Below are 288,358 nucleotides of genomic sequence, written 5' to 3'. Positions count from 1 at the left end.
TGATCAAGTATGCAACGTAAACCGTCAGGTTTTACTTTGTATTTCTGGGTCTGAAAGCTGCAGTGCCGTTGATTCTTTCTTTGAAGCCAGAAGGGTACAAGCTGTGAAACTTCAACATGTTAACATGGGGATTCCCAGCTGCCAAGACGTAATCTATGGCCTGAACCTCTTTTCTCATTGATTAGATGCATTTACAAAATTGCAACTGAAATATATTGTTACCACTAACAGTAGTTTTTAAAACTTTCTCTTGACTATACACCCTAAGTAAGGCAACAGCCTCAAAATATGTAGTTGTAGATAAAGCGTCCACTGTCTCATTAATATGATGAAGCTGAACACGCGTTGTTCTGTATTTTTTCAGAGGACCCAACACTAACTATAAAGCATTTTTGTTATTTCAGGAGAAAAGCAGAAAGATTCTAATTTCTAATTTTGAAACTGTTCATGCATTGAACATGTTTGCCGTATCTTTTAAGGATAAAAGTTTTCACTACAGTTTTCAGCTGTTCAATAGTGTATTCTAGATCTCAAAAGTACAGGTAAATGCATGGTCATAGTCTAGTTACAGAGTTGATGTTCTCCTGACTCAAATTCTTCTTTCTAGGGAGATTTATTTATATGTGTGTGTGTGTGTGTACTTCTGCTTTATTTCTGACTGTGCTGCAAGTTTCTAGATTTGAAGTTCTGTGGTTTGAGCTTGGAGGCTGTGGGGGTTTTTTGTATTGCTTTGGTTTGGTTTTGTCAGAGATGGCCTCTTTCCAGTTATGGTATGGAGATTTCAGTTCATATACATTTTGTGTACCTTCAGGATAGACAATACAGTAGTATAACTTTACTATTAAGTACTACCAATTGCAAAGTAATCCTTACAACCAGTCCATTTATTAAAATTAAAATAAAAAGTTGAGAAAAACAACAGTTGATTTAATACTTAGTGAGCTGAACAACTGAAGCTACCGTAAAAATAGCACTTCTTTTGTTTATAAAAGTACAGAACATATTTCCTTAAAACCTATTACATTTTTGTGCTTGTTGAAAGTAAGCTCTGTCAGATATGTAGAAAAACTGTCCTACAAACTCAGAAGCACACAGAAAATGTTCAACAGCGTGAGTAACTAATATAGTGAATTATCCACATAAGAATAGAGAACCTTTCTCTTTGTCAAGAACAGAAATAGCTATATCTTTGTCATCAGCTTTGAATGGTATTAAAAAATGTTGGCTTACATAACTGTATAAAAAGACTCCCTCCAAAAACCAAATAAGCTGAATCAAACTGTAATACATTTTCAGAAGTGAAAGAAACTCTGTTCAAGCGAAAAACAGTCAACCAGAAATCCTAGAGAACGAGCCCAAAGCAGGATCCTCAGACTGGGTACAGATGTTCTCATGTTTGACTAATCCAGTTCCAGCTTGTACTTCCTTTCTTCACAGTATGTCCTTGACATTTGTTCCCCAACAGCCCCACCTTTGTCCCACAGCAACCTCGATCTCCCCATCCTTCCATCCACAAAGCTGTGGAAACTATTTGCGTCTCACTTTACCCATTCTGCTTTTGTTCCTCTGTGCCTTTTAGTCTAAGCAGATGGCAACTCCTTCAAGACAGAAGCCCTAACCTATTCTCCGCTTTGCAAAATACTCAGGTACTGGAGGGACTTGAGCGGAGAAGGAAGGAACCCTAATATGGCTTTCGTTTCTTAAAGGAAAATGTGGTGAGTACTCCTGCCTCATGTTCTGGCCACATAGCTGCTGCAGTCCTTCCATTTATATTAGGGCTGTGTCTCCGTTGAATGCCTAATACCAGACAGTTATGCTCCTGATCAGCCCTTAAGTACTACAATAAAAAGTAGTTATAAATATGATTCCATATAAAATGCACAAGTAAAAGCAAAGAAAATTACTGAAGCATGTCTAGAAAATGTTTCCCTACTGATGGATTTCCTTGGGCTGCCATAAATACTGACTTGACTGAAGTTCATGTAAAGTATTGACTTTTTAAAATTTAATGGAAGGAACACCATCATCATCATCATCATCATCATCATGCAAGTGCACTGAAACTTGCTTTCAATCAGATATCCCAGAATGCTCAGCACTTGCATGAGATAGGCCATGATAATAAAATATTTTGCAAAGGGGTCAAACAGGGGAACTGAAATGAAATTTTATTGGAACAAGTCTGGTCCTTACAATGTCTCATGGAAGAATACTTCCTTATTGCGTGGTGTGCTCCAGTTCGCAACTTCCAGCAAACTCTGTCATTAAACTTCAGCCAGCTAGTCTGCTGTAGTCTGGGAAAACAATCCTGCCCACAGCAGCTTTCATGACTTCTAGCTTCTTCCAGTGTTCAGCTTTCCTGCCCTTGCTAACCATAGGGGAGGGCGAAGCCTCTCCAATCACAGCCAAGCTTTTCTGAATGTAGTCTACCCCTTACATTTCCTTCACAGGCTTTTTGCATACTGCAATGGTTCTGTACACATCCTTCCAAATGAGTCCTCAAGGAATACTTACAGACTAGATAAATAGTACTACCAACCTTTTTAATGGCTGGAAAAAAACTGGGATAAAGAGGTTCTAATTCCACAGTGGCTCAGAGCTAAAATTAAAACTACTCTTTCTCTCAATGTCTACTTTCCTCCAGATTACACTAACTAGAACTAATGGCAAAGGAGGTTCTAGTGAAGGAAGTTCAAAAACTACCCTACACTTAAGAATAACACATAAAATTTCATGACATCTCAGAAAAATTCTGACATTCTGAATTTGGCTGTATTCTGCATATTCCAAATGTAGGTTCCAAATTATTTTTTCTTTTTAGTTGAAAATAGCTACTTTAAAATATTTTCAATAATTTGTAACAAAATTATTTCACACAATTAAAAATCTTTATTCCTAATGTAAAAAATTTAAAATACATTGTCAGTATCTACCAGCATAGTAAATATTTTAGGCTACTTTACCAATGTCTTGAATTACTTCATCTTTCAGAAGATATTGTAATATTTAAAACCCAATACAATGACAAGCAATACCACTAGGAAAAATCCAAGACTAGAATGGGGCAGAATGGCGGAACAGGATTCTGGTTCCAAAGACAAGCTCTAGAATACAGCAGCATCTGTCTGCTAACTCAAAGCTAGTAATCCACCGAACTTCTGCCCTCCAAACATAGAACTTTTATTTGCTATAAAAGATTCTTAATAAATTATCTTGGCAGACTCTTTTTCTAGTACTTAATCAGTTTATATTAAAAACTATTTAATAAAACTTTACTAGGACCTAATCAAAGGCACTATATATTAAGCATATGATAGTACCATAAATTAATAGCTTGTTTCACAAGCCAGCAAACAATGAATTCTTCAAATTTAATCTCAAAAAGCTGTTTCAACAGTGTTGTCTTATTTCTCATTGGCTGAAAAACACTCTTCATAGAATATGAGAATTCTCTTAGACTTAAACGCTCTAAGTGCAATTGCAACTCTCTCTTTACTTGCACATCCTCACAGGTGCTATTCTGCTAACTGTTGCACTGTAAACAATGCATCTATACATCCACACATGTTCAAAATAGCCTATTTTTTATTTAAATTCAGAGATGAGGTCAACTATGGACTAAATACATTGACAAACTGAGTCAAAATTGGACTGCAAAGCTGAGAGTCTACTGTAATGTCTGTTAGAGAAAATTAAACACAGAAAGGTGAAAAGGCATGAAATAATTTAGATGAATGCTGTTGCCGAAAAAATAACTAACATGATAATTTCATAATCATAATTTCACCTGGTCTTAGTGGGAAGTTTATCCAACATTTCCTAGAGCAAACATATAGTAAAATTTAATCTTTCTGCAGAAAGCTCATACAGGTCTTTGACAACTCAGCCTCACAGTCTGTACCCCATGAAGATTATTTTATCACTTAAAAATAAATTGAGACAAGATAGTATTAAGGAGAGGCTATCTAGTTAAAAGCAACATCAAAAATCTCAAAAAACAAGTCAACTATGAAATCAAAGCTTGAAGGTGACATCCTCATACACAGATCCTTTCAAATTATAGTTCATCCACAGATCATGGAAACAACATAGATGCATAGATTTCACAACCAACCTGGATAGGCTGAAAATTGCCACAAACCCTTAGACGTTTAAAGTAGGAAAAAAGAGGGACAGTAGTGAAAATCAAGAATACACATTTCAATGTGCTTACTTTTTTTTTCACCAGATAATAGAAAAAAATATTGGAAATACCAGTAACACAGACGGTTTTGGCTAATAAAAAGTGACTGGCTTGCAGCTGCTTTAGGCAGGTGATATTGGTTTTTCTCACTCAAGTTTTATTTGTTAAGTGTAGTAGAAGTTGTGTGTGTTGTACTGCCAACCCTATTCTCGCACAGAAGATAACGTAGTTGTGTGAAAATATTTTAAAATTAAGAGAAGATTTTTAAAAATTACTTTAAGCCTGTCCCTTTTTTGCTAACATTTACTGCTATTTAAGTGTATTTAACTCATTTAAATCTGGACTGGTGTTAAGTGGCCTCTCTTTAGCAAAGAGGACAATTGTACTGTATGTTTCCATGCTCCTGTTTCTACATGGTTACTAGCACTGTTTTGTTTCTTCATAACGTATTCAACTTCATGGAATTCAGTCCCATTCCATAGCTAAAGAACTTCCTTTTAAACTTGCTTTCTGAATGAACTTGGCTCCTGCAGCAAGGAAGGCATTAATTTAGCAACAACCTGTTTCAGCAAAGCTTTTTTGTCCATGAAATGATTTTGACTTTGCCTCAAAGATAATTCTGCTTTGTGATATTTTGCACTCAAACATTTTCAGATGGCATTCATGGAAATACTAATAAACTGCTTAATAAAGAGCCATCCAAGGTTTTGATTGAGATGGGTCATGACATGTGAATTTAATTTCATAAAAGGAATTGAACTGCATAACTTTCTATTATTTCTGAAGTCTTCTGTGTTCCAATTGTCTATTCTGGGAGTTGTCTCTTTTTATTCTATTGCTATTTAATATATGCCATCACTCCATAATGTAGGAAACAATGAAGTGCAGTTGCAGAATCAAAGCCAGTCTGAGTGGGAGGGGCTATAAAATGTTTTAAAAAACACCTGGACTCACTGCAGGAAAAGTCTATTTCAAGGACACATAGAAGCAATGCTAGAAAATGAAGTTAACCCTAATATTCACGAGGAAAATAATGCACCCAACATACCAAAGTCCCACAATAAACTAATATTTTAACATGAATTTCCAGATACTTTTAGGAAAGCTCCGATAATAGCTCACTCTAGAGATATACTCAGAAATACAGCAATATAATTTGACACCTAAAGGTGATAATATACGAACTGCACAGAAAGCTTTCAAATACCAGAGTAGGCCAGTGGAGGTGGGCAAAAGGATGAGGCACAGCAGCTAATACAGATTCCTACCTCTGTCGTCTTAAAGTATGTACCTAAGATGTAAATAAAATACAGTGGAAAGAGTTAAGTACCTTGAAAGAGTGATTCAATTACTAAGTTGGAATCTTAGAGCTAAACTGTGTAAAAATTTCCCTCACAGAACATTAAAATTGGTGAGAAAAGTGTCTCCTTATATATGGAGGCTGTATGGAGAAAGCAGATCAATCACTTGACGGAGTTGCCATTTTATGTTCTCCTTGCCTTTGAGTAAAACTCCATACCGATGTTGAGATGGGTTGTCTGCAGAAATGCCCCAGACAGCACAGCTGAAAGAAAGGCAGCAAGGTGAGAGTTAAAACCAGAGATTCCATCTGGATTATTGCTGCCCACATCAGAATTCAGTTCTATCAATCAGGACTGCAAAGGATCTTTCAGGTGGAAATGAAGAGTAAATCCACAAGGGAAAATGTGAGGAAAAATCTGATTTTGATTAAAATCTCTTCACATAAAGCAACACCAGAGGCTCAGAGCAGAACAGTAAAAGTGAACTCTGGATTTCCTAGCTGAATCTCTCTTTTGTTCTCTTTACACATTCTCTTTATACACTCTATATGAAATGTCTACATATGTGCAATATATATTGCATTGTCGTTTTTAGAATAATTTTTCAAGGAACTGCAAGTTAAATGTCAGCTGCTTTTACACGATTTAAATTTCAGGTTGTTCGTGAACCACAGAAATCCTGGAGCTTTTACAACTATTCGACTTTGAACAGGGATAAGGAAAGTATGTTTCTAAAATAACACAATGCATAGAACTATAGATTTCATATTCAATTCCAGTGTGATGTTCAACATACACTCTCTATTCTTTCAATATCAACACATTTCTTATCCAGTAAAATGGTGCACATGGATAGGTCAGATGATAGCATTAATAAAAATAATCAACTTGAAACACAATCATTTATTTTCAGTTATATCACCTTTACTTTCAACAGCAGAATAAAGATGCATACAGTTAGCTATGTTCAATTCCCCAAAAGGAGACAAAGAGGGTGGAGAGAAGAATCATAGAATAGTTTGGGTTGGAAGGGACATTTAAAGGTCACCTAGTCCAACACCCCCTGCAATGAGCAGGGACATCTTCAACTAGATCAAGTTGCTCAGAGCCCCATCCAACCTGACCTTGCATGTTTTCAGGAATGAGGCATCTACCATTTCTCAGGGCAACCTGTTTCACCACACTCATCATAAAAAATCTATTTTAAATACCTGATCACATGTTTACAAAATAATTCTAGTATGTCTTAATGTAACCTTATTATAGAAATTATGGAATGTATAGTTTGTCAAACTGAATACAGATCTTTCCTGATCCTTCTGATCCCACTGAGACTAAGATTTACAAACATAATTCTGAAATGGAAGATAGGTCATTGGGCATTCATTTCACAGGACCAGAGCTGAGCTAGCCTGAATAAACCCCTGAAAAACATTGTGAATATCAAGTCCTCAGCATCAACCATTTCACTCTACCGTTTTATTCTTACTTCAAAACAATACTTGCTTATGAAGACATATCTGGAAACTCAACTTATAAGTATGCCTCCTATAGGAAAAAGGACAAAAACTTTCCATGTTGCCCAATTACTTGACTGGTTCCTGAAGATAAAACAAGAGTTCTGCTACAGACAGCATCAAACACCCTAAATTCAACAGAATATGGATGTATTACCTGTTTCTATTGACAGCAAAAAATAATCTTCCAGAGTAACAGCTGTCTATATCAAAGCCATAAGTTTGGTCAGGAGTGATACTGGATTCTTACAGTATCCAGGTAATAAGAATTTTTCTCTCATTTCTCTCTTAATTTGCTTTGAAAAGGAAAGGTGATAACCAGAAATCATATATATAACTGTTGTTATACATTCAGTATGAAAACAGTAATACTTATTAACATAGTATGGGGGTAGGTCCAGCAAAAGCAGTTACAAGCTGGATGGAGAAGTTGTGTGGCTGCTCCTTTGCCATGCCTACATGCACCATTCTGGGGTGCTAATGAGAAAGGGTACAGCAGATTTGAGCTCTTTTATTACTCATCTGTCTTATTAGCACTGAATGTGCCCCTGGAGGAGATTTCGGGGGATACAGGCCGAAATGATACAGGTATCATTTTAGGAAAACATAAATCAGATCTGCTGTTTTGGAAACTTTCAAGTGAACTATACTATTGTATAGCACCTTAAGGCATCATGGACATACATTATTTGCTATTTTAAAAGTATTGTTATTTCCATTCCCCAGATACCATTTAAAAACCTGTAGATTATAACTTCAGCAGGTTCACAATAGCTAAGTGAAAAAGTAAATGAGTGTTGATCTGCGCTAAGGAGAAGAGAAGAAACTATATTAGGACAAGCAGCTTGCTTTGGTGTTTTGAATAGCTTTCATCTGTGACTGCAAATTCTCTTGGGTTCCTAAGCAGCTGGCCTTTCTTTCTTCTGCAGTCTTACTAAATTGATTTTACATACACTATCTTTTTTAATGAGTTAGCCAATCATTTTGCTCAAAGCAGTGAAGCTCTAGCTATCATGTCATTTCTTCTTCACCAAAAATCCTTTCAAAAATAAAATAGAATCAGAGAAGACAATATGTTCCATATCACGTCTTGCCATTTCCAGATATCCCTAAGGCAATGAGAAAACACTTACAATGTAATAACTCTGTATGTAACTATGGCAGTGATTACACACCTTGCAATTGTTCACACACAAATTTGGATAAGGCATTACAGTATATGTTAGAGGGAAATAAAGTCAGTTAAGATACAGGTTCTTAAACAATTATTCTGAGTATAACTCATGATCCTGAGTACCCTTTTTAGTTGTAGAATAAATTATATGTTCAGAAATACCAAGCATGATTGTAATGCCATTGCTACATGGACAGATACAGCTTGAAAAAACCTAGTGAAACAGGATTAAATCTTCAGGAAGGAAACATAGTTTCCAAAACTATCTTCCTTACATTAGGTAGACTACAACAAAAATCAAGGAATTTTCTCTCTACTTCTTTTCTAAAAGGTTGTGCAGTGTTCAGACTCTCACTTTGTTAAGCAATGTCTTCTATAACAATACTCAGGCTTCCTGTTCAGAGGATGACAGATTTAACCCTGCAGCTGGTGCCTAGTAGTGCACCAACACAGCAGCAAGCCAGGGGACTGCTATGTGAGGTCTGAGTCTCAAAACATTCTGATCAGTTCACTGGGTTTGACTTAGACATGATCAAAATAATCATTTGGGGAATGTTAATAGGTCAAATTGTAACTTGCACATTTGCGCAAGCAAGCAAGTGCTATTGTGTCACCCAAAACAGAGGGAGGAAATGAAGGCAGAGAAAGGGAAGCAGAGGACATCTACACACCTTGAACAGCTAAGAAGCACTATCATTATCTGCATACAAGGAAAATCAAACAAGTTCTAAATGCAATTAAACATTCCCCTACATCCCAAATTTATCTGTGGCATATTGCAGACTTTTGGGTATTGTTTAGTGTCTGCACCAGCTCAGGCATAAAGAGCTGCAGCTGACACTAGCAGAACACTGATCTCTCAGCAGTCATTATAGAATGAGGAGATAGCTCCTTTAAGAGCAATCTTTTTACTCTGAAAACATGTCCAATGACACCACATTACACACAGACGTACTTCCACAGGGTATGCCATATGTCTACCAGAGTAACCTGCAGCACAATCACTTCCATTCGGTTTCTTAAAAAATTCCATCTATTAAGCTGCACTGCTCTTGCACAGCTGTTTGGCTGCTGTCTCGTGCTGAGAAATGTTCTCCAAACACACTAGTGATGCATTGGCACACTACAAAAATCAGGCTCCTCCTATCTATAGATACAACAGTGTTGTGCCTTGCTCATTTCACATAAATTACATCATTTGCCATCTGTAATCTCTCTGCTATTTTGCATCGAATATAGTATAAGCATGAATTTACCAGCAGGGACAGGTGCTTGTTTCACTCTCCTAAGCCCTGTCCAGTACAGCACATGCTCCTGTGTTAGGAGACCTGTTTGAAACACTACAGCTGCCCAATACCTTTTTTTTTTCTCCTCCCTAGATTATGGCTGAAACCCCCATTTAGTCATATACTTTATGCTCCGGACAGACTGTGGCTCCATTGCTTAAATATAAAATAAACAGTACTATATCCTTCAGATTCATGGTAGCTGCAATATAATTCACATTCTCTTTAATGGGATGCATACCATACATGCATGGTCTGACATTATAGCTTCAGTAACGTCGCTCCCACTGTGACTTAGTGAGTCACAGAGCATTCTTCTCAGCCAGAGCTCTTTGTTTCACATATCCTGCTCTCTCTTGTTGTTTTGCTTGTAATCTACTACCAGATCTTATATGCAATTTCTTATAGATGGTCGTGCTGAAAAGTTTGTCTTCTTTTCTTCACTTTTGGGAATAAAAATTTACAGTATATTGTGCAACAGCAGATAGCACGAAAGATTATTTTTTCCCATGTCAAAACCAAATGAGGATATAACTTCTAGTACCACGAAAAGAAAAAAAAAAAAAAGCTAAGAAATCTGAATGCAAAGACAGCGGTCTTGAAGAGAAAAGATTGTGTACATACATGTTTGTATTTCTTCTTTTGTTGCGCATTACAATAGCAAGAACTGAGAAGAGCTGTACATGGAATAAAGCTGATGCCACACATTAAAACAGACAAAAACACTAAACTCCATGTCTATTACAGAGAAAATGTAAGCCTATTAAACTTTTCTTTTCCATGTTAGATGGCTGATAAGATAAACTGATACAAAAAACATGTGAGTACAGGCTTTTGTAACTAATTACTTGAGTAACAAAAATTTCTATCTATCACCATCTGTTTTCATTCCATATGTACAAAGATATTAATAAATGATGGGTCTAATTAAAAGCATGGAAAGATATATTTAAGTGTGCTTCTTTTAAGAAAGGAGAAGAACTTTAAGAATTAAAATTGCATTCATTCAGAATTGAGAAATAAATTCTCAGAGATACCATAAGTTAGATCTTGTCAGTCTGACTGCTCTGTGACTTGTGTGACATCAAGCAAAGAATGGTTCTGTTCTTCCAAAAATACTTGTTTTCATATAATAATAATTATACTTCTATTTATTATAATTACAGCTACTTGCTCAATACGAAGGTTTCACAGGTATAAATTGTATAAATTGTTTAGATCTAGCATGCCACAGAAATTTTAATACCAGTATGTTTCAGAACTAAGTTTCAATAATACGGAGAGATGAGTTCATTTCTTGTTTAAAGAATATACAGATGAACTTCACTGAACTCTAGTTCAGCGTTCAGTCTTATACTATAAAACTAAAATAGCTTTATGAAGCACTACAGGGAACACTTCAGCTCACTTCAGACATAATGCACTCCAGTAAAATCTTTCCTTAGTTTCCAAAAAAAGCCAGACATTTGAATGCTTTTCTGTAAAAGTCAGGAAAATGTTGTTCTCACTGGCCATAGAGAATTTTACTTCCTCATCAATTGTGCCACTATTTTCAATTAAAACGTGAAAAAAAGGATGACAAAAACCAGTAGCGCACTCAATTATGTACAAGGTTAACAATCTCAGGGAGGATCAAAGACAAGGGAAAACCATGTTAATTTGCTATAAAATTTGTTTTTGAACTTAGATGAAGAAAAGCACTCCTCCCTGTTAGGAGTTTTCCATTCCAAATATCTTTCTGTTACAGTTAAGAAAACTAAATTTCCATTAGAAGTGATATATTTGTGTCATCTTCCATTGTCAACAAATAAACAAAAGTATCCTAAAATACAGTGACTGCGCAAAAAAAAGTAAATCCCAAATAACCCATTTCAAACAAAGGCTCAAGAGTTATCAAGAGTTTGCAGAAATCTTCAATATTAATATGCCTATTAACATGCCTATCAGAGAGTATAATGATAGGTAGATTTTTTCAGTTCTAATAAAGATAAATGGAGAAAGAACTTAATAAAGCCAGTTCTATACATTTAGGTATTAGTTTGATGATTTCTGTAGTTATGCTTGTTAATACAGATATGGAAGCGTAGACCTTAGCAAGGATGCAGGTCTCCTGTGTAAAGATGCTTATACTAGTGCAGACCAATCCTTTTCTAAAAGGAAAAAGTACTAGCACTATAAGCATTCAGTTCTGCCACCACTGTGACCAGAGTGGGGAGGAATACAAAGAGAAAGGAAGTGCATTTGCTTGTGCTGCATTAAGCACGCAATATCAATTTCAATGGAAGAACTTGTGTCTGAAGGCAAAGCCTTACATTTCTTGTGAATGTAAAGTCCATCTTTCCCCTTCTGATTTAGCCATCAGGTCTCTCCCTCCTGCCTTTCATGTTCTTGAGTGAGGAAAAGGATTCAGAAACTTAAGAACAGGAGATGCAGGACAACTGAGGCCTTTTCTTCTAACTCTCTGTCTGCCTCCTTGTAAACTAATCCAATATGCCTCATTTTTTCATTTAATCTCTGATTAGAATCCTCCCCTTTCATACCCAACGCAAATTATTGAGGGTTGTCATAGCTGATAAGACTACCTTAAATTCAACATTTCTGCGTTGAGACTCTACTCACTACAGAACTAAAATCCCCATTGGTGACAGAGGCAGGGGGAGAACTCAGACGTCATCATCTCAATCTTCCTGTTATCAAATACTCAGCCACTATACTTAATATATGTTCTCATCAGGGAATAAACATTTAGGATACAAATGAGCAAAGTACTGAAAACACATGCTTAATTTGAGGCACATCTTGGTATCACCAACTCACATGCTTAAAACCAAACATTTGTTACAGCACATGTTGAAGACTTTCACCTACATAGGTCCTGTACAGAAAAAAAGAAAGAAAATCCTTGACTCACTGAGCCAGGGGAGGAGGGCCCAAGCTAGGCTACAAAACTGCATGCTCTTGAGAAACAAATGGAATCAAATGATTCTTTAAATGATTATCTCATTCAATATTCCTACTTTCCAGAGTTTTTTAATGGTGAAAAATTAATGTCCTGATTGATTTTCCAATCATCTTTCATTTTCATCTGTAGACAAATGGCATTAATATTGAACTGCCCTGTAACAATTAGAGGCTTCTTCACTCTCTTAATTTCATAACCTATTATATTCTGGACAGTTAAAAATGTCTAGTTTTCCAGCTATGTAATTAACTTTTTGTTTTAAACAAGGGTCATGCACATTTCTTACTTGTATCATACCAATCATGTAATTTTTATTTTTATATTGCTATCTAATTGCATTTAAGAAGATGGAGCAAATTCAGAGCTGAATCTAAAGGAAACAAGATCACTATCAATGACCTCTTTTTCTGACCTCTATTTTTTTCTTCCATGTACTCCCTGGACTAAATTAGCCTTTGCTGTAACAACATGGAAATGAAACAGGATTGTAGCTGGATGAAGCTGACAGACAGAGTGTTTAATTCTTTTACCCCGTGAGCACTATGCACAAGTAAAGGTATAGCAAAAGGGAAGTATCCATAACTACTCTCTCTCTCCCAAATAGGTTTGTGCTACTTTTGGCCCTAGCGTAACTTAAGCAATCTCATAGCTGTCTAAATTATGCTAAACAGTGTCCTGAAAGCAATCTCAGCAGTTAGATACCTTTTTTACTGTGCCATAAAAGCAGGGTGGAGAGAAGTAAATTCAAAAGCATGAAGCAGCCTAGGGATTCTCTACACTGAAAGGATGTCTTACTGAACTGCTATTTTTAAATATTCTATTAGAAAAATTGGCACAAACTTCTAGGCTTAATGACTCACTTGAAACTATTTATTGATAAGTGATGCGCATATCTTTTTGCTCTCTGAGCTTTATACTGCAGTTCTCATATAGTAGTCTTTAAACTGCACTTTATTAACACCTCATTAGAATCTTATTAAGCTCTTTAAAAATATGTAAGAAACCACATGACTATGAAGAATAGGAGAGAAAAGCCAAGAATCCCATCTGAGGCAGTACACGTCAGAGCAAGTTTGGTTATGTGATTGATTTCTTTAAATACTGTGAGGTACCAGACATGTGCAGACACTACTGATACTACCCCAAATTAATATGATGTGGCATTTTTGTGGAGCTTGTCCTCTTGTGGCAAGATAAAGTGTGCCAACGTAATGAAAACATTAATGCACACACCAATACTGTATGTTCTCTTCTCAATAAAAGAAATAAAAGAAAATTTAGAAGAATTAATGAAAGATGAGGACAAAAAAGAGGACAGCCTTACCACGTTTTGCATTGAGGCCATCAATAGATTTTTCTCTTCAGGTATGTTTTATATTGTTACGAAGCAAGCTATCACTGCAAAATGAAATCTCTGACAATGCATTTGTATTTTTTTAATTTACTGAGTCTTCCCAGCAGCACAATATAGTGTCACTTCTCACCATTTAATACCCTTTCTTTTATACAAATATAGAGCCCTTGGGAATCACACAGGTGCTTGAAATGCTTTATTTTGGATGAATCTTTATGTACACATGGGTATTATAAAACATTGCTTCAACTAAAGACTAACTCATTGATGTCAGTATGTGAAAAGAAATCTACCTTTTTTTTGTCCTTAAACATGGTGCTGAATCCAGCTTTTAGTCTAGTCCTTCACGAAATGAGATTTATAGAACACATTGGTCTTTTCTCCCTCCCATGTAACTTTTAAGCCCATGGGCTAAATTTTCAACAGAAGGGTAGTGTTTTCAGAAAGTTAGTTCTGACAAATTCTAGGAAAATGGGTAATTGGTTGAAGGAAAAATAATTGATTAGAAAGCAATTTTCTGAATGAAAGATGGGGATAAATCAGCTTTTTTTCAACTCCTTGGCAGTGGAAAGCTGCTCTCAGTGCCTGTATGGTAGTTTACTTTTAGGCATGTATCAAATTTTGACAGAGTCATGGTACCTGCTCTTTTTGCCTAGAGAATAAGTAAGCACACAAAAGAAGGTAGCAGTATTGGTACAACCTGTCATTATTTTAGGTGTTAGGGAGAGAAGGTTATAGAGTATATGAATGAGTCAGAAATCATGATTTGCTAATGCCGTCACTTATCTACTTATTGTAAGTCTAAGACAGCAAAGTTTATTTACTTTAGCACAAAGAATGTATTAGTGCTCATTCCGTATGGTTTGATTGTAAGCAATGGCACAAAACAAACCTTGATTTAAATCTGTGACTTCATTTTTTAATGGATCTGTTACACCATGGATTAAGTTGGACAGTGGCCAATACAATGGCCAGTATTGTTCAACATCACCATGGACTACTCATACTGTTTTCCTCAGTTTCAAAACAGAGATTGTAGTATTTTCAAATGACTAATTTCTTTTCTTGTCTGAGTGTTTTGGCCACACAAATTCAAACACCTGAAAGGCACTAGATATTATGGGACTGTCTAGCTGTTTAAGCATCAAGCTTACTTAGAAAGGATCGGGTTAGGCACCTAAATGTTGAACATATAAAGCAGGGGAAATTAATGGTCCTCTTATTTTTACCTTAGGCAAAAGCTCTTATTAATCATTTTCCAGTTAATCTTGTCTCTGTCCTCTCCCCTTTGGTCTGCTGCTTTTGTATTTTTCACCCACTCTTGGTTATGTTACTCATTAGCTGACTAACAGCTGGAATAATATCCCAGGAAACATACAACAGCCCATTCATATTCCTCATTCAATAGCTCTTAATGAAGTGTATATATTTCAAATTATTCCAGTTCTAAAGTCCACATACAACACAGAAGGTTTCACTTTTCTTGCAGATGTATATGATTTTCATATCAGAAGTGGTAGAAGCAATTACGAAGACTTCTTGGGAACAGGGAAGGGAGTTTAGTTTAAGGCATTACAGGGGGAACAGTAGCTCCAACACTTAATGAAACTCCCCCAGATAGTGTAAGGGGGTCTAGATTAAACATGAGCAATAGCAACCATTCCCCAAGCTATATAGGGAAGAGTGTTAATGCTGGAGAGAAGTCATTTTCATTCTTCACATGGTGAGCACAAGGTGATGTGGGACATCAGACATACAGAGAAATAAACGACAGACAATAGAATGTCAGAAAATAGAAGGCAGAAATAGATGAAGCGGCAAAAGAAGAGAAATGAGAGAGGAAAGAGAATAGAAAAGCAGATAAAAGCTGAGAGATTATTTCACACATCAGAATAATGGATCATGACAGGTAAATTTATTTGCATTTGGTGGAGTATGTGCTCTCCAAGTATCTGATATTCAGAGAGTATCCTTCTAGTAATCTGGCACTGTGCCCCATCCACAGAATCAGAGCACCTCCTGTATCCTGAAAGCCACAGCTACCGTCTGTCACAACTACAGATTCCTTATCAGATTAAGCTCAAAGAATGCACCATTCAGATCCCTCCTTTTTCCCTTACGCATTTTTATTGCCATTAAAAAAAAAATATCTGGATGTGCAGCCAGGAAGGGAGGCACACCCTTCTTCAACAGATGTTCCAATCATCCAGGCTCATGGAGTGTGCCTCTTTCAAATGATAAAAACAGCCCTTAAGAGTAACGCTGTATAGTAACATAAAAGTACAGTATAGATAACCAAAACTCCTCTATGAACATGCACTTATGTCAGAAAGTAACCTCTGACTGCGAAATTCTTGAAGAACAAGTCCCCTTCAAATTTTAGCCAGCTTACTTTACCAATATAATGAAATAATATATTTAAATATATCATGTAGGACAACAGTTACTTGTAGTGCCTATCTTCATCTCCCTCTGCTCACATTTTTCTTTCCCATTCTTCTTTTTTCTTTTTAGAAAAAAGAAATGGAAAGTGACCCTTCAATGAATGCTTCTCTGGTTTTTTTACATCAGTCCTGATTTATACTTTGTTTATACCAGCAAAAATAATGACTGAATAAAAAAAATGGCTTTTGTACACTCAGTGAACCATAACTCCATATACCATAATTTATGCATAGTATAAACATACATTATTTTCTTTTCCTAGGCTGCCAAGCACAAATGTTTAAAATGATCAGGTAGAACCCTGGATTTTCATATCAATCATGTCTAAACTTACGAAACATTTTCCTTCTAACTTTTATTTAGTTGTTTGATTTTGTACTTTGTGCGCAATCTGGATATATAGACCAAAAATATTTTAATACTCAAAGGCGCATACTTAGCAGCCATTTTCACGCTCTGCTCTGGTCCTGGGGGCACTGTACATATGGACACTTTGATGTATGAGATAATAATTCTATTTAAATCAGTTCTAGGTTTGCTTTTTGAGAAACTTTCCTGTCACAGAAATGTAATTGGCAGGCATGTCTTTTTACATTTTAGTGTCAAATAACAGGTGAGGTCTTACATCAGAATCTACTTACATATTCCAATACTCTTGATGGTCTTTCTATTCATCCAAAGGCTGTAGATTGGCTTTACGGTTGCTGTTGTTCCACTTTATGTGCTACAGACATTGTTATGCTATTTTAAAGAAAGAAGATTTAATTTTAAAAAGCTTGTAGCAATTTATTTAAAATACACTGACATTCTGCTTTCCCAATTTGTGTCAAATGTATTAGTCTTTTACGTTTTTAACCAAGATTTTTCAATATTTTTAATGTGTACTTTCCTTCCCATACACAGTTCACTGGAAGCCAAAATAAAACCCTGAACTGAGGGGTTTTCACCTTTACGAACATTTGTGTATCCAGTCACAAAACTTCCCCTCTGGACTAGGCAGAAATTAACACACCACCTACATTTATGGTTATCATATATAAGGCTTCTAAGGAGGCAGACAGTTAGTAGGAAGTACAAAGGCAACAGCATGCTCCGCAAAACACAGCCCACTTTGCAGTCTCTCATGCAGTATTAGCAGAGCACAGTTCTCCTTTCCACTGCTGCATTCGTCACACCTGCATCTTGCCCTGCTCCTTCCAATGGCTCCCACGTGCATTAACGGTGGAATAAGGCTAAACGCTCCTTAGGGTGACTATTTACCTCATGCCCAGTCCCGTGCTAGAGGAAACACTACTCTATAGAGTCATTCATCTCCTTAACGCTCGTGTCGTCCGTGCTTTAACCCCAAAGAAATAAGCGGTACCAGTGAGCGACTGACGAGAAAGTAAAGGACGAACACCAGAGACCGAGCGCGGCTGCGGCACCTGCGGCTGCCACCCTCCCCTCAGTGACAGTGAAGGGGGATGGGGGGGGCGGGTGCCGCTGGAGTCCGCAGGCCTGACGGCCGTTGGCCGTTAGCCGTTGAGCGCGAGGGTGCCGGGCGGGGACAGAGCCGCCGCCGCCGCCTCGCGCTGGAGGCGTGCCGGCGTCGCGCGCCGCGTCTTTCCTCAGAGCTGAGGCGGGGGAGACGGCGGCGGCCCAGGCAGCGTGCGTGGAACCCCGCGGGTGTCACACGGAAATGCTGCCCGTCAGGCGCTGAGGAGATCTGCCAGTACAGACCCTCTATACCTACTGCGTAGGACCGCAGCCTTAGGCGAGTTTTGAGTCTGTGTAACGGGATTTAAAACAATCGGCTTCCCCTGGTAAAGGGCCCCAAAAGAAAGACTGAATAAAAGTCAAAGGCAGGGCAGTGACAAAAAATGTAAACGATTTAAAACAAAACCCAAAGTTCTCTGATTCTAGCCCTCTGCCTTGCAACTTTCTCTGCTTTCTAGTCAGTATGTAAGTTAATCTATCTCAAAAGTCTGAAGGAGCAGTATCTGAAGCGCCTAACGGTATGGGTCACCTCCAAGCTGGGATCACTTTTTTTTGCAGTTTCAGGTTTGTGCAAGCTGAGGGAAGCCAACCTCACCTGCGAGGTCCACAGAAAAAAAAAAAAAAAAAAAAAACAAAACACTTTGACATATGCCTTTTTCTCTGTGAACATGAAAGCGAATCCATGCTTCTAGTGGTGAATGTCTCTATGCCTGTAGCTGGAGGCGGTGGGGGGTAAAGCTGTACCTCAGAGATCTGCAGATGTCACGTGATAGTACTCGCTTGCCTCAGAAGGTTGTTGACAGGTTATGTTCACTAATTTTTACATGAGTCACACTGTTACTAAATTGATAGAGCTACATAAAAGCCTACCAGTGAACAAAAATAAATAAGAACATTTCTTCTCCCTAACTCACCATCTGCCACAAGCTTATGATACCTCCAAATTAGTTCAGGTAGTTAAGGCATATTTCCATAGACTAGCCTCACTGTTTACATGAATTTTCCTCAGAAAGTGCAAGCAATTAACATTAAATTAATATGATCCTGGCGAACCATCCTGTATTTGGTCCAGTCAACCACATCTGTGGGGTTTTCTAATTGCATTCAAAAAAATCACAAATTCAACAGCTCCATGGACTTGCCAACAAAAATTGCTCAGATTTGAGTACTACTAGCAGGTATTTTCTGAGTTGGAACTTAGTGTGACTAGCATAACTACATAAAGTCAGACCATACCCAGGACTAACTCCAACAGAGACCAAGAGCAGGTGTCTCAGGAGCAGCAGAAGAACAAGGCAAGCCAATATGCTACTTCTCAACAGTGCTTCTCTACCTCAACACAGGCAGTCCGTTTTGTGGCAGCTCCCCTTTTTAGCAGAGTCAGTTTCAGTAAATGAGACAGCTAATCTTTTAGAATTATAGTCACTTTAAGCCAAATGTTTTCTTCCAGTTCTATTATATCAGCAGTGAATTTGGAACCAAAACCTTTTGCAGTCCTTGGGTACGCAGAATGAAGGGAATACTTAGGTTTGACCAGGTGGTGAAACGAATCTATAAATTACTATCTGTTATTTCATTCTTAAGAAGCTGTTGGTTATTGTGTAGTTTTCCTGCATATATAAATTTTTTGCATATTGGCAAAAAAAGAAGAAAAGCTATATAAAATTACTTAACATTATTACAAAAATGGATGTTTTTTCACTTCTTAGAAATACTATCCAGTGAAGTAGATGGTTGAATAGTTGAACTGAGATTGCCATTGCCTTATGGATTCTTCTATTAAATAAATGATTAAGGATGTCATTCAGTGTTTTCTGATTCCTGTGTCTGGGCTTATCTCAGCAGAACCTAACACAGTTTGTCCCACCTTTATCACCCATATTCATAAATTGAATTGCTGGATTGTGTAGATCCACAGTCTAGGATGCTTGCTGGTAATGGTTTTGGCATACAATTTAAAAATAGCAATTGCACTACTGCCAATTGTTCTATTATGGCTAAAGTGGTGCCAAGGTTGAAAACTACACAGGATTGGGAGTTTGGTTTATTGCTGGCCTTCAGGAGCAGGAGGAAAAATTATGTGACATGAACAAATAGCTTCTGATTAGCTGCAGGCTGTTACAGTTCACTGCATTTTGGCTAAATCCATGCCTAGGCATAGGAGTGCAACTAATAGTACTAGGGTTGACATAAAGATTCAAAACAGAACAAGACAAGGAGCTTGCTTTAGTTCTGGTTCCTAAAAGGCCTACAATAGCAGGATAGTGTCTGTTATTTAAGGTTCCTTCCCAAACGGAAGATTCTCAGTGGGCAATGTTAGGATTTGAATTTGGATCCTGCAACAGAAAAAGGGTAACTTGAGAAATGGTACTGGCATTTACTGCTAGCAGCAGTAATGCATAGCTAGTCTTCCCTGCGTAGGATGCCCTGAAAAAACAAGGGGTTTAGCCCTTTTTGCCATACCTAACCCCATCTGCAGTCGTCTTCCTAACATTGTCTCAGACGAACATGAAACCTGTACGGCCAAATAACTTGTTTCTGAAGTACTGCTGCGCTGCCATTCAGATCAAGTTTAGACTAGACTTGGGATTAGTAGAAAGATGATAAAGATTCAGTTTATGATTAGATGAACAAAGACAACAAAGATGAGGGCTAATACTCACTTGGGCAACTTTTCATGGGTATTTCTGGAGCAGATACAGGATAGCAGGCTACAGCTGGATGGTGGGTTAGCAGCTAGAATTTGTGTAACAGGTAGTGAAGGGCAAAACTGTTGTTGCATCTTGCAGTATTTGTGAGGCAATATGTAGACTACAGAAGCACAGGGATGTGGCTCATGATTTGTTAAAGTTAGGACAGGGTTCATTTAGGCCTCTGTTTTCATGGATGCATATACTCATGATGCCATAGAGAGGACCATTATTTGCTTATTCTACAACCTACTCACCCCCATCACAGCACTTGGGTGATTTGCAGAATCCATCAGAAGAGCAGTCCTTTCAGTCCCTACTGTTGTGAATACCAACTCTAACCCTATACTTGAACTTAGTCTATATGCTGGTCCAGTAATATATATTCACTCCACAACTAAACATAAAACCCATTGTCTGTGTTCTGCTAATCCTTATCCTGCTGATGGGTATTTTGCATGACCTGTCAATCAGCCTAAAACTTCATTCATTCCTACTTCTATCCATAACTGAACTCTAACATGAGACCCAATTCTAAACATAGATTTGGTTTGTACCTCACCCTGCGATTGGTAGGGAATTAACCCATTCTGTCACTGATCCTAAAGTTAGCTATCTGGGTTACAGCAGTTACAGCCCCATTTCTCCTTGTTTTCCTATGTATCTTGCAGGATTTAGTGACTAGCCTTAACCTTGTCCTCAGAATTAATCGGGAAGCAATCGTCTTGCTGGCTTCAGCATCTTTATGTCTTGCAGTATTCAGTCATAATCATAAATACTTCAGTGCCCGCTGTTCTAAACCCCGACTCTTATACTTGGGCATAACCTACTATTCCATTAACCTTTCCTGCACAGACACAGAATTTCTACTGCTGGAGAACTACTATCCTTTCAAACAACGTTTAACCTTTAACTCCTTTTTCAGATTATGCCATAAGAAGCATGTGCTCTTTAAGTTGTCTGACAGCCAAAATCCAGGGTAGAACAAAGTGCTGTCATCAGACTTAAGTACTGTCATCCTGAACACTACAGCATCTAACTAGGATATATTTGTATTGGGTGCAGGGCAGTTCAAGGCAGTATTGTGTAGAACTACGAGCTCTGGATGAACTGATAGTTGCAGTTTTAAAGCCTGAAACTTCAGGCCATGAAAAAGTTATTTCTGCATTATTTGGGTACCTCAATCTAAGGTATGTGACAGTGCCTCCAAGCACGTGATTGTGAAGCCATGATCTCACTTCCAGACTTAAGTACTGTCACATCATTTGTGCAGAGATGGATCTCCTGCACATAGTAGCAAAGTAAGTCAGTGGTAACACTCAGATTTTACAGTATCTTGGTAGCAGGAGCTAAATTCTTTTCTAGCTGTCTGGCAGATCTCCTCTGATGAGCACACCAACTATCAAGCTTGTGGATTTCCACAGTGGAGAGCACCAAGAGCCACTAGTGAAGCTGCTCTGTTTTTTAAAACTAATTCGAGAACGACTTGGGAAACACAGTAGATACGGCTTTCCAAATAAGTGCTTAGGATTATAAGAACTGATCAAAGGAGGAAGACGTGAGCTCCAGTCACTTCTCTAAAGAGTGTTCATGCATTTTATTCTACAGTGTTTTCATACATAAGCAGTTGGGACAAACACCAGGTCTCATGTCTTCCCCTCATCAAGAAAAGTGTGAGGTTAGAGGGGCATGCACAGTTTACTTCCTTCTACACTTAAAAGAAACCATTGCGCATCTTTCTTTACTAACAGCATTGATATTGTTAGTTCTCAAAATATTGGTAGATTTTCAATGAAATCCACTATGAAGAATTGGTTAAACAGGCTAATTAACTCTCATAACAGTTCCCAAAAGAACAAGAGTATATAATATATAATGTATTCTTATCCTATATATAGGGAATACAGAATATAGTGGAACTGAGTGATGCATTCAGTCATAGACACAATCCAGTTCACAGCTAGGTTTTTAATTAAGTGCAAGCAGTTGATTTATGTAGGTTATCTCGGAAAATTCTAGTAAGAGCGGGGAGGAGTATGGGTACAGTTTGGGATCCAAAGTGAATCACAAGCCTCACTGAGGCCAGCAGATGCCATGAGCATTTGCTGTCTCAGCTGGAGCAATCCAGTCCCACTCTGTAGTAATAACAACAAAAGGGAGCTACAGCCCGAGTACACTGGGCTGCATAACCAGTGCAGAGGGAAAGCACCTATGTCAGTAGTGGGTGTAGTGATTGCCACTGCAAAGGTTCTGGGTCACTGGTTGCAGCCTGTGTGGCTGGCAGGAGAAAGGCAGCAGCAGCAATTGCAAACATGACTAACTGAGAGCATAGACACAACTTGTAGAGGTCAGGGTACAGGAGATGTGAGGATTTTGAAATAAAGCCGTTGCCCGCTGTATTTAAAGAAATATGACTTCATGCATGTGAACAAGATTAGGCCAGAGACTGTGCCAGACTTTAGAGTCTGCCTTTAAGTGGAACAACTGAAGTCAATAGGTTTGAATCATATGCTAAAAGCAGGTACCATATGCAAGTATTTTCCATATTTATGATCTCTCCTTTTTTAATGAGAAGCCAAATTATTCAAAGCACTGAAAGAACTGAGGAAAAAAAGAAAATCAGTGACTGCCTGCATGCCTCTGTTTCTTGTCCATCAATAGCAGCTCTGAAACTTGTGGCCTAGATACTATAAACATTATACTCAGGTTTCGGTTTATGCATATTAGTCATACTGAAGACAACGAAATTTTGTTTGAGTAGTTCCTGTACTATTTAAGAGACCAATGTGTAAAAATGACTGCAATACCAAAGTCAGGGAAAGCCATTTGTTTTCATAATTCTGTTTCTTCCCCCACAAAGAAAAGGAAAATACAGAAGGCAGCCTAGAATTTAACTCAGGACAACAGGCTTTTCAGTCTTAGCAATGAATTAGCTGAAATAATTACGGCAAGTTCCATGTTGCTAATGCAGATATTCAAAAGCAAGAGATATTATCATGCTCCTGATGTCAGGTTAAAAATAACTAGTACAAGCTTTGAGTGAACACAAATGCATTTCTCTCAATAATGGCTTTCCAGAAGATTAACACGGAGACTTTGATTCTACAAGGATCTGTATTTTTTCATTTATGAGAACAAGTAGTTGAAGTAAATCTACTGAAATGAGATGCAATATTTGCTTAGAACTTTGCCTTGTTTGATAGGAGACGATATAATTATCATAAAGAGTTTTAAATCAAAGGAATGTGAAGATATATTTTAACTGGTTACATAGCAAAAGGAAAACATTATGAAATAAAGACATCATGGGTTTCCTATCAGTGAGTGATGTTATGTGAGTAATGAATATAAAAATGATTTATCAGCACTAGATGGTAAAAATCTGTCCATTATATCTTAATGTCTTGCAAAGGAACAAGCAACATATTAGATCTGTTTCTACTATTCTTCCATCAGAATAAGTGACTTAAATAGGGTCTCTGTTATTTCAGAACTGAAAGGATGAAGAATCAGCCTGTCTAGCTCTTAGAATATTGTATTTGACAAAAAAAATATTCCGATGAGCATACTGGGAGAGGTTAATATAAGTCACACTGTTTATGAATCTAGAAGATTGTCTTCAGAAATTGTGCTTAGTCAAAACATGTTCCATCAAAGTGATAATGAAGGTGTCACAACTAATCATATAAGGAATAAAATCACTTTACAGGGCAACACAAAACAATACATCCCACTTAGTGGGTGAGGGAAAGGCTGTGGATGTTGTCTGCCTAGACTTCAGTAAAGCCTTTGACACTGTTTCCCACAGCATTCTCCTGGAGAAACTGGCTGCCCATGGCTTGGGTGGGCGCACTCTCCACTGTGTAAAAGACTGGCTGGAGGTCTGGGCCCAAAGAGTGGTGGTGAATGGAATTAAATCCTGTTGGTGGCCAGTCACAAGTGGTGTTCCACAGGGCTCAATACTGGGGTAGATTCTCTTTAATATCTTTACCAATGACTTGGACGAGGGGATCAAGTGCACCCTCAGTAAGTTTGCAGACAACACCAAGTTAGGTGGGAGTGTTGACCTGCTTGAGGGTAGGAAGGCTCTACAGAGGGATCTGGACAGGCTGGATCGATGGGCCAAAGCCAATGGTATGAGTGCCGGGTCTTGCACTTGTGTCACAACAACCCCATGCAATGCTCCAGGCTTAGGGAAGAGTGGCTGGAGAGTTGCCCAGCAGAAAAGCACCTGGGGGTACTAGTTGACAGTTGACTGAATATGAGCCAGCAGTGTCCCAGGAAGGCCAACAGCATCCTGGCCTGTATCGGGAACAGTGTGGTTGAGTAGGACTAGGGAAGTGATTGTCTCCCTGTACTCTGCACTGGTGAGGCCAGACCTCAAGTACTGTGTTCGATTTTGGGCCCCTACAAGAAAGGCATTGAGGTGCTTGAGCGTGTCCAAAGAAGGGCAATGAAGATGGTGAGGGGTCTAGAGCACAAGTCTTATGAGGCGCAGGCGAGGGAACTAGGATTGATTATCCTGGAGAAAAGGAGGCTGAGGGGAGACCTTCTTGCTTTCTACAACTACCTGCAAGGAGGTTATAGCGAGGTAGGGGTCGGTCTCTTCTCCCAAGTAACAGGTGATAGAACAAGAGGAAACAGCCTCAATTTGTGCCAGGGAAGGTTTAGATTGGATATTAGGAAAAACTTCTTCACCAAAATGACGTACTTTAAAAACGTAGAATGTACTTTTAAAAGTGTAAAATATATTTTAGAAGGTAGAATCTCTCATTAAGAACAAAGAGCTGTAAAAAAGGTTACAAGGCCCTGTGAAACTAGATACTTGGTATAAACAATAAATTCCTTGCTAATGAATACATCCTTGAAGAAGAATAGAAGGCTGATAACAAGGAACATCCCACCACAGGAGGCACTGAAATCAGCTGAAAACCAGACAGCTGGAGGTATTTAAAAGATGTGTAGATGTGGTGCTGAGGGACATGGTTTAGTGGTGAACTTGTCAGTGCTAGGTTAATGGTTGGGCTGGATGATCTTAAAGGTCTTTTCCAACCTAAACAATTCTATGATTCTGTGAGCAACCATGATTCTGCTAGTTAATTTGGATATGAGACTTAAAAAAGAACCCGATCCTACTGAAGATTTCTACTCCTTTTCCACTCCTAAGTCGAAAGAAAAAACAATGGATATTCTGTCTCTGCTAGGTAAATGTAATTCTGTAAAACACACCTTTGATACAAAGCAACATCGACTGAGATCAGGATGAAGAAACCAATCTCTTCACAGTTTTTGACCTATGTTGAGAGTCATATGGAGCCAGAAGACAGAGAACAAAACAGGGACATTGCAAACTTGAAATCTGTTCCAAGCTCTCACATAAATCTTCTGTATGACTTTGGACAACTCACACCACATGCCTTTCATTCCCTCATGAACACTTTGCCCGTTGTATGTCGTTTGATAGCAGTCCCTGTGAGACAAAGGCTTTTATTGTGTGTTTGTACAGCACACACTGCTACAATGTCAGGGCTTAAATTAAAGTCTCTAGGTACAATAAATAAACATGGTTATGTTCAGCAAAAATAAGATAAACAACAAATGAGATTGTACATGACAGTATAATCAAACAAAGAAAATGGACTGTTTGGATTTGACACTATCTGGCTGTTAAATGTAACACTGAGTAGAGGTACATAGCATAGTTTTGATTCTTGCTATTGACATCAAAATGAAGCTAGAGGGCAAGTTTAGGATTTTTGTAAGACAAGTTCTGCCTCGCAAAACATAATTGAATCCATTGTAGCAATTACTCTTAAACAGAGAATCACAATTTTCCCTTTGATAATTATGTTACAAGGTTTGAAAGAGATTTGAATAACAATGCACCTAATTGTCCTTTCACACAAGTGAAAGTTCCCAGTAAAGCTGATAGAGTTATGTGACTGAAAGCTGAAAACTCAGGCCATGTGAGATATGGCAGTTCCAGCAGTTAGTTATTACCTGCTACTCCTACTCTTAGACTTGCCTTGTTTATTACAATGTCCTCTTAAAAACAATGGGGAGATCACTCCTCATGCAGCACAAGAAGAATAAGTTTTAACTTATTTGAAGACAGCTTCATTGCATCAGAGAAGTAAACTTAGTCATGTTTTTCATTATTGTTAGTCAATCTCTCAGATTTCCTGGGCTCTAGATAGCAAGCGCTTGGAGATAAGAATCTGACCTTGTTTTTTCCCCTTGTAAGGAAGTCTGTGCAATGAACAATAGATCTGAAGAGTTTGTGGTAAGCTGTGTTGCTGAAGAGAAATAGTGCACCATGCTGCAACAGATCAATTTTCCTGAGTACTTAGGATTTCTTGCTCATTTATAATGTCTCAGAAGATATTACGAAGACATGAATAACTGAAGCCAGGTTATTACTTCAGAGTGAGAAAAGTCTTCTAGCTCACAAGAATTCCCAGGAAGTGTCACTTATCACTGCTCAGGGTTCTGGATGCTTGCAGGAACCCTCATATGTCAAACATAAATTGTTCAAACGTGTGTGAGAACTGTTAACCAAAGCAGAATACATTGTGCCTTCTCCCAAATGGATTCCTACAAGCTTCATCATCACCTCTATTTTGCTGAGATTTGCAATGAGGTATTTATAGAGACAGACTTTTTTTTTGACTATAGAGACAGACTTTTTTCAAACACCATCCCAAAAATGGCGGCGTGTGCTTATGTATGTGGTTTAAAATGGGAAGCATAGCAGGGAAACATTTGCTTATTGATGATGTTCAAGAACATGTCACCTATTTCATTCACTGGAATCATGTAGATGCTGCCTAGGACCAGTGGACAAGTGATCATTGTGAGATTTTATAATGAAAACGTCTGTTAGTAAAGAAGAACTTTCTCATTACTATTCATCAGATGTGTCCATCCAGGAAAGATTCAAATCATTATGGGCACCATATATTTTAGTTATTGCTATTACTAAGTATATCCAAATCTTAAATATAAGTATCTTTTAAATTATAATGAAATGCTTTTAATTCCATCAATAAGTAATGCAGAAAAATAGTCAGTAGGTACTAAAGTTGCATTTTTTTTCCGTATCTGGCTAATGAGCTGGCTATGAATTCTGTGAGTTCCAGGGGGGTTAGTAGAGGGAAGCTGCTTTACAGAAAATGACCTATGGGTCCTGGTGAACACCAAGCTGAACATGAGCCAGCAATGTGCATTTGTGGCAAACAAGGCCAACAGTATCCTGGGCTACATTAGAAGGAGCATTGCCAGCAGGTCAAGGGAGGTGATAGTTCCCCTCTATTCCGCACCAGTGAGGCCACACCTGCAGCGCTGTGTCCAGTTCTGGGCTCCCCAGTACAAGAGAAATATGGAGCTACTGGAGACAATCAAGCAAAGGGCTGTGAAGATGATTAAGGGACTGGGGCACCTGTCCTATGAAGAATGGCTGCGACAGCTGGGACTGTTCAGCCTGGAGAAGGGAAGGTGCGGGGGAGCAGAGGGGAGCTCATCAATGTGTACAAATATCTGCAGGGAGGCCGCACAGAAGACAGAGACAGCTATTGCCAGTGGCGTCCAGTGACAAGACCAGAGGCAACAGGCACAAACTGAAGCACAGGAGGTTCTGTGTGAACATCAGGAAACACTTTTTTACTGTGAGGGTGGCTGAGCACTGGCATGCTGAGCACTGGCATACTGAGCATTGAGCATTCATTGCCCAGAAATGTTGTGGAGTCGCCCTCCTTGGAGGTATTCAAAAGCTATCTGGACATGGTCCTGGGCAGCCTCCTGTGGGTGGTCATCCTTGAGCATGAGAGTTGGACAAGATGACCTCCAGAGATCCCTTCCAACCTCAACTGTTCTGCGATTCTATGAGTGCTCTGAATCATTCATGCTGATGTTTGGTAATTCTTGGAACACTGGCAAAATTCTAGATAATGGAAGAAAATTTATGCTATTACAATATTAAAAACACCTATTAGAGACTATCAGTCTGACATCAGTCTTGGCCAAGAGACCAGAGAGGCTGGAAAAAACTCTGTTAGTGAGGAGTTAAAGATGACAGTGTAATTACAGCTAAGCAGCATGGGTACAAACAGTGGATATTTTCATTAACTTGATTATTTGATGGCATTACAATTTGGGGTGCAAATACACCGCCACCCAAAAAAAAAAAAAAGAAAATGTTGATTTAATAAATTGCATTGTGACATTTTTATCAAAAAAAACTTTGACAGAATTTAAATTACATGTATAGAATCTTCACATTTAAGCCAGGATACAGCAGTTACATTTATAATTAATTTCTCCAGGTTTTCATTCCTGACTCTGAAGTATAAACTCTGAACCTAAAAGAAGATATAGAATCATAGAATGTATTGGGTTGTAAGGGACCTTTAAAGGTCATCTAGTCCAACTCCTCTGTAGTAAGCAGGGACATCTTTAACTAGATCAGATTGCTCAGAGCCTCATCAAGCCTGGCCTTGAATGTCTCCACCACTTCTCTGGGCAACCTGTTCCAGTGCCTCACCACCCTCACAGTAAAGAACTTCTTTCTAATGTCTAATCTAAACCTACCCTGCTCTAGTTTATAACCATTCCCTCATCCTATCACTACATGCCCTTGCAAACAGCCCCTCCCCAGCTTTCCTGTAGGCCCCCTTCAGGTACTGGAAGGCTGCTATAAGGTCTACCCGGAGCCTTCTCTTCTCCAGGCTAATAACCCCAACTCTCTCAGCCTGTCTTCGTAGCAGACGTGCTCCAGCCCTCTGATCATCTTCGTGGTCCTCCTATGGACCTGCTCAAACAGGTCCACGTCAAAGCTAATCACACCTTAAAGTTACTCCCAAGTCCTTTTCCGCAGGGCTGCTCTCTATCACGTCATCCCCCAGCCTGTACTGATAACAAGGATTGTCCCAACCCAAGTGCAGGACCTTGCATTTGGCCTTGTTGAAGTTAATGAAGTTTGCATGGGCCCACCTCTCTAGCTTGTCCAGGTCCCTCTGGATGACATCCTGTCCCTCTGGCACATTGACCGCACTGCTCAGCTTGGTGTCATCTGCAAAGTTGCTGAGGGTGCACTTGATTCCACTGTCTATATCATTGATGAAGATATTAAACAGCACCAGTCCCAGTACGGATCCTTTAGGGACACCACTTGTCACCCCTCTCCATCTGGACATCGAGCCATTGACCACTACCCTCTGGATGTGACTGTCCAGCCAGTTCCTTATCCACCAAACAATGCACCCATCAAATCCATATCTCTCCAACTTAGAGAGAAGGATGTTGGGAGGGACTGTGTCAAAGGCCTTGCAGAAGTCCAGATAGTTGATATCCATATAAAATCACGAATAAGATTTACAGGTGAGATTGGAGAGATAGAAAGTAATTAAAAGGATAGATTACTGACAAAAGTCAAACCAGGTTACTAGGTAAACTGTCCATAAGTGAGGGAAAAAAACTAAGCAACCAGATAAACAGCCCATACTCACCAAGAGAATATGGGATGTTTTACTTATGTCACAGGAGACTATATGCGATGTCTTAAAAAGATTATGTATGTCCAACACTGTATGTCACGTCAATATGAGCACACTTTGTGAAGCTGTGACCAAGAGGAAATAAGACATAATACAGCTTGGAACTCAAAATTGCATAGGTTAAAACATTACTACTTTTTGTACCCATGCTAATGCCACTGGAGTCATGTGTCCAGTTCTGATTGTTAAGCCTCAGGAAGAATAGGAAATAAATTACAGAAGATTTAGAAAAAAATAAATCACAAGGATAACTAAGATGTGGAAAATGTTCCTTCCAGTGGACGACTTTCAACTGCTTCCAAAAAGCAGACTAACTTATTTAAAATGAGCGTAAATCTCTCTGCATTACATGGTGGTGAAAATGTCATCATATCTCTGAGATAGCAGTATCTTCAATCCAGTAAAGTCTAGTTGAATGCTGGAACATGCTTAAGCATACCATCAACTACATTTAATTGGGTTTTATGTTTCTCTAATTCTCCAGCCCACCCTTTCAAGAAAAATTCTGCTGGAGATCTTCTTAAGACCTCCCAGTGGCTGATGACTCACACAGTAAAAGAACTTTGTGCAGCAGAAACATAATATATGCAGATAGCTTTTTCAGCTACCTCAGAGAGTCCCTTTGGCTCATCTTACTAATTCAATGCACATATTTGAAATTTTATGTTTTGAATCATAACTTCTTTTCCCTTTGGAATGAAAATATTACTAATTATACAGTGGAAGTCCTGACATTTAGCCTCTCTCAATTGTTCATAACTTTAAACTCATGAATTTGTCTCAGACTGCTGCTTATCTCTATTTTTCTGTGTTTCTTTTTCAATTGTTGTAGCAATGCTCAGGTTATGACTTCAGGCAGGAAATATCCACAAGGATTTGCTGAATGCTAATAAGATGATCACATAGAAAGTAAATTTCTTTAGTAATAACAAAAGTGGAAGGAGATACAGATAATAAGGAATGGTACTGTGGCAGAAGCATTCTAGTTTATGTCTTTTATGATGTTCCTTTAAGCATCAGGCATCCAAACTGTAAATGACACAAGCAAACAGTAACAGGCTCTTTTGTGCAGAAAGGAGCGAACAGCCCCACTAACAATAGTATTGTAATCCAGCAATATATCTTTGAAGTTCGCAAAAGAAACGACCACTGAGATTAAATGATTAGCCAAAATCTGTGTATGACAAGAAAAGATGAGTGAAACAACTATCACTTTGATGTATAGCTGTGCAGCTAAATACGCCTAACATCAAGAGCCTCAGTAAGAATCAGATTGCTGATATAGCTTTTGGCTATATGTCTGAGTGAAGCCAGAGAGAAAGGTGAACGGTAAAAGGTCAACACCGTATCTCAAAAACTCAATATAAATGTGCTTGTCATTTAATGAAGCCAAGTAAGATCTTTTAAAGCCGATGATTTAACCAAGTCATTCTGAAGCTATAACCCCACAAAAGACATAATCCAAGTCTTTGAATCCATGGTCGCTAAACAAAAAGCTCTAATTGCAAACTTCAGCCTCCCTTGACTAATGTTTTTAACAGAATCGGGCACTGTTGTGACAGTTCCTCTGAATTCTTACCATTTTGTCAGATCATTTGCTTCCTTCAGCATCACTTGTACGTTGCTGGTTCTGTCAGATAGGCCTCTGACATAAATGCACAAACTTAATTCATCATCATCTTAAATCTGTTGTACTTGTCTATCTAATGCAAAGGGGAGTAGATGATAATGTTCTGATTAAATAGCACTTTTTAAACTTGCCTACAATAGATATAAATGAAAATGTAGGCTTATGTAAATTTTTATATCTTTATTGGTAAATTCAAGTTACTTTAGAGAATGAATTGAATTAGTATAGAGTCTTATTTAAAATACGTTTGTTTGCTACCATATCATAAAGAGAAATGTGTCATTTGCATGTGTCTCAAGCTGTTAATGCATCTGATTTTTTAGCACTGCAGTATATCAGAGACAACTTCTAAGTTTGTAAACACCAACAAATTAATGTCAGTCCCTCACGTAGGAGTCAGTTGCATTTTCATATTAGCCATGAGTTGCATCTATTTTCCCTAGAGATATTAAAACATTGTTTAGAAACAGTCCCTTGGAAGGGAAATGTTTTTATCACTTTCCATAGGATGACAGACGTTGATTTCAGACTGTTGTTTTCTGTCGCATTCTTTGAATTTAAACCAGCGATGTCTGGAACTAACTTGTCTTCGTATATACAGACAGCAGAAAAATGCCAGCCTGCATCTAAGTGATATGAAATTCTGTTAATGGTATGACCATTTGCAATCATTGTTTAAGAAGTATGCATCCATCCAGTGTTTTGTGGCAAACCATGCCATGGTTTGTAGCTTTTCATAATGGCTTATGCACCTTTCTTCAGCAGCACTGAAAAACACCACCAACCTTGTCACTGTCACTTGGTTCAGCAGCTTCTCTGTATTTAGCCATGACTGGGCCCTTCCTCAGACTTTTCAGTTAGGTCCCACCTAAAGCTTTAATAGGTCTTGTTTCATAATATCTGTAAGACAGAGTCTTTACCACTTTTGCACCACCTACCCAGGCCTTCTTCATCTTCTTTTTTACCCACTGTAACCTCCTCTTTATGGCTTTCACAAATACATTTTACTCCATTCTTGTGCATTCAAAATGCCAAGGGAAGCTCAGTTCCCTGTCTCCCTGCTGGTTCCTCCTCCTTCACCAGACTGAAGAACTCAGTTTCCCTTTTGAGTAGCAGAAGGATAAATTTCGACACTGCTCATTTCCATCACTGAAACATAGACCTCTGCCAGTCCATCTGTTAAATTTTCAAACAAGCAGCTGAGCACTTTCTACCATGCCCCAAGAGGTCCCAAGAGGTGTAAAGAGGTCTTCAAACATAAGTGTCAGAGCCCTGAGAGCATCTCCCTTCTGGGAGATGCAGCTCCCAGGGCTAGGGCCAACTGAGAGCTGGTGGAGCTGAGCGTGGCCCCCTTCCTCTGGTGCCCTTGGAGGAAGGGTCCAAGGCAGCACTTTGAGGAGGCCTCAGACAGCCCCGAGCCCCCTTCACTGGCTTTGAAGCTGAGGCTCTACCAATATATCACCTGAGCTACTTACTGCTCCTGCTACATCACAGCCATCTATGTGGCTTGGCTGTGAATCCCCTTGATCCGGACTCTGACTCAGGCTGATTTCCTGGCCTGGCTTCAGCCTCACCCTGTCACCATCCTGAGACTGTGTCTGACCCTGGTTGCCTTCAGCAGGCCTGATCCTGCCCGCTACCCATGAGCTGGTGGCCCGTCCTGGCCTCGTCCCTTTCCCAGGGAGGTGCCCAATGCCCAGGGCTGAGGCTGCCCCTGCCTGCCCCCCAGCCTGCCTCACTCCCTGCCTGGGGTGGTGGGACAGACTCTGGCTGGTGATGCCCTTCCGTGCCGGCTCCTGGCTCCCTGGGACGCCAGGGAGCTGCCAGCCCACACTGTGCCTGAACAATAGGCAAAACTACCTGGTTACCTTCCTTCAAAGCCCTCCCTGTGAATCTGATCTGTGGTGAAAATCAAAGCTAAATCAAAGTCTGATTTTGTTTAGTTTGGCTTAGTATATTCATAGTGCTTTGTGTGGACCACTACACAGTTACGTGTTGTCATCCCCACTTTCTCTTCATGTTCTTAGCTGTTTGTGCAGAGCCATGTAAAGGAAGATACTCATTCATAGCATATTGAGTCACTGGGAAATCTTATTGTCATTAGAAAAGTCAGTTTGGACTGCCTTTTCAGTCAGGTAGCTTGGAAACTTTATATTAATCACTCTTACCTGGAAACCTGGGGTTGAAGTGCTGAATTATTTTACTTTAAATTAAGCCACTGCTCTAAAATGATTTCTTTTATTTTAGTCTCTCCACAAGCTATATGATTTTGAAAAACCAAACAAGAAATAGAAGGAAGTTGAGTATTTTGCATTTTGAAATCTTGCTATGCCTTGGCAATATTAAATGCTTCCCATGTGGAACTAGAGGCCCCTTTTTAAATCTTGGTTGGCTGTACAGTGAACAGGAGTCCCTCAGTCTGGGGAAGACAATCTGAAGTATTTGGTATCTCTGAAAAGTAAATATCTTCTCTGCATATACTTCCCATGAAATTAGGTCAAATTCTAATATCATTTTTGAAGTGTAAATCAGAGTCACTTCATTGACTTCAGACTGGAGACCTGGAGAGTTCTAGTACTTACATAATTTCATGTTTTCTACTGTCATCAAGATGGCAGCCTTCCCAAAATCTGTATGGATGACAAAATTATATCACCAGTTACTTCCCCCAGAATGATATTGATTAGTTTAATAGGTTTTGGCACTATGTCCAGAATTGTCTTTAATAAATAATTTTCCTACTCTCTAAAGATTTTTTTCTGTCTTGAATTTACATAGTTTTTATAACAAGTCTCTGATTAAAAGCACTATTATATATGGTTAAGAATGAATGGAACCAAATTTGAGCAATTCATCATTTTCGATTCCACAAGCCAATATTGGTAAGTATGGAATAGCTCTGGCTGTCCTTCACTGAGATATGGGTAATTTTTCAAAGCGTAATGCCTGTCCAACCTGGAAAACAGCCACAGCATATCATAAAAATTCCATTCACCAGCATTGTTGCAGCTATGATGCTCAATAAGACTCTGCACTGGTTGTTGACTGGTCTCTGTTGAGTTTACAGTTCTTCCAGACTGTAGGTGACAAGTTTGCTATGGCTCCCTCTGAATGACCTTCTTACACTTGCATTATTTTCACTAATAGTGACTAGATTTTCTTTTTCCAGGCAGGTATTCCTAAACTCAGACAGAAAATGGAACTACAAGCTTTAGGGATCTGCATACTCAGGTGTGTGGTCTGCAAACTCAGAGGAGGCAAATCACTGATCTTTCATCCAAACTGTTTTGTCTAATGTACCCAAGCCATGTTCACCTTTTCCCATTCTGTACTTGTGGGTATTCTCTGAATGGTGTTAGGATTCAAAACTAAAGGATTTCTAAGAGATGGACAGACTGACAGGGAATGATGTCTGTGGTGGGTTGGCCCCAGCTGGCAGGTAAGCCCCCACCCAGTCACTCACTCACTTGCCCCAGTGGTGTCGGGGAGACAATCAAAAGGGCAAAAGTGAGGAAAAAAACCCCTCGTAGGTCAAGATAAAGACAATTTAATAAGTGGAGGGGAGAAAAAAAGAAAAAACCCAAAGATACAAAAGCAATCACTCACTACCAGCAGACCAATGCCCAGAGCAACGCCACCCAGAAACAGCTATTTTGGAAAAACTCCCTCCTGAATTGCTGCTGAGCATGATGTTATATGGTCTGGAACATCCCTTTGGTCAGTTGGGGTCAGCTGTCCCAGCTGTGTCCCCTCCTAAACTCTTGTTCACCCCCAGCCTGCTCACTGGAATGGCAGAGTGAGAAACAGAGGTGGCCTTGGAACTGTGTAAACACTGTTCAGCAATAGCCAAAACACTGTTTTGGTCAACCATCTAAAACACAGCACCAAACAGGCTGCTGTGAAGAAAATTATCTCCCTCCCAACCAAACCCAGTACAGTGCTTTTCAAGAAATGGGTGTATGTACTCTTTCCCGAACAACCCCTAGGGCAGAAGTTATTTCAGCCCACCATCAGTTGTGTGGAGCTTGTTTGGCTTAATACACTGAGGGTATTTCCCTGGCCAGAACCAAGTGTCTTTTGGTGATACTTTGCTTAAGCACAGTCTTCAAATTTCAGTTTGTGGGAGTAATCATTCAGACAAAGAGGATTCTTTAATATTACAGAATAGAAACAAAACGGACACAGAGGTCACTAAAGTACTTTGCAAAACAGAGCTGAAAAATATGATAAGTACTGCTGCCTGTCCTGTCAATCTGTCTGTTCACTGAAGAACTGCAGCATAGTGGAATCATGCTCATCTGCAGACACAACTTGGCTAAGAGCAGCTCCTTCTTCCAAGAAAGCAGGTGTGCAGGCTATCTTCTGTACTTTTAAGTAAAACAAAGCCAATGAATGGTTCCCTGGCCTTGAAGCCAAGTGGCATGGGCTACATCCACACTGGTTAGCACCTGACCCACATTCTCCCCTGGGTTCTACGTTGAGTTTGATTTTCAGTTCTCAGGGGCTGTGCCGCCATATCTCAGAGAGGTGTTTTTGTAGGATGAGACAAAACATGTCTCTTCTTGCCTCTCTGAGTGTGACACAAGGGCAGGCAAGAGCACCTGAGCATACAAAACCCACTGGGCAGTGCTGAAGGATAGTGAAGGACCGAAGGAAGTAAGTCAAGTGCAGCGTTGTTCACACAACATATTGGAAATGGCCTCTGGCACATGCTTTTTCCTGGACTGTTCCTGGGCATCATCTCAGAGAGTGCTAGCTGGCACAGACCGAAATGGTGTCAGGAGTTAAACAGTGTGAAGGATTAATGATACCTTACTCAATCTCATGTCTTCACCCAGATCTATTCCACAACATAGACAAAGCCACAGGGTCTGAAAAAGACCTTTTGTGCCACAGCACACGTATAAAGAAGGCCGTGGTCTTACAGATGTGGGCTTCTATTGCTATCAAAGATCCAGCTTCCCTAGACTGCTATAGTTGCATGGCTAACCAGCCATTGGCAAGTGACTGTTTTGTTGCTAGTGTTGAAGGGTTATATTGCTCTTGCCAACTGGCAACTCTTATTTTAAGAATGTACCTGCAATTAAGTATGGTTTCCAGATAAAGTAGATTTCCAACTGTAGCATAAGAACTCAGATGTGTATAGTTTATGCTCAGACAAAAGAGTACAAAAGAGTACCATGTCATGGATTTGGGAAACCATACGAACATTACTGCAAAGCAGTGGCAAGTTGCAGCACGGGATTCTCAGAATATCCAGCATTCATATTTTTTGACTCTGGCAATGATGAAGCAATCATGAGGATGCTTTTGATCGCCTTTGTTTTGGGACTTTCTGTCTTTTCTTTCCCAGCTGAGGAAAAACCCTGCGTACAAACCATGTGTCTGCAAAGAAATTCCAATATGCTTTCAGCATTTGGTGCTGGAACACCTGTTTGAGAGGCTGAAGGAAAAGTGGCACTTGATTCAGAAGCACAAAAGGCAAATATTACAAACTGCACAGAACTGCAAGTTCACACCAGGATACTGTGTCTACAAAACTAAAGAGAATATTCTATGTGCTAAAGTTCACTGTTGTTGAAGGACTCTTTCACCAGTTCACACAAGTGCCCTCTCCCAAGCAAGAGGGAGCTAGGGTCAAGGAAAATTAAGATGTTAACATCTGTGCTGTATATGGTGGTTGTAATAAGTAATCAATTGCTAATTCTTATTTTGTTTTATGGATTGTGAAATACGTTGGGACATGTTTTAATGACATGCTACAAGGTACTGAAATACCTGTTGTGCTTATTTTTTTAGACTCCTGGTGTGAATGCACTGCCAGTCTGCAAGGGTTACGGTATGCCAAATTAATTTTATAGATTGTGTTGGTAAAGGTCGATTCATTTAGCAAATAAAATATCAGTTAATTGTATCTCTGTGCTTGCTCATTAGGGACATGGGGTGCCATTTAATTGATTCATGTAAATTGCTTGAGCTTTTGTATGTCTGTGCCCATTTTAATAAAAACTTTTTGCAGATCAGTGGCTTCCTCTTTCTTGCATTTAAAGCACTGAGAATATGTGCTTGAACATGGTAACTTAGAAAAATACTGACAAGTAAAGGTACTTCAATCACTAAATGAGGTTCAACTTGTAATCCAAAAATGGATGGGGAGGCATCTTTGTAGGAAGAGAGAAGGATTTCTCAGTAGATCAGTACTGAATTCAGTAGAAAGGGAAATTTTCTGGTTTGCCAAGTATGTTTGTCTTAATTATTCTGCATCTCTTTCCCAACACTGGATTTTCAGCATTGCCTACCCCAAGGTGGTCACTGCCCACATACAAAGAAACTGGAAAAAACACAATCCAAGCACTAAATGTAGTACTGCTTCATAAATGTAACAACCATAATGCATCATAGGCCAGTTGGGAGTTGTTGCCCAAGATCAGATGCTGGGAGTGCTGTCAGTCACATCTTCAAATTGCGCAAATAGGAGGCTTTGCTGGACTGCTGGTTAGCGTCTTTTGTCTTTTGTGATTGTTCATTTGGCACTGCTACCCAAACCTATAAATGCCCAGCTTAGTGAGATTGCATTATGAAGATTAATTGTTTTATTACTCAAGCCAAAATTATGGTGCTTGGCCTATTCTCTTCATCTGTTTACCAAAATATAAGTATCCCTCTCTGTGCAATTATCTGCATAGGAACACATCCTTAGCTTCCTGTAACAGGAGTTAGCTGGCCATCAGGAATCAGCATGTCTCTGCTGGTACCATGTAGGAAAAATGAATGCTGAATAGGGCTTTCTAAAATGCCATCTACCTTCCAGTAAGTAGATGGACAGAATGGTCAGAAGACCCACAATCAAGGAGCTGTAGGGAAAACAGGGGCTGGGGCAGGGGTCATCTGTACAATCTTATTGCAAGCTGAACACATAGACAGGCCAGAAGTAAGAGACTGGCAAGTACTTGAGGCCTGAGGAAAAAGCCTCAGGATGGGGCCTGAAACATCATTGCTACACTATTGGCATACTTTAAGTGGAATCCAGGCTGTTCCTGTGAGAGTAGGCTTTGAGGAAGAAAATAACCTCATAAAACCTTACAGATAAATGCTGTAGAGAAGTAACTATAGCAGCTCCCAGGTCTTTGACCATCTTAGTTTGATGGGGGTGAAGAGAAGCATGCAGTGAAAGACTATATATTTTAAATGGAAGAATAGTAACCCGTATGATATTGTAAATATTTATTACTCTCTTTGCAGTAAATAATTTGAATTCCCTTCTGATTTGGTGAACATTATTTTATCTTCTCTGTGTGCTTCTGTGAATTACAGTTGGAATCAAGTTCACTTTAGTTAAGATCTCTCCATCCTACGCCCTATACTGCTGTCAGTAGTCAACTATACACAAGAAGAGCCTCCCTGGAGCAAGGTACTTTGGAGTGAAGGAGACCCTTAATTTTTATTTGTGAGTGTAACTTGATGGTTCAGGGCCAAAGCAAGGTAAAACTTCAATAGAATTGCACCACTCTAAAACTACTGTAAGCAAGAGCAGAATCAGTAAAGGTATCGTTCTGTATCTCACGCTGTTGAGAGGGCCTCAAATCAGAGTTGATCCTGAGTTGCACTGCCTCCATATTTAGTGTGGCATTGCAACTGTTTTAATATCCCACAGGCAGAAAGGGGATGACTAATTCAAGAACCTTCTTTTATTAATGACCTAGATATTTAATCAGCAGCTGTTTACTTCATCCACCTTTCCGCTATTTAAAGACACTCTGTTTGCTTATCTTTGAAGTTCCTTGTTTACCCCTCATTGAATGTGACGAGTTTTGACATACTGTGCTAATTTAATTTTGTTTTCCAAGTCTATGACATGAGAACAGATCTTCAAGCTGGTTTTCATTGTATTTTTATATTCACATAGCTGAGAGATAATCAGCTAGATTCTTCCAGAAGCTCTGGATGTTGTAGTACTGTCAGTAGAAAGAAGATGGAGCACTGCTGCAGCCCAGAGCATGCAAAGTCCGCACATGGGCTGCATCATGGCATCTAGGTGCTGCGTAAGGCAGCATGATAATCCCCCCACCTCACATCTCCTGATGTGAATTGCCTTGAAACATACCCACGATATCACTAAATAGCGGTGCGTGTATACTGAGACATCTTAATAAAGGTTGCGTTAAGCTAGTCACTGGGGGCAAGAAGGCCTTCAGCTGATGGTTTAACTGCATTTATTTGGTGAGGAATAATAAATTATTGTTGCTATGAAGCACGAATATTTTATGGGTAGTGCTATCTGTTAATAAATAAGTGTCGGTTAGTTGTGGGGTAGCAAGGGGAGAGTTAATGCCAGGCTCTGTAGTGTTAAAACACAAATCAGGTATTTCTTGACTTAAATAGATAGGATAACATTGACTTGCCCCAGTGGAATGAATCTCACTGACAGTATGATTCTTCTGCTGGTACTCATTATGGTCTGGGATGCAAATGTAACTGGTTTGTTTTTTAATAAACTTGCTATCTGAAAACCGGTATTTTGCTCGTTATAACAAATTACCAGTTATGTAGATGAGTGACAGATTTAATAGTGCTGCAGTATGTTAATTGGACTTATATCAGCAGTACCCTTACAGCAGGAGTGCAAGATTTGTTTGTTTCTATCTTGCATGGCAGTGGAATATACTTGAACACAGAAATATTTTTCAATTGTAGAAGAATGCATTCAAGCATTAACCTTCAGGGTATCAGTCATTATCTGTGATTAACGACCGACTGGTAACAAACAGCTCAAAGCAAAGATAAAATTAATGTTGTAGCCAAACATCAGCAGATAGAATATGGCTGAGCAACTGTGTTTCTAAATCAACTGTCACCTAAAATGTCACATAATCCATGTCATATTCTGAAGTAGATGTTTTGCTCAAAAGAGGATCAACTGATAAGTATGCTGTATTGTTAAACTGGAACTGGGCTTCACCTGTGAGGCCTTTTTTCTTATGCTGACAAGTAGCTGCCCTGCTGGTGAACCTGTGCTGGCGTGTTTTCTTTTTTCTGTAGATGGGAGTTCAGACGCTGGGCATTCCCGAAAGACAGAAAGAAACCCAGGATGCAAAGCCCTCATTGTTTATACGACAGTTTAAATGGGATAAACGTGTTCATACATAATACTGCTGTGTTTTTTTCTAAGAAAACAGGGAGCAGGAATGTAAATTTCACATGATTTCACTGTTATAGTTTCCCTACAAAGCAGACTAGGGAGAAAGAAGCTGACGCAACTGAAGAACATTCAAGATTTCTGAAATCCTGCATTTGACACTGTTTCACTTTCTTCCTTCTCTAAACCTCAACTCATATATTTGAGTTCATTTTTGTGGGCACAAAACACAGAAGGTCATTTTCTTAGGTACAGAAGGAAAGCTGCCGATACTTTGAGTGATGTGACTGATACCAAGATTTTAGAAAATCATCTTCAATAATCTAAGAAATGTTTTTTTCCAGAGCTCCTAATTTATATGAATGCCACATGAAGGAACACACATAATAAATCACGCACATGCAGGCTCACAGGACAGGAAAGCTACTAAGCTGGGCTACTGCCTAGAAATGAGCTCCAGCAGCACCTTGTTACAAACTACTGCCCAAGCCACACAGTGCTTGTGTGAGTTGTTCATACTGGAGAGTATGAGAAAAGGTGCTACATGGAGTAAGTTTGGCATTCAGAATAAGCAGCCTTTTGCCTTCCACTTTGAACCTTCTTGGAGGTATTTGGGTTAAAGTTTCAGAATTATTTCCACAAGCATAAAGATGTCACACGTTTTCCTCATAATAAAATAGGTGTGGTCCATACCGGTAACATCATTCCGTGGGCTGCAAATTAAATAAGGCATGTTGTCAACAAAGCCTACGTTGTAGCATGATGATAGTGTGAAAGATGTTGCTGTGGCTGTGTTACCTAAAGCAAGAATGTCTATTCTAGTGAAGCGCTTCCTCACGGATAGTTAAACTCTGTAATGCTACTATTGCCCAAAGTTAATTTGTATAGCTTGAACTACCAATCAATAATTTTTCCATTAACTTTGCAGTAATGAAAAGTACTGGAGTGAAACTATTGATATATTCAATAGCTAATTCCCAAATAATAGTTTTGGAAAGGATTTGGGCTGACATTATTTATCATCTATGAGAAAGGTTTAAGTTTCCAATATTTTAAGTTGCCCATAGAAGCTACAAAACAAAACAAGTCCCTTAATCTTCAGTGCATATTCAGCCATACTAATTTCTGTACCGGCACTGGGTCTTTTCTTCACTATGCTTCTCATCTGTCTGGGTGTTCTCTTTATCTTTTCTGATTTTTTTTTAACTGGTGAAGGTGTAGATTTTCATTATGTGTGGATCAGCGTAAAAATACCTATTATCTATAAGTAATCAGAGCCTGCCATTTCTCAGATTCCTGAAAAGGGATCAGATGAATGTCTCTTCTAAGAGATCTAAGACCTGATCCTGGATTTCTTGTCCAAATCTTCCACTGACTTCAGTGTGATTTTAAGGACTATGAGAAAAATGGATGAACAGTCCAAAAAAGATAGATTATCCCACGGTGTTGTCAGGGTCTGTAGTGATTTATTCACGAACAGCTTTCCTCTTCTTTCTGGCTGCTAGTTTTTTTCCACCAAACAGAACAAGAAGCCTCCCTCATCCAAGACATACAAGTTATTCATCCCATGTAGAAGCAGCCTATAAACCACAAACCAACAAATCCTAACCTCTTCCCACGCTCAGGTACAGATGACAAGCAAGACTTATCGTTGGTTTCTGTTCCACAGGACAAAGAATAAACTCTCCACTGATCCAAAAAAGGGATATCGACACATCCCTCTTTTTACCCCAACCTGCACCATGTGGTCATGTTTCTGACTTTTCTCCTGAGTATATCAACTGAGAGAATCACCCTTAGAAGTATACAACCCGTCTTAAAAAATCTCTGGTAAAAACACAAAATGGTGTCTGTCCCTGCAGCTTTTATCTGCTTCAAAAACTGGGACAGTCCTTTAATTCCTACCCAAAGGTCACAGCAGAACTGTTAGCTCATTCCTGAAGATTGAAAATTCAAGACTTTCCCAGACTTGGTAAAATCTAATCATATTTTAGAACTGGGATTGAACCGTAAGAGAAGGACGAATCCAATTGCAAAGATGCACCACTAATTCTCACATTGCACCAATAGTAAAGGTCTTTTACCAAATCAATTTCTGTAATGTGAGAGAAAAAAAAAGCCAGTTGTTGAATTAATAGCCTTTCCCCTGTATTTTAACTGAATCTAAATTTTCATTTAATGTATGCTATTATAAATGGCCAGCCCCACAACTCAGGACAAAAAATACTTAATGCATAACAATTCATAATTCATAAATGAAAAAAATAATGGGGGGGAATAGAAAGCCACTGAATTCATCTATGTTCAGGATGAGTTTTACTGCACAGTAGAACTGAAAATGAGCCTGATGTGCTGATTCTCCTGTGGATTTCCTGCTTCATTACAGAACAGCCTTACCAAGACTGAAAATTATTACTACACTTTAGTAAGCTTCCAAATCTGCCTGGCTTTTTCCAGTGAATTGAGAAGAGTTAGGGTAAATGGAATGCTTATGTAATTAATTAAAGAAATGCAACACCTTCTCCACAGATAGACATCAGTCCTGTGTTTTTACTATTTATTAACCCTCTGCCTTCTTTTTAGAGTCCAGAACTTGAAATTACTTCTGATCGTGAAAGCTCACAGTAGTCCCAAATGCCAAACCCAAGCATTTTCTCAGTATACAAATACCAGTCTCAGGGGGTAAACCACAGCAGAAAACAGGTAAAGAGAAAGATTACCGTGAGCAAAAGACAGCATGCAAGGTAATCTCTGCACATATCTCTTCCTCAAGAAGCCATAAAATTGTTGGAAGAGGTGACTGCACTGGAAGTTGTTGGAAAAGAAGGTGTTTTCCACACATAAGAAAACAAATCCCTGAAATATGCTGCTAGTCCCAGGGCATTGCAGAAATTCATGTTCAAGTTACCCATCCCACTAAGCTGCAGTGGGCTTCTCAAACTTGGCAGAAGTTGGCAACTTCGTAAAGAATGAGGGTTGAGGCTGGGGGGGGAGGGGAGGAGAAAAGGGCAGTAGATAAGGATATGAGGCACTTCTTTGTGGCTTAAAATAAAGACAACACACAATACAGTGTGCTGGGCTCTGATTCATCGCCCTTTTTCAAATTTCAGGAACAGACATCTGAAATAACATCTGAAAGCACCTTATTGAGATACCGGAGGGAGCCTACACCTCTCTATCTGAAAACTAATATAACAATCCTTGTTATCTGTCCTCCACAGGCAACTTATTTTAGTCACTTACAAGAGGAGGTCCTTCACATGTTCTCTTAAATATGAGGTCCTAGATAACAAAACCTGCTTCAAGGAGGCCCTGGTGCGTACAGTCTGACCTGACCTTCACCTGCTTCAAGTACAAACCGGACCAGTATGTACAGATGGTAGTCAGACAGACGTCTTGATTTTTTTTCTCTCCCCATCCCTATCTTGGACACCAGTACCTAAACATCAAGTGTCTGTATCTAATGTAATGTATTATACACAGCGCAACAGCCTCAGAAAAAGCATCCACACAACTGTATTCCTATATACCGTACTGGGACTTGTATACACCGGCACGTGTACACACGCACACACGCGCGCACACAGAGCAATTACATACATAATTACTGGCTGTTTCCCATCTCTAACTTGCTGCTTGTCCATGCAGTTGCTATAACAGAGAGCAACAGCACAGTGATGGTTCTGAAACTTTAGACCGATGTGCCATCTAGTGACAATGCAGACGATTCTGAAAACCAACCTCAGATTCTTACTACCATTTTGCCTGAAAGAGAAGTTACTGACTCTTGCCACATGCGCTCACTTCAGTTTGCAAGAGATTTGTGTTTTCAATTTTTTACTTTGTGCTGCAGGAGAAGCTTTGGACTCTGTACTCAAGAGTTTCCACACAAACCTCTGTGTTTGTTTTGAAACAATGCTGAGCCTCCAATGGACAACTGTGTAGCTGCTTTTGCCAGCATCTCAAGTTATGTTTACTACCCACATCCTTAGAAAGTCTTCCTTTATGGTGGTCCAAGAGCCTCCCAGGTATTCAAGACGCTATACCAGACATTAATAGTCCTTTCCTCTTCTCTTTTTCTTGTCTGCAGTTCGAACAGCTTGATTAGTTTATAATGGGGTTCATTTATATTTGAAAATGTACCGTTGCCAGGAAATTAGTGTAGAAAAAGCAGATGAGGGAGGAGAAATTAACATTTTATTCTGAAAAACGCCCTTAATTTAGATATTAGCGAGAGGTGATCATTCAGCAGAGCAATAGCATCGTCTGCATTGCAACCATACCTGAAAGGCAGTGAAAAGATATAAGGAAGATGACAGAAGACCTTGAGTTTAATTTTGCATTTTTATGATTTGCTTGAGGTTTTGTTTTAAATAAAACATTTCTTACACTGGCTATATATTGGTTACATATATGTTAAACATTTATACATATCAACATACGTATAAAAGTTTAAAAATAGACACCTGTCAAATTAATGTCTAAATAAAGATTAATTACTCCAAGAATTCTTGAGTGAAGGTTTCTAACGGTGAATGCAAGAGAGAGAGAGACAGAAAAGAGTAGTACAATGTACTTACCTGTACAAGGCAGCTGACGTGGGTCAGAACTGGGATGATAAAACACTGGAACAGTCTATCAACAGAGGACTTGGCTAAAAGTCATGCATAAGATACACTTAAGCGTGAATAAAGGTCGAGAAAAGGAATCGACTGTTCTCAATCATTTTATAAGCAGAAGATAATCACTATTCAAACTTTTCTTTTTTTTTTTTAATTAAAGTTACTCACTCAGCTGATACAAAAGTGGAACAAGATCAGAAGAGCAGATCCAAGCTGGAAAGTACTTGAGGACCTCAAAAGAGAAACAGACAATTAACAAGAGAAACAATTAACAGAGAAAAAAGCACAGTCAGCTCTGGTAATAGAAGTGGCTGCTGTCGTAGCAATGCAGTTGTTATTCTAGGTGCTGTTCAGCCTAAAGAATAAATTCATTCATCTAGGCTAATGTCAGAGTCATGTTCTAGAGACAAGATGTGTACAGCAGCGACCATTATAACTGTTTTTACTGCCTTTTTTTTTTTTTTAAAGTGACTAATGAGATTGATTGGCTCTAATTTTGACATCCGAAGACTCCAGTTTACAGGATGAGCTGCACAGCGATACCTGAATATACCTTAGCCTTGTCATTTTTGAAAATTTCACCATAGAACTATATAGCTACTTTTAAAAATTATTATGATTTTTGATTACTCCTGCAATTTTATTTTAATTCATTTTAATTACTCCTGTTCCCACTAAGTCTTAGTTATTGATTTCAGAAATCAAAATTGGGTCAGGTGCCAATCCTAAGCAGCTCGCAGGCTAAGATTGGTGATGCCAGAGGGTAGTGTACTGATCATCTCTGTTTAATATGCCCGTTTTCCCCACAAACACAATTTAGCTTTGACTACACCACTCAACAATCCCATCTTTGTAAAGACATTGTCCTTTTAGTGATGTATTCAGTACAACCTGCAAGAGAGTCTGCAAATCTCCATGTCATTCTAAAAAAATAATTGCTTGTAAAATTGTCCCCGATGAATTGATGTGTCTCTAAGACAAACTTCATGGGCTAGACTAGCCTGGTTTGCCTGCCGCCTTTTTGCTATCATTTCTCACTCGGAACTATCAAACTTTAAAAAAAAAGGTGCAGGGTGCTCTTTGGGATGATAGGTGATGCCAGTTCCATGCCTGCAGTTAGACAAGCAGTAGATCAGAAGCAAAACTGCCCTCTTACAAGCTTTCATGGGTACAGCATTCATAAAAGAAGAAGAAATGTTGTTTCATCTTCTGAGCTGAAGTTTCTGCAGAGGATGTTCATCAGCAAAGGTACAGAAAGATATCTATAGTCCACAGAGGCACAGTGTTCCCTTCCCAAGGATGACCCATATCATTAAAAGGCCACCATATCGATTCAGTCTGTAGTCTGAATACATCGGTCTCTAGACTTCAGTCACAGGATACACAGCTTTACAGCAAGGCCCACAGAAATTCTCTTCTTCCAGAGCCATGAGCAGGAAAACAGGCAGAAACAGCCATGATAGCACTGTCTTTATCAAGTATGTGGTACACCATGACTTCTGTGGAGCTGTGAAAGGCCAGGTCAGCATGAAATCCTCTCTCCCTGCTCTGTGATGGTCTGGAGCTAGCAGCTAGCCAGAGCTCATGGTCTCAACCAGGTCTTTTGCTCGTGCTCAGATCCAATGGTGGACCAGTCCCCTCCTCTCACTTTCTTCACTGAAGTTTCCTCTCTCAAGGTCTGATAGGACGGGACTGACTGATAACAGCATGTTACTAAACCTGACTCAAGCAGCACGCAGGTGGAATACCTCATCATAGTCGGTATCTGTCCTGGAAAGGCTGTAAACCTGGGAAAATTTACAGCTGGATAGGAATTTCAGACATTACTACAGCAAATAGCAGTTATAACAGTGAAAGAGCTATACAACTTGCCATGTATCTGTATGCAGATAAACAATAGTGAAGGTCAGATTTCCTTTTATTTCATATTATCTTTGTTTCCCTTTTGGAAACACCTTTTTCAGTAACATAGGTTCAGGTAGTAACACCAGTTTCCTCTTTTATGTCAATATTATTGTAAAATCTGCATTCCGAGTAAAGCTGTTGCTCAATTTGTAGTTCTTCAGTTATGCCCCACGAGCTGAAGCCACGCACTCCAAGAAGCACCCCAAGACACCAAGGGCACCCTGGGTCAGACCCCAGGAGTTTGGTCAGACCCCACTCAGGTTGCCCCCACGGTTTCTCTTACTCAAAACTATTAAACTACCAATGGTGTACAGAGGAAGAGCCAAGCTCCTGCTGAGTTCAGCTGGAGTCTAATGGAGAAGTTTGGAGTAATTTGCATGTCTGATGCGTTTCTGATAGCTCCCTGATAGCACAGAAAAAGGTAATAATAATGGGTACAAAGTCAGGGCAAGAGCATCAGTAAGGATGAGGGGATGAGGCAAAGTCAGGCAGTGCAGGTCCCCAGCTCCCCTCAATCGCCCAAGACTGGAGTATCCCTGAAGGGTATTTTGCACTATCTGTTACCCTGACGGGTAGCAATCCACAAGGCAGAGACTCCATGCAGCAGGCAGACACGGGGAACATGGACAATTACCATCTTCCCCTTTCTATTTCTGCCCACAGTGGTTAGTGAAAGGAGCTGAGTGGGCAGGCAGAGAAGAGCTCGTATGCCAGCTGTGGGGAAGAAGTGGCTCCAGCCCCACACCATCCAGTACCCTCTGCTTTTACTTCCCTTCTTGTATAGCTCCACTCTCCTCCTCCTGTACCTGCTAAGTGGAGGAATGGTAGCACAAGGAGCTTTCTACATTGTATGTGGCAGTACTTCTCCTTCAGCCCCCTACCTACTGTCATACAGCAGCTACAAGCCCAAATGACATTTCTGTCCCTTTGTCCCATGACTGCTGCAGTAGGACATCATCCTACCAGGTCTCAAGTGTCTGAAGGAGACAACACCTGAGTTTTGCTGTGCATTGCTACACAAACAGCAGATTCAATGGCTTTTAAATCCAAGACCTGTTTTTAAGAATTGTGATGTCTATTTGAGTCAAGCAAGGCAATTTTACGGTTTCTAAAAGCCCAGAACAATCCAGCAACCAGTTGCAAAACTGGTCTGAGTCACTCACTAGATCAGATTTGGTATTTATAAATAATTCTGCATGGGTGTATATAGGACAAAGCACAGTTCAGCCATCTGCCACACAGCTGGATGGCTCGTGTCTCACACTGGCTGACTTGAAGGTTGACAGGTGTAGCTTTCCTGAAAGAAAGAAAGAGAAAAAGAGAGAGGCAGAGAGAAGGGAACAAGTAGTAGTGCAGAGGCACAAAATCTCCACAGTCTTTTCTAGTTTATGTTTGCTCTTCTGTTTCCTCAGCAACGTGCTATTTCAGCACCTCCCAGGTGCTCATTCGGCCACAGAGCTGGTGTATCTAACGCATATGAGACTTGTGTGCTTCCTTTTTTTGAGCTCTCTGGTGAGAAACAAGAGCCTGTGACGGTGAGATGCACATATGGAGGGACAGAAGCCTGACAGCCACCACCACAGTCTGCTGACTCCCTCGTTTTAGTTACAATAAATGTTTGAGTTCTGGATACGGTCTGCATCGCAAAGAAAGTAAGTGTAGAAACACTTCCACCAATATACATGTATTAAAGAATCTGGTCTGATCTGTTTATTCTTCACCAAGACAACAGCACCTTAGTTTGCCATCTGGTGACGTGCAGGATCTGAGAGAAAGAGGTACTTTTGTGGAGCTGAGACAGAAAAGTTTGTGGAAGAACTAGTTGCTGACCAGGAGCAGTAGATGGCAGAGAGAACAGAAAACCTGAGCATCTGCTCTTCTTTTCTAAGGCTTCCCTTCTTGCTGGGCTGGGAATGATTGAGAAGCAGGAGACAGCCAAGCGTCTGTGCCAGGAATCACGACAACAATTGTCTCGTAGTCCCTACATGGTAAATAGCCAGGATAACCTTATAAATGTTTAGAAAAAGCTCAGTATGAATGTGGGCTGACACGGCTAACATTTTGGGTTGATAGAGTGTAGTGCAGGCACTCAGTCTAGAAGAATCGACCCGATTTTCAGCAGTTCTCATTACCCATATGCCTTGTAATGGAGTGAGTGTCTGTGAAGGGTAAACAGCTGAAACGCGGCAGTGTGAACCCTTGGTTTAAGTAGTAGAAGGTAAATCAATATAATACAAGTCTTTTTAATCACTTTGTACTTCAGCTATGTGCCTCAGCAAAGTCTCCGGAGATGAGGAGTTAAAGGGAAACAAAAATGAAGGAAGGAAACTGAAAATTTACTAGTTCTTTGGATCTGAAAAGTCTAAAATTAGGGTTTCACATCATATCTGAAATCATGGTTTTAGACATGATTTCACATGTTTTCTCTTAACACCTATGCCATATTCCAAATGTCTATAGAATAAAAATCTAAAGCTTCAAATCGCTAACTCAGAAGCGCGGTGAACTCATTTCATCTCCAGATGCCAGTCATGTGTGAAATGAGTTTGATATGTTCAATTTCTTTTCACAGCTAGCAGAAGTCTTGGTTCCTTCCTTAGCACCAGACATATATATGAATATATGGTTTGCAATTCTAGCTCACATTACAAATTATCATCAAAGTTCATTGGCAAAGCTGCAGGGAGTTGCTTGCAAGGAGGTGCTTACAAAATGTCATCTACTTCTTTTAAGTGTTTCACTACAAATTCCTCCTATTAATGAAAAAAAATCATAAAGATAAAGCAAACAGCTATACATAACATAAAAAGGAAAGAGGATGAAAGATAAGTTCCACGTTCCTCAAGAGACTGATTCTTCTTTGCAGAAATCTGAAGAAAAGGGTAGAAATTCACAGTGTATATGGAAAGTAGGACTGAATACAAAGCAAAGAAAATAAATATTTTTGTCAGCTTACCTTGCATGCCCAAAGCAATACCACAGCCAAAATTTGCACCAACAAACACCAGTTATTTTTTACGTCAGCCATTTTCACAGCCTGACCATTAATTATCTTTGTCTGAATTGCTATATTTGGTCGCGCAGCTGGGACAGGAGAGTTGAAATTTAGCAGGAGCTATTGCATATTGCACTGCGAATCAGGAGGAGGTTTTAATGCCATTTGAGAAAAGCCATGTTGTAGTTTGAACTTTAATTTGATATCATTAACTGTACTCCATGACTAATGCTGAAATCCTAAGGGCTGTTTCTCATGGCCTCAAGCTTAATTCCCTAATGATTAACTATCACGTTACCCTCTCTGTCTGCCATTTCTCAAACATGCACGGGAAATGTAAATGCTACAAAGGCAGATTTAAGCCTTCTGTTGTATGATGGAAAACGTCTGTGGAATTATAACCAAAAAACCCCGTAGCTTTCTTACAAACCACTCTATCAGATTCTTTTCTCCAAGCTCAGTAAAGTGTCGTGACATAGATGAGACAAAGAATAAAGTACCCTGTCAGTGATGAGAGCAAAACACCCAAAAATCAGATAGTGAACTTAGTTGTGTCACAGTGTTCTGAAGTGTAAATGTAATGGCAGGAATCAAAGGCCATTGATACCAAGATTGTAACGTTTAGTATCAAATAGGAGACAGATGTAACTGTCGGTTTCATTTCTCTGACTGCAAAGGAGCCCCTTCTAGGTGAAGGAAAGCCAGACGAGGAGACTGACCCGGTACTTTCATCTTCTCATATGAAACAATATCCCTTATTCTCAGACCATCAGGACCGGGCACTCCTGCTGAACAAGCCACAACATATCTAGGACTATACTTCGAGGTGTGCTGAAATGTGAAAGAAACACCAGGGCCTAAGCTTCAATTGGGTCTAAAAAGAAAATGGTGGAGGCAGAACAAGAAAAACAGCAGTAAAAGCTGGTGCTTCATTCAGTCTCAAGGCTGGAGATGTTGTTTGGTTTACATTTTTTACCTTTTCATTTCATGGACAGTAAGCATCCCGACTGCCTGCAGCACACTTCTTTCAAGACCTTCCAGTTCAAATTCCTGCCTCCTCCTCCACCTCTCCGAAGCGCACAAAAGCACAGCAACCTGCAGCGCCCGGAGTTTTGATATGTGACCTGGCTGGTGATGGCCAGCCTTCCTCCCGGACAAGGCAAAGCCTGGCCTTTGCTACAGCTGTTCTTCCCTAAGTGAGCCAGACTTGTTTTAGTCCTCCCTAGCTGGTTGTTTACAGGAGCTGGCTCTCCACAGCTGCGCTGAAATCAGGAAGAGTTGTTGTTGTTGTTGTTCAGCCCTTGTAAGCATCTGGCCGTAGCAATAATAATGTCACTATTTAAGTACTTAATGCAGAATCTCCTCATGCGTTCCGCTGCTGAGATTACACAGCACAAATTGCTTATTTATAGCAGTTTATTAAAGCTATCTGAAGCTAATTTAAATTAATTCCGCTTGGTCATTTCTCATCTAATAGGTATGGTTCATCACTGCTCAGGTAACTCACGCTCCTGGAAACAGTCAAATGTGGGAGCCTACCCTTTTCATTTATGTAAATTTTGAAAGCTCAGTTATAGGTCATTGATTCAGCTTTTGCTGTAAATAAGAATACAGGTTGCTGAGAGCATGACAAATCTGGAAATCAAGAAAAGTACCAAATGGCATTTTGCAGCAAAGGGTTAGCTTCTCAACATGAGCACTTAATGACATTGCTCAGCACAGCTGACATGTATTAATTCTTATTGATGTTCCCCTGGAAAACAGTACAGAGTACTAGGGAATGAGTATGGGCACAAACATACCAAGCTGAAATGGTGCTTTTGCTTCTTGTGTGGTGTCAGTGGGATGGAGTCTCTGTGACTGTTCCTGTGTAATGGATGCAGTGACAGAGGAAACGGTTTGGACTTGTGGGAGAAGCAGTTTTTCTGATGAGCTCCATTTTGGGCTTTCTTAGAAGTGACTGACTAGAGAAGCTGCCAGCAACCAGAGAGGCAGAGAGAAATGCGGATGGTAAATTGCAAGAAAACACAGAGCCTGAGCTGCTGGAAAATGAGTCAGATATAGAAACAACCTGCAAATAGACAAAATGTGTCACATAAGAGGCTCCTAGTTACCCAGCTATGGGGCTTTTTCGGTCCCAACATCCCATTTCCATTACTGTTGTGATCAACTCCATACAAAGATTTGCTTCAAGTACCAGATGACAGTCAGGAAAGCCTTGGATGCTCATGATTGATCTCAGACTCATAACAAAACCATGAAAATTCAGATTTCTTTGGTCATGTTGAGTGTGTCCAATGAACCTTGCACTCTCCTTGCTCAAACACCTTTCCTCACCTTCTTTAGGAGAAGGTGGCATGTCCCAGAGTCACGAGGACAGACTCCTTCACAGCTTCTGTTCTGTTTCTGTATGAGTGAAATCAAGAGCAGTGGGTCCTTCAGCTTTTTGAGGTGTCAGTGTCATCTTGTATATTTAGTCAAGGAGCAAAAAGATAACAAATTAATTCAATTTCATTTTTAAGTGTAGAGGCCAGTCTGGCAAACGCCCTCTCAGCTGTCAATACTTGACTCAGAGTTGAGATGCAGTGAACTTACAGGATTCACTGTACAGGATACAGGAATTCTTGGCTTGTTACACTATCCCAAAATGTTAAGTTCTCTTGAAAAGAGGAGCCACTTTTCTGACTCGGTGGAAAGGTTTCAGCGACCACCATGCAGTTGGCAGACACATCCAGAATTTAAGGACTGCAGAATTAAGTTACATCTATCTCTATCCTGTGGATAAGAATTGATTTATCTTGGCTTCTGCTTTTAGAAGGAGCTCTTTAACAACCTAAATGGAAATATGTGATCCTGTTTTGCTCTTCAGAAAGCTGCTTGATAATAAAAGACAAATAAATGACTAATCTCTGTTATGCTAGGCTATGGTTTAAAACAACACAAAGAAAATCAGCTGAGGAAGGTTCTCGTGAATCTTTTAAGACACGTTTTGCTTTTAGTCATAAGTTCCTCCCATTACAAAATATAAGAGTTATTAATTGTTGTAGATCTAGATAAAAATCTATTATTTTGAGGAAGATGCAGATTCAGTTATCAGTGAAAATCCGGTCAAACTCGTTTAACTTCAGTGTAACAAAGATAGGAAGTTTTGCTGAGGTACCGTGCAACGCAGAGCTTTGTTGTGCATTCACCCTGCAGTTTCTGTGCTTCATCACTTGAGAGCAGCTGCTCGATATTCCTTCCTGCTGAATATCTGACTCTTCAAAGTGTCCCCTCTACAGAGAAACTATTTGTGTCCGCATCTTAAACAGCTCATGCTGCTCCACTCCACCCACCAAGCACTTTGCCGTCCTACTTTACTACCTTTATGTGTAGCGTTCTATAGTCCCTGTGCGCACACTTCTTCGCAACAGGACTGTGAGGGTACTGAAAGGCCCATAAAGTGGTCTTCAAACAGCTCTTGAGATGGTGACATTCCTTTGAATGCAGGGATATTCGGGACTGGAGCGCCATGGTTAACTGGGCATGAGCAGTAATTCTTTTGAATAATCCCATGATGGATAAGGACCAGAGGAATCAGCCAGAGGCATGTAGGCCACAGAAAACTTTTTATTTGCTCAATTGTAATGTTAATATTAGGGATTTGATACCCAGATTATCAGCTTGATTTTGACTTGAATTCTCTGCAAAGCACATTTGGATCTTTTTTTCACCAAGCAGAACTTCCTTTATTAAAACTAGGAAAAATAAATCAGAACAAGCAGCCCAGAGAGGAAGGGAAGAAAGACCGTAAAATACAAAAGTCTCTCTTTCTCCCTTGGTCACCAGAATTTAACAGTAATAAATCCTTATAATCCAATTTTCTGGTGGGAGAAGAGGAGGCTGCTTTTTTCCACCGTGTTCAGTCTTGCTGGCCAGGCCAAGGGCAGCCAAACATGTGAGGAGGTGACGAGCAGCCATCAATCACGCAAGCACTTCTGGAAACACATTGCTGTCGAGGTGGTCCCATTGGCTTCCACTGCACTGCTCCAGTGGTGATGGCTCTACAAAACTCTTCCCATATGTTGTTTATCTTCATAAATTCAGCTGGAGAATGAGAAGGATACCGTGTAAGAGCTGCAATGGGAGCTTTAATCCCTCAGAGCCCTGGGGCTGGTATGTAAAGGCACCAAATGATCAGGCAATGTCTGACCTGCTTGTACAGGGGTCTTTCTGCATGGCAAAAGTTGGAAACTGCTTATTCCTACAACATTGATTTTTCTTCTGAATATTGATCATCAGGCAAAAAAAAAAAAAAAGTTCTTACAAAAAAAGTTAAGTATAAGCCAAAGTTATTCTCTTTGTTATGCATGTGTAGGTCATGTGCTGACATGGAGAGATAAAAATATTCCAGTTATTCAAGTTCCAAGTAAGTCAAAACAAATGTAGAAATGATAAGCTAGTAAATTTGTAAGTTTAGCCAGAATGACTCAAATTACAGCTCTGACATGAAAACCTCACTTTAAAAAACAAAAAAAATAATTTGGAGAAACTTTAAAATGCAGAAGGATATAAAATTTGAGGAATAAAATTATTTTTGCCTGGACCACATATAATTTCCATGCAGTGAATACTCAAGATACCTTTCCATTAATTTTTCTTAAATTATTTCCCATAATTAAACCCTGACTGGTTGTTAGTGCTCTACCAGCTCCATCCGCAAGCCCAAAGTTCAGGGTCCAACTTTCTGATTTTTAGTATCTTGAATTCCCAGTCATTTTCCCTGTTTGGCCCCAAGCGATAGCATCTTGGCTTCTCCATTTGTCGGCATTATTTGTACATCTGGGCAAAAAACTACTGTGTTTGAGTCAATGTCCTGCTTTTCTTGATTCTGTGGATCGTATTCACTTCTGCAACGCCTTTTATTTTTTAACACTCCAGATGTAGCAACACCAGCTGACTGGTTCTGGTATCCCAGTGCAGTAACGGCCCTTTCCTCCCCTCTTTCATGTTTTTTGAACAAGTTTAAGGGATTTCACAAAGCCCCTGAGGCATTTTTTTCAGTTGCTTCAAGCAATCTCATGTAAGAACCACTGCTTCACAGATCTATCGTTTAACTGAACATCTGTTCTCATTTTTGCATTACCAAAAGTTTCACTTATTCTAAGAAACAGATATAAGCATTGACTCGAGCTTTCAAAAGTGTGCAAAATGTACTGAACTGGATCAGCACCCTATTTTTCTCCCGTAAATTAGACACAGAGGAAGTCTCGCTTTCCAAAGCCCTTGCTGGCATTTCCCTCTTCTTCAGTTTCTGCTGGAAGGGCTGGAAGGCTGTCCCCGTCCCACCGGTGACAGCCTACAGCCGCTCCGGCTGCCTCCACGGCTCCCGTGCCCAAGGTCTGCCAAACTGCAGAAACTGCCCTGCCAACTGCTAGCTCCTGCAGTCCTTGCTGTTCCCCAGTCAGAAAATTAATGAGTTAGAAAAGCGCAGCGTGCCCTTGTACCCGAGTCCTCCTGGGAGAGGAGCGAGCCTCCTCTGGATAGCTTGATTTTCCATCCAGGCAATCATCTTCCATAGAAATCTCCGACACTTTGAATTTCTTTGCAGCATGACCTCTTAGTTGTTGAAATCCAGACTGGGAAAGTTGTATCTGGGTTTGCGGGTTTACTTGAAAATTTGATAGATGTTGGACCAATCAAAGCTATATTTTCCTCAGTTCTTTCTGGGAAACTTAAATCCTTTAAAAAAATGTTTTCTGGGAAGTTTCTCCTCCCCCCACCCCCACCATTTTATTTACTTGGAAAATTTCTAGATCTGATGGTAATGCATTTGAAAAGCTTTGATTCTGGTAAGACCATGCATTATTTGTTGTAGCTTGGTTCAGCAGGAGTACCAGGTCACAATTTCTTCCTTTAGAAGCTCTGCTGCTACGAATAGCAGCACTGCTTTGTCTTTATTATCCACCCGTAGGACTTCAGCACACTGGTTTCTATCAGAGAGAAAATCAGCGAGACAAATCTAGTATATTCCCTGGTGAAACTGCCTTACAGGAGAGAAACAGGAGAGCCAGAGCCAGGAGGGGCCAGGAAGAACTTGACTGTCTGAAAATGATCACTGCCTCTCCTGACTCTGGTTTCTCCTTTGACAGTGATGCCAAAAAATCTCGTACAGAACGTGGGATTATCCACTTAGCTCTGTCCTTATGTGCCCCAGATGAAAGCTTGAGCTGCAGTCCTTTCTGGTTTGTCATTAACTTTATATAATTCAGTGGTAGCCATGATAAAGAAATAAGGACATTTGATCATTTTTTCAAAGGCAGGCAGATTTAATGGGCCATGTGGCTTTTCTCAAGATAACAACTTTAACATTTGAATTCTTGGTAAAATGGCAGCTTAACTAGAATATTTTAGAGGCTTCAGATTATTTTTTTTCTTCTAGATGCAATCATTTGCTCAACAAGGTGTATCGCCATATTTTTCTTTTTTCCTGAAAAGCTGACAGGCAGGTGAATAGCTTTAGGTCTTTTCTGAACTGTATATACTCTAAATACCAATTATTTTTTTTTTTTTGGTACCATGATCCTGTGGACATTTAACATACATGAACAATACACACACAACCGGTAACTGAGGCTCTAGACCAGAGCGTTTTTACAAACTCTCCAGAAACACCTGGGGTCCACAGCTGCGTGCTCTCCTATGGTGAAACCGTTTTGTCACTATGTGTAGGTACAAAATATCATCTTTCATATATTCCTGATAACTTTTGGACAATTGAACAAAATACAGTTGCTTAGGTGCCTTTCACTCTGGGCTTCTGCATACATTTAGAAATGGAATCCTTACATTAGAAAACTAAAACAAATGGCTACACCAGTGCGTCTGCAGTGCTGCAAAACTGGCAGAAAATACAAAGCCCCAGGTATTGGTGGCTGAAAATTTCTATTGATACGATCTCTGTTAGCCCACTAAATCTTAAGATAAAAAAAAAAACCTGGACACTTTCAAATATATGCACATAAATCAGGATAATTTGCATGAAGAATTAGCACACTTCAAGCACAGGCAGACTCTATTAATTAAAATAAAACTGATACACATCACTGCATTCAGCATTGTCTAAATAGGGATGAACCTGCAAAATAGATTTTCAGGAGACCTGTGAAGATTTTGAGATATGCACAGCTCTAAAGATTACGCGTGACGATTCCATGTATAACGGAAAGAAGAAAGTATTCCAAAACGCCGAGTTAGCCTCCTGTTCCGACCGACCACTGGGGAGGCTGCCGAGACCAGCAAGTTAACGCAGCTCGCTGTGAGAGGTACCTACCTCTCATCAGCTCCACATATGCCAGCAAGGAACACTGTTGGAAACCCAGACAGGGGAAAAGAGGGAGAAGTGAGCAAAACCGATCTGGCTGGAAAGACACGGGTCACTGGCTCTGTCAAATCCACTCAGGAGTCAGGGATGACTTTGATATTAAAAAATGGGCACTGTCAGATCAAATGGTGCATTATTACGACCATCGGGCTGTATGTTGTCACCTACTGAGATGTCAGCCGTGGCAAAGCCTTGCCTCAGCACTTTCTAGACAGCAAATACAATAAGAGTTTTCTTAGTCTGTTTTCCCACCTGTAAGAGACCAGGACGGAGCTATATCCTCATAGAAATTTCGTAACGGAATAAATGTTTGTGAAGTGCTTGAAAGATTTCAGAAGAAAAGCACCACTGGAGGGTAAAATCTTGTAACTGTTTCTTTGGCTTCAATACTGCAGTGCAAGCCTACAAGCAATATTGATGTTCATAAAATTATCCGGGCCAATCCTCAGTGCCGCAGTCCGGGAGGCTCCAGAAAGTGGCAAGACTGGTTCATTGATCTGCAGTGATTCTCCAAAGCTCGTTTAGCTTCAGGCTTTTCACTGTGTCTCCCTGAAGAAAATCCTTAATTAGAAATTTCCTTCAGCTATACCTTTTCATCATACCTATTGCTTTATAGATTTTTTTTTTTTTTTACTATCCTGTGCTTTCCATTTTTCGGCTCACTGCATTTTAAGCAGCAAGACGAGTTCCAGCATGTTCCCTCGTCTGGAGGAATTTAAATATCAATTAAAAGAAACCATTGATGTCAGCCAGGATGAATTTCTTCCTACTAATTTTAAAATCATTGCTTTTGCACCACCAGGTTAAAGCTTACAGTCAACTCATTTAAAAATGCTTTAAAAAATGCCTGTGCTGGGGTGCAGCTTTTCCGAATTCTACAAAACTGCATATAAGCAAAAACCAAATGTAGTGATCTGGTTTTGCACTCAGTTAAGCAAGTGCACGAACATGAACGGTTATGTGAAAACCTTTCAATTGACTTCATGGAGACCAGCTCTGCTTAACTTGTAATTGATTGCTGGAGCGTTAGGGCACAAATGCATGATTTTATTGAACACTTTTCTCCCAGTTGCAGAAAATGCACATCATTAAAAAGGAAATTATGGCTTTCCATGTTACTGTCACTTTGAACTTTGATACTTAAATTGGCCGAAGTTAGAAATTTAGATACGCAGCTTAGAAGCCTAAAAACACATTCTCAAAAACTCCAAGAGGCCAACGCTGCTCACAGCAAAGAGCAAACCCTGCTCACGTCGATTGAACCTCTCCTCAGCTCAGCATGCCTCCACTGCGATCAGCCACTAAGCTGTGTTTTCAGACTTCTATTTGAACTTCTGCTGCCCTCAGAACAATAACTTCAGTGAAGCCACAGATGTGATTTTTTCAATAAATACCACCATTTTTAAATGTGCAAAGGTGTTAGAGAGGAGCTATCTTTAATGAGGCTGTACATTTAGAAAATCAACTCAAGAAATCACTACAGCAACATTTTTACCTCACACTTGCCCTGGGAAGAAAGCAACTGGTAAGGTCTTAAGAACATTGCATAAGTTGCATTAAAAAAGCACTAATTTTTGTAAATGACCATTTTATCAGCTGTTCATCATACTGAAAGCAGCAGTGACATGAGGAGTTTGGCTTGAATATATACTTGCATGTTTGGAAACAAAGAAAGAACGAACACGGTTGTGTGGTAAATTTTTGCTAGCACTTGAGTTCCCAAGTGTGTTGAGATCAGGTATTAAGATTACAACATTATACACCTGCATCTTTAGTCAGTTAAATAAATTTCATCTGTGAGGTGCAAAAATGTTTTTAGGAAAACAGCATAAAATAAACTGCACTGGAGGACATGAATTTGTTTGGTTTTTTTTATGCCACTGTGTGGAAAGAGCCTTCTCTTGTTTCAGTCATATTTATTCGAGGAACTCCAGCTATTCTGCAGAGTGAAAAATGATGTGATTACTAACATACATCATAATTCCTAAGTATTTCCAGCTGCCATCCTCTGCCAAGGAGCAGGGAGGCTGGAGTCTCTCTTGCACCTGAGGTACATGTTGGAGTAGGAAGTGTGTATCCCAGCACAGCTTCTGACCAGCTCTGAAAGCACCATTCTCGTGGCCAAATTCTTATGTGCCATCTGCATCTCCCAGTTCTCCTTTGCATTAAAATTGCCTCGAATTAGCTGCGCCGCTCAGTAACACATCCTACCCTAGCCTGGGACTCGGTATTCCCTCCCCATCCCCACTGACTTCTGGTCATCCGTCATTTGATTTCTTTGTAGAGTTTTTACAAAAGTTTGCTTAGCCTTTTGTGCTTTATTGATTCTCCTAATCCAATAATGTCTGTTGAGAACACAGTATTTTGCCCGCCCATTTATTAATCAGTTGTCACACTGGAAAATACCATTTATGTTACTTTCTCCAATAACATTCCTAAGGCATTTCATTTCTTAAAAATTCTAAAATCTCCTGATTTATCTGCAGTCATCCGTCTCATCTCTCAACAAAATCAGCCAGTGATAACCTGAACCACAGCTCACATCCCCATCAGTATTACTTCCTCAATAAATTTTTCTTGACTTATAAATGACATTATCTTAAAGGTGATGCTGTGAACGAAAAGTGAAGTCACCCATTAACTTTTTAGAATTCTACATATAATCCTTGTTCTTTGTGCCCAGCTTCTTGTAGGCCCATATGGGCATGAATAAACGTTCGGAACTTAAAAACCTCACGTTGCATGTTTTTTAAAAGCCTTATTATTAATTCAGCTTTTTCTGTTAAGTAAGACCACAGGTTGCTTGAAAGATAAGTCATGCTGCTGCTAAACTGTTATTTTTTAATAAAGACCTCTAGAGTCCTGATAGTGCTTTTAGTTACTCCATAGGAGCAGAAAGCCTTATAAATTATAAACGCGTGTATTAATTTTTAAAACAGGTCAAATAAATGCTAGCCCTAAGGAACTCATGGACTGGAGTAGCAGATCTTAGCAAGGAAACACATTAACTGGTAAGTGAAAACAGGGTTTATCCCTGAAATGAAGAAATCTCTGTCCCCTCACTCCACCCCTAAGGCCCTAATGCTTGAATAATTTTGCAAGCGTAACTTGAAAATGTTGCCCTGCATTCCCATGAGGATATTCCATAACCACAAACTCCTATTTTAATACAGACTCCCCAAAGAGCACATTTCATAATACCCTGTAATTTTAAGAGCTCTCCTCAGATCTGAGGTAAGAATGTTAAAATCTCACAAAACAGTAAGGGCTTGTGAAGTTGTCAGCAAGACGAAGTGAGCACTGGGTTTATTTTTTCGCTATTAACGCTGGTCTTGTTGGAGCAGGTGAAGATCAGGATGTTTGACTGCAGGCTTACAGTTATCTTGTCCTGCTTTAGAGTATTTCCACGGCTGCAAAATCCCACTTATTTGCTAACTCCATCTTTTCCTCCAGAAATATAAGAATAGTAAGAAAAGAATCTGAAAAGGCAACGCCTTGCTCCCTAGACACCTCTGTTGGCTGTCACGTGCAGAAACAGCAGTGAGTAAGGCTTACCAAGTTAAAAATTGTTTTTACAAGATTACTGAGCTAGTGCAGCTGGAAATGCTGTTCTTTAGCAAGAGGCAACCGCCCTTGGGCAATATTGCCAAGACCGATATTGTCGGATGTATTTAGTATAGTACCAGGACTGTAACCTTGTCAGCATTTACAGGTGTGCTCTACTTAAAGATGATATTCTTATGATTTTAAAAATCTGATTATTCATCAAGATGAAGCGAAGCAACTTGTATGGTGGGTGGCTAAGTTTCTTCCTTGTAATTCTCGCCAGATACAAAAGACTTGGGGGTATGAAATCTCCTTGGCATGTAGCGAGCGGCCTCCTTTTACTGTACACACTGTTTCACAGAATGCTTCACGCATTCCTGCATACCCTGACGCGGCTGCATGTCAAAGAAGTAATTGTAGATCTTTTCAATGCTTGAAATCTTTCCAGTTAAAATTAAAAAGGCCTTCCAATGGGCATCGACTGAAATTCCATTTTTGGTATGAAGTGGTATTCTCTTCAGAGACTGAAGTACCAGTTGCTGTTAGTATAACATACATGCTGTAGTGAAACACCATCTTGCTGTTACCGGGTCAGGCACACGAATTCTACTCTTATTTCTGTATGCTACAGCTAGATTTGAGTGCCATTAGAAGTATTTGTTGGGTGTATAATTAGACCAGAGCACGTAGCTAAGGGAGGAACCAACAGTGCTGATCAGAAAAGGCTTGAACTCTGCTTTCTCTGTGCCCCTGCACGTCAGCCCCACTTGCTGATGTCAAAAGGAAGCAGGGGACTGATGCAATCTGGCTGGATTTCCTAAGTACTTCTGAAAAACATCTCTGCATAACCTTGGCTCAAAGTACTGGGGAGAGATGAAAAAATTACATGGGAAGAAATAACAAAATGCTATGCTATTGCTTATAGAAATGGGGCTCTGTGGATGAGAATAGTAACCCAGAAGCGCATTCCCCTTACTTCTGCAAAGATAAAGGGATACTGGCAACAACCGAGGAAACAACAGCACCTGAATGAAAAAGTCCTGAGCACCTGGAAAGCCCTTTGAACTTTTTCATGTCTTTGACTATACCAAACTGGCATCTCTGAACATCAGTAAATACCTCCTGCCCTTCCAGAGCTGAGTGCTCTTGAGTGTCACTATGTGCCATTACTGCAGTCTTAATGCCATCAGACTGTGGATACAAAGGAAAAACAGGTGCACAGAAGGGCAAGACCAGAGCTGGCTGCTGCCAAGTCACAGCAAAGCTTTGCAATGCTGAAACATGTAAGGAATTCTTGGAGCTTTATACTAAACTCACAGTTTTGTTCCTGCATGAAGCGAGCTACAGAAGAGGAATTTTAGTGTTTTGCAGGAAAGTATGTATGGAGTCAAAGCCGTGACAGAAGGAAAAAAAACAACTCACCGGTCTGTAGCCAAATCAGAATGTTCAATAAAGTTTTCCAATATATGAAGCAGAAGGAAAGCAGTCTGAAAAGCATCTACTGTTGCACCTCGCAGGTGCATCAAAACTCATTTACTTTTATTCTACAAAGGGAAACACAGTCACTATTTGGTGACTGGCATACTGGATTATTATTGCCTCTAGCTTTGCACACAAAAATCAATTCAAGTGTGGAAATGAACCCGAGTACGGGAAAGTGAGCCAATACTGTCAGCACAGAATAAATGATGCAGGAGTGATAATAATATAACTTTTTCCAAAGAAAAGATGTTTATGAAGAACTGTCATTTCCTATTTCAGTAAAGATAAGTTAGATCGCAGGAAGACTGTGAACTTCCCAGCTCTCAATTACATATTCACACATTTGTAAAGTTCCAGAAACACTTTATTTAAAAATGGAGTTGTAAATGCATATAACAAAATAACATACATAATAAATGTAACAAAAATAAATAAGGAGAACATGTTCATACAAAATAAGAACATAGTAATGCAAAATGCTTATTACAGAACATAAAAGTATAAATGCCTGAAAGAACACAAACAGAATCTCGCATGAAGAGCCTGCACCTTTGATCATTCCTAGCCATTTTCTACTTTCCACTCGAGTCTGCGGTAAAATTATGTTCCCAAGCATTAAACAAAAGAAGGAATTATGGTGATGGTTTGGTACACTCGCTTTTCAACACCTAGCTCTAGTTTCGGTTTATTTTTGCCCTTCTGCACCTTCTAAAACTTTTCTTCTAGCCTCTGTAAACTAGTGTAGTTCAGGCTTCCACAGTTAGCTGGAGTAGAGCATATTGAGTCATACATGAAGGCTGTTTGCTTTTAATTTTTTTAAAGAAAATATGAAATCCATTATACAACAGATTAGTGGTTTCGTTTTTACATCTCTACAAAAAAAGTTTTTGCGTTTTTATTAACTGGTCCAACTTTTACTGACTTCTGAAAGCCTGTACAATTTAAAAGTGTACAGAAAGTAGCTTTTTAAAACAAATGTCATATAGGATTATTGCTGAAATATTAAAGACCATTTCATAAAAGCTGCAAAACTGTATCTTCAACCTTAATATATAGAGACTGATGCAAACATAGGAAAATTCCAGTCTATTAGTTACATTTAACAGAAATAACATTCCTCCAAATTACAGTGTTCTGGAAATACAAAGTAATTTACTTTTATTTTTATTATTATTTCCAAATGTTAAGTTACTGGGACAACTTATAAGGAAAATAGGCTTATATAGGAAACTTTAAATAGACTTGCTTTTCAGTGGTATAAGCAAAATGTCTATGTTAGCAGTCATCTTCCAGAATCCTTTCAAATATGTAAGACAGAGACAGTTTTACTAGCAAGACTACAGGAAAACATACAGAAGCAAACAAAATCATTTGCTTGGGAGTGCATCTATCGATCAAGCAAATCATGACAACTCTATTTCCAAGTCCCCTAAAGAAAATTTTACATCTCATGATCATTCCAAGGAATAGTAATTTCTTCCGTAAGCTTATGTTGCTTTTGAATTGGTGAGAGCCCATTTGCCTCAATATGCTTTAAAATGTCCCATGTTGCTGTATGTTTAAATTGTTTTTCTAGTTTCAACAAACATTTGGACAGAAATGAGATATGAAATACTTCTACTTTCATTAACATCAAAAAGACATTTGAAGAAGATCAAAAAGTGCCAAATAGTCCTTTCAGAAAGTGGGTTAAAACACTGCAATGATAATACAAGTACAGTATTATCAGATTTTATGTACACCAAAACACTGCTTGCTGTTTAATGATATCAATATGATCACCTATCACTCCCAGCAAATCTTAGTGCAAACATAATACGTGAACTTTATGTAAACCCCAAGACAATTTACGCAGCAACAAGGTTATATAAATCACAGAACTGTTTGAGATTTTCCATACACAAGAATGAATACTTTCTGAAATCTGTCTTACTTTTTGTAGTAATGTGTCGTTGTAGTCAAAGATAATGTTTCATATATAAATCATCTAATTCAGAATCAATTGTAACTGTTCAACAGTTCTGTACAAACTTTAGTGGAGGAAGTCCATTCATTAGAGCAGCTTGGCAAAGAGATTTGGGGTTTCGGTAACATTAAATGTTAGACTGCTTGCATGGCTTTTAAAAAGAAATAAATCTATTAAGGGGAAACTGCTGATATAATAATTCTTTTGCAAAGCACACAACCACAAAGGGCAAACCTGCCACAATCTGCTTTCCTACACTGGTATCTATGCGTATCTTTATGATTTGAAAAGGATTTGTGTGACAATCAAAGCATCACAGTTAAAGAAAATTGGTTTAATAAAACAACCGCTGTTTGACCAAGCCTTTTTTTTTTAAAAATTATAAAACCAATATTATATTTTTTCCTTTACTCCTAAACATTTCACATGAAAGGTTTTTGTATCAACACTGAGACGTCACTCACGCAGTGTGGCATCTTCCTCTTCCCCATCTGGGTTAAACCTATTGAAATGTATGCTGAAGTCTGACTCGGATTCAGCATTCTCAAATTCAGGTGCAACAGGGACGGTGGCCGGTCGAACAGCCCGAGCTTCGGGCTGGCAGTTTGGCTGCACTTGAGGGCGAGTACTTTGGGAAACGGGACTGGACTTCGGCTTCGGCTGAGCTGGTAAGATGGGGCTGACGAATCCCAAGTTGCTCAGAGCATCCAGGGTACCATCAGGGTCAATCATAGCATTAATTGCTAAGCAATTAAGAAAAGATGAAAGGGATAGGGAAGAAACCATAAAATTTACAATTTTCTGTTATCATAAAAGACCAAAAATCCTGTTCAAACACTTTTATTTTTATGACAGACGTGAGCTTTTGTGTTCTGCCCACTACAAAAGAGTAGCGTATCCGACATACATGTAGCTGATACATATATTTAAAAGCTTTTACATATATTAAATATTTAGAAAAAATGAAACTACACAAACGAAGCACTGCCCGATGTGTGAACAGGAAATAGAGATGCCAAACTGTCTATGACTAGCTTATAGGGACTGAAAGATGGGATTTTTAGGCAGCTTTTTCTCTAATATTACCATTATACTATGCTTCATTCCATCCCACCCCACATATGCATACCTGCTAATTCCACGATTGAATGAAATTTGTATAAGAGAGCTATCATTTATCCTTTTTAATGCATAAACAATGGATTTATTGTCCCTCTCCCTCCATATAGTGAAAGCAAACTGAAGCACCTAGTACGATTTCATTTTACTGTAGTGTTAACACATTTGTCTCATTTAACAGAAACGTTCTCTCTTTATTTCCAAAACTGTGCTAACATCTATTTAAACACCACTGCATGCACAAGGAAATGATCTGGCCTCTTTCTCTGGGCCTTATTTCTTTGTTATATTCTCTAAACACAATATAATTTACAATAAATTAACATTTTTTAATTATGGCCGAACGTGAAATAAATACTACTTTGTCTCTAAAGCTGGCTAATGATTCCTCCTGAAACATTCCTTTTTAAAACATGTTTTATTGTAGGATTAAATCTGAATACTAGAAATTACAAATATAGGAAATTTACATCAAATGCAGTGAAGATTACATATAAGCAGCACTAATCCATTTGACCACTCCAATAAACCAAGTATAAACAATAAACAAATAAGACTGCAACTTCTTTTTAAAAGATACTAAGTTTCTAAGTTTATTTTGATAAACATATGTGTCAAAATATCGGACTTTGTAAGCGCAACATACTCTTTCCATTTTATACATAGTTAAGTCATCGCACGTGAAAAGCAAAGTAACTTTTCTATTTTGTAGTCTTTGGGCTCCACAGTTACACAGAGTGGATTCAGTAGTGTGCAGGGAAGATGTCAAGAGCTAATCCTCAATTTTCATTTTATTGTATTGGATAATTATATTATTTTTTTTTAGATTTCCTATAGGTTATGGTCCCAGTGCATTCGTTACACTGAATTGTGCTACACACGAGGGTATTACTGATGTGCAAAGACTATTTTATAAAGCCTAATCTCATGATTCTCTATCACCTAGTCTTCAATACTTATCCACAAAAAATATTTCTATTAAGAATGTTTCACAAATAATTCCTTTGAGAGTCTCTCGACTATTTCATTTTTAGTTGAGTCTTTTCTCCCTTACATAAAAAGATATCCTCACTCTCCTGTGTTTTAAAATAATTCTGTGATGTTTCTTTACCAAATGTGCCGGCAATTATATGATACTAATGTATGTAACCGATACTGTGAATGTATTTGAATAAAATGTGATAACCTTGTTTCATGATATACGTACGTGGATATATATTAAAAAAATTTAAAGCAAGCAACAGTGAAAAAGAAAAATGAGAAAAGATTTGTACCTTGCAGCTGTTTCTCAACTCGTTTCAGTTCCTGTAAGATTGATGATATTTCCTAGGAAAGAAAGAAAGAAAAAAGCTTCATTAAGGAAAAAAAGAGACTCAAACTACCTATCAGCAGTAAACAATCCCCCTCCCTAACCTTTGCAAATACGCTATTTGGGTTGTCCCTCCTGGCACCAAGAACACCCTTGCTGGTGGTGACCCAGCCACGTCCACCCTGTGTCCTGGGAGGCAGTACTTGAGGCTGGACAGCCATGGCCCACTCAGAAATCAAGAGCTCCTCCGCACTGGTAGATCGCTAGGGTCAACAAAACCTCACTCTGACCCTTGCTCATCTGCCTGCACTACTACGTCTCTAGCACAGACTTACAGACACCATGGTTCTGTAGAAATGGGGCAAAGTAACAGCAAACCCTTAAAGGAATGTTAACAGTACAAACCCAGTATTAATAGAATAGCGTGGTTTATAACCTCGTTCAGATGCGAGTCAGAATAGTGAGATGACTGCATCGGGATTTTGTCTGCAACCATTGGGCCCTGTGCCTACGAGACCCTGTACAGCACACCAATGTTGCATCCTGAGCACTCTTTTGCCTTACAGATTTTTCTCCTCTGTGCTGCACTGCTTGCTAACACAGACATAGCCACCGCAACACACTCAGAAACACAATGATCATTCAATGTACTGCATCTTAAATTACAAATATGTAAATCCAACAACTGAAGGATCCTACACTGAAGGATACTGTTAATCCAGCTGCTGAGGAGAGCTACCAGTGGTCTTCAAAAGCTGAAAATTTTCAAAGGCACTGATTTCAGAAACCCATTTAAACCCATTTAACCCAGTACAGAATGAGTTTTTGAAATAAGTAATGTGATTTTTGTGGGTAGCAGAGATTGATTACCTTGGATTTTACAAAGTCATTATTGTTAAACAGATTCCATATCTGAACTGGACATAAGTGTTCCAAGGACAAAACAAACACCAGTTACAGTTAAGTGTTAATGACAGTTAACTTTTAATGACATTCTGTGCTATAAATAAGCACTGCATTTGAACAATATATGGCTCTGAAAACTGAGCAGAAACTTGAAAAATCACTGCATAGGCAAAAAAACACCCCATACACTTTCAAACAATGTGAGATGTTTTACTGCATTGAAAAAAATATTGTAAAATGCTAAGTTTAGGAATAAATATATAACTAAACTTTTTCTTTTTTTCAATGAATGCCTCAAAACCCCACATTCATGGCATTTAGAATGTAAAACACTAAACTTCAGTCTTATTCTGGAAATGGACAGGATAAGAGAAACTCCTTATATTATCATGTTTCTAAAATCAGAAACTTCCATGAGTAACTTGCTTAATTAAACTTTAAAAAAACCCCAAAACTGTCAGTGTATCTATTAAATTATAACACTGAGCTACTAATGACTGCTCTTAAAAAATATACCATTCTGCAGAAATTACAAGCCAGGTTTTTAATATTTCCATCAATCTGTATGAGTTTAGTAAGCCATGATGAGGTAACAGAGAAGTGTTAGCCAGTTCAAACAACAGAGGAAACGAGTTCACATTTTGCTTCTGAGCAGTCCAATATGAACTATGTGAGGAGTTTCTTCTCCCACCTTTCCCTCAGAAAAGAAAACTGCCTCTGCAAGCTGACATTCATGATACTCCAGACAGGATAATGTAGCTGGACTCTTTGTCTGCTCTCACATGCAGAGATGTTTTTCAAACCCTACACTCTGTGATAAGAAGCAGAGGAGAAGTATACTAGGAAACAACATGTATGCTCCGTTCCCTCACACCATCACACAGTCTGGTCATGAAATGTCCCTAATTAGGCAGGGGTAGAAGACTATGTGAATCAACTAGAGCTGTAGTCGATTCCCTACGTTTATCAGTTCCACACAAAATCAACGTGTTTATTTTTCATTGAAGAGTGCTTTCATTGCAATGTGTCTACAGATTACTGTCATTTATATATAGCAAAATACAACTAGTTCTCTAAATATTAATAATCAGTATTAATAGCACGAAGTATATATTAGGTATTAATAATCAGTAGGGAAAGCAATCTTTAGATTGTAAAACAAGTTAATACGAAAGCAATCTAACATTCAAACTAATGGTTGTTACCTTTTCTTAAACAAAAGTACTGATGGTCTCTATAGAGTTCAACCCCTTTTATTCCATTCTTTATCTGATAATTTCCCCTGAACAATTACTTAAGACTGTTTCTTTATAAGATAGTAAGTCTTAGTAATTATCAAAGAAGATCAGGTTTATTCTTGAAATATACCAAGTATCTAAATAAAACCTGTTAAAGATTTTTGCCTTTGTATCACTGAAAATAACACATTCCTCTACTGCTCATTTAGAAATTAGGTAAGAGGCTCAAACAATCCCAGTAAAGATAACAATTCATACCATGCTTGATGTTTTCACAATAGGAACTTCACTTTCAGCTCGCAACTTGTTTTCAATTTCTTCCCAATTTCTATCTTTGTCCTTAAATAATATTCTAGAAGAAAGGAATTCAAGAACACTGTTTAAAATAGACAAATATAACCAAACTAGAACTGAAAGATTAGATAACATGATATGAGAAAGCAGCACGGGGAGCACTGAATAGAAGTAAAATCTGAAATACTGAAAACTGACAGAATCCAACCACACAGTTTAAATTTTCAGGGAAGCATACAGGGTTTCAGCAAGATCATTATTATTGACATTAAAATGGCAGTTCTGTAACTAAATAATTGCTTATGGTGTTGAAAAGACACAGCTGATTCTTTCCTCCGGCACTGAAAGATTTTTTGAAAAATCCAACTATTTTACAACAGTCAGAGAATTCCCTATTAACACTGCATTTTACAACAATGCAAAACACAAGAGAAAGATTAAAAATGGTAAATAAATGCAAATACATTTGTATTTTATATTAATTTAATGAAAAATAAAACACAACAGGAAATTAAAAGAAAAATGCATTCCATAGAAGTTTTCATTGAAAAGTTTCAACACACAAATTGTGTAATGATTTAGTAATGTTAAGTATCACTTGTATTACACACTTAAAGAAGTCACTTCTCTTACGTGTACAGAAGTGACTTCCAAAGCATACTGAGATTCCCCTTTTTTTATACTTTGCTTCCCTTTTTGCTTCTTTTCCTTATGATAAATATTTTTTGTTTTCATTGGCATATCTTGAACACTGTTTAAACTGTCTACATTTGCACAATTAATTTCAGAGTTAAAAGTATAAAAATAGCTGCAGTAAAGCTGCTAAGCAAACAAACCAATTTAAAATCATGACTGAAAAGTAGTACATTTTGAAGAAGTAATTAGTGCAGGTAGGTGTCTGAGGAAATAACTTTTAAGGTGGAAATTCACGATACCTTGAATATCATAAATACCTTCAAATTAATAAGAATTTGAAAGAAAGCTGGGAGACTTAGTACTGCATTTCTGTTAATCTTTCTTCAGTTACTTAGACCGTATGGAAAATCTCACTCTCTATTATTATCCTGTGTCAAGAAAGTCTAGTTTTTCAAAACATGTACCCTGTCCTATTTTATTAGTACATAGATATGCGTAGACAGCCCAACCAGAAGATCCTTTAACTCTTCTGTCTTTGAGATCTTCCCTCGCTGCTGCTTCAGAACCTGATTTTTGTCAGATGCTTCACTGAGAGGAAGTGCTACTCTCATGACACAATGTCATGGGATCAAGGCAAATCACTGCTTTTGCAAATGACTTTAGTGTATTAACGTACAAAGCATAGGAACAGTAAACATTAATACATACATCTTTTGGGGGAAGGAAAATATAAATTAAAAGAGATAAAAACTACAGTGAAGAAAGCATGTAACACTTCATGTCCTCAAGTACTGCCATCATCTTATTCAGCACCAGAGATCTGACAAGATTGCTTTTATGTTCTGGAAGAGAATGCAAAAGCTTGCAAAGCAATACAACTGAAAATCTGGATACCAGAAAGTACAATTAAAATGGAAAATTTAGGACTTCCTGACACTGATGAGTTAGAATAAATAAATAAAATGCAGAGCCAATTAAATCCTTTATAGGATCTTACACTAAAAACCAGGCATCTTCTGGAAATACTTGGATTCAGTATACAGAGAATCTTATGCAGCTAAACTTTCTGTACTTTAATAGCATCTAGATCACTCTGGAAATCAGCAGGAACATGGAAAATAAAGTTTTATTTAATACTAAACAGCACTAGTAGGAAAAATATAGAAGTTATTGTGACACTCCTTGTTTTTTTTTCATTTGCCATCTTGCTCATGTTATGTTAAAATACTTCTATCTTTATGTATGTGATTAGTGCCTTTGCTTTTGTATCTGGTGTTTTCAGTCTTACTCTCCTTTAGAGATAATGTTCTTCTCTTTTACAATTTGAAAGCTTTCCATTTCAGAGGTCATTTTATTAAAAAAAAAAAAAAAAAGAGGAAAAAAGTGAAAGCAGTAGTTTAAAAATGTTATTATTTCCACTATAAAGCAGACAAGACAATTTGTTTTTAATATAATTTTAGGAAGCGTATTTCCTTTTGTCATGGTTTGGGCCGGACTTGCCACTGAACCTCAAACCAGGATACCTTTTTTTCCAATACTTCATTTAGTACATTTTAACCTCTTGGAGTGGTCTTTGTCTCTGTCTCCTTTGCTCTTCCTTCTTCTAATCGTACCCTTTATATTAAAAGAGCATATTTATAAATGCCTGCCACCTTCTGCTCTTGCCTTTCCCTACTTTGTGGGGCAAATCTGCCTAAACTTTCATATTTGGTTGTGCTCAGTTCCCATTTTTCTTCCATTGCACTTAACAGGATGCACAGCAAACCATAGAGACTGACAAGTAGTACCTGCACTGACCTGAATGCTTTGCCTAGATTTTGCCTGACTGAAGAGGTACCTGCCTGCTACAAAGCAAGCCAATAACACTGCAAAACACTGATAAAACCACGTAGGTCTTCTCACTGCAAAACCTACTTACCCCCATAATCTCTGAAAATTCTTGCAAACTCATTAAAACATATAAAAGGCAGAAAAGCAAACAAACTGCGTATTTGCTTCCTGAGAAGCCACCACAACAATTTGTTAGCAAAGAATGGATTATAGGATACATGGCAAGAATGCTGCAGAATTTTTAAATATGATGTGGTTTTGTGTACACCAGCAAATAAGAACCTAACTGATTATACAAAGTAATGAATAAAAATAAGTTATAAAAAAGTAACTTAGCAATACCCAAGCTATGACCTTATCCAGAAGACAATTACAAATATATAGAGGATTTGGTGAAAGGAAAGAACCAGGCACCTGAACTGGTTCAACCTGAACACCATGCTAGGACTCGGGGAAAAAAAACCAAACAGTTTGGCCAGCACTGGGAGAAGTTAGCCAAAGAATACAGTGTCAAAAACTTCTCTCAATCCTATTTCTTGATATAAGGTAGGAATGATGATAGAACTCAGTGAAACTCAGAACATTATCTATAAATTAGAAAACAGAAATGGCCGCTCTAATGAAGTGGGGAAGAAACTAGTCAGGCAAAAAGATATATATTTCCTTTTATCCTCATATTAGTTTATTTTCATGATTGATTTCAGCTCATTTTAATTTCTGATAGGTCTGCTTGTCAAGAATGACTGAAAATACTTATGTTCTTAATACTTCAGCCAAAGTAAAATGGGTCTTTTTGTAAAGCTAGCTATTGCAACTAAAATAAAAGAGAAAGAAGAGTGTTCGCTTGCACAGGAAGCACATCTTCCTCCATTTGGACCCAGACAGGAAGGATGCAATTTGTTAATATGTATGATGCAACTTGTAAGGACTGTAATTGCTCTATACTGTCTGTGCTCTCAGGAGAGAGGTTTACATGGGTAAACAAGAAAATTTGAGAGAGGACTTTTAAAACACAGTCAGGCTTACTGGCTTACTCTTACTGGTGCCTCTAAATTTCTCCTCTCCTTTCAACTTCAAATACTTTGAAAAAATACACAATTGCTTGACAAATTCTGACTGATTCTCATTGTATTCGTTCTGGGCAGAAATTTTAACTAGCTTAACTCCAGTAGAAGGAATAGAAGCACACCAGTTGGTTGAAGTCATGGACATCAAAACAAAGCTAAGGTAAAATCTGTAATATGTCTTAGCTGCCTTATACGCTCTCTAACAGCAATTCTAAAACTATTGTTGCTTTTCTGATTCAAAATACTAATGACATTATAAAGAACATCATATTATTCAAATCCATTCTGAGAAGCAGGAAGTTTTGATCACAGCTCTGGGGAATATGCTAAATAATTGCTTATTAAAGTTTCTCCACTGTATTTTTATAGAAATATGCAATGCCACTCTCTTTAAATGTACATAAAATGCTTATAGGTAAGCTTACATTTATAATATTATACACAAACACATGATTATTACATTCCTTAAAATCTTGCTGACTTTACCTTTTAAGCTCAGAAAATTAATCAGAAAAGTGTAAGACTCGATTTTATAGTTATCTGCTTTTCTCAGAATATATCTGCATAAATAATTTGTTTTAACTCACTGTAGTGAATTCAAGTTTAGGTTAAGTAAACTACAGCTGTGCTAGCAACTTATTTACAGATCAGAAACAGCCAACCATCAAGAAAAATCAGCATGACAAAAAAAAGTAGAGCATCTACTACTGCACCTGAAGAATTTAAGACACATATCATCCTAGACGCCTACCACAAATAAGTAGGTCAATAAGCAAGATTCTTGTTCCAATGATGCAGCTTCAAAAAGAAAAAAAAAATATATATAGGTAAGCAGAGTTCCTTATGGATGTCACTGTATTTTCCCAGAGAATTATGCACAAAAACCCCCTTAATGTTTAATATTTTGTTTCTATTTATGAATTTCAAAAGCATTTTAAAATTACTTTCGAAGAATGGTCACGCTTAGTTACCTCTTTGCATGTTTTTGCTCATTTTTTTAACATCAGCTATTAAAGTAAATGATAGCGTGCACTCAGAGGTTGATTAAACCTGAACAAGTTGTGAACTTTTGCATCATTTGTAACAAATTCTGCATAATGAAGTTGAACTCTTCTAATTTGGCACAGCTTTTGAGAGTAACTGTATTGTACACCTGCATTTCACTAACTCATTTGTATCTGAAATTTACATAGCAAAAGACATTTATGTCTTTTTTTAAGGATATTAAAATAAATAGTATGATACATAGAAGAATGTATCTGGGGAAACCAAAGAGGGAAAGGCAGAAAATGGCGTAATTTGCAATATTATAATCCCACAGCCCCAAAGTGGTGAGTTGGAAAAAGAGAACTAAGATGAACATCAGTCCAGGAATTTGTTTGAAAATAGTGGAAATAAGGTACTCACAAATATTACCCGTAATTACCAGTAAAAACAACACACAAAAAACCTTATAACAGAAATTAAAAGAATGGGCTGCAGGCTTTTAAAGATTTGATTCTTCACTCAGTGATACTAGAAAGAGCAGGACTAAAAATGGCAGATAACCAACAGTTTTTACCAATTTAGAGAGATTTTTTTTTTCTTCTTGATTTCTATCGTCAAGTCTTTTTTGGTACTCCCACGAGACTCTAACCTTCAGATATGTTAGTATTTTGCTGCTTTTACTAGTTACATCATCCTATGCTGAAATAAATTTGTGATTTGGTGACTGATCTGTAACCCATCTAAGATTTCAATATTTAACACTTCTAGACAAACAGATCAATTACAATATTTTCTCACATTCAGAAAATTATATATGAAGTTCATCCAAATGACTTTCTTTCTTTTAATGTACTCCATTTTTAAATTATTAACTGCACAAAGACATGAAGAAGGACATGTGAATTATACAATCCTGAACTTCGTATTTAGAATTTTCATTTATCCTTGTCAACCAAAGCAGTCATCAAATGGTTGTACACTCACTCATTCAAGTTAAATGGAGCTGTTGGTAGAGCAATATGTTATAATTTTTGGCATGTCTATACTTACTGTTAATATGACATTTTATTATGCAGGAATCTAACTATCTAGGCAGGAATTTTCAATTAAAAATAACAGATGGTTACATCTGTCATTTTAGATTTAGAGCTCAATAGCAACCACATTGTCTCCAGAGCAAATTCTTTTTCAGAAGGATTTACTGAAACAGCTCTCCTTTGTACCATTTGTTTTTCTTCCTGAAACCAGTGATCCCTACAATAACTTGGCAAACGTACAGGGCTCAGTTTACAGTTCAGCAACATTTTAACCTTATCTTTTAACGAAGGGAGTTTTACAAGACTTGCATAGAGGTCATGTAGATTTTGCACAGCCTTTGCATGTGTTGGAACAGCTCCTCTGCTGGAAGTATGATGGATATTGTTCTGTGCATGTGAACTTTGCTGATATTTATCTTCATGTAATGTGAAATACACACAAGCAATAATGGAAAAATTATTAATCACAATTCTTCCTGAATGCTAAAAAGGCCATAAGTAACATCACTTTTTTAAAACACAAGTTGCTACTAAATACGTTTCCTCTATCTGTGTTATACAAATCTCTTCTACTAGTAGGAATGGTGATGAAAGCAGAACATTTTCAGTAATAATAATTTTTAAAAACCCACCTGATTTTGCCAGCTGTTTTGTCTATGGATTGTCTTATCTTGCGAGAAAACTGGAAGACTGAGGACAACAGCAAACTGTCCCCCATAACCTGCAATTAGTTTTTAATAAAGAAGGATATTATTAGTTTAATGAGAATTACATACAAACAATTCAAATTTTAACTTTAAAGAAATCATACTTATGTTCTAATTGGTATCATACACAATCATATTTGAATATTTTGCAAATTAAATAATACACCATTTTTTTCCCCAGTATTAACGCCACCTGCTACAGGTAGGAAAGAAAGAATAGCGTCTAATTAAGTGGGTAGACAACTGTAACAGCTTATGATAGACACATTACTAGAGAGAATCCTGTTGTGTACTCACTTCATCTCTGCTCCAAGTCCTTCTTCGGGTAATTGTTGGGGGATCGAGGGCATCTGTTAGCTGAGGTCTAGCATCATTAGGCCGACCATTCCCCTCTGGTGGTTTGGCATGCACTAGTGGAGGGATTTTTCTAAAATTGAGACTTTCATCAAATACTCGGTCAACCAACTGGGGGGTAAAAGAAAAATGCAGTTTATGAAACCTACTGCATACATGCAAGATCAGATTAATATTTTTTTTCCTTCTGAAACAGTTTACAAGAATCCTATCAAATAAAAATCATTCTCCTGTCTCGAAGAGTATAAAATGATGCATCTCTTATGTAACAATACCTTGTATAAATGAAAGCATTTTTTCCAAATACCAGACATACATGGCAAAATTAGACTACGTACAGAAATTTTGATTATGGGCAGGTAACATGATAGTTATGTATAAACTGGTATTGAATAATTTATTCACTTGATTAATGGAATATATCTGTGGAATTAAGCACGTTACTATCAAATTTAGGTTTTTTTCCAGATTAGTCATAGTGTTACAGAAACATCTGTACCTACTTAAAGGAGATACTGCCACCTGCAGTAGTACGTACATACTGTACAATATTTTTTTAAGAAGGAAAATAATTATCTAGTAATATAAAAATCAGAGCGATATAACTGGATCTGAGAAAATGAGCACTTTATTACTTTAAAATTTAGCCATAAGTCCATGAGAATTAAAAACAAAATTTATGTGAGTGCAGTTACAGTTTTTCTGAGTACACAACTCACAGATTTCTTATCACTGTTTATATCTTTTTTTCCACAGAAAAAGACAATATTATACTAAACACACTAAACTAATGTATTAACCAAACTTAATGCACACAAAAATGAATAAATACATTTTGAAAGGAATACTATGAAGAAAAAAAATGCAGTAAACATTTACAACATATTAGGGTGAATTGTAATATGGTAGAAAGTGATGACTCAGATTAACATGTTTACCAGCATTAGACCTGTGATGGTTACTAGAACAAGTTAGTCAATATTTTCACAGAACAGCACACCAGAGATAGTAAAAGAAAATAAGAATTATTAGAAGCACAAGGCAAACTTATTTCAAGGCAGTTTTTACAATGTTATTAAGAAAGAAAATCTAAAGTAATTGTTAACCGATAGTACCTAAGTATTTCAGTGTTCAGAATGCGAAACTTTATGAACTTTATGAAGAGAGGGACTTTTTTGTTTTTAATAGCTATGGAAAGTATTAAATGTATACATTTACATATATTTGTGCATACACACTAATATCTTTAAATGCACTTAGATACTATCCAACGGTATCTAAGGCTACATACAAGTAAGAAACAAATAACTATCTTGTCCTATGTTTCGTGGAAAAAAAGAGACAGACAGATAGTCTGCATTCTTTTGACAAGCTGCATTCGTAGAATAATTTCTGGGTTGTTTTGTCGAAACGTAAAGGAACTTTAAATCAAAAAACAATGTAGAGATCATGCATACGGGTTGAGTGGAAATAACTAAAAAGGGCTATGCAAAATGCTTAAAGCAAAAGAAATAAAGAAAAGGAAGAACCTTATGCATTTCTCCATGAAGATCTCCTACCTCTTCTCTAGTGTCTATGGCAGAGCCAGGGGTGGTGGCAGCAGTGCTTACTGTGGTACTGGGGGCAGTGCCTGATGAAGTCACTGAATCTATCTCTCCTGCTACATCGTTGATTTCCCGTGCGATGAGAGCCAGATCTTGACTGATCCTAGTAACAAAGAGAGTGTTACATTCTCCCCTACAAATACTTCTGGATCAGTAGAGCCCCACCTGCAGCCTTTGAACTTCTTAGTTCCTGATAACTGTGCTATGAAAATGTGTATGCCCTTCTAAACTGAAAGTTTACTTGTAGTACCATAAAAGCAAATTTTTAACTGAAGCTTTGAATAACTTGCCTTTCTAGACGAATAAGGTAGAAGGCAATCTCAAAAGACACAGCATCCTTGTATCTTTCTAGGATTCCCAGGCACAGATGTGTGCAACATGCAGTAAACGCAACACACGGGATGCACTGGAAATATGCTGAAAATACTGGACAGATGACCTGCATACATACAGTAAATCTGAAATGTCCAGAACACATTTAAGTTATACCTCAGTTTACCTACTTGCAAAGAACTTCTTCAGGACCTCTGATTATGTGGCAGCCCTGCAGCTTGCTCAGATGAAGCTGCTTATGTGTCTGAAATTCCAAACCAGTATCCTAAATTCTCGAATTTAATCAAGACAAGCTTTCTTGCTGGAAAAACAGAATATGCCTGCAAAAACCTGGACATGATGGCACTACATAAATACATGTGAATTCTCAGCTGAAGATTCCTTTTCCTTTCTTCTGATCTGTCGCATTAACAAACAGCCCTGCTGTCCATTCTGCTCGGCACAGGAAGGAAACTTGCCTAGTTCTGCTTGTGCTACTCCGCTCCAGGACACCCCAAAAGAAGGAGGGAAAAAAACCTGATGCAAAGGAAAAGCTAAAAGCCCCCTACTAACTACAGCACCCTGAAGCTCCAGCTTAGATCAAGCAGTTCAGAAGAGCTAGAATTCAGAGCAGCCCACTAAGTGATCCCCTTTCATACTTCTGTCTGAAAGGAGTGAAGGCATAGAAGTCAACAGTGCTAATTCTGCACCACCAAGGACTCTGTGAACAGCAGCACCTGCCACTTAAGGGGAAGGAGTTGCACAGCCATGTGACAGTGATGCACACCATGCTGGCCAGTGCGTGTTAAAGGTGAGCTTCTTTCTGCTCTTTGTTTTCACTTTGTCTTCAAGTCAAGAAGAATGGACACCATTGACCTAGAGATAGTTTAAGACCGAGTGAGCAGAATTTAAGAAAGGCAAACACAATTAGAGACATTTCCAGTCAAATTCCAACACCGGATTTTGTGGCTAATCATCAGCAACCCACAATAAAGTGCAACCTTGTGTAGCACAGATACACATATACTTGGGATAAAGCTGTAGAAGAATAAGCAGCTATCACCCATGACCACTCAAGACAGTATTTCCGAACTCAAACTATCAAAGACTGGAACATTAAAGCAGAAACAAAGTCAATTAATCATTTTAATAAATTGAAATATGGTATGTGCCTACTACTACATTAGTTACTTAATTACTACATCTTTTGGGTCAATTTTAATTTGTATTTCGTGTTCTCATACATACATTACATTAGAACTCCAAGGTTTGAGCTAATATTCTGAGTAGTAGAGATACTAGAGCACCTACTTCCTTTTTTCCACACAACCAGCTCGCTTTTTTCTTCAACAGAAAAGTTGCTAATAATCACATATGAATTTCTGGGACAAATTTTGGTATTTAATGAATAGTTGTGAAAAAAACAGATCCCAGGAAATTTCAATTATCAGTAAATCCTCCAGAAGACAAATGTCATTAAACACCATAATGAAAAGTAGTATCAATCAGCTGGGACTTAACTCTCCACAGAAATCAACAATGTGTCAACATGCTACAGCCACTTCAATTGAGTTCTTACCAAGCAATCGTGTAAAATGTCAGATGTCTACATTAAAAAGAATTCAAATGAATCCTGAAAATATCATAATAAATAACTCTAACATGAATGGCACGCAACTTGTTAGACAATCATCAGAGTCAAACACTAGTCAAGTGAAAAAAATAAATCTGGAATTAGTTTCAATGTTACAGTAAGCTACAGTCAGTACTCAATAATGTTTCTGTAGAAACAATATAGATAGAGCACTAAACAAAAAGCATCATGAAAAAGAAAATTAGAAACCAGCTGAGAGCTGAGCCTGACTCTTCATAAATGAAGATTTCAAGTCATTCTACATTAACATTTAGAAACAGGAAGTATTGCTTAAATATAAGGAGTATGTTGTGCATAATCAAGGACAACAGACTTAGGCTTTAGGTACACACTATTTATACTGTGGCAACTGTAGGTTGCCTTGCAGGTTTCTACTGCTTTCTGCATCAGACTTAGCAATCATACAAGGCAAATCAATTCAGGGAGGCAAAACTAAACTTAGCTTCAAATTCCCTAAACCCCGCCAACTGGCTTCAGGAAATGTTGCTATTAGATTTGCTCAGTGAGCAAACTCCCACAGCTGCATAGCTACATTAAGGGACAGACACAGTTTCCAACACAAGGGAAAAGGTGAGAACACAGGGCTTGGGATAGGGAGAGCATGACCATCTTTTTCAAAACCCTGGAACTCTAGTTCTTATTTACCTGTAGTGAAAGAATACCCACAGTATCAGGATAAAACACAACGAAATAGGAATACTTCTAAGATATCTGTAATAGTTCTGAGCTGCTGGATTACTGAAAACATTTTTATGCTTAGTATACCATGTCACACTTCCTACACTGAGTCAGTTTATTGTCTAATGATACTTTAAAATCCTTAAATAAAATATATATGAAGCTTCTTTTATTCTGAGGGTGTATATTCTCCTCGTGCCAAAGTGGTTTTAGTTCAAATTTAGTAATTCCATTAGTTTTTTTAAACACCTCTTTTAAATTTTCAGTTTTATTAACAACTGTAAATTGTAGAGTCTGTGAAAACTGCAAACTGGGTCAATCTTGGAAGACCAGTTAAAAGACAATATGATGGTAACATGGATGCAATGAGAAGTTGTCATACAGTCTCTATGCTACTTTGAGCTGCACATTTACTTTATGAAATAATTACCTTTACACCTGCCTAATCTAGTCAGGTATTCAATAAAAAAAAAAAATTAAATCAACCAATTTTAATGAGATAATATACCTATCTTTTCCTGTTTTACAAAACTCTAAACAGAGTTGAAGGGACTCTGATCATAGAAGCTGGGCTGAGAAGGAAAAAACCCAGGGTAGACTATGGTTAGGAAGGTAAAGGGAGCAGAGATAAAAATTATCTTATAAAGGACAGAAGTTAAACTTAAAGCCAGGGGAACAACAGTGTGAATCAGTACAAAGAGATACTGATGCACAGAAAGGATCAACTAGTGACCTAGAGCCGGGCGTCTGGTAACCAAGGAAACTGGTGTCGGAAGCAGTGACAATACATGACAGTAGTCTAGCAGTTCTCAACTGCTAACTGCTAGCTTTCTTAACCTTATATATGCTCATTTAATGCAGTTTGTGTGAAATTTCTATACACAGTCACAAGTTTGGCAATACCGATTTGAGCCTCTCACCACTTTCATTAGAAACAAAGAAGCTGAAAAAGGTAGGTTAAGTACATAGCCTTCAAAGCAAATTTAAGACCAGTATATAAATGAAGAAAATGGTAAGAAGCCCAAGGGAAGTAAGAAACCTGCAAACCTAACCACCGCATAAGTTTGGACTGAATCATCAATTACTTCCAGTGGCAATCTCTTCTAGATCAGCAAAGTTTCACTGAAGTAGAGGTTCAGCAGCATTTTTTATGCAGATGAAGCAATACGCTATGGCTATCTTCAATTGTTTTCCACATACACACACATTCCTCCCTATATCCATCTCTATACTTCAGATTCTTGGAAAGAAATGTTCTAGGAAGATGCCTTTGAAGATGTTTCTTTCATGATTTATGAGGATGCTATCAGACTCCCTTAAATATTTTCCCTTTGCACAGACCACACTAGAAAAACAAATGTTGAAAAATATGACCAATAAGAGGGAAAAAAAATTAATCACACTAAGCAAAACACAGTGCTTCACAGCTGCAAGACCACAGTGTTAATATTAATTTTAAAAGTGCAACACTTTTTTGTTTCGGCTTCCAAATTAAGTTCTGTGAAAAGGTTCAGAACCTGGAACACCGGCATCTAAGTTTTAAATAACATTTATATGTTTACACAGTTTTATTTATTTGGTGCAAGGTACCTGAAGTTTTCACTGCCTGGGTATTACATGATATGCAATAATTGGTTACCAGGATGTAGAACTGACTACCTTTTCCTTGATTCACTTGAAGCAGTGCTATTAGCAATAATGGAGGAATTGCCATACTAATCTCAGGGACTCGCAACAAAAAGAAATTACTTTTTGATGAATACATATGATTTAAATCAGAAAATACCTAACATGAAATAATGTCTAGATAAACAAAAAACTGAGAACATGGTCTCTCTCATTGCCAGAATCACTTGTTCTCACTCTGTCACCTATGCATTTATCTGAAATTTTACCTTGATATGTATGTAAAGATCAGACAGACTTCAGCCTCAGGAAATATACCATTAGCAACTAATAGTTCTACACAAAGTACCTCTGCAAGTCCTACTAAAGCGTCCAGAAGTTAATATTCTGGGATCTGGCTGTCATAAATCAGAAATTATTACAATTTTCCATTAGAAAGAGAGGTGCTGGCAACATGAGTGTTCTATCTGCCAGTATGTCATAAGAAGAATTTTAAATTACCCATCCAGTTTGTGAATGAAAATGTTAAGTAGAGTGATACAGAAAACCCATTAGTTCTCTTTCTCCTACATAGGTACCTGTATAACTGTTTGGGTACAAATGTTTGTTATTTTACAGGCACTCCTTTAAAACCAACCTTGCTATTTCTTCTCGGTGAGCAGTCCAGTCACGAATGTAGTCTTCCTGTTCCTTTATTCTGTGTTTGAATGTATTGCTACTTTGAGCTGCTGTCCCAGTGCTCTGCAGTCGCGTGGTTTTCAGGGCTGGAGAGGTACGTAGACGGGTATGTTTAGGGGAATTACGGTTTGATCCGAATTCATCTTCTGAGGTGGAAGCATAATCTGTAGGAAAGCGCCTCCATCTTGCACTTACTAAATTAGTTTAATTATTAAAAGAGAATTATTATTGCATCTTTAATAAGAAAAAAACAATATTATTTCAGTAACGTCACAAAAATAAACAACTATTCATTATCAATCCCCAGATACCTCACAAAAGGTTTATTTACTACATCTTAAAAAGAAAGCTACAAAATTTGTGTTAAATAATAAATATTAATAAAAACATAAAATGGATGCTCTTTGTATAATGATGAGTGAAATAACATGTAAAAGCCAGTAACTCAAGCAAACTGTGTTACAAAACAAGGGCCCAATTCATTAACATTTAAGTATATAGTCAGATTGCACTTTTTCTGCAGATTTTTTCCCAAGTTTAGTTCAAGATTTACGTGATACACGAAAAAAATGAAGAGACATGAAGGAAGGATGGAGCTGGCACCAAGCCTGGAATGCATGCTTACATAAGGAAAGCGTAAGAATCCTAGATGATGCATTATGTACAGTACAGAAAAAATATTTTAAAATTAATATTGTGTTACAAAAATCAGCAGCACATCTACAAAAACTGCAGGCCTCAGACCAAAAAGCATATATTTTCACATGTAGCACATAAAGGATATACAGCTATGTTGCTGAAGACAGCCTGGAGTATTAGAGAGCTGAAACTAAATAGGAGGCTCTCATCCCCCTATGAATTCCTACAGTCTAGAAAATGCCTTCCAGATATGCTGTCCTGAAATATTCCCAGCAGGAAGAGATATCACGAAGTCTAAAGGAATGTTCATCATGACAACCTGCTAAATTCTTGCAGGGGATTTAGTCCCCCAAACTTACTGACATTCATGAGGCTCTATAATTACTGTAGAAATTTTTAAGAAGTGTGTGATCACCTCTTGATAATTTAAAAAAAATAGATTCAAGTAATGTATATTGTTTTATTACAAAAAAAATGCAAGAAGTAAGAATGATTTCTCCTGAAACATTTTGAAAAATTGCAAGTGAAGTAGACATCAATATGAATATAAACAACAAATAATGAAAATAATTTTTAGGTGAGAAAAGATTTTGTAATGCTCTCAAAGGTTACAGTATGTAGAATATGACATTGGTGTATAAGCTTACATCCCTTCCCTCATATAAATAATGCATCTTTAATCACTGAAAACAAAAATATGCTTGTGTAATTTTTTTCAGGTTCAATGTGGGCTTCACATCATGTCCAGTTCTACTAGTTTTTTTAATATTCTAACTTTACTGAAAAAAATAAAAATGTCTCTCCAGTCACTTACTGTTCTCTTTTTAGAGGTTTCAAACATGTTTTAATCTTAGGGAAGTAGAATATAAGCAGAAAAAGCACATTTCCCCACCAACAGCATGCAAGCAATGTGTGACCAAAGTCCAAAGAGCTTTATGAGTTGGGCCCGTATTTTATTATCAATTTTTGTTTAAATTCTTTGTCCCAGTTCAAATTATATACCTCAAAATAAATACAAATTTTATCTTAAAATCTCTCAAGTGCAGCAACTCAGCACTGTACAATGAGCATATGTAGTCATATTTTTAAAACTAAAAATTGAATGAGAAGTGAAGTATCAGAAACAGATTTGATTTCTAGTACTCTACCACTGTAAGTTTCAACATCAGGATCTGGGTCTGGGAGAAGCTTGGATTTCTCTGTGTACAAAATAGTGTTTTATCATGTTAATTCGTATTTAAACATTCAGATTAGAAGCATTTGCTTAAATAAAATATATTGATGATATTAGTCTTAGGTCCTCTTTTCCACCCACACTTTTCAGGAAAAGATTCTTAAATTATACATTCAATCATAAGTTATGAATTTTGTAAGGCGTAAATGTTTCAGAGATACTAACTGAAATTACATCAATAACAATTGTCTACACAGTACCATATTTTTTAAGACAATTAAATTTTAAGGCCTTAGAATGTTGTTTATTTATATATTATCAATGAATTTCTCATTAATATGGGGAAAAAGTTATGTAGGTTTAACATTAAAAATCTCAAAGTTCTATGATTCACGACAAGCAATATCCAAGCATGTTTCCCATTAAGCTAGCTATACATTTGCACATGTATGATTTTAATACTGCTCATAAATAACGCGGCCCCAAAATGTCATTGTAGTTTACGTATATTTCTGAAAGCTATTATGCAATTAGTTATCTTAGATACCAAAGACTGTGAATATCAGCACCGATAACTAAAAAATCCTCCAAAAACCTGGCTAAAATAATCAGCAGACAAACCTAATTTTGTGACTACTCTGTGAGAAGTACAATGTGTTGACAGCACCTTAAGCTGGCAAGCTTAATGACTGGACACACCATAATCTCACTTTTAACACTTTTAAGATCTGAGGACAGACTTTATTAAGCATATCCCTTATAAAATACTCCTCTCTTATTGATGCATTGCCTTCTCGAGGTTCATCAGTTTCAAAGATTCTGAAATTTGGTGCTCAGTAGTGCAGTAATGCTAAGGAGCAGTTAATAAGGATTACTTTCTCTCTATGCTCAAACTTTGATCAACCTACCTGCTAGTTATTTGCAATGACAGCTAGGTCAGCAAACCAGCCAAACACAACTAGTTGCTCAAGGTCTCTCTGTTCTGACTCAATGCTTAATTTTACAGCTACAGCTTAGCACTTTTTGACTAGGTCTGATCTGGTTGCTTGTTTTCCCAATACATAGCTCATTCTGTAATATCATCGATTTTCCTCCGCAATTGTGAAAAACCATCTTTGGTCTTCTCTGTTTTTATTGATCACACTCTACTGTTAAATGGTTCAGTGCCTTGATTAAATCTTTCGTTGCTTGTGCTATAAAATTACTAATTCTGTTTCGCAGGTCTTCACAGTGTTGTCAGTTATCAAGCCTCCTACCACAGAAACATCCTGGTAACTACTTTAATGCTGGTAATTCTCATCCAACATGTTCCATTTATCTGCCTACCCTTTCATTTAAAAGTAAGCAATACTTAACTGTATCAAGGCTTAAAAAAGATCCTTGAAATTATGGACTCGCTGACAGCTCTGACAATTTTAATGCTATTACGCTGCAATTCATTCACATGAAATACAAGGCAATAAAAAAATCCAATGACTGCAGCTTTTTTTGCCCCCCTTTTACAGGCATGTATGTTCGAACATTCAAAAACATTTGGGAAATGCAGAAATAATTTCCTCTTTGGTAGACTGGATTTAAGAAGCAAGATTCTGTTGCCAATGTTTAGTGATGTACAATGTGGTAATATTAGCTGAACTCTGATGAGAAGACCAATGGAACATTTTTAACACTTCAGCAGCAACCAGTCTTCTGGTAAAAGAAAAAAACAAACCAAAAAACCCAAACCCTATATTGGTAATGGTTATTCATTTTCCAGTCTTTCTAGGTCCAGAGATAGAAGAAAATACATCACTGTTATCCCTTGATTAAATGTGCCCAAAGTAAACCACATTCAAACAGTTAAGGCACTTTTGTCAGGCGCTTCATTAATAATTTCCAAAAGTGCTAGAATCAAGTTAATTTTTGACTGTTCTAGAATTTTTTGAATTTTGCATTTTTCACATTTTGAATTTTGACTTTTCTAGAAACAAAATTAAATTCAGGAATTATATGCTTTGCATTTAAAAGCTTCTGCTACATTACATTTGTATATATTGCATACAAGTAACATTCTAGTCAAAGACGTTTTAAATATGTATATCTAAGGATAGAATAATAAATAATATTATTAATAACCTGAAGCGTTGGTTAGTTATTAGCATCATTTTATAAGATGCTAATGGAAAAATGGGGATGTACTGGAGTAGTGGCTTATATATAACAGGGGCGGGGGACGGGACGGGGAGAGATACTCCTATATATACTAGACAACATCACTTTTAAAGCAATTCACACTTTCCTAAAGGATACTCTAAATAGTCCAGTAAAAAAATTATACATTTAAGCTTACAGATACAGACAAAATCCAGAACTCCAAACCGTAAACAGTAGTAATAATATCCTTTACTTACATTGTAACAAGACTTGACTGATTTATTAAGCCATGATTTTGTTCTGAAAGTATCTGACTGATTTAGATACAGTCAGATACTCCCAATTTCCAATTTTTCCCTTTGCATTGAAACAGGTTTCTCCCTGATTTTGATATATAAACTGATAAAGCTTTTCAGGAAAGAAGCAATTTCTACTGTAGATTTTTTTAACAACGGTCTTTTTAAAATACCTAGCTTATTATGTGGGGGTAGCTCATGGGAAGGTGGCATCTTTTCTCTCTTGAAAACATAGTATGAAATGAACATTAAACAAAGATGGCCGTACTAGACTAGTAGACTCACAAGAGAAAGATACACCCACTCCCCTGAACAGAAGCAGCAAACCACTACAATGCAGCAACCTGAGAAAACTTTAGGAAGCATGCAATAGTTCACATGGACACAAAATCCATATACAGGTTTGTGAAAAACACAAGACTTGAAGTGACAAATAACATCTGGAGTTTATCTTTTCAAAAATTAGCAATATCACAACGTGAACTAGTGTTAATTATTACAGTAAACATATAGAAGCAGTCTTAACTGACGCTCTTCCCTGACCTAATGTTGCCACCTTTCAGGCTGTACACATAAACTTAAAACTTTGATTAAAAATGAAAACATGCTACTTTTACAATGATATCTTACAAGGAAAGACTAGAGTTTTTCTCTGAAGTTTCACCTTTTTTTTTAATCTTTGTAGTCACCTGTCATAATATTAAACAGATTCAACTTTATAGTTCAGTTAACAGCCCATTTGTGTCTCTCCAGAATTTTCTATTCAGCTAATAAATGACACAGCCAAAAGATACCTCTGTGGGGAATAAGCACTGCTAAGAAAGCTAAGAAGGTACATTTATGATATACAAGCAACAAAAGGGCAGTAGGACTGTGGGAAATGTAAGTATCACAGAAGTTTGTATCAACTGAATGGGAAGCAGTAAAAGAGAATATATAATCCCAGTAGCAACACACAGCACTGGAAGCTTTTTTTTTTTCTCTCAGATTGGATTGGCTTCAAATAAGGTCAATCTGGTAGTATGACAATTCCAAAAGCAAGAGGACATCAATTTCAGATGTTCATTACACATGAAAGTTGACGTACTTAGAATTACTACATTTTACTTTGGTTGATTTAATATTGCTGTTGGAAAAAAACTAGCAGCCTTTCACACTGCTTGCACTTAAAGTGTTACAACAACTTCTAAGAGAACAGTATGTTAAAATTTTGATTTTACCTTCCATACATAAGATAATACTATAGCAAAGGAAATACCACACAATAGAAGATTAACATGATTTCAAAATCATGATGAAATCATGAATCGTCATGATTTGTAACAAAGAACAGAAACTTCTCCACGGCCAGGCAAATATTTTAATATAAATTACTTAACTTTATGATATTTAGCTAGGTAGTGTTTGTGTTTAATTTTTACATTTGTTACTTCATTGTTATTATTCTTACCAAACAGATCTCACTTCTGTAGATCATAGAATAGTTTGGGTTGGAAGGGACCTTTATAGGTCATCTAGTCCAACCCCCCTGCAACGAGCAGGGATGTTTTCAACTAGATCAGATTGGTCAGAGCCCTTTCCCGTTTTGTAAACTAATCTTAAATTATAAATACAATTATCCTACAGATGCTAAGGGAACACTTGCTGTTCAGTATATTTACAGGCCTACCTTACAAACAAATATTATATCTTCTATGTAGTAAAAAGTGCTGCTGACTTTCTGAACTTCTACTACTATGACCTGAGCAAAAAAATCTCTGTTTTTTTAACTAATGCAAATCAGTGCTGCCACATCTGAATGTCTCAATGCAATTCTTTGTTACTGGTTTCCAGTTAAAAAAAATACATTCAAACAGTTAAAGCTTTAAAATTTCTCATCTTTGTGATTTTAAGTGAGAAACATCCAAAAGCCCTGCCAAGGAACCCTCTTCCTCCAAAGAGAAAGACTGCATCAACTAAAACTCAACAAATGTTTTGTAAGAACTGTTCCTTAAAAAAAAAAAACAACTCCAAATATGCAAAACATCTAGTATTGTATAAGACTAGTTCAAATAATCTCACATACCTGAGGGAGAATTATGAGCTGAAGCCAAAGATTTGGATTTTGAATCGGAAAGTCGGGAAATGCTATTGGCTCGAGTTCTAGCAGAAACTTTACTACTATCTCCTGCTGATGTTAACCTTGCACCACTTCTGATAATAGCTTCTGGGGTACGAGATGAGGCAGTGCTTCTAGTTATTGTTGCTTCAGAATCACTACGTGCTGATAAAGAGCCAAGTCGAGTTCTGCGAGGTTGAGCAAGTAAGTCTATTCTGGAAATATTTCTCCTCCCTGATGGAGGTTTTGACGTAGAACTTGTAGTGGACACTTCAGAAGCCACTGAAGCCTTATCAGCATCAGCAAGCTCGCTATCCGAGGCTTCACCAAGACGTGCTCTGCGCAAGAGAGAAGTCCTTGTAGGACGAGGTCTTGGAAGAGTGGTAGATTTACTAGATTGCCCAAGTGCAACAGGAGAGGTTTTTGATTTAGATGACTTTCCTTCCATTTTGGAATGTAAAAGTTCATCTGCTGAGGCAAAAGGAACTCTTCCATGTGATTTGCCAGAGTAGGTTTCCTGGTCAGATGATAAGATATCAGAAATGGCAGAATGAGGTACGCTAGATGTTTGGTCATCATCTGTCAAATCCACTGATGGCTGTCTCATTCTTCCACTGGATTGCACAGTTTTGCGAGCTTCAGCTCTAGACCCACCATCTGAAGATCGACTTTTAGTTTTCTTTTCCATCTTTTCTCTGGCACTTGTCACAGAAGATTTTAAAACATCCTTTGAAGGGGAACCAGAGGAACATCTATCTTTATATAAGGTTGTAAAGCTCTTCCGCTTCTGTGTGGATTTTCTTTCAGTGTCACCTGTAACGAGGCTGATTGTGCTAGCTGTATCTACATCTGATTCTGGTGATATGGAATTATCTCTGTTATAGCTAGGAGTCTCAGGACCTTCATCAGTTTTATTTTCTTCACGCAATTTAGCTTCAAGGAAAGCCATTACAGCTTCTGTGTCTTTTAAAATGAGTGTTGTATCTAGACTGGAATCAGTGTCCATTGAATCACTTCTGTCACGTATCCTGTTTCCAGATGCTAAAGGGGCGGCAGATCCACTATGCTTATTAATGTGAGGAATAAGTTCTATAGGTATATTAGTGCTAGGCTTATCTATAGTAAAGCTACCTTGCCTTACTAATGGTTTTGAAGATTCCTTTTTTTCTCCTCCAGATGCTTTGGGACTTTGTCCTTTAATGGTTTCCTCATTTTTTCTTCTTTTTCCCTCACTCTGTGCCAACTTCATTTCTGCTTTATCTGTAACATATGCAGGAGCTTTGTCTTGAGTATCTGAAGTTTTGGGTGACATAGCAATCTCTTCCCTACCTGTCTCAACATGATTTGCAGCAGGTTTTGCAGAGGATAGTTTTGTGGGTGTCCAGTGTCCTTGTTCCTTTCTTTCTTGTTGTTGAATTTTTGCTAAAGCTTGTTTCACCACAGAAGTTTCTCTGCCAGTTTCAACTCTCTCTTTACTAGAAGAGCTAGGGAAAGAAAAACCTTTGTCTCCAGTAGCTTTGGGCGAAAGACCATTCATCGTTCTGCTTGACTTAGCTATACTTCTGCTGTCAGCATCTGAGGCACGAGCTGGAGTTTCTTTCTCCTGAAGTTCAGTGTCTTGCTTTTCACCTATTTCTGATCTCTGATGAGATGTAGTTTTTGCTTTTGAGCTTTCATTCACTTTCTCCTCTTTGGGAAGCTGTGGAAGCGTCCTCCTCTTTCGTTCACCTTGGCTGGTCATAGAAGCAGCTGAACCAGTGCTTCTAACAGAAATACCAGACTCACTGATGTCTGTGTCTAAAAATGAAAAAGAAGAAGATAGCTGAGAAGTCATTCAATAGCAAGGTAAATAGAAACATTAAATTCTTAAGACGGTGTGAGACTAATAAAACCACATAAAAGCGAATTGAAAAAAGTCATTAGTCCATCCCTCTGTTCTATGGCAGGATCGATTATACTTAGACAAATATACATTTAAAAACATTTAACTAGTTCTTAAAAATCTCAGTTGATGGAGATTTGACTATCCCTAGAAGCTATTTGGGTTGATAACTTTTAAAATAATTTTCTTATTCTTTGGCGAAAGCCCAACTCATGTTAATTTAGACCATTACTGCCTGTCCTATTCTCATTAGGCATCATTTCCTCTTTATAGGAAAAGAATGGAAACACTCCTCTTATTACAGAGTGGAAACTCTGTTAGTGAATTACATTAACTACCTCCAAACTATAATAAGTTGTACATAACTAGCTATATTACTTCATTATTTCATTTCACTGTTGCAATATATTTTGTAATAAAACACGAACAAAATCGTGTGCTAACATAATTTTAGAACAGGTTTCTCTAGACTGGATATTACATATATCAAAACAATATTTCTGTATTACTAGAAGTAGAATGTTAGTGTTGTACAAAAGAACATTTCATTCGACGCAATCCAAAGTGCTGATGCTGAGCACATATCTATCAAAACAATGTCTAAAAGGTTGCAATGGAATTACTGCAATGAACCATTTCTGGTTTATCACAGAGACGTGACCAGGACAGAAAAAGCCATCTTCCAAAAGTGTACTTCCTAGAATTAGCAAATTGCAGGAAAAGGGAAGGAGTCATTTCAGAAGCAAAGACAGAACAACCTTTCCTCCTGCTCTGCTACAAACAGGCAGAATTTCTTCCAAACAGGAATCATTTTGGCTGTGATTAAACGATCCCCTGTTTGTGTGACATCTTGGGCTAATTATTACCTTGTTGACACTCTGTGACTGTATTCTGGGAAAGGGAACACTTCACGAACATTTGTATCATTCTTGCAGAGGGACTATGGTATTTTTTCCTGCTTCATTGTAATTTCAGTATGTATGTTGCCTAATATGGGCTAGGATGACTCTCGTATACAAAGGAAAGTTTTCATAGATAGAAGTAATTAAGCTACATGAGATATGCTCTTCCTATAACGAAACTCTTCTAGCCATCAGTGTACACTGGGACTGTATATATGAACCTAAAGTTTTGTGCTCCCAGAGTAGGTTAAAATAGGTACACAACAAATCACTATTATATCAGCAAACCATTACAACAGGGAGTGGAAAGCAAGTCTTAAATTCCTAAACACATTCAGCACCAGATTGCAAAGCTACTGTGAAGAGCAAGATCCCTGTCCTTCCTCCCTACTTGCCTGTTCCACAGCTCAAGGTCTTGTCTCACCAAGGGGCTACAGCCTCTCCCTGCTAGACCTCCCCTCAAGGAAGAGTCTGCAGTGCTGGAAGACACTCTTTCAGCAGTACTGAAAAACCCTACTTGTGAAGAAAGAGCTTATGATGGTTGAGAGAGCAAAAAGAAAGCTTTTAACCCAAACAAGACACTGTAGTATAGAAATACAGAGAACAGGTATAAAAAGCATCAAAAGAAGGCAGTACTACCGCTGAAGCACTTTCATTGAATTCTTAGTGGATATAGAATGCTCTTTAGGCAGAAAAATATGGCCATCCCATGAACTGTTGCAAGGAATAATTGATACTGAATAACCCCATTTTAGAAACTTTGTGTTTTCAGTGATGACTGTGCCCTCCTTGCCCATTTAACAAACATAACAGTTGTGCTGTCAGAAACAAGGCTTTATTACTCAGAGATAACATGAATTTCTCTATGAATTGCTCTGAATTTGAATGTTGTTTAGAAAACAAAAATTCCTTTTGCAAGTTCATTTGCCAGTTGTTGCAATATAATGTGACATACTTACTAACACACATCTGTCGAATCACTTTTCACCAGGAGAGATCTATAAACAACTGCTCTGCATTACCCTGTTGGGATCTTTCTATCAAGGCTTGCCACCAACACTGGTTGTTACAGAAATAAAAGAAGTATAGGGCTTACCCCTCTGCAAGAAGTCTCTAAGCACCTAATTGAATATCAACAATCATACTATATGGATACAGTTGTACATACTGTACATATGGTACATATGTGCTACTTTCTATCTGAGCTCTTCAATCTTTCTTTTATCTTTGTACGGTGTGCCACACCTTTGATGAAGAATGCAAAATGACTCACACATTTTTTATATAATCCATGTTAGGACATTCATTTGAGAAGTAGGAAGTACCTCTGAAATCTAAGCAAGGTTTTCTAATTCTTGGACTATTTTTCTCAGAAATTATAAAAACATTGGAGGTTCAATGAAAATCAGTGTGATTGCTGTCTGTGAGGACTGACTTCTCTCAGACATACCTACCAGATCAAATCTTTTACATATATTTAGGCACGTAACTTGCTTCTTGGTGAATTTCAGTCTTTAGTAGAATAAAGATGTAGATTTGTTCAGCATTGTCTCTGGCCATGTATGTTTTGTGAAGTTTAACTGCTAAGATTTCCAAAGCCAGCAAGAGAGATTTGTCAACTGGTCTTTGGACATACATATCAAACTGTATTTTCATTACATCTTTGGCGCCTGAATGTTTTCAGTATTTCTTAACTATTTTAGAATTCTTGCAGTATGGGTATGCATTGTGCAGTAGTTGCTTCACTTAAATCAAAAAGTTCTTATAATGGTAAAAGATCTGAAGAAGATCCTGGTTAGTGTCCCATCTGAAAGTGGCCATTTAAAACAATACCAAAAAAAAAAAAAAAAAAAAAAAAAAGAGAGAGAGAGAGAGACCACCAACCCCCCTAGTTAACCACCCAAAGGATTAGTCTCAACAGCTATGATTTTACATGCTGTGTGTGTACACCTCATCCTTCCAAGTAGTGCAAATTTTGCTCTTGATTGACATTTTTCCATGTACAAGGTATATCAAATAATTTAATTTTCCCCCTTTCCACCTCCATTGACTTTTAGTATCCTATGCAAAATTCAACTGCTATGAGGAGCGGAAAAGCTACTATAGAAACAGCAGTTACTGGTAAGAATTCTTCCATGCACTAATACAGAAGTTTGCATTGCGGAAGATCAGAAGCAAAATTTCTCTGTAAACTTCCCCAAAAAGTAAAATGAGACTATGAACTTGGAATGTTATTTTATTGCTTGCTTTAACAAACAGCCTCACTTTCTGTGATTTCAAAACCATGTGAACTTACTTCAAGATCTAAATTATCTGAAAAATATCTGCATCTGATGAACCATTTAATCAAACATGCTTACATATACTTGCATCCGCTGAATACAAACCTGACTAGAAATTCAGTTACTAATCAATACATAAGAGCAGCTTCATTTTGGAAGAAATTTCCAATAATATTTCAGTTTCACCTTTTTATTTTTTTTTTAAAAAAGTAGTTAACTTATTTATTCAACTTTAGAATTAAAAGTCATGTTCTTTCTCTTCCTTTCATTGTGCCAGAATAACACACAGAATTAAAAGCTAACTCTTTTGAGAAGAAGCTAACTGGCTTTTTTTCAGTAAAAAATAAATTGTACAGGTAAGATCTCTATAAAGAACACAGAAAGTATCTAAATTAATTGATTAGTGTTCTCTAAAATCTGAGGGCCGTAAAATAAATTTATCACAAATCCACTTAGGAAATGCATGCACTAGTTAAAAGTAAGTTATGGTGTAAGAGAAATAGAGGGAATTTGAAAAAAAAAATAATTATTGCCTATGGGATTCAAGGTTGAGCAGTTCAGACAATGGTTCAGTTCATCTCATGTGGGCCAGGAGCAATGGCCCAATATCTAAATTTATCAAGAAACGTAAAAGTTGGGGAGAAAAATATGAACAATATAATTATTTGGGTTTTGGAACCTCCTCCCCACTTTTTTTTTTTCCATGTATCATGTAAAATAGACAAACACTTTAGAGAAATCTCTGTCACTATTATTTTACACTGGTCTGAGGACTCAAAGTGGTGGTGGTGGGAAAAACGGTGAAAAAACGAAGAATTTAGTAATAGGCAATTTTTCTTCTGCAGAAGACCTGACTGCTGGGCAAAGTGCTGGGACCAGAATCACAGGGTTCCACTCTGAAAGCAGTAAAGACTTGTTTTTATCCGTTGAAACTGCAGTCTTCTGGGAGACTACCTTATAGGTCAAAGATGTAGTTTGCTCTGAAATTGTAACAGACACATGGATTCTTGAAAATCTGAAGAAAGCCAGCAGCTATAACAAAAAAATAGGGAACACTTACTACACTTGTGAATGTACTTTTTGGGGGGAAAAAAAAAAAAAAAACAAAACACAAAAACACCTGAAAAAAGCCCAAACTAAAAAGATCAAATCCATAAAAAAACCCCAAATAAAATTATTCTACTCACCGATATCTAACAAGAGGTTATTAGACATGTTCTGTAGATGGTAGTATACCTTCAGAAGTGGTTTACACAGGAAAGCATTTTTACTTCTAAACGACATTTTTTTCCCCCTAATTAAAAATCTTTTAAACTTTATTTTGATGCTGAAAATTTCAAAGTTGTCTGGAATAAGAGGAAATGCTGGAATTGCAGGAAAAAAACATCTCTCAAGTAGTACACTGATAATTAGTTACTTCTTGATCACTAAAGAGCGTATCACTTTCAGAATATGAAGCATTCATTAATACGACATTGCTTTGTAGTTACCAGTCAATTTTGTAATGAAGAGCTACATTAACCGCTCCTCAATACACAAGTATCAGCAGAAAAAATACGCTAGAATTCTGTGTTAAATCATCACATCTAAGGTGAAATCGAGAGCAAGAAAACAGCGGAGGAGAAGGTAAGCAACTCCTTTGTAGTCAAGAATGTAGATCTTAAAGAACAAACCATTTAAAATAAGAAATGTGAATAGTTTAACTAGTGAGAGACATAGCATGAACACCTGGCACTCACAAGAAAGGGAGATAAAGTTGTTCATCGCTGAGGAGGTGGTTTCTACGGTTTTCAAGAAATATAAAAGGTTGGACTGTTTAACAATCAATCTGTCCAGTTTGGGGCCAGTACCAAGAAAGATGTAAGGAAAGAAACATACTATGCAGACTAACCCAAGCGGCATTCAAGTGTAAGTTTCTTTAATATTAAATAGTTTATATATTTTTTGTTTTAGTAATGTTCAGTTTAATAGTGGCACTCTTCTGCCGTGCTGAACAACACTATTGTTGGGCTTGTTTTTATGCTGTTTCTTCTCAACAATGTGGAAGAACTTCAGGTGAAGATGTGGCACTAGTGTGAAAAAGCTACTGGGGTAGGTACATAATCACTCTTTTTTCCCCTTCACAGGTTCCTTCAGCAGAAATTATGACAACAAGAACAGCTTTTAATACCGTTTTCTAATGGAGCAGGCACAGATGACTCCAACCTGATGTCATCTTGGTCATGACGTGTGTGATTGGCGGCCAAACTGGCCCACTGTGATACCCAACGTTTACCTCCAGGGGCAGGAGAACCTTCCTAGAGAAGAAAAAAAAGCAGAAGAAAAATTACAACTGTTTGATAAAAAGCATGTCCTCTTTCCCTTTTTTTCCTGAATAGACATGTCAGACACTATTTGCCTGGAGGAAGCTGAAAAAGGAATTTACCTCAATAAATTTTAGAGTTACCAGCTCTAGAATAGCAAACAAACGAACAAAAATCTGTACAGTTGCAGAATCAGTACAGAATAAACAGCATTTCCTATTGCAGAGAACTTATAAACCTCAGAACCTGTATAAAATATATTAGAACATGTGCTAGTTTTAAAACCGGGTTAATTTCAGTCCCCAGCTCAGGAAAAAGAGCAGGAAAAAAACAAGGGGTGTAGGGGTGTGTGTGTGTTTGTGTTCAAAAAACAAAAACGTGCTTCAGGAAGACAAGAAAGCGACATTTTACCAGTTTAGAAGACCCTCTTGTCCAGATGAAATATTGTATTTACTTCATTACAGAAAGACTACCTGAAGGACTGAGAGAGCAAGATTACTTATGATGGAAAGGAAAGGAAGATCAGATCATTTGTTTGGCCTAAACAAAAAAAGAAGCAAAGATTAGTTTAAACCATCCTATTGGGTAACAGTGAAGTCAATGTAATCACTATCTGATCATTTTTCGCAGCTGACCTAGAAAAGAAGTTAATTTACTTTCTTGATGGTAAGCCTTTTGAAACCTTGAAAATTTCTAAAATGTAATAAAAGTAAATATAAAATTAAACAATCTTCTTATGTTGTTATAGTATCTGAAGTATTTTTTACTTAAGACACATACACACACACGTGGGCTGTACGCTATCAAAGGCTTTATAGAAGTTTACATATTCTAATTTATTGGACTCAAAAGGCAAAGCACTGTAAATAACAGAAGTCATTGACTACAGTTCCAAAGGAGTTACATAAGCCTAGGCAAGTCAAATGAGAAATCACAATTCAAGATGAACAAAAGAGGTGGAAAGGACATGGACATACCAGTAATTTGCTTAACAAGGAAATTTGTAGGAGCTATTTCAAAGGTTCTGCCTCTTCAAATCTTGGCACTTCCATTCAAAATGCTGATTTTTGCCTAATGCCTTGGCTACTCCTGGATTCTAGTCTGACCAGGAAACGACTCCATAAGTTTTATAAAATTTATTTAGCAGAAATGGAGTGGTGAACAGTGTCATCTAGAGTATGATGACTTCTTTCAAATTAAAAGTTACTTAGACATTTGAGAAGATGATCTTGAATTTATGATCTTGAATTTATGATCTTGAATTTCTCCTGATTAAAGGAATGACCCTAATTAATGCAAACAAACGCAACATCACTAATCTCTTTCAGAATATTATGAATGAAGTAAGTCAGAGATGCACCAAATAATTTGTCTGAACTACTACGTGAACTTCCACATTGTGAATTCATTTCTTAGAATCAGAATGCTATAAAATTCAAGTCTAATAACAGCAAAGGAAGGCAGTTCAATGTTTCTGTTATTTATGGGCATTTATGAACACAATGCAAGGAAAAGGGTGCAAGAAAAAGTATTACAAAAATACTATTCAAAAATGTGCAGCATTTACGCATCAACAACTACTGCTGAAGCCTCATTTTTCTTTCATATTTCTAAATTTTCTTTTCTGGTTTCTTGTCCATACTAGTGAACTTCCATCTTTAATAAAACGATTAATTACAGCGAAAACCAAATATGACAGATGTCCCAATTATCTTTGCTACAGAAAACTCCCACTATTTCCTTGTGTACCACCTAACCCATTACACGGATACAGATATGGTACGTATTGGAAATCTGGATTCCACTTCGCAATACAGAAATATATTAAGACTTTGCAGATTAACTGTAGTAAAGCAACATGATAAATTACTTTTCTCTGAAAGTAATTACACTTCCAAAAAGCCATTTTCTACATAGCAGCGGATGTAAATGTGTGTTTTGCCAACTCTCACTATATACATGCACAAACAACAAAGCTACAAAAAGCATTTCTTTGGATAGTAGTTCAAGCATATTCAAAAGGTGAAAGGTTTATAAAACACACATTAAAAAAGTCACATTTAGTTATCCTAATGTTTTTCCTATAATCCATACCGATTTGCATCTTGCAGGCTCTCAAGGAAGCAATCCTCCAAATCTTCTCTTGAATACCAAACAGGAATTTCCTAGTCTTCCAGAAAAGCTGGTTTAGGTAAAAGACACCAGCTTTTAAAATTTGTATTAACTCTGCTTTCCCTTATGCTTATTGCATATGCAAACTAAACTGGAGTAATAGATCTTCAGAAAATGTACCAATGGATTTCTGTGGACTTAGTATTCAGCCTGAAGATTTAGGGCTTCAGGCTCTACATCTGAAGAAAACCCCACAGCACACACACATGACCTGACATACTTGGCATTTCAGAGCAGAATAATATTTTTTTAAAAATAAATTTCAACAAGCTGTATCATAAAACTTACTCCACTTACTCCAGTCATCTCCAGTAATCAATTTGTTGGCCTTCTATGACGGGGTTACAGGACTGGTAGATAAGGGAAGAGCAATTGACGTCGTCTACCCGGACTTACGCAAAGCGTTTGACACTGTCCCACATGACACCCTTGTCTCTAAATTGGAGACAGATGGATGCGATGGATGGACCACTTGGTCGATAAAGAATTGTCTGGACGGTTGCACTTAAAGAGTTCCAGTCAACAGCTTGATGTCCAAGTGGCGACCAGTGACAAGTGGCGTTCCTAAGACGTTGGTACTGGGATAGTGCTGTTTAACATCTTTGTTGGTGACCTGGACAGTGGGATTGAGTGCACCCTCAGCAAGTTTGCCAATGAGACCAAGCTGCGTGGTGCAGTCAACATGCTGGAGGGAAGGGATGCCATCCAGAGGGACCTGGACAGGCTTGAGGGGTGGGACCATGCAAACCTCATGAAGTTTGACAGTGCAAAGTGCAAGGTCCTGCACGTGGGTCAGGGCAATCCCAAGCACAAAGACAGGTTGGGCGGAGAAAGGATTGAGAGCAGCCCTGAGGAGAAGGACTTGGAGGTGTTGGTTGATGAGAAGCTCAACATGACCCAGAAATGTGTGCTTGCAGCCCAGAAAGCCAACCGCATCCTGGGCTGAATCAAAAGAAGCGTGGCCAGCAGGTTTAGGGAGGTGATTCTGCCTCTCTGCTCCTCTCTTGAGAGACCCCACCTGGAGTACTGCATCCAGCTCTGGGGTCCCCAACAGGAGGACATGGACCTGTTGGAGTGGGTCCAGAGGAGGGCCATGAAGATGATCAGAGGGCTGGAGCACCTATGCTATGAAGACAGGCTGAGACAGTTGGGGTTGTTCAGCTTGGAGAAGAGAAGGCTCTGGGGAGACCTTATAGCAGCCTTCCAGTACCTAAAGGGGGCCTACAGGAAAGATGGGGAGGGACTCTTTATCAGGAATTGTAGTGACAGAATGAGGGGTAGTGGTTTCAAACTGAAGGAGGGTAGATTTAGATTAGATATTAGGAAGAAATTCTTTACTGTGAGGGTGGTGAGGCAGTGGAAGAGGTTGCCAAGGGAAGCTGTGGATGCCCCATCCCTGCAAGTGTTCAAGGCCAGGCTGGATGGGGCTTTGAGCAGCCTGGTCCAGTGGGAGGTGTCCCTGTCCATGGCAGGGGAGTTGGAACTAGATGATCTTTAAGGTCCCTTCCAACTCTAACCTTTCTATGATCTCATGTTGTAAGAATCATATTATGCCATCCTTTCATAAATTGAAGTGCGTCTTGAAAGCAGTTCTTTTAGCCCCTCCCCAACCCACTCCCACTCTTTTTTTGAATTTCTATACTCACTTTATTTACAGCCAATGCCTTCATGTTTGTTCCTGGAACAACACTGACATCTATTTTAAATAGTTCTTTTTCCTTTTGTTGCATTTACTCCGCTTATACAGCAAAACCCATCTCAGCTACTACTTTGCTAGACTAAATGAATTCTATCAATCTGTTCTTATAAGGTAAATCTCAATTTCCTTAATAATCTGGGTAGACCTCTTTGTACCTTCTCTAGTCTTGTATTCACCCTTCTTAAAGAATGGTAACAATTCTACTGCCGGTATTTCATAGGAAGTTTTACCAACACTTTCCACCCTGGTGACAACACTGCCCTTTTCTACTGACAATACATTTTCCAGGGTATCCAAGGGTCATATTTGCCTTTTCACAGCCATATGACATTGGTGACGCACTCATTCTATGTTTCAGTATAGCATCTAAGTTCAAACAAAACTAAGTACCAAACTTCAGACTGAATGGTTTGTTCTACAGAAAGACAGAAAATTAGTGTAATTAGAGAGGACAAAGAAAAAGAAATACAGCCTCTAAATATACACACCAGTTCCCAACTTCTAAGAAGCAATATAGCAAATATTTACTGGAATGAAGTTATTCAGTATTCAGAATGTCATCAGTATTATTTATTTTATCTTCAGAGGGAAACACATGAAATGGGCATTCAAAGTAGAAAAAGAAACACTGTAGTCAATGGCACTGATGTCCCTGCAGACGCAGAACCAGGTTTCTAACTGTGCTGCAGTCTTAATAAAAACTTTAAAAAAACCTCACAAACCAAACAAAAACCACGTATGTCCTTAAGATGCACATCACAGACAATGTAGATAAACCACGTATTATTTAAGAACTGTGGTTAGCATAGATAACTGGCCGCTAAAAACTCAATGGAAGCTGATGGATAAATCATAGCCCAAATATCTGCAGTATTTGTATTAATCAAGCTCACACAGTAGGAATAACTAAATATAACAACGACAACAACAATAATATTCTCTTTGTTCTCTATCTTATTTAACTTTGGTTCTTAAATCACACTTACCTTGGTTGGCAAGTGGCAGCTTATAATATAGAAAATAACAACATTTAAATATTTTAAATAGACGGAATTAGTATTTTTACTGCCTACCTGTAATCACCGAAAAAGCAAGAACCAGTGCATGCAGGCTCAATCCAACTGTGTCAGACACTCACTCCACACTTCATTTAGTCTCATGACATACACTAGTCCAAAGTACCAAAACGTACCGTATCAAAGGAAAAGCTAATAATTTCTTTAAAATAACAGCAGTATTTAGATCCTTTCCACACACCTTGTTCATGATACCTCACAAGTGCTGTAAAGTTAAGATATTTAAGTTCAAAATAATCTTTCAACCCCAAAATCCGTTTTATAAAATTGTCATAATTTCCTGAGACATCTTTTCCATCTTCCTGAATTGAAATCTCTAAAATGTTTATTCTTGAATTTTTCTATGTCAATCATGTTCTGGATTCACCTTATTCTACTAAATCATCTATGGATACAACTTTGATGGGCAGCTGGAACAAGGTCCACCCACAATCTAAGTGGATGGAAGCCTGGAACACTGAGCTCCCCCGAGGTTATCTCACTATTTAGCCAAGATCTTCAATAAAGTTTATTAACTTATCATCTGCAGCTCAGTCTTCCAGTAATGCAGCAAGTCTTCCAAAACCCACAAGAAGTAAAGTTTGTATATAATGAGAACATCATACCTATGTACTTTACAAATCAAACACATTTGCCTCTCCCTTTCCTAATGATAAAACAAACAGAGTGTGAGTTTTGGTAATAAGACTTTAAATACTACAATCTTCTCTCAACAGTTATCCTCATCATTGTTTTCCCATTATGAAACTACAAAACACACCTCTGTTTTTCTGAATTAGCTTATCTTTTACTTATCAATACTTATATACATATATATATCAATATGTATATACGTATCAGCCAACTTCTATTTTTAACATTTCTCTAGTATGCTTTTTCCACCTTCATCTGTCCTCAACTCTTCTTACACTAATTCTTGCTATATCCACATTGCTTATGTCAGTTTTTCTCCTTTACCTACCAATTTTCATTTTTCCCCTATTATGCCTCATAACAATCTTGTAAATTAAGACTATGCCAAATAACCCATTCCCTTTCCAATACACAGAGACCTTTTTATTCAGCAAAGCATCCACAGTAATAAAAAGGCATCATCCGTTGTAATTTCAACCCAAATCAAAGCGAGTTTTAGTATGCCATCGCCAGAAGGATCCTTAAACCTGCCCTATGATTGCTGAAGTCCCAGTCCTCTAAAATCAAACCCTGTTATTTGCAAAATATGACACCTAGAAATCTCAATTATGCTCATAAAATAATGTCTTCTTTTGATTATGAAATTATAGAAATGGAAAAATATCAATAGTTTTAATAATCTTGAAAACTGATATAGCACAAAAGAGCTGAATGCTGCAAAAGGCATGAAAAAGAAGAGAAGGAAAACCTGTGGTTATAGATTCATGCAAACAGGCAAGGTGAAAGGCAAAGTTTGTCAAATTCTTCCACCTGATATGCCCATGCTGTACAGCAATAATTTGCTTGAAACAGTAACCTTACGAGATACAGTAACATACTTAGTGTATCAAGATTGCACAGTAGCTAAAATACAACCATGACAAACCACACCTTCTCTAGGAGAAACAGATTCCTACATACTAAACCCAATATATTTGCATAGCAGGCACACACTCATACTTTAAGCTCTTGATATATTCCAGAAAATTTGATTATTTTTAAAGTTTGCTAATTTACAGGATCATACTTCAGAAACAGTTTGCCATGGCAAACAGAAGTAAGTGTGGTGTGCTTCGTGACTGTTTCCAGATTAATTCTGCTCCAGTGTAAGCCCGTTCTGTTCCCAACACGTTTTAAGTTACAGTTTATCCATCACAACTATATCAGAATGCCTCCCAAGATTTCAATATGAAATACGGTTAACATCTAGCTTGTGTGCATATTCTGAGTCATATATAAAGAACAGGCATTTTCCTTTGCATACTTTTTTACCAACTGATTATACTGCTTCTGAGGAAATTAACATAAGTGACTTCTCATGAGTAGCATCTCACTTGGGAACTCAAACCCTGAACGCAAAAAGCTAAAGTCCTTTGGCTTTGGAAGAAAATTTGAAATGTATTATCCATCATTTTTTTCCTAGGTGACCTTGTATTTCACATTGAATGCATACACCTTATTTCTGAATTTGAATACAGTTGATTTGGGCTATAAAACATATCAGTTTTTCCTCAGTTCTGCTGCAAAACTTACAAGAAGTATATATTATGCAAGTGTATGTTACAAATATAATGTCGCAAGGAAGCTCCTGCTACATTTCCAATACACTGGTGTTAGTGCACATAGAAAGGTAGCAAAGTTTAAAACACCTTCACAAGGTAACGTCTCTGACAGAGAAGTTTTGACAATGCAATAATGGCCTAGGAAAAATAAAATACTTATAGATCTGAGCTAACGTTTTCTAGGCAAGGTTTTGTTTGCTGTTTAACACTTACTGGTCAGTTATTAGTGCTCTCTCTTATTGGAAGAAAAAAGAAGACCATCAAAAATTAAATTCTACCTCTGTGTCAAGAAATCCAGTTGTACTCAGTGGTCTTTTTTCTTCCAGCACTACTGTAGCAGAATTTATAGCCCAATCTTTTACTAAATCTTTCTGGTTCTCGTTGATAACAGGCCTATTATAATCCTGGCTGTCATCCACTCCAAATACCTGAAAATGAAACAAACCATTACATACATTAACCCAATACCATCCCGATACAATGTTCAATGTTAATGGATGGATGGTGGCATGCTGGATAGTGAGTTTAAAGAATTTTTGTTGTATTATGCTTATCTGTCATCTTGGTGAAATCTACAGTTAAATAGAAGAAATGTCTACAGCAATTAAAAAAAAAAGCAGAAGTCTATGTCAACACTGTGAAAATTGAAAGAACTGCTAGTTGGAATGGTCAGATATGAAAAAATGACATTTTGATGAAAGAAAGAAAAGGTAAAGGCAAAATCATTACAAAAAACATTTTACAGTCCATTTCCCAATTAAGGAAAAAACAATTAAGGAAAAATGGAACCACCAAATTTTCAGATTTTTGCTATTATCTAGTGAAAACAAGAAACACAAACATTTACATCTGCTACTCATACGCTTGTTGAATTATTTCTCTAATACAAACAAAATTTCCGCTTTTCATTTGTTAGGGACTTAGCAGATGTTAAAGTCCACCAGTTCTCACAAACCATGCAGACACATCTCATTCAAGAGGTGACTTGCCATGTTTCTTCTACTACACTGTTTCCTACTGATACTTACATTAATCCCTTCTGCTTCTGAGAATAATTTTCCTATGATATTTTAAAATCATTGCTCAGAGAAAAATACTAGAAAAATGTTATTACCAAGGAAATTTAGTGATAAGGACTTAAAAAGGAGAGCTAGCATATTGTCTACCAAATTTCTCATGAGTCATAGATACTAAGGAATATGAATTGCTTTCAGAACTGATGTATACTTCAAAGATATTTTACAGAATATTTTGTATCTTGGAAACATAATTTATAAAATTTATAAATTTCTGCTACGAAATAAATTCACTACTTTACTACTAAGGACTTGGACATTAAAAAAATTACAGAATAAAAATGGAAAAACCCCATGCACATTGACATTGACTGCTAAAAAGAAACTGTTAACATCAAAAATTGTTTTGTCTTGGAAAAAGACAGAAAAGAAGGAAATGACCTTGACAGATGTTATCCTCCTGTACAAAATACTACTAGTGCAAAAGAGAAAAAGATACACAGAATTATTTTTTACCCAAAACTGTTTTGGAATTCAGTTTTGCACAGCAAAGCTAGAAAAGTGGTTTATTAAAATTCTGAACAAGTTTAGTGTATTTAAAAAGGATTCACCACTAGATGGCCACAAACCATAATGTTTTTTAGTGACCAAGAAGCAGATGAAGAAAAAAAATAAATTAGGCACCCTGTCATTCAACTGCTCCTTATGCTCTTCTGAATGTCCAGAAAGATGTTGCCATAGCATTTTATACATTCATAACCGAGGAACCTTTTACAAATGCATTAGATTTGTATTTTGCTCTCATAAGAAAAGTCTGCTTTCTGCAATTCTAAAATTCAGGCAATGCTCCCCAATTTTCAATTAATACATAAATCACGTCTAGATACACTTATGCACCGGTTGCTTAAGAGTATTTAATAATATCTATTTTCTTTTAAAAAAGTATGATATAACTTTTCTCTTTAATGATATACTTTTCATTTGTAGAGCTGTAGCAATTTTTGAAGATATAAACCAGTTATCATTGACTGTCTCCTTTCTTTGAGTATACTGCTATTCTGCAGCCACTTTTTTCCTTGTTTAATGTAGTTGCACTGACTACAGAGTTTTACACGTTCTTTTGAATGAAAGGACGTTCTGATTTTATCAAGTAACCATCTGAAGGAAAATACGAATTCAACACTTCTATATCTGATTGGGACTACAGGAGTAAATTGCCGCCTGTAAATTACTTCATATTATCCGGTGCCACATTAATTTACCATCTCAAATTTCTTTACTTGTATCACAAACAGCAGCACGTAAGGCTTCTTTCTTTCAGCCTTACCTTTCCTATTTAAGCAAATTTTGTTATTCTTCCTCTATTACTGAAATTACTGCAAAACCAAATTTGAATATTGCCTATTTTTTCTGTGGAAGGTAATATGGATATCAATAAGATACAGGTAATAGATTTACCTCCCAATACTACTCCTAATGCTCCCTCTGTATATATAGTGTGGATATCATAGACCAGAAAAGATAAGCAAAATATTTGGGGACGCTATTACTAGAAAGAAAGGGAAAGCATCTTCTTCAATAAATGTATATTTTTGCACTACACATTCATTCTACATCTAGGAGTACTGGTATATGCATGCACCCGCCCTGTTGAAGTTCCATTGCCACACAACTGTAAAGCTCCTATTCTCAGCAAGAAAGAAGAGATTCACAAAGGTGTGATCTAGTCCAAAGCCTAATTTCAGAACCGTGATACATAAAAGCCCTTTGAAAACAACGCCATTAATACATAATTAAGACTTTAAATAAGAAAACTATTAAAAAAAGTAAAACAACTCATGTTTAATATTTGACAAAATTTAGGACATCACTTACACACCTGTCACACATCTTCAGAAAATGAATACCATCAGAATTTCACGATTAACCAATCCACTTATGCTGTTTGCCAATTAGTGAGAATCTACCCTCATCAGAAACAGTCATGGAATAACCTGAAGGTTTCTGCTGGAAACAATCTCTCTACCATTTAGAAAAACGCAATTTGAACTTGATGGATAGCTATGATAAGGTATGTGTGCAAACACTGGGCTGTTGTGATTGAAGCCTGAATGGATGGACACCTGTATCTTCCTGCAAAGACAGAATAACATTCTTCAAGGCTTACAATTCTTCAGATGTTTCTGTTCTTTAAATATCTTCATGATTTCAAAGTCATTTAAGTGGGGTCTAGGGAATAATGTAACCAAAAAAATCCTGATGACACCCATCACTGCATCTCTTATCTACTTATACAAAAAGACTGAAGTTTCTTTCTGTAAAGCTTGTGTTTGTCAGAGACAGCAGCTATAGCTTTAAACAGAAGCAACCACCATCTATATTTTGATTAACTGTGTTTTGGGGAAGAAAAAGATGAAGCCAGATTCCAAGATACAGGTTTGGACATGGTGAGATGTTGGAAGAATGACTTTTTTTGTTTCATTTTTGATAAAGGAAGTAAAGAGAATCTATGCATTCTATGACTTCAAGAACTTTCCTAACCATCTCAGATCACACGTATCCACAGAGCTGTCAAAGAAAAAAGAAGCCTCCTAAATCTTTTACACTTTTTTATATCACTGTAAACAATACAGACTTTCACAAAATCATGATCTTGCTTTTTTGGAGAGAGTCTGGGGAATGTGGAGTAATATGTTTATTTTTTAACTTAGGTAGCTGTATGCACCATGAAGAAAACAATTCCTAGAAATCTTTTTTTTTAAAAAAAAAAACAACACAACAAACCAACACATATTAATGCTGATTTTTAAAGAGATGACATTTAAAAATTAAACTACTGGAGAAAGGTATTTTCAAGCTAACAGCTTCCTATAAGCAATCATTCTGGAAAGTTAAAATTTTCTACCCTGCTCTGTCCTGTTATTTATTTTTATGAAATATTTTATATATTTTAGCAGAAAAAGTAAATTATTTCATCCTAAATTCTTCAAGTTTCATAAAGTTACAAAACAAAAACCAGGTTAGTAATTTTCACAGAATCCCCGAAATCTGACTGACAGGGAAAAATCTGGGCACTGCACCAACCTACACTATTACACGGGGTTCCTGCAGGGTTTCTGCCACACAACTGTAATAGTGGAACTGTCAGAAACATCATATAAACTGTGGTGGTGGTGTTTAAAAATAACTACTTCATTGTTATGGAGCATGAAACAATTTCCATTGTATATCAGGACATTCTGAATGGCAAGGGAATGACCACAACATTGCTGTAGAAAATCAATCCCCTTTTATGAAATGTAGTCAACATAATTTTGCTCAACCTGCAATCCAGTTGACCTCTTAAGCAAATGGATTAACAGGTGATAGACCGTCCAGTTGTGGTCCCCCCGATACATGAGACATTGTCTAACTGGAGGGAACTCAACAGGGGTCACCAAGATGGTCAAGGACTTTCCCTGTGAGGAGAGTCTGGGGAAGCTGGTCTTGATCAGTCTGGAGAAGGGAAGGCTTTGAGGGAGCCTAACAGCAGCGCACACTACCTATGGGGAGCATATCAAGATGACAGGCAGGCTCTTCACAGTGGTGCACGGCAGAAGGACAAGGGTAACTTGCATAAATTGAAACAAGAGAGGTTCAGACAGGATATAAAGAAAAGCCTTTTCATTCTAAGGACAGCCAAGCAAGGCTGCCTAGTCTCTGTCCTTGTAGGGCGTGAAGGCCCAATGGATAAAGTCCTGGGCAACCTGTCTGACCTCAAAGCTGTCCCTGCCTTGAGCAGGGGGTTGGTCTAGAGACCTCTTAATGTCCTTTCCAGCTTATGTGATCCTATGATCCTTAATAAGAGTATCCTAGGTAATAACTTAGCATCTCAGGTCAGCCTTCCAAGCTCAAAGAATCAGCTTTGAGAAAACCCAAAGGGAAATCCAGCAATTTCTCAATTGCAGAACTGCTTACATTGTGGCTGACACGTAATGAAATCTCCTACATTAGCAGGGAAAAAGTTCATGAAACACACTTTTCAATTTCAAAGCAATGAATGGTAAGCTCTCCAAAGATTCCCCCCTACGATACTCCATTTACAATCTGTGGTTCTACAAGTAAAACAAAGGGACAAAACAGCAGGCTAAAATATAGCAAGTCCTATGCATGATGCTGTTACTTGCTGGAATGCAAACTCAACCTGAAAAGTGGAGAAGTACAAAATAACTGATAGCAAAACAATTGCACCTTGATGTAGTCATCAATAAATTCCATCACTTTATCTCAGCAACAGTCTTTGCAACATTGTAACTGAGAATATAACTTTATCTAAATAAACAAGTAATTTTAAAAATTCTTTATCCAATAACAAACAAGAATTAACACAATCTATGTAACACAATACAAGCAAGATGCAATAATTGCAAGTACTGTTGTGTTTTTGGAGACAGCACGAGTTACAGGGCCAAGCCCGGGCACATGCCTTGTTCTTTTCTGCAAGGGCTAATTTTGTAGAAAGTGGAGTAATCTGTTTTGGCAGGCCATACACATTTCCCTGTGAAAACAGCTCATGACTCAGAGCACACCTGCTTGTCACAATAGCTGAAACATAGCTTTAGCACAAGCTAGCTTTAGTGGACTGGGAATTGGTCTTGTTCACTCTCCTTTTCCCCCTTCCCTGTCCCCCAACACATGAATTAATATCTTTTGTACCACAGATGAACTACACTAGAAGTCAGTATAATGACTTTAATTATCAAAAGCGATGATACTTTAAAACCACAGAAGCAGTTTTTCTTTACTGATGTATGTGAGACCTTCCAGAAATTAAAATAAAAACTGATCAGAAAAATTAATGGCACAAGGAACCATTTTTCTGAATCAAAAGGAAGAAAATGGGTTAGCTAAGAAAAACCCAACAAAACGCAACTTGATGTCTTCCTTAGGTGCTATTTATAAAGTTCTTGAGTAAGAATAAACTTCTTCCAGTTGTATCTCATCTACGTGCCTTTCAGAGTTCCTAGTGTTGGGAGACTTAATACTTACTTTTATTTAATGCCAGGACATTAATTTTAAACTATTTCATGGTTTATGAAGATCACACTGCAGTTCTACAAAATTATAATTACTCAGTACCTAACATCCACAGATACAGTTCCTCAGGCAAATCATTGCTGAAGATACTGATATCAATGGAAAAAAAGGTCTTATTTGAGACTCCTAATATGTTCACTCAGTTTTATAGCAAATTATGTGTATTAGAACAGAGATTCTATTGCTCTGCATACATACTTACTACACAAAGCATTAGAAAGCATTCTGAAGAGCACTAACACAAACTAGGAGCATAAATTTTATTCAAAATAAAAATCTGAAGAATTCTATCTAGTTTTAAAATTTGGTGTGGTCTTAACAGATAGGCAACAATTAATAATAATATTAATAAGATTAACAGAAAACCAACAAATAAATAATGATTCTAGTTGCAATTCAGAGAGCTACCCATTAATAATGGTATTTGTAAACTAGAAGTATTTGAGTAATTCCCCTTCTGTTCTTTCAGATCCTAACAACAGTTACAGCCACAATCTGGAGATGTATTTGAAAAGGATGATGACTTAAATGTTAATAATTTCAGTGTAGAAAATCTGTACACAAGGAGCAGAACAAAACCCAAAGACAGAAAGTATATAAGAGGGAATCCAAAGGTGAACCGTTAAAAAGGCAAACCAAATCAAAGCGGAGAATAGGTAAGGCACAAGGGACTGTACTCCACAGTGCATTAGACAGGACCATGGCAAAATAAAACAAGGAGCAAGTGATTAAATTTGAAATAAGGTATTCACCATCGTAAAGTGATGGGAACGTAAATTATAATAGCAATTATGTTTCCTAACTTTTTAGGGGAAAGGAAGATGAGATTTGATTTTCAGGGAAGTAAAATAAAAGTATGTTTCAGAAACTGAGCTGCGAACTGATACAGTCAGACCAGCAAGAAAGGAAGAAAGAAAAAAGGGGAAAAAAAAGAAACAGGGAAGAGACATGAATTTGGAAACACAAGCAGGATTTGGACACAGTTTGGATGTACTAAGCAAAAAGAAGTGTAAATAAGCCACACTCAGAGGATGCTTGATTGACGGGAAGAGAGGATTCCAGACAGCAGAGAAATGGAAGAGGCTTCAGATCGTTACAGCAGATCATCTTGGCAATGTGTTCAGACTGAGCTCCTCATGATTCTTCCAAAGAAGATAGTCCAGACATCCATAATATACAGTAAATTGGTTGTTAAAAGTCAGAGTTACTGATCAGATAGAAAAGACAAAAGGCAAATATTTTCTTCCCGCCTTTGAGAAAGCATGATAAGTCAGAGCACAATGCCTAAGTTCACTTGGTGTTTAGCTACTGCATGAACTGTGTTTAACCAAGTTGCTTCTGAGAAGTCTGATTTTAATAGTTTTTGCTTGTTCTTGGCAGTTATCCTAACCACTCCAGGCAAACAGACTGTGTTCTGTGCAGGGCATATCTCACGAATAGCCACGGATTTTCACAGAAGCTGTTTATGTCATTTTAACTATATAATGAAGATATAGAATCAGATGCAAGACAGTCTGGTATAAAAAAAGCTACATAAGCGAATGAAAGGGATCAATGTGCCAAGTCTAATAACTTCCTGTTACCAGACGCCAGTTACATATTTACATGCACACATATTTTATACCTATTTGCTATAGTGAAGGATTCATTTTCTTTAGAATTCCAAATTCAAAAGGAAACAATAAGATTCTTCCCCTCAGAAGAAAAAAGATTACAAACATCCTTGGAATTCTTGACCAAATACTCAGATGATTTGATAGGCTTCAACTGTTCTACTGCTTTTTCAGCACTGTATTTATAAAATATGGTCATTCTGCAACCAAGACTCTCTGTGGGGCTAAAAGGCATTCTTTATAGATGAAACTGCTGAAGCAATGCTAAAAGCAATTAAACCTAGAGGGTGTGTAAAGACAGATGATCTGAAAATCATTTTCTGAAAACAGATATTTGGTTTCTTAAACAGTCATTGAAACATGCTGAAATTTTTTTTTCTCTTAACTTACTCCCTGTCCCTTGATTCTTTTCAGAATATACATTTTCTAAAAAAACTTGCAGATCTTAAAAAAATGTTTTGATTTGGTATATGGCTCCATGTTTTAAAATCAATCCCTGCTGTGCATTGTACACTATTTACAAATGATAGAAAACATCTGAATTAGTCGATACTTCTCACAGTAGACTGATATATACAAATATAACAATGTAATAAAATACCTACTTATGACTTTGTCACTCTGACTTTCAAAATATTTAGAATAACATTAATCTTAAACTTGTCAGTCCACAATTCTTCATTTAGCAGTTATTTTACACTTAATACAATGTTTCATGCTACCTGCAAGATTATTGATAAAACTTCAAGGTTTGAAAACAGAGAAGACAAGATCTGGTAAAAAAGCTTTATGAAAACTTAAAGCAACAACAACAAATCATTCAAAAATAAAAGTACGGAGTCCTTGAAGAACACATTAGCCAGTAACATAATATGGTATGAACATACCCTGCAAGCAAAGCGAGTAAGGAGATTCCATTTTATTATAATTGCCTTTCAGAATAGATTCCCATTCAAACACATACTCAAAAAAGAAACAAAAAAAAAAAAAAAAACAAGAAGAGGCAAACTAAACTGAAATATAGGTATCATCGCAAGCAGTAAGATGTAAAAAACGAAAATGGAAAACCTGGTGTCCGTATGAACAACAACACAGCTTTCTCTCCAAAATTTTAGTTATTCCAAATTTTTAAAGAGGAAAAAAGAATCTCTCTCAAGATTGCGTCAATAGAATAGTATTTTATGTATTCTCTTTGCACAGTATATAATAAAGTAAAATTAAAGATGATAGCATGGACGTTAAAAACAAGGTCATTACTGTTATGGCCTGGGTAGCTATGTAAACAAAGACTTTAAAACAGCATCGTTTTGCGATTTAAAATAAATTGGAACATGATCTAAAATATGAACTTTGCAATGAAAACAAAATCATTAAATAGTTACAATAATTCTTTTTGAAGATGGCAGAAGGATGGACTGAGGTTTGTTTTTTTCGTTACCTTTTTTCAAGTTTTACTTCTGGTTGGAAATCAAAATGTTGAATTTGAGATTTAAAATTACTTTGCTAATGAAAAAAATCAATTATTTATCAGGAAATTTAAATGAATATAATATAACTGAAGAAAACTATTTTGTGACCAAACAAAACTTTATCTAAGCCCAACGTTTCCATACACATATTAGCTGCTATAGCATTCTAGATTCCCTGGTTAGCTAGGCTGATGAGAATTGAAACACATACATAGCCTCTATTCTGTTCCTTCCCTTCCCACACATGCACAGAATAGTTTAACTCTGCTATACTTCCACAAAGTATTTCCATTCAGAAATACCCTGAAATGAAACTGGCTGAAAAACAACAAAAAAAACACAACACAAAACAAACAAAAAAGGACAGCCCTCAAGAAAACCCTGGAAGAGCTTGCAAAAAACTCACTGAGTTGCTTTTTATTTATTGCAACAGCCTCAAAGTATTTAATATTCCAAACACATCCAGAATTATTTGCACATTCATTTATTAAAATTTATTACTGGTAGTATTTTGCTTTATTGAAAAAAGGAAGCTCATTAGCCTGATAATTTTCAGTCTTTTTATATCAACAAAAAGGAAGATGAACTGCAGAAATATAATTTTGAATTCCTTCATCCACTGACAGACTTACCTTTTCTGTGTCCTAGGAAGATTTTTTAACCTGATATGATGGCAGAGAATAACCTCCTTCTAACAGAACAAATTAAGTTATTTAAAAAACGTAAAACAGATAGAAAATTTATAACTTAGTGCAAAATAGAGAGCAATTGCTAAGTGTTAACAGAAGAAAGCACTGAACCTATCTAAGGGGCAGAACGGCTGGATGTAAAGGAAAAACAAATCCTACAAACTGCCCCATTTACTTGTGTATTGTATGTGTTAAAATTAACACTGAAAATATGTTCTAAATCAAATAGAAATCCTGAATTTGTTTTATTTTGTACTTATCTGTCCGCTGCAACAATAAAACTATTATTCTGCTAGAAAGAACTGTGGCTTTCTGAAGCTATTTGAGTAGAGAGTATTGTATGCCTGGTATGTTCAAGGTGGTCTTTGTAGCATGTAAGAGCAGGTTTTCGTCTTTACACATTGATGAAATTTCTCTCAATGGTAATTTTGAAGAGAGCTCTACAAGTATAAAAAGTGACCCAGCATCTATTATTCAATCATAGCTTTCTTTCACCTTGTTAATGTATTTATTTTATAAACCTGTTTGCTTACTAACCAATTCATACTTCTCTATGAATTTAAGTGATGTTTGAACACCTCGATGTAGAAATATCATTGGCTAATGAAAGGACTTTTAGGAAACAAGATTTATTGCTATTTTTCAAGTGTTCTCTATTTATAAAGAACATTAAGACACAACCATACATTTATACTGTAGAGAACAAATAAAAATATCTCACACATTTGTGAGGAATAGCACCAATCTTGCTTTATATTTTGTAAAATAAAGGTAACAGAGGACCATATGGAAACCTATGATAGAATAAAAATGCAGGTAAACTTAGTGATAGACGAGGGAAATATACGACACATTTCCATACCAGTAATAATGGCAGTATTTGTTCTATCTCTATATATATCAAAACCAGCAGGATTTGAAAGAAATAGTAACAATGTCAAGTTACTGAAAAATAAAATGAGTCAGAAGTACTAGGACATGTGTTTTGGCGAAAATCTCAGTAATACAAGTTGGAGTTTGTGTGCATGGGTTTGTCTTACTTGTGAAAAGCATAGCTGGATCCTATGTAAGCACAGAAATATTGTGGAGGTAGCATTCTCACCAGTTGATTGACTCACAAGAGAACACAGTTACAGCAGGTAACAACTGCAGATTGCAACTGTTTGCAAATTATAACCACTATCTCTAAAATGGGAGATCTTTCCATTCAGAAATACCATGAAATGAAATTCGCTTAAGCAAAAACAAAACAAAAAACCCCTAAGCCATACCCATTTTTCTTCTATGATAGTTTCATGTTTTGATATTTGCCCTGGAAATGTACATGTATATGCCTTATATTTTAAAACAGAAACAACTACGAAATCTTCTTATGAGGACTGCTTCTCTGTCTCTGCTTAGTAATGTAGCCAGAGATTTCTCCTAACCTCTACAAAATCTGATGCTGTTTATTTTTCTACTTATTATTTAATTTTTAAAATTTATTTTTTAGTTATTCTCCAAGATGTTTGTTTTGTTCTAAAAGACATAATTAGAACTGGTGTGTCATAAGCAACCTGTTCAAAGCTGGCCACAAGGCAGAGATATTTACTTGCTCTGACAACACCTTTAAGATTTATGAAGAGAATTCAAATAACAGCACAGAAGAAATAATTACTAGTATTTCTGAAATAATAAGTAATTACACCAGTTCCTATCATGGCTGGCATGAAGCACAGAAGATCTTAAAATACAATCAATCCAAATGATTAACTGACATACAAGTGAAACAGGAATAATCTTTGGAGGATTCCAGGCATGTACAGGTCTATTTTTTTTAAACCTTGCAAATTTGCAAACAATTTAACAAATTTATCTTTTCCTACTCAGTTCAGTCTCTGTGGGCATTTATACAAGCTGATTTTATTCGAGTGACCTTGCCTGTCAGATCTTGATATCTTGTCTGATTTTAATTTCATTGGCTCAGCAAATTATTTACATGTTGAAAGTTGCATAAGACATGAGTCTCAATGCTTTTGGAAGTGATAGAAGTAAATTTCATTTTAGGTAAGTGATAGACATTCACTCTGAGAAGTCATCACTGCAGATAAATGATTACACCTCTCTCTCAGGGAAAAGTATCTCACACTAAAAAGCTTTCCTCTGATACTTAGAAAATGTCTTCCTCTTTCCTTCAGACTATTTTTTCAAAATTCTCTCTTCAAAAGAATTTAACTTCAATTTCCTGCATATCTCTCTTGCATTCTTAATTCAGAGAAGGATTATTAATCATGCCTTGATTTTTGACAAGTTAATGCCACTCTTGCATTTGTGGTTTGCTCTTATGTTTCTTTACAGAGAAGAGTAGACTCTACCTACAGGAGCAAGGCTAAGGCTAAGGTTTCCTAAGTGAATGAGTCACACCGAAAGTAATCTTTGTGTATTTTGGTCATTCTCACCCTTTCTTCCAGTAAAAGAGAAAAAATACCCAAACCCAGAAGTATTTTATTCCATAGGAAATTCTTCAGGTAAACCAGACACGATCTCAGCACCATCCTAGTGTAAATTGTTACTGGCAAGACTGCATTATGTGTGCAAATTTTTTAGAAAGTTATCCTTGCTGTTTGTAGTGCATTTTCACCCCAATCTTAGCAAATACAACTCTTGCATCTCAGTCAATCTTTTGAACCAACAGACACTCTTAAATGAGACTCAATTGAGTACGCATTGTAACTGCTGAGAAAAAGGACTGACCTGACAACAAAGAAAGAGAGGTTACCCTGGAATTATTGATAAAATGTACACCAATAATTCTCTTAAATCTTCAATAAAGCAGCACGGCAGTAAACAGGCTAACAGAAGTCTTTGTCTTATTCTTCACTTACCCACCTTCAGCAAAGTAACAGACTGCAGAGCATTAGCAATTTAAAATAGGAGGGAAGCAAAGCTGAGCTCAGCTGGAGGAAGAAATTTTGGCTTCCATTTGGTTTTGATTTTCTTCACTGTTTTTCTGCACTTCATAAAAAAAAATTATACTTCTTTCATATTACCAAATCCAATAAGAATTGTGCAGCAGGACTCTGAACTGGGTGTAAAATATACTGTTCATAATGCTTCAGTACAGATACTAAGTGAAAAGACACAGAAGATCTCAAAGAAAAAACATCTGTGCTTTACTTCCTAGTAAATCTTTAAGTTCCAGTGGTGACACTTTTTAGGTTAGCAGTAAGGGGTATTTATGATATCCAAAAGCTTTTTATATAATCCTAAGAATATTAACCAGTACTTTACTACTATCCTTAACACTTACGTTCACCTCCTGTTCCTGAATCTCTCCTGTAAGAGGAGAGAATTGTTTCAAACAAAAAACTGACTGTGGATATCCTGAACAGATATTAAAGACCACAAATAATTTGAAATCTTATTAAACATTAGACAGTATTAACATTCTTATAAAGTACATATATTGTGGATTTCCAAATGTTATTATTTTTTTCTGGTTTCCAAATAAAACCTATTGCTCAATTATACTTAGAAAAACAGGACTTACACGTTTTCTGGTGCAATTTAATTGAAGATTTATAACCTAAGAATTAAATGTAGATATTTTTAGTCACTACGTCAAAGCAATTACATTCTTCAATATTCACTTGCTTCATTTGGAATGAAGCAAGTTTAGTTCTGAGAAATTCTGTGAATCCTGACTCAAAGAAGTCAAAAGTCCCCTTTTCAGAATTTGTAAGAGGTGAAATTATTTATGATTTTACTGAAGGTGATTGTTTTAATCCCTCCCTCCCAAATGCTCCATAAACAACTTTTATAATATAAAGCCATCTGTAATAAAATTTCCCATTTCGCTACCAGGTCAGCATTTTTCTACAAAATCAAAATAGAGAAGCTAGCTTTTCTTTCAAAAAATATTTTTCAACATTTAGTCAAAATTCATTCTAAATGTATTAATGTATTTGTTCAGCTCTGAAAAAGTTTTAGACACACAGAATCAACCGTTAGATGATTTTATAACAAGTAAGCTATTAATTTCCTGTTAAATTGGCCAAAAAATTGCCTAGATTTGGATGTCAGCATTCTACCACAATGGATTGTTTAGGAAAACACAACAGTAACTGGAAAAAAAAATAAAATCATCTTCAACAGTCAGTTAAGCCGAATGATTAAACATAGCTTTGCTTACCCATATCTTCCGGTTGAATCCAATGAAAGAGTTATTTGCAGTTATTTAACTGTAATTGCGACTTGTATTGTTATTTATATTGTTACCAAGAAGCAAAAGTTGGTCATCATAAGATTCCTAAGCCTAATGAAGCATATACCTATATTCAGACTAGGAAAATGATATTGCTATCACGTAAAAAATTTCAGAAAATGAAAGCATTCTTATACTTACTTTTTAAAATGGATGCTGAAATTTAAGCTACTGTCATTGAATATACTTTTTTTGTAAGTATAGAAAACATTTACATGCTATTCTATATGACAAATAGGATGGAACCAATTTATATACTGAAAATTACAGAGATCATAGGATTTTAAGAACAGGTGAGTATTTCCACAGGGACATAATAAATTCAAATCTAACAGTTCTCATAAAAATACCAGGTAATTGAATTTTGTTGCCTAGTATTCTTACAGTACTTAAATCTTTTGAAGATGCATTAAAACTACCAAACTAGAAGAACAGCAGTATCAAACAGGAATGATTTTTAACCAAATGCCTGCTGCTGCTTTTATGACATTCCACATTTCATCATTATAGATCGGTTAAAAAACTTGTATTATTGCAGTAGCTTTAATAAGTAGAATCAAAGTGGTAGACTGTTGCCCACACATCACATACCACTTTGACATCAGTATACATTTTAAGTTTCTCACCTTGTCAATCATTTTACGGGCTTCCATTTCTTCAGAATTAGGATTTTCCAACTCAATAGTGTAAGTACCTTTGTCACTCTGGTCATCCTCATTGTCCTTTTCAGTAGCAGCAGAAACCTGTTGGCTTTTCAACTTTTTGTCCATCTCCTGGTTCTGACTAGGCCTATGGCCAAGGCTTCCTGAACTCCTTAACAATGCAGCTTGTAAGACAGGTAACGCGGCAGAGGGTTCTTCTGATTTTTGTTTTAGAAGTTTTGCATGAACACTGTGTACTGCTCTGTGATGTGATGAGCTGGCTTGCACAGATGACGGGACTGTTTTCTCTCCTGATGTAGGTTTCACTCTTTCAGCTCGTGCATGAGGTGTTGGAGATGGAGATTCTGGGCACAGAGCTCCTACATTCTGAGAAAAAGAGTAAGAACGTCTCTTTCGAGGATGGTCTTCATCAAAAAACTCAATCATAAAGGCAGTCTGACTCAAACCAGTTTGCTCTTGCTGCTTTTCTGCAGAATGGACTTTCTGGTGTGACTTCTTCAGCTCTGCATGATGATGCCTGAAGTGTTCTTCAAGTGCTGCCCGCTTACTGTAATGCCGGTGTGCACCAGCATTTTCTGAATCACTTTGTGTGCCATCATCATGCTTATTCCCTACAAGAAAAGCAGAAGAACATATAGCACAATGAAACAAACAAAAAAACCCCAAACCCCAACCCAACACATACAAAAGAAACCAGCAAAATGAGAAAAGAATTTCAAATTGGTTTTCTGTTTAGACACCAACAGCTTTCAGCACCTGTCTCTGCAAATTTTGTGCAGCTCCTGAAAACGCATTCAATTTTCTAGGAGTCAAACAATGAATTACCCTTTTCACCAATATTCTCACCTGTGAATACTTATCAGTGACTTACAAAAGCCAGTATTTTACCAGCTGTACTATAGTATGTTTCCCATTTATATTAATTTTGTTAGACAGCCAGTTGATTACAAATGACTACTGAAACATTCTAAGGCAAGGTTAAGAGGAAAAAGAAAATCCTAAAATAGTCCCTTCTGGTAGCTGAAAATACCATTTGAAAGCCACAATTCATATTGTTGGATTCCTCATGCATTTACAACAGTTTATCATGAGAAATGTCTACTGAAAATTGGAATGAATTCTTTATTACTCTTTGCAAGAAATACAATGAGTTTTTCCGTCACTCACTGCCCTTGGCATCTGATGTATGCATGTCAAATGGTTGGTACTACTACTTCATTCCACACTTCCACATTCCATTCATACTTTGAGATGTATAAATAAGGATTTTGAGATATATAAATAAAGATTAAGTATTTATTAAATCATATATATGCTTATAAATATACTTTGTAATGATACCTGAAAATGCATGGATGCCTGGATACTCATACACATTAAGTCACTTTTAACACAGAGCAACTTCGTGCACTATGAAAGCATCTACACTTTTGAGTTTTATCTCAGTTCCTGGGAAGGAACAGTTTTACCTTATTTGAACTCTTTTGGATCAAGTGTTACTCATGTGTACATAGAATGTGCAACTATTTTTTTTTTTAAGGTTTTCTCACTTGCATAGTTAGCATATGCTGCTACTATTCAGTTAAACAGTAATCACATATTGGGAAACCTTACTTATCAGATGAATAGCACTGAATACAAAGCTGAAATCCTAACTTACATTCCTGTTTGCCACTTACTTATACAGTGCCTAAGAAAACAAGATGATGGTTCATATACTTCCAAATAATAACAATAAATATCAACACTACAGTGAGAGTCATATAACATAATTTTAGCAGTGTGACTTCAGTACAGGATATTGTATGAAAAAGCTGAAGACCTATTTATTTATTCATTTATTTATTAATCAAACTTTCAAAGTGGCTAAGTATGTTCTCTACCTTTACAATTTGAAAAAGGACAAGCAATGAGTGAGAATACAAACAGATCACAGAAGCTTACAAAACTCAGATATTTATTATAGCCATATGCACCCCATAATTTGCACCTCTCAGATGAAAATTTATCAAACTTTGAGCAGCTTCTGCCAGGAAAAGGCTAAGGCCTTGTAAACAAAGCCCTGCCAATTTATCAAAGTGACATGGCACATATATTTTAAAGAATGTTCATGAATATAATACAGTATCATGAAAACCAAAGAATGCTCTGTGATATACTCTATAAGAAATATTATGCTATTATCTTAATGTTAGCTCATTGGTAAAATTCTGTTTTCAAAATTTTATTTTTTAGCTTAATTTGGAAAAAAGTCAGCTTTAAAAAGCAGACTTCTGATCAGTAAGACAAAGCAGGTTGTACCCAGTCTCAGCTGGTTTAAGAGCTAGACATGGTAACGTTGCAGAATCAAGAAAAATCAGAATTGTAGGGTTAAACTGCCGAAATTAAAAACAGAAAGTAAGAGAGGCTTGAAAAAGTTCTTCAGAAGTTTTCATTCTGAAAGTTTGAATGTCACCGGAATCTTCATCTGAACATCTAAACTACTTTCTTCTCTATTCTGCTAAGTGGCATCCAAAAGAAAATACACTTTTCACACTTAGCATGTGATTTAATTTTCTTTGAAGTGTCACTGTCTGCAGTAAATGAACAGGTATAATCACATGGAATGCCATTACAAATACAACATTCTGCAAGCTTAGTATAAAAATTGAAGCTCTTGGTCTCTTTCAGATTCCTGACTCAAACTTGACTCTGCTTAAATCAGATCATACATGATCTGATTTAAGCAGAATAACTATATGATGTATTCTTTGCCATAAATTATTTTCTTAGAGTACATGAATATTCACAGAATGTATGCTAATGGAAGAGTTGCTAAAAGCATAATTTGAACTTCAGAGCTTTGATTCTAGAAAGCAATTCAGCTTTTTAAAGTCATGCATGGGAAAATGGGAAATATATAAAGTTTAACTAAGGTTTAGTTTTTTTCCTTTTCCCTTTAGAGATCAATGTTTTAAATTTTTCATCTGTACTATAATACCTCCAATTAGTATACTTATTTGTAAGATGATTTAGGATTTGGTTTTCTATCCTCTTTATAAGACTTAATACTGCAATAAAATTTTCCAGCACAGATCCTTGCGCGCATGTGGAGTATCTGTGACTTTAACTGAACTCCGCAAGGGCTCAGGGATCCAACTTGCTGGATGCTGGTGAGGAATCGTTGCTTTCAAAAATAGGCACATCTGGAATTATTCACTTTACCTTTCAGTCTCTTCAAGTACACTGGAACATCACTCTTAATACTTTTGGAATCCTCCTCTGTTGGTTCCCATATCATTCTAGGGGGATTGTTCTGTGCTAGCCAATCTGCTACTTTGCTCTCTGCGGCCATCATCACCGTTTGAAGCCCAGGCAGGTCCTGACCACTGGAGGAAGAAGGCTTTTTTGACTTGTGACGCTGTTCCGATGTGAATTTTGTCACGTGATCTTTGATTGTTACTTTTCCGGGAGTGTTGTCATCAAATTCAATGGTAAAGGAAGCATGCCCTGCACCTGCTGCATGGGAGCTTTGGGTGTCTTTTGTTGGAATTTCATGAATAGTGCTCTCTGCTACCTGCGAAGGTTGCTGGAATTCTTTTGTAGGGATTTCAAAATAACTTGGTTCCCTACAGAAAGGATAAAGTTCTTCACTTGCAGCTGCAGATTGCTCCTCAGCTTGCTTGGCATCTGTGCTGCATCCTATTAAGAAAAATAAAAAATAGATTTCACAATACTTGGGAACTTCAGGTTCTTCAAGAAGTTTCTGAACTCCTGTAAGGGCCACTTGAATAATTTCTGGAATAAACAGTAAGACTGTGGAGAAGACTGAGCAACGTAGTTCTGGAAAAATACTTCCAGAATTACATATAAGAAGAATCGCTAAAAAGACAGCACAAGCTTTGGCTGTACGGATTATAAAGTGGCAAAAAGCTCACTTAGAATTTGTCAAAGGAAATTTGCATTCCAAAAGTTTTTACAAGACGTAAAGGTCAGATGAGTTATTAGCACATTGAAAACAGGGAAATCACATTAGAGAAATAGTTGAGATGATCATTATTGCAATTCCAATCTATTGGAAAAACATAAAATCAAGGTGCTCCCAAAACAAGTGCTAGTGATCTGGCTTTCATCTACTGCAGTGAATAGCTAGTATAATTTTGTTTGGTAATATTCTTAGGAAAAACAATTCACACATTAACTCAACATAAACATCAATTCTGGCTTGAAAAGTTTAACAGTGATAAGCATTGGAAAGTGTTTTGGAATTCAAACACTTTATGTTTCTACAAAAGATAAAATCAAAGAATCAAGCTAAATCCTACTGTCATCTGCTCTTATTTCACTTGTTTCCATAATTTGTAGATGAACAGAAAAAGCAACGATAGCTGGAAGCATGCAGAATGTTACCAAACCATGCTCTAACTGGGTAAAGAAAGCAGAATGTGGAAAAAGCACGGGGTAGTAACTGGAAGTCCCACTGCATAGCCTGAAAAAAGGCTAAAGCTTCTTGTGGTTGCTAGCAAAGCTACCAATGTGCCTTTAAGAAAACAAACTTTTTGGTTGCATTTCATGAACTAATAAGCTAGCCAAAATATCTGCTGTAGAGATGTGCTATAAGCAATGGGTGCTTATGATGTCAGTAGCAATGGCAAGTTACATTCCAGCAAAAGAATTCTGAATAGCTCCTACGTCATTTATCATGAACCACATTAAGATGCTTAAGAAATCATTTCAGATTGCCAACTAAAGGAAAAAGAATGTAATTAGTAGATTTCTGGCAATAAAAATAGCTACACTATATCTGCAGAGAGAGTTAACATTGGTGTATGAAACTATTATGCAATAAGGTAGCAACAGAAACATTCATACAGGAGTCAGGAGTTTAAGGGGTAAAGGATGCAGGATGGTATAATGTGCCTATGGTGTTCTTCACAAGCACATGCTTCTTGTGAAGATTTAGGAAAAAGTCAAAAATCAAAAAAGGATGGTAGTTTGATACAGAGAAATGGAACTAATTATGGGACAGGATAATAGTTGGAAAAGTTAAAAAAAGAATGACATTATGGAGTGATAACAAAAATAGTATACATTCTTTATTATTGCCATGCTTGGATACCAGCACGATAAAATAGCTCTGATGCAGGTAACAAAACTGTTTTAATTTATTTTAGCTAAAAGTAGGTGATACAAACACTAAAGATGTTCAGAATTGAGACAGTTTTTTATATTGTGCTGTTGCATTCCAAAAACACCGTAGCTAATGCTTTTCACTGCACTGTCAGCTACCTCATCTCTGTGGGGTAATTTTCAGGCACTACAACAGCAACTCACTACTCCCCTCCCTAGGAAACGGAATGCCTTTTTAGTCTCCTTCCCCAAAACATTTATGCCAGCAGACAAACAATATAGAATGAATCTATTTTACTGATGCAAAGGTAATTTAAAAAGCTTCTATGTTTAGACAGAAAATGTACAGAAATAAACAAACGCCATGCTTTGCAGCTACTAGATTTCAGGTAAACTACTATCACTCTCCGTTTGCTTCATCTAGCTATCAAGCTGGAATGGTTCAAGCTCTAGTAGGATCAAATCTAGAGCCAGGATCCTTACAGTCAGCAACACTGTCATTGAATATGAGAGTAATCCACCAGGGAGCCAGTTCATATGTACCTTATTTTTTTTCCCTGTGGTTCTATTCAGAGCTGCAAGCCTAATTTCATGCAATTCCTGTAACAAATAAGTAATCAAAATATAGTGTGGAATGCTCCTTCAAAAGATAACTGGCTAATACAGTATGTTTTGAGAAATATTTCTACTTTTGGGCCTGGCAAGAGTAATCTACTGGCCACACAATAATATTTTTCAGCAAACATTAAAAAACTGGTTCATCAATATCTTTTGAAAATTAGCCAAATTGCATCAGATGTGTGGTAGGGGTATGATGAGGGGATCTGTAACACTGGCTTGTCAGCATAGACGGACAACTTCATAAAAAAATTTCCCCTTTAACATAATTTCCCAAATTTAACATCTGAAATCAGCTCTTTGATCTATGATACACACAGTATTTGATTCTAATATTTTTGATTAAACAGATGCTGTAGTATCATTTGAATCTAAATTATGACAGTTTAATCAAAAGAAGTGAGAAACTGAACTACAACTAAATTGTGAATTCTTCTAAACTAGAAAAATTCTTAGAAATGATACAATGAAAAATATCTGAAGTACAAGTTAATTACTTAAAAATCCCATTTTCAGTCTGAAGTACTTGCATTTTTAGAAGAGTTAAATACATCAGAATTTATTAGAATAAGGGATTGAAAACAATGAGGAAACAAAAAATTAATACAGATTTTTTCACCCAAATTCTAAATGCAAGTCCTTACAGCTTTCTAAATATTACAGAGAGTCATCTATAAAATAGCCTTACCTTTGAAATCCTATTATAAAAAGTCATCTGCCAAGATGAAGGAAATTATGTATCAGACTAAATACAGGTAGCTTTAAGAGAAAACCCTCAAGCAAATACTGAAGATAGTGGTCATCACAGCTCTATAATTTTTAAGCAGAGCAAGCACAGTATCTGTACAGCAAAAAAGACAATTGTGTGGAACTGAAAGCGTATTTTGGGAAAACGAGGGGACGGACAGACACATTGTGAACTGCTATCTCTTCACAAACTGAAGATATTTTTTTAGTTGGCAAGGGTGAAAGGAAAGCGGCAGAAAAAGAACGAGGGTGTCTGTAAAGAAGACGTTCTCATTCTACAAAGTTCTAAAGCTACAAAAGGCAACTGTGCAATAGTTTCTGCAAGGCAAGTAAGAACGCAATAAGAAGCTATGTATTACTTGGGAAATCATAGGCTTAACCAAATGGAGATTCAGGGAGACTCTGTACTAGAATAATCCGAGAGATGATCATCAGGAAAGCAACATTCACCTTGTGTCACTAGCAGAAGCAGAACTGATTACATCTTTTAGGAATTTTTGGTTTTTTTAAGTTTTATTTCTTAATCTGTTACACACACAAATAGTCAGAGTCTTAAAATTTTACTTGCCAACCTGGACAAGAAATGTCATAGGTGTTCTGTGCTACTTCAACATCATCTATCAGATATGCAAGAAATCGCCTGTGTTTATGAGTATATTATCATCTGCAAAGATAGGATGAAACCTCAGAAAATATTTTGCAGAGTTTTCAGATATTTTAGAAATGTTCTTTTTTTCTGCCTTAAAAATACAATTTTAAAAATGAAACTTGTAAAAGAAAATGATCTCGAATTTACAAAGCACTTGAAAAAACATCTGTAAACCTGAAGCAAAATATTTATTTGCGGAAGGTATAAGAAGCAGCCAAAACATCCTATTTCCATAATACCCCAAAATATTTTTTATATGTTAGCTTTATATTGGTACTGTGCAATATAATTTGTTTTTTTCCTTTCTCTTTCTCTCCATATTACTACTTTTTATTTCTCACTTACCTCTTAGGTTCTTTTTTTGCTTTATGGCTAAAGCATATTTTTCATTTGTTATTTAAATACAAGATTATGAAAAGTACATGTAATGATTCACCAAGTATTTAATAAGATCTTTGTCTTTTAATGTTGTCATAACCTGTCTTATGAAATAATATGAAAATTGCTCTCTCTAAATAAAAATATAAAATAACATTACATAGAAATGCCCATCTCTTATAATAAATCATTTAACAACATGCTTTAAAGGAGTTAAAGTGAAAAAAGTGCAAAACTAATCTTACTTAAATATGTTGGTGTGATGGCTCTAAAGTTCTGTAAGCTCCCCGTGACATACCGTGCACATTCACTGCTATAGCTTTGCAAAGCAAGCCTTATATATCCAGAACTTGCATGTATTCCAGAAACTTTAGGAACTTCTAGGAACTTTAATGTTAATACTAATGATTAAACACATGTGTAATCTTTTACTTACAGTGATTACTCTGGTACGTTCAAAATAGTAGTCAGCCTGCTTTACCTTAAAACGACACTGTTTCTTAAATGTAAGGAGAGTTTATCTCATATATTGTTACACAATACTGTAATTAAAAAACACTTCATGCCAAATGGAAAAAAAATACTTTGGATTCTTAAAGCCTGTTTAAAAATTGACTTCTATCTTTTCTTAGACTTCTAGTAAAGGCATTAATGACGTGAAATTCTAGAACTACTACTGAGATCAGAAGGGAATGCAGTTTTTGCTTTCCCAGGAAGTGTGGGTGTAACACATGGCAATAATAATAATTACACACCCAGTAAACTTGCCAATAACATGTAAGTTTAACAGCTGCAGCACCGATAAAGTCACACCATAGGTGTATACACAACTGTCCATTTTAATACAGTCTAGTAGATCTACAGATCACTAAATTAGAGCAACATGCATGTCTGAAAAAAGCAGAAAGTTTTTTTCTTTTTAAAGTTTTCCAGGCTATTTTGCTCTGTTTTCAAATGATTTCCATTAGTGAGTTTCCATTGTGACAGAAAGACAGTAGCACTGAAATAATCTTATTAACTTGAAACTGTAAAGACTAATTGTCTATAGTTGGCTTAGCAGAAACAAATCTCCCATTTCAATCTCCTCATTAAACCTTGCCCCATCTGTTACAATTCATGCCTTCTTTTCTATTCAGCGAATAATCATGGACCAAATCATTAAAGCATGAAGCAGGTTCTTCATAGGATTAATTTGTTAAATGATAGCAGGCTTTATTGATTTGAGTTACTGAACAAAAAGTTTATGTACTTATATATGTGAATTCACCTGTAATGTACTTACTTTTATGCAGTTTATATTAAGAAGCATGTTCCAAGTTGTTGTTTTAAATGCTTAATACAATTTAGCCCATGAAAGAATAAATAACTGCATTGATCTTGAATGCTTTTTATTGAAGTCCGTTTTTATTTAAAAGATAGCCAAACACAAGTCTTGTGAAATTTCCCATTTCCTTTCATTAAAGTGTTCCTTTATATTGATTTCCAATTATTATCTATGTTATAAAACCTAAATGCATGAAGAAAATATATACTAACTTGTTGAAAATTAACTTAATGTTTTCACAGAACTTAACTGTAGGCTAAAGGGGCCCAAAAAGCTTATATCTGTTTTATAATTGCATGAAAACATTGGGGATAGTTTTTTGTACACATCTACACAGACATAGTGTTCTGAGATTGAGAAAAACGTGTCCATAGAGCCAGATGTCAAGTCTTATCTAGTCTGTCAGGCTCTCCGTCAACACTACTAAAAAACATCTACAAAAATCAAAAGCCAGACTAGTAAAACATACGACTAATGTCTACTGAGAGATCAAGTGATCGAGATAAATAAACCACTTGTCTATGCATAGGATTTTAGTTCCACATCCTCCCAAATTAAATTGTTTTGCAAAAGTGTCAGGTTTTGTTTTTTTCCCAGCAGTGTCTTCCCATAACATTTCACATAAGCTTTTGTTTAGTATGTGCTTATTCAAACTAAATTCCATTCTTGCAGATTTATTACTCTTTCAGTTTGAGGAAATAGAAGCTATCCCTACACTCTACTTAGATTAATTTTATTTCTTGGAGATAAATTAATAATTAAACAACAACAAAATAAACAAAAGGGATTTCTAACACATACATTTAAAAAAAAAAAAAAAAAGAAATGTATTTGCAAAGAAGGTTCCATGCCCAAGTTTTATTTTTATATCTAGTGTATATATATATGGAAAACAAACAAACAAAATCAGTTAAACAGTGTAGAAAATATTAGTCCATCTTCTCTATTCATCATTTACCTTATGATGACTTCACTAAGGTAAAGCATGTCAAAATACAACCATCACTGATGTTCTGTCTAGAACAAATTTGTTTTCATCTACTACTGATGCATCTCCTTGATTAGTTTGAGAGGAAGTTGGAACCTTATTTTATTTTGAACTCAGGAACTAAGACAGAAGCACTGATCGATCACATTCTGAAAAATCTCTTGGTAAAATAAATACAACAGAATATAAACGACGATGCAATATTGCTTCTGAAAAGCAATTTAAAGTTATGAAAAAATAAGAATAGGCTTGCTACTAAACAGAAGCTGGAATCTTGTATCATACCTTGTTAACGGCATGGCGCCAAAACCACAGATTTCAGGATACTACTTTTTAATACTCCTATATTTAATGAGGGCAAATAACATGCATGTTTTTTGAAGTAAAACAATGTAGATAGATACATGCGAGTATAAAAAGCTTGATGAATTGATATTTTTGTTGTATTAGTTTGCTAAACACTGGCATCTAAGCACTAAAACCACAGACTACCATCCCTGTTTTGGCATGCACAGGAAGATACAGTCACAGGTTTCATAGACAATCTGTAATGCTTCCTGTAATCTGGAAAGCAAGGAGAATCATGTGGCTAGCAAGTCTATCACTGGCATGACTTGAAGGTAAGGACTTAATTCTTTTTCTTTGTAACTGATGACATGCATGCTTTTCCATTCTGTTGAGAAAAATCGAAGTGGAACAACATCTAACAGTCACTGCCTCTCACTATTATTGACATTAGCAACAAAATTTGTATTCCTTAGGAATGCTTAAAAGTATTTGAAGAACACAATTCTAGACAAGATTTGAACTGCAGTTATAGATTACCAGTGCAGGATATTAAACCTGTAGTTAAAATGTCTCCACAGGAGCACACAATAGCATACTCTACTCATGCTGCGTACGGTAGAGAAGTTTTTAACGAAAAACCCAACCAAATGAGAAAGTGTTTTATAATTGTACTGTTATATAACACAGTTCTTTTATATGCAACAAAGTTAAGTTGCACAAAACTTGTCACTAATTTCAATGTTTTCACCTAGTTTCTTTCTACTAGTCCAAATCTCAAGAGACTGACTTTACTATCTTTCTCATGACAACTTTAGACTAATATGAAAAAGGTCATTAAAAGCTATGACAAAAACTTAACACCAAAGACGTTAACATTATTACATTGGACTGTTAGCTTCATTTAATTTTACATGTTTTTAGAGTTTACTCCAACTACTGCAAACTAGGATTCATGATAACCAAGGCAACTACTATTGGAGGAAGAGAGACATTCCCACCTCAGCTAAAGTACTTTAATAATCTGCAAATTTAAAACTGCTGGGCCTTTAATGCATGTCTAAACAGCTCAACAAACATGGCTGAATTTTGTCCTAACTTGAGTAAGTTTTAAGGTTATTATCTTTATTAGAATACCGGTCACTTTATTTATATGCCTGATGATAGACTTAGAAGCCTAATTATAGACATTGAGTTTTAAGATTTGGCAAGACATACTGCGTATAGGTAAATAACAATAAAAAAAAATCTGTGTTATGGGGAAACAAACATTATCAGTTTAACTTTAGATTATGTGAATCTTTACTGCAAGAACTATGAAATGCAATTCCCACTAATGCAACATTATTGAATTACAGGAGAGAATCTTAGTGTAGATCACCTTATATAGCTAAAAGTCAAATACAAAAATAATATAGCACCATTTATATTCAGAAAGTACTTTGATGAAATATCCCTATGAAATCTCTAATTTTGAGCACATAAAATGACAGGTATGGATTAAGTTGATAAATAAGACACACTGGTTCATGTAACATTATTTTCTATATCTGCTGATAATAAATTGTATTATATACTAGAAAACTGATACATTATACATGAAATTGGTCTCTGGAAATACACGGTTTAAATTTTTTAAACTAACTTAATTTTAATAGGCTTTCATCTATGCAAACTGTCTATGAGACTTACAAACATTAATATTTATTTAGTTAATTAGTTAAGAATGTATGTACAAAACCCCCACAAAAATAAGACAACAGACTTACCTGAAGCCCCCGCCTCATGCACTTTTTCTTCATGCTTGCTATCTGGCTTACAACCACTTTTTTCATCAGCTTCATCATCACCCCACCAGGCTGGCTGCCCATACAAAGGTGTCCCACGAGGCATGGCAGAAAGATCTATAAAATCAGCCCAAAGCAGAAGAAATTACTTTTCTGTTTAGTTGTGATATTTAAGTGAAAATCGTATCTCCTGGAAGCTGATATGAATTGGTTGCATGCATTTGCCTAAATACAAAACAAACTTGGAGACTAGATAACTGATCTGGGTTCTAAATATAAAAGCTTACTAATGACCTGATCAAAACTTCTGGCGCAAACATTTACGCAAAGGCAGCTGACATCCCTTATTGTTACCCTGATATATCTGTAAACATTATTTTCTGCTTTCAGTTTGAAGTCATCAGCATAGCAGTACATTCCTAAAAGCTGTCTGCTGCTATTTCTGAGAGAAGATTCTCACTTTTACCCACATTGACCTTTCAGTGAAATCTGAACTCACTGCACAAAAAACTGATCAAATTTTGCAATGTTGCCAAGGTTCCAAATTGCTGACAGCTACTACAGAGTGCTGAAAGTTACCTTGTGTAAAACTTTACTGAGCGCAACCATTTATTTATTTTTAAAAGGTAATACTTAAATTACAGTACAATTAAAAATGCTATTACTTATATAAGAAGTATACACATGATTAATTAAACACATTTAAAAATAAAGAATAAATAAGAAAAAACCCACTGATATAATTAAGATTTCTACCTGGATACATTGACTGGATTAGTTTTGACCTGTTCTCTTGGAAATATAGTTCACCCTACTGAGATTTAGCTATTCTAGTATCATACAGGTGTTCTGAAGATACTTTAAACAGTCTGTATATAAAATAACATGATCTGTTCAAATCCACCCTAGTAGCTTGTCTGTAACTTTGCCTATTGTGAATGTCAACATTTTTATTCAATGTTTTATTCACTGCCGTTCCAAAGATGATACAGAATTTCATAGCCATGCCAAAAAATTCCATACAATTTGAAGATACTAAGTACTTCGTTTTTTAAACAGCATTGCACTTTAGTCAATGGTGAATTCTTTTTAAAAACTTGATGGCTGATACTTGTGCACTGAATTAGCAATAGTAAACAGCTATGTACATATACAGCAACAGTGAGACAATCAATCTCCATAAAGCTTCTGAGAGTTGCACTCAAATATAAATCCCTATCATTAACTTTGACTGTTATTTTTGGAAGAGTGAAAAGAAAAATGGAAGATGAGGATAAAAAACCCTCTGTGCTACTTTATGAAAATTTAAGAGGACTTGAATGCTGAAAAGACATATTGAATAGGAACATTGAAGTACTAGGTAGGCTTTATGTACCCTTAATAGGATGTGAGATCAACCAACAAAACAAACAGGTTAATTAGTTATACCACAGAAAAAGAAGGAAAGAGGGAAGAGGATGAGAGAGGAGGAAAAAAAAAAGAAAGAAAAAAAAAGAAACAAAAAAAGAGAGCACTTGACAATAGTGGTGGCAAAAAGTACAAACTGTTCCTGAACAAATATTTTCAGATTTTCAGTAAACCTGCAAAAAAATAGCACACTTTCCTGCCACAAATGTTGAAAGTTTGAGATTTTGTAAAGAGAAATGCAAAAATCTGATAAATGCTGATTAAATGTCCCTTTATGAGTTTTCTTAACATGTGGATACTACAGTAAAAAAGGCAAAAAATTCAATTCTGAAAGTTATTAATTACACTTAAAGTATGTTTAAAAATTCACATATGTGAAGTTTTTACATCTATCTATAGAACTTCACAAGCATCCTAGCAAAGCAAATAAATATCCCTTCCAATTCTGTGTGCTTCTGCAGGAAAAATGAACCTTACCCATTGATTTCTCTTCAGATTTCAATGCTTCTGGAGTTTTGTGGTGCCCTTCAGCTGTGGAGTCTCCAACCTTGGACTCTGAGTTTTTGGAGCTAGTTTGCTTCGACCCTTCTGCCTCTGAAGATTTTTGGGATAATTGGAGTTGGCTTGTGAATTTTTCATGCTACATGACATTAAATAGAGAGAAAAAACACCCTTAAAGAATGAAAAAACCCCGATGTTACCAATAGACAATGACAGAAGAACATCTAGGAACTGCACACTGTTACCTTAAGCGCTTCTTCAGGGACTCTCATCTCTCCCCTGACAACAGTAAAAAGATTAGTATGTAAGAAATGCTAAGGAAAACAGTGGAAAGATTTCTCAATTCACAAGAGGATTTTACAGAAAAGCAACAGTTCTGCAGCCTATTCTTACATAGACATGGTGACACTTGTTCTACAAATATGTCACTGTTAGGACTAGCATGTACAATCATACTCATCACAGCAAACGCAAACCACAATATAATTATTTACCATTTGTAAACAGAACATTGAGTAGACACATTACTGTTGTAATAATATAAGTTCTTTTTTTTTATTTGATAGTTTACTGAGTAATTACTTGTAATTTTCTCTCCTTGTATACAATGTCATCTGATACAAATATTTGTATATTTGCCTCAAAGAAAAGTAACGTTACTTTGTAAAACAGAAGTTGCACGTTAGGTTTTAAATAGTAATTGGAATTTGAGGTTTCCTGCAGTGAGAAACAATGAAATGTACTTTATCGGTGGTTCTGACCAAGATACAGTATTCTAAAACCCGCAATTTTCTCTACTGTAGGCATTTTTGTAGTAACGAGAGAGATAAATATTTCGAAGTTGCTTCTCAAGTAGTATGAGAACTCTTCATTTAACACCACCATACTTTCAGCAAGAAAAGCGTGTCAGGACATTGTGCATTTTTATGACAAGGATATCATATCCAAATCTCAATTTATCTTCTAACTTCAGAGTGATGTATGTCTGTTCTGGAATCCTCACATCATTCACAAACGTCTACAGAATTAAACAAGGACAGAAAGAGATACTGTTAAATTCCAAAATAATAAAATGACAAATCACTTAACCGATTTTATAAGAAAGTTTTCAGCACTGCAAATATTCTACTAGTGATTCACTGGGGAATTAAACTATAAGTTCAAATTGCCACCTACTTCACAAAATATTTCAAAAGAAAGGTTAAACACCAACTGCTGACATCACCTTGGCCTTGAAAAGCTTCTTACAAGTTTAATCTTGTTAGCAGTATTTACTAAATTGTTGATTAATGTTCCCTCAAAATTTGCACCTCCACTCATTATTTTTCTTGTAGTTTCCTTTTTCAATTTGAATTAGCTGTCAGAATTGATTCATCATCACATTTGTACAGTACTTAACGTTGGATATGAGAGTTCTGAGGTAGCTTATCATTTCTAAACATTGTCAAACGACTTAAAGGAGAAACAAAAAGTTATTACATCTGAGTAACTCCAAACGCAGTGATAAAGAATTCAATATATTGCGACTCTTTCAAGAGTAGGTATAAGAACATCTGTAAGCAGAAATAACATTATTACACCATCTAGCAGCAAAGCAGAACGAATTCTGTAGGCTTGACAATACTTTTTGAAAATTCAGTTATTGTAAAATAAATAATCCTCTCCTCCTTGAAATCACTGTTGGAAACATAGTTGGAGACTAGCTTTCAGTTATTTGGAAAAGAATTTATGTATCTGAAAGTTTGCCCAATTTCACCAGCCATATCAGTTGACTGTTAGAGGCAGTATGGAATACCAATGACTCCGATTTCAAGGTCTGGATTAAACCTAACAACAAAAAAACAAGGATTTTGCAAAAACATGCTGGCATAAATTCCAAGAGAGCACCCGAGATATATAGAATGACTAATTACAGAGGCAGCAAGAAGGAAAAATAATACATGTTCAAGTAAAAATGGACCTCAGAGATGTAATTTGGAAGGAGCTGGAAAACAATTTCATCTCTGTGGGAAAAAGATTAAATGAACATAAATAGGGCTTGAAGTTAGATTACTCAAACCCTAAAGAAAATTCCAGGAAGTCACTTACATAAAATTCTAAAAGAGAAACCAGACCTTGTAAGAAATGGGGTGGAGGGGGGAGCTCATTCCTTCACTGGAACTGAGGCTGACTGGCCTCCCAATGACAGCTCTCAAATTGACCCTTCGCTCATCTCAAGTCATACCACTGCTCTTAGAACTCTCCAGATTAGGCTGAATCTCTAACTGTGAAAGTAAATTGCTTCTTAAATGGAATTTTTTACCTTCAGAGAACTCTATATTGTGTCAGTATCTTCCAAATTCATTCAGTGACAGACAAATATAAAAGGGTGAAGACATGTTTTGTCTACCAGAATAGAATATTAAGCTCTCTATTACAAAAACTAGAGATCAGACTACACAGAAAAACATAAACAGTAAATGTAACTCTGAATAATATTTAAGACACTTTCAGAGTTATAGATCCCTGAAAACTCCGTCCACAGTGTGAGCTGGCAAAAAACTTCCACACAGCATCTTGCCATAAACTATTCCTCAAGGCTTGATTAAAATCTGTATTAGGAAGCTACAATTTACACTCTAAGTTCCTCTCCCCCATGTTCTCCCCTGGCTTTCTTGAAATCTTCCCTCTCCTTTTACCTGAAAAGAATGTAATATCTGAACTTATAAGAATGTAGCATCTTCCTTGTACGAAATATGAATAATCAGCTGTATGTGATCAGTCTCTTGTTCCTTGGTGTTACTTCCTTCATCTTCTTTTAAAATCCAAAATGAAGCCTTAATTTAGGGCAAATAAAAGATTTATGGTTTAGCTGGCATGAGATTGTTACATTGTTTTATGAACTATTTATCAGTTTTACATTCTCCCATACCTTAAAAAATGTACAGCTTCTTGCTCATTTTTACTTTTCATAACAACTACACATTAATACTGCAGGTAGATGAAACATCCAGGGTGCTTTTCTGAAATACATTAACTATTGGTTTGTGCCAGTTTTGAGGACTCAAAATATTGCAACCCCACAGGATCATCCTATTTCAAACTTAAGAATTCTACGACAACATGTACATGTTTCTAACAAATGCAGCAACTGAAATATGCCATTTTTGAAGCACTATGAAGTTAGGGACACACAAATGCACACAAAATCTTGAATAATTAAGCCAGCCAAGAATCTGAATTTTTGAACGCTTATGTTGCTCATCTAAATCTATTACTACTAGGTGAAGCCTGGAAAGACAGAAACAATGTCCTTGCCCAAAATTGTAATAGGATCTTCTGTTTTATTTTCTTTTTCTAAATAAAAATAATGTTCAGTTCATTATTTACAAAATTGCTTACCTACATCATAGAAAGTATCTTCTGTGAGAAATAAGAATTAAAGGTCCCACCATTTACTGGTTTGTAAGCACGAAATTTTGAGTGGTGTTCAATACATATTTATTCCACATTATGAGAGTTCAGAGCAAAAACCCAGTGAAGATTATCCTCAACGCAGTCTGAATTTTAGTGAATCACCATAATTTAGGTTGCCTTGAGGACACGAGTGTATATATGTGCATTTATCCTTCCAGGTCAGGGTTCTGAAATTCATGTGCATGCAGTATACTCAAGCCAGAGAGCTCTGAAGGCAGTGTGTGCAGTCTGAAGACATCTCATGACTGAACTGATGGCATACAATAACCAAGCCTCAGTAGCTTTGTCAGTGGAGTTTTGAAATTCCTTCACAGGCTTTGGGATGCAAGACAAAGCTAGCTTGAAAAAGCTAGTTTCTACGTAAATAAGAAATCCTTTTCCCTCTTTAAATCATGCTACACACATTTTTATATATTCACATGATTTCCAAAGCTTTATTCTTCAAATAGTGAGAGTCAACTCTCCTTATGCCACCACGAAGTTTGCCGAGCATTTCGCAATCCAGCCCTAAAATATCAGTGTGAAAGAACTTCGCTGTTTTGCAATTATCCCTGAGAAGAATGTTATTCAACAGGGCCATAGATGCTTGATATTTTTTCTGGTATGTTTTTGAGGTGACAAGGAGACAATTCAGTTGAATTCTGCTGATATTGGTGAAATAATAGATTATATCTTAGCAACTGTACACATTTTTTTCAGAAAAGATAAATTCCTTAATCTTTTTTGTATGAAATAAAAGATAAGTAGGAATGACCAGGAGGAGTCATAGTGGAAATAAAACTTTATTTTGGAAATAAAACTTTTACATCATGTAAATCTCATTAAAATTTACTTTTGTTTTATTTTCAAATCTAGATCTACAAAGTCCAGGATGAAGACTGCTGTAACCTTTTCACCGAACTGAGTGTGAATCAACCATATGGATAAAAATATTCAGGCATTAGGGCATCAGGTGCAATCACAGTTCATCTCGTGAAAGTACCTGGGACTCATAAAACTCAAAAGAAAAGCCCTATGTATTGGTAGTAGACATCTCCCCTTAAACTCTGAATTATCTTGAGCAGTTAAAGTGCATTGCACCAGAAATGGAGCAGTCCTGTAAACTAAGAAAAGTACATATCTATTCTCCAAAGAAATGGGACTAACAGGAGGCCAAAATAAATGTTTGCTCTTGATGAAGCAAGCAAAATAAGAATTGGTAGAAGCTGATGAGGCACTAAACGAGGGGCTTGGCTGCTTGGGATGTGATGTTCTCAGTGGAAATAGTAGCTAGACTAGAAGAATTAGTCTAGTTAATAGTTCACCACATGGTACAGAGGCATTGCACATATTGTTCTGCTACACAATTTGGTTTAATTATGATGTTACAAATTATGCATTTCTTCTTTTTACCTGAAAGCAGGTAGCTAGAGGTATGTAAGAAAAGCACAGTTGGAAAGAAATTGTAAGGGAAGCACTGAGAAGACAAAGAGCAAGGACTGAACTCCTAAGACTTAATATTCCCTGTCCCAAAACTGGGAAGAAAGAGTTCCTTTGATGCCTCTGGGTAAACAGCTATAGAGCAATTGACGCCTCAAACTTCAGAATGAATCAGATCAAGCGAAGCAAATACATGAAAGCTCTTTATTGGAGGCAAAGAAAGGAGGCGAATGAAGGCTTTTTAACATATATTTTTTCTAAATCCAAGTTTTGTGACAAGGCAAGGAAAATCTGAAGATATGACTATTGACTAAAGGAATAACAGGAAATAAAAATCAAGTGGCTCAGCCAAAAATTACTATGTGCTGAATTAATTTTTTGGTCACAGCCTTGAAACAGCGCACTGATTTTCAAAATGCAGAGGTATATTAAATATTTAAGGAGCAACATTCTCATATGTCTGTGCAAAGGAAATAATCCTTCAGGTTATACTGTTTTCATATGGACTTGAGACTCTGAGTCTTTGGAAGGCTGAGTTAGTTACCCTAAAATTACAGAAAACCTAATAGAGACAAACTAACAGGGTTTTTATTTTGAAATGCACTTCAAGATCAAAAACCTAAATCAACGCTTACAGGCAGAACCTTGACATGTCTCCTTCAGCTTCTATTTTTTTAAACCTTTGACAATGCTTATTTGAATTGAAATTTAGAAAGCTATTGGTAGTGAATAGCTATCACAGATGAACTCACAAGTTTACTCAGTACATATTCATGACACGGCCAAACATTTAAAAGTTATATAAAATAACAACCATAACTAGTGGGTATAAACAGTTCATAAAGAAATATCTAAAGGGCTACAAAAATATGACAAAGTTACTAAGTTTTTAATAATCTGTTCTACTATTCAAAACATTTATAAAAGGTGAAGCTTACCTAGAATATTGTATACGCAATCCCTAGAAAAGCCTTAAATGTAAAATGACATATATAACTTTATGTTTTCCCTATATTGGTTTGTGATAACTTGACACTGACACATTAATTGTAGACCTTTTGACACTGAAAGGATACTGAAAAACTAAATGCAAATACACAATAAGCTAAACAGGTTTACATGCAACATGGTTATTGCATATTTATTTATTTTTCCACATATGAAGTACAGTTTAACATTCTTTTCTGTATGAAAAAGGAGAAAAAAGGAAGAGCATACGAAATAAAAGTCGATTTCTTAACCAGACATATTAGAGACTGAAATGCCTTTTTTTTTTTTTTTTTTACAATAGAATAAAGATTTTCTTTTTTTTTCCTTATATTTCTGAAATACGGAAGAGTAACGCATCCCTTTTTATTCTTTTGAGGTTTTTCCTATCGCCAAGACCCTCCTTTTAATGGAATTTACTGCAGACCTTTAAAGAATCTGCAGCAGAAAACTCCCGCAAAAGCTATATTTGCCTTTCAAATGTTCCCCATTTTCAAACTTGCATTAAAAAAGGTACTAATGTACACTTGATAGGTCATATTCTCCTTGCTCAAAAAAACCCACCAAACAATCACAGAAAAGACTATAGGGGGCTATCCATTTCTGATCGTAACTTACCCCATTCAAGCTGCCCAAATCCTTGACCAAGTGTTCATCCGTAGAGGCATCATAGTTCAGTACAGCATGTTGCTTGTCCACACTTCGTGACTAAAATATATACATATAACAAGAAAAAAGGGTATTTAAAAAACAGATTGAGATAGCATTTATCACTATTTCTTAGAGTAGCACAATTATTTTCTTTCTACATAGCGTATTTCTTCAACTGATATTAAAAAATTAGTCCCACACATGAAAAAACTCAATCTCTAACCATACCCAACTCTGGCCCTGGGTGCCCACAGCAGAACCCTAAAATTAACTCAGAAGGATTATTTTCTTACTGTTTCCCCATTGTGATTATAAATCAGATCCACACATATCTTATTCAAAAATATTATTTTTCCGGTTCATCATAGTATCATAGAATGGTTTGGATTGGAAGGGACCTTAAAGATCATCTAGTTCCAACCCCCCTGCCATGGGCAGGGACACCTCCCACTAGACCAGGTTGCTCAAAGCCTCATCCAGCCTGGCCTTGAACACCTCCAGGGAAGTAGTATCCACAACTTCTCTGGGCAACCTGTTCCAGTGTCTCACAACCCTCATAGTGAAAAATTTCTTCCTGATATCTAATCTAAATCCACCCTCTTCCAGTTTAAAACCATTACTCCTCATCCTATCACTACATGCCCTTGTAAAAAGTCCCTCTCCATCTTTCCTGTAGGCTCCCTTCAGACACTGGAAGGCTGCAATAAGGTCTCCCTGGAGTCTCTTCTTTTCCACACTGAAAAACCCCAACTCTCTCAGCCTCTCTTCATCAGAGAGGTGGTCCAGCCCTCTGATCATCTTTGTGGCCCTCCTCTGGACCTGTTCCAACAGGTCCACATCCTTCTTGTACTGAGGACTCCAGAGCTGGACGCAGTACTCCAGGTGGGGTCTCACCAGAGCGGAGTAGAGGGGGAGAATCACTTCCCTTGACCTGCTGGCCACACTTCTTCTGATGCAGCCCAGGATACGGTTGGCCTTCTGGGCTGCAAGCTGGACCAACATCACTGATGTTTAATCTAACATCATCAATTTCACCTTTATTTCTCTCTCCTTAACTACATGCATCTTTCAAAACATGAATATGATTCTACGGTATTACTGTTCTTTCTGAACCATAACGTTTCCTGTCATGCATCAGTAAATCTTCCACTGTGTTGCCCTGGATACTTACCATAGTAAACAAGCATTCAAATTGTTTCTCGTTGATCTCAATTTCCTGAACAAATTAGCTACGGATTCTTCACTTAATGCCTGAGTGGCTCCTGAATTACTACTCCCATCAGTTCTGACTCGTTTTCTTTGATCAGTCCTTCCTTAAGCACTTAGGCATTTATTTAATTAATTCTTTATTTTCCATCCAAATGTCCACCCATAGATCAGAAACAATCCTTGCCACTATTTTCTCTGAGAATACCACCTCCCTAACAGCCAAGTCCCTCTTTTAGCACTTGCCCATGGCCAAGCATTTGTAGACTGAGGTGCTGACTTCAAGCAAGGAAGCGGTGGGGCTGGATATACGCTTCCTGGAAGCATGCATGTGGTCAGCACTTTGACATCTAGAAGAGTTCACAACTGGATGCAGGACACAGCTCACCTTCCCCAACTGTGCACTCAGTCTGTTTTCTGGCAATTCTGCTAGTGCCCATGTCCTGACATGATTGCATAGCAGCAAATTTCTTCCAATGATATTCTTTCCAGTTTCAGGTTCTCATCTTCTGTCCTTGCTACTCAACTCATTGTTCAGGACTGTTCAGGACTCAACTCATATAGCACTGAGAATGGTAAATTTCTAACCAAGACTTCTGTGCTTATTTTTGTCCTGGCACCTGCAGTCTGGCAGTTCCAGCAGTCCCAGGTTGCTACTGCATTAGCCAGTTCAAGGCATCAGACCATGCAATCACGATTCCCAAGGAAATGCTTTCTCTTCTCAGAATCCCACATTTATCATCTTGTTTCTTCTTTATTTCTCGAGACTTGATAATATTATTTTCCTTCCTTCTTTTCAATTTACTTTCTTATTCTTCCTTTCCATGCCATCACTTGGCTACCTCACTTTCTCCTCAAAGAAGTGAGATCAGTCCTCTTCTGCTTATACTTACTATGTTATTTTTAGACTTATCATTTGAGCCAATTTTCTCTGCAGTCTTGAGGAGTATAGAAGGGGGACCAGGATGTAAAAGTGGAGGGGAGAATTAAGGAAGAGATAGAAGACTGAACAATGAGGTTCATGCCAATAAAAGCTGCACTAGCATATATCAGTTAAGTGTTCTTAACGGTAGATGAAGATATACTAGTATAGCTCATTTTCTATTAACATAATAAGCTTGTTTTCACTTGAAGAAAGATATCTCAGTAAAATAAAATCCACTGATGTGGGTGTTCTGCTGAGCCTACAACATCAAGCAGAGATTACACTTTTCCACACTCAAGTGATGCAGTAATGCAAGAATTATCCTGTCTTCACCTAGGTTATGGGAAAAATTTCTCAACTCCTTTCAATTATGTTATTCAAATAGAAATTGTATCGGTAATCAATAGTTTTATTACCTTTATGTGCTACTTCCTATTAAAAATAAGGCAAAATGGAAACGACCCCAAGGATCCTTAAAGTTTCATGATATTCTGTCACATCTTCCAAAATGATAAGAATGATTTCGGAAGTCTGTGACTTTTAGAGAAATACCTGAAATTTTGCAGAACATTATCGTTCTCCTCAGGCTCAGATTACTAGCATATAATCAGACACATTTTTTTTCATTGCAGACAATCTTTACAGGTGAAAGATTGTGCAAATCTTTCAAACGCCACTTTTCTGCTGGTTTCTTATTGCAGCCCTCCATTCAAATTTAAGTACTATCAAAATTACTTTTTATAAGACTGTGGTGCCCTGGCTGGCAGCTAAGCACCACACAGCTGGTCACTCGCTCCCCTCTGTCCCAGTAGGATGGAGAGGAAAACAGGAAGAGCAAAAGCAAGAAAACTCATGTGTTGAGTTAAAGATATTTTAAGTAGCAAAGGAAAGAGGAAGAAGAAAGAAGAAATAAAACAACTGATGCAAAGGCGATCACTCACCACCTCCCATAAGCAGACCAATGCCTAGCCAGTCTTTGAGCAGTGGCTCCCTTCCCCAAAGTCCCCTCTGTAAGATTTATGGCTGAGCATGACATTATATTGCACAGAATATCCCTTTGGCCAGCTTGGGTCAGCTGTTCTCATTGTGTTCCCTCTCAACTTCTTGGGCACCCTCAACATAGACACGTGTGTATAGGAGTAGGAGGCGCAAAGCAAGAAAGAATGCCTTGAAACTGTGCACACACTGTTCATAACAGCCAAAATATTGGTGTGTTTAGTCACAAATCCAAAACATAGTACCATAAGGGCTTCTATAAAGAAAATTAACACCATCCCAGCCAGACCCAGTACAGAGATTTATACATGACTGCAAAAATAATAAAGACCACAGAATAATTTTGCTAAAAGGTATATGAATATAAAGAGGCAAACTCCATCCTCAGTTAAAATAAATTTGCAACTAGCATTATTTCAGACAAAGACTCTTCAGTCCAATTCAGACTACTAACAAAACGTTCAGAATACAGAAAATAAGAGTATTCTTCTTTGGAAATAATTTTTATATTATGAATAATGTACAATTTTACACTTTGGGGATGATTCCCCTATCAAGACTCAAAAACTTTTCAAAGTTTTCTAAACATAATGGTGAAAAGAGAGGAAAATGTGACATTTATCCACAAGCAGGGTGATGCACTGGAGCGGCTAGCTAAATACAAAGACTGCAAACTATGTTTGAGCATATTTACAAAATAACCCAGTGAAAGCAAATCTGTATTCCCAGACATGAACAAAACCTCTGTTAGAGCAACAGTGGTTAGGTACAGATCTGAGGTCTACTTCTATCAAGCATGCAACAGAGTTGAAATGCTTTTTAACAAGGCTTTTATAACATGTTTTCTGTCAAGAGATTATGAATAAAAGCACTACTTGCTACTTTCTTTATCATGCATTGTCCACATGCTTTGCAGGAAGAGAACAACCAAGTTGTCAGGAGTGGAAAGGAAGGGCCTACACAAAGAGCTATACATACAGAACAAGAACACATTATTAGCTTCTCCTTTGGTGAGTTCCTCCCCCTTCAGCAGTATGTGGTGTTACAGTCATGCTGGCATGTAGACCTAACATAACAGCAGGCTAAAGAGAATATTCTTGAAAATCATCAGGCCCCTTGATTCTTTTTACTACCTGTGAGGTCAACACACAACAAATAACATTTGTAAGTGACTGGAACCTACTCACAATATTGATCAAAGAGGAAGCTACTTTTGAAGGTGATGATGAATGAAGTTTTGTAACACAAAATAATAAATGCCTGAATATTCAGCTGATCAGGACTGATCAGCCACAGACAGGAGATGGCATAGGGGAGAGAGAAGGAAGAAAAGGGTCCCTTATTCAGAGACAACAACCCATTACAACAAGCTAGTGGTAAAATAAAAGCATTTTTTGATTACGATCTTCTGGGCAAGAACGAATGGGGTGGGATTTTTTGGTTGCTTTTTTTGGGGGGGGTTGTTTGGTCCTTTGTTTGGGTTTTTTTAATACTTCCCTCATAAATCACCAAGACATCATACTGTCTGTCTTTAAAGAGAAATCAAGATTATTTTCAACTACTTTCTAACACGACAAAGTATTTCCATCACCAATAAAACTTTTGTACGCCTTCTGAGGTTGAGAGCTAAATGCAGTTTACTAGAGATATTACATTCTGAGTAACAGACATAAAAATAGGTTTCTAGGCACTTCATTTGCAAGTGAGATTTGGCCTTTAATGGCTGCACACACACTCTTGGGAACAAAAAATCCAAAAGAAAATGTTTTATTGAATGGTACAAAGGGTTGAGAACATTCGTTTTGAAGTTCAATTCTCCTAAGAGTTCTACTGTAACCAAAGACAAGAATTCAAGAAGAAACTCCCCAAATATTACAATTAACCATTCAAAAATATACTAGAAAGAAGCAGCTCAGAAGACTACAGCTTCGATAAGACAAAGAGCATGAAATATGGCTACATAACAATACAGTTAGACACCTCTAAGAGTTCCGCATAGCGATCATGAAAATCGAGGAAGTTACTGGAGTATCAAACTATTTTGACTAAGACTTGTATTTTTACAGTTCCACTGAAACCATTCTGTGAGACTGAGTCATTTAACTTCCTTAGAGATAGAGAAATACTCTTCTGTACTAACTTCATTTGCCTTTGTACAACAAGATCAGGACATAGGGTAGAGTTACATCAAATCATGTGACTAAATTAGATTACAAGTTGCAGAAAAAATAAAGCTCTTCTCAAAAGCATCCAGCGCACTTAGCATTAACACATTTTATGGGAGCACACAGTCTACTTTACTGGTCATATGGCAAAATTTATTTCATCTTCTATTCTTGCATTCTGTATGTGATTCATATTAAGGAAATGTGATCCTCTGTACTTCGACAGTGACTATATGTTTGATGGCAATATATTTAAACTAACTTTTCCAATGAACACAAAAGATTAATGAAAACAATTGCTCCACCAACATCTGGGAAATTTAATTTTCAGAAGGAATATAAAACTGGTTTATTAAGTTCACAATTTGAGCAGTTGCACATATAAGGCTGATGCAATTACCTGTAACATCAGCTCACAGTCATCTCTTCCAACAAAAATCATTTCTCGTGGCAGCCTATGGCGGGTGCCTCCACTGCTCACCAAAAACCAGGATGTTAAGCTCATTTTCTGCTTAGCTGATAAATCCTTGGCAAAGCTACGTCATCCTGCAGCGAGAAAGAGAGAGAGACAGAGAAATTCATTTTAGTTATTTTTAGCTACAGTTCCTGCTCAGCAAACACTGTGAGCAGAATACATAAAGCCTTTGAAAATACAGCATTCTCAATTGCATGTACTGAATCCAGCAATCACAGGAAGTGACAGGCTCCAGACTTACATAGTCTGAGGCTTTATGCAACTAGGCAAATTTAATCGGAGGTAAGCTTCTTCAAAATGAACAAGCAGCTAGTTAATCCCAAAGTCATATGTCAAGTTGTCAGAAAGCTTTTAACATTTGACCACTTATTATCAAGATAATTGCTACCTTAATGTTTCACTATCACAACCAATAAACAACGTGGCAAATGTTCACAAAATACAGCAAGTGACTTGCATGTGTGTCATTACAATTTCCTGTGAAAAAGAAGTACCTCATTTAGCTTTAAGCTCAGGTCCTCTGTACAGCACCAAGTGAAAGCTTAAATTAAAGCAAGTTCTGCTTCTTATTTAACATTAGATTTTCTCAATAAAACTAATATTTCAGAAATGTAACAGTGTACATTTAGAATTATAAACAAAGCAGAGCAAAACTAACAATTTAAAACTTATAAATAAGTAATAAAAACAAAATAAGTGTTCCTACAAAACTTTACCTTTATTTTCCGATAAACAAAATGACATACAACATACTTACACAGAAAAAAACCCACAGCTATTTAAAACACCGTAAAATACAAAAGAAAACAAAAACTTGGAAACTGGATAAAATCTTTCATGGAAAACTTCTTCACATATTATGGCCTACTTGACACCAGACAAAAACACGATAAAAAGCACTCTCCAAAGTAATTCAGTGGCTGATGCTTGGAAAAGCCTTTAAGAAGCATTCCAAAACTCTCTTTAAGAAAAAGCAAGCCAAAGCAATCATTTAATTCATTTGTTACCACTCCGTATTCACTAAAAGGGAAGCTAGAGAAAATAAAAAGCAATCAGTCTGCATTCCTCTCAGTACCAAACAGCTGGCATTTCTCTTCTCTTTTATTTATATGTCATGTAGTGAAATTATGCAAGGGTAACAAACGTACTGTAAGTAGACATAAGCCTGTAGCAGATTTGAGCATAATCTGCATAATAACAAGAATGCAGTTCGGTTCTCAAAACCAAGACGAACATGTAAGCACTAAGACGACAATGCCAGCACTGCCCCATTAGGCAAACTACAATCAAGGAGAGACACTGCAAACTATGAAAATTTATAAAGAGGACTGAGTTAAGTCAAAACTGCATCTGAAAATGACAAACCAGACATTTACAAAACAGTAAGTAGAAAGCATACCATGGCAGGTGCTAAAATGAACCGGCAGAACTGTCAACCCAGTTAAAAAAAAAAAAAAAAAAAGGCAATTCAAATGGAAGAAACTAGAAAGATTTAATGTGCTAAATATTTACTTAATAAAAAAGTAAATACACATTGCAATGAAGTGTTCTCTTTTACAGTGATACCTACAGTACCGTTATCTTTCCACAGCAGTATCACAACAAATACTTAAAATGAAAAGTTATATCCACTTAATGTTCTTCAACTCAATGGAAGAAGTGATACAGCATCTCTATTACACTTTATACTTCATTCATAGAAAATATGAACATTACAAATTACATCTACAATGTAATCTACAATAACTTGCTGAAATCAAAATTAAAGATCTCTTATTACCCAGTAAGTGTTTTAATAATTAAAACATTTTATTCAGCACCTTTGAAAGAAATTAACATTTGCATTTTTAATTTAACCTAGTTTAAAACTAGAAGATAATCTAGGTCAATCAAATGACATATTTCCATTCTTTTTAAGAAAGGAAAGGGAAGTATCAAAAACAGCCAGCCTAGGTACCAGCTTTTGACAAGTAAATTAAATGGATGTTTGACAGAAAGCATGCTGTTCAATATCAAAGCTCCTCATTCCGTTTATATTTTACAGCCTTTTAAATCTCCCATCTGCTTATCATAACAACATTTACACCATTTGGCCTTCCTGTTCTAATTGGAAATTCATATGAAAATCTCCAAGAAGATATAAACTATTTGAAAAAGTTCTTACTCAAATATTATATGCTTCAGTTTACATAGGAAGACTGTCAGTAAAGAAGAAAAACTATTTTTATTTATAAAACAGACAAGTAGGTCAACAACTCCTGAGCTAGAAAAAAATCCCAAACCTCACACAAATGAAAAGCCTGACAACAAACAGATTAATTTAATCTATCTGAAATAATTTTTTAAAATGTATTCCACAGAGCAATCATTACCACACAGCATGGCAGCACATTTGTAGTTAAAAGCCCATCACCACGTCTATCGAACTTAATAATGTTGTTCTTTTCAAACAGTACTGTCTCAAATGTGACGAAACATCAACCTAGATACATACTTTATTTTCAAGTATTCTTTAGAATAAACCAATGCCTTTGATCAAAGCCATGCTGAAATTCTGCATAGCAAAACTGGCTGAAAACAGAATACAGTGGCAACAGTTGCTTAATATCTGAACAAAAAAGTGCATTAAAAATTTGATATGAAACTGCACACTTAGTTATATAGACAGTATATGGAGAATTATATTGCACCCCAAAAACTTCACAAAAGCTAACAATATTTTAATACACTGCTCTGTTAAGTACTCTGGCTGTAGTATTCTGAAAAACACAAGGATGAAAGATTGTTCACTGTCTAGGAGATACCAATTAAGTTACTACAGGACAGGTGCAAAATCATCAGAAGAAATGCTCTTTACAAAGTGTAAATTTAGGTCATGATAACTCTTGCAATGAAATTTTATGGATAATAAAAGGTTACACTGGGTTCAAAAAGCAATAAGTATTCATGGAAGAAAAAATTATCATGCCTATTAAATGCAATGACCCCACTTATAGCTCGGGTACTTAATGAGTCAGGCATTTTGAGAGGCTGGGAGCGTGCTCAAGTGAGGTTTCACTTGGTATCGTCCTAGTTAATACACTCTCTTCCTTACCGTGCCTTGGTTTATGGGGAACAGGATACTGGTCCAAATGGACCTATCTTACTCCAGTACAGACAACACTTTTTAGACGATGTATTTGCCAAGAATATGATGATTTCTTGCCTAAAAAGAATGAATTTTAAATGCTTCACTGAAACTGCCTAATATAGCAGTATTGCGTTGTAATCTTTAAATGAACTAGTAAGCATTTAATCATTTAGACTTGATTATTCAAAGCAATACTTCATTCTAGATACGTGGAAGTCAGTTGCTGAGACATCTATTGCAACTGCAAAATGTCTGCAGAAGAAACAGCATTTTATGGTGAAGGACTACAAATTTCAAAAGGCAGTAACCAGAGTGTAAGAATGAATACATGGGTGAGAAGTCATTTGAAACAGATGATGCAGCAACAGGGAAATTGGCTGCATCACCCCCTGTAAATATAATTCAGTCCTAAAAACTAAAGCCCTGCATTATGTAGCCAAAAGATGGGTGTAACCAATTTGAAATATGTCTAGAGAAACACTGCCAAGATTATATTTTTGATACAGTAATGTTATTGTAAGCAAAAATCCTTAATAATCTCATATTTGAGCAATCTACAGTCTACATTTTTGTATTTGCCTGTAAATGAAAACAGCCAACTGTTTTCTCCAACTAAACTATTAGCAAGTACTGAGACACCGATCCTACAGAGAAACAAAAAGCTATGTTTAAAATTTAAACTGAATGCTGACTTTTAAGCACTGCAGCCCTCCATATTCACTGAAAACAGTATAATTTTAATGATACACAATTATCGCATTACTGTACAACCAATTTTATTTAAGAATATTTTAAAATAACAAAAAAAACCCTGCATCAAGCTGAGACACAGCTTGATGATAATATGCTGCCCATTATTTGCCCTTAAAAGTTCTCGTTTCCAGCTGCTAAAAAATTTGGTAAAATTATGTTTACCTTCTCATACAATTGCCTAGTACCGTTGGGGAAGATTCAGAAGAAATGACTCAAACATCTCCTAAACAAGGCTAGAGAAAAATATTCTATGTTATTGCCTTTAAAAAAAAAAAATATAAGTAATACCCCATATACAAAAACTGGTAATGTAAATGTGACAAGAAGCCTTAGTATCAGTTTGTACCTTTTACTATTGCTCTTGTGCGTATCTATCCAAAAGCAGACAAACAATAGGCTTTTGAAAACTTCCCATGTGTATATTAATTCAACAAGTATACAGATAAATTCTCTCAACGCCATCTGTCTACACACAGCATGATCCACAATTTACTTTAACTACCTGTTTTTAATGTTATAGTGCTAGTAAGAACCAAAACCAGGGCATCTTTTCCCTGTACTCTCAATTCATCCACTGTTGCTGGTAGAGTACAAACGTGATGGTAGAAGACTCAGGAAAGAACACACCTGGGCAAGACACTTGAGCTGGAGCTAGGCAGCTGGAATGAGGAATCAAGAAAGGTAAACATCAGGCATAAGCCATGACAAGGGAGAAAACAGAATTAAGAGAGCACTAATGGACCCTGTAACGACTAGAGAAGACCTGAAGTTGAAGCTGATTCCCAAGTCACAAAGAAATGCTGTCAGTAAACAATGCCCACTGGAAAAGTGCCTACCATGACTGCTACATTGACTATTCAATGTAATTAAGGATACTGGTGCCAGCAGTACTATTTTTGACTAAAATGGAGAAATTTACGCTATAGAAAGAAAAGAGCAAAGTCAAGGTAATTACAGCCCTGAGAAGATTACTCTATCAATATAATTGATATTAAAATGTAATCTATAAAAATAATTGATTTAAGTCTATGAAGTTGTTAAGTGGCAAACACCACGATAATATTGTCTATTCTGCAAAACATTCTGAAGCTGGGCTGTATCACAAGCAGTGCTCCGTGTGCAATCACAATTAACCTACTTACACAGATGCATTAGAAAAGAACCTTTAACTACATCACATAATATTTTAACCAGGACTCTACCTTATTCAGGTTAAAACAAAAGCTCGAGAGTCAGTTAATCAGTATTTTTCCCCCTCTCCTCATCAATTGATTAGCCTGTGCCTTATTTATTACACATCGCTAAAATCCTTTTGTGAATTATTAACTTCCTACTGACTTTATCTGCCATGCTTATCATCACAGCATGAGAAATTCATTAACATTTACAGTAAAATCTCAACAAAATCTCTATGAAGGGTTTATTATAAATGAGGAACTGTAAAGAGCACTTTTTAACAATGAAGTATCTTAATCTTGAGTATTTCAGTTCCAAAACCATCAGCATTTCATCTTAAAGTACCTAGTTTTACACAACACTACAGGTGTTCAAAGGTTCTCATTTATTTGTAACACTGAATGCCTAATTCTTTTGCAAGTAAGGTTAAAGCCACACATAGAGTGGCTAGAAAATCAAGAGACCTTTCCAAAGTATGGATAGATGGCTCATCTGCCACCAGAGAGACTAAAAATACAAGAAAATAATTCATACTCTAGAGTAGCTTCTAAATATTTTAGGCATAAAACTATCCTTGGTGCTTTCATAATTCCCTGCTTCCTTCACTACTCACATTACTGTCATCCCAGAAAGGGAGACAAAGGGCTCCACAGACAACAGCCTCCTGGGTGAAGCTATTCTCACCAATTCCTAGGGCTAGTCCATCACGTGAATTTGTTAATAAAGGGGGTATCTTATGCTAGAAAACAAACAAAACAGAAAAGACACGTGGGTGAAGAACCTTTCTTTGGGAACTGGAATTCAATCTACATAAGCCATCCCTCATGCCACAGCAGTGTACAATGTTGCTCCTCGAAACCCTTAGGTAAATAAATACTCATCTAAATTAAAACAGTTTAGGCTAATGATCAATAAAAATACTTCTTTAAGAATTTATGGACCTTCTGAATTCACAGCGCACTTCACAAGGGGAAGTAAGAAAACTAGAGTGTTGGCCATTGCTTGCCAAACAACATGGGATACAGCTATAAAAGTTTAGCACAGTGAAAAGACACTACCCAAGTAATGCTTTGGTCAAGTCAGGTTGAATGAAGTTTTCAAGTGACAATACTTTTCACTTTGAGGCTTAGGTTAGTGTCATAACAATAGCCATCACGGTTAATAAAAATACACCCTTAAAAGGCTGTAAAAAAATAATAATAAAAAAAGCAATGGAAGCATAAATAATAAGATAAATTATGCTTAAAACCACTGAAACTCTCCATCAACATCCCCAAGGAAGATGAGCTTGCATACTTTGGAAAACTGACCAAAACAATCCTAGATTTTCAGCAGTTGTCGAACAAGCTATAATTGCTATTATTGAATTATTTCACTGACTGGAAAATTCACCTGAACACATTCCTCTAGAAACATTCAAATGCTATATACAGTCCTTAAGAAGAAACTGTTCTCATTCATACTGCTATAAAGAAATATTGCTATTAGTTAAAAAGTTCATGAAAATTTTATGCAATTACTCTAGGGTTACACTGACATAACAGAGTAGAACTGGACAGCAAGCATACAAACAGGTAAAGTGAAAGAAAACAAGAACCCAAAGTAAGAAAAGTGAAGCATTCATTCAATTTAATTTCCTTGCTCAAATGGAGAGCAGCACTATGTTTAGGATGACCATCCCTATCACTAAACCAAAACACCTCATAAAACCCACAGTCCTCCTTGGTTTCAAACTTATTAAGTTTTAGCTGACAAGGCAACTGAATGACAGCCTTGGGTATTTATTGTGCTTCAGAAGTATTTGACCTGTTCTACCTTAGCTCAAATATCCAAATTTGGCCACAATTTCTTGGAAAAAAAATATTAGAAAAATCATACTGAAGCCTTATACTACATCTAAAATACACAATTTTCAGTGTGCATTGAAAGATGTAGCTAAGAATAAATTCTACAGAACAAGGGAACCACTGAGAGCAAAGAAACCCTCTTAATCATTACCCTGCAACTGTTCTCTTCCCCTCTTTTTGCCCCTTCCCCTTTTTATTCTTTTTTTTTTTTTTGTACACAGAGACGGAGGAGGACAGAAGGCAAAATAAGAGTATGTAAGCCTCCTTGAATCTTTAGTCTACAAAATCACCTGGACCTTTTGCTTACGAAGAAAATTGCTCACTTGCAACATCTGCTTGTTCTTAAAACTTATTTTAAGAAGAAAAAAAAAATTAAATATAATAAAACATAGAACAGAAACAAAAAACAGAGCAAGAAAATACCTTTAAAAAGCATAAGGAGATCAAGCTGGGTCATGCCCCCCACTTTTTTTTTTTTAATTAGTACACATCCAACACAGGTAGATATGCACATTACCTATATTAACTATCATAAAAGACTGACTAAACCAACAAGAGTTAGAGCTATACCAAACCAATAAGGCAACAGCAATGTATTTCTCAGGGGGTCTCTGTCTGGAAAAAAAAGGAAGAAAAACAAAACAGAAAAAAAAAAGGGGGGGGAAGGGGAACGGGGAGGAGGAAGAGGAATTGAGCCACACCTTCTGCTTTACAGTGATGAAGCTGGAGGGTGCAGCCTGGCACCCTGTCGATCTGGCCCTAGGGTCAGATTATCACAGCAGGCTCCTCAGCAGCATTTGTGGGAAGAACCATTTCTTCCTCATATTTTAGTTACAAAAACGCATAAAAGCCTTGTAGCTGGGAATGCTACTAAGGACAGGGAGAGATTTTCCGCCTCATTCAAAGAGTTTGAGATGTCTACAGAAGGGACACAGATAGCTGTCTTGCCCTACAGGTTGTCCCATGCATTTGATGGAGTAAGGACAAGTCACTTGGGAGGCTGTTGCCCTGTGGCAGTCAGCAAATCTATCCTGTAATGTGGCTACAGCTGTGGGGTTGCACAAGCATCTTCTCCCGCCGGCCCAGGTCAGAATTAGTTCTACGTCTAATTTCTTGCTGTGACACACAGGAATAGCTGCCAGAAAAGCAACTGAAATAAACCCCTTTTTCTGCTAACAGTGCAGCTGCACTGAAAGGTGCTTGGGGTTTTGATTTTGAGGGACAAGGGACAATGACTTAAAAGACCATATCCTACTCCACTTTTGATGTAATAATGACTAAAAGAAAAACAAAAAAAGCCCAAGATCTTTTCCTTTGCTATTATATCAATATCAACTTAAAAATATTGCAGAGAAATGTACAAAAATAAGGCATACCTGATGGCTATTGATCATTTGAGTGTCATGGTGTCACAGTGCAAAAAAATATTATTTGCATGAATAAACAATCAGAATGTCTACAAGAAATAAAAAGTCCAACATTAAGACTTTCTAGCAAGTGTAAGCAAACTCCCATAACTGAAACTAAATAATCTCCCACTTAAAGCACCTAACAAAAGGAAACTAATGTTACAGGTACTATGAAGACAGTCATGCCGCCCCTTACCACAAAAGCCCCCTTTCCAAAGAAAAACCCCACAATTCCTAGTAGAAGCTAGGAGATCAAATTGTATTAAGAAAAGCAGTTAGAAACAAAGACTTCAGCAATTTAACAAAAAATAAAATACTCGGTTATCTTTACAGAGAATACTGGTAAACACACAAATTCTTAAAAGACTGATTAGGAAACTTTGCACGAGACTGGTACTGTATATGGAAATAGTCTTATACAACAATCATAAACCTTTTTATGCATATATTTTTGTTACAGTAATCAGGGATACCTGAAGGTTAAAATCTAATTTATTTTTTTTAAAGTTTTACGGTATTCTCAGTCTAAACATTAGATTTCAAACTGTTAAAAGCATACTCAGTTATTAGCCACCAGGATAAAGCCAGTAAGACTTCAAAAAAGCAATCCTATTTTATTCTTTGATAACAGACATTAAGGATATTTTGCACTTATTAAAGAAAATGGACAGCTCATTTTGCATTCCTAATCCTCACATTCAGAAGAAAAAAAAAAAAGTTGTTCTTCCCAGCCTTCCTGCACTGAAAGGCAATACTTTTCAAAAGCTGCTTTCAATAAATAGTTGAAATAAAGGGTAATGACTGCTTGTAAGGGTAACTTAACTTATGGTCAATCAATCAAGTGCTCACCTTTTGTCCATCACTCTCATTCAGATTAAGGAACTGCATAAAGAAAAATATTTTGAAGTTGTCCTATTTCACCATAATCAAACAAGGTCACCTATACAGAGATTAGCATACCCAGTATGATAATAAAATAGTACAACTTATCAGTAGCCTTTAGAAATGATTGCAGCAAGCAGGCCAAAGAAACCATAACCAAATTGCCTTTGGGAAAAAGCTTACTTTAATGAAAGCTACAGACATACTTCCTTCCCTCCCCCTCCATATCAGACTATATTATCAGGCTATACTATTGCCAAGATAAGCAAATAGGAAAATAAATAAATAAATATGAATCAGGCATTGCACTGAGGTAGAATGTAATCTTAAAGAAGCAGTCAAGTCCTCCGCCTCCACTTCCTATTTCTCACTGTCTCTGTTGTGGCATATTCCAAGTTATTTTGTGGGCTGTGTATGAAGAGGAGATTTTATTTACGTTGGCCAAGTACTGACCACAGTCCTGAGCACTACTGAAAAGACAAACACCACTTTGCAAATAAAATTGGACCTCTTAACCTCCCAAGGGTGGTGATTTCACTTTCCCCAAAATTGTGAAATATATAGGGTTCATCCCATGTCCCAAGACACTTAGTAAGATTAAATTACACTGAAGGCCATGCAAATTTGTTCTTATTTAATATAAGGAATTATTTACTTTGTGAGTACGAAGGTAACTACACACTCCAAAGAAAAACATATATTTAAGTAATTTTTTACTTTCAGTTTTCAATTCCATTGTACTTCTTGACACAATACAGAAGTACACAGAACATGATACTGGAAGTAATAGAGGATGATACTTTAAACCAATGTTACTGATCTCCACATCCACTCACACTATTACAGATATAAACTGAAAAAGGTATTCACTTATTATTCTTTGCTACATCTCCATTGTAACATGAAAAACATTTATCATTCCAAGGTAGGCTCCATACAAAATATTTGATACATTCTACCCTCTCCCTTATGGAATGCTTTGGAGCTTTTTACAATTATTCTCAACAGCCAAGTCCACAGATGTATTTTTCTTGGAAATACACTAAGTTGTTTGTTCCAAGATCAGTAACACAGGCCTTACATGAAAGAAAAAAAAAAGGTTGGATGTACTCATTTTACAAAATAACCAAAGGCTCAAAATTGTTCCTTAAAGTTGTAAGTGATGTTTGCTCTAGTCAATCTTCACTGTCTGAAGACAGGGAGACTGTGTGCCATGTGCACACACATAATAAAAGCCCATTGATTCTGTATCATAATTATGTTGTGCTACGTGGATATTCCATAAAAGATTTACTGTCATGACAAGCTTAAAACCAAAATTCTTTAAAAGTTAGCTTGACAGCTGTGATGTAAAGAGAGCAGTTTTCTTCATGTTCCATGTTTTCCAATCTCAGACAATAACATGGGACTTGATATTTAAAATCTTTATCTGATGGAAAGTCCATCTCTTCCTGGAGATCCATGTAAAAATAAGAGCAGAACAAGGCTTAAAATGCCTGATATCTTAATTATTTGTTCAGTTCTTCAGTCACATCCCAAATCATTCAATAGAAACCTAGTCTTGCAGTTTGGAGTATAATATTTCTTTGACGTCTGCGTCCTTCCCATCTCTCTCTTTCCCATGAAATGAAACTGAAGGGTAACAAATACAACACAAACACTTTCCCAACGTATGAGCACATGAAAACAGCTGCCAAAAATACTATATCAAGAATTTAGCAAGACACAAAGCAGGATAAGACATTTGCTCAAACAACAAGAATAACCATGGTGTTAATGAAAAATATTACTTATTGCAAAGATTTTAAGCCAGTCTGTAATTAGTACCTAGCAAATGGTTTCCCTAGAGAGAAGCTATTCCACATTTGCTTGCGGTGCCTACTCGCTCCTCTCTTGTATGCAGCCAACAAACAAGAATATAGCTACTAGCATGGTAAGTCTTAATTCTATTTCTTACACTGCCTCTTATTTATTAAATGTGATAACAGTTATATGTGAAATTGTCACTGTAAACTCTTAGAACTAACACATGCAGTGTGTATGTAGCTTGATGTTTTTACGCAAGGACTTGTTTGAGCAAGTATAGTACAATCCCTCAACTAAATCATGATCAGAAGCCCTCATTGCTATGTAAGCAGGATATTTTCCTTTATAAGCTGGTTTAGGAGTCACTGGTGAGAACTGATTTAAACTTGATTTGGTGCAACATTAGCATATGTTTTGCAGAATACTACAATGAAAATTTGATTAACTTTGGAACATTTGGAGACCACTGGAAAATGCTTTTATTTGCATCATACTACAAATATTTTTAAAAGCTATTAATTGAATGCAAGTGTGTCCTTCAATAGAGAGAAATCTGGAATTCAAGTAGTTCTATGGGAGGAAACCTATAGAAATTTTTCTTTGTAAGTTTAATAACTTTGTTGCCTTAAAAAAAAAATAAGTAAAAGGATGAGATGTGAAAGGGAAGGCTAAATGGGAAGAGCTCTGAACTCCACACACACTGCTCCAGGCATGGAACCAAACGAGAGGAAGCGGTACTATAAACCCCTCCACAAAAAAGGATCAAGTCATCCCTTTCATTGGCACTTTAGTGAGCAAGTTTGGGGTTTTGGTTTTCATTTTTTTTAAGAACTACCCACAGTTACTACAAAAGCTACTCATTTTATGTCTCCAACAAAATGAATTTACTGGGAATTTAGTTATGCTCAGCTACATAAAAAGTAAAAGGTATATAAAGCAACACTGACCATGCTGCTGCAACAGATAAACAGTTTTCTGGTTTACCAAAAATACTTTAAATCACTTTAACATGGAACTAAATATGGACAAAAGCATAAGAAGTTAAGACAGATCATCATCAGTTCCATTTTTAAAGGCTGCAACAATTTACATCCTTTGTTCTTTAAGTTACACTACGTTTCCCTGGTATAGAAGTCACTATCATTATTGATACCCGATGAGCAACACTTCTGATAGTTCAACAAATAACACATAACATCTTAGATGTAAATGACTGCTGCATTTCTACGTTTGTTTATTTTGCCTTGGCTCTTCCTGGACTTTTTCTTGTATATTTCCTATTGAGAAGATGGTAATTATTTATTTAGTATATATGTCACATACAAGATCAATATTATCTCTTGCTTAATCCAAAATAGACCAGTTGTAGTTTTCATTTTATTTCCCCAGACATATTTTCAAAAGGCACATTTTTACTTCAAGCAACAGCGTGGTTTTTTTAAACAAATGATTTATGTTTTTTTTTAACTGTATTCTCCTTCTGCCACAGAGTTAGTAATTAAAATGCTTACTGAAACCATTTTTAGCTGCCTGAGGAAGCGGGGCTCTTTTTCTGCCCATCGCTCCTCCTAATAGCAAGCGTTAGAGAGCTGGAAATTTCAGAGATACAAAGCTCCTAAAAGCTTTGGGAGAACGGAGGACTGAGCTGAACAAGTTCAAAAGAGTAAGTCTATCATCCCACCAGCAGAAACACTACACTGCAAGTTCGACAGTTCCCAGCTCCTTACAGCCTGCTGGCTGACCTGTGCTCAGAGGGCTCCATTGTGCTCTGCCTTTGTAGGCTATTTGCCATTCAGGTTATTTTCCCCACAGAATATTGCTCATTCCCAACCAAGTGGGCAAGAAAGAGCATATGTGCACGTTAAGGTTCAGCATAGTTTGGGATACAGGACACACTCCTAGAAAATGAGACACTACTTGTTCTCTTGCACATATTTTTCCCTCCATTTTATCTTAATAGGATTGCTTTACTTTGAACCAAAAGCAAAGTGCTTTTCCAATGTTGCCAGAAATTCAGAAGTGTTTTTTTCCCTTCAACCTTGGGTGTATGTGCCATGTACTATTACGAGTTGGAAGGAGGGAGACAGAAAGTAGAAACTTGTTCCCTGTATTTGGTCCACAAGATGAACAGGTTGAGGGCCATCCCATCCAGGCACATAAGCATTTTTAACAGAATGAGTGCATTCTCATGGTATTGCGAGTATAAACACACAAGCACCATAATGGATTAAACAGAAGATATTTCAATAATAAAGGTCCATCCATGTCAGTCAATACATCCATAAAAGTCAAGCTCTACAGTTAGGAACAGCTGCTCCACAATACACCAATAACCACCAATTTGCAATCTTCTGCAGACAGAAAGACAGCTGAAATTTAAGAGAATACTGAATAATCATGACAAAACCATTTTCCTTTATTATTTGTATTTTAACTCTAAGAGTTCAACTCAACAGAGCTCCAAGGACTGACTCTTACTCCCACTTTCTCCTCAAGTTCAAAGTGCTTTTCAGATATTTTTGAAAGTTTGGTTCAGAGAGAAAGTAAACACATTTTATTTTCAAATCCTTCCATAACTTTTAATATCTGAAAAGGTTATAAAATTCCAGTGTATATATTCTATTCGGAATTTATAAGGAGATTAGAACAGCCTGTGCCCAGACTTTTACAGGCTGAAGTGCAGAAGTTAGCAGCTTAATTAAATTTAAAGATCTAAATATAGGAACAGTTTACTGAACAGCTGTATGGGATGTGGATTTTATTATCAGCTCCTGCATCTACACTTTAACTGCAACAAAGCTCAAGTAACCTACTTTGCGTGAACTGCCTCGTGTTCCTTGCACATGCCACACAGTAGGAGTTCCTATGGAAAGTTAATACATACAAAGCTAATACATGAATTACCCTGTCATAAGTTGCTTGCATGTCCAGAACTTCACTGTATTGACTTATTTTCAACCTTAGTGTTGAAGACTCATCTGAAAAGCAAATGAGCAGTTTTAACCCTCATCGTATAAATGCTAAACTGAAGAAGCTGTGGTTCCACATCAGCCAAAGACAGCCTCACTGCTGTCAGGATCCCAATCCTCTTGCCCTGCCCCAGGCCCAAAGTCTCAACTGCTCCCTTTGCCTTGGCTGCAGAACTCACGTGGCTGGGCAGCTGAGCTGAGCTATTTCAGCATGTTCAACTAGTGACAGACTAACTTGCATGCTCTTCACTCCCACAAACAATTGAATGGTTCCCAGAAACTAACACACAGCAACCTAGCACCAAAGCAAAAGGAGGGGAACAAAAGGGAAGAACAGGGAAGGACCAGGACAGCCAGTAGCCAGTTGTTCTGAGGCTGCTATGAGAACACAGGTCAATTACACCAAATCCACCTAAGCCTCACAGGACTTGTTATATTTAGAGAGGTCTATAGTAACTGTAAGAAATATTAATATAATAATTATTATTAAAATATAAGGTATTTTTTCATATTTACCCATTACAGACTAAAACTATATACTTTTTTAAAAGATTCAGTGTGTATTTTTAGTCTTTTTTTCCACTTGCCTCAACCGTTCTTACTAATGTGTCACAATCCAATGATCAAATCTTTAGTCTCTCACCTCACGATACACTAATGCAGTCTTTCTTCTAAATCTGCCTTAGATCAGTGACACCAAATGTGAATAAATATCTTGAAAAGAAAGAAAGGAAGAATTCCTGTGGAAATAACTGTACAAATAAAACAATACACAGACATCTTTGAAATGTTTTTTTTTGAAGGCCATGGCATTGTGCCCCAAAAAGCGTAACAGATAAAAATAGTTCAGCACAATGCTTTTCTTGGTTTTTGAAATAAAACTGCACCAAGGGAAAGACCTACAAAATATAGGAACTCAAGGATCTTAATCTGATAAATCTATCCTTCTCGCAAAGTGCCGTTTGAAGGAATTTTATGAATTGCACTAAAAATAACAGTATGTTTGTTTACTTTATTTTTTTTTTTTTAAACTAAATCAAAGCTTTCAATTTGCCTCAACTGGGCACGGAATGACTCAGGACTTCCCGGTTCACTGTTTCACCTTTTTTTTTTTTTTTTAAGCCACCTTACAAAGGACTTTACTATGTGCTATAGGCTGCCCAGACAATATAAAAATAAAAATGAATTCCCCCTGTCAAACATTGAACTAAATACCCATCAGTATTAACTGGACCAACTGAAAACGGTTATTGTGTAGGGTACAAGTAAATAGAAGTATAGACTGTGAAAACAACGTCAGAAGCTCCAGCAGAAAAAAACTTCTTGCTTCTTAACAAACTAGAGCTCAAGGCATGACAACTAAGAACTTTAAAACACTTCTGCTATGTGTGGGTACTGAGATCTGATTCTGACATCAGGAACTGAAGTTGTTGGATAGTTTAGTTCCTAGTTCTGTTACAAACACTGACCTCCTCAAAGCAAGTAACCAGGCAGCATTTTGAAACGATACACTTGAAACAATAATCTTGCAAGAGATCAATGCAAACCAGGTTCTGGAGTATCAGTCTGCCCTGAAGGGGGAAGTTGACTGTTGCTATTTGCAGTTTCAGCAAGACAACACCTGAACACATTTAACCTTGACAACTGAAGTCGCCAATACAGTATGCTAAGGAAAATACAAGCAGGCTAAGGAAAGCTAGACAAAATACACACGCAGTATGCAAGACAATTATATGTGATTTAGAAGTTGCAAATACTGAAGAAAGAAACATTTATTCTAGGAAAAAAAAGAAAAAAATGCAAGGAAAGGAAAAAAAAAGAAAAAAAGACATGCACACTGGATAATACCAAGCAATAAAGTTCCTATAGCAAGCTAAAGACTATAATGCAATGGCCTTATATTGGGCCTTGCACTGTTGTGTAAAACAGATCCCGTCGTACACAGAAGTCATCTGCAGTACCTGAAGATTCACTGACTTCACCAAGACCTAGGGAAGACAGAAAACTTACCCATGCTCAAGGAAATCAAAAATAAAATTTTGAATGAGAAAAAGAGCCAACAAAACAAACAGGGTATGAAGACCCAGCACAAAATAAATTTTGTGTGGCAACCTACGAGTAATAGAAACAACAATACATTTTCTGTGACGGTTACTGTATTTCAAATATTGTTATTGCCAAACTTAAAAAAAAAAAAAAAAAAAGAAGTTTGTGACATCGCTGGACTTTCAAGCAATTGACTCCAGTTATACCCAAGCCTGGCATTTTTTTGTGTCAGTATATTTTCTCATTGCTAATTCTTGGGTTCTTAGGTTCTTTTTAAAAAAAATATTTATTCTTTTTTGCAACACACATAACTGACTATATCCAGCTACTCCTTTTCACTAATACCAGTCCTGTGCCAGCAACATTATCTTTCTTACTGTTCTCCAACTGAAGAGAATGAAGCCATGCAGTAGCATCTACAGAAGAGGAAGAAAAAAAAAGTTAAAAAAAAAAAAAAAAAAAAAAAAGCACGTTCATCAGAAGCCTCTGTGCAGCTCACCATAAGACAAGTGGACACAATTCTCTAGATTAGGAATCTGTTTTTTGAACAAACGAAAACCAGACATACGCTTCCATTCTTTAACTGATGTTTCAGATCTTTGTGAATTTGTGCCTCTTTTGTTATGTTACATAAGACTTATCTGTAGGACTGATACTGGGCATGCAACTGCACCTCTCAAAAGACCACTAGCACGAGAAAATTACATATAGGATTCCTTGCAATATATTAGGACTGCAACTGGTCTGAAAAGAGATCACAAGGTGTATTTAGAAGCTGATGAATTAAGATTTGATTAATTAAAAATATGCTACAGAATTTGTGATACAAATGGTAAAAATAAAAACATTTATTTTAACAAACACACATGAATTATGACAGAACGAATTTCACTTAGGTTGCTAAAGATAGTTAATGTAGACTTCACCAAAAATAAAGGCACTACCCAATTATTTCCAATATGGCCCAATAAAATAATTAGTGTGATGTTTAGAGGACTATTAGAGTGTGATGACTGAGCAGCATTTAGAAGAAAAATAGTTTTTGAACAAGACCTTTTATTGTGTTTATCAGCAAGACCTGCAATAGGAAAACAAACACAAAATGACCACAGAGGGCAATATCACGTGTAACATGAAAATACTGTAGTTGTTCCATAATCCTTACATCAACCAGTTGCGATTACTCTTCAAAACTCTCTGCTAATTCAAAAGCTAAACAAAAAAAAGTTCTGGGTTCTGAGAGGTTTGTGGCAGTGTGCTCTCCCCTGCCCCCTGCCACAGCTTCTGCTCAAACCATAACTGTCAGTGGGAGTTGTGATGGGTTTAGCATGCTAAACTTTGAAATCTTAGCTAAGTGATATAAAGGATTGATTGCGCATATATAATCCTTTAAACATAAACCACTGACCAAGTCTGGGACTAAGACTGGATCCAGCCGCACCTAGAGTCCTCTGAGAAGAAATTTAGAAAGCAAGGAGGCCCTTTCTAAACGTTGTGACTCAACAGGAGCGTCTCCCTGACAGTTTTGTCTGACCCTGTCCTCTATGCAGTAAATAACCAAATGTGCCTTGCCATGAAATCTTGTTAAAATACTGTCGCATTTACTATCAAACTTTGTTAAATCCCTGTTTTACATCAATAAATAGTTCGCTGCTGCTCCCTTATGAGTGAATTGAATCGCTCTATTCATGACAAGGTTCTCCAATGGCTTCCTGAATAATTTCTGCTTACAATTAAAAAAAGATTTGTAATGGCCAGTTTCACAGTCAACTTAAAGCTAAAATCAAAGCTGTGGTTTTGACTTGTGAATCACCTCAAAAAGCATTTTTCACAGGAAGGGCTTGACAGGATACATGACTTTCCTCGTTGGAAACCAAGTAGAATAAAAAGAAAACATGAGCATTTAAAGAAAGGGGAGATGGATGAGCAGAAGTGTAATCTTCATTAACCTCACAGAACTGCAGTGGCATTTTTGTAATAAGAAAAATATGTAGGAAATCAAGCTTTTAATTATTAAATTAAGCTGGTATACAGCCGAACATGTGTAAGGAACGAAGACCTGAAAAATATAAATGGCCATTTTTGCTGAATTGTCTTTTCAAGACATAGCTGAAGAAATGTAGATCAAGTGGAAGGAATAATCCTTAACAGAAACTACATCTGAAATCAAAAGTTCCAAGCAGCAAAAAGATGGAGACTAGCAATGCCTTAGCAGAAAATACCATATACGCTTGCACCTTTCTTATGTCTCCCTTAGCACCAGGTTACCTATTCTTGGAGAAAAGATACTGGGTTTGAGACAAACCGAAGATACATCTATGTGGCCATTCTTATATTCTTGAAAATTCCAAGGGAAAAAAAATACTTAAATAAAACTACAATATTATCCATTAAGTGTAGTAAATGAAATTATAAAATTAAGTAGGATAATTCCTTACATCAAGGCTCCTACCATGGTATTGTTACACAGGACTAAATAACTAGTTAAGTCATGGAAGCAGGGGGGAGAAACTGAAACTAATGAAAGCAAGAAAAATGTATGTTCATGAGAACACAGAAAAGATATCATGACATACCACCTTCCAGCATTTTTTTTCCTAATCTTGAAATGTTATCCATGATGAGAAGACAAATAAGAGATAACTGAAAAGGCTTTGGTTTTGAACACAGAACGGAATGCATATTTAGATGGCCAAATATCTGCAATTCAATAGAAAGATCATCAACAAAATTATTTGAGCATGGCATTTTGACGGAAAAGTCAGAAGTACATCTGATTTAATGCATTCATAATGCATTAAATGGTTAGCTAATGGATTGATTACAAGTTCTTCATGCAATACCACAGCTGAAGACTAACAAAATACCCTGTGCACAAAGAAACGTTTTGGAAATGCCAGGGAGTGGCACAACTTCTGTTATTATTGCTCTGAAAAGCTCAATAATTGCAGTTCTTCCTGGAAAGAAACAAAATGAGCAGAACCAGAATCTCATTTGGAATGAGGTACAAAATGAGATGAGATCTAGAAAGCCCATCACACAGGCTTCTGAAGATTCAGCTATTCGCCAAGGAAGATACCCTCAAAGTATCATGGAAAAGATCAGAATATAAAACATTTTAGTTCACAGGAATGAAAACAAATCAACAGAGGAAAAAACTATCATATTTTACTGAGCATTCTATTCAGGGGATGAAAAGAGAGAAAATGCTTCATATTTCTGTTTTCAATTAATAAAAACAATTTCTCTAAACATATACCAAAAAGCACTTTTCTACAATTCACAAAAATCCCACACCACAAAACTAGTAAGTAGGCAAGAAAAAACTATGAAAATATTTGAAAACTTACAGCCTTAAATTCTGTGAAAGATAAGATGCCAATATTGGCTTGGCACAAAAATCCTGCTTTTCCTTGCACAAAGACCACGCCACTTAACAGAACCACTTCTCCTCCCTCTTTTCATATCTACTTTGCAGAGAAACATTTTTTTCATCCAGTGATATGTTCTGAATATTTAGTCTGTGGCTGTGGACATTTTACATTTCAAGGACAGTAAGGAAAAGCTAACAACAAGAACAAACCCAGTATCTTAATTATTCTGTTTTCTTGGATTTATACATAACCCACCCCCTTTCTGACTGCAGTAGTTTACAGTGGCACAGTCAGATAGGACAGCTAAGCAGACCAAATGTATCTTTGCTACTGGAAAAGGGAGTATTTTCTTCCAGGCTTGACACTGCTGTCCCTATTCTGTATACTTATCCTGGCACTCATCTGACCACAAAATAAGATAATGCAATTTGCCAACCCAAGGGAGGTGGAAAAAAAAAATTCAAGCAAAATAAAAAGAAAAGAAACAGTTTTCTGCTGGGTTAGTTGAGTAAATCAACTTCTCATTTACTTAGAAAAGTACCAGAGCCACTGCGACAGAGCAGTACAGACATGCTCTACCAAAACCAGAGGACAGTGGGTAACTGGGACTACTCCAGGCAGAAGCATTAAGACACGAGAACTGCTAGTCAGTCTCTAACATCCACCTACTGCCAAGACTTACTTCTTATCCACCATCTAAGAGCCTGCATGATACACCTCAGTGTATCATGCAGCATTGAGTACCTTCCCAAACACAGGTCTCCCTCTCTGAAATCTAATTCTATCAGCAATCTACTAAAACATCTTTGTGGGGTTTATTTGAAAATTCTAGGACAAGCTGCTTTTGACATAACACATGATTAAAAAACATATGTTAGTTTAAAATATATGGGGTTTTTTTGAAGGTCAGAGAAAATTTTAATTAAAAAGGTCATTCTACCTACAACTGCACCTGTAAAATAAAAATGGCCTCCCACGTTTTTTGGGGTAAAGTAGGAGAAACTAAACTACAAGAATGAACCAAGTATTTGCAATTTATTTCAGTATTTTTAGGCTTGTATAACTGTACAACAGATACACAAAGTTCTTTAAACACGTAGTCTGTACTCTCTTCCCAGTCTAATTTGCATGCATTATGTTACAGTTTAAGTCACACAATCACATGCTATTTTTTCCCCAGGACATCTGCCTCATTCAGTGCACTGGATGAATTCTGATCCAGGAAAGCATTAGCACTGTGCACTGAAGGAAGCTGCTCTCTGTAGACCAGTCCACTGAAAATGTGTAGATACACAATGACCAATACTACAATGGAAGAAATGCAGGCATTCGGTAAGAGCATTATAAGCCTAATAGACAACGAAAGACCCCCACAGGCTCACTTAGCACAGTGAAGATGTGTACCTTAGAAAAGATACACTTATCTAATGCTAGCTCCCAGCTAGCAAGTTTGAAGCTCCATCCCCCAGTAACAAAAAACGTTCTTATCTCAAATTTCAAAGAGTCTCCTGGTCGGAACCACATAAATTTTTACCACATTATCTAGCATGTTCTTCAAAGAGGGGGAAGTGCATGCCATTGTGTCGTTTTACAACCCCACAAGTGCTAAAAGCAGATATGAGAATCTCTGCAAGTAAATTCTGCTATCTGCATGGATTCAATGCCTGACACCCCTGTTCAAAATTTTCTCAAGGAAAACAGAATTTCACAGATTTTCTGGGCTTTCTAGCTAAAGTAAAAAAGATCTGTTTTACCTCAGTTCCATTCTGCCTGCAAAGCCAAGAAATGCAGCGCTGACATGGAAACTGTCTTTTTAGGAGACTCAAGGAGATACTATGGTATCAATATACATTAAATACTTTTTTCCTGCATCTGCAAGAACTGGAAACAGTACTTCAAAATCAATTTCGCAAGCTACTCGTGCCTCAGGTTTCCTTCTAGTCACTCAAGAAGGCTTCCTAACTCCCACCTATTTGTGAACATAGACTTTTCCAGTTCACTTTCCTAACCCAGTCCTTTTACGGCTTGTACGTTATCAATAGAATTGTTAAAAAATTCTGCCTGCCAAGTCCATTACAGCTGATGAAGCACAATATAGCAAGAACCCATTCTTCTTCGCAAAAGTCAGTTAGAATAGATATGGCAAGCAGTCACCTGTCAAAAAAAATTGCAATACCATGATAAAGTAAGTTTGGTAGCAACTTTTATGTCAGAATGTTTCTCTTTAAAGGAATTAAAGAAAGTATTTTTATCTGATCCATTACAAATAACTTTTAGATTCCTGGGATTTTGACAACATTCTGTGTATCCTCAGCTACACTATTCTCACTATTCAGCCAGCCTTCCTGACCTCCTTTCAGACAAAAAAAAACCCAAACCCAAACCAGCAAACAACAACAACAAAACATTTACATGAAAGTGACAAAGTCTTTAAAAAAATAATAATCAAAGAGCAAAGGGAGATTCTTTGTGGTATTTAACTTTTTTCCCCGTTAAACAAAATTTAAAGTTGAGGAGCTTCCACACTAACAGAGTTCAGTTCCAGTGAGACAGATTTCTCAGCATCTGGACATAAAGTAATTCCCAGAGGAAATTAATCACAGGAAATCACAGCATATTTAATCATGCCTTAAATTCAGTTTACAAAAACTCTCTCGTCCCACGTATCCTTTTACACAGGCAAGCCCAGGGCCAAGAACACTGTCACAACGTCTTGAATGGCATTCCAAAGGCAGAAAAGATGATCATCGCAGTGCTAGAACAGGCTTTATTCTTTCAAAGTAGTTAAATATTTTATGAGTACCTTTGCTTTCACTGGGAAGAAAATAATTTCTTCAAAGCGCAGATCAGTGGGTGCTATCTGTAATCTCTCGTCGTAAGAACGTAATTCTTGTGTATCTTCAACTCATCAGCACAGCATCTGCATCTCATTTTTTTTTTTTTTTTTTTTTATGTAAAGCCGTTAAGAGCAGACGGTCTAATTGTCAGCTCGTCATGAAACCGCCCAAAACGACGCCCCGAGGGCTGGCACGCCCCATCCCCGGCCCCGTTGCCGCCGGGCCCCCTTGGGCTGGTACCCGCAACACCTTCGACACCCCGACGGACAACGGCGGACACGCGCGCGCGTCGCCCAACTGCCGCCGCGCGAGCGCCCAACCGCCGCCGCGCGCAGGGGCGGAGGGGGCGTGTGCGAGAGGGTGGTGGATGTGCTCGCCCGCCCGCCCGCCCCGCCGCTCCGCTTGCTCTGCTGCAACAAGGCGCTTTCTGCTCGAAAATCGCCATCGCGTTTTTGTTAGCGCAGAGTAACCCCTTCGTTTCCACGCCGGAAAGACAAAGTGGGCCCGGCGCTGCGTCTCTCCACCGGGAACACACACACAAAAAAGGTTATTTTACGGTTTTGTGTTACTGTTTTGTTTTAGTTTTTGTTTGTTTTTTTTTTCCCCTGGGAAGAGCCGGAAGAAAGAAAAGATCACGCCTTCAGGGGAGTGTTTCTGGACGCGAAAGACCCGCATATTCGTTGGGTGGAAATACGCAGTAAGAGAAAAGGCAAACCCAGCTGATTTTCTCCGTCACCCTTCTCAGAAGACATTGTTCTGAGGGGACGGGGGGGGAATCACCGCACCTCAAAATGAACGGCAGTCGTGATTTTTACATCCGGACAAACACGCCACCTCCAGCCCCGGGGCAGTTCGTGAAACAGGGGTAATCGAAAAAAATAAAAATAAATAAAATTAAACCTCGGCAAACGTCCGCTCGAATCACGGAAATCGGCGGGGGGGAGGGGACGGCAGGCTGCGCAGCCCCGCTGCCCGCGCCGCGGGCGGGCGGGTGGGTGGGTGTGCCGGCGGCGGGGCGGAACGGGGCAGGGAGAGGCGGGCAGCGGCATCGGGCAGCGGCATCGGGCAGCAGCGCCCGCATCCGCAATCTGCGCCGATGCCCCCGGGGCGGCGGAGCCCCCCGCTGCGTCTGCAGGAAGGCGGGGGCGCGGAGCGGCGACGGGGGAGGGGGAGCGGGCTCTGCCCCCACCGCGCTACCGCCCCCTCCGCCGGGCGCAGCCCCCACCGCTCGGCGCCGGGGCCCGGCGGGCGTGGGCCGCCTGACACAATAGACACTGGGCAGATGGCGGGGCGGACAAGCGGCGCGACCCCCGGCCCCTCTCCGCGTCACGGCTCCCGCCCGACCCGCGGCCAGGGGAGCGGCAGCATCCTCACTCACCCCTTCGAGGAAGCTCGCCGCGCCGGGGAGGGGCCGTCCCTGGTGTGGTGGTGCCGCCGCCGCTGCTCACTGAGCCGGCATCCCCGCGGGGCGGGGGCGGGGCGCTCCGGTCGGTGTCCCTCCAGCAACGGCTCCGACGTTATTCCCAGCACATAGCGGCTAACGGGCACCGCGGGGCACGGCACTGCGCAGGCGCCGCCCGAGCGCACACAATGCGGGGGGGGGAAGGGAGGCAGTGCGCAGGCGCCAAGAGCCGAGCGGCGGAGGGGCCGAGTTGCTCATGCGCTGGCGCCAGACAATAGCTTGCTCCGCGCCGGGCGCCCACTGCGCATGCGCCGGCGGGAGGTAAACAGCGCCTCCCGCTTCTTCCCCCTCCCACCTCGGCCATGACTGGACCTGCGCCATCCCCAGCCGCTGCTGGCTCGGGGACGTCGGCGGAAGATCCACCCTGCGCGCAGGCGCGAGTTGCAGCGCGCAATCCGCAACAAAGGGGGAAGCAGAGGCCGCAGCCGCCCCGCCTGCCGCCACCGCCTGCGGGAGACGGGAGGCCGGTGGGGACTACGCCTCCCAGGGCGCACCGCGCGGCGCGCTGTATGCTGGGACCTGTAGTTTTCCTGAGGTGGGGGCGTGGCGGGTCCCGCGCTGTGGCGGCGGGAGACCGGCGGCGGCGGGAGACCGGCGGCGGCGGGTAGCAACGGCCCACGCTGTGGTGCTTGCGGGGGCCGGTGGCGGTTGCGGAGCACAGGAAGGCGGAGCCGGGTCCGGACTGCTGTTATCCACCGGCTGCTTCCCCGGGAGCCGGCGGCGTCCTCATGCGGGCGCCCCGCGGGGAACCCGCCCTGGAAGAGTCCCTGGAGCGGTACCAGAGGCGGCTCCGAGGTGAGCTGGCGGCGGGGCGGGGCCCGGCTGCTTTTTTCCCGCCGGCCGCTCTCCCCTCAGCCTCTGCCCGGCTCCGCGGGAGGACTCCGCCGTACCCGGCTGTCCCCTGTCCCGCCGAGCGCCTGCTGCTGGGGCTGTGCGGAGCCGGCGGCGCGGGGGCCGGGCCCTCCCGCCGCTCTCCAGAGCCGCCGGGCTGAGGGAGGGAGGCAGCGGGCGACGGGAGTGAAGTTGCGTCTGGTCCTCCCTAAGCCCGATCGGTGGTGCAGTTAATGCTGTCACAGGTAGTCGTCTGATCGTAGCTTGGGTTTGACAGGGACCCTGCCTCTTCTAGTGTTTTTTGGTTGTTGTTTTTATTTTTATTTTGTTGATTTAAGATATTGAAACATCGAATTCTAGATAGAAGTGGGTGCAAACTGATTCTTACGAGAGCGATTATTTCCCATGCCATAAGCTGTTTTCATACCTGCCTTCTTATCCAAGAAGCATTGCGTATAGCCTGACAGAGAGCACCTCAGTCTCTCAGCTGCGACACCTGGGCTTTACCAGACTTCAGACTGTCTCTGACTAGTCAAAGTAAGCGTCCAAATTCTGAAGAAAGCCAGTAGATAATTTGTGGGTACGTCACCCCACTTGGTGCCAAAAACTGTGTTCCAGACGTGGTGCCTACCCATCGCGTGTTGTGACGCTATTGAATTAAATGTATTGTTGCAATATAGGAAGCGTCATTGCAAAAAGATAAAACAATGGAAATATTTTTAATAGCTACTTGATACTTGACTCTTAGCAAGTATTTTATATTCCCTTCTCAAAATAGCATCAGTTCTTTGCGCTGAGGATGGATTTTATTTGTTCCAGAAGATAGAACTTTGAAGAATCATCTCTATTTACTTCTGTAAATTAAGTGGGCATGTAGCTGCTGCTTGGCACTTACAGGTAGAACAGTTAAAGTGACAAATATCAGAGCATCTCTTGATATGCATAGAGTTCCTTTTGTGATATGTAAAAACAATGAATAAAAACCTATGAATTGCCACACATAAGACATGAGTTATCTTAGTACTGTGTCATGTCTCCTTTTTCTGGGGATGAATATGGAAAACCACGAGATAATTTTCCTGTACTGGATTTGGACTTTCATGGAGGCAAAGGGTTTCTGCTATGACTTTTATTGACAAAGGAGGAGTAATAAATTGGATTTTTAAAACTGTAGTTGAACAGATACGATTTTGCTGCTTTATAAATCTTCTAATGGCAGTGTGTTTCTGCTTCAAGATAGTATTGTCAGTCACAGAGGCATAGCTTCATTTAGAAAGGCCACACTTTAAGGGTTTTTGTTAATTTCTGCATAGGCATAAGTACAAGCTCAACCAATATGTCTGAAATTTGGTGTATTTCACAAGACGTTTATTTTTAGAGTGCTTGTGATTATCTTTTACCTAGAATACTTTTTCATGCTTGTTTGCTTGCTTTTTTGCAGATGTGGGAAGAGGCTACACTGTTACTCAAACATTTTATAAATCGATGGTCTCCTTCTGTGATAGCTCAGTGGTTGACCTGCCTTTTCATTTTAGGCAATGAAGGCCAGTGAATGCTGGCAGTATGGATTATTGGCAAGCCCAAAAGGTGGTATGCAGGCAGTGGAGAAGGCAGATGTCTTCTGTTCATCCTCATCTAAGGAGATGTGCAGATGTGTTGGTGCCTTTAAATATCTGAGTGTGCAGGTGGCATGCTCTGCTCAGCACCCATCCTGCTGGGGATACAGCCATCGTTGGATACAGTGGTTATGTTGAGCCACCTGGACTCCCTGCAGAATGCAACATTCTCAGCTTGCTTAGGGGGTAACAGCGGGTGAAGCCAAAAACCTTTGGTCTCCAAACCTACCATAATTTCAGGATGCTTAATACTTCTTGTGTGGGTGTAGTTTGGTAAGCTTGGTAAGGACTTCATAGTTCGTTTCTTCAGACCAGGTTTTTCATGAAAGTATGCTTTTGTAGCATTTTGCAACAGAGCTCCAATCTTTCTGATTTTTGTTTTAGGCTCTTTGTGCGTTTTAAATGTTTCAAAGGAATTTCTCTTTCAACTAGAAAACCTGTTGGAGTGATTGGGGACTGTCATATATGTTGATATCTTCATAGATGTGATAAGCTTTTAGGCTTTTGATATGTGTAGTTTTGAAGCATGCCTTTGTACCAAGTTACCTGGATGTTGTGAGTGACCTCTTTAATTCTCTCGTATCTTCAAAGAGCCTTTCTTAAAAATTTTGCATCTTGGGCTGTTTAACTGTTTATAAGACTAGTGTTAGAGCTCACCGTATGAAATTATTGGATGCATGTATTCTGTTCATACAACTTATATTCATTTTCTCTATTTCTGACTGGATCCCCTTACACTGGGTCCATTACTTTTGTTAAATAATTTAAAACCATGACATTCTGGTCACTGTTTCTCTTCTCCGTTCTGGAAAAAATGGACTTTTTCCATACAGTGCCAGGATAGGTTTTCTCCAAATTCAGCTCATTCTTGTCATCTGGATTCTGTAATTTCAGGTGGCATGCCTTAGGCATTATTTGATTGTTTTGAACTAGAGCGTTCTTAACTGCCTGTAATGCTTGACGTTATCTGGACCTAGATAGGCTGATAGGTGGAACAGGTTACTGCCACCCATGCTGGAGATCAGAAGAATCATTTTACAGCCTTATTCAGTTTGATGAAAGGGTGTGTAAGTTCTCAAAGAGCAATCGATTACTGCAGTGCAGCTTCCTTTGTTGTAAAGGGAAATCCCCCAGAAGACTGGCACATGGGGAGCCCGGGTGTTCAGTAAACTGAGTCTAATGGCCAGAGGACAGAAAATCAGACCAGAAAACCTGACTAAGACAGAACTGGTTTTAGAGCCCAACAGAGAGGTTCTGATGAAATAACAAAGGTCCTGTAACAGGGCTTTTCCTGAATAGTGTAGACCTTGTATAACAAAAATCTTTAATGTTGTGTGTAATACGGAGTTAAGAGGGTGGTATTTGTACAGTTGGGGTTATTTACTGTGTAAACTTTCCCACAATTGAAACCATTTCAAATGAACCTCAAAGTCTTTAGGAGATAATAAAAAAGTTATTCTCAAGGGAATAGAGGTATTTTGTAAAGGAGAGTAAGAGCTGTGCTATTGTATTCACGTTAATACTGAAAATTGGCAGGCGCAGTGTGAATGTCCAATGGGCCTTCTACTACACCAATGCCAAGAGCAGAGTGTAATGGCTTCCTGCTACTTTCCCCTTTTCTCCCAACAGCAGTAAGTATAGGGAGAAGACTGTTTAGAGCCCACTTCTTTGTTTCTAGCATTCACCTGGTTCCTTGGACAGAGAAGTGTTATCTTATTTTTTTTATGTTGATTTTTCTGCCTGTTTAGTAAACAGCACTGGGTCACTTTTGGGGAGGAGCAAAGGAGGGGGAGACCGTACTTTTTAGGCACAGTGCCTGATACAGGCATCTTGTAAATCTACCCTAAGAAAATGTGGAAATTGCATTCTGTATTCCACTGTGTTACCGAGTCAGTGTCCTGTGTAATTTCAGAGAATGAAGATGCAAGCTGTAAGAGGAACAGATAAAAATATAAGACTTCTACAAATGAAGTTTCATTCCGTGGCTGCTTTATGTGACTCCAAAAATAAAGTAGGAGAGATTCAAAGTCAAAGCCATCCTAGGAAAAATGAGTATGTGGCCCAGTTACCAGCTCTCCAAGTTAGCTGTGACACTGAAGCAGCTAAGAATTAAATTGTAAATGGTAACCTAGAATTGTAAATTTTTGGCTTAGGCTTTTTATTTTTATTTGGCAATTGTTTCTAAGTGTTCTGCTGAACAGAGCACATATCCTTTAGGTACTGGAAGGCTGCTGTAAGGTCTCCCTGGAGCCTTCTCTTCTCCAGGCTCAACAAACCCAACTCTCTCAGCCTGTCTTCATAGGAGCGGTGCTCCAGCCCTCAGATCATCTTTGTGGTCCTCCTCTGGACTTGCTCTAACAGGTCCATGTCCCCCTTACGTTGGGGGCCCCAGAACTGGACGCAGTACTCCAGGTGGGGTCTCACCAGAGTGGACTAGAGGGGGAGAATCACCTCCCTCGACCTGCTGGCCATGCGTCTTTTCAGGCAGCCCAGGATGTGGTTGGCTTTCTGGGTTGCAAGCCCGCATTGCTGGCTCATCTTGAGCTTCTCATCCACCAACACCTCCAAATCCTTCTCCTCAGGGCTACTTTCTATCTGTTCTCTGCCCAACCTGTATTTGTGCTTAGGACTTTTTGAGGCCTGGCTAATGAACAGCCTGGTATCAGTCATGGTTATTGTTGAATGTTTATATGTAAAATCCTATCAGCATAGGTAGTGATTGATAGCATACTTTCAGTCTCAAAGCTGCCATTTGTTATGTTAGTAGCATGGTAGCACAATTGTATTTGGCAACCAATAAAGAAGAATAGCTGCATATCAGAATGGTAAGTAAAGTAAATTCCAAGACTGCACAAACACAATAAAAAGTTACAAACAAATTCTCAGTTTCAGTATTTTTAAGCAATTATTTGGCTGAAACACTACTATTTTAGACTTCTAAGTGTCGATAGAAACAAAGTCAAAGTTGATATACTTTTGGACAGTAAAATTTTCTTTAAATAGGCATCATCTTTCTGTTTTCACTAACTGGTCCAGTTGTCTGTTTTGTTAGTTACTGTTTCACATAAATTCTATGGTGTTATTTTTTTTAAAGACCTAACGAATCAGTGTAATTCCTTCTTCTCTAACTTCCTAGGGCTGTTTTCTGATTGGGATCCATGGGATATCAGAGAGTGACCCGTTTGTTGAAATTATAGCCACCAGTAACTTCTAGTCATCTTCCTGTAAACATTATTAGAACCAGACCATTAGCTTTAGATGACAGACTTATGGCAACTTTTTCATGCAGTTGTAGTTTTTCTTCACTTTATGTTGCTTAACACTTCTACCAGCTGGAGTTATTTTCCATGTCTTTCAGGCAATTCTGTTGTTTTGGATGGTTGGTTCCTTTGCTAAGGTCTCCGTTAGCTCCCAGAGTATTTTCTATGGCATTTCTGAGTTCATGAATGAGGTAGCTTTGGTGCTTTCATTTAAAAGAGTGCTTTTTATAGACAGTCTTGGGCAGTGTCTGAAAAAACATCTTTTGTTTAGGCAATGCAAACGCGGTTCAATGCCTTCTCTGTTTTTTCTGTTTTCACTTCAGTGGCAAATTGTTCTCACAATGATATTTTTTTTCTCCCCCCTTTCTCTCCTCCCCAAGCTGGTTACTTCTTAGGAAATACAGCTACCTCTTCTGTGTTGTATTTTACTTCAGTGTCCTGACTCTCACCCTTATCTTTTTTTTTTCTTTTTTTGACAAGTTGAATGGATCTGTACTGTGTCTCCAACATAAAAAAAAAAAAAAATGTTGTTGTTCAGCAGTGGTACTGACATTCCTGCATAAAAAAAAATACAAAATTCTTCCAATTATATTTATACAAAAATACTTCTCTGTAAAAAGAATATCTATACTATATTTTCATAGTGTAATACTTAGATTTTGTAGTTCAGTGAGTATTGAAAATAACCAGAGAGATCAATGCATCCTTCAGGACAGAGAAGTATCTTTATTCAGTGTGTAGAATGTACAGCATGCATTTTTTTGAACATTAATGAATGTTTCAGTCAGGGCCCGATTGGTTTTGTGTAAAACATTATGCTTAACTGAACTTAATCTAGTCCACAGTTGCCGTCATGTTTAGATGAATTGAGGGGTAGGAATATCTTTGTACCTGGAACACTATAGTCTTGATCCCAGGTTAGGATCACTGGTTGCTTCTGTCTCTGAAATAATAAGCAGTAATGTATTTCTTTCTAATCGGTGTTTGGTCAGCTATGACATTCATAGAATCATAGAATCCTAGGGTTGGAAGGGATCTCTGGAGATCATCTAGTCCAACCCCCCTGCCAGAGCAGGGTCACCTAGAGCAGGTTGCACAGGAACGCGTCCAGGCGGGTTTTGAATGTCTCCAGAGATGGAGACTCCACCACCTCTCTGGGCAGCCTGTTCCAGTGCTCTGCCACCCTCAAAGGAAAGAAGTTCCTCCTCATGTTTAGGTGGAACTTCCTATGCTCAAGTTTGTGCCCATTACCTCTTGTCCTGTTGCTGGTCACCACTGAAAAGAGCCTGGCCCCATCCTCCTGACACCCACCCTTTAAGTATTTATAAGTGTTGATAAGGTCCGCCCTCAGTCTTCTCTTCTCCAGACTGAAGAGACCCAAATCCCTCAGCCTTTCTTCATAAGAGAGGTGCGCCAGTCCCCTAATCATCTTGGTAGCTCTCTGCTGCGCCCTCTCCAGCAGTTCCCTGTCCTTGAACCGGGGAGCCCAGAACTGGACACAGTACTCCAGGTGCGGCCTCACCAAGGCAGAGTAGAGGGGGAGGATGACCTCCCTCAACCTGCTGGCCACACTCTTCTTGATGCACCCCAGGATGCCATTGGCCTTTTTGGCCCCAAGGGCACATTGCTGGCTCATGGTCATCCTGCTGTCCACCAGGACTCCCAGGTCTCTTTCAGCTGAGCTGCTCTCCAGCAGGTCAGCCCCCAACCTGTACTGGTGCATGGGGTTATTCCTTCCCAGGTGCAGCACCCTACACTTGCCCTTGTTGAATTTCATAAGGTTCCTCTTTGCCCAACTGTCTAGCCTGTCCAGGTCTCTCCGTATGGCAGCACAGCCTTCCAGTGTGTCAGCCACCCCCCCAGCTTTGTGTCATCGGCAAACTTGCTGAGGGTGCACTCTATCCCCTTGTCCAGGTCATTGATGAATATATTGAAGAGGACTGGACCCAGTACTGACCCTGGGGAACACCACTTGTCACTGCCCTCCAACTAGACTCTGTGCCCCTAATCGCTATCCTCTGAGCTCTGCCTTTCAACCAGTTTTCTATCCACCTTACTGTCCATTCATCAAGCTCGCTCTTCGTAAGCTTCCCTATGAGGAGGCTGTGGGAGACCGTGTCGAACACCTTGCTTAAGTCGAGGTAGACCACATCTACCGCCCTCCCCATTGCTGAGGCCTTAGGTTATTCCTGTCCCTTGTGGCAAGTACTGCCTGTGATTTATACGTTATAGTTGACAACTTGACAGAACTTGACAGCGGTTTTGTGGAGCAGTTGCTTCTTTTTTTTTTTTTTTTTTTGATGTATTGGGTTTGATCCATCAGGTTTTGTTGCTAGCCCGCCATTTTTCATAATCATCTCAGATCCTTTAAACACTGAAAACCAAAGAGCTATATAGTAAATAAAATTTATTTTTTGAAGTTTCAATCCAGATAAGTCCATTTTCATTTATATCCTCAGTTGTTCCTACAGGAAACATCAATGAAGTTTATCATACAATGGAAATACGTGTTCAGATTTTATTGAATTTTGATGTGCAAATCACAGTACTGCACGCGAGCAGTTTTCTGCAGTATGTTTTTACTGAGGCCCTGTTTCTATAAAATGTACTATTGCAGGAATAGCCTAACTGAAAAAGTTGGGTTGAGTGTGTGAGTCTTAAACATTAATGCCTTCTAAATTCATTACAAAATAATCATGTTGTCTTTAAGCACAGGTTCTTTGGTGTCCAGTAGTTTGCAACACAGAGGTTCTTTCTACTTATTTTATATTTTAAAAGAATATTTTTACGTTGGCAGAAACAACAAATGTGTACCTTCCCACTTGGCAATGCATCTTCTTTTATCCTAATGCCTGAAATTATGTCCCTTATTTAGGAAAAAAATGTTATAATGTACTTATTCACTTTTAATGTCCAGTTCAACTCTTACTGAAGTAAATGTTAGCTCTTCGGTGCCTATTGAATGTAAAGACAGAACATCGGAAGCTCCTAACTCCCAGGTTCCCACTTGTGAATGCTTTGCTTGTGGCAGGAACTTTTGTAATTTGGAAATCAGCAAGCTTTTAAGAAACTGTGGCAGATGTGTGGTGAAGCTTTAAAAGATGTGGTGATGTGATTCCAGAATCAGGAAAGTGTAGGCAAGAAAAGTAGACATTGGTGTGCCATTGATAATGATTTCAGTGTGTTACACTACTACTGCCCGCTATGTTCATGGAAGAGGACATAGCATAAGATCTATGTTATCTTCAAGGATAAAGTAGTAGCTTGGAGTTTAGAAGCCATAATATTACAGAGAGAGAAAAGTTCTGGGAAAAACTGTATATGAGCCTGTTTGGTTTTGCTTTGTTTTGTTGTTCTTCGCTGGCTATAGAGACAAATATTGAGACTCTAGGGTTCTTTGACAGTGAATGGGGAAATGAAGCAATTTTATTGCTATCAGAGGACACATCACATAATACCTTAACTGACATTGAACTCTTCTTGGCAATAAGTAGTTGCAGCATAGTTTGCTAAATATTTAAGCCATTGCATCAGTGACATACTTCTACCATTTCTCAATTAACTCTCCCACCCTCATAACATCCTGGAACACTCAAGAATGGATGAATAACTTAAATAGAATCACAGAATATCTCGAGTTGGAATGGACCCATAAGGATCACTGAGTCCAACTCCCTGCTCCTTGCAGGACAGCCTAAAACTAAATCATATGACTAAGAGCATCATCCAGATGCTTCTTGATCTCTGAGAGGCTTGGTGCCGTGACCACTTCCCCAGGGAGCCTCTTTCAGTGACTGACCACCCCAAGTATGTGAATAGATAAATATTTGACCTAAACTCCTCTTTGACTCATTGCCTTCTGAAATGTGTTTGAATTCATTATAATAAATTATGACTATTTAGAATGCACGTTTAATATTTTATTTTATGTTAACTTGGTTAAAGGATGGAGTAGCCAAAAATCAAAAGAGGTGATGCTAGTCATGACTGGGATTAAAGAATGGACGCTGAGAGATGATTCGTATGTCAGAAGTGTCTCAGGTTTTTATTAAAAACTAGAATCGCTAAAAAGTGAGTGATGTCTGGCATGCTGGACTGACAACCATGTTCTTAAATGTGATGTTTGGGGGGAGGGTATTTGTATTTCATAAGCTATTGGTAAGTTACAACCAAGCAGACAAAAAGACTGAAAAGGACTGTGAAAACCATTACAGTGGGGGGGAAAAGTCAATTTTCCAACTTCAATCAAGATGAGCTGAACTTGAAAAAGACAGATATAGTGAAGGCAGAAATACGTATCTAGCTTTTGTTCTCTGACTTGAACTGCTATTCACTTTTTGACTTGGAAGAAAGGAGCTATTAACATTTGTAACCAACAGCGTATATTATACTCTGAGGCATGTCTTCTGAATTGTACCTAGCAAATGCTTAACTCTGGATGTTTTTGAATTTTTGTTAAGCTTTTTTTGCCTATGAGAAAATACTTTTGGTTAGCTATTTACATGTCATATGAATTTACATCTCACAGACGCATAAGAATAAAGCAAGAACATATATGCTGGAAAGCTTGCCATTTTTCTAGTTGTAGCAGTTGCTCCAATAAAAGATGTTACCTTATAAGCCTTGTCTTGCAAGAGTGAAATTCCTGTTCTGTGGGCATCTATACCTAAATGTTTTATATGCTGTAGTCCTAGGGGAGAATAACTCCCTGAAGAATTCAGGGCTAAATGAAGAAAACAGCCATGATTTTGTTTCTGAAAGTGAAGTAAGGTTTTGAGAGCTTGGGGGGTTTGGTTTTGGTTTGTTGTTTTGTTTTAATTATTAATAACTTAACTATTCATGAAGCCTCTCTGACTCAGGGTAGTTTTGCCTGGTAGTTACAAATGACAGTGGCATTACTTTGGAGAAAAATGGAAGAAACATGTCATCGTATATTCCTGATAAAGTGGCTGTGAGTTGTGATGGAGGACTATCTCACTGAACATGTATGCTCTGTGACTGATGTATGGGTTATTTTGTCAGTTCACTTGATATTATAGTCGAACCTAGAGATCCTGCTTTGCTGAGCATTGCATAAAGCCATACTACTTAAGTTATTGCTCTGTCTTTTCTTGTTAGTATATATGCTGCTTAAAGGGAAGATAAACTAAATACTCGATCTCCATTTGTAGAAAGGCAGCTGAAAGAAAGACATAATATGAATTGCCTGAGGTCCTACAGTATGAACCAGAAGTATCATTATTTAAAACCAAGCCCATATTTTTCCGATTCCCAACCCAATCATCATCTCTTAGCTACAAATCTCTCAAGTTTCTTTTCTGGCATATTGGAAATATTCAGCTGTATTGGAGTGATATGGCATATGGTTAGAAAGCTTTTGATTTTTGTGAAGTCATATGAATGAAATAAATAATAATTAAAAAAAAATAATATAAGAAAAAGAAAATGAGAAAAGAGCATTACTGTATCACCTCACAGTAATTTGGTTGGTTATTGAAGGAGGTTTTTTGGTTTTGTTTTTTTCCAGAATGATGAGTGTTATTATTTATTTTTCAAACTTGTTCAGGGATTATCGATCTTTATTCAATCACTGGTTTATGTTGAGTCAATTTGCTGAGTTTTTATTTAATTTACTCAGATATTTTTCAGTTGTTCTAGATGTTGCTTTGTCATGTGCGGTGTCATCATTAGAATTCAAAAAAGCTGTTCCTGGTGCCGAGTCTTGCGCATTGTATGAAATATAGCATGAGCTTTAGGTTCATTGAAAAGTATCAAAGCTGCATATGCTAGGAAGTATTTCAGGGTCAAGTACATGATTAGTTGTTGAAACTTTGTCTCTGCTGGGGATTTCTAATAGTAGCTACTTGTGTTCCTGCAGAGTCCTAATTTATTGAAAGACTAGGATGGTATTTATAGCTTCTTTGAAAATGTAGTAAATATTTTTTCTGCAAATTCTGACATACAGTAGTTGTTCTAACTGTTTGCATTAGGTAATTGCCACTGCAGTGGCTGAGTTTAGATCAAGTAGTCAAGCTAAACAGATGCCGAATGCTTTTAGTTCTCCCATTTTTTTGCAAATTAAATTACCAGTCAGTAAATACTTTCTTTTATGTTATTTATTGTGGCTAATAATGTGGGGTGTTTTTTTTTTTTCAGAACGTGCTAGTGAAAGCATCCATCAACTGAAATATGCCTTAGAGGAAAGACAGTTTGCAGAGGATGAGGGTGAAGCTGGATTTGACCAGTGCTTCATGGACAGGGGCAATGATGGCAGCAGGAATGCAGCCTGGCAGGAACTGCGGCACAGTCACGCAGGTAAAATTACTCTTGAAAGCAAATAGTTTAAAAATTGTTAGAAATTGTACTAATTTCAATTAAAAACAACTAAATCTTTTTTGTTATAATGTTTTTTTTATCTCTTCCTAGTTAATCAACTTAAAATTTTGTTGCAACATCAAGAAGGAATGGAAAGTGAAGTCACTCCATCAAGGAAGATGTCATTCTGCGTATGTTTCGTCTTGTTTCTTTTATGTTGTTTGAGTGAAGGGCATGCATGATGAGATCAATTTTCTAGTGTCCAGGAAGAAAAAGAAGCACTAAATCACTTTTGTATTCTGAAATATAGGAGATTCTTGAAGCTATGGCCAGAACTTGGTATGTTTATGACTGTAGAGGAAGAGAAAGAAATCGCTAATACAAGATTTAGACTTTTCTCCTCTTTTGTTGACCATGCAGTGTGGGTCACAGTCCAGCAAAACTTCATCCTTTTTGTTTTGGAAACAGTTGGGATAGACTACATGGAGAAATTTCTGTAAAAGGAACTTCTGTTTTCCTTTGACTGTACTTTAAGGATTTTCAAAGACCTCCTTCTGCTGTAACTATGCTTTTTCTTTGGAGGATTAGAGATGTTCATGTAACACCAGGTTTTGTAGCTCTCTGCCAAATGCAGTGATCTCTGTCAAAGTTAGTTTGCACCCTTAAATGGGCTTCTCAGATTTAGCCTTCTTGCAGCAGAATGTGCACCAAAGTACATGCAACAGAGTTGAATTACTAGTATCTAGCAGTTGCTCTGTATCCCTATAGGGAAATAATTCAAAGGCATTGTTCCCGTTTTGTATTTTGATGGCCTCCACTGACATCTTTGGTTTGTACTAAGCAAGACAAGTAGCTCTTTGCTGTCAAAGTTGAGGTAGCAGCAGAACAATCTAAAGCCCGTATTCCTGCTGTGTTGCTTTGAGCCTGTGTAATGAGCCTAGCTCTACTGTTCTGACATTGAGAAATTTTATTTAAAGTTCAACTTTTCTGAATGTTCTAAAATCCACAAGTTTAGTCTGGCTATCCTGCCAGGTGCTTTTGCCTCATAACGGTGCAGGGTAGAATTAGTGTTTTGTAGCTCAAGGAAACGATGTATCAATGATTCATCTTGACATGACACAAATCACTATCAATTTGTATTTAGCCTTTGGATGCGAAGGAAAGCATCTTTTAATCCATCTTTATCAAAGCTCTCTACTTATATTAGGAAATTATAAATAGTGGGAAAACTCAGGAAACGGGATACTTATTTCTAAGAAACATGTGATAGCACTTTCAGGGAGTGGATTAAAGGATGGGGGAGTAAACAGAGAAAAGATGGGAATTTAGTGTATTCATAGGGCATTGTCCTGTTTCTTGCTCTTGAAGCTTCCAATGAGAGAGATTCTGTGAAGTGATTGCCTTTTTCTCCTTTTCAACTGTCCTCCATCTGTTTTCTAAAGAGGGTGTGAAAGTATTCTGAAGACAGACCAATTGTAAAGCTCAAAAAACATGGAAGTACAAAAGTGCACACACACCAAAAAAAACCAAACCCTTATAAAATACGAGCTTGTCTGATGGTTTGCTGGACACTGCAGAAATGTTTCTTGTATAAGAAGAATCATATTCTTCAGAGGTCAAGGAAAACAAACTTAAGTTATGAGTAACCTTAACTTTTTGCTTTGAATTATGCTGAAATACCTGATGACTACTGAATGGTAGATGACTGCATGTGCCTATAGCTAATATAATATTTCACAGAAAGTATACTGTTTAGTAAACTTTACAACATAATATTGTCTTAACAAAATTTCCTTCTCTTGCCCGTTGATAAAAGTTGCAGTAGATATCAAATGAGTACGTCTTTGATTACACCCAGGTGGTTGGGCAGAGATTTTCCCTTTGCTCTGTACTTCATCACCTGAGGTCAAGGCCCAGCAAGATTGCTTCATCCAGCTGCATTTCTACAAGCTGAGTCTTGGCTAACCTAACTGTACCCAGCCTGGGTTCCTGACACTGTTGTTGTACCTGGAGTTCCTATGATTGATTCCCATTGTTTCTTGCCAGTTTGCAGGGCAGCAGAAATAAGACTGCCAGCAGGAGAGTGTCTAATTCCGGGGTTTAGAGGTTTGAAATTTGAGGCATTCTGGAAAAGTACAAGGTGGGCCAAATTATTTAGGATGTTGGCAAAACTATTTGTCACAGTGGAGATTGCTGGCCCCTAAAACTTCCAAGCATTTGTATTTTATAAACCCTTGTGCTTATATGGTAAACTTTTCAATATTAAGAATGCAAATGTGAACAGCGTTTCTGAGACTCAGGCATAAATGTTTGGTAATTCATACTGATCAGATGTGTCTTTCAGTTCTGATTTTAATATTTGGCCTACTTAAAATATATTCCTCCCCTGACCTCTGTTCTTTCATCCTAGAGCAAGTTACCTCATCAGAATATTAATGAAAAATTCCCAAATTAATTTATAATTAATTGTTAATAATTGTGTACTAAAAAAGGTAAAAAGAAATAAGTCACAAATGATCTACCAGGCATTTGCCACATGAAAGGGCAGGTAGAGTCTTCTAAATGAAATATCCTAGTGACAGTGCTGTGAGTTAATAAGTTGTGCTAAGAAGTCTTCCGTTCTTTTTCTGTTGGGAAAATATACTACGTGTTATTTTCCTTTCAGTGAAACTACTCTTTATCACTCTTGTATGCATTACACTGATGTTTCTCAGGTTAAACATTACCACTGCTTTTCAGTGAAAAATAACCTGAATAGAAATGGAGTTTTTCACATTTTTGAACACTGCTGTAGTGTAATCTTCTCAGGGAGGCAGCTGGAGGTCTCAGCTGCAAGGTGTCTGTTGCACTTTCAGAAAAGAGGGAGGGATGAATGGGAGCCAGAGGAACAGAATGATGAGTTACAAATATTATCGGTGCTATATTACATATACTTTAACAAGTGTGATTCATTTTTTAAAACTTTATAAAGCATTTGAGGTTAGCAGTTTTAACAGACTTAAAAGCAAGGTGAATCGTGAGTCAACAGAGCATGGAACTTAACGTGCAGTGAGCCAGGTGGAGTACACTGCAAATTCAGAGTCCCGTCTCTAAATGTTTTTCTAGATGGTTCCAGAAAACCCTCCGTTTGTCTCCGCAATCATAGTTCCAGATTTCTCAAGAATCCCCTGTTTAACATGGCCAGTACTTACATTGTGTATAATTTGACAGGAAGGCTTTTGTTGTTAGAAACCTTCCCTTCAAATCCCCTGATTAGTGGATTTTATCTTTAAAGGTTGGGCAGGGAATCTTAATGCTTTGTTGAGGAAAAAAGCCGTCCATTTTTGGCAGAACCTGTACATAAGATAACTAGTACATGTAATAGCTAGCCGTTAGTAGCTTGGTTTGGATTTGGGGGTTTTTGGAATGGTGAATGTTTCAAAAATAATATTTAAAAACAAAGATATAGGTGTCTGGATCTTTTCGGAGATTCAGGAGTCCAACTGTTCAGTTAGTTCCTGAAAATGAGTTCTATGATCTTTAAGACCTTAAGTATATTTGAGAGTCATGGAATATTTTTGCACAAAAAGGTGCGTATCTGACCTGAGCTCACAGAGGTTAGAACTGTATCAATTTCAGAACTAGCTAGGGCTTGCATTGATACGCTTTCTTTTAGCTTCAGGAATTAAAATAGTTCATATGTGTCAACTAGCATTAGTTATTTCAGTGGATGAAATCTACAATAGTAGAATATCAAACTAAGGTAGTAAAACAATATTGAAATACATAAAGAAGATGAGTGAGGATCTGGTAGTAGCTGATTTATTTAAATATTTAAATATTTTTGTGATTATTCAAAGGCAGTTTCATTGAAGAATTTTATTAGGCATATTTATGCTTAATACTGTTAGTCCATTAAATTTATTTTAAAGTATGTTATACTTCATTAGAACTAAATAAATTTTTAAACTATAAAAAATATTTGAATAAGTTCTTTTTATTAGACTGACAAGGACTGTTTGTTACTAATAGATCAAAGAGAGGCTGTAGTTTTCAGGAAACTATTTTGTTTATGATTTTAAGGGCATTTTAGTAATATTTACTTACAGTCTTTATCTGCACTGTATTCTTAGGAGTAAAAGCTGTGAAGTTATAGTCATTGTGTTTTTCACATTTTGTAAAAAATTTAATCCCTGTTTAAATCTTGCTGAGAAAGGCAGGGATGTAATTGTGTATCTTGAATGGGCAAGGATTCCCTTCGTTACCTTCTTTAATTAATTATTTGTGAGGCTGTCAAAAGTTTTACCTATTTATAGGGACTTCAGAAAGGTTTTTTAGAATTGTCTTAAAATACTAATAATTAAATTCTTTGATAAACACAGTATCTATTTCCTGTATTTCTATGGAGGTACTAAAATTGCAGACGTAGTTGTGTTTCTGTAGCAATCATTAATGAATATTTAGAGGAATTGCCTTTGATGCACATCCACAACTCATGAAAATTCAAGGGATTTTTATATTCATTTCACAGAGAAGAAAATACCCCCTTATGTTTGTCTAAAATGGATGATGCACTTAAACAGCGGTATGAATTTCATTTACAAATCGTTTTGTGGATATGATTGAATCCGACTTTATGGATATGCTTAATCAAGCAGCTGTACATTTTGACAGAAGTGACATATTTACCGTGTGCAAGCAATATCTTGTTGCAATAAATGGAAAACCAGAAAATAACACATGCTATTCTTTACTTCCTTCAGAAACCCCCAGAAGGTGCAACTGGAGACTTACCAGCCCTTTCTGATCTCGTTCCTATAATCAATGACCAGTCACAGTACATTAACCATTTAGAAGCAGAAGTGAAGTTTTGCAAGGTATTATACAACATATTTCACGTACTACAACCCTGGTTATCTAAATATGAAGAATTGCTTTAAAAATAGCTTACACTTAGTCTTGAGACTTACTGGTGTAATGACCAAAACTGAGCCAAACGCAGTTCGGTAGATACTGAGCCTCACCATGTGTCTTGGTGCCTATGTAGTGTTTGAGGGTCTTCAAAGACTTTTTTACATCCTATCACAAATACAAATAAGCAATTTTTTTAAAGAAGGTATATGGAAATTCAAGTTACAAAAATACAAAGCCTGTCTTTTGAGTATTCTTGCTCTAAGAGGGGTAAAATAATTGAGAAAGTTAATCTAGACATTTGGTCTCAAGATGTATTTAAATGTTGATAGCCATCTCAAGGGTTCTTTTACAATGGAGTTCCTGTATACTCTAGGAGGAATTGTCTGGGATGAAAGATCGAGTACAAGTAGTTGTACTTGAAAATGAGGAGCTCCATCAGAAACTGAAATTCTTAACTGCAGAACGTATGATGAGAGAACAAACTCTTCTAGATGCCTCGGTAAGTTTTTGTTTTTCTGTTGTTGTTTTAATCACTGTTCAGGGACCTGATTCTTTTTAAGGAAGGCTATATAAATGGTTATCCACAAATTGATTTTTAATGAGAGTTTGTAAACATGGATTTCTGTGGATAACATCATTATCATAGGTTGCCATCCTAATTAACTTGCTTATTGGTTCTTATATTCTACTGTAATAAAAATTATAAGATTCAATACTTATATAATTAACATTTGTTTAAAAAAACAGCCTACGTAATTGTAACTGAAGCATTAATATTTTTATTTTAGGCAAATACACAGAGCTCCTGGCCTGTAGGTGGTAATGACTGTAGCGTACATCAGCCTGTTGCCTCATCACCAGCACATAACAAAGATCAGGCTTTTGTTACAGCAGCGGTTGGAGAAATAGAAAAATGGCATGTAGAACTGGTTGGTATTAATTTTCTTTGCAGAGTCATACCTTTGCAGAAACGTTTCGGTGTTTTGTTGTTGCTGCAGTTCTGATGATTAATTTTGTAACAGACATACAGGAGGAGTTTTGGTTGACTGAACCTTAATCTAATTTTATTCTCTTAAATCTAATTTTATTCTTTTAAAACTCGTCTTCTCGTTATACTCTAATTAATATTATTATCCAGTTAGACACAGATGACAGGTTGTATCTGAAGATGTGGACTTCCTAGAGATAAGTCTTATTTTAAGAATGGCCTGTCGGTGATGGCTCCACTGTACTTTGGAGATTCTTAGCAGTAAAACAATGCACAAGCAGGTGGCAAGTAGCCGCTATAATATAGGCAGCCCTCCAGGCAAGCTCTGAGTCTTTGTCCTCCTGGACTAGCACAGGGTCAGTAAGGTTCAAAAGTGTCTTTGTGCAGTCTGTTTTCCCTGACCTAAATTGCATATTTTGGGCTTTAGAGATACCCTAGTGCTTTAGAGAGCCCTAGTGATTCAGAGATGATGTTTACTCTATCCTGTATTTTTAGTTTGGGAAGATATTCTGATTTTTTTGCTCTGAATTAGTGGGGTAGCATTGCCATCTTTTGGGAAAAACATGGTTAACTGAAAGTTTTGATGTTTTCTATCCATGTGCATATGTGTGCTGTGGAATTTAAAGGGTACTTTAATTCTTCAAGATAATGATATGTATTTTTAAATTTTTCCCAGTAAAATATATTTTTTGTTGGTTTTGCGCCTCATCTAGAGCTGTAAACCTCTTCAGTGTTCCCTAATGCCTGCAGTTGTTTGAAAGCTAGTTTTTACAGTAATTGCACTTCTTATCTGCCACATCTACAGCAAGAGAATCATACTGATTGTGACTTATTTCTAAGTGTCATAGTGAGTTAAATTTCTGGTGTTTATCTGGTTCATTATCACCATTGTATTTAACATTGCTGTGGTTGATTTATATATCTAGTTCTTTACCAGGTAATAAAAGTAACTCACTGTATTATAAATTAATAACCTATCTACTTGAAGTTTTGTTCCTGATTACTTGTGGGAGAGTAAGAGCAAACTCAAGACAAGACCATCAATTTGTATGAATCATTGTAGAAGGCTGCAATTTGAGCTGGGACAATTTACCATATGAGGATCTGGCAAGATGTATAGAAATAAGAAAATGGGAGGGTTATTCATTTTGTAGACTTCGTAAGTGTGAAATATTTTGATTTCTATGACACTAGTGTTTCAACAAGTTTATATCTTCAGGGGAAAAGAATGAATGTGGCTAAAGTCTAGATTTATTTGTTAAGGCAGTGTTACGAAGAAATCAAAAGACACTTCTTCCATTTTTTTCTAAAGGAGAAACTAAAACTTCTTTATCAAGAAAAAGTCAATATCCTTGATGCTCAAATACAGTCTCTAAGGTAAAGTGAAATATGTATTTTTTCCTTAAAATTATTGTTAATGAATTGTCACTTCATAAGCGCATGAACCACTCTTAATCTGAATTTAAGAAAGAGAATGCCTCAATGTCTGAATGTCATGTTTTCTGATAGTGTCCCTGAAAGCTGGTTTTACATTAAGTTTTCTCAAATACAAATGTCGCAAAATTGAATGTACTGCTATTATATAGCAACATTAGCAATATATAAATTTTATGACTTCAATTGACTTGTACTTAAAGAAATTACATCTTGATATAAAATGTCTTTATCCTTTTTACCCTTTTTCTTTATAGAAACAACATGTCTCTTAAGGTATACTAATCAAACAAAAAAAGAGAAGTTAAAATTTTAACTTTTGTGAGGTGTTCCATAATTATTTTTTTTCTACTAATATTTTATATCATAAGTTTTGAAATGTTAAGCATTGGACTAGTTTAGGCCACATAATGATTTTGGAGCAGGAAAACATGCTTTTGAAGCATACAGGCAGTGTTTCCAGTCATGTAACCTGTGTATCTTTAAACACAAAAATATTTGAAAATAAGTCCTCATGTACTCCTCAAAATATTAAAGGTTTGAATAGATAGCAAACTATGGAAAAACAGAGATAGAGGCAACCACTTTAGGATTTGGTGTTCTGGAGTAAACTTCCCCTTGTACAGCTGCATTCATAATACTGCTGCTGAATCTGTCTTAATCGTTGTTTTCCCTAAATAAATTGTGCTTTCATATGTCTGAAAATTCTACACACGTGTGTGTGTGTGTTTGTGCGTAAAAAGAGTTACTGGTAGGGAGACAAGTTTAAATATACCCTCTGCAGTGGTGAAATCTTAAACACGCAAAGACAATTGTGCTGGTGAAAGTAAAGGAGGATCTTAAATTTCAGCTACGTAATCCTACTTTTTAATTTCTTTTTCCCCCCACTTGGCTTGCAGTGTTATATATACTCAGAAATAAATACTGGAGGCTAAAATAGTCTGAAAATTTCCACAAGTACATTATTCAGCCTCTTGATTTCTCCTAAGGGGCATGATCTTTCAAACTGTAAGCTCTGCAAAGCACTTGAGCATTTGTTAAATTTTAATTAAAGTGAGAAATTACATTGCTTTCAGTGAGACTATCCTTGTTTTTAACATTAAGCATGAATTTAGGTGGGACTTGCTGATTTCTGTCCAAGATTTCCCAACAATAGGTCTGTTGTACCATGGCTGTGTAAGGATATATGCAGAGCAAATTCTGTTCAGGTTATAGTGGATTATATTTAATAGACCAACTACTAAAATTGGGAAAAGTGCACAGAAGATTTCCCAGATGGAAATAAGCATGCATGCAGTGTACATATCATGTGCACAGTAAATCCAATGCAACCAGAATGTGTCAGACTTACTATGTGTGTGCTGCCCAGATGGCCCGCATAACAAACCAAAAGCTTTGGATTCATTGCACAATTTGTCAAATTGATCTATATGTGCACAGTGTGCGTTTGTCTGGAACTTCCTGATGTCAGCATTCCTACTGCTTGCGCTCTCTCCGGCCTGACAGATGCTTGGAAATTCTGGAGAAAATTCTTCAGAGCACCTGGTAAAAATTTTGGAGACAAGTAAAAAATTTAGCATGTTTTTCTGGAGATGTGGTTGACCTCAAGTTTGTGTGTTTCACTGGATCAGAGAGAATGTGCTGAATACATCTGGATTTTGTCTAGAGAGCATGGGTGACTTTTACTATATATTGTAACTTTACAGTTAATTTGAGAGTAGAGAAGTCTGAAGTTAGCGATGGCATTAGTAAAAACAACAGAAAACATGTTTGGTAGGGTATTGAAATATTTATATGCTGATAGCGTTTCTTGCTAATGAATCCTTTACTCTGTTCAGATAATATGTAAGCCTACAAATTTTGTATAATAATTTTCTGTGTAACTTTACTATTTTCTGATACTACAGAGAGAAGGAACAAATTAATATAATTTTGTTTTGTCTATTCATAATTTTGATTGGGCTATTAAACTATTATTTCTCTGTTAAAGCCGTCCTTAGGCTGCTGAAATGTGTAAAATAATGTTAATTCCAGGGATTCTTACAGTTGTTTTTGGGTTGCATCTGTAATTATATATTGCATATAAGTATAACCTGTAGAAATGTCTGATTGCTCAAATAGTATTTTGTATTTCTTCTTTCTAGAAAAGACCTTGCAGAATCTCAGAAGACATGCAAAGATTTGGAAGGAAGGCTAAAACACCAGAAGTCACTTGTTTCAGCCACGAATTTGAGCCGGGTTGGTGGTCTGTGTCTGAAATGTGCACAACATGAGGCAGTTCTTGCACAGACTCATTCTAATGTTCACATGCAGACCATCGAGAGGGTGACAAAGTAGGTTTGGGAGGTGTTTATTTTCTCATTGAAAGTACAGTTGCTTACTTTAAACGATGTAAGTCTCAATGTGTTGTATTGCATTCAGAGGGAGATGTGTGGCTGTGCAATGATAGAGTCCCAAATTGATGTTACCATGCTAAAACCAATGTCAGAATATGAGCGTACATCCCAACCACTTAGAAATCCATTGTAGTTTTGCTCCTTATTTTAACTGGGAAAGAATGTTAGATTAGACATTAGGAAGAAGTTCTTTAAAATGAGGGTGGCAAGACACTGGAACGGGTTGCTCAGAGCGGTGGTGGAGGCCCCATCCCTGGAAGTGTTCAAGGCCAGGCTGGATGGGGCTTTGAGCAGCCTGGTCTAGTGGAACATGAAGGAAAAAAATCTACAAATCCAAACACAACAGTTTTCAGGTAGAATCTCTAGTTGGACATAAACCACAGACAATTATATTCTTCATTTAAAAGCTTTCAACATACCAAAATAATGAAAAGGTGACGGTAAGTATTGCAGTTTTACTGACTGTGCTTCACTGTTTGGTATAGATCTCTGTTTCTTAGTTAAAAAAAGTTCAGAAAGGGTGTACTTATTGTTTAGTTATTAAACTTATTGTTTATTATTAGTTATTAACCCTATTGTGTAGTCTTATTGTTTGTTTTAGTTCCAGTTCCAGCAAAGGTATATTGATTTTCATTTGACATACTTAGTGATCTGAATTACTTGTTGAACCTAGCCCTTCCTTTTATTTTTTTTCCTCCCTATTTTACATTTAACGACAGTGTAATTTAATACTTCTTCAATCTCTTTTTTCAGAAACTTGCCTTTTCCTTTTTTTATTTAGCATGGATCCCTGTTTTCTAATGCCAACAGAATGTTGCTCAGCTTCAATAGATTTATGACTTCATCTCTGTTGTCATTACTGGCAGTTTCACTAACAGGCCATCCTTCTGAAGTAAAGGACTGATCAGCAAGCAAATGGTATTTTTAGCACCTGCCAAGCTAGCAGAATGCTGTCTTTCACTCTTAACCCATGCTGGTTTTAGTCTTGCTTCCCTTACCACCCTTATGTCTTTTATCTGTTAACATTTTATATTTGATATACCTGTTGGGTTTTTTCTCTTGAGAAAAGATATGGAAGAAATACCTGGTTTTTCTTTATATGCAGAGAAAGAGATGATTTGATGGATGCACTTGTTTCACTGAGACGAAACATGAAAGAGATGCAGCAAAGAGAATCTAGTGCTTGTGAGCAAGTTAAACAAGCTGTGCAAATGGCAGAAGAGGCTGATTTAGAAAAAACAAAGGTAAATTCAACAAGAAATGAGAGCTTTTCAGTATTCAGATCTACTGCAAATGTTAATCAGTTTCCATGCTAATGAGCGAATTTACGCATATGACCTTTATAGTCTTTATAGCAGTAGATTTAAAAGTATTGCACTGCGTGACTGTTTCTGAGCAGTAACATGAACTCTGTATTTGAGTTCTGAAATTCTTACCAAGGCTGTAGGGTGTGTTGCATTCTAAGGCCATCATTTTAATTCTGACATAGTTTCACAGCTAGGTGATAGAAATTGCATGGTAGAATTTTTAAAGGCATTCATGACACGTAGGAGGACAATTCTTATATCACATTTCTGAGCTGATCTGGAAAGAGAACTTAAAATGCTTACAAACAATTTTTTTGCCTCAGATGGGTTCAGCGCAAGCACTGATTAGCTAACAGAACTCTTTGAAGATGAGAAGTCCTGTCTGATGCTACCTACAGGAAGCTTTTGGTGCTATGTAAATAATAATAATGATAAAACCGGTTTTGATCTAATGCTTGCGTTAGCCCTAGTTACTATATACAATCAAACGATACTGACCTAAATTATTTCCTTGATATTTAGTGACATCTACTGTATTATTAGTGAATTACTATAGAACTGAGAGAGGGTTGGTGGTTGTTGTTTTAATAGAAAAAGCTGTTGTTTTAGTGGTGGACAAGATTGATATAATTGTTCTGTTCATCAAATAAGCAGCAGTGGTTGGTGTTATTCATCCAATGCTGTAAGAGCGTGTGTATGTAGAGTCTTTTAACTATAAACAGTGGTGAAAAAAAATGAGAGTTGGAAATCCTAGGTACTTCTTAAATTTAACTTCAGAGTATTACAGCTCCTTATTTTTTACTGAACAAAGAGAGAAAGAATCCTTATGAGCCTACTGTTCACCTGTCACATCCTGTCCCTGAGGGGTTAAATTTTTTAATTGCTTACTTGTTTACTTTTTTGGGGGTGAGTTCTACAGTTGTCTGATAGAAGTGTTATTCACTTACTGCTCTTTAAAACTGCACAAAATACTTTTCCTCCTCTATCCAATTGAAGTGATCTGATCATCTTTCTTCATTTGGTGTTGGAAATATTTATTTTAATATTTAAATAGAAAATCCCTATAAAGTCTTATTCAGTGTAGCTCAAATTAGGAATGTGGCCTAAGAATAAAACTTAGTAAGATGGATTAGTAGAACCTTTAATAAAATGGATCTTCATACCTGTACTATTTCTGCCACATAAAGACAGCAGCTCTGTACGGACTCTACTGGCCACCCTCTTCACTGCAGCAAGGAAATGTGAAGTGCTATCTGTGTGTGTACAAGACTGAATAGTAGTCCGTTTATTCCACGCTCAAAAACTGTTGTAATATGAAGGAACAGGATGAAATATTTTACTTACGCTTCATTAATTTAGCATCTTCACATGTAGTGGTATTTCTTTTGATAAGTACAAACCATCCTTTATTTTCCCAGTCCTATTCTACTCCTGAGGTGAAGCGCTGTTTTTCTTTGTAATTATCATGGAATCCAACAGAAAGTCTGTATAAGAGAACCGAGGAGTTAAACATTTTTGGCTTCCAAATGCTCTAATTGCAATTTCATAACCCTGTTGACAGAAAGTCTAACCTCAGGTGCTTATCATTTAAAGCCACCATTTTTTCTTGTCTTCCGGTTGTCTCTGTAGTTTGTGGCCTCCTCCTTATTACATAGAGCAAGGAGGAGATTTGGTAAGATTAAACTTCCATAGTTGAAGCAAATTCAGGAGTGTATTTTCAACATAAATGTCATAGAAGAATAATTGTTTGAACTGCTCATTATATCATCAAAACAGTGAAGCTAACAAAATACACATGTCTTCTTGCAACTTATTTCTTCTAGAGTTGCATTGTTTTACATGTTTACCAAACTACACCAGTCTTAAGCAGACAATTGTTTGCCGATGTTGATGATACATTCCTACCAAAAAGGATTTAAGGCAACAACAGAGGGATTTCCTCACCAAAGTAGACTTATGATAGGAAAGAGACCCTGAGGAGGGTCATGTAGAATTGACATAAACCTAATGGAGACTGTTAGAGCATTATCTACAAATTATAGTTTAATTTGCTTCCCTTGTGAACAGTCCAACATCAAGGAAATTGCATATAGGGAATTGATGTTGAGTAAAAGAAAAGTAAGCACTCTAAACTAATTCGAAAATAAAGGGTAATAAGGTAGAATTCCCAGAAGGATGGTACTTTAACTTCCTTGAAATAGGATATGCTGAATATCAGTGAAATGATGACATGAAATCTAGTTTACTCATGGGCTAGCAAGCTGCCTTTAGGGTGCTTTGAATACTTCGATTTACTTATATTGGAGTAGTGTATTTCTGATTTAAACTGACATAACACTCAACTCCTATCCCTTTGGCAGGGATACATCAGCATAAATTGACAGATTTTTTTTTTTTTTTCCCCTAGCTTTTTTAGAAGATAGTGTCTACTGTGCTTGTTGCATATCAACTTCTTAAGTTTCTTCTGTTTTGATAGAAAACACATCTATAAAACCTATGGTTTAGCATGTCAAATTAAAGCAGGTAATTTATGAGTTTTCAGTAGAATTAATCTTCATTTGACAAACCTGAAACTAAAAAAAAAATTCTTTCTTTGTATCTTTACTTACTACTTCCTGGTTTCTTCTTAGCCTTCTGCACTCAGTAATTCACTTCAGGGGGAGAACGACTGGAAGTGCATATATTATTTGTTTTATTTTTATTTCAGCTATGCAGTTAGGCAGTAACCACAGTGTTTACAAGGAGTCAAATATTGGATGCTGATTCTAGTGATGTATATTTGGGAAGTTTAAATGCAAGGCAAATAATAATCTTATTTTTTGAAGAACAGCTACTTATTTGGAAAATACACTTTGAAAAATGCCTCAGTCTTCGCCATGACTCCTAAAACAATTACATTTCTAAATTACAGTAGGGCATGTATATATGTACAAACTTATATATCTGTTTTCAATTTGTTAGTCCTATTCTAGAGGTTAACACAGTAGGCTATGTATAAACATCATAATAACTTTGTAAAAAAACAAAATACATCCTTTCTAATAGCAAATTGGTTTCTCTGTAGGCGTTAGATAAATACTACGTTTCTTTAAAATTTTAGGTTTCTTCCACTTAAAAAAAATAGTTTTTTCTAGGCTCTAGTCCAGTGTGAGCAGCTGAAAAGTGAGATGGAACGGCAAAAGAATCGTCTTGAAAGGGAGTTAGCTGCCCAGCTAAATAAGAGGACTGACGAAAAAGAAGCACTGCGGGAAGAAATGAAGAAGGAAAGGGAGGACTTGGCAGCAATGGTATGTGTTGGGCTTTTTCTGTTTGTGTATTACAAGTGCATCATCCTCTTTAAACTTTCTATTTGCTTGTGTTTCATTTTGTTTCAGTTTTGGATTTGAGAGCTCAGTAAATTGCTTCCACCATTGCTTTAAAGCAGTGGTAGATAAGCGATCCTTTGAGCTGAGTAATTGGGTTTTATGCTGTGTCATTAGATACATACTAAGCTGTTGATGTTATGCATTTTATTTTAGTTTGCATAATATTTTCTAATGCACTTTGTTAAAGTAGGAAAGGGTTAACTAATGTGTGCTGCAAGGTTTGTACCTAGCTGCTTATAAATATTATTATTTAGGTTGCCGAGTCAAGCATTCAGAACTTAGCACATGTCAAATTTAGGATTCTTTGCTACTTTCAGCTTACATATACATATATATTGTGAGGGTGGTGAGGCACTGGAACAGGTTGCCCAGGGAAGCTGTGGATGCCCCTTCCCTGGAAGTGTTCAAGGCCAGGCTGGATGGGGCTTTGAGCAGCCTGGTCTAGTGGGAGGTGTCCCTGCCCAGGGCAGGGGGGTTGGAACTAGATGATCTTTAAGGTCCCTTCCAACCCAAACCATTCTGTGAGTCTATGATATTCATGTTACAATATCATAGTTGCATTCTAATATGGTATTTTTCAGAGTGATCTTATCATATGCTTAGTTTGCTCACCTGCAGAAATGTGTTGGAATATCTTTTCTGACTTTTACTGCTGTTTATAAACTCTCTGAGACAGAATTTTTCTCATCATTTATACTGTGACCATCACAACAGAGCCTTGATAACCTTGTTTTAGACTTCTACATGCTAGTGTAATCTGAGTATAAAACGTATGGGTTTTCTGCCCAATGGAATCTACACAGGAAACCTCGTGCTAACAGCAATAAGACTGTGAGACATGACAGAGGAGCCACTTTTAAGGTGACTGGAGAAAGAAATGGGAAGAAGAATAGAGATAAATGTTCCATGAATTAGTGGTTTTCATGCTTGTTTGGTATTTAACCTCTTCAGCCATTTTCTGGTGAAGGTTTGGAAACAGTATAGTGAATTTCTCCTCTGATTGTAGGCTTTTTCCATATTTTTGGGCTCTTCTTAGCAATAAACCATACAGCTTATAAAATCTAGAGAGCACAGACTGAACAGGATAAACTGGGTGTTTAAAAAAGAGGAGGTTCTTTAGTGGTGTTGCTGCTTTTGAAATGGCTAGAAAGCTACTAACGTAAACAGGGAACCAAGGTGATATGGTTGTATTTCTGGTATTATGAGATGGTGGAATAATGTTCTGAAGCTGCTACAGGAAGTCAAACCCTTTGACGCCAGTTCTAGGTATTAAAATAGGAATTATGCGTAGTGGCAGGGGCTAAGTCAACTGCTATAAGTGGTCATCAGAAATCTGTTGCCAGGGAAACTGAAATTAAAAAATTGACCTCATACTGGAGACAATGAGACATTATTAAGCAATTCCTTGTTTGAGTCCTTGCTATCTATTGGAAGCTATCCCTCTTAGGTGTTTAGCTGCTTTGTTACAGATTTACTTTAGAGCAGAGTACGCACTCCAAAATATAGCCTATTAGCTAAGCATTCCATACCTTTTTTTGGTAGAATAGTTCACTCCATGTCACCACATTACTTCGTATTTCATCACCCACTGAGAGGTGTTTTACTGGAGCTGATTCCCACTTAGAGGAGTTGTCCTTTTTTAAATCCTGCATGCACCTTAAACAACATATAGTGACACTATGATGATGTCATGCTTGGTAATTGAAGATATGGGATGACTTTGTAGAAAACTATGACCTGAATGCACGATTTATGCGTACGTATGATTAAATACTTTTATGTTTCAGGATTATGAGATGGTAGAAATCGTATACTGTGCATCAAGTCAACCTCCATATGAATATTTTATCACTTGCTTTATGAAATTATTTGTTTGAAGGGGAGAATTGACATGATACATAAATCAGGTGGAAGTATAATGACTGAAGAATAGTTATGAATATATAATCCTCTAGGTTTGGCTTTGAATTCCTGTAAGTTAACCTAGAACTGTCAGACACCATTATTTCCACTTATATTAGTAAGCTTCAGGGCTAAATAGCTGAAGGGTCACTGTCTCTGTTTTATTGTTACAGTTTTTTACCATTCAGCAAAATTTGATCTGAATTACATTAGAATTTTTAACATACTATTTCTGTATGGTTTTTGTACAACATCATGCTTTGATCTATAGTGCTGAAATGTTTTCTGAACTTGAAATTTAAGTTAAGATCTGTGGTTGCAATGACAGTTTTCTTTAGCTGGGGGAACATGATTTGGTGTAAATCAATCTATGTTAAGGATGGATAAGAAAGTGTTAATAAATACTCTTACAGCTGTGAGACTAATGCAGCCAGCTGCTTCTGACACTTTGTCCATACTAACAAGTCCTGGAGAGTAGTCTGGTTGATGAAAAATTTCAAGTGAACTACTGTACAATAAATTAATTCAAAATAATTAACCTATTGTTTAAATATTTGGGCCATATTCTGTTATATTTATGTTTATGTTATATATATTATGTTATATGCATTTTTATTGTATACGGGAGTTTTTGTATAATTTTAAATCCTGCGTATTTTGGCTACATACGGTTGCTCTCAAGGAGAAAGTCCTTGAAAGAAAATTTAGATCTGTGATTGGTCAAATTGCATCATTACAACGTTCTTGGGCTTTTTGCAGGTGATGGCCATGTCTGAGAATGTGGCCATGTTGGAGGCTCAGGTAGAGAGAATTACAAGGGAAAAAAACTCTCTGGCTAACCAGTTAGAAGAATCACAACATCAGCTTGCATCTCATGAAATGGAGACGAATAAGGTAGGCACATTTATACATGAGTATTGAGTTTGAGTTTCCTTATCATTGTGGCCTGAAAGATGAGAATATTTTTTGTTCCGCGTTTTCCTCTGTATTGGTAAAGAACGTGTGATAAATGTAAACTTCATCTGAATATCCCAGAGGCAGGTTTTATGAGTAAAAAGATAACTTTTTCAGGCTGCCAAGTCACCTTGTGATGCAAAAGCTAACCTTTCTACCTTGCAGACTATGCAAATCACTATTTAAAACTGCGATCCAGTGTTTCCTCCGAATTGCATTTGGTGTGAATGAGACAATGTGGTATTCAACCCTGTCCTGTAATTGCTACCTCTGGGATATGCAGCGCTAAAGGGAGATGTATCAAATCATTGTTTTTCAAGTACATTCCTGTAGATTTTGTATGTGCTATACTGCTTTATTAACTAATACTGGCAGTATGCCTTTTACAAAGAGATCTTTCTTCCAGTTAAGAATTATAAACGTCTATCTATGCATGTGTATCACTTCTGGGTGCTTTATTTTGCACATTTCTCAATCTATTAGAGCCTTAACGTGGGTCGTAAGATGAGAAAGAAAAAAAAATTTCCATCCAAAATGTGTGCTGGGAGATGACACAAGAGATTATTTTATTAGCTTAGTTAAAGAGATTATTTTATTAGCTTAGTTAAAGAGATTATTTTATTAGCTTAGTTTCATAATTCACTTGTTATAGAAGTAATTTCAACTTCATGAAGATGAAGGGATGCTAAATTTCTATAGAATAGATGATTTGAGAATTCAAATTAGTTACATCCTCTTGAAATGTCTATATACTTTACGAATAATCCCAGGGCCAGTCCTACCTCCCCAGTCATTAATTGCAAGGGTTTCGGGAGCAATTAATTCTTTAGGCCTCTGGCAACTTCTGGAGGTTTTCAACAGTTCCTGTTTTCCTCTGCTGGTAGAAATAGGTGAAAGTATTGCAGAAAACTTACACCAAAAAGTCATCCAAACTTATTAGAAAATTTAATCCCATTTCAGTTGAAAGAAAAATGGAGAATTTTAAGAATGTCAAAATGACTTGATTTACCATTTCTAAACCACACTTTTGGTTTTTTCACAGATGACTAGCACCATTTACATGGGTGGGAAAGGGGAAGAAATAGTAGGTCTGGAAAGAGCAATTTTATAGTCTACTGATTTGAAGCAGTCTCTCAGGAGAGCGACGCTGTGGTTCTAGTCCCTGCTTCAGTTCATGTTAATCAATGCAAAGTTGAATAGGTGGCCACCTTGCAGTAGTCTATGCTGTGTTTTTATCACAGTGCCCTCCTGAGAGGCTTGAAAATTGCCTTTGGGTACTTGTTCTGAGTTGAGAAGTCTCAAACATCCTGGAGGAAGGTCCTGACCATTGAGCTGTTGGGACTATGTGCATGACCCTGACCTTTTTCATTGGCTATGGAAGCGACAGCTGTGTCTGTTTGTGAATCTGACTCCTTGTTTCCAAACTTGGTTTGCCATTATTGAAAACAGCAAAGAGCAACATTTTTCCTTTTCAGTTTTATCTGAAATACTTTTTTCTTCATGCATTAGAAGTCAGGGAAAAAAGTTTGGAGTAAAAATCTCTTCCCTTCATTGTGAACTACGAGGAGACTGAAAAATCTCTTATCAGCACCATCTGCTGATTCTTCTGCATTATTCACTTTGTATGATGTATGTGGGAGCTGAAGGCGAGGATGGCTGTATTTTATTTTTTATTTCGCTTGGAGGAAGTGACATATCCCACTTTGTTACCTCCTTCATATAAAGAAAGGAGGAGGTAGAAAGACAGGGTTGGCAACCCATGCAGTTGCATTTTAGGATGTTTAGTTGCATATGATATCTCAGTATTTAAAAAAAAAAAAATAATGCTTTAGAACTTTGTCATTCTTCAGAGCATTTGCTACTTTGCATTAATTGCAACAGGGCTAAATTCACAAGCTCTTCTTTGATTTTATGCTGCTTCTTAAAGTTATGACAGTTGGTTTTGTTTTTTCCTAAGGTGATTTGTTTCCAGTATGCATATTTACTTTTACCCTGTCTTTTTTTTTTTTTTTTTTTTAGAAGAAGAGAAAAAAAGGTAGGCGGTATGAGACTGAAAAATAGAAACTAATTTGGGCTGTAAAATGTGCGTAGGGAGATTGAGAAGAACAGAGGATTGTAGCAGCAAATTAAGTGTGCACATTTAGGAAGCATAAGAAGCAAGTCTGGTGGAAGAATGTAAATGGGGCAGGAAAGCAGAGTGAGTTGGAAAGAAAGTTCTCTAAGAGTAGCTGCAAGCAAACACATTTGTGTTCTCATTAGAGAATGTTCATGTATTTATGTTTGGTTAATTAAGGTGAAAGGAACAGGCACAAATAGTCGGTGATTGCACAGGATAAGGACAAAAAGTGGACAGCTTGTCCACCATCCTTCTCCGTTCCCAACAGTTAAGATCAAATAGAATCCTTTAAAAGTCTGAAATTGGACAACGGGAGAATAACATCCCTGCCCAGCAGTAGTGAAAGTTATGTGGGAGGGATGGTGTAGGGTATTTTTTTCTTTCTCTTTCTTTCCCCAAACCCCTCTACAGACCCTCTGAAGTTGAGCTGCCTGCAGGTGGACAGGAATGAGGAGATAACATAACAAACATCCCAACAGCAGAGAATAATTGTTGCCCTTGTGGAAGTGATACTAGATTTCTTTAAACATTGCTTTGATCCCTTTCTTCTGACCCATGCATATATTTGAATTAGGTATTGTTTTTAAGGAGTTTACCTTCAGTTTGTCTATAAAGCTCTGATATAACTTTGAAAATTGTTGTATTAACATCTAAACATTTTCTTTCTTAACAGTGGAAAACTGGCAAGATAAGAAACTACGCCCTTATATAGGAGTGTGATAGATCCTTTACTTCTAGGTTTTGAAAGTGTTGACATAGACTTCCTTGGGATTTTGGAGAGAAAGGGAGAAGAATATAGAACCAGCGACTGTAGTTTAACTGTATTTAGTAGCACATATATTTACAACATAAATATTTATACTTAGCAAAATCTTGATCCAAATATAATTGAATCTAGAAGGCACTGCATATTTCAAAGTTAATGACTATATAGAGAATTCAGATCCACCTTTTTATATAAAAACATTTACCGTATGTAGTCTTGCAATATCTTAAAATTAAAATATGTTGTATTTAAATGACCTCTAGAGGGCACCAAAAGATCTAAATGCAAACCATAGGCTATGGATTCTTCAAGCTACAGATCGTGTTGTCTGCATAATCTAACAGGTGTGTGGAGAAATGCGCTATCAGTTGAATCAAACCAAAATGAAGAAGGATGAGGCAGAAAAGGAGCTCAGAGAGTACAGAACAAAAACTATAAGGGAGCTTGAAATTAAGGACCAGGTAAGAGATAATACTGCTATAACTTTGCAGTTATTAGAAGCCTAAGTAGGGTTATTTCGGAAGCTGGAATGATTCGTTTTTCTAATAGTGGTCATTTATTACTGTTAAATGGTTTCTAAATTAATGGCAACAAGCCAGCGATTACTGTTAAATAAATACCTCTTGGTTATCTTATTCTTGTTTTCAGCCCTAGTATGTTCAGGTTTACATAATACTCATCCCATGCTTTCATATAGCATTACTCTATCATATGTATTCATACAACGTACTTAAATTGTATGTACTGTATACATATGTTTATACACTTTTTCTCACAAAGAAATCCACACATAATTACGTATACATGCAGCCTGACAAAACATTAAAGTCTATAATTATAACTTAACTATACCAAAAATGAGAATAATTTATCTTCCAGTTTTTTAAAGATTCGAGGTTAATGAATGCTAGGATTCATAGAAAAGTTTTAAAAAAAAAAAAAAAAACAAACCAAAAATAACCTTCTAGAAAAAATAACTATATAAAAATTACACGAGGCATTAATTGTTGATTATCTAAAACTGTGTTTTATAATAATATAAAAAACAGCTTATGGTTTACAGGTAGTCTGTGAGAAACCACCCCATGCAGTAATAAAGATTATTAGAGTAACGTGCGACATACTTGGCAAAGAGCTTGAACAGGTGTAATCTGCATCTTTTAAAGTGCCCTTTTTGTGTAGGTTCTGTCTGTTTTTCTCTAGATATTCAAACCTCCAGTTATTCCTTCATAAGTTGTGATTTCCACATGAGAGTGGATGTCTTCTGAATACCCAGATATATAAGATGCACATGAGGATAATTTTTTTATATGAATTTTGTTATTAGAGCAGCCTATCCAACAGGTTTTAAATTATTCTTTTTCTTGTAAATAAGTGAACAAATCAGTCCCTGTGTAAGAATATATGTAGAGAAAAGTGCAGTCTTTCTGAAATTATATTTTTATTTACCAATGCCCCAAAATCTTCATGTAGGACAGTAAGTTTATTAACTTAAAAGTACGAACTTAGGCTAGAAGCAATATTAATTTAAATTATAATCAAGAGATAGGTAAAATCCAAAAGTGAAGTTTACTAGATAAAATAAGTTTTCAGTATGTATAGATAATCATACAGTGCAGAAAACAGGGGCCTTAAAGCATTTTATTTTCAGGGTTGGCTTTTTTTTTTTCCCCCCACTCCTGCATCCTTTAGGCCTAAGGACACTTTAAAAAACAAAAAAACAGGCTTGTCGTCTGTGTCTTGACAGATATCACAGATAAGAGAGTTGGCATAATCTTGGCATACAAATAAAACAGGATGTGTTTAATAACATATTTGAAGAAGTATCTTGGATTTTTAATCATGTTCTCCAACTTGCCTCAGGATTACCTTTTGAGCAAATTGCAAAATTTAACAAAATACTTTAACCTCATTTATAAACATACTGGTATTTTATTCAGTGTGGAAATGAATACACCAAAATGTGGTGATTTATAATTTGATATAATTAAAGTGAAGTGATGGGAGGGCAAGTTCCTATCAGGAAAGATTATTTGAGTAATTTGGTAATTATATAAAGTAAATTACGTAAAGTAATTACGTAAAAAAAGTATATTTTTCAAAAATGGTTGTTGTTTCCTTAAAAAAAGGAAGACAAACTATTTTGAAATTCTCAGGCTCTGCATCTAGCAGCTGTTTTATAGCTGTGGCTCTAGTAAACAAGAAAGTTCTATATAGGTCCTATTATTATTTAACATGTTAAAAGGCAATGAAAAATAGTGTGTGTCCGTTTTGGGGTTTTGGTTTTGGGGGGGGGTTTGGAGGGCATGTTTGTTTGGTTTTTTAAAATCAAATGTTAACAAATGTTAATAAGTTGTTGCAAATTATTTCATTTAAATTAAATGAAAACAGCTCAATCACATCTAGCTTTGTATTTAAAGAAAAAACTAAAATGTTTCATCCTATATGGTGAAATTACTAAATAGCAAACAGTAATTGTTCTTTGGTCTCTCAGCCATGACCTGACCTTCTGGCTAGGAGACAGAGTTGATACCTTCCTTGGCCACCATCTGTTCATAATAAATACATATTTATTTTTTAAAAGTAGAGAGACAATAATGTATGAATATTTTCATGCTATTTTATATTAAATGGTTCATTTTTCTGTTTTAAAAGCAAAGAATTGTTTTTCAGATTGTCTTTGAATACATTGAAATGAGTTTACTGTTTCTTGAGGTATGATTGTATTTTTATTTGTGCTGTGGATAAATTTTGGGTTTGAATATGTATTTGATTTTATATGTAGTGACTTTTTAAAATGGATTAAAATTATTCAGATGTGTCAGAATAGGCAAAAATCCCAATATGTACAATTTAGGATCATCAGATACATATGTCAGTAAGTACAGATATGTATTAATCATACACTGATATTTATAAAGTTCTTCAAAACTGAATTTGTATCATTTAAGAATATTAAAGGGAGTATATATCTTTGGTATCATTCTGTTTTATTCTAATATCTCTTTTCCTATCTATTACTCAGTTAGGACCGATAACAAATATTGGCACTTAGGTATGACTACTGGTTATTAATATTTGACATGAATATTTTTTAAACTAAAAACGAAGCAGCAATGAGCAGCATTACCACTTAAATTGAATGAGTGTTTTGTAATATCATCCATCATGATCCTGATTAACATTAGGATTATGGAGGACGTGGGGGAGAAAGCCATATACCACACAGTTTCTCTACACAAAACCTGCATCTGTTCATCTGGCCCAGTATGTTGTAAAGTAGCATACCCTACTGCCCTCTCTTTTTCGCTCTCAGCCCTCCCATTGTGGACGTAGCTGTGCTGAAATAACAGTGCCTTACTTAATACTTTTTCTCCTTAGGAACAAGCTTTATAAGTTATACGGATATAATGCCTTCATGGCAGTAAACTGTGTCCACACTAGGGGTTGTACTAGCACAGCTATAGCGGAGAAAAGTCACGCCCTAACCTAAATAGCTGTTATGAGAACAAAAATTGTGTGGCATATTTGACACAGCAGGACTTCACTTTTATAATACTTTTTCCATGAATTTCGAAGCACTACATGGCATAATTTGTGCATTTCTAATAGAAATCATAGTTCTAACACACTATGAAATCGTTTCCTCAGATTAGCATCACTTGCTCTTTTCTGTTCTGCATTATAAAAATAAAAATGAAGTACACTGTTAATCTTTTGCTTTCTGTTTGTCTGCAAATCATTTTTATCTAGTTTATAAAAATCTTGCAAGCTTCAGCATGTAAAAGTGAAAATGGTTTTGTAGTACTGGTTTATGTGGTCCCAGCCAATTTGGGTGTCATCCTTATTAGATAGTTCTTACCGGTAGCGTTGCACCACTGGGAGTTCTGGTCTCCTTGTAATAAAGCAATAGGACATCGTTAAACCCAACTTCAGAAACTAAAGGAAGCTTTTAAATTTTATTTTACCATGTTTTGAGGAATCAGATAAATACCTCGTGTAGAAATAAATCCAGGCTGGTGATCTTAATCTGTAAAAAGCTATTATTTTAATAGTGCCTTTAAAATTGGGCGAATGTAGTTTGAAGTGGGTGACTACAGAATTCTGCTGCCTACCTTGTAGGTGAAAGAATGAAAAGCTCCAGAAATATTATAGTAAAACCCACAGGTTTTTAAGAGTTGCCTGTATGGAAGTTCATGAGCCCAAATGAAAAGAAGTTGGAGAGTCACTGATAGGCACAACCTATTCAAATGGAAAGGGCCGCACATCAAAGCATTTTTGTGTAGTATGACAGAACCTAAATGATGTCTCTGTACGCTATAGACCAACAGTTTTTCAGACAAATAAAAATCTGGCAAAATTGCAGTCCAAAGCATTTTGCCAAAAGGTATTTTGGGAATGTTTATTGCATTTGTCATAAATCCATGATTTATAGTAACCTAATTTAGTTTAGAGATTATAAGTGGAGAGATTACTGACTCTGTCTTCATCAGAAATAGTGCAGGCCAAGAATTGTGTACATGTCCTGGAAGTGTTGCAGAGTATCCGAAGCAAGACCAATACATCCCTCTGAAGTCACTGAATCACTGAAACAACTTTTTAGGAATAGGTCTCAGGCTTCCATGAGTCAGGCTTTAAAAGACGATTTTTCACAAGCTGGGCCATTCAGGATATCACCCAATGTTTTGAAACTTAATAAAATTAAATGTTTTAATAACGCTGCTGAAGATGGGTTAGGATTGTGTGTTATGTGTATTCTTGTAACCTTCTTATATGTGAGATTTTGTGACCTCGTTAGTTAAAAAGATGCTCTGGAAATTTTGTTTTGGAAAGAAGTTGTGTGAAATCAATAAACGTACTTGAATGCTCTTTGGCAAGGAGGAAAAAACACAAAACCTAGCAGACAGCTTGAAACTCTTAGCATCAAATTTTCTTACCTGCTCTGACCTTCAGTATAATGAACTTAAAAGCAGCAAAACCAAACTGCTTTTTGGACAATAAAGCATTAAGAAGATGTGATAACCCTTGCTGGAACTGATCTCCTTTTAATGTATCATTTTCAGTTTGAGGCATTCGATGCGCTAATTTGAAAATGGGTAAATAAGGAGTAAAATGATAGTACTTTTATGACTTGCTATGGTATGGTTTTTCTGACCTGTTCAGAAGGAGTATCTTTTTTTTTTTTTTTTTTTTTTTTGGAACTGAACTTACTAGCTCATCTCCAGATTTTTGAGGAAAAACATTCGTCTAGAACCCTGCAAGATATAACAAAAGAAACGTTTAATTACAATTATGGTTGCTGCTTTTCTGCTATGGCATTGCTTTCCTCTGTCAGCCATCCATTCCTCAAGAATCAGTGGTATGAGCAGCCTTCATTAAATTCATTGTCATGTTCTCATAAGAAGAATCCCTGGGACCGGGATTCCCAGTAGTAGAATTTTCTGTACTGGTCTGCTTCCGCTAGGCAGGTGGTCTGCTAAGAGGAATGACCGAGTTAGTAACCAGGTTTTTATTGTTTATAGGTGCAGTTGGCCCATGTAACCTTGAGCCATGGTCTGTCATCCAGTGTGATGTCACCCCGTTAGTATACCGAAAGAGAAAATAATTGATGTGGATTAAACATTATTCAAAGTAGGAAAAGAGTTTCATAGCTCTTGGTATAGTGCGTATATGCATTATATATGTAAAGAAATGCTTGTTTTCTGTGGTTTTTTTCTTCCTCCTTGGACTAGAAAAATGGTTGTTTTATCAATAGTCATTGTGCCAACAATCAGAAGAAAAAGAGTGTAAAAGTCCCTGACTATCACTTGTCGGTTGTTACAGGCGTAGGTTTTCTTTCCAGCTATTCCTTAATGCTGTCCAGGAGAAAAGAGCCAATCCCGTATCAGTAATCTGAAATATGTGTTGAAAAGGATAAAAAGTGTAAGTTTAGTTCTCTCCTGTTTTTCAATAATGAAGTAGGAGTAATCTTCCCCTACCTTTTTTCTGTATGTATCCCTCCTTTTCTCAAATTCCTTTATCAGCAAGCAAACCATCTATTTTGTACCACCCCGTTCTCCTCCTGTCCCTGTGCCCCCCCCACCCCGCCCCTACCGTCAGTGAAATCCATTAAAAATATAATAAAAAAACCCCCATGTTCCACTGTGGAACAAAATAACTTTCTTATCTCTGCTGGTGGCTGCTGAGCTAATCTGTAGTACAGCAATGCTGGCTGTTAAAACGTGTAGTAATCTCTATGTGTTTGGAAGTTTTGTTCCTGGAATAGTATTGCAGTTCAAATATTTTGGCAAATTGAAAGCAAATATTTTCAGGGAAATAATGAGGTAAAATCCTTGTATAACACATTTCAGCCATTCACTCTTGTCTGTTTCACAGGTTATTTATCCACGGTATCCAGGGGCCGTATTGCTCTTTGAGAGTTTGTACAAGGACAGGCACTTAAGATTACTGCTTAATTAAAAAATCGTGTGTATGTATTCATGAATATATACTTAGTAACATGAATTTTTCCTTGCCCCAGGTAACAATTACAGGTAGAAAATTTGCTTCAAGGGGACTTAAAGATGTGTGTATTTAAGAGCAGCCCCCCTCCATGCTGTTCCAGGAAGTTCTTCCAGCGCCCCTGCTCTTCCTAGCAAACTGCAGCATCCCCTTTCTTGGAAGCAGAGGGCTTGTGGCTGCTGCCCTTTGCTTAGGTAATGGCTCTCATCTTGAGGCTCTGCCTTTTAGTGGTGCACATGGGGTGCCACAGTACTGCCAGGTCCCGTTACATTTCTTTGCAGTTCAAGTGACAAAGTGGTCTCTAAACTACCTCTCTTTGAGAAATTCAGGAGTCCTACCGGATCAGACTATAATAATCGCGGTCCAACAAATGACAGTCTGTGTTGCGTATCTAGGTTATGTCTTTGCTTGTCCTTCTGGTCTGTAGAGGTCAATTGATTTGTGAGCCGGCCATAGGGTAAAACCCTTCAAAGGAACTGTGGGTATTTAGTGGGGTAACTTCTCTTCTTGCGTTTCTGCCTAGGTTAGTTGCCTTTCATGTCATGAAAGGTTTTCATATTTCTGTTTTGGGCTAAATGATTTGTAGAATTTGCAGCTGTCTTATGATTTTTGTGAACTGACCTCTTCAAAAGAGGTGGTCTTTGTGGACTCCTTTAAGCTTTGTGTACATTTTATTTTTTACTATTATTTGTACATTCTCATAGCTTTATAATAAATCTACTTCTGGAAAGGAGATTTCCCCTTTAAAACCAAATTTAGTTTTCAGAACTGCTTTGTATCCTCATTCAAATTCAACTGGGAAGCAGCAGTAATTCATATAGAGTGCAAAAGGGAGAATAACATTGTTGGGACGTGGTGCGGGTCAACCTCGTGATGGCCCTAGCTCTCTTTACAAAGTTGGATAGTTCTTCAGGTGCAATATGCTATGTCAGATGGCCGTGCCTGGGAGGTCTGAGGTTTAGAGACCACTCGGAACCTCGAGTTGCTTGATTGATATCAGGATTAGGATAGAAATGGCTGCAAGTGACCCCTGCTGCATGTGAACCAATAGTCATCTTTCCAAGTGAAATACCTCGAAATCTCGCTACAAAAATTGGCTTGTTCTGTTGGGCTTTTTCAATTAAGAAATAAAAAGTAATTTTAAAAAATTAGTGTTATAGTAGGGTATGATTGTTCTGTCCCTAATCAATTAGTAAAGAAGGCAGCATGGATTGAGATCAGTGTCAAACGGTGCAAAAATTTCCTGTCACTGATGTACATAATATTTAAAGGTATGTGAATGCCCATACTGGTGGCACCCGTTAGAAAGACCTTAATTATAGTCTCGGTCCTGTGCGCTGTCACTGATTTTCATTGCTTTCAAGGGCTACTTTAGTAAATGAAACTTAACATGTGAGCATCAGGGCCTGTAAAATTTTACTGTGTATTAATTTGAAGTGTATGTGTTTTTATAGAAGTTGATTGGGGGTGTAACTGCAAATACCATCTACCATAGTAATTACATGTTACTTTTTATTACTTCATATTCGTTCTTCTCGTTTTGGTTCTATTTTATGCCCCTTTAGTCTTTTAATAATGGTAGACAATGAGGTACGAAACAGAAAGAAAGTATTGGAAATTCGCAAGAATATTTTCCCCTCCTGAATTATTTTATTGCAGAATTTGTGCAATGGTATAGTCAGTGCAGAATTTATTTTTCAGGTTATATTGTGTATTTTCTTACCTGATGTGTGAGCATACTGGTACAACAGTGAATGTCATAAATCACTTATGAATTCATTTGGTTTTAGTATATTTTTGATTTGGTTCAAAGTCTTCTGAAGTTGCTTTTGCATCTACTTCAGAGTACAAGTTCTTTTATCACTGCTTAATCATTCTCATTTGTTTGAAAAAAAAAGCATTTGTCTTTTCTGTCAGTTTGCTGCTATTTAAAATTCTGTGAAAAACATCTGCTAGTTTGGAATTTAAAGTTGCATTTTTCTGCATACAATAGAATCAGCAACAGTATGAAAAGAATTAAACAATTATTTTAATCTTTAATTTGGCTTGTTTTGAGTGAAATTATTATTTCATTTGATCAGATTTTGTAGAGATAAAGAGATGCCTAGTTAATTAAACAGCACTTTTTTACAATGTACATAAGTATTGTTAGATGAAGATAATTTCAGATAATCTATGAAGAGGATATTTGAAGATTGATCCAGTGCTTGAGAAATAATCTTTTATGTTTTCCAATAAGTTGCATTTATGTCACTGAATAAGAATCTCCAGTGTGTTCACCTAAAAATGCGTTCCAAAAATCAGAACATAATTTGTAAACTCATCATAAATGAATGAGAAGTGAAACACTTATTTTAAGTGTTTCAAGAAAAAAAATACATAGAAGGGTCCTATATGCTTCAAAGTGGACAACTTAAAATATAAAAGGTGGTTGGTGGTAATACTGAAAAAAGAATAATTGATATAAAATAAAATTTTACTGCAGTGTTATTTCACCAATGCTTTAATTTTTGTTTAGTAAAACTTCTTTCTTGTAACTGAGTTGGATATGTGTGCCGAATAGCATTAATGTATTTCAACTTACTAATAATGACGATTCTCTTACTGAGGTTTAGCCTGCCATCTTTCAATGGCAAAGTGCCTGTTGATATTCCTGGGAGTTTAGGCAACTGCAGTGCAAGACAGATTAAATAGTACTTTTTAAATTATGTGCAGAAGTAATAAGAATATTAAAGTTGTGGAGTTAAGCACCAGAAGTTGCCTGTTCCAACCTTAATGTAGTCTTGTTGTGCGTATACATTATGATAATTCTGTTCCTTGTTATACTGAAAATCTGTTTCAGATTTTCTTAAATGCAAGATTGTCATCTGTCTTTTTGCAGTTCTGTGCTCCATCTCTTGTCTCTCACATACATTGAAAAGTTAAGTACCTTGAAGAAATACTCTCTGATCATGTTGTAAAAAGCTGTATCACAAGTGATAGGCACTGAGGGATCAAATTAACGCTGCATGAAAAGCAGTTGTCAGCAAAATACTTTAGTTGGTGGTTTGTTTCTGTTTCTGTCCCTGCAATTACGTTGAGGCCCAGATAGCAGCTACAGAACTGCTTGCAGCTTCCCAGTAGAAGAAACGGGAGCTAAAAGTAACACCAAAATTAGTTTGAGTGAGTAGTTTTGGAAAGATGCTGCCTGATAAAGTTCCCTGCAGGAACAGTGAGGAAGACTCATTGGTTCTGTAATTTCTCTGTATTTTAAATTCTGATTATATTGTGATGACCTAGTGATGGCCTGGACTTGACATATTTCAGGGTAGAGTGTATACATTTATGAGACTATTATTGTTTGCAGGAGAGAGAAGAGGTTGGGTTTTATTGTGTGAAGAAGTCTCAAGTTCTGAGGCTTCATAGGTTTCAAACTATTGTCTGAGTTTTTAAACCAAAGTAACATGTAGCATTCAGAGTACGGGCTCTCTGTTTTCAGCATGATGGATGGATCCTACCAAAATATTTTCAGGGAACGTTTTATGGTGTTTCAAAAAGAAGAATTTAGTTGATATCCATAAATATACCTGGATTAGATGCTTCTGGTTTCTGAGTTGCTGTTAGCATGTTCTCTTGGATGGCATTTTTCTGCCATCCCTTTCTCATGAGGTTGTCTGCTGTTTCTGACGTGGTCATTGCTGGAATTCTTGAGTAGAGTTCCTACTCTTCATGTAGCTCATGCTGGGAGTACCTCTAAATATAGGTATTTTAAGATATATTTCTGTTTATCTATATACACCTACACACAAGTGTGTGTGTAAAGGAGCTGATTCTGAATTTTGGAATTACTGATGAAAGTAGCAGAAGTAAAATTGTTCTTCAAAACCTATGCTTGCTTTCTTGACTTTTTTTTACAGAAATCATAAGACTCCTGTGAATCTTTAAAGATCCTGTCATGGAGTCATTGTCTGAGAATTTCTCTCTGCACTTTGATGACAATTGAAATCTATGGATGTATTCTTGGGTTCAACCCTGCAGGTTCAACATCTGGCTGATGGAAGCAGAACATTTTCACCAGAGGTTCTTGCACTTGGAATTTGCTTCCTTCTGTGGATCTGTGTCAAAACCTGACTGAGCCTGTTTAACTCGAGGCAATGGTGTAAAGCCCATCTGTTCCTTGAAACTTTTCCCTGAAGGAGTCATCTAGAGTGTATTTATGTTGTCAGCTGTGGTTGTGCTTTTTCAAATACTTAGTTGATGCTTTTTGACTAATTTGTGGTTTGGTTTTTTTAAAGGTATGCTGAATGGGTGTATTCTTAAAGCAAATTTTAAGAATGTTGCAGAACTTCCCTATCTTTAACTTGTAAAGACAGTGAAGAACTCATGTCCCTGTTTACTATGAATGGAGAAATAACATTAATGAACTGCTGCCGTTAAGAAGAATAGTGTAGAGAACCCACTGAGACTTCCTGTTGTTCTATTTAAAATATGCAAAAGTCTCTGGAAATAAGTGAAAACGCAAAGGATATGTAACTGAATACCTTTGCACACCTGGTTCTTAAATATTCTGGCAGTGTAATAAGTTGTCACATTCTTTAGAGGGGAAGAATACTAACAATTTTGTAGATAGTTTCACTATCTTTGTATCTGAACTTGGAATTACTGATTTAATTTGATAGGTGGTCAGGTCTATGTGAGCAGGTGACATTCAAATTTTAATCACAATTTCCTTCATGAAACTTTATTGAGTGCTCTTGGGGTAAAAAAGTGTACAGTTAAGTAATTAGCAAAATTTAAAATAAATGTAAAAAAAAAAGAACATCATGAAACATTCTTCTGGATGGAGAGATTGTGTTGTCTGCGACATCATAACTTACTGTAAGTGGTTTAGGTTAACATTTTCATGGGAGGAAAAGAGACAACATTAGAAAGGTGCTTCAAGTGCAAATATTGGGACTGAATTACACTCATTTGTTCTTGTAGGATGTTTGAATGAATAATTTCATTAACTGAAGAAGATATTGAGGCTTGCCTACATAAGGAAGCTATCACAAAATAAGTTATGGTATGAATTTAAAGTATAATAGCTATTCAGCACGGACTCCTTGTATGAACAATTTTATTCTGTACTACAAATGACCTTTCACAGTTTAGTTGACTGAAAAACGTGCAAGTTCCCTCCAGCCCCAACAACAAATAAATATTTATGTAGGGAATTAGTGCAGAACAGTTACTACATGATAAGATTACATTGTCAGTTTATTCTGTACTCCACTGGCCTCCTTAAAAGCATCCTTAGGACGAAGTGTAATACTACGTTACAGATGGATTCTTACAGGGACTTGTATGTTGTATATGTATATGGACAAAATGTAATCCTTCTGAGAATATTTGTGAAAAATGTTTAAATTGTTGATAGTATGATTCAGTTAGAGGTACTAAGTCCAGTATGCTTCACTGGAATCAAAGATGCTGGTCATGTAAATTTGATTATCGTTATTTGTAAAATAATGATAATCGACTCATCAACTAAGTTAGATTTATTTACTGGGTTTAGTTGACATATAAGGACTAATCATATTAAGAAAATGACAGGATTAACAGCAGCTCATATGTTTCATATTCAGTTATAAGACATAAATAACTTCTTTTCAGTAATAGTAAAATCACTAAATGACCTTTATTCTCTTGCATAATATTATGTGAATATGGCAAAGCTAAATTCCTGTGTGTCATTGCTCGTGTAATACATAAGTAAAATAAATGACGACAAGAGCTATCCTGTGCCCAGCAGCTTCTGAAGATGGCCGCTCTTCTGCTGCCTTCTGGCTCTCTAACACAGTGACTTTGGGACACAAATATGGAAGCCTTCAAATGAGAAAATCGGAAAATGATTGAATGCGTGGATCTCCAAAGCCACATGAAGACAATAACATTGAGTGTGTATTAATGTATTTAAATATGATATGCATTTTGGTTTTTCGTAAGAATGTAATTTCAAGTACTCGAATTTGCGTGTTTTCCATTTTTTAGCAACAAACTACTTTTGCTCTAAAACAAAAGCGTGCATTGTTTTTCAGGAGCTTTGATCACACTAAGATTTATTGTCTTAAAATGCATCTCTGTGCATTTCTTAAATATATTTTCTTTGGTTCTACAATTTTCTAAGAAAATAGAAAAACTGGGAGTAGAGCTGAATGGAAACAAACAGCGTCTGGAACAAGCCCAGCAGGATGTGACAGGAGCCAGAGAGGAGTGCCTAAAACTGACAGAACTGCTGAGTAAATCTGAGCACCAACTGCACCTCACCAGGTACCCCTTATCCTATTACATGCTGTAGTACCAATTTCATTCTGCTAATTTTTTGCCACAGGCTTCCCCACAGTTGTTGTAGATATTTGCAGTCATTGATTGCATGGGCAGCCCTCAGTCATGTTGAAAGTGGAGGTTTAAATAAGTGAGTTATGAACTACAACGAGTTATGAACTATAATTTACAAGAGGGAATTACTAGTGTGAAGAAAAGACAATGTTTGGCTCCGTTGATGGGGTAGCATGCTTCTGGGCTGGAAGAAGAGCAGGGGAACCTGCATTCTTTCTGTTGTTTCTGTGTTTGGTAGGACAAAGACATTTTAGCTATTGTTTGAGACTGCAGTGTACAGCAGCACCTTTCAGCATAGGAGTTCTCAGATTAATAACCTGAAGTTTCTGCAGTAGCGTGACCAGGAACATATAAATGTACATAATCATGTTAAGCTTCATTGAAGATTAAACAATCAAAACGTAGCATTACTGTCTATGAGTAGCAGGTAAGTTCAAGTATGTGAGGAGGGTGTTTAAGTCACTTGCTCAGTGGAGATGTGGTATAACACAAACACTGTGTGACAAGAGACTTTTCCTGAGCTCACTCCATCCTTGGATGTAGCTCCCAAAGCCATTTACTGTACTATTCATTACACATTTCTAGAAAACACCGGCAGGTTAACATGCCAATTTTTCATTGCAGCTTGACTTTTGGTAACTGCAGGAATTTCTCCTTTTGCCACAGAAAATGCTATTGTCTGACTGTTTGCAGGGTTTTGGTTGTGTGGGGGGGGTTTGTTTGGTTCTTTCCCCCCGTTCCCCCCAAGAGTGAACATCCAGAAACAAATCTGGCAGCTTTTACTCAGTCCTTAAGGAAAGAAAGTTAACTTAGCTTAAATTTTACATGGGGGGAAAAAAAATCCTAGGTTTTTATCACTTAACAGAAGTCTGCATGTTTATCCAAGTCTTTTACTCTTTGGGCTTTGTGAGAATTCTGCCATTGAGTAACTGGAAATAAAATAGAGCCTCGCCTAACTATTAAATTCAATGAATCACTTTTTTATTCAACTACATTTCTGTGTAATTCAAAGCACGGTTGTTTAACAGATGGAAGAAAGTACCACTCTAACAGCCTGTATTTAGAGAAAAAATATGCTAGAGGTTAATGAACTTGAAAAAAGTTTTGGGTGAGTTGTTAAGATATCTAAAGTTTGGATTTAGCAGAACTTTATTAATAATGATTTGTTGTGATAGTTAACCAAATGGCTTACCACGCTCCTTTTAGCAAAAGGCTGATTATATGCAATAAAGCTCTGGATATCTTGGAGGAAATCTGACTAGCCAATTTTATTCTTTTTTTTTTGTGAAAATACTCAACTTTTAAAAATTAGGACTATTGCCTACTTTTACATAGCGAGATACTAAAAGCTGGATACCAAAAATACAGATGATTTGGGTAGCTTTTCAGTCTGTGATCTCTGACTTGGGAAGTTTCTGAGATGCAAATCGCTGCAGGCTGGGAACAGTATTTTGGGCAAGTAACGATCTCTGCTGGCCCTGTTCTCATACAGTTTCACAGACATCTGCTTTTTGAGACTGATGCTGAACTGCCACAGCTTCTTTGTCTGACCTGCTGCAACTGCTTTTCTGCAACGTCCTTATCTTTATTTTTTTTATACCTTGTGTTTGTTATGGCCTCTCTTTATAAGTATGCTTATAAGTAGTGAAATGTTTTCTATGCTGACATCTAATTGCCAGAACAATATATACACTGAAGCATGGGAAATAGGTTCAAATCTTTCTCCTTGATATCCCCCAAATTCTGTAATACTTTGTTCTCTGTAGGTTTTTGTGTCCTTCTTATCTTTGGAGTGTCAGTCTACTTTCTAGGAATACATTAGGTGATGTTGCTGTAGCGGGTGAAGAAGGGGGGAAAAAAGAGACGAGAGATTAGTTGCAGCTGAACTGTTACCTGTTGTCTTCATGTACTTGGATTGGTAGGGCAGGGCTAGAGATGTTCTCGCACAGTCATCTGTTTTCCCTGAGTTGCAGAGGAAAAGATCCCCTACTGAAATGAAACTTTTCCTTAGCCTGTACTCTTCTTCTTCCTCTCAGATCACTTCCTGCCAGAACAGATTTTCTCTATTAGTGAAGGTATAAAAGTTACACGTCTCTAGTGGCATCAGTTTTGAATTTTGAACTTGGTAGGTTTTTGATTTATTGGTACATCCATGGCTGTTGCACGTGAACTTTAGTGGCTTGTGGTCTGCCTTCTTTCATTCTTTTTTTTCTCTTCACCTCAAATGGCAGCTGTGCCAGTGAAAAATACTCACTTGAAGGGTAGTGGTAATAGCAGTCCTGTGGGGGTTATAGAATCATTCACTGTGGCACTTGCCAAGGAAAACAGATTTTAAGCTCTAGAGTCCTGCCTGTGGGAGATTGCTGCAGAAATTGCACTGATTTAGCGCATCTCTTGGGTATTCTGGCCTTGGCCTCGTCTTGCTGATTTCCCTCTTTTCAGGAGAGGACCAGCTGGTTCACTCCAAGTCTTCTCACAACGCTGGACATGAGGGAGGCCTGAACTGCTGTTACACGGTTGTGGATAGTCTTTCTGTGGCCTTGCATGACCTGTCTGGGTGGTTCTGGCAAAAATTAGAGGTAGCAGAGGAGGTACAGAAAGAATTCATTCTTTTGTATGAATTTGTATATTACTAAGGAGAAAAGTTCTTCGCTAATCCACTAATTCTATGTTTAGATATTGTAAATAAATAGAATAATAAAATGAATACAAGAACTTTGGATTTTAATGTATGAAAATGATAAATATTTTATGACTGCATTAGATGAGAAAGAGCATGCAGTCTATGTCTTAAAGAGAAAAAGAAAATGATCTGCAGAACTGCACTCTTTTCCAGGAGTCCCACTTCTTTTTGCTGCATCCTAGTTTTCAGACACCGTTGATTGATTACCAACTAAACAGCTTCTAAGTTAACAAAATGTACTTGTTAAAAATCAAGAAAAAGGTTACAATTAGCTATTCTAAACCATTGCCACAGAGTTTAAATTTGCCTTTTCCTGTCACCTTTCTTCCTGGAGCAATATGTTGCTTAGAAATCCTTGCTATTAACATGCATTTCCTGCTATTGAACCTAGTTAGTAATTCTAATTTGTATGTCTTCAAATGACCGGGAAAATACAGAACTTTTGCTGTGTAGTTTTGATTGTCAGTCGTGTAACTTTCCAGATGTCACTATGCTATGACACTGACCGTGCTTGTTTCAAGTATTTATTTTTTTTACCTTAGTTTCAGCTTTGTGGTTATTTATATGACAGCTACCATAGTAGAAGAATCTTACGAAATTACTTCTGGAGTCGTTGTTAAATTCCCATTACTTTGGCCAGGTTGAGTCTTGCTAATGAAGCTTCTCTGAATTCATTCTTCAGAGAGTAGAAAACATACAGATCTATTGTTCTTAGTTCTTGAGAGAATAATTGTTAAAAATCATGTCAGTATGCTAGTGGAAAAGATCACATAAAAGATGCAAGATGTTAACAGCTTAAGGTTGCAGTGTGTCATCTAATTTAACAAAATTTTTCACTATTCTTGCATAATGGAATAATCATTAAAAATCTTTCCTCTTTTTGTTACAAAACAATTCTGAAGCTATTATTTGTTTCAGTTGTAGTCAGGTGTAGTTTCTGTTTGCATGTGCCAAAGCAGTTAAATAAATCTTAAGAAGTGATGGAATCGCTGAATTTCAAAATTTAACTTTTTCTATGCCATCATGCATTTTCTCAGACATGGAGACAGGTAGACGGCTCAAGATAGGTTTGACTAAAACTTCGTCTAAAATTTGCTGGGAAAAGTAATTGGGTAGAATTGAAGCAGATTGAGTTTAACTTAATTTTTTACTCTGTTTGTTTGAAATATTGAAAGCAGTATGGAATGTCAGCTTCTAGGTGGGGAAAAATTACTAAACAGTGGAAGAACCGTGCTTCCAGTTTCAGGTGACCTGTCAAGCTACTCTGAATCCCTGTGTCACTCACTTGAAGGATAAAAGTTTATATTACAGTGAGGACAGTGGATGTTGTAGTTCTTGATTTTTACACCCCACTCCACCCCCCTTATATGATATTTCTTTTCTCCCTTAATTTTGAAAATGATATGATCTCTTAGAAAGCAGCATACCAAAGAAAGTGGGGAGTACGGGGGGTTTTAGCAGTGCTATAGCCTTCCTCGTGTGCATCGCTCCTTCTTGCTAGTTTCAGTGACTCCATTAATGCTAATTTGTATTACATGTATCGTAAATAAAGCGCACAAATCTGTAATTCCACCTCTGGGTTCCTGTGGCATTATTTAGTCACTGAAGCTTTGGTGTTGAGCTGTATGTCGTCACCAGCGTTCCTCATTAGAATCACAGCATGCCTCATACATTGGTTTCCCTATTTAAGATATACTATTAAATAATAAAATATAAACTGACTTCTTGATTTATAGAAGGTGGTTATACTTAGCCTTCCAGGGAGCTGCACAGTACTTAGTATTATCTATTAGGTTTTTTTACTAGTAGTATCTATTAGTTAGCAGTACGCTTACTGTCGTGCTTTTTCCAACAATTTTAGCACGTCAGAAAGAGTCCATCATCTATGCTGGAACGGAGGTAACATTCAAATAAATTCTGTTACTAATATTAAATGACTGAGATGATAAGTTTTACGTTCCCGGACTGACTGACTGATGAAAGGACCAATAACACTTAAATTGGGGGGAGTAAAGGGGGGAGAAGGAAGAGGAAGAAACGAGGTGTAAGCAGTGATTGATTTCTAATTTTTAATATATTCTGGTCATCTTGTACAAAACTGTTATTTTAAAATGCAAGGAGGAGTGATAACATGAAAGAACTCTGATAAACTAATAAACTTTTTAGATTTTGCTTCATATGTTTACTTTTCATTAAATTTAGGGACAGTTGCAACTATGTTGTTGTGATTCAGTCAACATTTATTTCTATCTGGTTTTCATATACAAAGGCATCGGGATGCCAGAAAATAAACTGTTAACGGAGAATTAACTTCTTTGGCACGCTTTCATACTTATCTTCCAAATTAAAGAAAATGAAATGGGCAGAAGCAGAGTGTAGATTACCTCCTTTTTGTCAAAAATGGTGGGAATTTGAAAATTAATAATAAAAAAGGGAACAGATGCAGTAACATGCCAGAGGGAGATTAATGTGGAGAGTAAAATCTGTGAGCAACAAAACTGAAGCAAACTGAATCAGTGGGAGGTGGTTGTACAATCAAAATCAGGATAAAAGAGAAATTACAAACAACCCTGCACTTGTCAAAGTAGTAGTAATGAAATCCTGACTCTGCCAGCAGCGAGAACCTGTGTTAGCACTTTGGGGTAAGGCCGGGAGCCGGGTGCCAGGTAGGAGGGCAGTGCGAGGCTGCTGGGCGGCAGCCATCGCGTGTGGAACAGATGGCGGGGAAAGCTGGCCGGGGAGGGGCTCCTTCGCAGAGCTAATCAGACAGTAACGGATAGGGCAGCTGGGAGGACTGACCACCGAGAGGCAAGCGGCGGGGTAGCCGCAGCTTTCCACGATGTGTGCAGTGGTGTGCCCGTCGGCCGGAGAGAAGACCTTGCAAAAGGTCTTTTTGCCGTGCGGCGACCGCACAAACTTTGGGGGGGCGTGTGGCCAGCCTTGCCCCGGCTTCGGGGAGAGGGGAGGTGCCGGTCGGCCGCCGGGGTCTATCCTGTGCCCTCCGACCTCAAAAATACATGTCTTTGTCCTGTCGCGTGATAAGGTTACGTGCTGTCGTATTTTTGTCTTGTTGCAGCGTCTTGACCACAGAATTTGGCGATTAAGAGAAACACAAAAGCACGTGGGTCCGGGGACCGATCCAGCAAACCGCTAAGAAAACTTTGCTCCTGTTGAAAAGGGGGGAGAGCTGCAGGTCGGCACCTTCCCACAGGGTTGGGCCCCTCCGATGAATGAAAACAGTTTTCTCGTGTTTTATTTTTGCTTGGAGGAGGCACTTCCCTCTCCATAAATGAGAGCTTGTGAGGAGTGAATGGAGGTCCGAGCCTTCTGATCTCGAGTCCCATGAATAATTTGACTTGCGTAAGAAGTAAAGATCAATAGGATTTCTTGTGCGACTAAGAGGTAGTCATGTGCGAGAGGATTACGAGGTCGTGCCCCATTTTGATGACCGTCAGCTTGAATGAGAAATGAAAACAAAATTTTATCAAGGAAAGGGGGAAATAAAATCCTGAAGTGTATCAAGGGAGACCTGACCTATCAGTGCCCACTTTTGTTTGATGGGGATGCGTGATACTTTTCTAGACGAAAAGAAACAAAGACATCTACATCTCCTGCATCTGCTTTTTGAACTTGTGTATCTCGTCTGCAGAAGGTTTATAGCTTGGCTCAATTATTCATTTTGAGCAGGGAGGGGAGGAAACATTACAGGGATTTGAAATAGGTGGTATAACATAGCCATATGCTATTTATGCAGCAGTTTCTGCAATAAATCTAATTTGGTGCTGTCAAAAAAAATTAGACTTATTTGGTATAGCAGCACATTAGTAAATGATTGTGGTAGCTTTGAAAGTTGTCATTCACTCTGCTTTACTTGCAATAGAATCTTGCAAAGCTTTTTTTTTCCCCCTTCCTTTTCCCCCGAGCAACTCTGTGAAAATGTCTCAGTTCTTTGTCCTGCAGCTGTAGAAACTGCAAATATTTCCACAACTGAAAAGAAGGTCTTGCTTTAAGGTAATTGAAGAAGGGGATGGAAGAAAGAATATAACCTCTATTGTTAGCAATTATATGAATGTATAGGCGGAAAAATCAATAAAGTGTGGGGGATAAATTTCTCCCTTGCCTACAGGTTTTCATAGTGCAGCTGAAATTGTTTATCTGATTATACAGCATGTAGATAAATTAGCTGCTCTGCGTTATTATAGAAGGTAAAATATTTTACCTGCCATGATAAGACCATATGCTGCTTTACGAAGACTGATACTGAATGATTTGAAATAAATCGGCTCTGTCGTCTTCTGGCAGTGCCTTGTAGAAATTTCGAAGCTGATATACTTTGTGTCAAGATAGTACACAATTATTCAAATATCTTTCTATTTAATCATTTAAACATATTTAAGGTGATTGTACAAACATGTAAAGGCCATTGATGAAGTTTAAAATGAAACGAAAGAAAATATAAGTGAATAAAGAATAAGTTCAAAATTGTGTGTTAATTTTTGAATATGAAAGTCTTCATAAATCACCTTTTTTTTTTTTTCATTTTTAAAGAGCTAAAACATGGTTGACAATTTATTGCCCTACAATCAGACAAATTTCTCAAGGAAAAGGCAATAATATGTTTTCAGATTTTAATCTTGGGTTCATCTACATCTTTCTCCGTGGCATTTAAACTGCAACTGGTCACATCAAATTTCTCTAATGATTTCATCTTTTATACATCGCATCAGGTTGTTGAGGCAGCCAAATTGCTACTGCATGTAGAGTGTGGTTCAGGAGCAGTGACAATACTTAAAGCGCTTTGGAGCGAGCAGTGAATTCAGATGAAATACAGAAGAGAGTAACTGCTGTAGAAAACAAACATCTTTATAAGGTCTTTGTTTTGAGCAGTTATTATTCAGCACTAACAGTAATAAGTTTGTGCATGTGTATAAAATATTTACTTTGATCTCATTCAAATTAGGTTTTCTATTTGTGTGACTAATGACAACAGGATAATGATTTATTTTTTTGAACCATAAAAATCTTTCAGACACATGTATTCAAGGCTGCTGGATTTTTTTGCTGAATTTGCTACTGGAAAAATGGTTCTGATTTCTGTCTTTATTTTTGACTTGTTCTAGGGCTTTTCTCTCAAGTACATCTGAAAGCTTGTTTTTACAATAAGCTAAAATGTACTTTTTCTATCAGCGCTTGGTATTTGTGAACTTAAACAATTTTAAAAACTGCCTTAAGCTTTCAATAGTGTATTCAAAGTTGGGGTTTTTGTGCAGTCACAGTGGTGGTTGGTTTGTTTTGGTTTTTTTTCTTCTGCGCAAGGTTCTGCTTCTGAAATTCTTGCCTAGAAGAATATCCAACAGAGAACGCAAAGGGTCCTCAACTGGGGTCTTTATCAAACTTGACACTGAAGAGCATCAGCCTGTAAGATGTCATCTCTGTGGAAGGTAGCTGATGGATGGAGGGAGGAAGAAAAATCACCTGAGCACGCCAGCTTTGGCTGCCTGGCTGCTTTTCTCACCCCCTTGCTCAGTGTCCTTGTGCCGGTGACTGGTCAGGGGGAAAGTGTGAGCTGGGAGATGCCTGTCCTGAGCGAGCAGATGAGCGCAGCCGCTGCTGTCGGCTACTTGACAGGGCTGACCTCCTTCCCCTGGCTGTGCTGGCAGCCTGGCAAGCTCCATAGCCTGCCGCTGTTTGTTGCCCCTGCGTTCCTGGTGGTTTGAGTATCAAACTACATTTTTGTAGAAATAGGAGCAACGCTTCTTGATTAGCTTCTCCTTGTGGTTCAGTTGCCTTCTACAGGGCTTAAATCAAACTGGGGAATAAAAGTTTCTCTGTAGTTAGGTGGGACGCTGCTGTGTATTCTTTCTGTTCCCGAGTCCCTCTTCTATTTCCAGTGCTTTTGGTCACCTGCTTGTCCTTTCCTATGGGAAAAGATCAATGCATCAGACAACAAATGCAGGGACTAATCCCTATATATCAGTATTAAGTTATTATTCAGATAAACTTGTGCAGTATTTGCCAATGCAATTTTTATTAAAGTCAAATTCAGACCTAACATAAGTATAACTGCATTTCTGCTAATGAGATTGGATTACCTCCTGGATTTGCTCCCAGAAAGATTTACTTTAAATTAATTTTTGGTAAAAGGGTAATAAAATTGGTGGTTCATTATAATTGCTTACAAAACTTAAAATATGTATTTTATTTTTTGGTACAGTATTTAATCTTGGTGAAAGATTTTATTTTTTTTCTAAAGCATACCCAAGGTATGCAGTGAAATTGAAAGGTATTTCTTATTTTAGAAGAATGAGACGGTTGAGGAGGTTAGTTAATAATTCAGGAGCTTGTGGTTATCAGAATGTATTCCTGAAAAGAAATATGGGCACAGGAATTGCTAAAAATAACATATCCTGTTGACAATATGCATTTAGTCTCACCCCTGACAAAGAATCTTTACAATTTGTCTCAACGTGGAAGGCAGTATTTTAACAAGGAGTTGCATATGTGTGTTTTACAAGGCTTGAAAACAGGAAAAAATATTCCAGATTTTTTTTCCCCTTAAACAGTGTTTCATGTGAAACATCAGTAGGTAAGTTTTTAAAAAAAAAAAAAAAAAAAAAAAAAAGAAAATAAAAAAGGTGCTGCAGATGAAATAATTTACAGTGAATTACAGTGAATGCAGTTGGCCGCTTTAAGGTTTTACTGTAAACTTACTCATTCAGCTGTTCCCATTTTCTCTTTGCATTTTTAGTCAATATCTTTGTTACATGGTGTTAAAATGAGAGTCAGAAGCTTTCATTTATTATTTTATTGGTAATATTTTTATTAGCCTTTTCCACTTCTTTCCGTAGCTCTGCAAGTCTTTCTCAGATTCTGCTAGTCTTTGCAAAAAGGTACAGATACAGATATATGAAGAAAAACACATTAGCAGTTGGAGTTAACAAATGATGATTAAAATCTATTCTTTTGCTTCTGTATGATTTCTCCTACACCCCAAACCGATCTTCACAAATACAGGACTGTAAAGAACTTCATCTTCTGCTGGTTAGCAGAAGTGGATTTAAATCCACACCGACAGTTCATTTGACAATGACCTTGAGGGGCTTTGCTTCTTGAAGAAGAAAGCAGAAGCTTGCAGTAAACAAAGTTCACTTCTGACAGATGGATTGAATGACAGAAAGGTTGCGAGTGCCAGAATAGCCCTGGCAGAGGAGGAAATGTTCAGTGGAATCCAACAGGAGAGGAGGTGTGAACAGGTGCAGGGTTGCTGACGGAAGGGGAACCAGATGGAAGGAGCCAGAGCCAGTTTATTTAAAGGAAAAGGCAGAAAACACTGAAAGGCTGTGCGATCAGTGGCTAAAAGTGTGCATGGAAGAAGGTAAAAATTCACAAAGCAAAACTGCACAGTGGGATATCTAGCACTTAACATAATGGTAGTAATTTGTGAGTTTCGTTTTAAAGTTGCTATAGAAATCCGTTTCTCCCATACTCTTGACAGCATAAAGAAGAGAGATTTATAACCTGACCAAAAAAAAAAAACCCCACCACCACCAAAACCCTCAATTGTTGTACTGCCTGTCCATTATTTCTAATACTAATGTGCAGGCAGTTACAATCAGGATAATCCAAAAATTATGCCACAGTTGACCAATACGGTAAAAGGCATATAAGGCTGGATTTTTATTTTTTAACTCACCTGTTCATATCTAGCTCCTGTGATATATGGGTAGACAAACATGTCTTTTATTGGGATGTTTCTGTAATATCTAGACCAAATCAACAATGATCAAGTACAATGTAATGTTAGCACAGTATTTCTCGTCTTTCTTGTTTTTGGTCACAAGTTAGTCAGTTTGCTGGAATATGTGGTATCTAGGATGGGGGAGAAGTCTAGCTTACCCTAGATCAGATTCCCTCAAAATCAAATATTGTCTTTCAAATTGTCATCCTGAAGAACGCTTTGTTCTGTCAAATTGTTCTGCTTCTTCCCAAGCTGTTCATGTGAGGCTTGGTCCTCTGGAGGCAGAGAGGACTGTTCCTCACTTCTTCCCAACTCCTGCACTAGTTGGGGAGAGTTAACAACTTCAAACTATCAGGCCTGTGGGAGCTTAACTGCAGGTTGCGTGTCCAAACCTAATTTCTGTGAAAAATGTGAGTGACTGTTCAGCAGTCATTCATAGTGCATCTGTGATCTACTGGATCATTCAGCTGCGCTGATCTGATCCACATCAGGTGTGAGCCCACGGTCATTTTCCTTTTGAATCAGCTAGAGCATGCAATGCCGTGTTTATGCTGACTTTATGCCGACTTTATGCCAGCTGCAGCAGGACAGATGATACCTGATTCAGCATAAAGCTTGCTGGTACAAAGTTAACGTACCAAAAACATTGGGTTTTTGAACAAATTTAAATTGGCAAAGTGAGTTCATAGCAGATCAGGTCTCTGCATCATTTAGCTGCATCATTTTTTGATTCAGTGGTAGGAGCCTGACGGTTGGATTTACTGTATTAGCAAGCTGAGCCTTGGAGAACAGAGTCGCAATTGTTTGAAGCTGGTCTAAGTCTATGCTGCTGCTGAAAAGCAAATCCCTAGAGTGGTAATATGTGGCTGTGTCTGGCCACGCATGGCCGGGCCCTTGCTTTTGCTGACACTGGAAGACAAGCACCTCTATGGTCAGGTGGTTCAGGGAGTTAATCAGATTGAAAAAGAATCGTTTGTTCTTGCACAATAAGTTGCATGAGTGCTAATTCAAGAGGTTGAAAAGAGGGACCGCACCTTACTCTGGCAATATTGCCTTAGACTGGCTTAAATCTGTCCTCAAGATGCATCGTAAGAGACTGCTGGTGCCAAATTCAAGAATCACCATAAGTCAAGAAAATTACTCCTTTATTTTAAATAAAGTGCAAATAATTTAAATAACTCTGTGTATACAGAATAAATGTCTGTACAATTCTTCTGTGGAAATCAAACATTTCAACATTCAGCTGTTTGTAAAAGTAGCTTGTGGAACAAAGATCGAAAGAATGTTCCAGAGAAAGGGGCATAGTACTGTGAAGTGCTTAGGGCTACATACTAAGACTTCACAAAAAACACCTCTCTCATTGCATCTTCCCGTGCAGCTTCTGTTCTGTACTTAGTTGTCTGTTTCTGTAGGGATTTATCAGCCAATTAGTTCACAATCTGATGGTAATAACCACTGTAGGATGGGTGTTTACTTACAAGGTACGTATCTTGCTGGCAAGGCTTATAAACGTATCAGAAAGATTAGATTTTGTTTCTAAGTCAGTATATTTGACCTAATATGAGATGTTAATTACTGCTAGAGACACTTTTTTCCTTCTCTAACAATGAACTAGAATACAGTTAATGATAATATTTAGCTGTGACTTGGTATACAGAAAATTATCCAGACTGAAAATTAGTTATTGTCTACATTGAGGAACTGGTAGTTTTCTGTAAATATCTTGAAGGCATAACACCAAAAGAATAAAATCATGTTATAGCCTAGGTGTTTGCAAATTCTTTCTTTTGTGCTGAATTTGAAGTAAGAAATCCAATCCTTTCATTTTGTTGATAGACCTAGTAGATAGAAGTAGAGATGGAATATACCACCGGTTATGTATGTACTCATGTTTACTATATTCAACCTTCTTTGCGTCATAAACTTTAATAGGAGTAATACTCTGTGTCTCTCAGTTCCTGTGCCCTTACAAGTATCCATTTTTCTCATGCCCATCAGTATCTCCAGTTAGTGGTAATTTTGAAGTAGTTTTCAAGTACAGCAAGCGCTTAAAAATAGCGTAGGAATCTTTTTTTATGTACAGCCATTAATGTATAATATCTTCTGATGCCTCAGGGTGTAAAGGGCAAAGTGGAAGTTTTAGACTTAGTGTTTTATTGTTTCTGTAGACCTCCTAATACTATATAAAGTGCAAATATATATAAAAATTATAAGGTGGTTCCAGTGGTGTAGCTGCAATAGTGAAAGCTGGAAAAAATTTTCAGTGGGAACAAGGAAATCATAGGCACTGATTTTAGTTTTAGTAAAATTGAAATTCTTAGAAAAAAAAATAGAATGTAGCGTAACAAATTGATGTTATTTAGATTCTGAATAAGGATATAGTTGGGTAATTATTTGCATTGTGGGGAAAATAGTTTTAAGCTAATTTGCCAAATAATTTTGTCTCTTGACAAAGTTTGAAATCTGGACAGAGCTTAATCTTTTCATGTTTTCTCCCTGAAAAGTGTTTCTTGCTTTTTGAGGTGTTTTTGTGAAGTAGTAGTAGCTTGGCAGAGCTGTCTTTTCCAGTCTTTACTCTCAGGTAGGATAGTAAAAAGTTTTGTTTGGCTTGTTCATTAAAATACTTTAAAGGTATTTCTACTTTAAAGATATTTCTGTAGCATCTTCTAACTTTCTAGATCCATATTTAAAGAGCTGAATCGATTTCAATGCTTAATTTTTTACCACTTTTAAACCCTTGACCTTTACATAACTTTTCTAATTACTTGTAGTAGCTTCTCCTTCACATCGTTATGAGAAGAAAACTCTGACATTTCATTTATTTAGGAACCTCGCTGTATCTCTTGTATCTCTCACCTAATGTAACTAGGCACCTTACACTGTAAAAACAAAAATTAAGGTTATTTTTTTTTTTAAGCTTAAATTCTCACAAATAGGATCACATGCATCCTTAACAATGACTCAGTCCTCCAACTCTACCAATTAAATTAAGAATTAGGTCTCTGCAAAATTTGACCATGCAAATGTAGATTGTACTGAAGCTCACCAAACACAGTGTGCTGGCTGGGGCAGTTTCCAGAAACTTGAGCTTTCTGCTGAGAAGACCTGGCAGCCGGCTCCCGAATCAGCGTCCGGTCACCTCCCAGAAACAGACATAAAGAGCAACTCAGTGGGTAATTCCCACAATGGGATACAGGAAGGGCAATTTTTCAGCTCCTTGGAGAGGTTTAAAGAAATTACCTGATCATGATGCTTTTAAAAGGTATTTCTACATAATTCTTGCACAAGCAGGCACGTGTGCATCTTTTTTTTTTTTTTTTTTTTTTTTTTTTTTTGAGATAAGTACATTCATTTCATGCCTGTCCTTCTGCCCTGTAAATGCACCAAGAGCTGTAAAACCCAGCCAGTCCAAACATGCTGTGGCGGATTTACGCACGAACTGAAAAAATCAAACCCTCTATTACAAAAAATTGGATGGCATAAAGTCTACAGTTTTTTCTAAGAGGAAACCAGGAAATACTGTGCAGCTATGTCCTCTGTCTTAAGTATTAATAAGGACCTATTAGATGAAAATACATAGGCCTTACAAAGGCAGATAACCAAAACCATCAATGCTAAACAAAATGTTCCTAGAAGCCTGGCTTAAGGGAAAGGGAGAAATCCTGTGACCCTGAATCTTATTACTGACTTGACCCAAATATATGAGCAAGGTACATGCTCTAGACTTCTGTTGATTTAGGTGTGGAAATTAATAATTTTGAATCATAGCAACACGTAAAACCAGCATTTAGTTATATACCTGCAGAATTTGAGGTCTTAATGTTTATATACCTGCAGAATTTGGGGTCTGTCCTTACCCGAATGTTTGAAAATACTAAGACTTCAGACAGCATGAACTAAAACTCTGTAAACATGTTCTTTATTATAAATAGCTGGATAGGATACTGCAGTGCTGTTATATTGAAGGGCAGGTCTGAAAGCAGTTTTAGGAGTTTTACATTAGTAGAGAAAATGATTTAAGACCGTTCCTGGGGAGAATGACTTCTTGGTAAATTGCATTTTTTTTTTCATATTTGCAGACCAACCTTTAGGCTTCTCTGATGACCTGAAAAAAAAGACAAGCCCTTATCCTTCTGTGTATAACATAGTTACGAAGATACATATGGAGGACAGAGGGAAGAAATTTGTGAAGTGTTCTGACCCAACATATAATCTTATTCTATATACATTCTTTTATGACCTTTATTATTGCAGTATTTGAATGCTTTCTGGTAGTAAAGTAAGAGACTGCAAACATTTTTCTTATGTTTCCCCTTACAGAATAGGATAGGTATTGTGACCTCTGGTTTCAGGTTTTATTCTGTTTTTTTTTTTTTTCACTGGGAACGTTGTTGTGGTTGTTTCTTTTTTCCTATAGACTCAGAGAAGAGCAAAGATATACTCTGATTTTCCACTCTTCCCTTTGATGTACTTTGGGACAACACCTTGACACTTGTAGCTGAAATAATAATATGAAATAATGTGTGAGAAAATGGTTCAGAAAGCTGCTTGTAATGGACAGTCCACTAGACTAGACCTGTATCGTGGAGGGCTTGCAAAGTAGGCTGCATAAAATATTGCTGGGCCTTTGTACCCAAAGCTGTTGGCTAAAATGTTAAGAGTTCCTAATACACGTAGGTTTTCAAATCTTATTTCCAGAAGTGTTCCAGTTGATTTGAGTGCTCACAGGCCAGATTTTGTTAAAGGTACTGGGAATTAAGTGCTTGGGTACCTTCTCAATTATTTTTTTTTTCCATTTGGTATCTCGAAGCTTGTGCTACACTTTTCTTTTGAAAAGTGGTGGGAGAGGCTACCTGTTATCTGGGAAGAGGTCTGTGCTCAGGTCACTCAGGCGTGTTAGTAAAACCATCAATGTTAGGCACTCCTGGTCCTCTTGCTGCCCAAATATGAGTGTTGATGCTGAGTTCCAGGACTGGTCATTATTTAGACTAACAGTCTGTTAGTTCAGATGCCTCAAACACTTGAAACATTAAATGCCTTAATGCCTTAAATGCCATTAAATGTCCAAGTGTTCAAGGCCAGGCTGGATGGAGCTTTGAGCAGCCTGGTCTAGTGGGAGGTGTCCCTGCCCATGGCAGGGGGGTTGGAACTGGATGATCTTTAAGGTCCCTTCCAACCCTAACCATTCTATGATTCTAATTTATGAAGTCCAGTTTAAAGTTAGTATATATGGAAGTCTAAAATATTCCTACATTTTTAACTATAATTAATAAGGAGTTAAGATGTCCAAAATAGGGTTATGATAACTTCTTGTATGCAACTGAACTGAGATAATTGCTGGAATATTTTAATTTGTCCAGTTAAGTTCATAGTCCTTACTAATGGATCCATTAGCTTTTTACAAAATGCCACATGTTGATCTCATGGAAAAATCAAATAGTCAATATAGGAAGCACGGTTGCTTCACATCATAGTTGCTTTGTCAGAAGACTTACTGGCTATCTCCAGTCAGAGGCCTAATTCTACAGTGAGACTCAATCCTGTTTTTTTTCATTTTGTAATTTTATTGTTACCAAAGCAAAAGGCTCTTGCAGAAATACCTACTATTGAACTGCATTGTGAAATTCAAAGCTTTCTCAATCTAGGTTCTGTTCTTTTACAGTCAAAAATTGATGAGCTATTATTTATGTCAAATATGACTTTCACATCACTAGCCTTTACATCCTTCCTTTTTCTTTATTGCAAAGCTGTATGACAGGGAGCATTCTACTATTGAAAATGGATCTGTGATCCAGTTTTTGTTTGTTAGTGGTGGGAAAGGGGTTTTTTTATTAAATTTAGTGTCTCAAATTCAGCCAGCATACTTTTATGTTAGCTTTGAGGTCAAAGTGAATTTTTACTTTGTTTTCAGCAAGCATTTTTTTAAGGTTTGCAAGTTAATGGCAATTTTGTACTTTTTCCTGTGGTATAAGCTACATTTTACTGTGCCCTTTTTTTTGTCAAGACTATTTAGAAAGCATAGCTTTCAGTCACTGCAAATCAATATCCAGTTCATTGAGATACGTGAACAAGTTAACTACTTAGGCTGCTCTTGATAGCCATAACTCAGGTTCTAAGCAATCAGTGTTTAGAACTAAAATCACTGTGGAAAACTTGCACTTCAGAACAAGGCTCACGGAGACCTTGAGCTTGCCTCTGTGTGAATATGTCTTTGGTTGCTTCTGACTTTATGGCATGAAAAATGAAAGTTACCATGAGTTCAACACTTCTGCTTTACTAAAACTGATCAACAGTCCATAGCTTTTCTTAAATCAAGCTCCCCTTCTTTCACAATTCAGAGTAATTGCAAATAAGCAGCCAGTGTCAAACCTTCTAAAACTCCTGCGGTATTTGCTGGTTGTAGCAGGAACATTACTGTTAGTTCCTGAAATCTCTTGGGATGCCTTCTGCATGTTTTATCTATGGGGGTTTTGTTGTTTTGTTTTTTTCTTTTTTTGTCTGTATATATAAAATGCGTTGTGGAAATTTTCTGTAGGGGGGGCAGAGGGATTGGATTTAGAGAGCAGGGAAGGTGTCAACTCAAGGTGTGGGTGAAAGACTTGCCACTCACTTTAGACAGCTTTGGCTCCAGGAGATTTTTTCATTCCTTGGCAGCTCTAGGCACCTCAGATATTGCTCTTCCTGTGTCTCAATCCCAACATTTTCTAGGTGCTAAGATTGAGACAAGTCAGCTACCCTTCTGCATAAGACTTACCTGCGTTTTCCTAGTCTTATAGTTGAGCTTTTATTCACTGTATAAACTCATTTGTTTTCACCCACCCCACATACATTTCAGCCGTAGGGAACTCACCATTCATCCATGGTTTCTGAGCTCCTAGTTTGCTCTCTACAGTAAGTAGCGCAGGTGAGTGGCTTTTTCGGATGGGTCCCCTTAGCAAGAGAGTGTTTCTGGTGGTAGTAGATTCTTCATTTATTTTGAACTTGCCTGTTAGCGTGTGCTCGGCAGGAGGGATCCTAGCAATAAGGGATGGACCTTTCCAGGCTTGCCTTGGTAGCTTGAGCTGTGCAGCTTGATACGTGCTGAAGGCTACCCCCCAGCAGAATGCTAGCCAGCCAGCTGTGTGCCAGATGACAGCACAGCACCCAACAGCACACAACCATCTCACAGGAGACACTATTAGATAAAATACTGTGCTACTGCCACTTCCTTTAGCTGAAAGTGTCTGGAGGATGTGTTAGGTGCTGGTGTGAGGTTTTTTTTGAGCAGTCCAGTGCTCATGACAACTGTCTGAAGGTAGATGATGTTCAGAAGGGGGAAAGGGGTTTAAATAGACTGGTTCCCAGCAAATATGGAAAGATTTTTCATAGTAATGCTTTCCATATTTGGAGCTTACACTTAGGAAACGATGCAAGCATCGCTCCTTAGGATAGCCCCAATATGGTTACGAAGTAATTCTGAGAATGATGTGATAAATTGCAGTTCAATGTATGAAATTTCCTTGGAAAATGTGCTTTGTTTCCTTAGCACTATAATATTCTTGCTATCTAAATGTATTCTCTGTGTCAAACTATTCTCAGTTTTACCTCAGAAAAAGCTGTCCGTGATTTCCAAGGGAGTTTTGCCTAAGGTAGAGCTTGCAACATCAGGACCAGGAATTAGTGTAATGTGACCCACCATTTGTATTGCTTTGGGGTAAATTTAAGAGAGAAGATTTAACATTGTGTGTGTCATGCTGAGATATTGCAATATCTCGGATGGGTTATTAGGCACCAATCCAAGGGTTAAGTGCAGCAACCACATGAGATGTGGCTTTATCCTTACATGATCTATGCCCGTGTTCTGTTTTGCAGTCCCCTGAAATAGGTATTATCTCTAAAATAAAACAACACAATTATAAGACCTGATTGAAACCTATCCCAAGCTGTTAAATGTAGTTTCAGTAGAAAACTTTGTGCATATATGTCATTTGAAATCTAGAAATCAATCCTTGTATGTGTGAACTCCTTGAAATTTTGAATCTGGATCCTAGTGTCCACCAGATAAATATTCACGACCTTTGGGAAAGTCTAGATAAGAATTTGCAGTTTAAGACCTTTTGTAATTTATATGCATATATCTTTTTGGGTTTTTATTTTGCATGCTGTTTTTGCTTGGCTTGCATTAAATAAAATGCTTCAATGGAGTGTGGTAGTCTAGCATTTGTTTTGCCTCAGGAGTAGATTGCCCCATCTTGCATATCTGGTCAAGTAAATTGCTCTCTTGCCTGCGTACTTCGATAATAGTACTGGGCTTTAGACCTTCCTGTACAACCCCCCAGTGAGCAGAACCACAAGGGGCTGGGCCTCTGTTATACTAACAGTCTTCTCTATTGTAATGGATGCATTCATCTCCTATTTACATAAATTAATAGTTAAAACTTGTTTGGTTGCTTAAGAAAACTCATTAAGCTTTCAGAGTAGCTGTATTATGAGCACTGTGGCAATCGCTCCCATTGACTTATCTCCTGCTGGTTCACTGGGAACCAGTCCATCTCAGGGTCAGGTCCCTAAGCTTCACTGCAGAATTAAACAAATAGCATTTAAAAGAAAATGCAAATAATCTGTTCAGTGCAAAATGGATGCTGGGGAACTTCCTTATGAAAAAGAAGTTGTGTCTAAAATTTTTAAAAATAAAATCATAGTTTTGTCTGAAAGGCTAATTTTCGCTCAGGAAATAGATCATATTTTTTATCCATTTTCTACTAGTCACTGGAGAATGTTTGACATTGTAAGAGAAAGGTCAGTTTGTATAACCTGAAGTGGGAGGGGAATGTTTAATGTGCTTGGCCAGATAATTTTTTGGGTTATTATTAATTGAATGTTCTGCTTTGCCTTTTTAATTTATCATCTTCGGCATATATTTTTATTTTTCTTTATTTCCTATTTGTTTTTGTTTTTTTAATAGATTGGAGAAAGAGAGCATTCAGCAAAGCATTAGCAATGAAGCAAAGGCCCGAGCCCTTCAGGCCCAGCAAAGAGAGCAGGAGCTGACACAGAAGATGCAGCAAATGGAGGCCCAGCATGAGAAAACTGGTAGGTGGTAGGGAAAGATTAGAGCCTGGGCACTCACTCACAAGCCAGGCCCACGCCTTACTGTGAAATGACATCAGGAACACCTGTAACCTTTGGCTGGCCGAAGGGAGCAGATGCTAACTACACCGGAGATTCCGAATTACATATTAGTTAGCGTTTAAAAGAGAAAATGGAAAGTATTGCCCACTGTCTGTTGATTTCAGAGTGCTGCTCTCACATCTGTTGCACCATCTGGATTATGAGTTTATTTACCTGTGTTCAAGAAACGTAAAGCTGAGAGAGACCACAACAAAGTAGAAAAACAAAGGGCTTGTTTTTGGCTGGATTTTCAGGCACACATGTTATATAAAGAAAATAGCATCAGAAGCTCTGCGGGAAATGCTCTGAGCTTACAGTTAAAGTCTCCTGAATAGCATTGAACAGTTCCCACAGTACACACATTATAGCTACTCTAAAAGCTTAATGAGTTTGCTTCGGCATCCAAACTGGAGAAAAGCTTTAGCCATTAATCGGTTCTTAATTCACTGTCGCAGCTGGATGTAATTCACTGGCTCCAAATTGATATGTTCCTTTATTTAATCTTTGCAGCCTCAAACATTTTTAGCATTACCATGTGCCCCCCCCCCAACACACACACCCTCAATCTAGAAGAAAGATGTTTAATCCTTTGCATACTTCAGGTTCTCATAATAGGAGATTTCATTGCATTGACTTAGCTGATCAATAACTTCTAACCTTTAATCTGGAAGTAAAATGGGTTTTCCAAACAAACAAAAAAAGCCTTTTGTTACTGTAAAGTACTGTGCCAACAACGTAAATAAAGGTACATATTATAAACAAGAAAAATAAATTTTTAGAGAGAAAATCTCTAACCCCTGAGCATGGAAAGAAGGAGGAGCTTCAGCTCTTACGGAACATGGTATATTCATATGTTTAATAAAACATCATTTTTACTCATCAGTCCTGCAATACCTTTAGAAAAATAACGTAGCCTGTATTAATCCTGAGCAGCGTCAGATAATACCTGAGGTAGCAGGCACGTTTACATCTGCCATCTGATTTTCTGCCTTTTTTGCAGCGTTATCACAGTACTAGAGGACCTTTCTGTGTGTTCAGGGAATGCAAACAGCTACATTATGGCTGCTGTCTACACAGTAGGTAAAGAAAAGAAGCTCTCAGAATCATTTTTCTCTACTCTAGCCAGCACATCTGCATATGACCAAGTGTAATTTTGCACAAGAGATGTGTAATTTACCCTCATGGAGCATAAATTGTCCCAGTATACAAAAACGAAACAACATTAAGGCTGAGTTTGTTTTTATGTATCTCTAGTAGGATTAGAAGGAGTTGAAAATGATAGTCATTTATTACGCACATAAAGAAACATTTGTGTATTATGACCCTACACACATACAAGGAATTTAGGTAACAGTGGTCTCTCTTTCTCTGATTTTAAAAGCAGAAATCAAGAAACATAATTTTGCAATATCTTCCTTTTGAAAGAATAAAGGTGCTTTATTTCTAGGTCACGAGTTTTGGTGCAGCCCAAACTGATAGCAATTGAAAAATAATTTATAAAATGGTTTCACGGCAACTATCAGTGGACAATAAGTCTATATCATATCATTAAAGAGCAAAAAATACATTAATCATAGTAAGCACAGGACCCAGTAAATAAAAGAACTGCTTTTTTAAGGAGAGAATGAAATGAGTCTACAGTGTGAGAGTTTGGGTTGCCAGTGTATCCTCTGCACTGGTTGAGCAAGCGAAAGGCTGCTAAGGCACCGCTTGCCAATTTCATTCCTCCCAGAAATGTCAATGAACTTCCACCTAAAAAGCAAACCCACCAGATTAGGTATGTAGTCTTTATGGTGATTCTTCTCATACAAGACCTGATTCCGTGTTAATGTCACTTTAATGCTTTAGGTTAGCTTATTCTGACATAGGGCCTTTATTTGGTGAATGACGGTGTCATAATTCCGTGTCCAAGTAGCTGAAGTTTAAAAAACATACTGAAACCAGAAGGATCTAGAGGGAAGAAATTAAGAATATATAAAATTGTTTCTAAATTACCTATAAATTTATATCATTGTAAAATAAATTTCTATTTTTTTCATTTTATAATTTCTAGTAAATGAACTGGATTCCTTGCTGACCTCCCAGAATACATTCATAGCAAAACTAAAGGAAGAATGTTGTTTGTTGGCAAGGAAGTTGGAACAAATGTCAGAAAAATACAGGTTGGTATATTTTTCTTATTCTGTCCCTTTTATTATTAGGACAGGCTTCCTTATTTTTTAATTTGTATTTTAATATTTATTATTATTCATCTTGTGCCAGGTATTACACAACATCCCAATATAATATATGCCATTTAAGAAACATGGATGGATTTTCATCCAGAGTAATTCTAACTTTCTGCTTTTCAGATTACGTTTCCAGCTATTACTTCCAATTTCTTAGACAATTACAATGTAAAAATTGCATACTATTTTCTTCCTGATGTTCCTATTGTTAATATGAAGAGTGGAAAATTATTAACAGAGCTACAATTCAAGTTTATCTGAAATTACATGAAAAGTACTAAATATTTAAAGTTCTCAAAACTGTAGTCTGTTGGTTTAATTATTTACTTAAGACTCCATTCATAATTATCTCTGAAATAATTGTCGTCAAAATTGTTTCTCATTGAAGCTCTGATTCTGCTGCTGCTTGTTATGTGGTGCTCTTGTTAAAATCAATAGCGGGTCTAAATACAAAACCATTCAAAATTCAGGAAGAGAACAAAACCTGGAAGCAATAACTGGTTTAAATAAATACAAAAGTATGAAGGTATCTATTTAAAAGTTCTATAGGACAGGACTATCTCTTTAAAAAAAATTATGAATTTTATAGTAAATAATTTGATTTTACATTTTTAAGTGTGAAAATAGTCTCTGTCGAAACTTTCTGCAGGGTTCATGTTTGGAGTAGTAAACAGGACTTAAGTGGTGAGTTGGCATTCTGCAGCTTCTGTAGATTTCATGCAATGTGAATTTGGTAATTAAGGGTAGGATTCATCTCGCATGGCTTATGTGAAGTAAGGAAAACATTCAGCAAAGGTAAAATCGGTTTTCAAGATAGGATTTTCTTCTGCTGGGTGGATTTAATCATCCTGTTGAGTTAACATAACGGGCAACACACACTCAGGAGGAGAGCTCATTTATCCCAGTATCCTGTTTGCAGGAATGGTCAGAGAGGAATGATACAAGTAGATGACAGACAGATATATACACACACACATATATATATAAAAATATATATACATAAAAAAAAAAGACTTCCCACAGGTACTGCCTCCACTGCCCATCCTACTTTCCACTGAATATAAAGTGTTGACTAGCTGTTAAGTGGCTGAAGTTGGGAGATGAATTCCATCCAGAGTGTTTGGGGAAGAAATGAGAAACTTGAGGAAATGTAAGCGATCTTCCCTTGCAAGTGTTGTGTGATGGGTACTTGAGAGAAGCAAGCAGATTTTTTTTCTTCTGAAAAAGCAGAGCTCCTCTGCTAAAGTAATAACAAATCTAAATAGATTCAAATTGTATTATTATTCCAGCAACAAAAATGCACACAGACTTTGTTGCTAGAGCTCACAGTCACAGGCTAGTAACTGTAAAAGGATGAAGGAAAGACAGAAAACATACTGTGAAAACACATTATTCTCTGAAAATAAATAGAAGAGATTGCCAAGTGTTTCTCCACCTAGCAGCATTAGCTGACTATGTCGAGAACCTGAAAAAGGGAACAGGAGCCCTCATGGATCTCCGTAGAGTGGTATTTTGCACAAGAAACGGTATAGAAGAATGTATGAAAGCAGTTCTGAGAAGTGGCCCTGAAATAGCTTGAGCTTGCCTTCGTTGGAGCGGGAGCTGCTGCAGGCAGTAACAGGAATGGAGAAATAGGTAGGGACAAAGAAAGCATGTGAAAATGAGAACAGAAAGGTGGAACTGGAGGTGGTGGAAAATGGTGAACTAATAGATGGCTTCAAAAAGAGATGTGATCAGGACATCAGATGCAGAAAATTACTTCGGCAAAGTTTTAAATGCATCATCAGTATGTATCTTTCAGTTGTATCTCTCCAAAAGGCAATCTTCTTCCTCATTGTCACTGGATATAGTGTAAAACCACAATTCTGGTGCAGAATTTGTCTTCTGAAAAAAAGTAATCATTTTTGAAAGATTTTATAACTCAGTTCTCGTGTACATTAATAAAAGCAGCATGAAAAAGATTTTTTTCCATGTTTTTTTTTCCATGTTTTTTGGCCTTATCATGAACTGAATTTTGGACCTGGATGTGTATTTTCTTATTATACTTGTAGAATCTTTGTGTCTTAGTTTCCATGGGGTTAAGAAGTAACTGTATACTAGCAGTACCATTATTTAGTTGGTAAAACACTCAAGCTTTTTTAATAACAAATACAAGAGTAAGTTTATGTAAAATTTTTAGGTTTTGATAGGAAGTGCCCATTTGTAATAAGAGGCATTTCAAATTTATCTGTGACAACTACATATCTGCATAATTTCAGTGGGATGCATCTGAATTGCACATGTATTTTAAATTTAATGCAAGTTTTCTGAGAAATCTAAAAAGTTTTCGTGTTCGTATGTAAGCTGGAACCATTTCTGTGAGCTAGCCCCTACACAGGATTAGAAAAGCTTCAGAAAGACAATGTCAGACAAATTATAAACCCCTCAAGCTGTGCAAAAAGAAGATAGTCTGTGAAGGTTTTTGTATGCATAGGCATGTTTAAAAATATAGTCCTTTGTTGATTTCTTCTCTGTTATTTTGTTCTTTTTTTTTTTTTTTCCTCTGATTGTCACTGTCTGAGTTTCTAGGTTGTAGATTAATGCTTAACACTACCCACTGTGTATTTGTGATTTGCGTTTTGTAATTAAGGGGAACAATGGGAGTCCATTGGGTCTCGTTATATATAATGGTTGGTTTAATTTGTTTCACTTCTATCTTGTTAATTGTAAATTGATCATTAAGATTTGAATTCTAATCTGTCACCAGGGTTGTGAGTATTGAAGCTAGAGCAATGATCCTGGTTTTAATCATTGATGATGAGAAACAAATTTTATAATTTTGGTACATATTGCAGTTCATATATTTTAACACTGTATTTTATGGTGTTATAAATATTGTTAAATGACTTTTAGTGTAGTTTTACTGTTTGGACTATAATGTATAAATTATATTACTGATTTGGCAACAGTAGGCATCCAACTGTGAGAGTTTAATTGAAGTAAAGAACACACACCCGGCTGAACTATTTTTCTGCATGTTTGGTTGACTGCAGTCATTGTGCTCAATACCGGGAGTGAAATGTTTGTGAAGGTGGCTGTATGAAGATGTGAAACTGTCTGTCTGAAGGATCAGTCATTAAAATTATATGCAACAATTCTATGTCAGCAGAAAATATTTTAGAGCATGTATTTAATTGCTGTACAAGTAAACAATTGGTTTTGAGTAGGAAAAGGCAGTGCTTAAAACGCACTGCAGATGAGTTCAGATGAGTAAAGGCAGCATTGACACCTTAGTGTTCAAAAATCAGCTCATCCTGAAAATAGCTTGAGACTGACTTTGAATTGCGACTATTTAACATTTCCTGTTTCTTTGCCTCCAGTACTTGAATGCTTTGGAGGAACTTGGGTTTTGTTTGTTGTTTTTTTCCAAGGTTCTTTGGTAGACAAAGACTTACGTTTGTTTTCATATAGAAGTTGAGGCTTTCTTGGTAGTTGAATGGATTCAGAAGAATGGAGGGGTTTTTTTTGGTTTTGTCCTCATCCTCCCCCCCCAGTCATCATCAATTATTTTTAATATAGTGACAAATAAATAGATTTTGGCAAAATCTACCCGTCTGCTTACAGACATGTATTTTACATTTTCATTTTCATGTGATGATGTAGCTTTGCTCTATGCAGTTTTGAAGTAATATTGATTTCATACAGATCTTTTGAGTCTATCAGATCTCAGAAGCACACACAGATACATTAAAATGACTGTATGACTTGTGGGGCCAGCCTGAGTCGGCAGAAGTGCAGAGTTCAGCTCAGATGGCCACACTCCAAATGTCTGCCCACTTCAGTTTCTTCTGATTCTATGATTCTATGATCAGCATGTTCGTCCTGCGCCCTTTGGTTGTTCTGGATCCATCAAACATACTGCTTAGTGCATAGATTTTTCTAAATTACCTCTGTCCCTGGCTATCTCAGAAGTTCAGGACTGTGTCCATTGCCATCTGCACCCCTCTCTCTCTCCCGTCCCTGCTGTGACAGCATGGGAGCAGCATTTATGGAGACCCGGTCCTGCCCCTGGCTGGGTGGAATAGCTACTCCTAGTATAAACGTGCTGTCATGTTCAGTACAGGTGTTCAGACTTACTATAATTACAGTGTTTTGTTTTGTTTTTTTTTAACTCAACAATTTTGAAGTTATTTAAATATAGAATCATAGAATTGCCTAGGTTGGAAGGCATTGATCCTTCTGATTGATTGAGTCCAACCATCAACCTAACACTGACAAAAGCCATCACTAAACCATATCTCTAAGCACTACGTCTACCCGTCTTTTAAATACCTCCAGGGATGGTGCCTCAGCCACTTCCCTGGGCAGCCTGTTCCAATGCTTGATAACCCTCTCAGTGTCAAAAATAACCCTTTCAGTGTAAAAATCACATAGAAACACATAGAATTAACTGTTCTGTCTTAATCTTTGGAAACTGAGGTGGGTGAGCAGTATAGTTAAATATGCAGAGGGAATCTTTGTCAGGTGATAACGAAGCCTCTTGCTGTGCAGTCTTGTATTGGGACCAGTGTTGTCTCTTTAATGCCAACACACGTGAACCTTTTAACATTGACCTTAACAGGCATTCTGCCCTTCTATGTGCTGTCCTCCAAAATTTCAGTGTAATGAAGTACTTCAGTCTGGGTGGCCGAACTCTTAGATATTTACTTGGAAGGGACGTTGTATAAATAATACTTTCACTGGAATGAATTTATTAATTATTTTTTGTTGTTGCTGTGTTCAACTGTAATTACAAAAGAAGTTTTAGAAGAAAATGCAAGTAACGTGTTTCAAAGCATCAGGCATTTAGAGCTGTATTTTAGAGATTAGAGATCATGCTACTCATGTTTTCAATTAATTCAGTACTTTCATATGTTTCATTAATTGTAATTTTCAGTAGCATTTTGACTTTGGTTGATTTGAATCCCTTGATCCGTCCTTCCAGAAAGACTTCAGGCACCTTCAAATGTGCTGGAGATACATAAGTCCCTTTAAAGCTTTGAGATTTTTATCACCTTGAAAGTTGTTTCTGCTGTTTCCATGAATGAGACAGCCACATATAAGTACAGAAAAAGAAGCAGGATCCTCCAGTTGGGAAACCCTACAAGCATGATGATTTACAGTATTCCCACGTGGCAAATGCTGTTGTTGCATTGCGCTGGCAAAAAAATGAATGCAATCTTGAGTTTAGTCCCTGTTACCACTTGGTTGGGCTTTGTTACGCCAGGTCTGTCGAGCTGCTCTGCAGTGGATCTTTGCTTTTATCCACTGGTTGTCTTTCTTACAGTACCAAGTATCAAGTACAGACTGCATTCATACTGTGTGATAACAATTGGTCCAACTGAGAATGCTTGTAAATGCTGACATTTAAGTTACTGGTGTTAAATGATTGGTTTAAAAATTTGACTTCAGTTACCTTCCTATAACATCCCACTGTTACATACCTGTCCAGGAAGCTCTTGTGCTTTTAAGTGTGATGTACAAATACATCAGCATGATTCTGATGTATTTGTCAGTGATGTTCCTTAATAGAGCTGTAACTCCCTCTCTAAATTCAATTACATACAGTCTTCTTCCAAAGTTTCCCTTGCTGAGTTCTTTTAAATTCACAGATGATATCACGTATTGTTCTCTATTTAAACATGAAAAGATTATGTTGTCATTTCCAGATTTGACTTGTCAGTGTAACAACATGTTTTTGAGGGAGGAGTATTCCTTCCCCCCCTGCACTTTGTTGTATTTTTCAGAATGTCAGTTGTTGTTGCATTCTATAACAGCCAGGAAGGTAAAGTATCTTTCTGCTGTAATTGCAGCATATTTAAGTTTATGATTTAAAGATATATCTGAAGCTTTTTAACCTCACGATCTGGAGTGTCAGATGCCATAAAACAAATTTGCTTTGCTTTTGATTCTTACTTTCTGATGGTATAGCAGATTCTGACACGTTCTCATTAACCTTTTCCAAAGAGTTAAACTGTACAAGTGCATAATGTATATTTTATCACAATTTAATCTGAGATCTTTTCCTGATATTAAGAAACAGCTCATGCCTGTTTCTCCATGGGCTGATGGTTAGAGATGTAGCAAGTAGCAGTCCCAGGTCATTCATGGATCTGGTGTCTCTGCTCAGCCGTGAAGAATAAGAATTACTTGAAGTGACTAATTTTCTTAAAGGCTGTGCCGAGTTTTATGTAGATTAGGGTGTGCCCGTATGATTTGTCCCTTGTTTCTTAAGGTTTTATTAATTTTCGCTTTTTTTTTAATCTGAGTAATGGTATTTTGGGCATATTAGGTTAATAAAGTTTCTAAAGCAGTGCCACTGTTGAGAGTTCAACCTGTACAGCGCAGTAAAGGTTGAACAAGTTTTTAGTAGCTATTTTTTAAACTGGATGTTAGCTTTTACTAATAAAGAACTTAAAATGTCTTTTCAGAATGCTGTCCAAATTCTTGCTTAACAAGTATGAATTTACATTTATTGATCTTACTTAATATCAAATGACATGCCTGTTTAAAATAGGCTGAAATTAGCGTAGCCAACCTATAACTGAGTGATTGCCGTTGGCATATTTACCAGATACCCTTCAGCATCGTCATCTTTTGTCTTAAGATTATATGAAACACTGTTTTGTTTCTGTAAGTTCTAGTAATAGCCTGTTTATGCATTACATATACATGTATGAAATTTTATAAATGCTGAAACCACATATTGATGGCACGCTGCAGGATGAAATCTGACAACATCCATCATCACTGTGTTTTACTTCTGTAGATCTGAAGTCAACCAGCTTAGTCAGGAAAAAGAGTATCTTCATGGCAGATTGGAGAAGATGCAGAAACGGAATGATGAATTGGACCAACAGTGTATCCAGCATGGGAGAATGCATGAGAGGATGAAGTCGAGGTAGGAGGTCCTGTTCATCTGTCAGTATGTGGTATGCTCTACTGTACCTGTTGTGTTGTGTAAACATAAAAATGACACTAGGTTGTTTGAAAGTAATATTCTTTCCTTATGAAAATGACCACCCCTTCCCCCTCCCCAAGTATTCTGTCAAGTTTTTTTTATAACATCTTTTGCTTGTGCCATTTTGGATAAATAAAAGGAAAGCTTGAACAACATAATCTTCCAAAGAATTTAAGCCTAGTACATATGTGTGTGGGCTGCTTCGGCTGTTCTCTGCTCTAACTTGGATGAATTGTCTTACCATATTAAAAAAAAGAAAGGGGGGGAAGGGGGGAGAGGAGGTTATTCAGTAATATGAATGTAGAGTACAGATGTGGATTCCATAATGCCATGTACTAGGTGTATTTTGGGGGTTTAGTCTTACCTTTCACAGTAATATTTAACTTGTATAGACAGACAAATCCTACTGAAGATCTTAGTAATCAGAGAACTATTAACAGTTTCCAGGCACCATTAGCCTTTTCAGAGAAGCAGCATCTTCCTCAGGAAGAGCTGGGAGCAGCTACTGCAAGACTAGTATGGAATATTTCCACAGATACTAATTGACTGTTCTGGCAGGATTGTCCAGACTGATAATGCCTTGTGCTGTGATTTGGATTAGATGTCCTTAAAGATCACTGTGGAGACTTTTCTTTTTTGTACCAGAAAGTTCATCGAAGCTTTCTGGTTCTGTTTTCCGTTCCATGTTCAGTGTAACAGATACTGGAAAGAGCTTAGGCATGGTTGGGAAGGTAGAGGATAAAGTGGGAAGATGACTGAGGGAGATTAAAAATCAGTAGTGAAAGGCAAAATGCAGTTTAACTTCATTTGGACTAGGTAATCCTGGCTAGCCAAAATTCTGTTTGCTTTTTTGACTACTGATACCACCAGAGCTTGCATGTATTGAAGCCGCCAGTCTTGTATGCTTATTCTTTTTCAACTACTGATTTTTAATTTTTTTTTTTTTTTTGCTTTCTTTCTCTGTGTGTCCATATCATCTTGTTTCTTGCAGGCTTTCCATACGTTCTTTGCAGTCGTCCAGACCCGCTTCTTTCCTCTTCCTTTTAAGATTTCTGTCTGTACCTCATCCTGTTCTTCTGTAACCCAGGATTGTCATCATCTTTTATAGCTCAGAGAACAAAGAAATCCAAAATGCTATGACTGTGTCCCTAATCTATGTGACCACATAATCTTTCCGTTCATCTCACCTCCCTTTTGGTTTCTTTACTCGTGGTGGATTCTTAGCATATGGGGGACATGCACTGAGGACTCAAGGTTACTTTCAGGGGGAAAAAAAGAATTAAATCTTTTTCTTTTTTTTTTTTTTTTTCTTTCCCCTAGCTGTTCTTCTGTAGAATTATTAGGATCTAGTTGAATTTAAGACCGCTTTGTAAGATTTCAGGACAACCTTTCCTCTGTCAGAACCAAATAGATCTACTGGAAAATGCTGCTCATTCTCTGCTGCAGCAGCGATGATTATACACTGGAAAAGATTGAAAGCATTAATCCAGAACAGAAAAGTGGTTTGAAAGCAGAGTGGTCATGCTGCAGGCGGTGCCTTACCTTCTGCTGCTGTTTTGCTGACAACAATGAGAGAAAACAGGACAGTGATAACATTTGTCTTATTTAATATTTTAGAATATGTAAATATAGCAGAGATTGTGAGGTATTTGAATCATGAACAGTATAGTTGATCAGCATTTTAAGAGGGGTCTCTTTTAACATATTTTTAATGATGATCTTGCACTATATTTATTTAAAATCCAGGTAGTAACTTACAAAGCTGATATAATAAACTGCTTTAAAAATTCAGTGTAATCTAATTTTAGTTTCCATGTGAAAACTGTAGTAGATATTCAGTATCAGTTCCCAAGTGCTATAAGTTGGCTATGAAGTATTCAGATCTTAGTGAAGAAAAGCAGAAAGTATAACTACTACGACAAATAAATCTCCCAGTTCCTTATATTTATGTTGAATGTCTTTCACCAAATAAAAATAGTGATTTTTCTCTTCCGATTTTGAAAACAGAGATCTGACAATACTATTTAGTAAAGGCAGAAGAACAAATAATAATAATGTGTTTTGCCGCAGATTTTCATCCATCAGTCAGATACTAATAATCACAACAAAATAATGTTAAGGATGATTACTTCTTAACACAATATGTTTCCCCTTTGTATGCAGCTACAAATAGCACTAGTCTTTTTGCAACACAATCCTGCAAAGTGGGTTCCTACCTAACTTTCTCTCTGTTGTTATTCCGGTTCTCTTTAGAAACTTTCTTGTACCAAATTAATTTTGACTTAACTTGGGACCTAACGTGCATTTGAATAATAAGGAATTGTGATATTTGTTTAAGAAGAAATCCCTGTCACTACTTGTGTTCTTCTAGGAGAATATGGCAGGCCCTGTTGTAACTGTTTTGTGGAAGGGGCAAGATCTAATTGATCAATCGGAATTTCTTTTAGAGCAACAATGTTTGGGTGATTGTGATAGTGGCATTCCTGAAAGTGAACAACAACTCTTTCTTTGCCATTCCCATCCTTATGTCTGAATGTGCTGCGTATGACTATAATCTGAAATAACATAAAGCAGGTTTTTTAAAAAAGATGACTTTAAGTTGCTATGGTTAAAGATTATTTTAAATCAGTCTTTTCAATGCCATGCAAATATCCACCTCTTTCAGCGTGTTTTTGCTCAGTGAAATATGGCATTAAAAGAAGTAGGTTTCCATCTAAATGATATAGTTGATGTACGCTGTTGGGGCAGACTTGGATTAAAAGATATATGGTCTGCAGGACTAGGGTGACACATTAAAACTGCCGTAGAGCTTATGGAGAGATGTTCATTTAATGTTTTTAATCTAGTAACCCTGTGGCTCTTTGTTTTGAATACATATATGATTTTTTTTACATTAGTTTGTTCTTGTTTTGATGTTTTTTGCAGTTATGTACTTTTCAGTACATACTTTTCAGTACAGTACACTGTCAAAACACAGACAGTGTTTTGTTTAGCTAGGTAGATTATCTCAAAAGTATTAATTAACATGACAGAGGGTCACTCGTATGCATGCCACTGAAAGGGAGCTGGTCAGCATGTGTGACTTTATGGATCTGAATCTTGGAGAAACAAATTATTTTCTGCTATGTGGCAAAGAGCACATTGGTATAAATTTTCAACCTGAAAGAAAATGTTATTATTAAATTCTTCAAATTCCATTCTGTAGTTCTGTGTTCATAGTAGAAATTAGCAGGTAGCAGAAAGTACAGAATTTCTTATAAGGTAGCTATAAAGATAGAAAGCTAGCCAAGAATAAAAAGAATATTTAGCAAAAATAAAAGGTTTAACTACCCTTCTGTTTTCCTTCTATGCTCCGTTCCACCAAAAATAAGTAGATTCCAGAGTAAGGAAAATCCAAAACCAAATTAATTGAGTAACTGTATGCATAATGTTGGTTCATTCTCTCCTTTATCTGTTTTCCCACCAAATTCCAAGCCATGCGTTTTCACCTCTGTAACTAGACCAGTTCTGTAAATGCAGATCCACTTTCTCACAAGCTCTTCTGGTTTGGGGAGCAAGAAGAAAAAGACAAGAATCTGCCTAGATCTATTATTGATGGAACATATTTATTAAAAAGCAATATTTGCCAAGCTGCCGTGGGTCAGGGTTTCATCAGGCTATTTAAGCTTTCACTGACCTTAGTTAACAACTCTTGTAGGTACAAGGTTCAGTTACAGCTTTGCTGTTCTGCATCTATTCTTCTTCTCATAAAGCAAGCATTTGATTCTAAGCCATCTATTTAGAGAATTTTTTCTGTGGACAGCCAGTGTCTAAAATGGGAAGCATTTAATTTAATATATCTAGCTCTTTTCTGTGTACATTTCCTGATGATGTGTGGAAATACAGCAAATATGGAGTAGTGTCTTCAAGCAGGAGAAGAAAATCCTAGGCAATTGCTTTCTGTTTTTCAAGATGAGCCAGCCATGCCTTTACATTTTATCAAGCAGCAAAAAAGAGCATATGGACAGTAGTTTGTATGAAGTATGAGGCTCTTACAAAATCTTTTCAATAAAACATCAATTTAGAAGCTTCTAATGAGTTTTTTCCAAATATGTTTCCAGTATATGGGATCTGGGGCTATGAATTTTCTCTAAAACTTCAGTTTTGGTGATTACAGTTGGTATTACTGTTACTTTTGCTGTAATGTGTGTGATCACTGTCTAATCTGTGTAACGTTAATAACACATTTTATGCAAATTTTTATGGGGCTTTTTATTGTGGTAGTTTTTTGGGGGTGACAGTGTTGCGTGTATTTTGACTGTATTTTTGGGAGCTAAAGTTAAAAAGAAGAGCCTACAGGACTGGCAGTTTGGGGCAGATGTGTGTCTATTCCTCAGGCATCAGTGGTTGTAAGTTAACTATAAAAATGTTACAACCATCTGTGTAACAAGACGGCAGAGATCTGCTCTTGCCTGTTACTATAAATAAGAAGGAGATTTGTTTGACTTCATAGACATTGGATTTATAAAGACTATATGTGTCAAATCGTAACTACGTGCCATGTTGCTGAGATGTGTCTGCAGCCAACTACCTGGGGTGTCTTCCCCTTCAGACATTCTAGTGTAGTGCAGCAACTGTGCAGAAATGTCTGTATAGCACAACATGTGACAAATTATATTTGTTTTCTACCTATGGGGAAATGTATGATTCTTACGGATAAGCTTATCTGGAAGAGTAGCTAAAATGGATTCTTAAATGGACCACTCAAGGAGTTAGAGAGAAAATGTGATATTCAGTTAGACAATGGTTTTAAAGGTTTTTCCCACCATTAAATTTCTTTTTGTTGTTGGTACGAAGTGATAGTGTATGAGAGACCATGTATGCATGAGGCAACACATATATATGAAAACTGAGACGTGTATAATGAGAATATACCAGCAGTTTCAAGCAACTGATACAAAAAAATCACAATAGCTGGTTTGCTGTCACTATTACACTTATGAATAGAGATTTTGGATTTCTTTGGCAAATCTCCAGCAGAACAAAGTATTAAAATTATTCCTTGATAACTGGAGCAATCAAGTTGCATTTAAAATTTTCTGCCTAAAGTTCTTGTACATTTTGTGTGTGTGTCTGTGTTTTCAAGAAGTAGTGATGGGTGGAAGAACTCAGTTTTGATCGTTGCCTAAAAGACTTTTTTTTTTTTCCAGTTCATTCTTTGTTGAATAGATTGTCTCCCCTATTTTTATTTTGCTGATAGGTTAGTATTTTTTTAAGTAACATTGAGGCAATTTTTATTATCTTTTTACTAGATGAATCATCTCTTTTGAAATGCAATTATAGAATAAAAATGCACTTCATTGTGGCTTTTTAGTTTAAAATGCATTAATTTTTATATTTAAAATAGAGATTAACATAGGTAGTGTCCATAACGTCTTTGATATTACAGTTGCCTCAATGTTTAAAGAGCAGTATGCTCCACTTTTTCCTGAGCATCGTGATTCATACCCACATATCTTTGGTGTGTCTCCAGTAACAACTGGAGACAGACTTGTTTGTATAGCCTTTCATGGAAGGAGTTTGGAGAAAGGTTTGTGGTCACTCTGTCCAGCATTGTGGTGCAACCAGAAAAACTCTCAGCTCCGTCCAGAATTTGGGGTTATCACTATTACTTAATTTTACTTGAATATTACATAATAGACTCACATTTTAGGTTTAGAAATGTATACTCCAGAGAAGTACTATTAGAAAATAATCGACAGATGATACGTATACACATGCACACATATACATATATATGTTGCAAATCCTGTCGGAGTCTGAAAGTGTATTTGGTTTTTGTTTAATGTTTGGGTGTTTGCACACAGTTCTCATGGTCTGGAATAGAAACTCGATGTTCAAATTCTCTCCCTCCCTCTTCCTCTCCAGGTCTTATATTTGTCGTCTTTTCCGCCCTCTTGCTTTAAATACATGTCTATATGTAGTGTTTATATAAATGTATATATTGTTTATGCTTTTATATGTATAATATTCCTATTCTAAATAGTTATTAAGTTATATAAGATTGTATAAGCCACCAAATACTGCTTTTAAAGATTTATTCCCCAGCTATTTGAACAGTAGACACATAAAGCAAAAGATGATGTTAGTTGTTAGAAAACCTGAAAACGTATACCAAGAGTGAAATACATGGTCTTCAGAAAATGCTGCAAAATAGTAAGCAAATAAGTTGTTAGCCTTCTTAAGAAGCAAATGACAAGCAGAGAGAAATATCACACGCAATTTTCAGAAAGATGTTTAGGGAACTTAACGTTCCATAAGATGTATTCTAGGGCACTGAGTACTGTGTACCTTCACTGCAGTTGTCACTAAATGTGTGTGTGTGTGTATGTAAAATATATATATACACTTATATATATATAGTTTTTTTATATATATATATACACACATACTTTTATATATATATAGCTTTTATAGATGGGTAGATTCCTTTGAGAATGGATTGAGCTCCTTTGTAAAAGCCATTAGGCGTCATTGCTCCAATTTGGACAACTGTTTCCAGCAACATTGATCTTCTAGTTGGGATCCTTCTTATTTTTGGTCTGATTGTATTTGTGTTTGGCTTGTACCTACTTATCCTTCAGCCAAAATTGGAATACGTAGTTCTTTTGTTCTGCTTTTATTTTATCTGCACTGATAATGCAGATAATTATAGACAGTGGTTGTATCTATTCAGTCCTACTTCTGATTAATCAAGTGAAGCCTTGCTCTTTTGTTCTTCTTTTTGCAATAAGCTCTGCGTCACCCTCAGTATTTTGATTGTTGATCTTTTTTGAATATGGGCAATCGGAACTGTCTACAGGGTGTTGGATGAGGGCATTTGAATATCTCAGATGGTGGAATTAATGTATTTACTGGAAATTTCTAACTGATGGATCCTACCATCACGTTTGCCTTTTTGACAGCTGCATAATATTGGCAGCTGATAATCCTTCTGTATCCAAGAAGTGCATCCAGGACCTCTTCCTCCCAAGTAAATTCAAGTTGTTAGCAGAGTCTTTTCCTGTGAACGGAGAATGCCTTAAGTCCCTTGTGTAAGATTTTGTACAATAAAATTTCATCCCATTTCTGCCGTTCCAATCTTCTGAGTCATCTGTTTCTTTCTGTGCGGTATTCCAGACCTTCTCTAAGCTGATAACATCTCTTAAATTTATCAGCCCACTCCCACTTTTTGTGCTGAGTCATAATTCAAAATATTCAAAAATCTGTTTAAACTTGAAGAAATCACCTTATAATTTTTCATCACCTTCAATTTTTCCTGTCGTCTGTGCTCTTCATTTTAGTCAGTTACTTATCAACAACAGCGTAGTTAACAATTGCTGATGGGCCATGATATTTCACGTTTTGCTGAAGTTAACATAGGTACGGTTTATTGCATTTCCTTTATCAAAAAATCAGCTGTCAAAGAATTTAGGATTGATGTGACAGAATCTGCCTGGTCTAACTTATGTTTCAGTTTCTTGTGTTTTCCGTTTACCTTCACGTCCTTATATATTCTTTTTCCTTCAAAATTTGTAGGCTTTCCATGCATTTGAAGTCATGTTAATGGGCTGGTAATTATCTGAATTACCTTCTTTCAGGATTAATTAGTGCTGCGTCTTTTTCAATTGCTTAACAATGTAAATGTGGGGAGGAAGGTGTGGCGGGGAAGACGACGATGTCTGTGTTCACTTTGCACATCAAGACAGCTGGCCACCACAATTTCAGAGTTTTAGAAACTGGAGAATAATATCTGGGAAAGGGATACCATAAACTTGGGGGATAGCTGATGCCTCAAAGAAAAGCTAGGTGGAAAAATAGCCGGGTTTGCTTGCTTCTGTGTTGGACAGCTATCAACACTCTGACTAACACCCCCTCTCCTAAGAGGCTGGTAATTGTCCATTCCTGAGAATATTTTCTACTCTACTGCTTTGATGTACTCTGTCTTCTCCAAAACAGACGCGAGGATAGTTCCTATTCGTGCCATCAACTTCTGGGAGTCAAAGCCTTCAGCTCACTAATGGAAAGCTTGTGTTCTTGTCTACCGGGAATGTAAAAAGCCCTGAAATATGTGTGACATAAAACAGCACAACATAAGGTTCCAGGCTGTTCTTGTTACTTTCTGTTGTCAGCACAGTTGTTGGTTTTCAAATTTAAATGTTAATTTAGCATTAACGAAGAATTCTTGATTCTCTCCTCCAAAATGGAGGTGGATAAAGGTGATGTCTTTGACAGCTCAGCTCAAACTCTCCTTGATATGGCAAGATCTAGAAATGGTTGGCTCTATGCAGATCATCAGTGATGCTGAAAAAGATGTGCATCGTGGGAGAGAAGTGTACCCATGGTCTTCCAGTGAAACCCCATTTTATTCTCCTATGTTTGCTACAAACCTGCAACTGTTTTAATTTTGGTTTGGGCTTGCTTCTGATGGCAGTATGTGATCCTTCTTGTCTTAATCCACCAGTTAGCTCTTAACCACTACCATATCTTCTACTTTGAAACACTTTGCCTTCAGTGCCTGATAATATCACCACTGGTCTGTGGTAGTAGTCACGAACCACTCTGCCTCACCCCTTTCCCCAGAGATGTGAAATAAAAAGGGAGCAGGCTGGATCAAAGTGCTCCTTTGCTGGCAGGTTCGTAAAAACATAGTTGTTTAATGGCAAGAAATAGCACCAAAAAGCATGTCACAGCTCATTGAAGTTATCTGCTAAATGGTATGCAGAGTTACAGAATAAATGTTTTTAACCAGGATAATAGCCTTTCCGAGGTAGTATAAACTCTGGAGGACAACCCTCCCCATGTTTCTTCTAGAAGTATATGCCATTTAACAATCCTTAGCAAGTCTTGAGTGTTTAGACCACCTAAAAAATTAAATTATTAAAATCCCTGACTGTTATACTCACCTTGTTTTCTTTCTTCCATATTGTGTTGCATCTGCGTTTTTAAAGTTCATTTTTCTGTATGGTATTTCTGTGATATCTTTGTGATGTGTCAGAACATTAAAAAAAATATGTTTTCAAATAGCCACTGTGAGACTAACACTATGCAGTAATTCAGCAGCAAATATCTAGTTGGGATATTTAACAGTAATTGGGATCTTCCTATTGGGCCTTAAGTGAACTCACAATAATAGTAAAATCTGACTATTAACCCATTTGGCAAACTACTTTAAGCAGTAGCAAATTTCCTTCCGGTTTTGATCTCTGTGTATAACTCTGAGATTTTCAGACTAAGGCTATTTAAAACCCTCCATTCCCATATAGTGGGGAACTGAAAATGAAGACAGATGAATAACATTTAAGCAGCTTTGCAAGTGTGTCATGAAAATTTACCAGCTCTGTAACAAAAATCTATGCACCTGCCTGCTTTCAAGGTTATTGTTGTAAGAGAAGGAGACCCAAAACTAATGACAATTTATGTTCTTAATATAATGAGAGTAGATTTTTGCAAGGCAATTGCAAGGCAGCCTTTTCACGATGACTTCAGTATTTTGATTGCTTCTGCAGGGTCCAGTCCTGCTCCTATGGAAGCTGTGGATGCTCTCATTTTCCATGTATAAGTCTAACCTGCTTTTAAATCTTTGAGTGTTGTTTAGCCTTGATGTGTCTTGTGGCAGTAGTTCCATAACTAATGTTGCACTTAGGTGTTTTGGGTTTTTTTTCCCCCTTCATGATTTTTGGTTTGCATCTTTCAAACTAATTGGAAGTGCTGTTGTTTCTGCGTTATGAGACTGAAGACTTATTTTTGCACTGGTTTTGTTCTCTAAAACAAAGATATAATCTTATTTTGCCTATTTCTTGTCTGACTTAAACTATCATTCTTTTCTGTAGCTCCAGTTGAATTCATTATCAGTTTCTGAGTGCACTCCAAAAAAAAATGCCATCCCAAAAAATTAAATACTAAAAAGTAGTTGTGTTTATTGTGCTTTGTGATAGTGCTAATCGGTGGTAGCCTAATAGTAACAGGCGTTGTGCTAGTTTCTGGAAATACTCTCTTAAATGTGTTATCCCTCAGCTACTAATCACAGAAGTTGTAGTGAAATAGATATTATGGAAGTGGCTATAAGGAAGGACAGTATGATAAGAGCTACTTAGCATCTACATTTCTAATGTACTCAGGACAGCCTCATGTGTGGGCTCCTCGGTTTGGTTCTGAAATAAAGTAGTGACAATGGAAAATATGAAAGAAATGGAAAAGGGTAATAGATTATTCTGTGTTTGTTTGACTGGTGCTTTGTGAACAGTAAATTCATATATGGAGGGAAAGAAAGAGGAAATGAGATTAATTTTTTTTTAAAAAATTTCTTTTTAACCTCAGAGAGCCAGATTCCACCTTTAGTTATATGTATGGAAATACATCCTTGTCCCAAATATATCTCATTACCTGGGATCTGATCCTGAACAGTCTTTAGAATTTTGGTTTGATTCAAGTCAAGGTTGCTAAATACTTCCAGGTCTCCATTTTCAAAAGACTGTCTCAGTGGCATGGCTGAAATTACAGTAAACTTTTCTCAGCTTATGTAAAGCGGTGTAATCTTTTTGAGTGCTACACTAGCACTTCCCACACTCCCAGGGATTTAGCCTTAGTTTTAGCTATGTGACTTGCATGTAGTCATAAACAACTTTCAGGTTTTTGGGTTGTTTTTCTTTTTTTTTTTTTTCCCTTTTGCTTGGAGCACTTGAGTGGCTGACCTTTTATATATATTTAAAAAAAAAGTGTGTGTGTATATATGCATATGTATACACACACACACAGAGTTTCAGAACTAAAAAAAAGCTCATCTGTAAATTGACACCAAGCACGGACAATTGCACAGAAAAAATGTTTGGAAGCATGTGACTTAAAAGCACTTTAACTTTTATCATCATGAAGGTTGTTGTCATCTGCTGTGCCTTATCACGCATGTTTAGATGATGCAAATACTTGTGCTTCCCAAATCAGTTTTATGAATAAAATGCACAAACAATCTGAGCAGAGGCTTATGCATCCTTGGGAAAAGGCTTTCATAGGCTGGGCATAAGTGGAATTTCTTCATTGACGTTCTGTAATGTTTAACCCACGTCAATAAAATCCACAGGAAACGTGTCTAACACTTTGTCCTTTTTGAATTTCCATTTTTAATAGCAAGACGACACTCCAGGCAGTGCATTTCTGGGGATTATTGCATTTCTCGGGTGGCTGAAGTCACTCACCCTTCAGCCTTGTGCCTCACAACACACCCGAGGCGAGCAATAATCCCCAGGAAGGCACTGCCTGTCTTATCTTATTGCTTAATTATTATACCTATTTAATGCTGCTTAGAACATTGTCAGCTGTTGAGAAAAGGTAATTATCACTAGTCAAATGAAAAACACTTTTTTGGCTGCCTTACGGATACACATTTTACTGGTACCTTGATACATAATGAAGCCTGATAGCAAAACTTTTGCTTGTCTCTTCTTCAAGCCACAGCTGTTTCCCTGCTAAATTCATCCCATCTGTCTCCCCTTCCGTAAGGCTGTAGGCAGTATAGCATAAGTACAGAAGCAGTTCAGTGCTATTTTGGATAAACATAGCTGAAATTTGAATCTTTGCCATTTGCAATGCACACATTTTGTTTTACTGCTGTAAAGAGAGCTGTCAAAATAAAAACTACATGGATAATTTACTGAAATACAGTCAAATAAAGAGATGATCAAAGGGGAAAAATGAAGATATAATATAGGGTCACTCTGACTTTCATGATGTATTCTGAACAATGTAATTGTTGACCTTTTAACATTGCTGGGTTCAGAGAAATTGGTAGTGAATAAGAAAAGTAGAAGCCACTGAATTAGAATATAGCATGAAGAAGTTTAGACTTCATGTGACAAAGGTTGATTGTTGCAGGCAATTATTTGTGATAGTGCCCTGTTGAGATATCTCACCAAGGTATAGTTCTTTGATTGTTTTGTAAGGAGTATATATTGTGTAAGGTAATACAGCTTGGAAATTAAAACCAACGTTTCTGTGTGTGACACTTTGTCTCCGAAAATGGAAGGACACCATAAGGATCACTGTGAGGCAATGAGCATCTACACCTTCCTTTACTCTTTGTAGTTTTAGCTGACATGGAAAAATATATATTAAAGCTGAATACAGTCATCTTCGTTGAGTTTGTTGTTCTAAATTGGATTGGTGGTTAGCTACCCAAGGCTTGTGTTTGAAATTCTAGGTTTCTGGAACAAAAGATCCAAATCCCAGTAAGGTCTGTTTGATAGTTCACCTTAGCCACTTGAATAAATTGAGTACTGTGCGATATACAATATTTGAGATTCTTTCAGACAAAATTCTTTTTAAAAAGATCCTCTGTTATGAGGAAGTGTTGGAAATCCTGTGGCACCTCTTGTAAGGGAAGGGTTTTGACCACTACATCTTGGATATGTTTTCCTTTCACTGCTCTGTTGTGTTCTCTGTGGCCCATCTCAGAGAAGACTGTATTTCATCAGCACTGTGGCTGTATGTCTGGTAAATGCTTATGAGTCTTTTTAGGAGAAACCTTGGAAGCTTTTTCTAGTTTAACCCTGATGTCTATTTGGGATAGTTCCATGTTCTGTGAAAGTTAATTCTTGAAGTCTAGTGCTTCCAAATTTATATTGTGTTAGGTAACGGTGAACAAAGCCATGTTTGTCCTAACCTCAAAGATGCTCTTATTGACAAAGAAAGAAATAGGTGAAGAGAATAATGTTAGTGGACGATGAAATTATCTCAATATGAAATTAATCTAAGTCACAAACAGAAAGTTCCTTTGTGAAAAAGCACTTTGTGGAGTTCACTACTACTGAAATACTGATTTCGGTGCTCTGTATTGAGGTAGAGACAGGGAAAAAAGGATGTTAAGTCATTAGCTGCTTCAGTATTTACAGGATTGTTTTCAAGCTGTATCAAAAGAAACAAAGCCTTTTGTAATATTACTAAGAAAGGTACTGCTACATGAAAAGCTTATACAGTGATTTGCATGTAAATATATGTAAAATCAATACTCTGCGGCAAGAACCAAGACTGCATTATTCCTTCACATTTACAGAAATGTTAGAATTTCTCTTTCTATAGACACTAAATTGAAATATATTCAAAGGTTGTGAAATATTATTTTTAGTTTGGTTCAGTAATGTAATAAGGATGTTATAATCTGGGAGACTGTATGATGGTATTTAGTCCTCCTGTAACTAATCCAGGAGCTGGTAACACAGCTACAGCACTGGAATTAGTACTCGCATGTTTCAGTTTAAACGAAGAAAGACTCCACTAGTTTTAAAGGAAGCCCAATTCTTCAAGGACTTCACCATATGTAAAAGCATCTCCCCCTCTGCCTCCCTTCGGGCTTGACTGAAAGAGTAGTTGTATAAACTTGTCTGAACACTTAGTAGGTCACCGAAATATTGCAGTAAACATCCAGGTACTAGGGCCATCTTGGAACAGTTGCTTTTATGGTAAATATATTGTGATACTCTTGAAAGTCTTACTAAGATCTGAGCTTACCGTTTAAAAATAGTGCCTATGGCTTGGCCATCCACTTTTGTTTAGAACTGCATAAATTGCTTGCAGTAAAAGGAGAATGTTTAACATGTGAGGAAACATGTGCATGTACCAACTTAATGTTTCAAGAAACTTAATAAGATTTTTTTTTATTTTCTCCTCTTCAAAATGAGAGATTTACTTTTGTGCTGTGTTACATATTGGAAATGGTTAGCCTCTGTTAGAATCATTTAGGTAGCTGCTTAAGTTCATGTGGGAGGCCTGGACCTTCATGTGTAACAAATTTGACAGATCCACTACGTTTTTTCCGAACATTATTCCAAAGCTGTAAATATCTAAAGAAATCTTAATTTTTAATTCCAAAGCTGTAAATATCTAAAGAAAACTCAATTTTTACAACGGGTTTTACTCTCTTACAGGCTTTGTGCAAATGAGAATTAGGGATAGAAGAATGGACAAGATCAAGAGCAAAACAAGTTATAATGGTTTCCCATGTACAAAGTATTGAGCAAGCTGTCAATCTTACGCTATACACATATTTATTACACTTTATTTTTGCAGTCCGAAGTGCCGTACCAGAAGTATGTGCATTTGTTGATGATGTGATCAAAAATCCAAGATCATGTGAATTCCAGGTGATCCTTCACCTACAGTGTTGAGTATGCTTCAACTGGTGGGATTGTTTGTGGTGATCTGGGTCTAATAAGGAGACTTCCTTTCGTCAAATCTAGCACTTCAATACTCATCTGTTTTTGTCTGGCCATCATCTTTTTACTTACATCCAGGATTTTTTTTTTTCTGCCTGGGTGTTTTTAGATCAGACAGAAGACCCTATATTCCCACCCTTTCCTTCTGCAGGTTAGCGTAAAGACAAAAGGAAAAGAAGGAATGGGTCAGAGGGGATCACATACTGCCAGACCAAAAAACCCATTCAGTATGGAATTGGAAGTATAGAAGAAGAAAAACACTGTAAAGACAGAAGAAGAAAAACACATCTTACAGTGATGATTTCTGTTGTTTGCCCTTTACTTTTTCATGCTTTTCTTGGTTTAAGGAAAGTTTAGGTACTCCATCTCTACACGTGGAAGAAGTGTTTCCTGATAAAAATGTTCTGAAGATTTCTGGATCTTCTGAAATAAATACATAAATTTGGACTGTACACAGTGAACAAAAACCTCTGAGGAGACAGGCATTTTTTTATGCAAAAGCAGAGGTAAAATTTATTTTGGTAAAAGCACAACTGATTATAGAGTCCTGATAGTTAAATTCATTAGCAGAGCTCCCAGTTCCACTTCTGTTAAAGCAGCGTTGCAAGACAAATGAGTGATCCTTCCCGTGCTACTTTCTTTCCTTTTCATAATCAGTGGAACTTTGGTTGCTGGAAATGTCTGAATTTGTTCAGTCCCTTAAACACAACAAATAACTGTAGAGCAGAATTGAAAATGAGGGTTACCTGAGATGTTAGTGTTACTTCTGTGAAAATATCATCTTAAAAATTTTATTCCACTAAAATTTGTTCTCTCCTATTAAGCTAATTTCTGTTCATATTTTCAAATAGCACACTTGGGGATTCTTGCCTTTGTAATCTTTAGGGGTAGGAATTTTTTCCTAATATTTCAGTGACTTTCTGCATCAGGTTGGAGGGTAATGTTAGTCAGTAATGTTTACTTCAACAAATGTAAATTCAAATTAAATCTATTATTTAAATAGCATAATGGAAACACATGGTGCTTTGTAGTCATGTAATTAAAGAAGATCTGTGCCTCCAGGAGTTTATGATCTAAAGATCAAAACCAGTTCCACATGCAACAGACCTCTTCTAAATATCAGTGTACAATTTGGGGATTTTGTCTTGCATTTCCTTCAGCATAAATTTTCTTGAAATCTCTTGAGCAGAGATTTCACCCAGGCCAATGCAGTATTGTTTGGGATGTAATGCGTAAGTGTTGTACTTGATGCTTTGTGCCCGGACAGTTGATGCTTAGCCCAGAAAAGCTTGGTGTTTTGATGTCAAGATTTATACCTTGCTTATTTAAAAGTGAGACGGTGAGGGGGGGAAAAAATCAAATTCTTACCTTTAACAAGGAGTCTGACTAGCCATGCTTTTTTTTTCCAGTTGTGAAAGTAATTTTGTGCAAAATTGCATTTGAGTTAAATTATTCACTCGTCCTGGGGCAATAGCCTGTGTTCACTTTCCAGCTGAGCCAACTAAAAATGTGGGAAACAGACCAGCCTAATATTCCATTGTTGCCTTATATAATGTGGTGTTTTGGAAATGATGATGAAGGCAACCTGGATATTTCATGGATGAAATAGTAGATTCATAAACTGAAAGCTTTGCTTGCTATTTGTAATGGTGTTTTCTCCCTTCCTTTCAAAACTCTGTGCTCACAAATCAGAGATGTTCCTTTTATTTAAAAAAGAAAAGAGGAGGACAAAGAAAAAGAAAAAAAAAATGAGGCCTGTTCATCCTTTGAAGAAATCTTTGCCTGCATTGCTGGCTGGGTTCCCTCAAAAGCTCTGGACTCCTTCAAAACTTGGAAACAAGTTCAGACCCCAACTAGGGAAGGTAGTGTACTTTGTTTAGTGTACTTTAAGTCTTAATTTTCTCCCCACAATATGTTACAAAAGAGTCTGGGTGTAAACATATAGGTTGTTATTGTCAAGTGTGATGGTTTGGGATTTCTTCCAATTATGATCCTAATTAGGACCCTGAATCAAAAAGAACTTTTCGTTTCTTTTGGGCATGGGGAGCTAAATGAAGACCTGTCTATGAACCCTGTGACTCCTAGGTCACTGCAAACCATTAAGCCTCTTTGTGGCTGTAATGACTTAGGTGCAAAATAACTTAGCAGGTCTAAAAGGCAACTTGTGCCTCCAACCTCCCTGCCTGAGCATTTTCTCTAAATTAAGGTACCTCCCATGTTCACGTGTTTTGTTCCTTATTCCAGTGCTTTTTTTTTCTCAGTCGATGCTGTCGCTTAGGATCGCACAGCTCCGAGGTGCTACCGTGTTTGGGTTTCCTCTGTTACTTAACTCCATAAAACATGAGTTCTGGTCACTTGCTGATCCTCTCAGTTTTGAGTTCTGGCAGCTATCAGAGACTTGTGAGCATTTTGTTTTGAACTATGGCAATTCTCCTCCAAATGCTGTGTTGTACCCATACTGTGGCACAGGTCCTGGCATTGCTGGTTTAAGGTCATCTGTGTGCTGTGTGGAAATAATGGTGTACCGATCTTTTCTAACTTCTTCTAAGATAAAGCTGTGAAATGGTTGCATGTTACGAGTGGTAGGCATTTATGAACGTTGACACTTTTCTTCCAGTCGGCTCTGAGCAAAATTTTTGTGCTTCAGATATGGCTACACGCTGATCAGGGTAAAGTAATAGATTTTCCCACAATGAGTGATAGTACAAGTCCTACCTTCTTCGTGTTTGTAACTGGATTTCCTTTCTACTGCACTTCTTTTTTGAACTGAACTGTAGCTTTCTGAGCAAAACGAACCTTTGGGTCATATGGTATGTGGCTTCACACAAGCTTTTGCTACATGACAGGCTAACTTAGCAACCAGGATTTGTTTTCCACCTCTTGCTACTCATTGCTTTTGTCTTGTGCTGACATTTTGGATTCTATGCTGTACCAAAGGAAGCCTTAAATGACAACTAGTGTAGCATCGTGCCTGGGACCTGTGTATTTAGATCTAAACTCAGATGAAGGACTTGTGCTCAAAAACATTCAGTGCTTGGCAATCCCAAATACCAGATTTCTTTTGTAACAGTTGCATCAGTGGTAATCTCATGGTTCTAATGCAACACTGAAAAAAAAAATCCTTTATCAGTTGGGGTACCTTAATAATTCCAGGGTGCTTTGGGTGGAAGAATTAAGCAAGAAAAATGAGATTTCCTAAGAGAGTGTAGCGTAGGTAGTCTTAAACAAATAACCCACCCCCCAAAAAAACCCCCAAAAATACAAAGTAAAAAACCCAAACTACAGAGGTGCTGTGAAAAGAGACAATAATTCTGACATCAGGCAGTTAAATAAAAGACTCTGATGCGGAAAACTGTCTCAGATTCCAACATTCCTTTCAGCTGACATTAGAAAACAAGGTAGACTTAGCATGAGAAATAGTGTCTTTATATGAAGAGATTGCTCTCGTTAGGCCCATATGTGAACCATATATCCAGATTCTCTCTACATCCGCTCACATGTCTCCCTGTCAGCATCCGAAGAGAGATCCCCAAATGTTCAAATGTACCTTTCAGATCAGAGTTTAATTTTAGAAGACTATCTTGGCCTATTAATTTTGATTATAACAGTGCTGTGATGGAGGAGACATCAGATTGCAAGTCCAATTTCAGAACACAGAATGCTACAAAGCTGCAGATATAAATGCAAGCGCATCTTGCAGTAATAGGTCACAACACTTGTATATAGTAAAACATGTGTGTGCAAAATATATGTCATTATTGAATAATTAATAATTAATTGGGGAGTATATTGTTTATGTGCACTTTTTGTGTTACAAACTACAATATGGAGGCTGAATACTTCCGTGATCTGTGCGTGTCGGATGAGGAAGGCAAAGTTTAAAAGCCAAAGTAATGGTTCCAGAGCTGACACTTGTAGAAATTTGGAACTTCAGTACTGCAGAACATCTTGGACATTTTTGCAATTTCTGTGTTTTCACATATTTAATCTGTAAACATTTTTTTCAATTTAAAGACAAGCTTTAGAATATACCAATAAAAGTCAAACTTGTTGGGCTTCTTAGAAAAAAAAAAAAGGGGGGGGGGAGGGGGGCAAAAAGCTTACTGCTTGGGATTGTTTGGTTGTTTAATGCACATAAGCAAAGTAAGCTCCTAGGCAATTCAGAAGAATCACCCTGATTATTAAAATATGATCGGGTGATACCTAAGAGTTAGAATCATAAAAATTTATTGCATTACAATAGTTTGAATAGCATGAAACTTGTAGAAATGTTAATTGAAATCTTTCAGATATCTTATTGAGTACTTAATTTCTTTGTAAGGTGTATTTTCTTATTGTATCCTTAAAAATAAATACATGAAGTCACTGTCCAGAACTCGAAATGATACTAAAACAGGAGGTGCAAAATTAAAAATGCCAGAATGAAGTTTGGTCATTTTTCAGTGTAGTTGTTCTATGCTTTCTGTTTTGATAACGGATGTCTAAAGGCATTCATGTGGTTATGAAGGAAGAAATTAATTCCTTTGCTAATATCCCTGCTTCCCCATGTAGTCCTTTTCAAATTGAAGGGGTTTTGTTTCCAATTTCCCATTTCTCATTGTCTCAAAAGAGGAAAAAAAATGTTCTGTTATTTCTACAAATTACTGTAGAACTTCTGTTGTTTCTACAAGTTACAAATGAAGTGTCCAGTAAATCTGGGTGGATGATTTACAATTATTATTTATTGATATCAGACACTTCAGGTATACGTAGAATATGAATACCACAAGCTTGAAACCTATTTGTATAATCTTTTTTATTCCATATAAAAACGGTCTTCACTTTAAAAACTTTAAAAAAACCCTCACACACACCACCACCCCCCCCAAAACCAAATGCAAAACCTACTTTTTTTTGCATTTGTAGCAATGGCCAAGATATGACAGTGAATTATTCATCAGACTCAACCCATCTTTTTCTTAAGTGGTCCAGCCTGCTATCCAGTGAACTCATTGGCACTTTGGATCAGAAATCATTAAGGGTGAGCCTGTGTAAGCAGCAGTGCAATTACACTCTGCAGTCAAGGGAGAAGTTCTTGACGTACACTGGACCTTCGTAATTTTCCATTGCTCGTCAAGAGAACAAAGTATATTATTTTTTCTTAATCTGCATGAAATAAGAAAGCATGCAGCTTTTACGTTATTTCTACAGTAGTCAGTTTGCAGCAGGTCTGTCCCAGGTGACAGGTGCCCAGGTGAACCGCTGGTTTATTTTTATTCACCTGTCGTGGGACAAGAAGATACAGCACATACACAGAGTTCATTTTTTCTCTCATATCTAAATCTGGGACCATACTTTTTACGTAAACAGTAAATTTAAAGTTCTGAAATGCTTAATCCAATGCACGTTTCACATATGCAAAGGAAAGGATCACTGTTGGCCAGCCCCTCTGTTTCTGAAATTCTATTTCTGGTGTTTGAATGGGCTTTTATTGAAGGGAGGGCAGTACTGGAATTTGCTGGTGAGGGACTGGGCGAGAGCGCCTGTGTGACAGCTCTCCAAGTATGTCTTCTTCCAGAACTTCAGTCACAGCTGATGTTGAGAGACATAGCAAATGTGGTCATAGACAGTTGGTTTTGACTGATCAGTTCAGAAGTCATCCTGCTGAGTTGATTATCACTTTGCAACCCAATGGATAACATAGGCATTTTTAGACCCATTAAGAACTACTGAGTTTATTGAGAATTTTTCAGGAAAATGCAAAGAGGAAAATCTTTCTTCACCCCTCCTCCATCAAGGAAAAGAAAGGAAGCTAACATGTATACAATCAGATGATTGGGAAAAAATTTCTCAGTCATTTTCCAGAGTCCTCTGAGAAGGCTGGGTCAGGTTGGCTAAGCCTGGTCGTTAACACCTGAAATGAAAGTTGACTGATGATCATGAATGTCTGCAAAAGAAGCAAGGTCTGAAAGAGATTAATCCAAGAAGTTGGGAAGGTTTTATGTTGATTTTTTTTTTTTTTTACATTTAAGTAGTTTCATAATTTTAAGTTTTGAAGAGTATGCATATGACTAACTGAACTCTTAATCTGTAGTTATTTATAAACATTTCTCGTTACTGTAAACACCCTCTATACAGTTCTTTATTTATTGTAGCTGGTAAATCAAGCCATATCAAATTTAAACTGAGCTAAATTGCTATATTATTGAATACATTGCCACATTTTGCATTTTCAAATTCAAGTGTGTTTTGAACTTCTGTCATCTTTTTCTTAAGGAAAAGAGGGAAAAAAAAAAGTGGAATTATGGGAGGAGAAAGCAGCTTTTTAATTTTATTTTTATGTAAAACTATCCATAGCAATTTTGACGGAATTTAAAATAGCCTTGGGACAGAGAGGGAAAGAAAGGAAAATACTAGCCATAAAATAATCATTTTAGAAATCGAGTGTTGTGTCCTCAAAAATGCTGGTTTGAACCAAAGCCTCAACATTAGTCTGTTCTTTCTGTGAGGGTAGGACATGGTCTCCCCATCGTTTGTTTAGGATCTCTGATTCCTAAATAACTGAGGGAAAAACTGATTTGCACATTATCTAGTCAAATGTGAGCATTCCCATATTGTGAGGAAAGCTGTTTTTGTGAAGGCAGAGGAACGTTCGGTGCCCATTGCAATGGAGAGTTGATGTGGGGAGACTATTTGGAGCAAATACATGTTGAGTTTCTATTCTTCGTGAAAAATGCTAGAACATCCACATGTGCTTCATGGTCCTTATGCTACACACTGCTTCTCTCTGCACAGATGATCACACGAACAATACATGTGAGCAGCATTTGAGGTAGAGCTGTTATCTTTTCTCTCTTTGATGTCTTATTTTACTGATGCATGAAAAGTTGAATGAGGAAATAGCATTTCTGAACAAAAGGTGCTGCAAATCCTCAGCAGACAGAATTGCAAAGTTGTGCCGTCTGTCCTTACACATTTCTGTCTCTGCCTGTCCTTCGTTAACTGAGATGGTTATTCATCACAAAGTGGTTGATGAGAGTTTTATTGGACCATTTATTTATAATTTCTGTGTTCTTGATCTTTCTTTTAATTTCAGGCTCCAAAGTGTGTATTTTCTTTTCTGTTATGGTCAATTATGTCATAAATGATCAAATGATAACTCATCACAAACAAAATTATTTTTGCAGCCTGTCTTCCTAGTGTCTGGATTCTAAAGAGACAACCTGGATGCCTGCATGCCAGTGCAACCAGGATTTCAACAGTGTCAATAATCTCTGCTCATCACACCAAAAAAACCAGTGTGTCAGTGTATTCCTGCAGAGTCATTAGCATACAGACTCACTCTGCTTGCTTAACAAAGCATGGTTTGGTGTATTATAGTTTCCTAGTCTGCTTGTCTGATTCACCTCTGACAAAAGCAGGGAGAAAATTCGGTCCCTTCTTCAGTGGCACACTAATGTGGGAAATAAATCTTCGGGCATAAGGTCTGAAATGGCCGTCATTTAAATAATTCAAATGCAGCGATCATTTTGCCCGTGTGCCTTTCATTTCTTTGTTTTGTTTCTCTGTATTTCTCGAACCACCGAGAGACAAACGATCTTCTGCGACAATCTATATTTTTAAAATATCTGGAGCTAAATAATCCCCGTCCTCTTTAAATGCAGTTTAACTGGTTACATGTTAAATAATTATTTGCTCTCTCTTTTGTGGTGTGGAGGGGGGAGTTGGAGGGGAGAAGTAACATACAAACAGATGTGCTGCTAGATCTACAGGCTTCTGCCAACCATATGGCATCTTAAAGAAAGATGGTTGGAGCGTCTGGATTAGCAAAGAGTCGGGATGGAAAGCCATGTGTCGTGTTGGTACAGGCAGTTGTTTTAGCTCTCTGTAAAAGGCTTCAGGAGATTGTGTAATGGAACAAATGGTACTGCAAGCCTAGTAACAGCCTTACCGCTGCTGGAGAGGCAATTGGCCCCCAGGCGGGTACTGCTTCATCCTTGCTTGTTGGTTTTTTGTGAAGGATTTTTATATCGTTATTCTGTGTTCTTTTAACGTACGGGAAACTTGGGAGATCTAATGCTGAACTTTATACTTGAAAGAGAGCTATTGTGTGTTTAGGATTTTTTCACACTCCATTTTTTCTAATGAAAACATACATTTCCCTCTCTTTGAAATGAGAAGCTTGTGCCCTTCTGCAAATTTCCTGCATCCTTCGTGAACACTTTGAGACGCTGATTCATTGAATTTGTAGCCGATGCCCAGATTTTGGGGGAAAACTGCTCTCTCTGGGATTTGCTTAGTTAAAAACAAGATTGGGGCTATTGTGCTTGTGGCTATAACGTACCAGCTTGGCATTCGTATTCTGTTTGACAAGTTGCTCTTTATGCAAACAAGGGGCCTGCTCCTATTAAAGGCAAAATTCCTTTTGTTTTTAGCGACACAGGATTGGGCTCTTGGTGGGGTTTTGTGTGCTTTACAGGAGTCTCTGTAGTTCACATTACGGCTCCTGGGAGTTATTCTGGATCAGGATGAAAGCTTTTGTGTCCAGATCTGTAACAGAAATAGGTTTTAGTCATTTCTCTACTGTCACACAATAGAAGTCTGAACTCCTCTGTATGTCTCAATGAAATCAGGCCTCTTAAAACTGCATTTACAGCTGTACTATCTCCCTGATACTGTTTGTTTCAAAGGAAATTAAAAATCTGATGTTTCAGTAAAGGAGTTCAATAAAATTAGGATTGTTTTTTTTTTTTAAGAGACTTTAAGTACATCAGGATCCCATATCCCAATTTTTATGTAAGGAGATAGCATGAGGGATGCCCAAATATTCACTCATACTTGCTGAGCAGGTAACGTTATGGTTTCAGAGACATTAGAAACAAACCATTAACTACAGAAGCATCATCCCTACTGAGAATCTGTGCTGAAAAAGATACTATCCTAAACTGAGACAAATGCTGCTCTAATATAGGCTAAATTCCCAAGAAGTTAAAAGTACAGTTACTGGTCTTTTTTTCTCTTTAAGGTTTTTTCTTGCTCTCCAGAAGGCTCCTTATCTGGAGCTTAGGAAACAGCAGTCCTCAGCTTAATCTGCAGTTTAGTTACAGCAGCACAGGCTTTTTCCTGAGCTGCCTGCGTGCCCCCCTGCTCAAGCCCGCATATGTTGCTCAACACTGATCAAAAGTGGCCTCCCTCGGGAGGGAGGCTTTGGGTTCGTTTTATCGGCCTGTTCATTACCTCGCCTCAGCCGAGGCTGAGCCAGGTGTGAGGTGGACAGTTGTCCACCAGGAGCAGTGCCAAGACCACCAGCATCTCTCTGGAAGCTCTCGCGGTGGCTGCTGAGGAGGAGCGGGCGTCGGACTGGTGAGCCCCAGTGGGGACCTCGGGCTCTCTCGGGGCATCTGCTGAGCTTTCGCAGGCTTTCAGAAACCCAGGCCGTTTTCTGGGCCATGTTAGCGTGTGAGTTCACCAGCATCGTGGTGCGCGTTAGCAAAAGTGTGCGTTTCATTCAGAAACGGGCATTTCTCTGTTTAGGTTTCCCAATAATGAATTTTGAGTAATGGCATATTTGTGCTGCAGCAGCAGTATCAGAGGTTACCAGCTCTACAGAGAAAAGTAATTGATTGATAGTAGGTGGATCTCTTGCTTTTCATTTTACATACATGTTTGTCTTCTGTATCCCTACTTAGAAGAACAAAAACCATGGTTGTGTTTTTAAATAAAGAGACACAGCTTTGTTTTCTTAATATACTGCTAGTGATTTCAGGCACTTAATTTTAATTGTCCAACTACTTATGAGAGAAAGAATGTTCAGCTCCCAAAAGCATATCAAGGCTTCTCAGCTTTCTTGTTTAAACATCTGTTTCATAAAACCGTTACCGTTGCTTACCACTGAAACAGGGGGAAGTAATATGAGAAAAGCATAATTTACCTAACAAAAATTAGCAAGACCTTTTGATGTCATCTAAGGGGGAAAGTATTCTTCTCTTCTTATAGTTACATTGAAGATGTGTCAAGAAAATCAATAACAATTATTTCAGCTTTTAGCAAAGAAGAGACCGATAGTTTTGCTACAGTTTTTGACAATAATTAAAAAAAAGTGGAAACAGAAGAGTCTGTGCACTCACGCACACAGTTGCGTGCAGAATGGATTCTTCTGTGGGAAGGTGCCAGTGGTCTTACCATGGTGGGATGCCCGTGCAGGGTCCAGTGACGGCTGACTGATGTGCTGATCTGTGACACAGGAGAGCCAGGCTGGAGCCACATTTGTGCTAATTTTGGAGGGTACTCCAGACAGCCCTGTGCCGCTATTGCAGGGACACTAGAACTGCTGTTCTCATCCACAAGCTAAGCTGCTGCTACCAAAAAGGCATTACTGGCCCTTCCCACTGGGTGTGTTGATACTCATCTCCAAACTGCCTGGTCGCAGTCATATTCCTTATTGTGGAGGGGTTAATGGTTATTCGGAAGATAACTATAATGATATTTACCTCTAAAGCAAATGAAATTCCTCTATTTCATAGCAATGATTGAGTTCAGCCTTTAGGTTTGATGCAGTAAATTCAGAGCACAATTGGACTAATATATATACATCATGAAATAGCCGCTGTCTTACAGAGAGTGTGAGACTCTCTGTAATGTACTAATACATTTTCAAGATGTATTTTCTGTGAAATGCTTTCCTGCTTTCCTCCAGTGCTTCTAAGCAATTGCCGTTTTCACTAACTTCACAGGCAAATTCACTGTGTTTTTAATATAGTGCAAAACAAAACACAAAGTGGACTCTCTATTCACAAGACCTGAGCTGCATGAAGGTGGGCTGACAATACTGCTCACATCCTCCAGCTTTTCTCATTATCTGGAAAACCTCTGGTTTCTCAGGATGAAACTCCTTTCCTCTCAGCCCTTCCCAAGGCAGGTACCTTTCTTTGTAACCTTCACCATCTCCCCTGCATTTGATCTTCCGTGTTACGTTCCCCCCAGCTGATGTTTCCTTGATGTTGTGACTCTCCCTTCAGTCTCCGCAGAACTTCTTTATGGTGTACCAAGGGACCTGGGGAGATTGGGGCTCATCCCAAGTGGATGCAGCCCTGGTCCGCAGTGCTGTGTTGCGTGACAGCCTGTGAGGTGGCAGCACGTTTGCTTGGCCAACCAGCGCTAAAAGAGAAAGAGAGGCTGAAGCCTCCTCAGGTCCCTTGGGTATATCCATGCATATCTGAGCACAGCTCTTCCCTACCTCTCACGCACACCCTAGGCTCTTCTGCCCACCTTGACCTGCTTCCCAGCCACTTATCTACATCCTCCTTTAATATGTGCCCCTTATTCTCATTTTAATTTCCCAGGCAGAGTTAAGTTTGGAAAATAGACATGTGTGATAGAGCTGTGTTTGAAGGGGACTAGGCCAGACTTGGTAAGTTCACAAATGGAAGCAATCTGGTCTGTGCGGAGAGAGCAACAGGGCCTTGTATGGAAAACATCTATCTGAATATGCTGCACAGTAAAATTATCTCTGTCACCAATTTAGAGTCATATTCCTCCTCTTGTATGTCACAAGCATAAAACTACACTCCATACAAATCTTACATCTATCATTACTTTCACTGTAATTTATGAAAACCACAGTAACCCTATGTGAACCCTGAAAACAGGCAAATGTGTATCGCCTGCCAGAGCTTACAGGCAAAATCACTTGTTTGAAATGAATTGGAAAGAAGGGCATATTTGCACCTCTGGTGTGGAAAATAAGGGTGATGGTGTTTAAGCAAAGGAACTAATGAGTAATGACTACATAAATATTTAACACTTTGATATTTTTATAGCTTATTTTCATAGTGGTCAAACTGTACAGTATAGCAGCCTTGGGGTTTTTTTGTGCTGAAGAACATTTTTGAAGGACTACAATGTACAGTCATTAAACTGGGAAGGCTCCCTTGCAGATAACAAAATCAGGACTCTACCCGGCACTCCTGAGCTCCCGTTCGCAAGGTCGCTAGTGAGAAACATTTTACCTTTCAAACACGGGTACTAACAGCTATAAACATGAAGAGGAGCTTTATGCACTCCGTAATACGGAGCCCGTGGTCCTTGCTGGTTGCAGCTCAAGTGGGGACAGCAGGACTGAACCCAAAGCTGTTCCGTTAGTCTGCGATCGCGACTGCCAGAAACAACTGAAGCAGTTGTAGCTCAGCTGCACTGCCCTTTCTGGCGTTAGTATTTTTTTAATTAAGACAATGTCTGACAAAGTAAATTAACAGAAGCTGATGCTTTTAGCGTTTTTTTTTTTTGCTTCAAATGCCTGATGTCAGCTTGGGCCACATGTACGTTCTGCACATGCCATGGGATAGAAAAAGTGAAGCCTTCTTTTTCAATTCTCTGCTGCCTGCCCAAACACCACATGTACTGTCTGTTGCATGTCGCTTCTGATGAGGTTCATGCTGGGAATTTCTTCTTAAAGGCAAAGTGTTTCTGAAGGCAAGAGTTCAGATTGGGCAGATTGCATTAAAAAATTGTCAGTGTCTCTGACTCGAATATAGTGATTGTTTTGTGTGGACACCAATAGCAGTCTGTAAAGGTTCGAGTTTGTCTCGTAATGAAAGAAATAAGAGGAATCAGAGTAAGCAGTGGGGAAAATGGAGCACGCATTTATAAAAAGTAAACCAATGACAAAAATTGTTGTAATAGTAAAACAAGTGCAGTAAAAAATGTTACACTAATGCACATATTTACCTTGTGGAATGATCCTTATAAACATGAGGGGGTCACTTTTGAAACCTTGATAGAATGTACATCTCTTAACATTATCAAGGTTTCTGTTTCCTGATGGGGATATTTTGCAAAATCTGTTCTGTCCAGCACATAACAAAATCAGAAATGAAGGTATTAAAAAAAAAATAAAATTAGAGTCTGACTATAATGTTAGAGGATTATAATGATTGTGTATCTGCTGCAAGACCTGCCTCCTTTTTTTTTTCCCTAAGGTATTTTACAGCACTCTAAATTATTAGTCAGCCTAAATGGTTTGGAGAATTGTTTTATTAAACATTTTTCAGCAATAGGCAGAAAACAGCAACCAAGAACTATTTTTCTCTAGAGCAAACCTGATCCAGCGTTCATACTCTTAGCATAGATTGTATTATTTTGAATTCCTTTAAAGGAGGAAACGTCTTCCTTCAGCCTAGGGATTCAGACGCAAATAGACATCGGTGAAGCTTTCACCCCTATCTTTTCCGGCCTGCCGTCCATTCTCTTTCATTGTTTCCTTCCTGTCCAAACCCAGGAGGGCTAAAAGTGGCCATCATATGGGCTAAACCCAGCTGCTACACCCCCTTACTCGAGAGCAGGCTGATAATGTTCTCTCTTCAGCACGTTAGACACGAGCTATTAGAAGCCCAGAAATAGATCCAGGCTCAGGTTTCCTACGTGATCTATTTGTTTAACCTGTTGGGCCAGCTGTGGAAGATACATTCTAGTAGTCAGCGATGACATCTGAAACGAAGGGCAAGCTACTGTTGCTAAGTAAACTTTTAATTAAACCCTATTTGTAATTGTTATCATGGCATGTGAAGGTTGTTATCTTATTGGAGAAGATGTAATCCAGGCACTTCTTTAAAAGTATGTGGAAAAATTGAGAGTGCCTTTAGTAAAAGGAATTTAGAGGTTACCTGATATGTATTTAAAGAAAAAAAAAAAAAGTGATAAAGAACTAGCTGGGTCAAGGATTTCATGGTGAAATGTGGACATTTTCTTCTTAGGTGTCCGATTCCAAACTCTGCAATGGATATTAGCCTCTAGCTACCATGTGCTAACATAAGTTGGATGAGTTTGTTCTGTCTGTAGTGTGGGCAAGTGCTTACCTTCCTGAGCTAGAAGTGGTATGGATTGCATTCCTTCTCTGCATGAACAAATGACGGTCTGGGCCTTTTATGTGCCAACATAATTTTGATAGGGATTTCAGAGATGCCACAGAAACTTGTTTCAGTGTGCCCTAAACTGTCTCCCTGTGTCCGATTAGAAATCAGGAGTTCCGGTGTGGCAACGGTGAGGAGGCTCATTCACTGTCCTTAGTCCCTACTCACTGTCACGGCTGCTTTTTTTTCATTTGTGTGGGGGTTTTTCTGTTACGCTTTGTTTCTTTTATTAACATGAGAAAGGTGGATCATAGTGTTTTGCTTTTGAAGCTAGAAGGCAGAATGGGGTTCAGTTAAAGGATGGGTAGTGTAGATGTTCCTCTAATTTTGGGAGCATATGGGGACTTCTCTGAGATGCTCATCACTCAAGGTTGTCTCGAGGTCCTGATCTATGGCTCAAGATCTTAAGTAAATAGCAATTTAGGACACTAGTGAAACTTCAAGGGGTAATTTTCTATTTGTCTGCATTTCTAAATTTATAGACTCTTATTTAGTTACCTCAAAATTTACTCTGTGAATTTGTCAATGCTGCTAACCACAGTGAAGATGCAGGTTGCTCATATGAGGACTCATTTTACCCGTGGTTTAAATGTCCTAGTTGTCGACAGGGCTGATTGAAGATAGGAAGAGGTGGTGAATATAATTTTTGCTGCCTTAATGAAAAAGACAACATCGCTTCTGCTCTGAAAACAGAAGACAGAAGTAGCAGAGTTGAGGTGGAAAGCAGGTCGTAGTGGGTAGTTATCTCGGGAAGAGATCAGCGAGGCTGGCCGGGGCGCCAGCAGTGGAGGTGGGAGCCAGGGCGGGAGAGAGTCGCACAGACAACCTCCGCTTTGGCATTTCCTAATTCTTGAGTGTTTGAATATACAAATTTAATATCCTTTAATGGGTTATAGTGTAAATATCTGTTAAGTACCACAACTTAAACACTTGCTATCACTTCACTACATGATAGCAAATTTGTAGGATGTCCTGAAAAAAAATTATAAAAGCAGGTAGAAATTTGCTGATGGAAAGTTTGCTGGGGTTTGTTTTCTTTTCTAATTGGCTCGTTCCCTGTTTTTGTCACAAGCTTGTTTTTAAACCTGTATTTGCTTTTAAAATTCATAGTGTGTTGAAAACATTTGAGATTCGCAAATGGCTGATAACCAAATCCGGCACTGCCTTCGTGTTGGGGCACAGTCCACCCCCTTCAGTTGTGTCTCTGCGGCATGGCGGGGGTCTGCGACATCGACATCGCCCCCGATTTTCCCCCCTTGTAGCCAGGAGCAGCGTCAGATCACTGCGTCCACCTACAGGCAAACGAGCGATGCGAGAGCGACCTTAGAAACTAGTAGCTTGGCGCTCTCATCCTGACAAGGGAAATATTGATTTTGTAAAGGCAGTTTGCGGCACCGTAACCTATTCTCGTCGCTTTGGGTTTTGGTAGTTTTGTGGGGCAGGAGGAGCCGTGCCCCGGCACCCGCTCGCCCACGTAGCCGCGGTCCCGGTGCTGGTGGCCCCCGTGGCTGGCCGGAGCCCCAGGCTGGCCGTGGGGTGCCCGGCGGGCGCTGGGGGCGATGGGCTGCTCTCCGTTACCGTGGCAACCGGCAGATGGGGGGCTCGGTGGGGGTCAGCGGGGAGGCGGCCGCAGCAGCAGCGCCGGACGAGCCGCTCAATAACAGCCCTTTCAGCTCTGACAGCTCCGCTCCGGCTGGCCAGAAGTAGTTATCAGATTACTTGTATTAAAACCTAATTAAGATGTGTGCCAGTAAATGCAGCATGGTTATTGGATTTGGTGATTTAGCTGCTGCAGGTTGCTGCAATGCAATCACGCCGTTTCAGCACATTCAGCTCCGTGGAGTAGAGTGAAAACACTTTACATGAGTAACCTGCCTGTGCTGGAAGAGTAAATAACCTTTTAAAGCCTCTGCTATGTCAAGGACTGATCCCCACTGCTGGGTGGATGGGCACTGCCCACAGATCCTTGCATATTAATTTCTTTCAAATCAGCTTTAAAACCCAGAGGAGGGCTGACAGGTTGTATCAGCTTTTCCCTTCACTGCTCGCGGTTCCTGTGGATTAATGGAGCAGTGAGTCCCCCAGGGCAGCACGTTTGCAGCGGGAGCCTTGTGGGTGCCCCTGTGCTGGCAACGCGTCTTGGTAGAAAAGAAGGAACCTTTTGTTTTTGTCTGTAGGCCACAGACAATCTAAATGTAGACACGCTGGGTGCTAGTCCAGCTTTGTGGTGGTGTTGTATGCAATGGAAGTTTATTCCGCTGGGTAGAATTCCCCTTGGTGCCAAAGCTCTGCTTTATGTTTGATGTCTCACGTAGCTTCTGCAGGGTCTTGCAGTGGTTGTCTACCCACAGTTCTCAAAATGTAACCAGGCCTATCTATCCCTTTCCATTTCACTTCTGGGCAGGCTACGGCATAACCTCGTCTCAGATCCAGATTTTATTGCTGTACCGAGGGAGAGATGTAGCAAGTAGCAAGGTAGCTTAGAGCCGTTCTAACCTAAAGCTACATACGAGCTCCAAGTACTGAGGATCAGAGCAAAACGTTTACCCTGAAGCATTCATTACAGCTTGTGGTGCCTCTGTTTTGCTCTCCTGTGGAACCACTGGTGTCACAAAGCTACCTCTTACCTGCCTTCGTATAGAAATAGGACTTTTGGTTTAGAGTGGTTAATGGAAAATTATGTTAAGGGTAATGTTGTTACTAAAGAAGAGCTTACTCCTTAGTGCCAGGTTGTCCTGTAAGTAGTCCAAATGTGATGTGGTTCAAGAGCTGTGTCTTCACCTTGTGCCTTGAAGTAACATGACAGAGCGTGGAGTCAGTTCCTGCTTTTCAGTGCTCCCAGGTCAAGGAGCAGCAGCCACCCGACATCCCAACTGGACAGATCTTGCCACGCTGGTGGAAAAATGATCTCATTTGGAATGGAGGGTGAGGATGCGGTGGTCACTCAGATGCTCAGGACACAGTACACGTTTGCCTGGTAGGTGGTGTTGCCAAAGTGAACGTGGCGACCGTGCAAGCCCGCTCACTCACTCGTATTAGCAAAATGTGCAGAAGGTTCTGTCACCCAGTTGTAAAAATGATGGCAGGCATCGATGTGCAGTTGTAACATATGGGAAGTACAGTGAATGTGGGTGGAGCTGTTCATTTCTCATCTTGAATCATTTACGAGATCAGCAGGCAGGCCAGATACAATGCATATGGGAATGTGTGGCTGTGCTGCACATGTCACACGTAATAGCAGATACTGTGAGAGGGCCCAGAGCCTGTCCTCAGGAGCTAAGAGCACTGGAGCAGGCTGGTAGTCCCAGCGTGTGGACCAAGGGCCAGCTTGGCAGCAGTTTTGGGAGAGCAGACTGGTAGACAGAATTTGGGAATTGATGGACCGAGATCTGCACTGACTAAGAACTACTCCCTCTTTATCCATCGTGACCCAGAATTACAGAAAGGAATGTTATTAATCCTGCACTTAAGCACTGGAGATGGATACAGATGGTAAAAGTAAAGTTGTGGCCTGCTGGGTCATCTTTCTCCCTCTGCTCAAGGGGACAGTCTAAATGTAACACAGTGGGTGGTGAAGTGACAAAACAAAAGCACAATTGAGTACTATTGCCATAATTAAAGACTTTCCTATTTACAGTAGTTTGTGCGAATCACCCTTTGCATGATCTGAAAGGATATAGGGCTTTACGATAGAGTTGCACTAAGGCTCCTATCCAGTAATGTTTTTGAAATTTGCACGGGCTGCCTGTGAGTATCTAGTAGAAAGTGTTGTTTTGATGTAAAATTCACATGAGCTGGAAATGACTTCTCTCGGGGTGCCAGAACCGGAGGAAGTTCCTCGCACCGAAGTGGTGGCTCTTCAGCTGGAGCCTTGTCCCTGCGAGAGGAGAGGCACGCCGGGGAAGGGGCTCTCCCCGGGGCTGCGTCAGCGGCGTTTGCTCTTCTCTTGCAGCTGGAACGGGCCCTACAGCAGCGATGGGCAGTGCTCATCGTGTTGCTGCAGAGACGGTGGGCAAGGGTTTTATCTACTTACTCGTGTCTTTAGCTGCCAGTAATAATAATTTTGTGCAAGAGCGTCTCTCAAAGACCATATGATTGGTCTTAAAACAGACTGAAACACTAGCAGAATGGGAAAATTATTAATTGAACGTAGAAATCAGCAGAAACTTAAATTCTAAGGCCCTGAATCCAGACTGTAGTTGGTAGTTGTTGCGTCGGGCTCTCACGCATGAGGAGGATTTCATAGCCTCAGGGCCCTGAATGGGTAGGGCAGCACCGGAGTTCTTCCCTTGGCTGTCTGAAGGCAGCACTTCCCAGTTACACCTCCCTCCCACTACTGCCATAAAGTAGCACGTACTCTAGTAATAAAGGACTGGAAGATGGCTTTATTATAAATCAAGAAGTGCAGTAAGGTCAGATATCCTCCTCGAGTTAAAGGAAATCAATAGCAAAGTAGTGAGCACGACTCAGCTCTCCAGTCTGAAACTACCACGTTGCCTCCAGCAAACACCGCAGTTGTTCTTGCACTCCTTGGGAAGAAGATGCTGATGGAAAAGCTACTCTCTTTAAAAACAAAACAAAGAACAGCACAGGGGTGGGGGGGGTTGTATGTATTGGGGAGTTTTGCTTTGTTTTTTTGAAGTTCAACACCCCTGAAATCACCTTCAGTAAAGAAATCAAGCATGAACAGCTCCTGTGGCAACCTGGTATAGTTTGGAAGGCGTAAGGAGTGTGAAGTTAGACACAGAGTGTTTAAGTGTGTATTTAGTGGGATACTCTGTGTTACCAAGGTGGTGGTTTTGCTTGCTTCATTGGACGTTTCCAACCAGCTGCCGCTGTTTGCAGCTGGCTGCTTTTAGTTTTGTTCTGATCCCCAGGAGATGGTCCTGCAGCTCCTCAAATCCCTTTTGCAAGGACACGGTCGCAGAGTAAGCGGACGCTATCAAATATGGGCGTTCGGTGGATGCTGTGTGATTGTTGCAGTTTGATTTCAAGGAAGTTGGCTGGCAGATACCGATCAGTAAATACTAGTTTTGACATAGATTTTGGCAATTTTGTTTCAGCTAGATTTTACTAGCTTTTTATCAAGAAACCTGGGGGTGTTTACTCGTACTCGTTTGAACAATCCTGATTAAGAATGTGAATATTCAGAGTCATTAGCTTAGCCGAGTTATGACAGCTGTACAAGTCAAAACTTCCACATGGAGATGAAAGTAGAAAGATTCAGAAAATCACGTGCCTTATTGTAAGCGTAGAACTAATAATTCCATTAAAAACAGCCTGCGTGAGAGATACAACCTAAAAACCTTGTTCAGCTGAAGCCGTATTTCAATATGTTGAGCAAGAAATAGTTCACAAAAGCAAGTGCAAAGTTGAGATCCAGAACCAACCTTGACAAAACCAGAGTCGGCTCATGCTCCCTCAGTGCATAGGGTTTAGATGTGTAGGTTTTTCTCTAGTATTTATTTTCTCTCTTATTTATTATCTCTGTTATTTAAGGACAAGAAGTTCCGAAGATATCCAAAAGGACTTCTAATTAAAGACATTTCCATTTAAAGAGTGCAAAGTATTTAATGTAAAAACACCATTTCCAGCTTATTTGTGTTTACGTCCCTTGCTACGAGTCCCAAGCAGACTTTGTCATTTTTTCATGGCAGGAGTAACAAACAGTCACTGGGGACGTAACAAGCCATCCTGAGTTTTGTGGTGAAAGGTGCGGTTGCCCTGTCCACAGCAGCGTTGTCCCAACTCGGGCACTTGTTTTTCAAGCGTAAGCGAAAGGCCTCTGCCTGCTCCTGCTGATACCCACCAGCTTGTTCCCTCTGTTTTCCAGCCCCTGCTGAGGAGGACCTTTGGAGCAACGGCCTCTGTACATCCTTCCCCAGGAATCCCTCTTTCACTATTAAAGGATCTACCCTGATGTGCTTAATTAACACTAAGCTTACTTGAAATAAAGGTCGCATTCTATATCGAGTTTAAGGCATTGACGAGGTTGCAAAGAGCAGCGGACAGAAAACAAAAGGTTTTGTCACTTTAGGCCCAACTTGTCAAAGGGTTGGGATATTTGGATTTATAATCTGGGCTAGTGTGTGTGTTAGGAAGCCAGTTATTGAAGCAGCTACAGGTATCAGGGTGCAGTCCTGCGGTCTTTACTGAAGTCACTTAATGGCAAAACAAATTTGCTGTCATGTCATGATGAGCCTTCTAAAATAGAAGTGCAACCCTTTAAAAGTGCTCGTTTAAAGTGTGAAGATAGAATGTATTGAATGCCCACCCTTGGAGTAATACTTTAGTCTCAGCCTAACCACCAGACCGAGCTCTGTCATCTGGGAGCTGCGCCCGCCAGTGCAAACATCAAAGCTGCTCCCGTGAACTCCAACTTCAGATGCTCTGCAACCCTTTTATCTATGTTTTTTTCCAGGTTACAGCAGCTTGACAAGCACTGCCAGGCCACTGCCCAGCAGTTAGTGGAGCTGCTCAACAAACAGAATCAGCTCTTCAAAGAGAAGCAGCTGCTTACAGAAGAGGTGCAGTTTCTGCGAACGCAGGTACTGTGCCAAAAGAAAAGAAAGTCTGAGGGGAATATTCTGCAGCTTTAGCAGAGAAAGCTGCCAGCAGTCTCATTTCAGCTGGTGGGTTTTGTTGCCGCTGTTGTTTTAAAGAAGGCATTACCTTATGAGAAAAATAAAATAAAAATCCATGCAGTTGGAGAGACTGGTAGCTGGACTCCAGTCTCACTTAAACTAAGTGAAGACGGTGTTTAGAAGTGACAACAAAACAGCAGAAGTTATTCTTGGTGACAGTTCCTAGCTTTCTTATCAGAAGATTTTGTGTTCCCTTTTCTGTTCTTTAGCAGCACTAACATTTAAACGGTAGCTTGGTGTTGGTATCTGTTTGAGCTTTTTTGCTGACACTTGTCAGATTTAAGTCCCAGTATCACTTTGTGATGGTTTTTTTCCCCCCTGTGTTTTTAAAAATCATTTCTGTTTCCTGCCGCTCCATGACACGGTAACAAAAGACACTCAGTGTAGGAAATTTAGTCCAGTAGCGCGCCTAGCACTTAACAGAACATGAAAGCGTCTTAGAACTTTAAAATATTTCAGTCATACTATTTTCCGTAGGCCTTTTAGCTGTAGAATTTAGTAAAAGTTTAACCTAGGAGAATAAAATCCGTACTTCGATGTGCCTTTAATCATGTCAGTGTGTTTGGTTTTACGGGATTTCCTGTTACAGTAGACAAACTTGGTAGCTCAAGACAGCGTAAGGTTTCCGGCACGTGGTAACTAGTGGCAAATTTCAGTGCAACCATAGTGTAACGTAGTTAAGGAAGGTGGTTGCTCAGAAAAGAAAATTAAAATTTCGGTTTTAAGGGAAGCACTCTTGGTAACATGAACAGACTTTGCAGGGTCCACAGGGATTTTGTTATTGATAATCTATTTTATCTGGAAGCGAGCATGCTTTTATGAAGATGGGCAGAAGTACAAAAATGATACAAAAGAGGAAAAAATCATTCCGATATTATACTGCTATCGAGACTTGACTGGCAGAAGCATCCTTCTTTATGTTCATTACAAGTTAATTGTGCTCCGGAGGATACTTTTTAACTTGAGAACACTCAGAAGAGAAGAATTGGTATAAAAAAATTATTACAAAATGAGTCCTAAAAATCTATTTGCAGCTATTTAAAGCAACGGTGGTTATCTGGGAATTGAAATTCAGCCCAAAAGAGCTGCCTGGAATATCAGATGATTGGTTTAAGAAAACTGAAGAGCAGCTCACCATAAATGGGAGACTTTAGCTATGGAAAGATGTATGTAGTTAGCGTAGAAATACATATTTAAAAAAAAAAATCAATTGCAGAATCAGTGTTGATCAAAGGTGAAAGTGACATCATATTCCACATTTTACTGTATTGTTCGACAGTTCTTTATAATCAATATTTTTTGGGGGGGGGGGGGTGGTGGTGGTAGAGAAACCAATCATACCTAATCTTTTAAAAATGATGCTAAATGCACTAACCTAAAAGTGCTGTTGTATCTTGGAGCATAACCACTAGTAACTGCAGTTGCATATTTCAGGAAAAAAAATGGGATGCAGATCTCAAACAGGACACAGATGGAATCAAGTAAAAACCTGGATGGATGAAGAGAAATGAGCAGAAGTAGGTATTTTTTCTATATCCTATATATAGAGAGAGGGGAGGGAGAGGAAAGGAGGACTAAAACTATTTGCAGATGTGGGCTGAGTCTGGCAAACACTTCAAGACAAAAGGGAGAAGAAAGTGTATGAAACATTTTGGGGTTTGAAATTGTTGGAGCTTTTTGTGTTTGTTTTTTTTTTTAAGCCCTTTCAAAATTTAGGACAAGCATTTCACGGCAAAGATGCATCTACCTGACAATTTAAAAAAAAAAAAAAATCTTACAGATTTACATTGGAGGGACAGGGGGACATATAACTCTTAGCAAGGTGGGAACTTCTGGAAGAACTCAGATTTTACCATAGGTACTTTTTGGTCTGGATAATCACTGGGTGTTTGTCCTTTGATTCGGAATTGGTTAGTTTTGTCGCTTCCAGTCGAATTTTCCTTCTGAGGAAGCAGCATCCTCTCTATTTTTTTCAGAAAGACTACAGTTTGTTCTGTGATAAATCATAAAACTTAGTGTCATGTTGAAGGAAACATTATATAAATAATTGTCTTTGGAGCAGTGCTGTTGGAGTGACAGTACTGCTATGGAGTTACAGCTGTTCCTGTTGCCTTCTAAGAGTTATTTTTGGGGGGATTAACTTTAATTTAACAGTCGCAGATTTTAAAATTGCATCATTAATTTTAATCTAGCGGACCTAGACAAAAAAAACCCCCAAAACGCTGACAAACCTATAACCTTCATAGGATTTGCTTTCAAAACTCAGGTCACTTCCACCGCAATTTTTGTTTCTGGTGTTAGTGTTTGCTGTATGGGGGGAAAGGAAGGAAGAAAGAAACGGGAGGGGGGGGAAGTCTTTAAACCCAGCTACATTCTGGTGTGTTGGGGGTCTGTTTTTCATGGAAAACTCATTTGACACTGTAAGGAAAATTCTGGGGTTTACAGTGAATGAAAAATTCATCCTAAAAGAAATACCTGATCCTGCTACATGCTGAATTCCCCTACAGGCAACATGAGTTTAAAAGACTTTTAGCGTCCTTGTTGAAGGAGTAACCAAGACAAATACCGCAGTTTTCAAAAACATCTTTCTCCTTCTCAGCAGTGAATTACATACTTTTAAAATGGTAATGTTAAATCTCCTCTTACTGACAGAAGCTCAGTATTATTATTTCAGAATAACCACCTGCCTACACCATGACGAAGATGCTCACACTGTAATTTTCATTTTCATAGAGCTAAAAAGGAGCAGTGGCCTGACCTTACAGCACTAATATTTAATAGATGGCACTAATATTTAGTAATGCTATACAGCATAACATATTTAGGTCCATGTAAAGGAAGGCAAAAGTTTAATTATGGGATTTACACCTCTTATTTTGAAAGTTTTTGAAAGATTCGAGTTTTGAGTTTCTACCTTTGAAAGTCTCTCTTACATTGCAACTCGCTCCAAGTCAGGAGGATAAGAGATATTTAGCTCCCGTCCTGTATAGTTACTAAATACAAATGTGCATAGTATAGCAAACAAACATCTAAACTGAGATTACTAGAGACCTCAGCACTGCCCGCCCAGTAGCAGTATGCTTGGGGAAGCTGGGATGCTCCGCACTTGCGGGATCTGCCTTGGTGTCCATCCGTTTGACAGAAATAAGCGTCCCGGTTGCTAATCCCCTCGCAGCCCCTGGCTGCCGGCAGGGCTTGCTGGCCAGCTGAGCCAGCGGGAAGCGCAGACTGGCAGGATTCGGACCTCAGGGATTATGTCCAGGCAGGGCCGGCGTCGCACGCTGCTGCTCTGCCTTCCCTCCTGAAGATCTCCTCCTGCAAGCCAGGCCCTCCCTGGCAGGACTCAGCGCTCGCCCCATGCGCTCCCCATGGCCCGGCCACTAAAACTAGCTCCTCCCTTACTACAGATGTCCCATTTTTCACAGGGAGCGTATCTGTGAACAGACTGCCTTCTAAACAGAAGATAAAATATACTCACCTCTGACTCCGTTCCCATCCTTGTCCTTCTAGTCGCTTAGTGGGAGGTGTTACCAGACTTACAGCTGCTCCTGAGCGGTGGTTTTCTTACGTCAGCATGAATGTTCAGTGAGGTCCCAGCACTGAATGCAGTGCTTGACGTGCTCCCAAGTGCCCTATTTGCTTTTCTTTTTTTTTTTTTTAATTATATGTTACAGAAGGGGAGCTTTATGTCTAGAAAACAAGTAGCTCGTCCATCTCTGATGTCAGAAGTGATTCCGGCTGATCCTTACATGGCTCTCAACTATTCTTCAGGGGACCTGAAGACTGCCTAAGTTATTGGGGAAGAATTTTGGGTTTTTTTTTTTTTTGTAGTTTAGTCTTAATGCACAAAAATAGTGCCTCTGCCAGGTGTTTGTAACAGTGATATTCCACAGACAGGGGTTGGTTGTTGGCTTTTTGGTGGCGTGGTTTTTTTTTTTTTTTAAGCAGGTGAAAGGAAAGTCTGCATTACTCCTTGCATGGCGTTTAGTCAGAGGTGCTGAGAGTTAAACTATGACAGGATACTTGGTGTCTGCTCACTGAATACCAAAGCACTGCTGGGAGGAGGGGAACCTTTAAGCCTGGAAAGGCCCCTGCCCCTGACTATCCAGTGACCAAATCATTTGCCAATTACCTGGACATCAGGAGTGACAGATTTGTGTCCATTGAGGTAGAGAACTGCACATCTTAAATGACTGCTTTAGCATCCAGGCTGTTGTGTAGTGGGGTGCACTGAGACACTGCCAGTATTTGTGCCTTATTTTGAAAGCAGTTGAGGCCTGGGTGTAGTCAGGTGGAGAAATGGCTGAGGTTCAGCATCTTGGAAAGCGTTAACACCGGAGAACTGGTAACGAAAGACAGGTAGGCATCCCGAGGCTCTGGGGTGGAAGTACTGGTACCTAACAGGTTTACTTACACGCAGGCAGGGCTAATGAGACGCTTTTTGTGGCTGTAGGTGATAAGCAGAGGAAAATGAGAGCTTTTGCGTTAGAGGCATATAGGACAGTATGACATCTGCAGGGTAGAAATGTTTTGAATTTTGGTGGTACAAAATGCTACTGTCTGCAAAGGGGGTGCTTAAAAGAGGGAGAGTCTCTACCTCGGGGTACAGCTGGGCTCGCTCGCTTTAGTAGTGGGGGAGAGAGCGGCAAGTGAACACGCCGGGCTATCAACTGGGCCACCAAGGGCAGCTGCGTGGCAGAGGAAGGGGGTGGCTGGGACTGCTGCAAGGCACCCACAACAGCAGCAAGTGCCAGGGGACTTAGGAGCTGAAGTGTTTGGGTTTGGTTTTTTTTGCCTTTTAATCTTCTGCCTGTACTCTAATGCTGGCCGGAACGCAGGGGGTTACTGCAGCATGGAGGAGGTGGCCCCTGGCTGTCACTAACCAGTCACTGACACAGAATTCAGGCCCCAAGGGTTGCTGTGGCTGTAGTTCATTTTTCCTTGCACTGGTTGTAGACACAACTGTAGCAGGTGTTGTTGGTGCATGAATTTTGGCGGAAAAAAGTACCATGTTATTGTTGTTAATTAATTCTTTAATGAACTGCAGCTTCATAAATTCTCCTTTTTTAACTCAGCCCTAATTGCCTTACCAACTAAGGGGGCGGGGGGGGGGGGGGGAGCAAAACCCTTTAGTCCTCTAATGCAAAACCAGCAAAAGTAGAAAGTTTATTTTTATTTCTCAGGTCATTTACATCTCTTAAATTAAAATTTTAGAACTCCAGTGGCTTAATTCTAGGTATCTCCCCCAGCTCCAATTGAGTTTGATGCCTCGCTCTTAATTCAGTCCTGCAGTGCTGCGGAGGAAGCACGAGTGATAGCGATGCAAGAGCTTCAAAACTGCGAATTAGCCTTCCCACCAGAGGTTTCCTAATGGCAGCCCGGCGGCAGCAGCCTGTTCTGCTGCAGCTGCCCATCCGTGCACACGCCGTACAATTCACAGTAAACACGCTCTGGCACAAACCCGCCACCTCCTTCCTGGAAAGGAGAAGGGGCAGGATCTTAGACGTGCCCCAAAACAAGAGCTCAGTTATTTACTGCTAAACACGAATGATGGCTAAAGCTCATGGAGATCCTGTTTTTCAGAAACGAAACAGCTCTTGTTCTTGGTACCTGTAAGACTTCGGATCTTGGAAAGAGGCGAGGACAGCAGGCCGGCAGGAAGCGCAGGCTCTGACACAGCGGTTGTTTATAGCGCATCACCACAGTCTTAACCATTTCTCTATTTCTTTTCTAAGAACTCGCCCGCAGGCTGAAGTGCCACGAATGAGAAACAGAAGCAAGGTGATAGCGACTGCTTACTTACACGCCTGCCTCTCTTGCTTTTACCTTTCAGCTCTGCTCTGCACCCGGCGGAAGCTCGGGCTCGTCTGATGCTCACCCAAAGACACCTCTGCAGAAACACTTGCTGGCTCATTTCAACTGGTTCCTATTTAACTACTGAATCATAAATATTTTGAAGCATTATCAGCCTACCAAACTTCCTAGGAAAACAGCTGAGACTTTTCTGAAAAGCCTAGGCTTGCAAGCCGGTTTTAACAGCTATCACATAGTGTGGACTTAATTCATAATTTGCACAATTTTTTTTATAACATGTTCTTATCTGTTTTTTATAATTGATCATAGATGTCTTATTTACAGACTGAAATATCAATAAACTTAATTGGATTCTTATTTTCCTCATTCCATCCTTCTGAATTCAAGGCAAAACCTGTGCATGGGGAGGAGGGAGAAGGGGACTGCTGGTAAGTCCTGCACAAATACATTGCGCTCCTGTTTGTTCACAAATTCATTACCAGAATCTACCTGGGAGTTGATTTTTACAAGACGTTTGTCACTTTTTATACAAAAGTGAGAGTCCCAACAACTACTTATCCATCCAAAAAGCATAATAATAATTGAGAAATATTCTATATGATGTGGAAGAACTTCCATGGGCAAGTTTGACGGTCTCCCTTCAAAACATTTACTGGCTAAAGGCTTTAAGAGAAAGGAACCCTTAATTAGTATAGATTAGCCTCGAAGCGAGGTGCCCAGCTCTTGGCACTGAAGGGGTGACTTTTCCACCAGCAAATATTTAGCAGTCTCTGGGATGGGCACCAGCTGAACTTGGCTTCAAATTATTGAACTCCAAACATTTGGAGGCTACATTTGGAGAGCTTTTCTTCTGGTTAACGGCACGCTTCTGTTTTTAAAAGTTACCTCCCAAATAATACCAGACTGTTTCAGAAAGAATTTATCTGAATCTTTTGCTAACTGGTGTAGGATAAACTAAGTACATACCTAAGATAAGCTTCTACATCTATTATATTCAGTGTAGTTGTAGAATTGCACTAGTAAAGGGGGGAGGGGGGAAGCACAAAGAACGGTTCCCCATTCCTGAAGCTACCTCCGCCAGCACGAAGACATAAAACGTAACAAAAATAGGAATAACAACACATGCAATAAGTTACCATTTGCTGTGGGACACAATCTTTCCTTCCCTTGTATTTTAGGAATTATTAGTGGTAGGGCCCTAACATCAAAGTGGGTTCTCCTCCCCATTTCTATTTCCTGCCATATTAAACTGCCAACCACATCTGATCTCCTCCCTCAGCCGCTTTGCCGATACGCCAATAAACACGCTTCAAATGGCTTCAGGTCTTTAGGGACGAGAACGCCCGAGGAAGAAAAGCCCTCTCGAGTTGAACTCCAGGTTTTCCACAGAAATCAGGCTGACGATTTTTTTTTAAATGTTACTACTTTATAGATGGTTACACAGGTAAGTATACATTTATCAATGTAGGAATATGCAAACTTTTTTTTAAATTTTTTTTTTTTATTACTCCACGCATAAATCTTGTGTTTAAATAGGAGAAAGTGCCCACAGGCTACGCACACAAAGGAACTCGGGGCACCTGGTCCCAACACTTCGGTTTCACTGAGATCCTGGAGCTGCCGTGCCCCGGCCCCAAGCACAGCTGGACCCTCAACCTTTCTGGACCTGCCTCACCGACCTGCTGGTGGCTTCTGGTGGCTGTGAGCAGAGCACCCCTGCCAGCCACCCGCGGGCACGTACCTGATTTCAACCAAGCATCCTGGGCTGCGAGTGTATGCAGCTGGAAGGAGGTTTTCATACTCATCCCAGGCGCAGGCTCAATTCATTATGTTGCTGCGAGTCTAGAAGGAAGCACTTTCCCTGCAGCAGCTACTCTACTTTGTAGCAATTAATTAGCTAGGCACAGACAGCACCAGGTCTACCTGTCTGATGTTTCCCCTGCTTCTGCTTAGGCCCAAAATGCTTAGTTTTACAAAGTTCACAAGTGTCAGACCAAGGGATCAAATCCAGGAAATCCCACATCCACAGCCAGAGCGTGAAACCGCAACGGGCTGCAGCCTGGCCAGACCCTCCTGCCATGGCCACAGCTGAGCCCTCCTCACTCATCCCCTAATACCACTCCTTGGCTCATGCTCTGTCCTACTACAAGGTGGGAGAGAAAAAAAAGAAGGAAACAAAAACAAAGGAAAAAAACCTGAGACCTGGGTGAAGCACCTCTATTCCAGGGCAGGGTTCACGTCCGAGAATGGAGCCAAAACCCAGCTGAGCGACTGCTTTAGGGACCTCCACCCTCCCGACTGCCTGGGTCAAGCGGCCCTGGACCAGCCTGTGGGCTTCAAAGAGTCCCACTCCGCCGTGCCCTGCAAATCCCACCTTCCCAGTTTTTCCTCTCCTTCCCCTAACACGTTCCCTAGCTACGGGATGTGAGGCTAAGAATTTCATCAGATGACGAATCACTTAAATGGTGGGTGTTCTGACAGGACCGTAACCCTGTGTAATCGTTACTGCGAAAGCGTAACCCAAATTTACTTTGACAAGTGACACACACCTCGTAGAGTTAACATGAACCACCTGCATGGAAAGAGCCTCGGTCCAAAGCACAGATACATCTTGCTTAGGCATAAGAACTTTTTTTTTTTTAACAATACTGTAACTTAATAATTTACAAGCTGAAACTGATCACCCAGTATTTGAAATACGTCACAGCGAGTTACAGTTATCACTAGGACTTCACAGCAAATAAAACTTGTAGCTAAACATGCACAGATCATTATATATACAGTGATAAAAAAATAACGATGTACATTTTCTTGTAAGAAGAAATTAAGTAAATTCTTTGTGCATTTCAGGATTGAAACATCTAACCTATATAAAATTACTTTAAAATATGAAGTAAATATTTAACCCAAAACTTGAGAAATCTTTCGTAATCTGCAATATAGCCTTCTCATTTCTCTTTTGCTTTCTCTGACACAGAACTTAGGAATTTTATCCTCTAAGATATTTAACAGTAATGTGCAGATATAAAAAAATACGTCCTTTGTGGCAAGCTTTAACATATATATATATATATTTACAAACCTCCAGAACAAATTAGCATTAAAAAACACAGAAGTAGCAGATTGACATAGTGCTTTATTTAAGCTGTCTGTACGAAGGAAAATAATGTGCATCCCTATCATATACGTGTAAAAATACTAAGGATGTACAGTGTACAAAAACAGTTTCTCGTAGTTATTTCACATCCTTGTGGGTCATATACTTAAGGAAATAAACAGTTTAAGTATGACCAACAGTAATACGGTTTCTTGGGTTCATAGTCGTGTCTGCTTAATATCCTTAACCATATGACTAGATCTTGCATGGATCTAATGAAAGAACTAGCAAGGTCAAGAAATGTCACAAACTCTAAAGCTACAGGGAGGTAATTCAATTACCAATTTAGAGGTTTTTATTTAAATAAATACTTTACATTTCATGCTTGCCTGTAATGCACTACCAGGAGCAAGATAAGGAAATTCTACTGTAGACAGTACAAACAGTAGCAGCAAAGTGTGTACATTGAGGTGTAATATATAGACCCTGCAGTTAGTAAGGAAAGACCTTACTTTTGTACTCTAGGAGAAGCACATGGCCCCTGCAAGAACAGTCAGCTTTAAGAAGCTGCAAGTAAAGATGGGAAAAAAACCATAAAACAATACTGGAATAAATGTTCTTGAAGCGACAGGAATGTACTGGAAGATGGATTAGTGTGGAAAGCGAAGCTGTGTGCAAAACTGCCAAAATCCAAACAGAAATGACCTATTTCCTCCGAGATGGCTGCAGTACAAGAGGGCATACTGTATGTCATGGAGGTCAGTACAAGCTGGAGTCAAAGTCTGAAACGTATTGTGCTCGAAAGGCTCGCCAAGGTAACCAGCCACCACCTCCTGTCCGAATCCAACCACAACTGCGAACAGCAAAAGAAGAGCTTCAAAAGTTTCCCTCGGCACCCCGGCCCATTCGTCTTCCATCCGTGTCTAACACTGGAAAGAGAGAGAACCCCCCAACCCCGGGCAGCACGAAGTGGCCACTGGCTCCCTCCGTAGCATAAACTCGATCAATGACGTTTTGGAAGGCAGGCAACACAATGCACAGCAAAGTCTTAAAAAGGTTTTCAAATAATTCACTGACAGGTATTTACCGCGAACCGCATTCTAACTAGCTAGGCGATGGCGAGCTAACCACAGGGTTTCTTCCGCGCGCGAGGACGGGCTGGCCAGAGGCACGGCGCCGGTCGGACATTAGCTAGAGGTGCCCTGTGTCAAGAAACTTATTGCTATTACAAGCTGAAAACATAGGGGGGAAAAAAACCCACAGGCATGTAACACAGATTTTGAATCACCATAGTTTTAGTCTGTAAGTACGAGGCCTTTGCAGAGAACTAATTAATGCCCGACTATTAAATACTCGGTTATTTCAGTCACTCACTCACTGGCTGTGTCGGTGCAGACACCTCTACGCTCCCGGTGCAGAACAGACCTGCAACGCGTTTGCTGCGCTCCTCTCTCTCCGTAGAGGGATAATCCCTACACGTGTTTAGTGTTACAAGGTGACAGAAGGAGATCCTACGTAGTTAGAATATACATCACGATAATATATTTCTGACTGATTATCCATACTACAGATAAAACACGAAACATGAAAAATTGTCTAAATTAGTCTGCATCTTTAGCTGCCTTGCTTAAAATGCCCGTCTACCCCTTGATCGTCCCAGCACATGCACTGCCAGCAGTGGGCTTCATGCTCGGGCACGCAACTTGCCGCATCAAGAGGCGAAGGCATCTGCGTAGGAACATCTCGCCTTTCAGACTCACCTACTCATTCACACCACGCAACCGGTAATACTCCGCGATATCACAGTCTTCGTGGGAGCTAACAAGACCCGAATGCAGAGATACTTCGAATGATAATCCCATGGAGTCAGGGTTTTCCGACGTCGTTAGCAAGGGCACGTGCAACGCTATCGCTGCATCACGTAACGTCCCGACTCCTAGCACCAAAGGGTTTATTATTAAGATTATCATTGCTGAAGATCAAAGCTGAAGTTTATGCACACCTTCTGTTAGATACAGATCTTCGGAAATGGAAAGACGTTCTCCTATCAGTTTCTTGCGACGTTTTAAATTCAGTCAATCAGGTACCACGGTTACACGTAACATGCTGGGTTTCAGGACTCTTTTGGGACTCTTTTGGTTGAGGGCAAGCCTTGCTTGAGAACAGGCTGATCCCAGAAATTTACTCTTTTAATTATTAAAATAAAGTGCTTTTCTTGTAATCACTGTGGTCTCGTTGTTCAAATGCAATTCCTTCATATAGAACAGAAATTTTCTATCGTGTTGTCAGGGTCTTACATCACCTTCATCCTCAGTGGAGCACAAGATGTAGCTTTTTTGTCTGTTTTTAACCCTTTGGCACATGAAGTTGGAATTCCTCACCTCCATTGCCAAACAATTAAAAGACAGTATTTCATTCACAAAAATCTGATTCTAAGCAGTATGTACAATTTCAGAGCCTTGTTAAAATTTCCACATGGGAGAAAAGTGCATTATTCCCTTCAGCTTGTACAGTCCTTCCATATATTACAAAATTAACTGCTATAAGCCTGTTCTATCTAAGATGTAGCAGCATTTGCAAACATGACACATACAATCCTTATCTCTAAAAATAAATACTACTGCAGTATAACCAAAAAAAAAAAAAAAAAAACCCCAACCAAAAACAACAAACCCCCAAAGAATATTCAGAGTTAAACACCTGGAGAAAAAGCTAATTCACAAACTCAAAATAAAACGAGTAAGGCAAACACCTGTTTACCTTGGTGCACACATTTTGGTGAAAAGCAATACCATTATGCCTGTCTACATTCTTCAGCCATCAGAGGTGATGTATATCATGAAAGAAAAAGAAAAGCATGAGAAAGAT

The 288,358-nt window shown here is 37.7% G+C and overlaps 2 protein-coding genes across 11 annotated transcripts; one reads left to right on the top strand and one right to left on the bottom strand.

The window, feature by feature from the left end:
* Window positions 1-62,965: 62,965 nt before the first annotated feature.
* Window positions 62,966-168,268, bottom strand: CEP170 (centrosomal protein 170). 7 transcript variants are annotated; one of them, XM_074579982.1, is made up of 19 exons: window positions 167,959-168,213; window positions 144,277-144,422; window positions 138,552-138,641; window positions 133,011-133,089; window positions 132,317-132,375; window positions 132,048-132,210; window positions 130,146-130,280; window positions 121,483-121,959; window positions 118,243-118,889; window positions 103,789-103,938; window positions 96,197-96,323; window positions 88,928-90,757; window positions 82,580-82,814; window positions 77,598-77,775; window positions 76,012-76,179; window positions 75,640-75,728; window positions 69,415-69,508; window positions 66,978-67,029; window positions 62,966-65,327 (listed from the first exon to the last, which is right to left on the bottom strand). In XM_074579982.1, the coding sequence occupies exons 2-19, from the start codon at window positions 144,379-144,381 to the stop codon at window positions 65,041-65,043; spliced, it is 4,965 nt and encodes a 1,654-aa protein (XP_074436083.1). In that variant the 5' UTR covers window positions 144,382-144,422; window positions 167,959-168,213; the 3' UTR covers window positions 62,966-65,040. The 7 variants fall into 7 exon arrangements, with proteins under 7 accessions (XP_074436083.1, XP_074436082.1, XP_074436084.1 ...); XM_074579981.1 differs by having other exon boundaries at window positions 77,628-77,775; window positions 167,959-168,174; XM_074579983.1 differs by having other exon boundaries at window positions 82,580-82,706; window positions 167,959-168,174.
* Window positions 168,269-168,340: 72 nt separating this feature from the next.
* On the top strand, window positions 168,341-282,758 carry SDCCAG8 (SHH signaling and ciliogenesis regulator SDCCAG8). Of its 4 annotated transcripts, none has more exons than XM_074579974.1 (19): window positions 168,341-168,837; window positions 179,906-180,064; window positions 180,176-180,255; window positions 184,807-184,920; window positions 185,331-185,456; window positions 185,746-185,886; window positions 187,258-187,322; window positions 189,524-189,712; window positions 190,881-191,019; window positions 194,217-194,369; window positions 197,109-197,243; window positions 200,530-200,646; window positions 212,835-212,977; window positions 232,412-232,539; window positions 234,671-234,779; window positions 241,633-241,764; window positions 276,357-276,483; window positions 278,014-278,096; window positions 282,413-282,758. In XM_074579974.1, the coding sequence occupies exons 1-18, from the start codon at window positions 168,771-168,773 to the stop codon at window positions 278,062-278,064; spliced, it is 2,175 nt and encodes a 724-aa protein (XP_074436075.1). In that variant the 5' UTR covers window positions 168,341-168,770; the 3' UTR covers window positions 278,065-278,096; window positions 282,413-282,758. The 4 variants fall into 4 exon arrangements, with proteins under 4 accessions (XP_074436075.1, XP_074436076.1, XP_074436077.1 ...); XM_074579976.1 differs by having other exon boundaries at window positions 168,817-169,118; XM_074579973.1 differs by lacking the exon at window positions 168,341-168,837 and having other exon boundaries at window positions 179,661-180,064.
* Window positions 282,759-288,358: the final 5,600 nt, after the last annotated feature.

The sequence above is a fragment of the Larus michahellis genome, chromosome 3, assembly GCF_964199755.1.
Source record: "Larus michahellis chromosome 3, bLarMic1.1, whole genome shotgun sequence".
In the NCBI taxonomy this organism is placed as follows: Eukaryota; Metazoa; Chordata; class Aves; order Charadriiformes; family Laridae; genus Larus; species Larus michahellis.
This window is presented reverse-complemented; position numbering and strand designations above follow the sequence as displayed.

What these genes read in the sequence shown, in the direction of transcription:
- CEP170 (XM_074579982.1), bottom strand. Translation starts at nt 144,381, where the DNA reads ATGAGCTTAACATCCTGGTTTTTGGTGAGCAGTGGAGGCACCCGCCAT. An exon ending in TCCCTGAAGAAGCGCTTAAG is followed by an intron (nt 132,211 to 132,316) that starts GTAACAGTGTGC and finishes AATGTCATGTAG; the next exon opens with CATGAAAAATTCACAAGCCA. An exon ending in CTGGATTTCTTGACACAGAG is followed by an intron (nt 96,324 to 103,788) that starts GTAGAATTTAAT and finishes TTTCTTCTCTAG; the next exon opens with GAAGGTTCTCCTGCCCCTGG.
- SDCCAG8 (XM_074579973.1), top strand. Translation starts at nt 179,791, where the DNA reads ATGCCGAATGCTTTTAGTTCTCCCATTTTTTTGCAAATTAAATTACCA. An exon ending in CAAGGAAGATGTCATTCTGC is followed by an intron (nt 180,256 to 184,806) that starts GTATGTTTCGTC and finishes TACTTCCTTCAG; the next exon opens with AAACCCCCAGAAGGTGCAAC. An exon ending in GGCCCAGCATGAGAAAACTG is followed by an intron (nt 232,540 to 234,670) that starts GTAGGTGGTAGG and finishes TATAATTTCTAG; the next exon opens with TAAATGAACTGGATTCCTTG.